This window comes from Myodes glareolus, chromosome 2 (genome assembly GCF_982192425.1).
Source record: "Myodes glareolus chromosome 2, mMyoGla1.1, whole genome shotgun sequence".
NCBI lineage: Eukaryota > Metazoa > Chordata > Mammalia > Rodentia > Cricetidae > Myodes > Myodes glareolus.
In genome coordinates, this window is record NC_142027.1 from 106826486 (window position 1) to 107086722 (window position 260237).

At 42.6% G+C, this 260237-nt stretch overlaps 6 protein-coding genes and 1 long non-coding RNA gene across 19 annotated transcripts; 6 read left to right on the top strand and 1 right to left on the bottom strand.

The window, feature by feature from the left end:
• Nucleotides 1–1395: 1395 nt before the first annotated feature.
• Nucleotides 1396–29017, top strand: LOC148123113 (NXPE family member 3-like). Its single transcript, XM_087903397.1, has 5 exons — nt 1396–1690; nt 19833–20575; nt 21487–21569; nt 25868–26080; nt 28292–29017. Exons 1-5 carry the CDS (start codon nt 1634–1636, stop codon nt 28822–28824), a joined length of 1629 nt encoding a protein of 542 aa, XP_087759523.1. The 5' UTR covers nt 1396–1633; the 3' UTR covers nt 28825–29017.
• Nucleotides 29018–59918: 30901 nt separating this feature from the next.
• On the top strand, nt 59919–90795 carry LOC148123114 (NXPE family member 3-like). Its single transcript, XM_087903400.1, is given in 5 exon segments — nt 59919–60326; nt 69108–69850; nt 70800–70882; nt 75205–75417; nt 90710–90795. Coding segments are annotated over 5 exon segments (1311 nt in total). The 5' UTR covers nt 59919–60140.
• Nucleotides 84153–123415, top strand: LOC148123115 (NXPE family member 3-like). 3 transcript variants are annotated; one of them, XM_087903390.1, is made up of 6 exons: nt 84153–84361; nt 105513–106249; nt 107133–107215; nt 111735–111806; nt 118464–118676; nt 121946–123415. In XM_087903390.1, the coding sequence occupies exons 2-6, from the start codon at nt 105528–105530 to the stop codon at nt 122476–122478; spliced, it is 1623 nt and encodes a 540-aa protein (XP_087759516.1). In that variant the 5' UTR covers nt 84153–84361; nt 105513–105527; the 3' UTR covers nt 122479–123415. The 3 variants fall into 3 exon arrangements, with proteins under 3 accessions (XP_087759516.1, XP_087759514.1, XP_087759515.1); XM_087903388.1 differs by lacking the exon at nt 84153–84361 and adding an exon at nt 90871–91009 and having other exon boundaries at nt 111741–111806; XM_087903389.1 differs by lacking the exons at nt 84153–84361; nt 111735–111806 and adding an exon at nt 90871–91009.
• On the top strand, nt 85800–164106 carry LOC146895486 (NXPE family member 3-like). Of its 6 annotated transcripts, none has more exons than XM_087903394.1 (7): nt 85800–85878; nt 139831–139896; nt 142556–142855; nt 154941–155683; nt 156591–156673; nt 160959–161171; nt 163381–164106. In XM_087903394.1, exons 3-7 carry the CDS (start codon nt 142799–142801, stop codon nt 163911–163913), a joined length of 1629 nt encoding a protein of 542 aa, XP_087759520.1. In that variant the 5' UTR covers nt 85800–85878; nt 139831–139896; nt 142556–142798; the 3' UTR covers nt 163914–164106. The 6 variants fall into 6 exon arrangements, with proteins under 6 accessions (XP_087759520.1, XP_087759518.1, XP_087759522.1 ...); XM_087903392.1 differs by lacking the exon at nt 85800–85878 and adding an exon at nt 136314–136400; XM_087903391.1 differs by lacking the exon at nt 85800–85878 and adding an exon at nt 137589–137727.
• Nucleotides 164107–172347: 8241 nt separating this feature from the next.
• LOC148123116 (uncharacterized) lies at nt 172348–182862 on the bottom strand. The gene is made up of 4 exons (XR_015737275.1): nt 182726–182862; nt 179465–179599; nt 175952–176022; nt 172348–172977 (listed from the first exon to the last, which is right to left on the bottom strand). It is a non-coding gene; the product is annotated as an uncharacterized LOC148123116 (long non-coding RNA).
• Nucleotides 182674–205485, top strand: LOC146895485 (NXPE family member 3-like). 2 transcript variants are annotated; one of them, XM_087903398.1, is made up of 7 exons: nt 182674–182809; nt 185442–186621; nt 186750–187080; nt 195294–196036; nt 196931–197013; nt 201323–201535; nt 203629–205485. In XM_087903398.1, exons 3-7 carry the CDS (start codon nt 187024–187026, stop codon nt 204159–204161), a joined length of 1629 nt encoding a protein of 542 aa, XP_087759524.1. In that variant the 5' UTR covers nt 182674–182809; nt 185442–186621; nt 186750–187023; the 3' UTR covers nt 204162–205485. The 2 variants fall into 2 exon arrangements, with proteins under 2 accessions (XP_087759524.1, XP_087759525.1); XM_087903399.1 differs by lacking the exon at nt 182674–182809 and adding an exon at nt 183547–183830.
• Nucleotides 205486–224690: 19205 nt separating this feature from the next.
• Nucleotides 224691–251378, top strand: LOC146895488 (NXPE family member 3-like). 5 transcript variants are annotated; one of them, XM_087903407.1, is made up of 9 exons: nt 225892–226079; nt 226169–226271; nt 227125–227242; nt 228701–228766; nt 231435–231733; nt 241560–242302; nt 243248–243330; nt 247893–248105; nt 250654–251378. In XM_087903407.1, the coding sequence occupies exons 5-9, from the start codon at nt 231677–231679 to the stop codon at nt 251184–251186; spliced, it is 1629 nt and encodes a 542-aa protein (XP_087759533.1). In that variant the 5' UTR covers nt 225892–226079; nt 226169–226271; nt 227125–227242; nt 228701–228766; nt 231435–231676; the 3' UTR covers nt 251187–251378. The 5 variants fall into 5 exon arrangements, with proteins under 5 accessions (XP_087759534.1, XP_087759533.1, XP_087759532.1 ...); XM_087903406.1 differs by lacking the exon at nt 226169–226271; XM_087903408.1 differs by lacking the exons at nt 225892–226079; nt 226169–226271; nt 227125–227242 and adding an exon at nt 224691–224760.
• Nucleotides 251379–260237: the final 8859 nt, after the last annotated feature.

Here is a 260237-nt window from a genome sequence, read left to right on the forward strand (position 1 = left end):
CTGGCATACCTTGGCAGGGCCCACCGATAGGTAGATTTCTTTTTCATATATCTTTACAAAGTAGACACCTCAGCCGTTTGACTGTTTGAAACCTTACATCCCAGCCTTTTTGCTGATAATCAATAAAGATAAGGGATGATAAAATCTTCTATACAACTGCTTCCTGTTTGTACTGAGGCATCATTGTTGGGGATGGGGATCAGGAGAGCTGGGGTGCTGGCCCTGTCCTGGAAGAGCAGGCTGTTTGACTAGCAGCTGTTGAGGTTCTGCAGGACCATGTGGGGTTAGGTGAGTATTGATGTCTCCTCAAGTTCTCAGCTTATTCTTCCCCTTGGGACATCCCTCTTGATAGGTTTGTTGTCTGCCTTGGGATATTTCATTGATCCAGTCCTCTCTGGGAGGTTGTCCTGGTCAGAAACATGAGAGTGGGAGCCATTTTGAGACCTTGTTCATTTTCTAGAAAGACATAAGTATGATCTCACCTTGATATTAGAGGAACATCAGGCCCTTTCCATGGATTAGTTTCTAAGAGTTTTTTGTTGTTTTGTTTTGTTTTGTTTCTTATATGTTAGGCTGTGTCTGGCCCTGGGGAAGCAGAAAAAGTATGATCATTCAAAGCAAAGACTGAAAGTTAGCAGAGCTGAATGTAGCATAGTATGTGGGGATTGGGGTGGGCATATAGAACCACTTTTTATTTTTTAAAATTCACCAATTAAGTGTTGTTTCACGTAGCTTCATCTTGTGGATAGTAAGGGATTTTAGTAAGATGAACAATATTTCATAAATTGCCAAAGTCTTCAAAGAGTTTGCTAGTATAAGCAAGGCCATTATCAATTTTTCGTTGTAATAGCAATCCTAGAAAGAAATGCATAAATGTCTATTTGAAAAAGTCAAATTCTAGATATGACAGAACAGTGTTTATCGGAACCACCAGGGCCCCATGAAACGCCAAGAGCCGTGCTCAGTCAGAGACTAGCTAGGGAGAGGCACTGTGTTTGCCTGTAGTGAAGCCCAGCACAGATCTCTATACACCTGACAGCAGAGACAGACACAGACACAGACAGCTGTAGTTTCAGATGCCAGGCTGATTTGAGAACCTTACTACTAATTACGACTGCAAGTGTGAAATAGTGTATAAAATAATGCCTTTAATAGAGGATGGGCTCTCATGAGCCTCCTCTAACTTCCTGCCTTGCCAGGGTGTGGTCACATATCAGACAAGACACTGGTAAGAGCCAAAGGGCAGCTTCAGTCCAAGGATCATTGTGCTCCCCAACAAACAATCTTCTGGGCACACATTCCCACCCACTCACTGGGAGCCAATAGTCTTACCACATAGAAATACATATGTAAATAAAAAAATCCTGTTTTTTCACCTGAATTCTACTTCAGCACCTAGGTTATGGAGTCAGCCTGACCTCCCCACTAATGGCCATTGCTGCGGTTATTTCCGTGTCCCTCTATTTGATGTCATGTAATAATATACACAAGGTGAAAGGGTTCACGGAAATTGGAACTGAACACAGTGAATAAGCTCCTTTATGATGGGAGTGCCTCTTAAACTCTAGATGCTGTGTGAGACCTGGAGTCCAACTGATAGTTCCACAAGAGTCTACACCGTGCGGATCTATCCATGGGGCAATTCAAGAACTACAAGACTCTGACTGTGGGGTTAACCGTTCTGATTTTGGTAAGTACTGTCCTTGCCTCTTATATCTTTATTGCTTCTCTGTGTTTGGATTGGTTAATGCTTTAGCATTGGAGAGTGAACTGAGAGAAGCACTCATTCTTCCTCCTCCCACCCCTGAGAGACATCTGGGAGCATCAGCTGCAGGGGAGAGCATCATGTAAGAAGTGTGTGAGCAGCTGTGTGTTGGTGTCATCAGGGAATCTAAAGTTAGAAGTTTTTAGGAAGTCCCCAAGGAGAAAAAATAGGAGTGAGTATATGGACTTTGGTTGGGAAGAAATGACCAGATGTTTGCTTGTCCTAGGTAGGGCAGTGCCAACAGACAAAAGAGCAATTCTACCTAAGTCTAGATAGCTTAATAAGGGGGTTTATTGAGCTTACTTAAGGAGTACATATAATCTCCGAACAAACACATCAACAAATGGGCTCCACAAACAACTTCCCTATAGCTGCATAAATGGAGTTCTCCCTACTCCAGCTGCCACCTTCTGCATGTTCCAGCCCCTCCAGACACCGCAAGAAGCTGGAGCAGATCTTCAGAGAACTGGAAAAGGTTCAGGGTGGGGGCAGCTGAATTCCAGGAGAGGATCTAATGACCCTCCCCCACCTGTTATTCCACAGGCAAAAGTCTAGAGACTGCCTGACCCTTGTTGAGGCTGGCTTGCCTGTCATCAGAGCGGCTCTGATGGAGATGGTCACGGCCCTGTTCCACATCAGCAATTCGAGTTCTCAATTCTCTTGACTTTAGAAGATGTTGTTCTCTCTGACCAGTTAAAGAGAACAAAGTCTCTTGGTGTCTGCTTCTGCTTTTAGCCTGAAGGGAAGTAAAGTCAGGGAACAGAAAAGGTCTTGTACACACACACACACACACACACACACACACACACAGGACTGGGTGGGTAAAGGGGGCAGTGAGAGTGAGAGGATGGTAGACAGTAGTGGGGTGAATATGGTCCGTATGCATTGCATATGTGTATGACTGACACCACAAATAAGAAAAAAACTAAACCCTTCCTGGAGCAAAAGCAAGAAAAAGAGTTTAGCATGATCTAGTGTTTCCTCTTTGAAGCTGTGTACAAAAAAAAGTCTAGACTGTTTGGGAGGAAGTTCTTCCAGTCTGTCTGTCAAAAGTGAAATTTTAGGTCACGGGATGTTGTTATTGATATTTAAGGAGCAAGGTTTTTTTGGGGTTTTTTTTGGTATGAAAGTGTAGATTTCTTACCTTTTCTAGAAAATGTATAATTTGAAATATGAGAAGATAAATTGGACATGATTCTGAGAGAAATAAAAGAGTGAAAAGGGTTAAGAAAAATGTTGATTTCCAACAATGTTGATTTCTGATTTCATTTCCAAAGCAATTTCGTGTTGTGTGCCCTCCCTTCAACCTTTGCACTCCTTTGCACATACTGAAAGGAGTTACACTATGACATACATCCAATGTCCAAAGACGTTAAAGACACATTAACATACATCCAATGTCCAAAGAGGTTAAAGACACATGTCTACGTGACTATAACCCAGGCAAGCCGGAGATGGTAGCCTTCCATGTGGAGTCCCAGACTTTGAGAGGCAGAGAAAGAGAATTATGAGTTGGAGGCTGACCTATGGAACAAGCTCCAGGCCAGTTCCTAAGACCTGTCTTAAAAACGCCCAAAGAAAGGGAGAACAAACGTAAAAGTAATCCCTGTCACGCAGGCAGTTCAGAAGGGCTTCCCTCTCCCTGGATCTACAGGCTGTTTAATGGACTCTGCGGGGAGAGGAGGAGATTTCCTTCAGTGGTGGAGCCATTGGGAAGCTGTCTATGCACTTGTTAGTCACCTTAATCAAACTTGGGTGTTCTGTGTTGTGTGAGGAGGTTGAAGAAAGAGGTTGGTCACTCCAAGATGAATTATTAGGCCTGTGTAGCAGCAGGCAGGTCCAGCCTCTGATGGACTGTGTAGAAAGGGTTCTTTAAAAGGGGGTCTTTGTTGTCCTTTTCTGTTTATTAATCTTGTTTCTGTTTATTAAACATTTCTTTCGGAGTGAGATTAGATCTTTCTACAACTGCTTGCCCTGTCAGAATGTGTGGTATTCATGTAATATCCTTTATGTTGTAATATGTAAAAACTATTTCATTTTGACAGAGACATATGCTGGGGCATTATCAGTCTTTATTTGTACAGGAGTTGCTATGATGGCCATAACTTCTAATAAATGTATAATTATATAATCAGACTTTACAGAACTTAAAGCAGTTTCCCATTGAAATCCTGAATATGTACCCGTGGTGTGTCATGCATATTTCAGCTTCCCAAATTCTACAAAATGAAACACATCCATTTTCAAATTCCATTTCTTTTTTTTTTTTGGCCTACTACTCTACGAGGATGTACAGTGGACAGTGCGAGACTGTGTGTGAGGGTTGTTCTGCAGGCCGCCCACCGGGGAGCGCTAGTCACGGAAGTACATGTGGTGCCAGGACGGGAATAGAACTCGGGTCCTCAGGCGGAGCAGTCGGGCACTCTGCCCCCTGAGCCGTCTCTCCAGCCTAAAATTCCATATCTTCAAGTACCAGCTGTTCTAAGGCTTGTGATTTTTTTTGGTGTAAAAGGCCATCGTTCCACCCAGACAGTTTTGTCAGTTAACCATTTTAAAGATAGAGCTGTTGGTACCTTTAAAAGTTCAGCAGCTGTTGTACCCTGTTTTTGAATGGTTGGTGACTGTTCTTTATAATACCATTTAATATTTTTCTCAGAAACATGTTAGTTTATGGTCTGTTTCTGAGATTGCAGGAATGCTAATCTGGATTTTCCATTGCTGTAACAAATCGCATCCACATAAATTCATTGCTACGTTAATCATATATTAATTTTCCTCTCTATCCTTTAATTATCCTCTCTATCCTTTCATCCCAATAAATACATTCTGTGAAGACTACTGGGAATTTCTAAGGGGGGAATCAGTTTAAAAATTTTTTTCCCACATTAAAAGTGGGAAATATTACAATGCAGGCGGTTAGGTTTCTGTATAGTTCCACAACGGATGCTTTGAAAATGGAACAGTTAAATGAAGGGAAAATCAACTTAGCTGGGATTGACATAATTTCATCACTTTGGTAATTCATGTTTTGTCCCTAAAAATGTTGCTGGATATCGATGCCAAATGCAAAAAAAAAAAAAATGAACTGCTAAGATGCAATCTTTAGAAAGTGAAGTGTGAAGCTGACTGTTGCTTCATAGATGGCTGGGCAGAGAGAACACATGGTTCACCACTTGGCTGAAGGCAGCTGCAGCTGATGGCGTGTAGGTGTGAGCTGAGAGTATGTGGCAATCACAGCAAGGATAGGAGCTCCAGTGAGTGTCAGGAGGCTGACCTAGTGAGGTAATGGCAAAAAGGAGTGGGATCCATGGGGAGAAGGAGGCAGTCATCTGAAAATCAGACACAGGCAAATGTGCGGAAGAAGCATATGTGGCAGGTGCTGCCTGAAGGCAGGGCCAGCCAGTTGTGGGCAGCTAACTCTGTTTGGAGCCCAGGCACCTCTGGAGTTTGGGGCCTGTGGAATTTGGGAGGCATCTGGAGGCTGTTTTAGAGAGTTTGCAACAGAAAAATATCAGACTCACTCAGGGGGCTTGGGGCAAGAAAGAAAAAGCTAGAAGCAATGTGGCAAGTCTGGTGAATATGGCTCCAGTGGGGCCAAAACCGGGACTGGGTGTTGTGGTGGGGTGGAGGGTGAGCGGCTATCTTGTGACTTTGTGCCCTGAGTTGGGTTGCCAGATGACATATTTATCTAATTATTCTTTTTTTTTTCCTGTAATTATCTGGTGAAATTTATTTTTTTTTTGAGAAAGTAATTTTATTAAATTATAAAAGTTTCCATTTCTGCCCCTCCTCCCAACACCCTCCCACTCCCCCCACTCCCTCTCCTCCTCCCTCTTCATCCCTAAGAGCAGTCAGGGTTTCTTGCCCTGTGGGAAGTTCAAGTTCCTCCCCCCCTCCCTCCATCCAGGAAGGTGAGTATCCAAACAGACTGGATCCCCAAAATCCAGTATATGCAGAAGAAGCAAGTCCCAGTGCCATTGTCAATGGCTTTTCAGAAAGATTCTGGGCCAGCGACATTCAGAGAATCCAGCCACATTCAGAGAATCTGGTTGAATCACATCCTCGTTCAGTCCCAGTCCAACTGGCCTTGGTGAACGCTCATTAGATCAGTCCCCTTGTATCAGTGGGTGATCGCATCCCTCGCAGTCCTGATTTACTTTTTCATTTTCTTCCTCCTTCTGCTCCTCATTTGGACCTTGGGAGGCTCAGTCCGGTGCTCCAATACGTGTCTCTGTCTCTATCTCCATCCATCGCCAGATGAAGGATCTATGGTGATAAGCAAAATATTCATCAGTATGGTAATGGGCCAAGGCCGGTTCAGGCACCCTCTCCTCTGTCCAGAGAACAATCTGGGGATCTCTCCTTGGACCTGGGATCCCATATATAATCAAGTCTCCTGTAAACCCTAAAATGACTCCCTTAGTTGAAATATATTCTTCCCTGATCCCATATTCATCCTTCCTCCCTCTCCCCCATCCCGGTCCACCGAGCTTTCCCCATTCCTCTCCTACTCCCTTCTCTCTAACCCTCTCCCCTTCCAACAACCCTCCCACCCCCCGCCATGCACCCGAGGTTACCTGGGACTCTTGACTCTTTCCTACCTCCTGGCGGATAGCTAAATAATCTTCATCAGGTTCATCTTCTTATTTAGCTTCTCTAGGATCACGAATAATAGGCTCAAAGACCTTTAATTATGGTTAGAATCCATTTATGAGTGAATACATACCGTGTTCCTCTTTTTGGGTCTGGCTTACCTCACTCAGTAAAGCGTTTTCTATTTCCATCCATTTGCATGCAAAATTCAAGATGTCATTGTTTTTTACCGCTGAGTAAAACTCTAATGTGTATATGTTCCACACCTTTTTTAACCATTCTTCTATTGAGGGGCACCTAGGCTGTTTCCAGGTTCTGGCTATTACAAATAGTGCTGCTATGAACATAGTTGAACAAATGCTTTTGTAGTATGTTCGGGAATCTCTAGGGTATATTCCCAAGAGAGGAATTGCTGGGTCCTGAGGGAGGTTGACTCCCAGTTTCCTGAGAAACCGCCACACTGATTTCCACAGTGGCTGCACAAGTTTGCATTCCCACCAACAATGGATGAGTGTTCCCCTCATTCCACATCCTCTCCAGCATAGGCTATCATTGGTGTTTTTGACTTTAGCTATTCTGACAGGTGTAAGATGGTATCTCAAAGTGGTTTTGATTTGCATTTCCCTGATCACTAAGGAGGTTGAGCATGACATTAAGTGTCTTTTGACCATTCGAAGTTCATCTCTTGTGAATTCTCTGTTCAGTTCAGTACCCCATTTTTTAATTGGGTTAATTAGAGTTTTAGTGTCTAGTTTCTTGAGTTCTTTGTATATTCTGGAGATCAAACCTTTGTCTGTTGAGGGGTTGGTGAAGATATTCTCCCAGTCAGAAGGTAGCCTTTTTGTCTTACTGACAGTGTCCTTTGCTTTACAGAAGCTTCTCAGTTTCAGCAGGTCCCATTTATTCATTGATTCTCTTATTGTCTGTGCTACTGGGGTTCTACTTAGGAAGTAGTCTCCTGTGCCTGTATCTTGTAGACTACTTCCCACTTTCTCTTCTATGATGAAGATCTCTTCATCGCCAGATGAAGGATCTATGGTGATAAGCAAAATATTCAGACTCACTCAGAGGGCTTGGTGTAAAAAAGAAAAAGCTAGAAGCAATGTGGCAAGTCTGGTGAATATTGCTTCAGTGGGGCCAAAACCGGAGCTGGGGGTGGGGGGGTGAACGGATATCTTGTGACTTTGTGCCCTGAGTTGGGTTGCCAGATGACGTATTTATCTAATTATTCTTTATCAATAAAAAAAATCAGGAGCCATATATTGGGGTAAGAACCTGAATGATCAGATAAAACGTGGAGAAGCCACCAGTGACCTCCTATCTCTTCGGTTCCTTCATTCAAAAGGGCTGAAATCCTCCTTCAGCCCTGCATTACTACTTCCTGTCTCTTATCTGTCCACAGTCCTCTAAAGCCTCTATGGTTAATTTTGGTCAGCTAGTGACTAGCTCCACCCTCTGGTTGTCTCAGAAAACAATCAAGAAAGCAAGCAAACAAACAAAAACAATAAGGAATGAAAGAAAGAAAGAAAGAAAGAAAGAAAGAAAGAAAGAAAGAAAGAAAGAAAGAAAGGAAGAAAGAAAGAAAGAAAAAAAGACTGGTCTTTTAGTGCATTCTATTAATTAATTAATTAATATAATGTAGCGTATGAGTGCAGGTGCCAATGGTGGCCAGAGGAAGGCATCAGTTCCCTCTGGAACTGGAGGTAAAGGCAGTCTTGAGTCACCTGATGTGGGTGTTGGATACTAAACATGGATCTTCTGCAAGGACATTGCTCTTGACCATTTGCTGTCTCTCCAGCCCCTCTGCTCGTTTTTGATTGAGTTAAATTGCCTACGTTTTCCTTATCAAGTTATAAATGTTATTTATAAATGCGTGTCTGTCTGGGAGGGTATATGCACAAAGCTTTGGGTGCCCACAGAGTCAAAAGCTGGTGTCAGACATCCTGGAGCTGGAGTTACAGCAGGTTCTGAGGCATCTGACAAGGGTGCTGGGAACTGATTTTTTTTTTTCCTGAGACAAGGTTTCTATGTAGCTTTGGAACCTGTCCTGGAACTAGCTCTTGTAGTCCAGGCTAGCCTCGAACTCACAAAGATCCTCCTTCCTCTGCCTTCCGAGTGCTGGGATTAAAGGCATGCACCACCACCGTCCATCAGTGATCTTGGATCCTATGCAAAACACTAACTTGTAGTGGCATTTCATTTGTATTTTAATAAATAAAGCTTGCCTGAAGATCAGAGAGTAAAACAGCCCCACTGGTCAGCCTTACAGACCAGGCAGTGGTACCACACACCTTTTATTCCAGTAGCCACACTAGTTTACCATAGAAACCGAGTGGTGCATGCCTTTAGTTTCGACTGAGGTCAAGGTAAGAGCCAATGGCTGGCTGTTTTGCTTTTCTTTTTTTTTTTTAAAGTAATTTTATTAAATTATAAAAGTTTCCATTTCCGCCCCTCTTCCCAACACCCTCCCACTCCCCCCACTCCCTCTCCTCCTCCCTCTTCGTCCCTTAGGGCAGTCAGGGTTTCCTGCCCTGTGGGAAGTTGAAGTTCCTCCCCCCTCCCTCCAGGTCCAGGAAGGTGAGTATCCAAACAGACTGGATCCCCAAAATCCAGTATATGCAGAGGAAACAAGTCCCAGTGTCATAGTCAATGGCTTTTCAGAAAGACTTTGGGCCAGCCACATTCAGAGAATCCGGCCAAATTCAGAGAATCTGGTTAGATCACGTCCTCGTTCAGTCCCAGTCCAGCTGGCCTTGGTGAACACTCATTAGATCAGTCCCCTTGTATCAGTGGGTGATCGCATCCCTCGCAGTCCTGATTTACTTTTTCATTTTCTTCCTCCTTCTGCTCCTCATTTGAACCTTGGGAGCTCAGTCCGGTGCTCCAATGTGGGTCTCCGTCTGTATCGCCATCCTTCGCCAGATGAAGGTATCTATGGTGATAAGCAAAATATTCATCAGTATGGTAATGGGCCAAGGCCGGTTCAGGCACCCTCTCCTCTGTCCAGAGAACAATCTGGGGATCTCTCCTTGGACCTAGGATCCCATATATAATCAAGTCTCCTGTAAACCCTAAAATGACTCCCTTAGTTGAAATATATTCTTCCCTGATACCATATTCACCCTTCTTCCCTCTCCACCATCCCGGTCCACCGAGCTTTCCCCATTCCTCCCCTTCTCTCTAACCCTCTCCCCTTCCAACAACCCTTCCACCCCCCCCCCCCATGCACCCGAGGTTACCTGGGACTCTTGTCTCTTTCCTACCTCCTGGCGGATAGCTAAATAATCTTCATCAGGTTCATCTTCTTATTTAGCTTCTCTAGGATCACGAATAATAGGCTCAAAGACCTTTAATTATGGTTAGAATCCATTTATGAGTGAATACATACCGTGTTCCTCTTTTTGGGTCTGGCTTACCTCACTCAGTAAAGCGTTTTCTATTTCCATCCATTTGCATGCAAAATTCAAGATGTCATTGTTTTTTACCGCTGAGTAAAACTCTAATGTGTATATGTTCCACACCTTTTTTAACCATTCTTCTATTGAGGGGCACCTAGGCTATTTCCAGGTTCTGGCTATTACAAATAGTGCTGCTATGAACATAGTTGAACAAATGCTTTTGTAGTATGTTCGGGAATCTCTAGGGTATATTCCCAAGAGAGGAATTGCTGGGTCCTGAGGGAGGTTGACTCCCAGTTTCCTGAGAAACCGCCACACTGATTTCCACAGTGGCTGCACAAGTTTGCATTCCCACCAACAATGGATGAGTGTTCCCCTCCCCCCACATCCTCTCCAGCATAGGCTATCATTGGTGTTTTTGACTTTAGCTATTCTGGCAGGTGTAAGATGGTATTTCAAAGTGGTTTTGATTTGCATTTCCCTGATCGCTAAGGAGGTTGACCATGACCTTAAGTGTCTTCTGGCCATTCGAAGTTCATCTGTTGTGAATTCTCTGTTCAGATCAGTACCCCATTTTTTAATTGGGTTAATTAGAGTTTTAGTGTCTAGTTTCTTGAGTTCTTTGTATATTCTGGAGATCAAACCTTTGTCTGATGAGGGGTTGGTGAAGATCTTCTCCCAGTCAGAAGGCAGCCTTTTTGTCTTACTGACAGTGTCCTTTGCTTTACAGAAGCTTCTCAGTTTCAGCAGGTCCCATTTATTCATTGTTTCTCTTATTGTTTGTGCTACTAGGGTCCTACTTAGGAATTGGCCTCCTGTGCCTATATCTTGTAGACTACTTCCCACTTTCTCTTCTATCAGGTTCAAAGTGGACAGATTGATGTTGATGTCTTTAATCCATTTGGACTTGAGTTTTGTGCATGGTGATAGATATGGATCTATTTTCATTCTTCTACAGGTTGACATCCAGTTATGCCAGCACCATTTGTTAAAGACGCTTTCCTTCTTCCATTGTATACCTTTAGCGCCCTTGTCAAAAATTAGGTGTTCATAGGTTTGAGGGTTAGTATCTGGGTCTTCTATTCGATTCCATAGGTCGACTTCTCTGTTCTTATGCCAATACCAAGCTGTTTTCAATACTGTAGCTCTGTAATAGAGTTTGAAGTCAGGGATAGTAATGCCTCCAGAAGTTCCTTTATTGTATAAGATTGTTTTGGCTATCCTGGGTTTTTTGTTTTTCCATATAAAATTGATTATTGTTCTCTCAAGGTCTGTGAAGAAGTTTGATGGGATTTTGATGGGGATTGCATTGAATCTATAGATTGCTTTTGGTAGAATTGCCATTTTTACAATGTTGATTCTCCCAATCCAAGAGCAGGGGAGGTCTTTCCATTTGCTGGTATCCTCCTCAATTTCTCTTTTCAACTGTTTTGCTTTTCTGACCTTCAGGTTAAACCCCAATTTCTATCCCTGAGTTTTTATTAATCATGCTTCAGTACCTGATCTTACCTGTTGATCCATCTCTATAGCTCCAAGTCCTTGATTTTTTTATTGTTTTCTTATTTGTTGTTTAGATATAATGGTCTTCTTTTGAAGCCCAAGCTGGCCTTGAACTCAGGATCCCCTTGCCTCCTCCTCCAGGATTACATACATGCATGTACTACCACTGGCTCAAAGTTTTCTTATTATTAACTATATACTTGTCTTACATTATGCATTTGGGACATAACCCTGCTTGTTCCTGATTATTTGAAAGTATTGCTTTTCCATCACATGATCATAGAGTGTGGGTCTATTCTAGGCACTCTGTTATACTGCCCTATTTATTTATTCTTGCACCAATAACTCATCACCTTAATGACTGCAGATCTTTTAAGATTTTCTTTGGGGCGTGTGTGTGTGTGTATGTGTGTGTGTGTGTGTGTGTGTGTGTGTGTGTGTATGGTGTGCATGTGCACGCATGTGCATGTACATGAGTCAAGGTGTCTGCAGAGTTCAGGAGAAGCTGTCAGATCCTCTGGATCTGAAGTAACAGGGAATTGTGGGATTCCTAATGTGGGTTCTGGGTACTAAACACTGGTCTTCTACAAGAGCAGTATGTGTTCTTGGGCACCAAGCCATCTTTCTATCCCCATGACTGTGTGCATCGTAACTTATCATCTCATGTGTGGTAGTTTAAGTGAGAGATGTCCCTTACAGGCTCTTCATTTGAATTTGCTCCTTATTTGGTGATGGTGTTTGGGAAGCTTTGGAAGGTGTGACTTTGTGTCATTGGCTCTGGGCTTTGAGAGTTCAAGCATTGCCCTATTTCCAGTTTTCTTTCTCTGCTTCATGCTTGCAGTTGAGGAAGTGAGCCCTCATCTTCCTTCGTAATATTTTTGTAAAATTTATTATTGTTTTACAGCTGGGCAGTGGTGGCGCATGTCTTTAATCCCAGCACTTGGGGGGGGGCAGAGGCAGGCAGATCTCTGTGAGTTCAAGGCCAGCCTGGTCTACAAGAGCTAGTTCCAGGACAGGCTCGAAAGCCACAAAGAAACCCTGTCTCAAAAAACAAACAACAATAACAACAACTATATATATATATATATATATATATATATATATATATATATATTTGTTTATATTATGGGGGAGTGGTGTGTGAGGGGACGGAGTGGGGTGGGAATAGTGTGGGGGGGTTTGTATGTGGGAAATGGTGTATATGGGGGTATTGGTGTGAGGTGGTCGGGGGATGGTATATATGTGTGAGATGGTGTGTGTAGGGGTAGGGGATGATGTGGGGGGGATGGTATGGGGATGGTGTTTGGAGGGGTGGAGGATGGTGTTTGTGGGGGGATGATGTGTGTGGGGACAGTATGGCAGGATAGTATGAGATAGATGTTGTGGGGGGATACTGTAAGGGACATAGTGTGGTGGAGGTGGTGTGGGGGAGATGATGAGGGGAGGTGGGAAGGGATGATATGGGAGAAGGTGTGGGAGAGTGATATGGAACATTCTTTGTACACTGTAAATATGTATTGCTCTCATTGTTAATAAAAAGCTGACTGACCAAAGGTTAGGCAGGATTTTTGGAGCAGAGAGAATGCTGGGAAGAAGGGCAGAGTCAGGGGAGTTTTTTTATTAATATTTTTAATGCAGTCTTTTCTCATTTTACATAACTATCCCTGTTCCCGCTCCCTACTCTTCTTCCTGCCCACCCTTCCCCTTATCCCCCATTCACTCCTCAGAAAGGGTAAGGCTTCCCATGGGAGTCAACAAAGCCTGACACATCATTTTGAGGCAAGACCAAGGTCCTCCCCACTTTATCTAGACTGAGCAAGGTATCCCTCCAAAGAGAACTTGCTCCTATATCCCAGTTCAAGCACTAGGGATAAATCCTAGTCCCACTACCACTGGCCCCACAGACTGGACAAGACTCACAACTGTTCCCCACATTCAGTGGGCCTAGTTTGGTTCTATGCAGGTTCCCCCACTGTCAGTCCAGAGTCAGTGAGCTCTCACTAGCTCAGGTCAGCTGTCTCTGTGAGTATCCCCATCATGGGCTTGACCCCATTGCTCATGTTATTACTCCTCCCTCTCTTGGGCTGGTCTCCTGTAGCTTGGCCCAGTGCTTAACTGTGGATCTCTATTTGCTTCTTTCAGTTGCTGGATAAAGGTTCTATTATGACAATTAAGGTATCCATCAGTCTGATTACAGGGGACGGTCAGTTTAAGTGTCCTCTCCACGGTTACTTAGAGTCTTAGCTAGGGTCATCCTTGTGGATTCACGGGAATTTGTCACATGCCATGTTTGTAGCTAGCCCTTTAATGGCTTCCTCAAGCAAGATATCTCTTTCCTTTCTCTCTCTCACTGTCATTCTCCCTTCTTGAGCATCCCATTCCCTCATATTCTCCTCTTTCACCTTCTCCCCTCCCTTACTCCTCCCTTTCTACCCTTTCTTCTGTCCCCCTCTCAAATTTCTCAAGATGTTTTGTCTGTTTCCTCTTCCCAGGGGAGCAATGTATGTCTGTCTTAGGGTTCTTCTTGTTACCTAGCTTCCCTGGGATCGTGGACTATAGGCTGGTTATCCTTTGCTTTACATCCACTTATGAGTGAGTACATATCATGTTTGCCTATTTGGGTCTGGGTTACCTCACTCAAAATGGTTTTTTCTAGTTCCATTCATGGAAGTAACATATTTCAAGATGTCATTGTTTTTTTTACCACTGAGTAGGACTCCATTGTGTAAATTGCCACATTTTCTTTACCAATTCTTCAGTTGAGAGGCACCTGGGTTGTTTTCAAGTTCTGGCTTTTATGAATAATGCTGCTATGAACATAGTTGAACAAACATCTTTGTAGTTTGATTGAGCATCCTTTGGATATATGCCCAAGAGTGGTATTGCTGGATCCTGACATCGGTTAATTCCCAAATTTCTGAGGAACCACCACATTTGTATCCAAAGTGCCTGTACAAGTTTGCACTCCCACCAGCAATGGAGAAGTGTTCCCCTTACTCCACATTCTCTCCAGCATAAGCTATCATTGGTGTTCTTTATCTTAGTCATTCTGACAGGTGTAAGATGGTATCTCAGAGTTGTTTTGATTTGCATTTCCCTGATGGTTATGGGTGTTGAGCAATACCTTATGTGTCTTTCACAGCCATTTGAGATTCTTATAGAGAATTTTTTGTTTCGATATGTACCCCATTTTTGATAGGATTATTTGATAACCTAATGTCTAGTTTCTTGAGTTCTTTATATATTTTGGAGATTAGCCTTCTGTCTGATGTGCAGTTAGTGAAGATCTTTTCCCATTCTGTAGGCTTCCTATATCTTAGTGACTGTGTCCTTTGCCTTCAGAAGCTTCTCAGTATCAGGAGGCCCCATTTATTAATTGTTGCTCTCAGTGTCTATGCTACTGGGGTTATATTTAGGAAGTGGCCTCCTGTGCCTATACGTTCAAGGCTCCTTCCCAATTTCTCTTCAATGAAGTTCAGTGTTGGAGGATTTATGTTGAGGTCTTTGATCCATTTGCAGTTAAGTTTTATGCATGGTGATAGATATAGATCTATTTGCATTCTTCTACATGTTGATATTCAGTTATGCCAACACCAATTGGTGAAGATACTTTTTTCTTTTTTCCATTGTATAATTTTAGTTTCTTTGTCAAAAATCAGTTGTTCATAGGTGTGTGACTTAATATCAGGGTCTTTGATTCAGTTCCATTGGTTCATCTGTCTGTTTTAATGCCAATACCACACTGCTTTAATTACTGTAGCTCTATAATAGATTTTTGTTTTTCAAGACAGGGTTTCTCAGTAGCTTTGAATCCTGTCCTGGAACTAGGTCTTGTAGACCAGGCTGGTCTTGAACTCACAGAGATCTACCTGCCTCTGCCTCCCAAGTGCTGATATTAAAGGTATACACCACCATCGCTCAGCCTATAGTAGATCTTGATGTCAGGGATGGTGATGCTTCAAGAAGTTCATTTATTATATAGAGCATTGTTTTGACTTTTCTGGGTTTCTTTGTTTTGCACATGAAGTTGAGCATTGTTTTTTCAAGGCCTGTGAAGAATTGTGCTGGAGTTTTGATGGGGATTACATTGAATATGTAGATTGCTTTGGGTAAATTGCCATTTTTTATTATGTTGATCCTACCTATCCAAGAGCATGGGGGATCTTTCCATTTTCTGGTATCTTCCATAGTTTATTTCTTCAAAACTTAAAGTTATTGTCATACAAGCTTTTCACTTCTTTGGTTAGTGTTACCCCAAGATATTTTATGTTATTTGTGGCTATCATAAATAGTGATGTTTCTCTGATTTCTTTCTCCTCTCTGTTAACAGTGGTTTCTGTCCTGCCCAGTCCCACATCTATACAGTCCCAAAGAAACACACAGAGGCCTACATTAATGATAAACTGGTTGGCCTATTGGATCAGGATTCTTATAATTAATTCTTATATCTTACATTAATCCATAATTCTTATCTGTGTTAGCCATGTGGCCTGGTCCCTTTTATCAGTGAGGCATCCTCATCTTGCTTCCTCTGTGTCTGGGTGACAACTGCAGACTGAGCCTTTCCTCTTCCCAGAATTCTCCTATTCTGGTCACCCCACCTATACTTCCTGCCTGGCTACTGGCCAAACACAGTTTTATTAAACCAATACAAGTGACAAATCTTTACAGGGTACAAGATGATATTTCCACAGTACAGCTCATTTATCATTTGTCTATAGGAGGGCAACTGATTTTTTGAGTTGATCCATGCCATATTACTGAAACTGTTTATCAGCTGTAGGAGTTCCCTCATCAAATTTTTGGGGTCACTTATGCATACTATTATATCATCTACAAATAGCAAAAGTTTGATATCCTACTTTCCAATTTGAATCCCTTTGATTGCCGGGCGGTGGTGATGCATGCCTTTAATCCCAGGGAGGCAGAGGCAGGCAGATCTCTGTGAGTTCCAGGCCAGCCTGGTCTACAAGAGCTAGTTCCAGGAGAGGCTCCAAAGCCACAAAGAAACCCTGTCTCAAAAAAACAAACAAAAAAAAGAATCCTTTGATCTCCCTTTGTTGTCTTATTGCTTTAGCTAGAATTTCAAGTACTATGTTGAAGAGGTATGGAGGGAGTGGAACATTGTCTTATTCTTGATTTTAGTGGATTCACTTTGGGTTTCTCTCAATTTCATCTAATGTGGGCTGCCAGCTTGCTATATATTGCTTTTATTATGTTTAGATACATTCCTTGTATCCCTGATCTCGCCAAGATCTTTATCATGAAGGGTTGGTGGATTCTGTTGAATGCTTTTACAGCATCTAATGAGATGATCATGTGGCTTTTTTTCCCTTTCAGTTTATTTATGTTGAACCATACATGCATCTCTGGGATGAAATTAACTTGATCATGATTGATGATTTTTTTGATGTGTTCTTGGATTCAGTTTGCCAGTATTTTATTGAATATTTTTGCGACAATGTTCATGAGGCAGAGTATTCTGTAATACTCTTTCTTAATTGCATCTTTGTGTGGTTCAGATACCAGAGTAACTGTTGCCACATGAAGAGTTTGGCAATGTCCCTTCTGTTTCTCCTGCATAGAATAATTTGAGGAATACTGGTATTAGCTCTTCTTTTAAATTCTGGTAGAATTGCCCTGAACTTTTTTTTTTTGGTTGTGAGACTTTTGGTAACTACTTCTATTTCCTTAGGGATTATAGGCCTATTTAAATTGTTTATCTGTTCTTAGTGTATTCCAGAAAATTGTCTATTTCCTTTAAACTTTCCAATTTTGTGGAGTACAAGCTTTTTTAAGTATGGCCTAATGACTCTCTGTATTTCCTTAGTGTTGTTATGCCCCTTTTCATTTCTGATTTTGTTAATTTGCACATACCCTCTCTGTCTTTTGGTTAGTTAGGATAAGGGATTGTCTATCTTGTTTATTTTCTCAAGGAATCAACTATTTGTCTCATTGTTTCTTTGTATGTTTTCTTTGTTTCTATTTTAATGATTTCAGCCCTCAATTTGATTATTTCCTGGTATCTACTCCTCCTGGGTGAGTTTGCTTCTTTTTGTTCTGGAGTTCTCAGATGTGTTGTTATGTTGCTTGTGTGAGATTTCTCCATGTTCTTTATGTAGGCACTTAGTGCTATGAACTATCCTCAACACTGCTTTCAAAATGTCCCATAAGTTGGAGTATATTCCTTTTCATTTAATTCTAGGAAGTCTTTAATTTCTTTTTTATTTATTCCTTGGCTCAGGGGTGATTCAGTTGAGCACTGTTCAATTTCCTTGAGTTTGTAGGCTTTCTGCAATTACTGTGGTTGAATTCTATGTTTTAGCCACAGTGATCAGATAAGATACAGGGGGTTATGCCATTTTTTTTTCTTATCTGTTGTGGTTTGCTTTGTGACCAAGTATGTGGTCAGTTTTAGATAAAGTTTTATGAGGACCAGAGAAGATATATTATTTTGTGTTGGATGGAATGTTCTGTAGATGTCTGTTAAGTCCATTTGAGTCAGGACATCTGTTAGTTCTCTTATTTTTTTCTGTTAAGTTTCTGTCTGGCAGACCTGTCCATTTGGAGAGTGAGGTGTTGAAGTCTCCTACTATTAGTGTGTGGGGTTTGATGTGCAATTTAAGCTTTAGTAATGTTTCTTTTACATATGTAGATGTTCTTGTATTTGGGGCATAGATGTTCAAAATTGAGACTTTGTCTTGATGCATTTTTCCTGTGATGAGTATGAAGTGTCCTCCTGCATTTCTTTTGATTGACTTTAGTTTAAAGTCTATTTTATTAGATATTAGGATAGTTGCATCCTCTTGTTTCTTAGATTTATTTGATTGGAAAATCTTTTCCCAATCCTTTACTCTGAGATACCATTTGTCTTTGAGTTTGAGGTCCATTTCTTGTATGCAGCAGAGGGATAGGTCTTGTTTTTGTATCTATTCTGTTCACCTGTGTTTATTTTATAGGTGAATTGAGTCCATTGATATTAAGAGATGTTAATGGCCAGTGATTGTTTATTCCTGTCATTTTTCGATGGTAGTGTTCATGTGTTTCCCTTCTTTGAGGTTTACTAGTGTGAGGTGTGAGGTTACTTGTTGCCTGTGTTTTTTGGGTGTAACTAACTTCATTGGGTTGGAATTTTCCTTCTAGTACTTTCTGTAATGCTGGATTTGTAGATAGGTAAAGATTAAATTTGGTTTTGTCATGGAATATCCTGTTTTCTCCATCTATGGTGGTTGAAAGCTTTGCTGGATGTAATAGTCTGTGCTTACATCCCTGATCTCTTAGTTTCTGCAGCATATATGACCAGAACCAAAAAAGTTTCTCAAAGTTTCCATTGAGTAGTTGGGTATAATTCTGATGAATCTGCCTTTATATGTTACTTTGCCTTTTTCCTTTGCAGCTCTTAATACTCTTTCTTTATTTTGTATGTTTAGTTTTTTGATTATTATATGTCTAGGGGACTTTCTTTCTTGGTCCAGTCTATTTGGTGTTCTGTAAACTTCTTGTGCCTTCATAGGCATATCCTTCTTTAGGTTGGGAAAGTTTTCTTCTATGATTTTGTTGAATATACTTTCTGTGCCTTTGAGCTGGAGTTCTTCTCCTTCTTTTATCCCTATTATTCATAGGTTTGTCTTTTCATGGTGTGCCAGATTTTCTCGATGTTTTGTCTTAAGCATTTGTTGGATTTAATGTTTTATTTGACTGATACATCTATTTCCTCTATAGTATCTTCAACACCAGAGACTCTCTCTTCTACCTATTGATCTTGTATTCTGTTGGTTGTACTTGCATCTGTAGTTCCCATTCACTTACCCAGATTTTTCATTTCCAGAAGTCCCTCCGTTTGTGTTTTCTTTATTGCCTCTATTTCAGATTTCAAGTCTTTAACTGTTTGAAATGTTAGCCTCACCTCTTTGATTGTTCTTTCTTGGGTTTCTTTAAGAGATTTAGTGATTTCTTCCAATTTTTGTTTGTCTCTTCATCCATTTCTTTAAGGGAATTTTTCATTTCCTCTTTAAGTATCTCTATCATCTATATAAAATTATATGGAAGGTCATTTTCTTCTGCTTCTTCTGGGTTATGATGTTCAGGTCTTCTTGTAGTAGGACCACTAGGTTTTGGTGGTGTCATATTCATCTTTATATTGTTGGATATGTTCTGAAACAGCCTTCTCCCCATCATTTCCTCCAGTGGGTGCAGGTGAAGCCTATGCTTCAAGGGATCCTTCTTCCTCCAATTGATAAAGGTAGGGTCTGTGGCTTAGGTGGTTTCTCTTCGTCCAGTTGCAGGCAGGTCTGTGGCTCAAGTGGATGCTGATAGGCTCTGGGGCTCATCTCCAGGGACAGTCAGGGCCAATGCTTCAGTGGCCACAGATGTGGAGGATGGTAGTGGGTGTGTAGAGGTTGCTCAGGGTCTCTGGGGCTGGTGAATGGGGGTGGGGCAATGGGATGTTCCTCCCAGGGCAAGGACCTAGAGACCAGAGCACTCCAAATGAGAACCCAGATGGTTACCTCTCCAGGGGCAGTCTGTGCCAAGTCTCTGGTGATTCCAGATCCATAGTCCTCTTTCTTTTCCCACAGGTGTTCTATCTCATGATGTCTTGGCATGAGCCCATGAACCATTGGAAGCCACCACCCTATCGTGCCTCTAAGCATGGCTCTGAGCCCAACAACTGGGACTCTCTTCCTGAAGAACTCACCAACCTGACCAGCCTTCTGTACTGGCCTCCAACTGGTGGTGACAAGGATGACTTTTTGGCTTCTACCAGCCCCAGAACCTCAACTTACCACTTGAAGGATACTGCCCAGACCAACTATACTCTGGGAAGTAATCTAGAGGCCATTCTTGTGGCTAGGGACCACCAGGGTAGGCCCAAGACTCATGGTGGAGATCTGTTTCGGGCAAAGCTATTGGGGCAGGAATTGAAAGCAGGAGTTCCAGGGGAGGTGAAGGATCTGGAGAATGGCACGTACCTCTTGTCCTTCCCCCTGCTCTGGGCTGGACCAGCCCAGGTGCAAGTGAGGCTGATCCACTCCAGTGAGGCAGTCGGGGTCCTACAGAGGGTCTGGAAAGGAAAACGGGCCACCGTTGACTTTAGGGGGTATTTTCGAGGTAGGAACGGCACTCAAGAGACTGTGATCTGCAACGTGGACTCCCAGTCGACTGGAGCCAAAGGGCCCACCTGTCAGTACAGGGATGTGGTCTCTGGGGAGCTCTGGTTCTGTGCTCGACCCTCTACTCTGCCCTGCGATGCTTTAGTCGGTCACTCCAGTGGAAGTTACCTGAAGGTGACCACACGGCATGATGAGGAACTGATGGCTGGGTAAGACATCTAGATACTGAATGTGTTTCAGGCCTACATTCTCGCCCTTTCCTTCACTATGTCTGTTTCTTCTCTTTCTTTCTTTCTTTCTTTTTTCCTTTATTTCTTTCTTTCTTTCTTTCTTTTTTCCTTCTTGTTTCCTTCCTTCATTTCTTTCTATTTTTTCCCTTCCTTCCTTTCTTTTGTTTACATTTATGTGTTTGTGTGTTTACATACATGAGTGGGCAGTTCATGGATCTGCCATAGGGTGCATGTGGAAGTCAGAAGGCAACTTGAGGAAGTCAGTTCTTCCACCATGTGGGGCCATTTATCAAACTCAGTTATCGTGCCTGACAACAAGAACCTTTCCCTGTTGAGGCATCAGCAGCAGTGTTTTAGAGATTCCTGCAGCCCAGGTTGAATTTAAATTCCTATGTTTGATAGAGGATGGCCTTGTGAGGGAGACAGAAAACTCAGGAGCTCAAGGTCATCCTTGGCTGGATAGTGAATACAAGTCCAGCCTGAGATGCATGGGCATTACACCCTCTGTGTCAAAAAAAAAGAGGTGGGAAGGGGGCTGGGCTAAAATTAATTGAGTAATTGAGTATTTGTGTAACATTAGCAAAAAAAGTTATTCTTCTTTCTAGACTCTAGAACAAGGAAAATTGTAGTTTTATTTCCTGTGGTGATCCGTTTACTATAAAAGAGAACTACATAACCCCTTTGTTATCTTGACTAGTAGTGACCTGATGTTTGTTCTCTTGCATGTGTGTTCCTCCTAACAATTACAGTGGCCCCATCAGTGCTCCCTTTAGTGTAGTGCCCTGGGATTAGACAGAGGAGAGATAATCAGTCATTCATGGTATGTTCTTTGCAAATCAAATTTTCACCTGACCAACCTCCGTCAAAGTTCATGCTCAGTGTTTCTTCAGGAGTGTGACTGACCAGCCACTCCCTTCAGGCATATCTCCAATCCTGGTGACACCAGCAGCCATTGGGAACATGAGTGATGTGGGTGAGTGAAGCTGGAATATGGGAGTGGGGATGGGGATGGTAATCAGTTGAGATGGATTGTGGGCTTTTGTTTTGATTTGGGGTGTATGTGTGCACACACTTTCTGTACAGAAGTGTATGAGGTCAGGCTTTCATCAGACCGTTTGCCCCAACTGCTCTCTATTTTGTTTTATTTGACTTAAAGTGGTACTGAGTTTCATTTCATTGTTTTATGTACTCTTGTGTATATCTGTAGTACCAGGGTTTGAACTCAGGTCATGAGGCCTGAAAGCAGGTGCCTTTACATGCTGAACCATCTCACTGTAGGTTTGTGTTGTTGTTTTTGTTTCCTTTCTTTTCTGGGTTTTTAAGTATTTTGTTAATCAGTAGTAATCAGAGCATAAATGTGGCATTCTGCCAGTCCATGGGTATGCAGAACTCAAGTAGGTGGAGGAGCTAATTCTGCTCTTTCAAGCCACATCCAGAAAGCAAGGGAGTCAGACAGGACCCAAGTACACATATGATTGCTCATAGAGGTTCCAAATGCCATGTTTGCATGGTGACTACGTAGAGGCCTTTACTGACCAGGCACCCATGGTATTCAGAGGGACACAGTCTCTTTCTTGGTACTCCCTTATAACGGGAAAAAACTGAAGCAATTAGTTTCTCCCTCAAAGAAGTAAGGAACCCCTGCATCCATCATATGCCCAAGTCAAAGGTGAGACTGCAGGGGAAACAAGGAAGATCTCCCTTGTTGTAGGGTCCTCCCAACAGCACATAGAGCTCCAATCAGGAGGGTCCGTAAGAGTCCACGTGAAGCCGGCGATGGTGGTGCACACCTTTAATCCCACCACTCTGGAGGCAGAGGCAGGGGGATCTCTGTGAGTTTAAGTCCAGCCTGATCTACAGGGTGAGTTCCAGTGCTGGCTTATTAGTTACTGAGAACCCCTGTCTCGAAAAAAAAATCCACATGAACACACACATACACACACATAAAATCAGAATGAAATCTTAAAAATTCTGCTCAACCATTAAAGAACATTGGTCACAGGGTGAAATATATCAGTTGTTTATGCTCTTGGCTGGAGTATACCAGATACAGTGTCCCTAGAGGAGGCAGGGGTGTGTCTAGAGCCTCAGGCATAAGGACACACTGGCCAGCCACGCAGCCTTGGGATGCCTGTGTCCAGTCTCTTGAAGTGTCTGAGGCAGAGATCCACCCCACTCCCAGCCCCCTCTAAGCCCAAAATGGATGGTCACTGAGGGAGATACTTGAGTTGTTCCCAAGCGTGGGCCACCACTTGTTCCAGGGAAGGTACTGGTTGTCAGCCATCAGCTCCAGGCTGGAGGAATGGTTCCAGGTGTATGTAGCAGGACCCAGATAAGTGGTCAATGTTCTAGAACAGTTAAAAAAGGCTCTTTTTATTTTTTCAAACAAAGTCTCTCACAGAGCCTGGAGTTTGCTGTTTCAGCTAGACTGACTGGTCTATAGGCCCCTGGGATCTGCTGTATCTACCTCCCCAGGTGCTTGGGTTCCAGGCACACCACACCCAGTGTTTACATGAGTTCTAGGAGTCCAACTTTTGCCTTCACCCTTGTTCATGCCTGTACATCACCCACTGAGCCAGCTCCGCAGCCCTTATGTAATGGATTAGTAAAATTCTGCAGAGTGGAGCCACTGGGGAGTGGCTGTACCAGGCCATGAGACCATGTCACTGGTCTCTGAAGTGCAGGCAGACAGATGGGCATGCCATGAGACCATGCCACAGGTCTTGGAAGGCATCTGGTCCCGGGAAGGGAACCACATGGCAAGTGAGAGATAGTTGGATAGGCACACCATGCAAAGTGAGGCTGGATATTTATTTAGTGGGTTATGGAGGGGAAAGAGAGAAGGAAAGAAGAGTAGAGAAAGAGAGAGAGAGAGGGAGAGAGAGAGGGGGAGAGAAAGAAACTGCCTCTTCGAGAGGGAGATGAAAAGGAAGGAATACAGGCTGCAAGCAGGAAGGAAGATCTGACTGCCTCAACAGGCAGGCAGGGGAGACGTGGCTTGTCTCTTAAAGACACTGGACAGACCATTACACCTCAGATGGGTACGTTAGGACTTCAACGTCTTTCCTGCAAGGGAAGTGTAGTATAGTGTTCAGTACTAGGGCTATAACAGCATACTTTTCTGGCTTCAAATGTTATCTCTGTCTGTCACTGAACTTTAAAAAAAGTCTTGATGACTGGAGATAAACTTAATGGGAGAGTATTTGCCTAGTTTGGACAGGGCACAGAATGTCATCCCTCCCATTTTGGCCAATCATCCTTGTTCTTGATCACCATAAGTTACTTAACATTCTAGGATCTCAGTGTCACCATCTATAAATAGATACAGACAGTTGTAAAATATTTAACTATGTAAAGCCATGTTACATATGTTTATGCTGTGGAATATTCTTTAACTGTGTAAAGGTGTGTTACATTTGTTTCTGCTGCCTTTGTTAATGATATAAAGAAGTGTTACATTTGTTTTTGCTGTATTTGTCTAATTATGAAAGTGTTGGAGACCAGCCTCGACAAAAATACCTCTTGTCAGGGTAGAGGTATGGGGATTTAAAAAATATTGTAAAGAATATGAAGACGCCAATGAAAAAAATAAAACAGAGAAACATAGAATAATATCAGAAGGGAGTTCTGGTGAGTACTCGAATTCACCCGCATTTAATTTCCAATTGCTTAAAATATCCCTGACCCCAAAGATAGGAATAAGAAAAAAAACTGCATTAACATCATACAAGGAAATGAACAGACCAGTTGAAGGTCGCAGGCTACATCCATAGTTAAACATTTTGTTGCTAGAACAAAACAAGTCACCCTCATACCCTAGACCAAAACATTCTGTAGGCATACCACTCTCTGGGTGGAATCCAAAGTTATCTCCTTAAGGGAACTGGAACTTAGTTGGATACACACACTTTTGTTTGAGGTAGAAAGATATTTACTTCTCTATTCTTGAAATACAAGATCTGGCTATTAGCTACACCTATTGACAATAACCTTGAAAAAGCAGAACTCTCTGCTCTAAATCTAGAGAACCTTTGAGGTAGAAACACAATAACCTTGAAGGCCTAGAGGTAAGTTCCAACTCTCTAACCTTTGGAAATAGTCTCCATTTCCGTGCCCCCACAGAAAAGATGTGTGGCTGTTTCACCTTGCCTGCCTAAGGTGCCTTATTGGTCTATAAATGAAAGCTAACCAGCCAATACCTAGGCAGAGAAAAGATGGAGGGCAGAGAGAATAAGTCAGAGGCGAACTCTAGGCTCCAGAGAACAAGGAAAGAGACTTGAACAGGGGAGAGAGGGACATGCCCATGGCCAGAAATCAGGCAGCCACCAGCCAGTCATAGAGATAACAGGAAAGTAAGATATACAGAGAGAGAGAGAGAGAGAGAGAGAGAGAGAGAGAGAGAAACAGACAGAGAGACAGAGAGACAGAGAGGGAGGTTAAAAAAAACTCTGGGTGGGGGTGCATTCAGAAGGCACAAGCAGGCAGATCTCTGTGAGTTCAAGGCCAGCCTGGTCTACAGAGCAAGCTCTAGGACAGGTTACAAAACTACAACTACAGAAAAATAAAAAACCTGATTTAAAAAAAAAAAGAAAAGGCAAAATTAAAGAAAGGTAAAAAAGTCCTGAGGTAAAATGTATGAAGAGATACATGTTAAGTTATAAGAGCTAATGGGAGAAGCATAAGGTAAGGCCTAGCATTCCTAACTAATAGGTAGTTTCTGTGTCATGATTTGGGAGTTGATTGATGGCCCAAAAGAAAAAGCTCGCTACATGCTAGAGAGAGTGCTACATCTCGACTGTGAACGAGCACACCTGTAGTCCCAGCACTGTAGGGGTGAAGGCAGGAGGATTAGGAAGTCAAGACCATTCTCAGCTTCATGGGAAGTTTATGGCCACCATGAGCTACAGAAGATTGTTTCAAACACACACACACACATACTTCACAGGTTCTGTAAGAGGGCATTGATATGCTACATATGTAGTATATAGAAGAATGCCTGACTGGAGCATAGAAATGGCTCACTGTGCAAAGGGGCTTGTAGGCAAGGCTGATGACCTGAGTTCAAACCTTGGGATATACAGGTAAGGTAAATAACTGACTCCCAAATGCTGCCCTTTAAGTACCACATGTGTGATTTGGCATGCACACATCCACACACAAATAAACAAGTGTAAATAAAGATTCATTTACAAAAATATTAAGAATATTGACATTTTATAAGATGTCCATATTTTTCTAATTTACTCTGCTCTGTTTTTCTCTCTCCTATAGCCTTGCCCTCTCGGCCCCCATGCCGCCCTGGCCACCTGTCTCCAAAACCCTCTGGCTTCTACTACCAAGACAGATGGCACTCAACGTTCTGTTCTAGCCGTTCTTTCCCCACTGTGGACAGCATCCTGAACTGCCTGGCTGGCCGCATTGTCTACATGATGGGAGATTCCACCCTTCGGCAGTGGTGGGAGTATCTGCGAGACACAGTGCCCTGTGAGTGACCATGGGGGCAGAGGAGGGAAAGTCAGGCAACACTTACATTGAAGGAGACTCCCATGCCTCAATGGAGGCATTTTTCAATAATAAATTCTCTTTCCAGATAACTGTAGGTTGTTCTAAGTTGATGAAAAGCAGATTAGGACACCTGAGAATCCATCCTCACTGTCCAGCACTAGGATTCCAAGCATACATGACCACACCTAGCTTTTTAATATAGGCTCTGGGGGCTCCAACTCAGGTCCTTATGTTTGCACTGCAATCACATTACCAAATGTGTCCACTACTTAAGTAACTTAGAATTAACCACCATAGTGAGCTACAGGACAGCCATGGACACACAGTGAACGTAATGGTTTAAGTAAAATGCTGCAGGTTCCCAAGTGGCGGAAGTGGGCAGTGGAACATGAGACCATGGTAGGTCACGAAGGCAGCCGGGTCCCAGGCAGGAAGCCACAAGGCAGGTGAGAGACTGAGCCATAATCATGCCATGCAGAGTGAAGTTGGATATTTATTTAGTGGGTTATGGAAGGGAAGAAGAGAAGGGGGAAGAGCAGAGAGTGAGAGGCAAAGAGAGAGAGATAAACAGAGAGGGGGAAGGAGAGAAGGGAGAGACAGAAGCTGCCTCTTCAAGAGAGTGACATATAGGAAGGGACTAAGACTGGAAGCTGAAGATCAGCTTGCCTTGGTGGAGGTTGGATGGGGGAGGGAATGGGCATGGCTTGTCTCTTAAAGGGACAGGACAGAACAATACAGTGAGACCCTTCTACAAAAATAAAAAAAAGTAAGGAAGGATGAGAGGAAAAAGAACTGGGTTTAGTAGTATACTCAGGTAGAAGCAGAAGGATAAGGAGTTCAGGGTCTTCCTTGGCTATCTAGTGAGGTTGAGGCTAGCCTGGGCTACATGAGCCCTTAACTCAAAACAAAAACAAGCAATGAGAACAAAAACATCTGGAGGTCATTATCAAGATATTAGTTGACTGGGATGCAGGGGAAATTCAGGAAGTCGAGAGCAACTTGAGTAGAGATAGTAGGTTTCTTTTATCCACACTGCATTTAAGGCAACAGAGAAACATTAGATAATGTTCCTCTTGAAGTATGGAATGAGGTGCAGGAGTCTGGTAACTCTTCAACAAAAACCCAAGAGAAGGAAGTGGCTGAATTCCTTGCAGGTAAAGATGGTAAAGAAAAATGGGCGGAGGCCAGTAAAACATCTCAGCAGGTTAAGGCATTTGCTATGCAAGCCTGGTGATCTGAATTCAAACCCTAGAACCTTCATGGTGCAAGGAGAGCTGACTCTCAAAAGTTGACTCCATGTGCATGTGCACTCCATGATACACTCGTGTGCACACTCACTCACATATGTCATAAACACATATCTTCACACAACAGCACAAAGGAAGGGGGGAGAAGAGAGGAGGGGAGGTAGAAAAGGGCAGGGAAAGGAAAGTATGGGAGGGAAGGAGAGGTGGAAAAACATGTGGCAACATGGGACATGGCAGGGCCTGACTGTAATCTCAGCAGGTGGGGACGGGTCCATCAAGAGTTTAAGGTCACCCTCAATCAGCCTGGACTATGAGACAGGCCCCTGTCCTACAACAAGTGAACAAAGAAGAGAGAAAAAAGAAGAAAAGTGTGTAACATAGCCAACATTTTATAGAATTAAGGACTGGAACATGGCTCAGGGATGAGTGCTTGCAGAGGACTTGTGTTTCTACATATGTGTAATATGTATATTGAACATATGTTTTTGAGAAAATGTACATGTAATATATTATATATTATACACATATATAATACGCACACACATACTGTAGTGTTGCACACCTTTAATGTTCCCAATCTGGAAACAGATACAAGCAGACTTGTGACCTCAAGGTCAACCTGGTCTGCATAGAGAGTTTTGGGCCAGCAAGGGCTACACAGTGAGACCTTGTTCCCCACCCCCAAAAGTAGGAATGTATATTTGTACAAGAAGGTAATTGACAATTCTGCTATTAAATTTTCATAACATTTATTTATTTGGTGTCTATATGAACAATCACTTGCTACCATGTGTGTGAGGAGATCTGAGGACAATGTACAAGAGCTGTTTCCCTCCTTCCACTCTATGAACCTTAGGGGTTCAAACTCAAGGCACCAGGGCTGTCAACTGAGACATCTTCCTGATCCCCTATGTTAATATTTTCTTTCTCCTCCTCCTGACAGCTCTGAAGCCAGTTGATCTACATGTCCAATATCAGGCAGGTCCCCTGATGGCTGTGGACACAGCTCGGGGGACAGTGCTGCACTGGAGGGCCCACAGCTGGCCCCTGCGCTCTCGTCGTACTCCAGTGGCATCTTTGCACTCTGTGGCCAGAGTTCTGCATGGCCTGGCCGGGGGTCCCTACACGGTGGTGGTGCTCGGTATGGGAGCCCACTTCACCACCTTCCCTCCATCCATCTTTGCTCGAAGACTGGCAGGGATTCGGGAAGCTGTGAAAGCCCTGCTGGACAGGGAACCCAGTACTCTGGTGGTTATCAAACTGGCCAATACTGGCTACAAATCCGTGTATGGCAGTGACTGGCTCACAATCCAGATGAACAGGTTCCTCCGAGCTGCCTTTGAAGGTCTCCAAGTGGCCTTTGTGGATGCATGGGAAATGACCTCCAGCTTGGCTCTACCGGACAACATCCACCCAAAGAAGCTTATTGTCCGCAACGAAGTGGAATTATTCCTGTCCTTCATCTGCCCCGCCTGAGTGCTCCAGAAGGACCACAGAATGGATGGATACAGAGCCTGGGTGGGGGCCATCAAAATGATGGACAGCAAATGATGGGTAGCTGAAGCTACCCCTGGCTTACCTGCTGTAACACTCGGGTCACCATATTTTATACATCTTTCTATGGACCACACGGATAAGTCTAATTGTATATAAATGAGATGATATTTTACATAGTGTCTTCTATTTGATCGTTTGTGGTTGTATATGGTGAACCTGGATCTAGGCTGGCAGCCAGGAAGGGTCACTAATTCTTTTGTCTCTGACACCCACAGCCCTGAGCTTACAGCACAAGTTCTTATCAGTTTTTTTATGTGGTGTTGGGGCTTCAAACTCAGACCCTGATGTTTGTACCCTTATTCACCGAACTATTCTAAATCATTGCTTTGCTTCTTTGCTCCAGTCTCCCGAGTGCTGTGATTACAGCCATGCAACCACTTACTGCCAGCTTATGTTTTATGTTTAATTAGGTTAATTACAGATTTTGCAGTCCATGAGCAAGAGTACAGATCCCTTGCACCTTGTACCTATAGCTTCTCCCAATGATAACAGCTTGCAGACCTGTGTGTAATGAGCTATCACAACCAGGATGGGAATATGGGGAAAAACTAAGAGTCTTATACAGATGTTTCTACTTTTGTTTTTGTTTTTCAAGACAGGATATGTTTGTGTAGTTTTGGAGCCTGTTCTGAAACTATCTGTGTAGACCAATCTGGCTTTGGACTCACTGAGATCCACTTGCCTCTGCCTCCCAAGTGCTGGGATTGAAGGCATGAGCCACCACTGCCCAATTGATGTTGCTACTTTTCATGGTCTAATGTCTCGCTGACCTAGCACCAGAGGGGTAGCAAGTAACCTCCACTAGCTATGAAACCCCACTGGCTTATACCTGGTCTGGCTCTGGAGTTTTCACACAGTGTTATGAAGGTCTATTGTTGTCCTGTGTGACTCTTGACTGAGCGTTTCCCATGGATACAAGGCCTATGCAAAAACTTGCTTTAGAGGACACCCAAACATCTTGGTACCTCATGAATCAGGTATGTGCACCTGGCACTGTATTGTCAGATGCTCCTACCAGTTTGTTTAGAGATATAGAAATCAAGTAGCTAAAGTGTAAATATAGGAAAAAATAAAGATGCTGGGAAGGGAAGGGAAGGCTCCTCAGTTCACAAAGACTGAGCCCCTGAAGCCACGGAGCCTAAGTTCATTCCCAATGTCTCTGAGTCTTCATTTCACGGACCCGCAGGAACCCACACATCTGTGACGAAATATTTGCAACAACTTTTATTTGTGTTTTTGCTCATTTGTTGTTGTTTGTTTGTTTGTTTTATTTTTGTGAATCTGGACATGGATCCCAGGGTCTGTGCATGTTAGACACTGCTCTACCACTGAGCCACACCCCAGCCCCTCACTGGGGGATTCTAGGAAGGAGTTCTACCACTGAGTCACACCCCAGCCCCTCACTGGGTGATTCTAGGCAGGAACTCTACCACTGAGCCATACCCCAGCCCCTCACTGGGGTTTCTAGGCAGGGGCTCTACCACTGAGCCACACCTCAACCCCTCACTGGGGGATTCTAGGCAGGTGCTCTACCACTGAGCCACACTCCAGCCACTCACTGGGGGATGCTAGGCAGGGGCTCTACCACTGAGTCACACTCCAGCCCCTTACTGGGAGATTCTAGGCAGGAGCTCTACCACTGATCCACATCCCAACCCCTCACTGAGAGATTCTAGGCAGGAGCTCTACCACTGAGCCACACCCCAGCTGCACACTGAGTTTGATGGGTGTGCAATACACAGGAGCTGAATCAAGACAGGGTTAAAGAACTAGTGACTCTCTGGAAAGAACTCAAGAACAAATTACAAGAAAAATAAAACAAAGTATCTCATTTAACTTAAATTAAGATTTAAGATAAGGGGCTGGAGAGAGAGATCAGAAGTTAAGAGCATTGACTGTTTTCCCAGAGAACCTAGGTTCAATTTCCAGCACACAAATAGCAGTTCACAACGGTCTGTAATTACAGTGTAGTATGATACCCTCACACAGACATGCATGCAGGAATAACACCATAAAATTAACAACAAATAGATATAAGTAAAATCGCATTTAACTTTACCTTCTTGAAGTCAGGATTTCCAAACACAGTCCTGTCAGTGGTTAGAGTTTCAATGTCTAAAGTTAGGAAGACAAGCAAAGCCACACAAAAGATAAAATGAGAACATTTCCTGAACTCCAGTAGCTGCACTGTGGACACTTGTGTATGTAAGAAAGAAGAATGGTCCATTTCCAAAGGAGACATGAGCCAGTTTAGGTCCAGACAACAATGATAACAGAAACCCGAGGACCCTGCTAGCATGTAGTAATCTAACTAGCCCTCAACAAACTAAAGGGTTAAAGGAAAAAAGTAAATTATTGGAGCAGGAGCAATGACTCCGTGGTTTCGAGCACTGGCTGCTCTTTCAGGCCAGATTTGATTCCCAGAAACCTGATAACTGTTTGGTTGGATGCTTCACCCCAGCCACTGGCATTCATTCTGAAATGTTTGGGTAGAACTTTCCACCCCAAGCTCCCTCCCCTGGGAGTTGCCTCAGTCCAGACTCCACCTCCAAGAAAGCCCATCAAATGATGAACCCTCCCCAGAGAAGCTCAAGACCACTCCCACAGGCTTTTTAAACTATCCCTCACAGACCAAACATGTGGTCTTTTCGGTTCTCCTTTCCCCTCTCAATACCCCCTCTTGGTTTCTCTTCCAAGAGGGCTTTATAGCCCCCACCCTTACCCCTTCTACTCCCCCACCTTCCCCACCCCTCCACCTCCCCCACCCCCCGTGACAGCTGGCATCCATTAAACCTGGGCTTTTTCTAATTCTGTTTGATTTGGTCTAATTTTGATTATGGCTTTGGCAGAGAGGCTTATCGGGCCATAAAAACTTTACAATAACCATCTCCAGTTCCAGGAGACCTGACACCCTTTTCTTGCCTCCACAGGCCTTGCATACAGGTGGTGCACATGCGTACAGGCAAAATGTTCATACGCACAGCCAACTAAATAAATCTAATTTTTAAAAAATTTATCAATATCTGCTTGCCTGCAGACTTGACAAAGTCATGAAAAATCCTTATAGTAATTGGGTGGGGGCTGAAAAGATTGCTCAGTGATTGTGAGTGATTGCTTTTCTGGCAGAGGACCCCAGTTTGGTGGGCACTGTACAACACCTAGTAACTCCAGTTCCAATGGGAACAGTGACCTCTTCTGGCCTCCATTGACATAGGCTCCTGCACACATATAGCATACACTCACATAGATACACACACCTACAAATGAAAAAAAAATAAAAATAAAGCCAGCTGTGGCAGTGCACACCTTTAATTCCAGCACTTGGAAGGTAGAGGCAGGTGGATCTCTGAATTCCAGGCCAGCCTGGTCTACAAGAGCTAGTTCCAGGAAAGGCTCCACAGCTACAGAGAAACCCTGTCTCAAAAAAAGAAAAAGAAATGGACAAATAAGACAGACATGGTAGTGCACACTTTAAATTCCAACACAAAGGAGGCAGAAAAAGGTAGACCTCAGTGAGTTCAAGGTCAACCTGGTCTACATAGTAAGTTTCAGGAAAATCAGGGGTACACAGAGATACTCTGTCTCAAAACATACAGAAAGAAGAAGAAGAAGAGGAAAAAGAAAGGAAGAAGCAGGAGGAGGAGGAGTCAAAGATATGTGGCAGAGAGAAAAGAAAGACCCAGTATATTATTCAGGGTTCTCTTGAGTAAAGTAGCAAAACTTATATATTCTGTCAATTATGTTTTAAATAAACACTGATTGGCCAGTAGCCAGGCAGGAAGTATAGGCGGGAAAACCAGACAGGAAGTAGAAGCAGGTCAACGAGAACAGGAGAATTCTGGGAAGGAGGAAACCCATTCCTGCCCAGTCCTGTCCAGACACTGAAGAAGCAGGATGTGACCTGCCCCACTGAAAAATGTACTGAGCCATGTGGCTAACATATATAAGAATAATGGCTTAATATAAGTTATAAAAGCTAATACGAAGCCTGAGTTAATGGGCCAATGAGTTTACATCTAATGTAGAAATCTGTGTGTTTTTTTTCTTTGGGACATAATGACTGTGGCAACCTGGCAGGACTGAAACCCCAACAAGCAGGCCCTCATGTTACAGTGTGTGTGTGCATATATGTATGTGTGTCTGTGTGATTCATATGCATACACACACACACACACACAGGGTATTTATTAGAAAGACTTACAAGCTGTGACTTATAGTGTAGTGAATTACAATGGCTGCTAATGAATGGAAGGTCCAAGAATCCAGTAGCTTGTTCAGTCCACCAGGCTGGATGTCTCAGATGGTCTTCAGAAAACACGAGACTTGCAAGGAAGTAGGCTCTACTGCCAGTGAAGGGATAAATGGACTTGCCAATGAGGCAGGAGCAAGCAAGCAAAGAGCAAAGGCTTCCTTCTTACGTGTCCTTATATAGACTTTCAGCAGAAAATGGATTTAAATAGAGGTGAGTCACATCACTTTAAAAGATCTGAATTAGGGCTGGAGAGATGGCTCAGTGGTTAAGAGCATTGCCTGCTCTTCCAAAGGTCCTGAGTTCAACTCCCAGCAACCACGTGGTGGCTCACAAACATCTGTATTGAGGTCTGGTGCCTCTTCTGGCCTGCAGACATACACACAGACAGAATATTGTATACATAATAAATTAAAAAATAAATAAATAAATAAATAACTTTAAAAAATCTGGATTAAAGATATGCCTTCCCACTGCGAAGATGTGAATTAAAAGTGCATCTTCCCACTTAAGTAATCAAAAGTCCCCCATAGGTGTGCCCCTTCATTTTGGGGTTTCAGTTAATTCCAGAGATTTTGAAGTTGACGAGCAAGAATAGCCATCACACTCCCCAAACTCCTTTTCAGTCATGGTGTTTTATCACAGGAATAGAAGCCATAAGGAAAATAGGGAGGAAATGGATTGTTTCATGTTGGGGGATTGTGGGCCAGCACACCAAGCGTGGCCTTGAACTGTTGATTCTGCTCCTCCTCCCTCTCTTGCAGGTTGGAATTACGGGTCAGTGCTATCATACCTGGAGTGAGGTACCCACCGAGAAGACTAAGTGGACTAGGTTTTAAGCCAATGGAAACTCTTTATTAGCTGACTGGGGACTGCGCTGGGGGTTTGGGATCCCAGTGTAGCCTTGAGTCTTTCTAAGGGTGAACTTTTAATTGTAAAAACCAAAACATGTTCTCGGTTGGTATACTTAGTTGAAAGGAACTGTTAGCCAGAAGTAGAACTATAGAAGCCATAAAAGCAAGGCTAGTACTTTTAGAGACTTCCCCAGAAGTTTGATTAGTTAGGTCTTTGTTTTCACTTTGACAGTTGGTGTTATCTATAAACTGAGCTTTATGGGCTAAACTTACTTCCATCGTGGAGTCAGTTGTAATAAAATCTGGGAGCCTTCAGAGATCTGGAGGCCTGTTACATTCCCCAGTCACGTTATTGAATGAGTCAAATTGTGGACTCACACTGCTCTAAAGTTTGGTTGGTCCTAAGAGCCATTAATTAGACTTAATTAATCCTTTGTTTTTCATAACTGGCCATAGAATTCAAGAAGCAAGATCCCCACTGTTAATTTCATCAGAATGAGAATTATAGACCCAACCAGTGCTGACAGCAGAGTAGGTAGCCAGTGGAAACAAAAGATCAGATATTCATACCAATTATCTGATTTATGTCTTTGTCTCTTCCTTGTAGTCCAAGGACCTTATTAAAATGTATGATTTCCCATTATATAAATCATCAGGAGAAACATAATTAGGAAAACATTAGTACATTGCCGAAGTCCAGCTTCACCTGTGTTCAAGTGCCAAAGAGGAGGTGTGGAGTGTTGAGGGGGGAAAAGGGACAAATGCAAACCTGAGGGTTCAGCAGCTGTGTCTCTTAATCAGAGAGACTCTTTATTTATCTATCATAATAACTACATAAGTCATTTGGCAAGTGTCAGAGTCCCAGATCTCTTTTTCACTTCCCCATTAAATGTTCAAGGTGAAAATGCAAAGTACAAAACAGACAGTCTTATATGAAACAACGCCTTCAGACAGCATCTGTCAAATCAGGAAATCTCGAGTTTTTCAGGGTCTGCAAAGTGTAGACTTTTATTTTTACAGCCCGTTTCTAGGCTGGCTGTTCATGCAGTTACAATTTGTTAGACAGTCTGAAAATATTTTTACCTTAACCAAATTACCTGTAGAATCATTTGATTTCTTCTAAAATGCAAGTTTTACAAAATATCTCATAATAAGAAATTAACTGGCTGCTTAAAATATTTTTTAGTTCTTTAGGGTTTTAAAAGGGGAGCTTGAGACAGGGTTTCTCTGTGGCATTGGAGCCTGTCCTGAACTAGCTCTAGTAGATCAGGCTAACCTCAAACTCACAGGGACATGCCTGCCTCTGCCTCCCCAGTGCTGGGATTAAAGGAGTGCGCCACCACTGCCTGGCTCAGTTTCTTAGTTTTATAATAGGGTCTGTTCTTTTTAAACACTCCCAGAAAAGAATATCCTGGTGTCTCATTGTTTTTCCATCAACCCATACCATTTTTATTTCCCCTGTATAGGATCCAGTATAGGACAGTGGATAAACTTGTGACATCTTATATCCAGAGCTGAGAAAGGCATTTCTCAGAATCTACCCAACTGATACCACAATCCTTGGGGCACAAGGAAGACTCTTCTGTGACTCTCTTTTCAGGCCAAGACCTCATGCCTTCTACCCAACTGAAGAGGGTCTAAAAAAACTGGCAAGTACTTGTACCCTCCTCCAGTGTTAATCCCACTGAGAGAGAATAAGACCACTACCAATTTTTAAGACAATTTTGAAGCAAGCTTTATTAAATATTGGCCAGAAGGATGGACACTAGCCAGGTTCATACCTGGGATCCCCACAGAATGGCCTCGAATTATTTTAGTCGGGTGATTAGAAAGGCAAAACCCACAGGACTATGTACTTCACACCTTCCCCAAATTAAGGGTGATCACACATTCTGTCTTACTCATCCAATCAGAGGTGAGCACACATCCTGACGTACTTCCTGCCTATGGACCTCTCTTAAGGCTAGAGCAGGTATTATACTAGAGCCCCCATGGAGAAATGTTGTAAAATCGAGGTCTCCCTTTTACTCTCTGAGCAGGTGTTGCGGGACACTCTGTAGGGTCTCTGCAGATACCAGAGTCCTTAGAGTAACTCTGAAGGTGAGGCAAATAAGAAGTCCAGTTCAGCAGGACTCAGTTGCAGGTATGGCTTTAAGCTTCCATAGCCTGACATCAGTCAGTTGGTTTTAGTCATCTTGAAGTGCTATACTATTTGGGGAAAAGTTTCCCGTGTGCACAAAGATGCAGAATTATATCAAAACATTTTTCAAAGTTCGTGTCATGTTTTTCATGAGGATGGACAATTTGGATAGGGTACGTGTGTTATGTTAAAGGTTTAGGGGAGGATCTGGTGTGGTCTCAGTCATACAGATAGCACAAGGATCACCTCGGATATTTGCCACCTCCATTCCCAACCTTCTGAGCAGGGAAACAGGTTACACATCTGTTGTAGGGAGGCTGCTTGTTCGTTTCCCAGCTGCCCAGACTCCCGAAATAACCACACAGAAACTGTATTAATTGAATCACTGCTTGGCCAATTACTTAAGTATATTGGTCATATGTCTAGAATTAGCCCATCTCCATTATTTTATATTTTACCACGAGGATTGTGGCCTACCAGCAAGGTTTCACCATGTCTGTCTCTGGCAGCACCACGACTTCTCCCCTGGCTCTGCCTTTCTTCTTGCAGCATTTAGTTTAGTTTTCCCCACCTAGCTCTACTCTACCCTATCAGGCAAAGCCAGTTTCTTTATTAACCAATGGTATTCACAGCATACAGAGGGGAATTCCACATCACCTCCCCTTTTCTGTTTAAATGAAAAAGGAAGGCTTTAAACTTACCAAGGTAAAATTACATATAACAAGACAGATATTAAGCAAGAATTATAGTTAAATATTTATATCTACTTTATTTTTATCATAACTAAGTAAAACTATAACTAAATTCTTCAACTCCATCAAAGACTCCAGAAGGAAATAAAATTACCTAAGTAAACAGGAAGTGCATTGTAAACAACTTCCAAAACTCTAGAAATGACAGAGACATCTTGCTGCCTGGACAGTCATCCAAAATTATTCCGTAGCATTGGGGCATCCATCTTCAGCCTACAAGCCCATAGTATCCAGCAGATTTTTCCATGAAGCAGGAAATTTCAAAGACAGTTCTGCCTATATTGGCAGTTTGCCAGTCACTTTCTTCTGTATCCTGCAGAATGTCTAGCAGACTCTTTCATGATGCAGGAACCCCAAAGGATCATCTCACCTTTAGGCAACTTTAACAGTCATTTCTCTGTGGGTTCTGAATGTCCAATTCACACAGCATAATATCAAGTAGTCCAGGCAAGAGCAATTTCTTGCCCAAATAGCTAACAAACTTCACAAGGAGCCTTTTCAATGCCCATCTTCCTCTTGAAGTAATTGGTGCTGCTGGGAGCAGATGTGTCTCATCATGAAAAGTCCTAACTTCTTAAAACATTTTAAATGCCATATTCTGAAGGTCTCTGAAAGATTTGAAGAATACCTAACTGAAATACATCTTTATATATCTAGAAAATCTAACTAACATGACTACAAATTTGACTATTATAGATGACTTTCTATTAACCTATATTTCTGAATTATACATTACATTTTTTAATGAACTGCACAAACACAATACCTTAATGAATAACAGAAATACACATATAATAAAATTGATCTCAAATTTGTATCAATAAACCAAGATCCATACCAATGCAAATCTCTATAGTAAACCCCCTTTAAATGTAAACAAACATTTATAAACAATATTTGGGAACTTGGTGTAGTCATCTCCAAACTGCTTCCTGCTTTTTGTTGTGCAAAGTAATTTGGGGGGGGGTATTCATAGCAACCTTTCGGTGAGTCTTGGTCTACCAAACCACATTAGTCTGGATGAATTCCACAGGTCCCCATCCCTTGTAGAAACAAAAAAAGAAACTCTTTTCCAAAGCAACTTAGCCTTAGACTCAAAATCTTATGATACCTTTAAAATATATATGTTGGCATCAGAAGACCCATTGGAGAGGTGAGTGTGTTCCAGACCGGCCAGCAGACACCCCGGAAACAGAGCACAGACACCCTGCAACCCCCTAAACTATCTGGGCTTCTCTCCCCGGCTACTACCTCTCTCTTCCTATCCAATCCCAGCTTGCTTGCAGGCGCCCCTTCCCAGCTTTAAGGACATAGGATCCCCCAACTCAGTCTGCCTTGGAGCTGAGGATCTGGGGGAAAAAGACCAAACCTAAGAATAATAGGGGTGGAAGAAGGAGAAGAATTACAGCTCAAAGGTCCAGAAAATATATTCAACACAATTATATTAGAAAGCTTTCCCAACCTAAAGAAAGATATGCCTATGAAGGTTCAAGAAGCATACAGAACACCCAATAGACTGGATCAAAAAGAAATCTCCTCACCATATAATAATCAAAACACAAAACATACAGAATAAAGAAAGAATATTAAGAGCTGCAAAGGAAAAAGGTCAAGTAACTTATAAAGGTAAACCTATCAGACCCACACCTGACTTCTCTATGGAAACCGTGAAAGCCAGAAGGTCCTGGATAGATGTGCTGCAGAAACTAAGAGACCATTGATGCAAGCCCAGACTACTATACCCAACCAAGTTTTCATTCACTATCAATGAAGAAAACAAAATATTCCAGGATAAAAACAAATTTAAACAATAAGTAGCCACAAATCCAGCCTTACAAAAAGTAATAGAAGGAAATTCACAGCCCAAGGAATCCAACAATGCCCACAATAACTCAGACATCTAGTGACCCTTCACAAGGACAGCTCAAAGAAGGGAAACACACAAAATCTACCACAAAAAAGAAGAAAAAATAACCAGAGTGAACAACCACTGGTTATTAATATCAATGGACTTAATATCAATGGACTCAATTCACCTATAAAAAGGCACAGGCTAAGAGATTGGATGCGAAAACAGAATCCAACATTCTGCTGTTTACAAGAAACACACTTCAACCAAAAAGACAGACATCTACTCAGAGTAAAGGGTTGGGAAAAGGTTTTTCAATCAAATGGACCTAAGAATCAAGCGGGTGTGGCCATACTAATTTCTAACAAAATTGACTTCAAACTAAAATCAATCAGAAGAGATGGAGATGGACATTTCATACTCATAACAGGGATAATTCATCATGATGAAGCCTCAATCCTGAATATCTATGCCCCTAATATAGAAGTACCCATTTATGTAAAAGAAACATTACTAGAACTCAAGGCACACATCAAACCACACACACTGCTGCGGGAGCTCCTTCCGCTCCTTCAGCCAATAGCCGCTGAGATACCAGCCCATTGGGGTGTGGTCTCTCTCTCTTTAAAAAAGCAGCGGCTGTCCTCCACTCTCCCTCTGGCTTCCAGCTCTGCTTCTGGCTCCTAGACTCCTTTCCTGTTTGTGCAGAGGGGCTGTTGTCTGGGATGGTAATCTGTAAGTTTTTCCCTTTTGAATAAATAACCATTCTATTAATCATAATTCCAAACTGGTGTGGGATTGTTTGTGACTTGTACCTTCATCTGGCGCCCCATGTTTGGTTGTAGAACCTCCCCTTCCCCCCCACTCAACTGCTTTCCGCCAGCTCAGCTAGTCACTGCTGAGCTGCAGGCCCTCAGCTGCGGCCTGTGCCCTGGGTGTGTGTGGAGCCAGCAGTTCATTTAAACCCCATGCTTCCTGAGCTCCACAGACTCGGGACTGTCACTGCCTGCCTGGTTTGCTCTTTTCTGAGTTGGTTTTAAATTTCCCTTGTAAGTGTGGCGCTTGAGTGGCGTGAATCAGAGCGCAAGCAGTTGCCAAAAGCTGCAACCCCTTGGGGCGACTCGGTCACGTGGAGGCATACGTGGCTTTCGGGTTGCTCTTTTCTACCCCTGGATTCTGGGTTTCTGGTTCCGTGTATGGAATTGATTTAATTACATTTTCTTTGTTGAGCAACTTATATTTCCTAGTTCTTAACAAATACTAAGGCAGACACTGAAACAGGACCCCGTTTCCGTCACCTTTGCAGTGATTCTAGTCACGACTTGGCAACAGCGCCGCCTACTAGACAAAAGGTAATATGGCAGTTTTTGTTTCCAATGCCAATTTTACTGTTTTCTTTATTAATACAATGGATTATGTCATGCAAGGTTTATCTGACTATGGGGATACATTAATTTACTTGTTACTAGGTTTCAGCTTTCTTTTCAATATTTTATCATTAAGAAAGATACAATTTTTACAGACTAATAATGAACTAGTTGAAAGGATTAAAATTATTGAAAATCAGGGGTTATCTGAACAAGTGGATACTATGATAGACAAAATTGACTCCATATCCAAGGGTACAAGGAAGTTACCTGAAAGGGTTCAGGCTGTTGAATTTGACATGCAGACGTTACCACAAAGTTTTGATAAGGTAACAGATAGAATGTACCTCCAGAATGGGAACCAAAAACTGATACCTTAGTGAAATTCCTAGAAACACAGGTAGGTCAGGAGATTCAGGATTTAAGGGAGACAATGATAAAAAGATTAGAAATGATTGAAGAAATTATTGGAGCTAGTGAACAGAGTAAGAAGGCACAAGGACAGGATACAATGCCACCACCAGCTGTTAGAACTGGCTTACCCAGGGTTCTAACAACATACCCTGTAATTTACTCTGACAAAGGGTCAACTTCTAAAGGCTCAAAGGGAGTTAAGAAGCTAGATGAACACCAATAGCAATGAATGATTTAAAAGAAATTAAGCAAGCTGTCATTAATTATGGCTTGCACTCTGCATTTGTTAAGGAAATGATAAGGACTTGGGTTTTTAATGTCAGAGCTACTGCCCATGATTTCTCTCAGCTAGTGTCTGCAGTTTTAGATGATGGACCTTCCTTGATGTTTGGAATTTATTACAGAGAAGAATCCAAACATATGGAACAGCAAGAAAGAGCAAAAGGTGTGAAGGTTTCCCAAGATCAAATTCTTGGTGTAGGAGCATATGCTGATCCACAGGTCCAAGCTCTTTATGACAAATAAGTGCTGTCCTAATGTCACAAAGCAGCCTTGAATGCTTTGAATAGAATACAAGATCCAGCAAAAAGGGTTGAATCATATACCAGGGTTAGGCAGGGACAGAGAACTCTTTACTGACTTTGTGCAAAGATTAATTAAGGCTCTGGACATAGGGGTAACAGACCCAGAAGCTAGACGAATACTTCTTGAATCTCTAGCTTTTGAAAATGCAAATATAGAATGTAAAAAGATAATTGGGCCTTTAAGTTCTAGATTAGCACCTATGGAAGAATGGATACAGCATATAATGAATGCTGAAACATTTAGCTATAATGATGAATCCTGGGTAGGAAAAGCGATTTCCAAAGCTATGAGGAGACATCAAACTACCAAGTGTTTTAATTGTGGTAAATTAGGACATCTGAAAAGGGATTGCAGGCAAAGAAATTCTAGGAATAATATCTCCTCTGGGAATGACAAAAGTAGGAGACCTCAGCCTTCAGGTATATGTAGGAGGTGCAGTAAAGGCTGACATTGGTCCAACGAATGCAGATCAACAACAGACAGACAAGGCAACCTGATACCATCAGGAAACTCCTTGAGGGGCCTCTTGCAGGCCCCCAAGGCAAAAGTGGCCCAGTCATTCCCAGTTACAGTGGAAAATGTGTCTCACCAAGAAAATTGAAAACTCCAATGTCTGCTGTAAAAAGTAATACTGGTCTAAATGATGAATTACATGTGGAGAATGAGTCAAAAAATTCAGCAGGACAGAGTAAATGTATATTTTGGCAGACTTCTATTAACGATCAAAGACCAAAGCTAAGAGTCTGTATAAATGGCATTTTTATTGAAGTCTTATTAGACACAGGTGTGGATGTAAGTATCATTACTCCAGAATCTTGGCATCTGAATTGGCCTCTTCAAGAGGTAGATGGTCAGTTCCTGGGAATTGGAACCCTATCTCGTGTAAAACAAAGCACAAGATGGGTGGAATGCATAGGGCCTGAAGGACAAATAGGAAGACTAAGATCATATATAGCTAATATTGCAATAAATTTATGGGGCTGTGACCTGCTACAGCAATGGAATACCCAGATTAACATTCCTGTAGTTCCAGGAACTCACAATTCTGGGAAGGATATAATGAGGTATTATGGGAAAAGGTCACCAGCCATTCAGACTGTACAAGAACATACAGCCAATAGCAAACCTTTAGAGGTACCAACAGCCCTACCTTTAAAATGGCTAACTGAGAAGCCAATATGGATCAAGCAGTGACCTCTAGCTGAAGATAAATTCCAGGCTTTGGAACAGCTGGTACAAGAGCAACTAGATGCTAACCATATTGAAGAATCAACCAGCCCTTGGAATTCTCCTGTGTTTGTTGTAAAAAAGAAATCTGGTAAATGGAGAATGGTGACAGATCTGAGAGCTGTCAACAAGGTAATTCAACCTATGGGTCCACTACAATCTGGAATTCCTTTGCCTTCTCTATTACCAAGAGGATGGCCTCTTATAGTTATTGATTTTAAAGATTGTTTTTTCACTATACCTTTGCAAGAAAAGGATAGAGAAAAATTTGCCTTCACAGTGCCTACTTATAATAATTCTCAGCCTACTCGGAGATCTCAATGGACTGTCCTCCCATAAGGGATGCTCAATAGTCACACATTGTGCCAATATTTTGTTAATAAGTCATTGGAAATAATTCGTAAGCAATTTCCCAAGTCCATAATTTATCATTACATGGATGACATTTTATTATTTGATTCAAATAAGGATACTTTGGAAAGTATGTTTGAAGAAGTAAAGAAAGTCTTGCCTAGGTGGGGATTACAAATTGTCCCTGAAAAGATTCCAAGAGGAGATTTTATTAATTATCTAGGTTACAGAATAGGGTTAGAGAAAATTTGAACGCAAAAGGCACAAATTAGGAGAGACAGGTTACGGACTCTTAATGGCTTCCAAAGATTGTTAGGAGACATTTCCAGTCTATGACCAGCTGTTGGGATAACACCTGATGTAATAGTTCATTTAAACAAAACCTTAGATGGTGATAAAGATTTGAATAGTCCCAGAAAATTGACAGTTGAAGCAGAAAAGGAACTGACAATGATTGAGAAAAAATTACAGGAGGCACACGTGGATAGGGTGAACCCGAATCTTAGTTCTATCCTAGTCATACTGCCTTCCAGAATTTCTCCTACAGGGATTTTAATGCAGAGGGAAGATATTATTTTAGAGTGGATATTTATACCTCATAAACCAAGTAAAAAATTAAAAACTTATGTAGAAAAGGTCTCTGAATTAATTATAAAAGGTAAACTGAGACTTCGTCAACTAGCAGGTGTAGACCCAGCAGAAATTATAGTGCCTTTTACTACTGAGGAAATAAGAAAGTTATGGGAAGATAATGAACCATGGCAAAGAGCTTGTGCTAATTTTTTTGGGAGAAATTAACAGTAACTATCCCAAAAGTGATAGGCTTAACCTCATAAAAAGAACTTCTTGGATTCTTCCTAGAATTGTACGTGATGTTCCAATAACCGGAGCCCAGACATTTTATACCGATGCAAATAAATCAGGGAAAGCAGGTTATAAATCGGAAGAATTGAGTAAGGTGGAACAAAGCCCTTATAATTCTGTCCAGAAGGCAGAATTATACGCCATTCTAATGGTGCTAAGGGATTGTAAAGAACCTCTTAATATAGTTACAGATTCACAATATGCAGAAAGAGTTATCTTGCATATTGAAACTGCTGAATTCATACCAGATTAAACAGAGTTGACTTCATTGTTTATCCAGGTACAGGACATAATTAGGAATAGGCTTTGTCCAATGTACATAACACACATCCGGTCCCATACAGGTCTGCCTGGCCTTCTAGCACAAGATAATGCTGAAATTGACCAATTATTGATTGGAAGCGTTCTGCAGGCCTCAGAATTTCATTAAAAAAAAAACATCACGTCAATAGTAAAGGCTTAAAGAAAGAGTTTTCCATTACATGGCAACGAGCTAAGGACATTATAAAGAGATGTTCTACTTGTTCTTTCTATAATCAAACACCGTTGCCTGCAGGGAGTAACCCAAAGTGCACTCAAAGGAATGAAATCTGGCAGATGGATGTGTTCCACTTTATGGAATTTGGTAAATTAAAATATGTACACCACACCATAGACATGCATTCAGGTTTTCAATGGGCAACTGCCCTGAGCTCAGAAAAGGCTGATTCGGTAATCACACATTTATTGGAAGTTATGGCCATCATGGGTATACCTGCACAAATAAAGACAGACAATGGTCTAGCATATATATCTAAGAAAATGAAACGCTTTTTTGCTTATTATAATATAAAACACATTACAGGTATACCAAATAATCCTACAGGTCAGGCAGTTATAGAAAAATCAAATCGTACTATAAAGGATATGCTGAACAAACAGAAAGGGATGAAAGATACCCCCATAAATAGATTGCATAATGTTTTATTAACCTTGAATTTTCTTAATGCTAATGAGAAAGGAACAACAGCAGCAGAGAGGCATTGGATAATGGAAAAAACTTCTGAACTAAACCAACTGTTTATTTCAAAGACGTGCTGACCTCTCAATGGAAGCCAGGAGATGTGCTACGTCGGGGAAGGGGTTTTGCTCTTGTTTCCACAGGAAAAGAAAAATTGTGGATACCATCAAAATTAATAAAGGTTCGATTTGAAGAGGAGAAACCTCTTGGAAAGGAGAAATGACAGCTCATCCACAATGATGATATTCATACAGGTGGTAAGAAAAACATATAGAATGGGGGCAGGGTTCTGTTCTTATCTCCACAGGAAAACACTCATCTTTCAAAAATTCAAGGGACCCTGGATATTTGAATACTGACAGATGGAAAATTGAGGCCCAATAGGGACTATCAAGAAAACTGAATAGGTTCTGTAAGTAAAATATACTAAATCATATTTCTAAATTTATAGAGCTGGTTTTGGAGTTGGACTCTGGTTCAGTCCCTCTCTAATTCCAAGCCTGTTGTTAAAAGAAAACCCCAGAGTTTCTGGAGTTTCTGTCTCATGTCAAGAGTCATGATATGGGACAGAAAGAAATATGAGTTTAGAAAACATCTTTACTTCTCTTCATATCTATCATACCTTTCATTAAATATATCTATCATGCCTTTCATTGAATATATGTATGTCTGTATATGTCTATATGATTACTGTTTAAGTTTTCCACAATGAACAATGAGTTTTTCCTGCAATGACATTTGAAGTTTCCAGGAAGAAGATGGGGCCCCATAACAACAACTCCACCTGGTTGATATGACGTCATGATACTGATAGAGCTACTACAAGACCTATTTTGGGTACCAGCTGCACAAGACAGTTCCAACGTGGTTAGCTGAAATGGTGCACATCTTGTACAACATTCTGGCCAGACCTCCCCAAAATACTCAGAGACTATTTTCAATTTTAAAAGACATTGATCTTGAAATTTAACCATCATTTTACTTTCACAGGATCCCCCAGAAAGAATGTCGCCCCCATGACAGCTGGAAGTAATTCTAGAGAACAAAGTCCCCTCTCCCAGTAAAGTTTGTTCTTGGGTTTAGGGACATCATTTAGGGGTTGGTTATAATTAGTGTATGGTTGAGGGTTGGGGGAGAAATTTTATAAGCGTAGGAATCTTAAAAAAAAGAGGGATAATTGGATTATGGGATAATAGATTTGTACTTGTGAATTATTGTTTTTAGGCAAATATATTGGTTTCGATTCTTATATATTGATACAAAGTTAAATCATGTTGACTATTGTATGCATGCATGCTTCTGTTTAAAACATGTTTCTCTGTTTAAAACATTTTACGTATTGATATTTATATTGTATTGATATATGTATATATTTACCATATTGCATTGTACACTTCTACCTCTGATTAAGATACTTATATTTTGTTTATATATTGATATGTATATTTACCATATTGCAATGTATACTTGCACATTGTTTATATTTGGAGGTCATATTGTCCTCATTTTTTGCACAGTTGTTTGTTGTCTCAGTCTTTAAGTTAGATAGGTATTGAGAATTATATAGATCAATAGTCATCTAAGTTTGTCATTTATAATTAAACTAATCAGGTTCTTTAGATACATAGAGATTATATTCAGTATAGATAGAGAATCTTCAACCTCTTCAAAGAGCTGTAGAAAATGGCCTTTAATCTAATTCAGAGTTCTGTGGTAGTGAGACACAATCGCTCCTGGCAACACCGATCTATTCCCAAGGGAATGTTGAGCACCAAAGACACTCCACCTGGAGCCTTTCTTCTTGCCAGAACTGGCCTTTGGGTAAAGAAATGCCCATACCTCAACTACTGACAGAGTTACAGAATATACGTAAATGGATAAAACAGGACTGTCATATCCTGCCAAGACAGGGTAAGATAGTTTTGAAAAGTTTCTTGCCTTTGAAAATGGTATGTCAGTTACGTCAGGCCTTAGCCAAAGTTGGTTGCTTCAACACTGCAAACGTGACTTTGAGTGTTTGCCAGGTAGCCAGTTGTCTCTGTGATTTGTTACATGTTCTGGAAGTTGTTTGATTGCACTTCCTAATTAATCAAGTAACATTATTTCCCTTCTCAGATCTTCAATGGGATTGAAGATTATATAAATGTAGTTACTTTCCTCTCATGACTTGGCCAAGTTATTTGTTATACAAGACTTAAGCTAGTTAGAATAGGATATTTGTATTTATTGTATATAATTTTGTAGGTTTGTACTTATTGTATATAATTTCATAGTAGGCTTAGAACTCTCTTACTTAAACAAAACGGGGAGATGCTGTGGGAGCTCCTTCCACTCCTTCAGCCAATAGCCGCTGAGATACCAGCCCATTGGGGCGTGGTCTCTCTCTCTTTAAAAAAGCAGCGGCTGTCCTCCACTCTCTCTCTGGCTTCTGGCTCCAATTCTGGCTCCTAGACTCCTTTCCTGTTTGCACAGAGGGGCTGTTGTCTGGGACGGTAATCTGTAAGTTTTTCCCCTTTGAATAAATAACCATTCTATTAATCATAATTCCAAACTGGTGTGGGATTGTTTGTGACTACACCTTCAACACACTAATAGTAGGAGACTTCGACACTCCTCTCTCACCAATGGACAGGTCAATCAGACAGAAACCTAACAGAGAAATAAGAGAATTAATGGAGGTAATGAATCAAATGGATTTAACAGACATCTATAGAACATTCCACCCAAATAGGGAAGAATATATCTTCTCTGTAGCTCATGGAACCTTCTCGAAAATTGACCACATACTCGGTAACAAAGCAAACTTCCACAGATACAAAAAAAATTAGTAACCACCTGTGTCTTGTCGGATCATCACGGAATAAAGTTAGAATTTAACAATAATTCCACCCCCAGAAAGCCTACAAACTCATGGAAGCTGAACAGTCAACTACTGAACCACCCCTGGGGCAGGGAAGAAATAAAGAAAGAAATGAAAGTCTTCCTTGAATTCAATGAAAATAAAGACACAACATACCCAAACCTATGGGACACTATGAAAGTAGTGTTAAGAGGAAAGTTCATAGCTCTAAGTGCCCACATATTAAAAAAAAAAAACAAAAACAGAGAAAGCTCGCATAAGAGACTTAACAGCACACCTGAAAGCTCTAGAAAAAAAAGAGGCAGACTCACCCAGGAGGAGTAGAGGAATGGAAATAATCAAACTGAGGGCTGAAATCAACAAAATAGAAATACAGAAATCAACCCAAAGAATCAATGAAACAAAGAGCTGGTTCTTTGAGAAAGTCAACAAGATTGACAAACCTTTATCCAAAGTAATCAAAAGGTAGAGAGAGAGCATGCAAATTAATAAGATCAGAAATGAAAAGGGGGACATAACAACAGACACTGAGGAAATTCAGAGAATCATTAGGTCTTACTACAAAAGCTTATGTGCCACAAAGTTGGAAAATGTGAAATAAATGGACTTGTTTTTAGATAAGTATCAGTTACCAAAATTAAATCAAGACCAGGTGAACAATTAAAATAGACCTATAAGTCGTGAGGAAATAGAAGTTGTCGTAAAAAACCTCCCAACCCAAAAAAAAAAAAAAAAAGCCCAGGACCTGATGGTTTTAATGCAGAATTTTATCAGAACTTCCAAGAAGAGCTGATACCTATACTTCTTAATGTGTTTCACTTAATAGAATCAGAAAAGTCATTGCCAAACTCTTTTTAGGAAGCTATAGTCACCCTGATTCCAAAACCACACAAAGACTCAACCAAGAAAGAGAATTGCAGACCAATCTCACTCATCAACATCGATGCAAAAATTCTCAATAAAATTCTGGCAAACAGAATCCAAGAGCACATTAAAAAAATTATCCATTACGATCATGTAGGCTTCATCCCAGAGATGCAGGGCTGGTTTAAAATATGAAAATCTATCAATGTAATCCATCATATCAATAAACTGAAAAAAATACGATCATTTCATTAGATGCAGAGAAAGTATTTAACAAAATTCAACACAGAATTTTATTATGATAAAATTCTTGGAGAGATTGGGGATACAAGGTTCATTCCTAAATATAATAAAAGCAATATACAGCAAGCCGATAGCTAACATTAAATTAAATGGAGAGAAACTCAAAGCCATTCCATTCAAATCAGGAACAAGACAAGGCTGTCCACTCTCTCCATACCTCTTCAATATAGTGCTTGAAGTTCTAGCAATAGCAATAAGACAACATAAGGAGATCAAGGGGATTCAAATTGGAAAGGAAGAAGTCAAACTTTCGCTATTTGCAGATGATATGATAGTGTACATAAGAGACCCCAAAAACTCTACCAAAGAACTCCTACAGGTGATAAGCACCTTTAGTAACGTGGCAGGATACAAGATCAACTCCAAAAAATCAGTTGCCCTCCTTTACGCAAAGAACAAAGAAACAGAGAGGGAAATCAGAGAAACATCACCTTTCACGATAGCCACAAATAGCATAAAGTATCTTGGGATAACTCTAACCAAAGAAGTGAAAGAACTATTTCACAAGAACTTTAAGTCTTTGAAGAAAGAAACTGAAGAGGATACCAGAAAGTGGAAGGATCTCCCATGCTCTTGGATTGGGAGGATCAACATAATAAAAGTGACAATTCTACCAAACGCAATCTATCGATTCAATGCAATCCTCATCAAAATCTCAACAAAATTCTTCACAGACCTTGAGAGAACAATAATCAACTTTATATGAAAAAAAAAACAAAAAAAATAGGATAGCCAAAACAATCCTATACAGTAAAAGTACTTCCGGAGGCATTACCATTCCTGACTTCAAACTCTATTACAGAGCTACAGTAATGAAAACAGCTTGATATTGGCACAAAACAGAGATGATGACCAATGGAATCAAATCAAAGACCAAGATATTAATCCACAAACCTGTGAACACCTGATTTTTGACAAAGGAGCTAAAAGTATACAATGGAAGAAAGAAAGCGTCTTTCACAAATGGTGCTGGCGTAACTGGATGTCAACCTGTAGCAGAATGAAAATAGATCCATATCTATCACCATGCACAAAACTCAAGCCCAAATGGATTAAAGACCTCAATATTAATCTGGGCACACTGAACCTGTTAGAAGAGAAAGTGGGAAGTAGTCTATAACACATGGGCACAGGAGACCACTTCCTACGTAGAATCCCTGTAGCACTGACAATAAGAGCAACAATGAATAAATGGGACCTCCTGAAACTGAGAAGCTTCTGTAAAGCAAAGGACACTGTCATTAAAACAAATCAGCAGCCTACTGATTGGGAAAAGATCTTCACCAACCCCTCATCAGACAAAGGTCTGATCTCCAAAATATATAAAGAACTCAAGAAACTAGACTTTAAAATGCTAATTAACCCACTTAAAAATGGAGCAATGAACTGAACAGAGAATTCACAACAGAAGTTCAAATGGCTAAAAGATACTTAAGGTCATGCTCAACCTCCTTAGCGATCAGGGAAAAGCAAATCAAAACAAATTTGAGATACCATCTTACACCTGTCAGAATAGATAAAATCAAAAATACCAAAGATACCCTTTGCTGGAGAGGCTGTGGAGTAAGGGAAACACTCATTCATTGCTGGTGGGAATGCAAACTTGTGCAACCACTTTGGAAAGCAGTGTGGCGGTTTCTCAGGAAATTTGGGATCAATCTACCCCAGGATCCAGCAATACCACTCTTGGGAATATACCCAAGAGCTTCCCTATCACACTACAAAACCATTTTTTCAACTATGTTCATAGCTGTTTTATTTGTAATAGCCAGAACCTGGAAACAACCTAGATGCCCCTCAATGGAAGAATGGATAAAGAAAGTGTGGAATATAAATGCATTAGAGTACCACTCAGCAGTAAAAAACAATGACATCTTGAATTTTTCATGCAAATGGATGGAAATAGAAAACACTATCCTGAGTGAGGTAACCCAGACCCAAAAAGATGAATATGGTATTGGTGTGGGAGAATTGTCTGTATTCTGTCAATCATATATTTAATAAAATGCTGATTAGCCAGGCAGGAAGTATAGGCGGGTCAACCAGACAGGAAGTAGAGGCGGAGCGATGAGGATAGGAGAAGGCTAGGGAGGAGGAAGCTCCCTCCGCCATTCCTGCCCAGATCACCGAAGAGGCAACATGTGAGCTGTCACACTGAGAAAGGTACTGAGCCGTGTGGCTAACATAGATAATGATAATGGATTGATATAAGTTACAAGGACTAATAAGCCTGACCTAATGGGCCAATCAGTTTATAATCTTATGGAGTCTTGTGAGTGATTTTCTTTGGGACTTGCCGGTTGTGGGTACCTGGGCGGGAACAGATACCCCAACAAGCCAGCCCCTATGTTACATGGTATGTACTCACTCATAAGTGGATTCTAGCCATAATTAAAGAACATTGAGCCTATAATTCGTGATCCTAGAGATGCTAAATAGGAAGGTGAACTCAAAGAAAAACATATAGTTATCCTCCTGGATATTGGAAGTAGATAAGATTGCCAGGCAAAAAATGGGAGATTGGGGGTGGGGTAGGGGTAGTGGAGAGGGGGAGAGAGAAGTGGGAAGAGGAAGATGGAAAGAGCTTGGGGGAATGGGACGATTGAGATGGAGGAAGGGTGGATATGGGAGCAGGTAAGTATGTATCATAATTAAGGGAGCTATTTTAGGTTTGGCAAGAGACTTGACTCTAGAGGAGTTCCCAGGTATCTAAAGAGATGTACCCAGCTTGTTCCTTGGGCTGGTGAGACGAGGGCGCCTGAACTGGCCCTATCCTATAGCCACACTGATGAATATCTTGCATATCATCATAGAACCTTCATCATGCAATGGATGGAGATAGTGACAGAGACCCACATTGGAGCACTGGACTGACGTCCTAAGGTCCAAATGAGGAGCAGAAGGAGGGAGAACATGAATAAGGAAGTCAGGACGTGAGGGGTGAGCCCACCCACTAAGATGGCAGGGCTGATCTAATGGGAGCACACCAAGACCAGCTAGGCTGAGAATGATGGAGCATATGCTCAACTGGACTCTCTGAACATGACTGACAATGAAAGCTGACTGAGAAGCCAAGGACAATGGCATTGGGTTTTGATTCTACTGCATGTACTGGCTTTGTGGGAGCCTAGTCTGTTTGAAAGGTCACCTTCCTAGACCTGGATGGATGGGGAGGACCTTAGACTTCCTACAGGACAGGGAACCCTGACAGCTCTTTGGATTGGAAAGGGAGGGGGAGGGGATTTGGAGGTAGGAGGGAGGGAAATGGGATGAGGTAGCAATTTTTAATAAAAAATAAAAAATTTGCTGAAAAAAAACCAAAAACAAAAACAAACAAAAAATACTTACACATTATTACCCAAGATCATTACTCTGCTTTTTTAAAATTATCTTTCTGTTATTTTACTTAAACGCATGTCAAAGTTTTAGAAAATTTACAGGTTTTTTTTGTTATTTTTGTTTTTGCTTATCCATTTTTTTCCTTTCTATTATTTTTAGGAAAATCTACTGACTTACCTTAAAATAAACTTATTTCTTACTTAAAAAAAAAGAGTATAAATGTTGGTTACTTAGTGGATGAGTCAAATTGTGGACTCACACTGCTCTAAAGTTTAGTTGATCCTAAGAGTCATTAATTAGACTTAATTAATCTTAATTAATCCTTTGTTTTTCATAATTGGCCATAGAATTCAAGAAGCAAGATCCCCACTGTTAATTTCATCAGAATGAGAATTTTAGACCCAGCCAGGGCTGACAGCAGAGTGGGTAGCCAGTGGGAACAACAAAAAAGAGAGAGATTCATACCAGTTATCTGATTTATGACTTTGTCTTTTTTCTTTATGGTCCACAGTCCTTATTAAAATATATTTTCCCGGAGAGTTGGCTCAGTGGTTAAGAGCACTGCTTGCTCTTCCAGAGGTCCTAAGCTCAATTCCCAGTGACCACATGATCACTCACAACCATCTGTAATGAGATTTGGCGCCCTCTCCTGACCAGAAGGCATACATGTAGACAGGGCGGGACAAAAACCCCAACAAGCTGACCCCATCATACTACACTATATCACATCTCTGTTCCATTAAAGAGGCAATCCTGGGTGTCTAACATTCCCAGTTTCCCTAGTGCTCATTTGTGAGCACAAGGACATTTTGTGCTCCCAACATCCCCTCATTTCTAACTTTTAAAGAAGAAACAATGGCTATAATGGAGTCCAAGATTAAATGCATTATCAGAATGGCTAGCCAAATTATTATAGGCAAGCATAAGAGAGTGATAAGAATAGCTAACAAAGCATCAAGGAAAGGGAACACCATCTTAACCACGATGGTGACTTGAGAGATTTTGTGTATTTCTTTCCTATTTTTTAGTGGTGGAGGAGAAAGTTTAATGAAGATATATGAGAGTACCCAGAGGCAGGAACACATGGAAAAGTCCAGAGTAGATATGATCCTGAGTCATGTGAGGAGATGAGGGGAGGAGAAGGGAGAAAGGGAAGAGGGAAACCAGGTGCAGCAGCCAGAAGGCCCAAAAGAGAATAGAAGAAAAGGACTAGATAGACAAAATTGTTGGATTATATAGGGAAGGCAAGCTTGGGGAAGGGCAGCCCAGCCCCTGAGCTATAATTTAGGGTAGGGCTGGGGTAAGCTAGCCAGGAAGGTTCTGTGATAGATAGGGACTGAGGGATACAGGGAGAACCTGTGGTCAGGTCCACTTTGATAGCTAATGGACAGACATCTCAGCCATTTGCCCCAGGTCTGAAACCTAACAGCTAATAAGATGACTAAAGATAGCATTAAAACATTCTGAATGCTTGACAGTTTCAGAAGTTCCAACCAGTTAATTTACTAATTAGCCTTGCAGACGGTCAATGAAAGGTGCTGGGAACTTTCAAAACTTTTCTAACTTTGTTATGAGAACTTTCAAAGATCCTGTGACCTACATGGCTTGGCCTCTCTGAGGTAAGTCAGCTTTATCACATTCACTGATGACAGCAGGCCTCTGTCAGAAATGTCCTCTGGGCCTTAGACCAAAGAATGGAGAGAATGCTTGCCAGAATGGGAACTGTGGGGCAATGACCTGGAGGCCACTCTGGTTGGCATCTAAGAGGGCTGGTTTTTATGCTTGGAGAGAAAAGGGTGAAGTGGCTAGACAGTACTCAGATACTAAGCTGGGTTCTGGGGCAGACCTGGGATTCAGGTTCTCAGTACACAATGTTCTAAACCTTGGATAGGATCACCTGTCACCCCGTGCACAAAGGCACCCTGGTCAGATTGTGGCATTCTGTAAATGGCCTTGCACAGTACAATGATTTGAAGCAACACTTGATGAAAGAAAAACAATTTTGTGGGGCCATTCACTACCTCTGTAACAGACTTCATAGGCAAGGGCCAACTTGTCCTTGGGCCCTGAATCTTCAGCACATAGCATGCTACCACATAGGGGGTAGGGAGAGGCAAGAAGGGGGACAGATCATGTCAGAGAGATGTCAAGTATTAGCTCCATGTAAAATAGGGGTAGGTGAGTGGTGTGGGAGAATTGTCTGTATTCTGTCAATCATGTTTTAAATAAATGCTGATTTCCGCGGCAGGAAGTATAGGTGGCTCAACCAGACAGGAAGTAGAGGTGGGGCGATGAGAACAGGAGGACTCTGGGAAGCAGGAAGCTCCCACCACAGTTTTGTCCAGATCACCAAAGAAGCAAGATTGAACTGCCTGCTGAGAAAGGTACCAAGCCATGTGGCTAACATACATAAGAATAATGGGTTAATATAAGCTACAAGAGCTAAACAGTAGCCTGAGCTAATGGGCAAATCAGTTTTATAGCTTATGGAGATCTCTGTGTGATTTTCTTTGGGTTTTGCCGGCTGTGGGGAACTGGGCAGGACATAAACCCCGACAACCCGGCCTTCATGGTACAGAATGGCGCCCATGTGGATAACTGCATCCACAGAAAGCCTGAGAAAGTTTGGGAAAGAATAGAGTAAGGCATGTTTTCTTGGTAGCAGCAATTTCTTCAGATGTGCTCTTCTTACTAGAGGCAAGCAAGCACTCTCATTTAAAAGAGGCTTCCTCACTCAGCTTTAGCTGCAAAACCTTGCAGCTCTTTTAAGAGGTTCTGCCACAAAATACTTAAATGATGTTGATAAAATCTATTTTTCAGCAGTAACAGAAAATGCAGGCTAAAGGTTAAAGTCCAAAAGAAAGAAAAAGAGAGAGAAAGAGAGAGAGAGAGAGAAGTTGGTTGTGGTAGTACACACCTTTAACCCCAATGTCTGGGAGGCAGAGGCAGACAGATCTCTGTGAGTTCAAGGTGTGGAGGCAGACACCTTTAATCCCAGCACTGGGGAGACAGAGACAGATGGATCTCTGTGAGTTCAAGGATAGCCTGGCCTACAGAGGGAGTTCCAGGACAAAAATACACAGAGAACCTGTCTCAAAAATTCAAAAGTTAAAAGTAAAAATAAAGGAAATACAGGTTAAAGTAAAGCTACATAAAGATGGAAAATACACAGAGAAGCTTGATACTATGCTATTATGCTCTCTTTGAATTGTTTGAATGCTGAGGAATGAGCAACAGCTCTCAAATGATATTTGCTTATAAATGCTGCTGAATTAATCCAAGATAGGTATTTTGAAAATACCTTGGCTTCAAAATTGAAGTCAAAAGGTATGTTACTTTGGAGAAGAGGGTTTGCTTTTGTTTCCACAGGAAATGAGAGGCTATGGACTCATTCTGAGCTAAGAAAAATCAGATTTCATCAAGGAAGACCACCTGAGAAATCTCCAGTAGGAACAGATGGCCTGCATGTTTAAGTTCTACATTCAGAACAGATTCAAGACTGCTGCCTGAGATGATCAGGACTCACAGGATACTCCAGTCAGGATTTGATGATGATTCTAAATTTTCTTTAGGTCTCCATAAGATTATCAGCACCCCCAACAAACCGGAAATAGCCTGGAATACTACGCCCACATTCCCAACAAATGAACTATGAATATTTTCTTTTGTTTAAAAAAAGAGAGAGAGAAGCCAGGTGGTGGTGGCACACAGCTTTAATCCCAGCACTTCGGAGGTAGAGGCAGGTGGATCTTTGTGAGTACGAGGCCAGCCTGGTCTACAAGAACTAGTTCCAAGACAGGCTCCAAAGCCACAGAGAAACACTGTCTCGAAAAAACAAAACAAAAAACAAACTTTACTGAGTAAGGTAAGCCAGACCCAAAAAGAGGAATATGGTATGTATTCACTCATAAGTGAATTCTAGACATAATTAAAGGTTTTTGAGCCTATTATTCGTGATCCTAGAGAAGCTAAATAAGAAGGTGAACCTGAAGAAAATCATGCAGTTATCCTCCTGGAGATTGGAAATAAACAAGAGTCCCAGAACCTTCTTCTGGCAATGGATGGAGATAGAGACAGAGACCCACATTGGAACACTGGACTTAACTCCCAAGGCCAAACGAGAAGCAGAAGGAAAGAGAACGTGAGCAAAGAAGGCAAGACCAGAGGGAACCTTCATCTGATACAGACGGAGACCCACATTGGAGCACTGGACTGAGCCCCCCAAGATCCAAATGAGGAGCAGAAGGAGGAAGAACATGAAAAAGGAAATCAGGACCACGAGGGGTGCGATCACCCACTGATACAAGGGGACTGATCTAATGAGAGTTCACCAAGGCCAGTTGGACTGGGACTGAATGAGCACGTGATCCAATCAGATTCTCTGAATGTGGCTGGCCCGGAGTCTTTCTGAAAAGCCATTGACAATGACACTGGGACTTGTTTCCTCCGCATATACTGGATTTTTTGGGATCCAGTCTGTTTGGATACACAACTTCCTGGAGCTGGAGGGAGGGGGGAGGAACTTGAACTGCCCACAGGGGAGGAAGCCCTGAATGCTCTTAAGGATGGAGAGGGAGGAGGAGAGGGAGTGGTGGGAGTGGGAGGGTGTTGGGAGGAGGGGCGGAAATGGAAACTTTTATAATTTAATAAAATTTGAAAAAAAAGTTGCCTCTTTCATGGTGTTTCTTCACAGCAATAGAAACTCTATCTAAGAAAGATACTTTGCTTGTTATTGAAAGTAAATAAACGCTGATTGACCAGGCAGGTAGTAGAGGCGTGGTGATGAGAACAGGAGGATTCTGGGAAGCAGGAAGCTCCCTCCGCAGTTCTGCCCAGATCACCGAAGAAGGAAGATGTGAATTGCCCGGCTGAGAAAGGTACTGAGCCATGTGGCTAACATAGATAAGAATAATAGATTAATATAAGCTACAAGAATTGGGCAGGACACAAAGTCCAGCAAGCCGGCCTTCATATTACAGGCGAGTGAAGGAGTGAGCCATGTGTTGTCTGGGTTACCTAGGCTGCTTCAGTGAAGCCAAGGGCGACATGGGGTGACAAGCCAGCCAACTTGTCACTTCACTCTTTCCAGCAGATAAGGACATAAATGGGTAGATGGTGGTAAGGGCGGCTGAGGGAAGTCAGCTGATTAGAATGGGAGTCAGCAGGATGGAGGAGATAAACAAAACGCCTCAGGCGACCACGCTTCAGGTCTAAGCAGCTCGAAGTCGGCTGCCAACAAGCAGAGCTCTACAAGGCGCAAGGGAAGCCTCTCTTTGGGTTTCTGGGTGGATATGGAACTGGAGCTGGGGAGGGACAGTGGGCTGCAGACTCAAACTGCGAACTGCTAGTATGTGTTTGGCTTAAGGCTTCACCCCAGCCCTGACACCCATACATCCAAGGAGTCTTGAATGCTTGAGTGGAAAGCTCCACCCCAAGGCCCCTCCCCTGGGAGTTGCCGCAGTCCAGACTCCACCTTCAAAAAAGCCCACCAAGGGTGACCCCACCCCAAAGAGGGTCAAGACCACTCCCATGGGCTATTTAAACTGTCCCCCAGAGAACGAGCACGTGGTTTTCAGGTCTTCCTTCCCGTCTCCATCCCTGGGGTCCTGGAAGGCCACCCCTGAGCGCCGGTATCCATTATACCTGGGCTTTTTCTAATTTGGTTTAATTTGGATTATTGTGTCGGCGGAGAGGTTTGTTGGGACATAAAAACTTTTCAGCATGTGATGAGAGTGTGCTGGGTCATTCAGGCTGACTCCTGGATGTCTCCAGTGGCTTTCCTGAATGTAAGATCTTACATTCTCCAGTAGCTCCATCCCCTCCCTGCCCCTTCCCTGGATAAGGCTGGATGCCTCAGGAGCACCCATGCACCCTCCTATCCCTGAGGCCAAGAGCTGACTGATGGCAGTAACCCCTGCAGCTCCCCCACCATTGCAGGTCCAGGAAGTGGTAAGCAAATCCTGATACTGTAACTTTAAGTGGGTGAAACCTCCCCCACCCTGAGTTGACTACCACAAGGCCCTTCAAAAAGGAAATGAAATAGGGCTAGGTTGTGGGAGCCACTACTCTAACTGCTGATAATGTGAAAGTAAAAACCCGTCTGCCACGAGAACAGGAACAAACCGGCCTTCCCTGAAACAGATGTGGCCCAGGTCAAGGCTCTGGTCTTATTCTCATCGCTGCTGACCCTCTGTGACTTTAAAAGTAAGTGGAGAACCAGAGAAATGCAGAGCCATGGGGGAGGACACAGTGTGGGGACACAGCCACTGACCTTCCTGTCTTGTTCCTCAGGGAGCCCCGTGGTGTGGGTGCAAGTCCAAATGGAGGCCCCCAAACTCCCACCCCTCTCCCTCTCAGTTCGCTGTGGGTCTCAGGAACCAACTTCATCTTTGTGGTAACAATGAGCTGAGGATTTGTTGATTTGGGGAAGTTTAGGGAATTCCATTGTTCCACGGAAATTGGAACTGAACACAGTGAATAAGCTCCTTTACGATGGGAGGGCCTCTTAAACTCCTGATGCTGTGTGAGATACCTGGAGTCCTACTGACAGTTCCACAAGAGTCTACACCGTGCGGATCTATCCATGGGACAATTCAAGAGCTACAAGACCTTGACTGTGGGGTTAATCGTTCTGATTTTGGTAAGTACTTTCCTTGCCTCTTATATCATCATTGCTTCTCTGTGTTTGGATTGGTTAATGCTTTAACATTGGAGAGTGGACTGAGGGAAGCACTCATTCTTCCTCTTCCCACCCATGAGAGACATCTGGGAGCATCAGCTGCAGGGGAGAGCATCATCTAAGAAGTGTGTGAGCAGCTGTGTGTTGGTGTCATCAGGGAATCTAAAGTCAGAAGTTTTTAGGAAGTCCCCAAGGAGAAAAAATAGGAGCGAGTATATGGGCTTTGGCTGGGAAGAAATGACCAGATGTTTGCTTCTCCGAGGTAGGGCAGTGCCAACAGACAAAAGAGCAATTCTACCTAAGTCTAGATAGCTTAATAAGGGGGTTTATTGGGCTTACTTAAGGAGCACATATAATCTCCGAACAAACACATCAACAAATGGGCTCCACAAACAACTTCCCTATAGCTGCGTAAATGGAGTTCCCCCTGCTCCAGCTGCCACCTTCTGCATGTTCCAGCCCCTCCAGACACTGCGAGAAGCTGGAGCAGACCTGCAGAGAACTGGAAAAGGTTCAGGGTGGGGGCAGCTGAATTCCAGGGGAGGATCTAATGACCCTCCCCCAGTCATTGTTCCACAGGCAAAAGTCTAGAGACTGCCTGCCTCTTGTTGAGGCTGGCTTGCCTGTCACCACAGCGGCTCTGATGAAGACGGTCATGGCCCTGTTCCACATCAGCAATTCGAGTTCTCAGTTCTCTTGACTTTAGAAGATGTTGTTTTCTCTGTCCTAGTTTAAGAGAACAAAGTCTCTTGGTGTCTGTTTCTGCTTTTGGCCTGGAGGAAAATAAAGTCAGGGAACAGAAAAGGTCTTGCACACACACACACACACACACACACACACACACACACACACGCAGGACTTGGTGGGTAAAGGGGGCAGTGAGAGTGAGAGGATGGTAGACAGTAGTGGGGTGAATATGGTCCGTATGCATTGCATATGTGTATGACTGACACCACAAATAAGAAAAAAACTAAACCCTTCCTGGAGCAAAAGCAAGAAAAAGAGTTTAGCATGATCTAGTGTTTCCTCTTTGAAGTTGTGTACAAAAAAAGTCTAGACTGTTTGGGAGGAAGTTCTTCCTGCCTGTCTGTCAAAAGTGAAATTTTAGGTCACGGGATGTTGTTATTGATATTTAAGCAGCAAGGTTTTTTTGGGGTTTTTTTTGATATGAAAGTATAGGTTTCTTACCTTTTCTAGAAAATGTATAATTTGAAATATGAGAAGACAAATTGGACATGATTCTGAGAGAAATAAAAGAGTGAAAAGGATTAAGAAAAAATGAATTCCTTCTTTCCAACAATGTTGATTTCTGATTTCATTTTCATAGCAATTTCATGTTGTGTGCCCTCCCTTCAACCTTTACACTCCTTTGCATGTACTGAAAGGAGTTACGCTGTGACATACATCCAATGTCCAAAGACGTTAAAGACACACGTCTACGTGACTATAACCCAAGCAAGCCGGAGATGGTAGCCTTCCATGTGGAGTTCCAGACTTTGGGAGGCAGAGAAAGAGAATTATGAGTTGGAGGCTGACCTATGGAACAAGCTCCAGGCCAGTTCCTAAGACCTGTCTTAAAAACGCCCAAAGAAAGGGAGAACAAACGTAAAAGTAATCGCTGTAGCACAGGCAGTTCAGAAGGGCTTCCCTCTCCCTGGATCTACAGGCTGTTTAATGGACTCTGCGGGGAGAGGAGGAGATTTCCTTCAGTGGTGGAGCCATTGGTAAGTTGTCTATGCACTTGTTAGTCACCTTAATTAAACTTGGGATGTTCTGTGTTGTGTGAGGAGGTTGAAGAAAGAGGTTGGGCACTCCAAGATGAATTTTTCGGCCTGTGTAGCAGCAGGCAGGTCCAGCCTCTGATGGACTGTGTAGAAAGGGTTCTTTAAAAGGGGGTCTTTATTACCCTTTTCTGTTTATTAATCTTGTTTCTGTTTATTAAGTATTTCTTTTAGTGTGAGATTAGATCTTTCTATAACTGCTTGCCCTGTCGGAATGTGTGGTATTCATGTAATATCCTTTATGTTGTAATATGTAAAAACTATTTCATTTTGACAGAGACATATGCTGGGGCATTTTCAGTCTTTATTTGTACAGGAGTTGTTATGATGGCCATAACTTCTAATAAATGTATAATTACATAATCAGACTTTACAGAACTTAAAGCAGTTTCCCATTGAAATCCTGAATATGTACCCATAGTGTGTCATGCATATTTCGGCTTCCCAAATTCTACAAAATGAAACACATCCATTTTCAAATTCCATTTTTTTTTCCTTTCTTTCTTTCTTTTCTTTTCTTTCTTTCTTTCTTTCTTTTTTTTTTTTTTTTTTTTTTTTTTTTTTTTTTTTTTTTTTTTTTTTTTTTTGGCCTACTACTCTACGAGGATGTACAGTGGACAGTGGGAGACTGTATGTGAGGATCGTTCTGCAGGCCGCCCAGCAGGCGGCGCTAGTCACGGAAGTACATGCAGTGCCAGGACAGGAATAGAACTCCGGTCTATTTTTTTTTTTTTCCTGAGACATGGTTTCTCTGTAGCTTTGGAACCTGTCCTGGAACTAGCTCTTGTAGTCCAGGCTAGCCTCAAACTCACAAAGAAACTCCTGCCTCTGCCTTCTGAGTGCTGGGATTTAAGGCATGCACCACCACCGTCCATCGGTGATCTTGGATCCTATGCAAAACACTACCTTGTAGCGACATTTCATTTATATTTTAATAAATAAAGCTTGCCTGAAGATCGGAGAGTAAAACAGCCCCAATGGTCAGCCTTACAGACCAGGCAGTGGTAACACGCACCTTTAATCCCAGTAGCCACACTAGTTTACCATAGAAACCGAGTGGTGCATGCCTTTAGTTTCAGACTGAGGTCAAGGTAAGAGCCAGTGGCTGGCTGTTTTGCTTTTCTGACCTTCGGGTTAAACCCCAATTTCTATCCCTGAGTTTTTATTAATCTTGCTTCAGTACCTGACCTTACCTGTTGATCCATCTCTATAGCTCCAAGTCCTTGATTTTTTTTTATTGTTTTCTTATTTGTTGTTTAGATATAATGGTCTTCTTATGAAGCCCAAGCTGGCCTTGAACTCAGGATTCCCTTGCCTCAACTCAGGGGTGTTGTATGTGGGAAACGGTGTATATGGGGGTATTGGTGTGAGGTGGTCGGGGGAGGGTATATATGTGTGAGATGGTGTGTGTAGGGGTGGGGGATGATGTGGGGGGGGATGGTATGGGGATGGTGTGTGGATGGGTGGAGGATAGTGTTTGTGGGGAGATGATGTGTGTGGGGACAGTATGGCAGGATAGTATGAGATAGATGGTGTGGGGGGAAGACTGTAAGGGACATAGTGTGGTGGGGGATGGTGTGGGGGAGATGGTGGGGGTAGGTGGGAAGGGATGATATGGAAGAAGGTGTGGGAGAGTGATATGGAACATTCTTTATACACTGTAAATATGTATTGCTCTCATTGTTAATAAAAAGCTGACTGACCAAAGGTTAGGCAGGATTTTTGGAGCAGAGAGAATGCTGGGAAGAAGGGCAGAGTCAGGGGAGTTTTTTTATTAATATTTTTAATGCAATCTTTTCTCATTTTACATAACTATCCCTGTTCCCGCTCCCTACTCTTCTTCCTGCCCACCCTTCCCCTTATCCCCCATTCACTCCTCAGAAAGGGTAAGGCTTCCCATGGGAGTCAACAAAGCCTGACACATCATTGTGAGGCAAGACCAAGGCCCTCCCCACTTTATCTAGACTGAGCAAGGTATCCCTCCAAAGAGAACTTGCTCCTATATCCCAGTTCAAGCACTAGGGATAAATCCTAGTCCCACTACCACTGGCCCCACAGACTGGACAAGACTCACAACTGTTCCCCACATTCAGTGGGCCTAGTTTGGTTCTATGCAGGTTCCCCCACTGTCAGTCCAGAGTCAGTGAGCTCTCACTAGCTCAGGTCAGCTGTCTCTGTGAGTATCCCCATCATGGGCTTGACCACATTGCTCATGTTATTACTCCTCCCTCTCTTGGGCTGGTCTCCTGTAGCTTGGCCCAGTGCTTAACTGTGGATCTCTATTTGCTTCTCTCAGTTGCTGGATAAAGGATCTATTATGACAATTAAGGTATTCATCAGTCTGATTACAGGGGAAGGCCAGTTTAAGTGTCCTCTCCACGGTTACTTAGAGTCTTAGCTAGGGTCATCCTTGTGGATTCCTGGGAATTTGCCACGTGCCATGTTTGTAGCTAACCCTTTAATGGCTTCCTCAAGCAAGATCTCTTTCCTTTCTCTCTCTCACTGTCATTCTCCCTTCTTGGGCATCCCATTCCCTCATATTCTCCTCTTTCACCTTCTCCCCTCCCTTACTCCTCCCATCCTACCCTCTCTTCTGTCCCCCTCTCAAATTTCTCAAGATGTTTTGTCTGTTTCCTCTTCCCAGGGGAGCAATGTGTGTCTGTCTTAGGGTTCTTCTTGTTACCTAGCTTCCCTGGGATCGTGGACTATAGGCTGGTTATCCTTTGCTTTACATCCACTTATGAGTGAGTACATATCATGTTTGCCTATTTGGGTCTGGGTTACCTCACTCAAAATGGTTTTTTCTAGTTCCATTCATGGAAGTAACATATTTCAAGATGTCATTGTTTTTTTTACAACTGAGTAGGACTCCATTGTGTAAATTGCCACATTTTCTTTATCCATTCTTCAGTTGAGAGGCACCTGGGTTGTTTCCAAGTTCTGGCTTTTATGGATAATGCTGCTATGAACATAGTTGAACAAACATCCTTGTAGTTTGATTGAGCATCCTTTGGATATATGCCCAAGAGTGGTATTGCTGGATCCTGACATCAGTTAATTTCCAAATTTCTGAGGAACCACCACATTTGTATCCAAAGTGCCTATACAAGTTTGCACTCCCACCAGCAATGGAGAAGTGTTCCCCTTACTCCACATTCTCTCCAGCATAAGCTATCATTGGTGTTCTTTATCTTAGTCATTCTGACAGGTGTAAGATGGTATCTCAGAGATGTTTTGATTTGCATTTCCCTGATGGCTATGGGTGTTGAGCAATACCTTATGTGTCTTTCACAGCCATTTGAGATTCTTATTGAGAATTTTTTGTTTCAATATGTACCCCATTTTTTGATAAGATTATTTGATAACCTAATGTCTAGTTTCTTGAGTTCTTTATATATTTTGGAGATCAGCCTTCTGTCTGATGTGCAGTTAGTGAAGATCTTTTCCCATTCTGTAGGCTTCCTATATCTTAGTGACTGTGTCCTTTGCCTTCAGAAGCTTCTCAGTTTCAGGAGGCCCCATTTATTAATTGTTGCTCTCAGTGTCTATGCCACGGGGTTATATTTAGGAAGTGGCTTCCTGTGCCTATACGTTCAAGGCTCCTTCCCAATTTCTCTTCAATGAAGTTCAGTGTTGGAGGATTTATGTTGAGGTCTTTGATCCATTTGCAGTTAAGTTTTATGCATGGTGATAGATATAGATCTATTTGCATTCTTCTACATGTTGATATTCAGTTATGCCAACACCAATTGGTGAAGATACTTTTTTCTTTTTTCCATTGTATAATTTTAGTTTCTTTGTCAAAATTCAGTTGTTCATAGGTGTGTGACTTAATATCAGGGTCTTTGATTCAGTTCCATTGGTTCATCTGTCTGTTTTAATGCCAATACCACACTGCTTTAATTACTGTAGCTCTATAATAGATTTTTGTTTTTCAAGACAGGGTTTCTCAGTAGCTTTGAATCCTGTCCTGGAACTAGGTCTTGTAGACCAGGCTGGTCTTGAACTCACAGAGATCTACCTGCCTCTGCCTCCCAAGTGCTGATATTAAAGGTATACACCACCATCGCTCAGCCTATAGTAGATCTTGATGTCAGGGATGGTGATGCTTCAAGAAGTTCATTTATTATATAGAGCATTGTTTTGACTTTTCTGGGTTTCTTTGTTTTGCACATGAAGTTGAGCATTGTTTTTTCAAGGCCTGTGAAGAATTGTGCTGGAGTTTTGATGGGGATTACATTGAATATTTAGATTGCATTGGGTAAATTGCCATTTTTATTATGTTGATCCTACCTATCCAAGAGCATGGGGGATCTTTCCATTTTCTGGTGTCTTCCATAGTTTATTTCTTCAAAACTTAAAGTTATTGTCATACAAGCTTTTCACTTCTTTGGTTAGTGTTACCCCAAGATATTTTATGTTATTTGTGGCTATTGTAAATAGTGATGTTGCTCTGATTTCTTTCTCCTCTCTGTTGACAGTCCCGCCCAGTCCCACATCTGTTCAGTCCCAAAGAAACACACAGAGGCCTACATTAATGATAAACTGGTTGGCCTATTGGCTCAGGATTCTTATAATTAATTCTTATATCTTACATTAATCCATAATTCTTATCTGTGTTAGCCATGTGGCTTGGTCCCTTTTATCAGTGAGGCATCCTCATCTTGCTTCCTCTGTGTCTGGGTGACAACTGCAGACTGAGCCTTTCCTCTTCCCAGAATTCTCCTATTCTGGTCACCCCACCTATACTTCCTGCCTGGCTACTGGCCAAACACAGTTTTATTAAACCAATACATGTGACAAATCTTTACAGGGTACAAGATGATATTTCCACAGTACAGCTCATTTATCATTTGTCTATAGGAGGGCAACTGATTTTTTGAGTTGATCCATGCCATATTACTGAAACTGTTTATCAGCTGTAGGAGTTCCCTCATCAAATTTTTGGGGTCACTTATGCATACTATTATATCATCTACAAATAGCAAAAGTTTGATATCTTACTTTCCAATTTGAATCCCTTTGATTGTCAGGCGGTGGTGATGCATGCCTTTACTCCCAGCACTTGGGAGGCAGAGGCAGGCAGATCTCTGTGAGTTCGGGGCCAGCCTGGTCTACAAGAGCTAGTTCCGGGACAGGCTCCAAGCCACAAGGAAACCCTGTCTCAAAAAACCAAAAAAAAAAAAAAAAAGAATTCTTTGATCTCCTTTGGTTGTCTTATTATTTTAGCTAAAATTTCAAGTACTATGTTGAAGAGGTATGGAGGGAGTGGAACATTGTCTTATTCTTGATTTTAGTGGAATCACTTTGGGTTTCTCTCAATTTAATCTAATGTTGGCTGCCAGCTTGCTATATATTGCTTTTATTATGTTTAGATACATTCCTTGTAACCCTGATCTCTCCAAGATCTTTATCATGAAGGGTTGGTGGATTCTGTTGAATGCTTTTACAGCATCTAATGAGATGATCATGTGGCTTTTTTCCCTTTCAGTTTATTTATGTTGAATCATACATGCATCTCTGGATGAAACTAACTTGATCATGATTGATGATTTTTTTTGATGTGTTCTTGGATTCAGTTTGTCAGTATTTTATTGAGTATTTTTGCAACAATGTTCATGAGGCAGAGTATTCTGTAATACTCTTTCTTAATTGCATCTTTGTGTGGTTCAGATACCAGAGTGACTGTTGCCACATGAAGAGTTTGGCAATGTCCCTTCTGTTTCACTGCATAGAATAATTTGAGGAATACTGGTATTAGCTCTTCTTTGAAATTCTGGTAGAATTTCTCTGAACTTATTTTTTTTTTTTGGTTGTGAGACTTTTGGTAACTACTTCTATTTCCTTAGGGATTATAGGCCTATTTAAATTGTTTATCTGTTCTTAGTGTATTCCAGAAAATTGTCTATTTCCTTTAAGCTTTCCAATTTTGTGGGGTACAAGCTTTTTTAAGTATGGCCTAATGATTCTCTGTATTTCCTTAGTGTTGTTATGCCCCGTTTCATTTCTGATTTTGTTAATTTGCATATTCCCTCTCTGCCTTTTGGTTAGTTAGGATAAGGGATTGCCTATCTTGTTTATTTTCTCAAGGAACCAACTCTTTGTCTCATTGTTTCTTTGTATTGTTTTCTTTATTTCTATTTTATTGATTTCAGCCCTCAATTTGATTATTTCCTGGTATCTACTCCTCCTGGGTGAGTTTGCTTCTTTTTGTTCTGGAGTTCTCAGATGTGTTGTTATGTTGCTTGTGTGAGATTTCTCCATGTTCTTTATGTAGGCACTCAGTGCTATGAACTATCCTCAACACTGCTTTCAAAATGTCCCATAAGTTGGAGTATATTCATTTTCATTGAATTCTAGGAAGTCTTTAATTTCTTTTTTATTTCTCCCTTGGCCCTGGGGTGATTCAGTTGAGCACTGTTCAATTTCCTTGAGTTTGTAGGCTTTCTACAATTAGTGTTGTTGAATTCTATCTTTAAGCCACAGTGATCAGATAAGATACAGGGGCTTATGCCATTTTTTTTATTTGTTGAGGTTTGCTTTGTGATCAAGTCTGTGATCAGTTTTAGATAAAGTTCCATGAGGACTAGAGAAGATGTATTATTTTGTGTTGGATGGAATGTTCTGTAGATGTCTGTTAAGTCCATTTGAATCAGGACATCTGTTAGTTCTCTTATTTTATTCTGTTAAGTTTCTGTCTGGCAGACCTGTCCATTTGGGAGAGTGAGGTGTTGAAGTCTCCTACTATTAGTGTGTGGGGTTTGATGTGCAATTTAAGCTTTAGTAATGTTTCTTTTACATATGTAGATGTTCTTGTATTTGGGGCATAGATGTTCAAAATTGAGACTTTGTCTTGATGCATTTTTCCTGTGATGAGTATGAAGTGTCCTCCTGCATTTCTTTTGATTGACTTTAGTTTAAAGTCTGTTTTGTTAGATATTAGGATAGCTGCATCCTCTTGTTTCTTAGATTCATTTGATTGGAAAATCTTTTCCCAACCCTTTACTCTGAGATACCATTTGTCTTTTAGTTTGAGGTCCATTTCTTGTATGCAACAGAGGGATAGGTCTTGTTTTTGTATCTATTCTGTTAACCTGTGTTTATTTTATAGGTGAATTGAGTCCATTGATATTAAGAGATGTTAATGGCCAGTGATTGTTTATTCCTGTCATTTTTCGATGGTAGTGTTCATGTGTTTCCCTTCTTTGAGGTTTACTAGTGTGAGGTGTGAGGTTACTTGTTGCCTGTGCTTTTTGGGTGTAACTAACTTCATTGGGTTGGAATTTTCCTTCTAGTACTTTTTGTAATGCTGGATTTGTAGATAGGTAAAGATTAAATTTGGTTTTGTCATGGAATATCCTGTTTTCTCCATCTATGGTGGTTGAAAGCTTTGCTGGATGTAATAGTCTGTGCTTACATCCCTGATCTCTTAGTTTCTGCAGCATATTTGACCAGAACAAAAAAGTTTCTCAAAGTTTCCATTGAGTAATTGGGTGTAATTCTGATGAATCTGCCTTTATATGTTACTTTGCCTTTTTCCTTTGCAGCTCTTAATAGTCTTTCTTTGTTTTGTATGTTTAGTTTTTTGATTATTATATGTCTAGGGGACTTTCTTTCTTGGTCCAGTCTATTTGGTGTTCTGTAAACTTCTTGTACCTTCATAGGCATATCCTTCTTTAGGTTGGGAAAGTTTTCTTCTATGATTTTGTTGAATATACTTTCTGTCCCTTTGAGCTGGAGTTCTTCTCCTTTTATCCCTATTATTCATAGGTTTGGTCTTTTCATGGTGTGCCAGATTTTCTCGATGTTTTGTCTTAAGCATTTGTTGGATTTAATGTTTTATTTGGCTGATACATCTATTTCCTCTATAGTATCTTCAACACCAGAGATTCTCTCTTCTACCTCTTGATCTCTTGTATTCTGTTGGTTGTGCTTGCATCTGTAGTTCCCATTCACTTACCCAGATTTTTCATTTCCAGAAGTCCTTCTGTTTGTGTTTTCTTTATTGCCTCTATTTCAGTTTTCAAGTCTTTAACTGTTTGAAATCTTTGCCTCACCTCTTTGATTGTTCTTTCTTGGGTTTCTTTAAGAGATTTAGTGATTTCTTCCAATTTTTGTTTGTCTCTTCATTCATTTCTTTAAGGGAATTTTTCATTTCCTCTTTAAGGATCTCTATCATCTATATAAAATTATATGGAAGGTCATTTTCTTCTGCTTCTTCTGGGTTATGATGTTCAGGTCTTCTTGTAGTAGGACCACTAGGTTTTGGTGGTGTCATATTCATCTTTATATTGTTGGATATGTTCTGAAACAGCCTTCTGCCCATCCTTTCCTCCAGTGGGTGCAGGTGAAGACTATGCTTCAGGAGATCCTTCTTTCTCCAATTGGTAAAGGTAGGGCCTGTGGCTTAGGTGGTTTCTCTTCGTCCGGTTGCAGGCAGGTCTGTGGCTCAAGTGGATACCAATAGGCTCTGGGGCTCATCTCCAGGGACAGTCAGGGACAATGCTTCAGTGGCCACAGATGTGGTGGAGGATGGTAGTGGGTGTGTGGAGGTTGCTCAGGGTCTCTGGGGCTTGGCGAATGGGGGTGGGGCAATGGAATGTTCCTCCCAGGGCAAAGGCCTAGAGAGCAAAGCCCTCCAAATGAGAACCCAGATGCTTACCTCTCCAGGGGCAGTCTGTGCCAAGTGATTCCAGATCCATAGTCCTCTTTCTTTTCCCACAGGTGTTCTATCTCATGATGTCTTGGCCTGAGCCCATGAACCATTGGATCCCACCACCCTATCGTGCCTCTAAGCATGGCTCTGAGCCCAACAACTGGGACTCTCTTCCTGAAGAACTCACCAACCTGACCAGCCTTCTGTATTGGCCTCCAACTGGTGGCTACAAGGATGACTTTTTGGTTTCTACCAGCCCCAGAACCTCAACTTACCACTTGAAGGATCCTGCTCAGGCCACCTATGCTCTGGGAAGTAATCTAGAGGCCATTCTTGTGGCTAGGGACCACCAGGGTAGGCCCAAGACTCATGGTGGAGATCTGTTTCGGGCAAAGCTGTTGGGGCAGGAATTGAAAGCAGGAGTCCCAGGGGAGGTGAAGGATCTGGAGAATGGCACATACCTCTTGTCCTTCCCCCTGCTCTGGGCTGGATCGGCCCAGGTGCAAGTGAGGCTGATCCACTCCAGTGAGGCAGTCGGGGTCCTACAGAGGGTCTGGAAAGGAAAACGGGCCACCGTTGACTTTAGGGGGTATTTTTGAGGCAGGAATGGCACTCAAGAGACTGTGATCTGCAACGTGGACTCCCAGTCGACTGGAGCCAAAGGGCCCACCTGTCAGTACAGGGATGTGGTCTCTGGGGAGCTCTGGTTCTGTGCTCAACCATCTACTCTGCCCTGCGATGTTTTAGTCGGTCACTCCAGTGGAAGTTACCTGAAGGTGTCCACACGGTATGATGAGGAACTGATGGCTTGGTAAGACATCTAGATACTGAATGTGTCCGAGGCCGACATTCTCTCCCTCTCCCTCTCTCCCTCTGTGTCTTCTCTTTCTTTCTTTCTTTCTTTCTTTCTTTCTTTCTTTCTTTCTTTCTTTCTTTCTTTTTTTCTTCCTTTCTTTTTTGCTTTCTTTCTTTCTTTCTTTCTTCCTTTCTCCCTTCCTTCCTTCCTTCCTTTCTATTTTTTCCCTTCCTTCTTTTCTTTTGTTTACATTTATGTGTTTGTGTGTGTACATACATGAGTGGACAGTTCATGCCATAGGGTGCATGTGGAAGTCAGAAGGCAACTTGAGGAAGTCAGTTCTTCCACCATGTGGGGCCATTTATCAAACTCAGTTATCATGCTTGACAACAAGAACCTTTCCCTGCTGAGGCATCAGCAGCAGTGTTTTTAGAGATTCCTGCAGCACAGGTTGAATTTAAATTCCTATGTTTGATAGAGGATGGCCTTGTGAGGGAGACAGAAAACTTAAGAGCTCAAGGTCATCCATGGCTGGATAGTGAATACAAGTCCAGCCTGAGATGCATGGGCATTACACCCTCTGTGGAAAAAAAAAGAGGTGGGGAGGGGGCTGGGCTAAAATTAATTGGGTAATTGAGTATTTGTGTAACATTAACAAAAAAAGTTATTCTTATTTCTAGACTCTAATGCCATTAAAATTGTAGCTTTATTTCCTGTGGTGATCCGTTTACTATAAAAGAGAACTACATAACCCCTTTGTTATCTTGACTAGTAGTGACCTGATGTTGTTCTCTTGCATGTGTGTTCCTCCTAACTATTACAGTCGCCCCATCAGTGCTCCCTTTAGTGTTGTGCCCTGGGATTAGGCAGAGGAGAGATAATCAGTCATTCATGGTATGTTCTTTGCAAATCAAATTTTCACCTGGCCAACCTCCGTCAAAGTTCATGCTCAGTGTTTCTTCAGGAGTGTGACTGACCAGCCACTCCCTTCAGGCATATCTCCAATCCTGGTGACACCAGCAGCCATTGGGAACATGAGTGATGTGGGTGAGTGAGGCTGGAATATGGGGGTGGGAATGGGGATGGTCATCAGCTGAGATGGATTGTGGGCTTTTGTTTTGATTTGGGGTGTATGTGTGCGCACACTTTCTGTATAGAAGTGTATGAGGTCAGGCTTTCATCAGACCGTTTGCCCCAACTGCTCTCTATTTTGTTTTATTTGACTTAAAGTGGTACTGAGTTTCATTTCTTTGTTTTATGTACTCTTGTGTGAATCTGTAGTACCAGGGTTTGAACTCAGGTCATGAGGCCTGAAAGCAGGTGCCTTTACATGCTGAACCATCTCACTGTAGGTTTGTGTTGTTGTTTTTGTTTCCTTTCTTTTCTGGGTTTTTAAGTATTTTGTTAATCAGTAGTAATCAGAGCATAAATGTGGCATTCTGCCAGTCCATGGGTATGCAGAACTCCAGTAGGTGGAGGAGCTAATTCTGCTCTTTCAAGCCACATCCAGAAAGCAAGGGAGTCAGACAGGACCCAAGTACACATATTATTGCTCATAGAGGTTCCAAATGCCATGTTTGCATAGGGACTACCTAGAGGCCTGTACTGACCAGGCACCCATGATATTCAGAGGGACACAGTCTCTTTCTTGGTACTCCCTCATAACAGGAAAAAACTGAAGGCATTAGTTTCTCCCTCAAAGAAGAAAGGAACCCCTGAATCAATCATATGCCCAAGCCAAAGGTGAAACTGCAGGGGAAACAAGGAAGATCTCCCTTGTTGTAGGCTCCTCCCAACAGCACATAGAGCTCCAATCAGGATGGTCCTTAAGAGTCCACGTGAAACCGGCGATGGTGGTGCACACCTTTAATCCCACCACTCTGGAGGCAGAGGCAGGGGGATCTCTGTGAGTTCGAGGCCAGCCTGATCTACAGGGTGAGTTCCAGTGCTGGCTTATTAGTTACTGAGAAACCCTGTCTCGAAAAAAAAATCCACATGTACACAAACACACACTCACACACACACACACACACACACAATCAGAATGAAATCTGTGTAAAAATTCTGCTCAACCATTAGAGAACATTGGTCACAGGGTGAAACATATCAGTTGTTTATGTTCTTGGCTGGAGTACATCAGATACAGTGTCCCTAGAGGAGGCAGGGGTGTGTCTAGAGCCTCAGGCACAAAGACACAGTGGCCAGCCACGCAGCCTTGGGATGCCTGTGTCCAGTCTCGTGAAGTGTCTGAGGCAGAGATCCACCCCACTCGCAGCCCCCTCTAAGCCCAAAATGGATGGTCACTGAGGGAGATACTTGAGTTGTTCCCAAGCGTGGGCCACCATTGTTCCAGGGAAGGTACTGGTTGTCAGCCATCAGCGCCAGGCTGGAGGAATGGTTCCAGGTGTATGTAGGAGGACCCAGATAACTGATCAATGTTCTAGGATAGCAAAAGAAGGGTCACATAAATAAGGGCTCTTTTTATTTTTTCAAACAAAGTCTCTCACAGAGCCTGGAGTTTGCTGTTTCAGCTAGACTGACTGGACAGTAGGCACCTAGGATCTGCTGTCTCCACCTTCCCAGGTGCTTGGCTTCCAGGCACACCACACCCAGTGTTTACATGTGTTCTAGGAGTTCAACTTTTGCCTTCACCCTTGTTCATGCCTGTACATCACCCACTGAGCCAGCTCCGCAGCCCTTATGTAATGGATTAGAAAAATTCTGCTCCAGGCCATGAGACCATGCCACAGGTCTCAGAAGGCATCTGGTCCCGGGAAGGGAACCACATGGCAGGCGAGAGATAGTTGGATAGGCACACCATGCAAAGTGAGGTTGGATATTTATTTAGTGTGTTATGGAGGGGAAAGAGAGAAGGAAAGAAGAGAAGAGGAGAGAGAGAGAGAGAGAGAGAGAGAGAGAGAGAGAGAGAGAGGAGAGAAAGAAACTGCCTCTTCGAGAGGGAGATGAAAAGGAAGGAATTCAGGCTGCAAGCAGGAAGGAAGATCTGACTGCCTCAACAGACAGTCAGGGGAGACGTGGCTTGTCTCTTAAAGACACAGGACAGACCATTACACCTCAGATGGGTACGTTAGGACTTCAACCTCTTTCCTGCAAGGGAAGTGTAGTATAGTGTTCAGTACTAGGGCTATAACAGCATACTTTTCTGGCTTCAAATGTTATCTCTGTTTGTCAGTGAACTTTAAAAAAAAATCTTGATGACTGGAGATAAACTTAATGTGACAGTATTTGCCTAGTTTGGATAGGGCACAGAATGTCATCCCTACTGTTTTGGCCCATCATCCTTGGTCTTGATCACCATAAGTTACTTAACATTTTAGGATCTCAGTGTCACCATCTATAAATGGATACAGACAGTTGTAAAATATTTAACTATGTAAAGCCATGTTACATATGTTTATGCTGTGGAATATTCTTTAATTGTGTAAAGGTGTGTTACATTTGTTTCTTCTGCCTTTGTTAATGATATAAAGATGTGTTGCATTTGTTTATGCTGTATTTGTCTAATTATGAAAGTGTTGGAGACCAGCCTTAACAAAAATACCTCTTGCCAGGGTAGAGGTGTGGGCATTTAGAAAATATTGTAAAGAATATGAAGACGCCAATGAAAAAAATAAAACAGAGAAACATAGAATAATATCAGAATGAGTTCTGGTGAGTACTGGAATTCACCCGCATTTAATTTCCAATGGCTTAAAATACCCCTGACCCCAAAGATAAGAATAAGAAAAAAAACTGCATTAACATCATACAAGGAAATGAACAGACCAGTTGAAGGTCGCAGGCTACATCCATAGTTAAACATTTTGTTGCTAGAACAAAACAAGCCATCCTCACACCCTAGATCAAAACATTCTGTAGGCAAACCACTGCCTGGGTGGAATCCAAAGTTATCTCCTTAAGGGAACTGGAACTTAGTTGGATCCACACACTTTTGTTTGAGGTAGAAAGATATTTACTTCTCTATTCTTGAAATACAAGATCTGCCTATTAGCTACACCTATTGACAATAACCTTGAAAAAGCAGAACTCTCTGCTCTAAATCTAGAGAACCTTTGAGGTAGAAACACAATAACCTTGAAGGCCTAGAGGTAAGTTCCAATAACCAAGTCACAATAACCTATGGAAATAGGCTCCCATTTCTGTGCCCCCACAGAAAAGATGTGTGGATGTTTCACCTTGCCTGCCTAAGGTGCCTTATTGGTCTATAAATAAAAGCTAACCAGCCAATACCTAGGCAGAGAAAAGATGGAGGGCAGAGAGAATAAGTCAGAGGCGAACTCTAGGCCCCAGAGAACAAGGAAAGAGACTTGAACAAGGGAGAGAGGGATATGCCCCGACCAAAAATCAGGCAGCCACCAGCCAGTCATAGAGATAACAGGAAAGTAAGATATACACAAAGAAAGAGAGAGAGAGAGAGAGAGAGAGAGAGAGAGAGAGAGAGAGAGAGAGAAAGAGAGAATGATGGAGGTAAAAAAAACCCTCTGGGTGGGGGTGCACTCAGAAGGCAGAAGCAAGCAGATCTCTGTGAGTTCAAGGCCAGCCTGGTCTACAGAGCAAGCTCTAGGACAGGTTATAAAACTACAACTACAGAAAAAAAACTGATTTAAAAAAAAGAAATAAAAGGCAAAAATAAATAAAGGTTAAAAAGCCTTGAGGTAAAACGTATGAAGAGAAACATGTTAAGTTTAAGCACTAATGGGAGAAGCATAAGGTAAGGCCTAGCATTCCTAACTAATAGGTAGTTTCTGTGTCATGATTTGGGAGTTGATTGATGGCCAAAAGAAAAAGCCTGCGACATGCTACAAAGAGTGCTACATCTCGACTGTGAACGAGCACACCTGTAGTCCCAGCACTGTAGGGGTGAAGGCAGGAGGATTAGGAAGACAAGACCATTCTCAGCTTCATGGGAAGTTTATGGCTACCATGAGCTACAGAAGATTGTTTCAAACACTCGTGTGTGTGCGTGCACACACCACACACACACACACACACACACACACACACACACACACACACTTCACAGGTTCTGTAAGAGGCATTGATATGCTACATATATAGTATATAGAAGTATGCCTGACTGGAGCATAGAAATGGCTCACTGTGCAAAGGGGCTTGTAGGCAAGGCTGATGACCTGAGTTCAAACCTTGGGATATACAGGTAAGGTAAATAACTGACTCCCAAATGCTGCCCTTTAAGTACCACATGTGTGATTTGGCATGCACACATCCACACACAAATAAACAAGTGTAAATAAAGATTCATTTACAAAAATATTAAGAATATTGACATTTTATAAGATGTCCATATTTTTCTAATTTACTCTGCTCTGTTTTTCTCTCTCCTATAGCCTTGCCCTCTCGACCCCCATGCCGCCCTGGCCACCTGTCTCCAAAACCCTCTGGCTTCTACTACCAAGACAGATGGCACTCAACGTTCTGTTCTAGCCGCACTTTCCCCACTGTGGACAGCATCCTGAACTGCCTGGCTGGCCACATTGTCTACATGATGGGAGATTCCACCCTTCGGCAGTGGTGGGAATATCTGCGAGACACAGTGCCCTGTGAGTGACCATGGGGGCAGAGGAGGGAAAGTCAGGCAACACTTACATTGAAGGAGACTCCCATGACTCAATGGAGGCATTTTTCAATTATAAATTCTCTTTCCAGATAACTGTAGGTTGTACTAAGTTGATGAAAAGCAGATTAGGACACCTGAGAATCCATCCCACTGTCCAGCACTAGGATTCCAAGCATACATGACCACACCTAGCTTTTTAATATAGGCTCTCGGGGCTCCAACTCAGGTCCTCATGTTTGCACTGCAAGTATATTACCAAATGTGTCCACAACTTAAGTAACTTAGAATTAGCCACCGTAGTGAGCTACAGACCAGCCATGGACACACAGTGAACATAATGGTTTAAGTAAAATGCTGCAGGTTCCCAAGTGGCGGAAGTAGGCAGTGGAACATGAGACCATGGTAGGTCACGAAGGTAGCCGGGTCCCAAGCAGGAAGCCGCATGGCAGGTGAGAGGCAGAGCCATAGTCATGCCACGCAGAGTAAAGTTGGATATTTATTTAGTGGGTTATGGAAGGGAAGAAGAGAAGGGGAAGAGCAGAGAGTGAGAGGCAAAGAGAGAGAGATAAACAGAGAGGGGGAAGGAGAGAAGAGAGAGACAGAAGCTGCCTCTTCAAGATTGGGACAGAAAGGAAGAGACTAAGACTGGAAGCTGAAGATCAGCTTGCCTTGGTGGACGGTGGATGGGGGAGGGAATGGGCATGGTTGTCTCTTAAAGAGACAGGACAGAACAATACAATGAGACCCTTCTAAAAAATAAAAAAAAAAGTAAAGAGAGATGAGAGAAAAAAACCTGGGTTAAAGTAGTATACTCAGGTAGAAACAGAAGGATAAGGAGTTCAGGGTCTTCCTTGGCTATCTAGTGAGGTTGAGGCCAGCCTGAGCTACATAAGCCCTTAACTCAAAACAAAAACAAGCAATGAGAACAAAAACATCTGGAGGTCATTATCAAGATATTAGTTGACTGGGATGCGGGGGAAATTCAGGAAGTCGAGAGCAACTTGAGTAGAGATAGTAGGTTTCTTTTATCCACGCTGCATTTAAGACAACAGAGAAACATTAGATAATGTTCCTCTTGAAGTATGGAATGAGGTGCAGGAGTCTGGTAACTCTTCAACAAAAACCCAAGAGAAGGAAGTGTCTGAATTCCTTGCAGGTAAAGATGGTAAAGAAAAATGGGCGGAGGCCAGTAAAACATCTCAGCAGGTTAAGGCATTTGCTATGCAAGCCTGGTGATCTGAATTCAAACCCTAGAACCTTCATGGTGCAAGGAGAGCTGACTCTCAAAAGTTGACTCCATGTGCATGTGCACTCCATGATACACTCGTGTGCACACTCACTCACATATGTCATAAACACATATCTTCACACAACAGCACAAAGGAAGGGGGGAGAAGAGAGGAGGGGAGGTAGAAAAGGGCAGGGAAAGGAAAGTATGGGAGGGAAGGAGAGGTGGAAAAACATGTGGCAACATGGGACATGGCAGGGCCTGACTGTAATCTCAGCAGGTGGGGACAGGTCCATCAAGAGTCCAAGGTCACCCTCAATCAGCCTGGACTGTGAGACAGGCCCCTGTCCTACAACAAGTGAACAAAGAAGAGAGAAAAAAGAAGAAAAGTGTGTAACATAGCCAACATTTTATAGAATTAAGGACTGGAACATGGCTCAGGGATGAGTGCTTGCAGAGGACTTGTGTTTCTACATATGTGTAATATGTATATTGAACATATGTTTTTGAGAAAATGTACATGTAATATATTATATATTATACACATTGGATGTGTATTATACACGTTGGATGGCGATACAGATGGAGACCCATATTGGAACACCGAACTGAGCACTCCACAGTCCAAATGAGGAACAGAATGATGAAGAAAATAAAAAAAGTAATCAGGACTGCGAGGGATGCGAGCACCCACTGATACAAGGGGACTGATATAATGGGAGTTCACCAAGGCCTGTTAGACTGGGACTGAACGAGGACATGATCCAGCCAGATTCTCTGAATGTGGCTGGCCCGGAGCCTTTTTGAAAAGCCGTTGACAATGACACTGGGACTTGCTTCCTCTGCATGTACTGGATTTTGGCGCTCCAGTCTGTTTGGACTCTCACCTTCCCTGGACCTGGAGGGAGGGGGGAGGAACTCGGGCTTCCCACAGGGCAGGAAACCCTGACTGCTCTGGGGGATGGAGAGGGAGGGGGAGAGTGAGTGGGGGGAGTGGGAGGGTGGTGGGAGGAGGGGCTGAAATGGAAACTTTTATAATTTAATAATAAAAAAATAAAAAAAAGAAAATAATAATAATAATAATAATAAATGTGAAATCACACTTTTAAAACAATACTAAATAAATAATTATATATAGCACAGAGATGAACCAATGCATTCATTAAGAAATGAAAAATAGCTGAGTGGTTGTGGCACACGCCTTTCATCCCAGCACTCAGGAGGCAGAGGCAGGCGAATTTCTTTGAGTTCCAGGCCAGCCTGGTCTACAAGAGCTAGTTCAAGGAAAGGCTCCACAGCTACAGAGAAACTCTGTCTAAAAAAAAAACAGAGAAAAAAGAAAAAGAAATGGACAAATGAGACAGGTGTGGTGGTTTAAATTCCAACACAAAGGAGGCAGAAAAAGGTAGACCTCAGTGAGTTCAAGGTCAACCTGGTCTATATAGTAAGTTTCAGGAAAATCAGGGGTGCATAGAGATACTCTGTCTCAAAACATACAGAAAGAAGAAGAAGTGGAAAAAGAAAGGGAGAAGCAGGAGGAGGAATCAAAGATGTGTGACAGAGAGAAAAGTAAGACCCAGTATATTATTCAGGGTTCTCTTGAGTAAAGTAGCAAAACTTATATATTCTGTCAATTATGTTTTAAATAAATGCTGATTGGCCAGTAGCCAGGCAGCAAATATAAGCAGGGCAACCAGACAAGAAGTAGAAGCAGGTCAATGAGAACAGGAGAATTCTGGGAAGGAGGAAACCCATTCCAGCCCAGTCCTGTTCAGACACTGAAGAAGCAGGATGTGACCTGCCCCGCTGAAAAATGTACTGAGCCATGTGGCTAACATAGATAAGAATAATGGCTTAATATAAGTTATAAAAGCTAATACAAAGCCTGAGTTAATGGGCCAATCAGTTTTCATCTAATATAGAAATCTGTGTGATTTTTCTTTGGGACATAATGACTGCGGGAACCAGGCAAGACAGAAACCCCAACAAGCATGCCCTCATGTTACAGTGTGTGTGTACATGTATGTATAAGTGTGTGTATATATGTGTGTGTGTGTTATTTATATGCATACACACACACACACACACACACAGGGGATTTATTAGAAAGACTTACAAGCTGTGATTTACAGTGTAATGAATAACAATGGCTGCTAATGAATGGAAGGTACAAGAATCCAGTAGCTGTTCAGTCCGCTAGGCTGGATGTCTCAGATGGTCTTCAGTAAACACTAGACTTGCAAGGAAGTAGGCTCTACTGCCAGTGAAGGGATAAATGGACTTGCCAATGAGGCAGGAGCAAGCAAGCAAAGAGCAAAGGCTTCCTTCTTCTGTGTCCTTATATAGACTTCCAGCAGAAGGCATGGACCTGAATAGATGTGGGTCTTATCACCTCAAAAGATCTGGATTAGGGCTGGAGAGATGGCTCAGTGGTTAAGAGCATTGCCTGCTCTTCCAAAGGTCCTAAATTCAACTACCAGCAACCACATGGTGGCTCACAACAATCTGTATTGAGGTCTGGTACCCTCTTCTGGCCTGCAGACATACACACAGACAGACTATTGTATACATAATAAATAAATAAATAAATAAATAAATAGATCTTTTTTAAAAAGATCTGGATTAAAGGTATGTCTTCCCACTGAGAAGATCTGAATTAAAAGTGCATCTTCCCACTTAAGTAATCAAAAGTCCACCATAGGTGTGCCCCTTCACTTTGGGGTTTCAATTAATTCCAGAGATAGTGAAGTTGACAAGCAAAAATAGCCATCACACTCCCCAAACTCCTTTTTAGTGATGGTTTTTATCACAGGAATAGAAGCCATAAGTAAAATAGGGTGGAAATGGATTGTTTCATGGTGGGGGATTGTGGGCCTGCACAACCAGCTTGGCCTTAAACTCTTGATTCTGCTCCTCCTTCTCCCTCTCTTGCAGGTTTGAATTACAGGTCATTTGATATCTTCTAAAATGCAAGTTTTACAAAATCTCATAATAAGCATTTAACTGGCTGCTTATAATATTTTTCAGTTCTTTAGGGTTTTTTTGGGGGGGGGGCATGAGACAGGGTTTCTCTGTGGCTTGGAGCCTGCCCTGAACTAGCTCTAGTAGACCAGGCTAGCCTCAACTCACAGGGACCCACCTGCCTCTGCCTCCACAGTGCTGGGATTAAAGGAGTGAGCCACCACTGCCTGGCTCAGTTTCTTAGTTTTATAATAGGGTCTGTTCTTTTTAAACACTCCCAGAAAGAAATATCCTGGTGTCTCATTGTTTTTCCATCAACCCATACATTTTTATTCCCCCTGTATAGGCTCCAGTATAGGGCAGTGGATAAACTTGTGGCGTCTTATATCCATAACTGAGCAAGGCATTTCTCAGAATCTACCCAACTGATACCACAATCCTTGGGGCACAAGGAAGACCCTTCTGCGACTCTCTTTTCAGGCCAAGACCCCCTGCCTTCTACCCAACTGTAGAGGGTCTATAAAAACTGGCAAGTACTTGTACCCTCCCCCCACTGTTAATCACACTGAGAGAGAATAAGACCACTACCAATTTTTTAAGTCAATTTTGAAGCAAGCTTTATTAAATATTGGCCAGAAGGATGGACACTAGCCAGGTTCGTACCTGGGATCCCCACAGAATGGCCTCAAAATACTTTAGTCGGGTGCTTAGAAAGGCAAAACCCACAGGGCTATGTACTTCACACCTTCCCCAAATTGAGGGTGATCACACATTCTGTCTTGCTCATCCAATCAGAGGTGAGCACACATCCTGACATACTTCCTGCCTATGGACCCCTCTTAAGCCTAGAGCAGATATTATACTAGAGTCCCCTTAAAGAAAGGTTGTAAAATCGAGGTCTCCTTTTACTCTCTGAGTAGGTGTTGCGGGACGCTCTGTAGGATCTCCGCAGATACCAGAGTCCTTAGAGTAACTCTGAAGGTGAGGCAAATAAGAAGTCCAGTTCACCAGGACTCAGTTGCCTGTGTGGCTTTAAACTTCAACAGCCTGACACCAAGCAGTTAATTTGAAGCATCTTGAAGTGCTGTACTATTTGGGGGAAAGTTTCCTGTGTGCACAAAGATGCAGAATCATATCAAAACTTTTTTCAAAGTTCGTTTCATGTTTTTCATGAGGATGGACACTTTGGATAGGGTACGTGTGTTATGTTAAGGGTTTAGGGGAGGATCTGGTGTGGTCTCAGTCATACAGATAGCACAAGGATCACCTCGGATATTTGCCACCTCCATTCCCAACCTTCTGAGCAGGGAAACAGGTTACACATCTGTTGTAGGGAGGCTGCTTGTTCGTTTCCCAGCTGCCCAGACTCCCAAAATAACCACACAGAAATTGTACTAATTAAATCACTGCTTGGTCTATTACTTGAGCATATTGCTAGCTAGCTCTTATGTCTAGAATTAACCCATCTCCATTAATTTATATTTTACCATGAGGCTCATGGCCTACTGGCAAGGTTTCACCATGTCTGTCTCTGGCAGCTCCATGGCTTCTCCCCTGACTCTGCCTTTCTTCTTGCAGCATTTAGTTTAGTTTTCCCCACCTAGCTCTACTCTACCCTATCAGGCAAAGTCAGTTTCTTTATTAACCAATGGTATTCACAGCATACAGAGGGGAGTCCCACATCCCCTCCCCTTTTCTGTTTAAATAAAAAAGGAAGGCTTTAAATTTACCATAGTAAAATTACATATGACAAGACAGATATTAAGCAAGAATTATAGTTAAATATTTATATCTACTTTATCTTTTATCATAACTAAGGAAAACTATAACTAAATTCTTCAACTCCATCAAAGACTCCAGAAGTATATAAAATTACCTAAGTAAACAGTGAGTGCATTGTAAGCAACTTCTGAAACTCTAGAAATGACAGAGACATCTTGCTGCCTGGACAGTCATCCAAAATTATTCAGTAGCATCGGGGCATCCATCTTCAGCCTACAAGCCCATAGTATCCAGCAACTTTTCCATGAAACAAGAAATTTCAAAGACAGTTCTGCCTATATTGGCAGTTTGTCAGTCACTTTCTTCTGTATCCTGCAGAATGTCTAGCAGACTCTTTCATGACGCAGGAACCCCGAAGGATCGTCTCACCTTTAGGCAAATTTAGCAGATATTTCTCTGTGTGTCCTGCATAGACAGTTCACACAGCATAATATCAAGCAGTACAGGCAAGAGCAGTTTCTTGCCCAAATGGCTAGCAAACTTCACAAGGAGCCTTTTCGATGCTCATCTTCCTCTTGAAGTAATTGGTGCTGCTGGGAGCAGATGTGTCTCATCATGAAAAGTCCTAACTTCTTAAAACATTTTAAATGCCACATTCTGAAGTTCTCTGAGAGATTTGAAGAATACCTAACTGAAATACATCTTTATATATCTAGAAAATCTAACTAACATGACTACAAATTTACTATTATAGATGACTTTCTATTAACCTATATTTCTGAATTATATATTACATTTTTAAATGAACTGCACAAACACAACCTTAATGAAGAACAGAAATACACATATAATAAAATTGGCCTTAAATTTTTATCAATAAACCAAGATTCATACCAATGCAAATCTCTATAGTATACCCCCTTTAAATGTAGAGAAGCATTTATAAACAATATTTGGAAATTTGGGTGTAGTCATCTCCAAACTGCTTCCGGCTTTTTGTTGTGCAAAGTAATTTTTGGGGGGTATTCACAGCAACCTTTCAGAGAGTCTTGGTCCACGAAACCACATTAGTCTGGATAGATTTCACAGGTTTTCATCCTTTGGAGAAACAAAAGAAGAAACTCTTTTCTAAAGCAACATAGCCTTAAACTCAAAATCTGAAGATATCTTTAAAGTATATATGTTGGTTACTTAGCTTCCTTAAAGGTTACATATATTCTTTAAAGTATATATGTTTGGTTACAGTCAAAAAATTCAAAGAAAACACAATAATTTACATAATCCAGACACTCTGTGTATATTCCATCTTTACATAGCTTATTTGTTTTTATTCTATTACTTTTAAATATATTCTTATCTTTTCTCCTTTAATCTGTGACTGTACTCTGTCTCTTTAAAGACTTTGCTTCATTTTTTAAAAGTGATTTCTTTCTTTTTCTAACTCTCTATACTCTTTTTCTTCTCTCTCCCAAACCCATGTACATTTTTTAACCACACTGTGACTAGTTTACAGTCCTTTTATGTCTGAATCTGTTCTAGTATGTATCTAAAATTCTTTTCTGCCCAGGAGTGCTTTTTAAAATGCTAAGCAGCAACTAAGGCTGTTTTGTCGTTTGGCTCTGCCCAGTCCAACATGGTGAGGCCAAGGTCTGTCTAGCATGAGTCATATTCACAGCCCCATTTTCAGGCACACACTGGGTCTATGTTGCCATTAAGCAAGTTATAGCACTCTGCTCACAAACCCCATTTAAATGCTTGGTCTCCTGAAAGAGCCAGTGTTTGTGCCAGTGGCAGGGCCCAGGAAGCCACTGTTTCAAAACAGCATCGTTTTTTTCTGCTGAATCAGGAAAACCTCTATTAAAGGAGCTGCGGCATGCCACTAGCACAATGCTGGCTACCAAGAAGCCAGGCTTATCTCTTTTCTTTTGTGTCTAAGATTACTTTTTAAGCTTTTTCAGGTTTTATGTGAATTTAGTTGGCCATGTTGGTGCATTAATCTGTAATTAAGAGGCTGCTTGTTCAATTCCCAACTGCCCAGACTCCCAAAATAACCACAAGAAACTGTATTAAATCACTGCTTGAACTATTAGCTCTAACTTCTTATTGGATAACTTTTCATTTTAATTTAACCCATTTCCATTATTTTATGTTTTACCACAAGGCTCGTGGCCTACTGGCAAGGTTCAGGCATCTGTCTCTGGTGGCAGGTCCATAGCTTCTCCCTCACTCTACCTCCTTTCTCCCAGCAAAAGGTATGTTACTTTGGAGAAAAGGGTTTGCTTTTGTTTCCACAGGAAATGAGAGGCTGTGGATTCATTTTGAGCTAAGAAAAATCAGGTTTCATCAAGGAAGATCACCTGAGAAATCTCCAGTAGGAACAGATGGCCCAGATGTTTAAGTTCTACATCCAGAACAGATTCAAGACTGCTGCCTGAGATGATCAGGACTCACAGGATACTCCAGTCAGGACTTGATGATAATTCTAAATTTTCTTTAGGTCTCCATAAGATTATCAGCACCCCCAACCAGCCGGAAGTAGCCTGGAATACTACCCACATTCCCAACAAATGGACTATGAATATTTCCTTTGTTTAAAAAAAAGAGAGAGAAGCCGGGCGGTGGTGGCACATGCCTTTAATCCCAGCACTTCGGAGGTAGAGGCAGGTGTATCTTTGTGAGTTGGAGGTCAGCCTGGACTACAAGAGCTAGTTTCAGAACAGGCTCCAAAGCCACAGAGAAACCCTGTCTCGAAAAACAAAAAGCAAAAAACAAAAAACAAAAAGAGAGGGAGAGAGAGAGAGAGAGAGAGAGAGAGAGAGAGAGAGAGAGAGAGAAGTGGTGCAGAAGATTTGTCTGTATTCTGTCAATCAATCATGTTTTAAATAAACGCTGATTGGCCAGGCAGGAACAGAGGCGTGGCCATGATAACAGGAGGATTCTGAGAAGCAGGAAGCTCCCTCCGCAGTTCTTCCCAGATCACCGAAGAAGGAAGATGTGAATTGCCCGGCTGAGAAAGGTACTGAGCCATGTGGCTAACATAGATAAGAATAATAGGTTAATATAAGCTACAAGAACTGGGCAGGACACAAACTCCAACAAGCTGGCCTTCATGTTACAGGCGAGTGAAGGAGTGAGCCATGTGTTGTCTGGGTTACCTAGGCTGCTTCAGTGAAGCCAAGGGCGACATGGGGTGACAAGCCAGCCAACTTGTCACTTCACTCTTTCCAGCAGATAAGGACATAAATGGGTAGATGGTGGTAAGGGCGGCTGAGGGAAGTCAGCTGATTAGAATGGGAGTCAGCAGGATGGAGGAGATAAACAAAACGTCTCAGGCGACCACGCTTCAGGTCTAAGCAGCTCGAAGTCGGCTGCCAACAAGCAGAGCTCTACAAGGCGCAAGGGAAGCCTCTCTTTGGGTTTCTGGGTGGATATGGGACAGGAGCTGAGGGGGGACAGTGGGCTGCAGACTCAAATTACGAACTGCTAGTATGTGTTTGGCTTAAGGCTTCACCCCAGCCCTGACACCCATACATCCAAGGAGTCTTGAATGCTTGAGTGGAAAGCTCCATCGCAAGGCCCCTCCCCTGGGAGTTGCCACAGTCCAGACTCCACCTTCAAAAAAGCCCACCAAGGGTGACCCCTCCCCAGAGAGGGTCAAGACCACTCCCACAGACTATTTAAACTGTCCTCCAGAGAAGGAGCACATGGTTTTCAAGTCTTACTCCCACTCTCCGTCCCTGGGGGTTCCGGAAGGCCATCCTGGAGCGCTGGCATCCATTATACCTGGGCTTTTTCTAATTTGGTTTCATTTGGATTATTGTGTCGGCGGAGAGGTTTGTTGGGATGTAAAAACTTTTCAGCATGTAATGAGAGTGTGCTGGGTCGTTCAGGCTGGCGCCTGGATCACTCTCCAGTGGCTTTCCTGAATGTAAGATCTTGCATTCTCCAGTAGCTCCATTCACTGCCCCTTCCCTGGGTAAGGCTGGATGCCTCAGGAGCAGCCATGCACCCTCCTGTCCCTGAGGCCAAGAGCTGACTGATGGCAGTAACCCCTGCAGCTTCCCCACCATTGCGGGTCCAGGAAGTGGCAATCAAATCCTGATACTGTAACTTTAAGTGGGTGAAACCTCCCCCACCCTGAGTTGACTACCACTAGGCCCTTCAAAAAGCAAATGAAATAGGGCTAGGTTGTGGGAGCCACTACTCTAACTGCTGATAATGTGAAAGTAAAAACCCGTCTGCCACGAGGACAGGAACAAACCGGCCTTCCCTGAAACAGATGTGGCCCATGTCAAGGCCCTGGTCCTATTCTCATCGCTGCTGACCCTCTGTGACTTTAAAAGTAAGTGGAGAAGCCAGAGAAATGCAGAGCCATGGGGAGGACACAGTGTGGGGACACAGCCACTGACCTTCCTGTCTTCGTTCCTCAGGGAGCCCCGTAGTGTGGGTACAAGTCCAAATGGAGGCCCCCAAACTCCCATCCCTCTCCCTCTCAGTTCGCTGTGGGTCTCAGGAACCAACTTCATCTCTGTGGTAACAATGAGCTGAGGATTTGTTGATTTGGGGAAGTTTAGGGTAAGGGGTAGGATATGCCAGCCCGGAGTGTCATGTAACAGGTAGGGACTGAGGAATACAGGGAGAACCTGGAGCCCAGGTTCACTTTGATACTTTAAGTATGTTAGTTTTTACTACAGCAGCAGCCTGCATCTGCCTCCAAAGCAGGTAAGCCAGGACCCAGGTGCCTTTCCATGTCAGCTATGCGACATATGCACCCCTCAAAAGTGCCTGCCAGGCACATCTTGCTCTTTTGCCTCCTCTTTCCGCGCTTGGCTCCTCTTTCCTTTCTTGCCTCTTCTTCTCTCCCCTGCCTCTTCTCCTCTCTTGCCTCTCTTCTTCCCCTTGTCTCTCTGTCTGTCTGTCTGACTCTCACATGTCCCCATCCTGACATGGCCTTTCACTCCCAGCTTCCTCCCTCCCCCAACAAACCTCTTGCACTAACTCTGTTGCTCAAGGCCTGGCATACCTTGGCAGGGCCCACCGATAGGTAGATTTCTTTTTCATGTATCTTTACAAAGTAGACACCTCAGCCGTTTTTCTGTTTGAAACCTTACATCCCAGCCTTTTTGTTGATAATCGATAAAGATAAGGGTTGATGAAATCTTCTATACAACTACTTCCTGTTTGCACTGAGGCGTCATTGTTGGGGATGGGGATCATGAAAGCTGGGGTGCTGGCCCTGTCCTGGAAGAGCAGACTGTTTGACTAGCAGCTGTTGAGGTTCTGCAGGACCATGTGGGGTTAGGTGAGTATTGATGTCTCCCCAAGTTCTCAGCTTACTCTTCCCTTTGGCACATCCCTCTTGATAGGTTTGTTGTCTGCCTTGGGATATTTCATTGATCCAGTGCTCTCTGGGAGGCTGTCCTGGTCAGAAGCATGAGAGTGGGAGCCATTTTGAGACCTTGTTCATTTTCTGGAAAGAAGTAAATATAATCTCACCTTGATATTAGAGGAACATCAGGCCCTTTCCATCGATTAGTTTCTAGAGGGTTTTTTTTTTCTTCTACGTTAGGCTGTGTGTGGCTCTGGGGAAGCAGAAAAGCATGATCTTTCAAAGTGAAGACTGAAAGTTAGCAGAGTTGAATGTAGCATAGTATGTGGGAATTGGGGTGGGCATATAGAACCAGTTTTTATTTTTTTAAATTTTGCCAGTTAAGTGTTTTTCACATAGCTTCATCTTGTGGATAGTAAGGGATTTTAGTAACATGACCAATATTTCATAAATTGCCAAAGTCTTCAAAGAGTTTGCTAGTATAATCAAGGCCATTATCAATTTTTAGTTGTAATAACAATCCTAAAAAGAAATGCATAAATGTCTATGTGACAAAGTCAAATTCTAGATATGACACAATGGTGTTTTCCTGGAGCCACCAGGGCCCCATGCCACACCTGGAGCCGTGCTCAGTCAGAGACTAGCTAGGGAGAGGCATTGTGTTTGCCTGTAGTGCATCCCAGCACAGATCTCTATACACCTGACAGCAGACACAGACACAGACAGCTGTAGTTTCAGATGTCAGGCTGATTTGAGAACCTTACTACTAATTACGACTGCAAGTTTGAAATAGTGTATAAAATAATGCCTTTAATAGAGGATGGGCTCTCATGAGCCTCCCCTAACTTCCTGCCTTGCCACGGTCTGGTCACATATTAGACCAAGGATAAGCACAAAATTAAAAAAACAAAAAGTCCACTTGATTAACAATGATCATTAACTTTTAAAGATTTAAACCTAAGGCTATGTGGTGATTTGAAAGAAAATGGCCCCCAAAGGAAGTAGTACTAGTAGTAGGTATGGCCTTGTGTGAAGAAGTGTGTCATTGTAGGGGTAGCTTTGAGGTCTCTTTTGCTCTGGCTTCCCTCAGTGTGACTGTCAGTCAACTTCCTTTTGCCTGCAGGATGTAGGACTCTCAGGGTCATGCCCCCTCTGCTCAATGATGATAATGGACTGAGCCTCTGAAACTGTGAGTAAGCTCCCTCAATTAAATGTTTTCCTTATAAGAGTTTCCGTGTTCGTGGTGTCTCTTCACAGCTATAGTAACTCTAACTAAGACAGGTTATAAGATTTGGGAGCTTTAAAATTCAAATAATTTCAATTTTGAACTCAAGAAGACACTTCTACAAGGTAACAGCATACTCAGAAGTACCTATAAATAATCACATAAAATTCAGAAGGAGAAAATAATTGTGTTTTCTCATGTAAGCATGAAAGTACATAATCATCTGGGCAGTAGAGGTGACCGACTTTAAAACCAGCATTTGAGAGGCATAGGCAGATGGAGCTCTATGAGTTCAAGGCCAGCCTGGTCTGCAAAGGAAGTTCTAGGACAGCCAGGTCTACAGAGAGAAACCCTGTCTTGAAGACGATAGAAAGAAAGAAAGAAAGAAAGAAAGAAAGAAAGAAAGAAAGAAAGAAAGAAAGAAAGGGAAAGAATAAGACTGTATCCAGCTGATGCTGTAAACAAAATAAAAGTGTGAATAGTACCAAAGCACAGCAGTTCTTGAAGGAAGAGCTGAGTGCGAGGTGCTACCACCGTCTGTAGGCAGTCGATGAAACGAATTCTCAGGCAGTACAAGAAACAATTTAAGGTGAAAACTTTGAAAGAATCTAACTCCTATTGATTGCACTTTGGGTTTAACTCCTTTTGGCCTCCAAGGGAATTTGACAGACATGTAATAGTGTTTGCATTCCTTGATCCCCTGGGGGGAAAAAACTTTTTTGATTCCAGTTTGCTATTATTTTCCCTTTTAAACCTACCCCAAGATTGTTTAACTGTCATTCTGAACTATTTGTTATGATGTACAAAAGTATGAACTTAGTAAATGACGCTGTAGTAGTCATAACATAAAGGAATCTGGGGAGTTGGGATGCTCTGTGCCTAAAAGGCCTGAAATGAAAAAGCCTGTTTTTGATGTAAAGGACAGGATACAAGTCCTTAATTTGCCACTGCTGAGAGCACACCCATGAAAGGATGTGTAAGCTGACCAGGCATTTATAGTCTCAAAACAGACAAGACTGTTTGCAGCAGCCTCTTGCTGGCATTAACAATGCTGTTCCTGGCTTTCCTCCTGGGCCAACTCATCCTGCTCTCTAGAGACAGAGGACCCAGCAGTTCAGTATTAATGACCTGTCTGAATAAGATTGGATGCTTTTTATCCCTTTATTTTCAAGGCAAGGATTCTCAGCTGAAGGAGAGAGCACACTAAAGATTTCTTCCATTTCTTTCTCAAGCTGCTCATGAGCCATCCATTACAACTCTCTGTTTGCTGGACTCCATCCTTGAGGACCTCATTCCAAATGTTTCCATCCTTCCATTCCACTCTGTCTATACGCACAATCATTTCTGCCAAGTTAGGAAGGATTGTGGAGCATGTATATAAAAAAGAGCCATCTGTAAAATTATGTAACCAATCTCTACAGGATTTTTAGTGATAGTTAAAGCAATACCCATGAGCCATTTTAAAATATCTTAATTGGGGATCTTGTGGATACTGATTATCTATAGATCTGGACGAACATGCTATGGCATCTGCCGATTATTATCACTGGGGAACAAATAATCAACATGCGTTTTGTTTAGTGGCACAGTTATTTCTACAGGCTTTTTACCAGTGAGTTGCTTAAGATCTGTCTTTCCCATCATTATTAAGTCTGTAATTTCTTGTAAATAAGGAGTTATAAATTTACATACAGGAGAATTGTTAATTGTATACATTTCTACACCTTGTTGGTACATAACTTCAGCAGGTGAAGAGGCAGAAAGAAGGATAAGTGATTGCTAAGTGAGGAACTAATTCAATGAACTACCCCTTTTAGCAGCAGCATTGTTTAATAAGCCAGGAACCCGCTCTGCTTTGGGTATTATTTTTCTTATGGAATTGAACTGAGATTCCCCAGAAAGCAACTGAGAGAGCAGAGCCAAATCCTTCACAGCCATAGGCAGATAAGGACATTCCCTATTGACATGGCCCAAAACTTGCCATGAGTGACCGAGGGCACACCGTTTGGGAACTTTTTTTTTTCTTTTAAACACTGCCTGGCCCGTTACCTCCAGCCCCTTATTGGCTAATTCTCACATATTAATTAACCCATTTTTAATAATGTGTGTAGCATCACGAGTTCGTGGCTTACCGGGAAGATTCTAACCCACCCGTTTGGGAACTTTTAAGCTGAAAAAATGGTGGTGAAGTTGTTGTTGAGTAATAATATACCCTGAACAATTATAAGGTGGTCGCTTTGTACGAGATAAGGAGCTATGACTAAATTTTGCTCATTCGTTTAGTTAAAATGAAAGTTCATCACTCATTTCAGTATTGATTAGACAAGCAGGAGGGGAGAATGCACCCATATGATGACTGACCAAAACTCAGGAAATGTAATCAGCCCAGGCTTACGTGATTTGTGTCCTAGTTGCAACTGTCTGCTAGAAGTTGGGCCCATTAATTTTTTTTCCCCATAAAGGGACCATTGATCAGTCTCTATTGTGTTAATCTGTCTGTGAGGGAAAACAAACAACAAACAAAAACTAACCTCTGACACAGCTAAGCCATATTTCAAGGGGCAGAGGAGATCCCCACACACCTGCCAGCTCCGCATCTTGGACCCAGGTGTTGGATCTGGTGCTGATCTGTGCTCTGCCTGACAAGGCACTGGTAAGGGCCACAGCTTGAGTCCAAGAATCTTTGCTCCCCAACAAACAATCATTGGGCACACGTTCCCACTCACTCACTGGGAGCCAGGAGTCTACACCATAGAAGTACATATGTAAATTTTAAAAAATCCTGTTTTATCACCTGAATTCTACTTCAGCACCTAGGTTATGGAGCCAGCCTGACCTCCCCACTAATGGCCATTGCTGCGGTTATTTCCGTGTCCCTTTATTTGATGTCATGTAATAATATGCACAAGGTGAAAGGGTTCACGGAAATTGGAACTGAACACAGTGGATAAGCTCCTTTACTATGGGAGGGCCTCTTAAACTCCTGATGCTGTGTGAGATACCTGGAGTCCTACTGACAGTTCCACAAGAGTCTTCACCGTGCGGATCTATCCATGGGGCAATTCAAGAGCTACAAGACCCTGACTGTGGGGTTAATCGTCCTGATTTTGGTAAGTACTTTCCTTGCCTCTTAATGGTGTCATAATTGCTTCTCTGTGTTTGGCTTGGTTAATGCTTTAACACTGGAGAGTGGACTGAGGGAAGCACTCATTCTTCCTCCTCCCACCCCTGAGAGACATCTGGGAGCATCAGCTGCAGGGGAGAGCATCATCTAAGAAGTGTGTGGTCAGCTGTGTGTTGGTGTCATCAGGGAATCTAAAGTCAGAAGTTTTTAGGAAGTCCCCAAGGAGAAAAAATAGGAGCAAGTATATAGACTTTGGTTGGGAAGAAATGACCAGATGTTTGCTTCTCCGAGGTAGGGCAGTGCCAACAGACAAAAGAGCAATTCTACCTAAGTCTAGATAGCTTAATAAGGGGGTTTATTGGGCTTACTTAAGGAGCACAAATAATCTCCGAACAAACACATCAACAAATGGGCTCCACAAACAACTTCCCTATAGCTGCATAAATGGAGTTCTCCCTGCTCCAGCTGCCACCTTCTGCATGTTCCAGCCCCTCCAGACACTGCGAGAAGCTGGAGCAGACCTGCAGAGAACTGGAAAAGGTTCAGGGTGGGGGCAGCTGAATTCCAGGGGAGGATCTAACGACCCTCCCCCAGCCGTTCTTCCACAGGCAAAAGTCTAGAGACTGCCTGGACCTTGTTGAGGCTGGCTTGCCTGTCATCACAGCGGCTCTGATAAAGACAGTCATAACCCTGTTCCACATCAGCAATTTGAGTTCTCAGTTCTCTTGACTTTAGAAGATGTTGTTCTCTCTGACCCAGTTTAAGAGAACGAAGTCTCTTGGTGTCTGCTTCTGCCTTTAGCCTAGAGGGAAATAAAGTCAGGGAATAGAAAAGGTCTTGCACACACACACACACACACACACGCAGGACTGGGTGGGTAAAGGGGGCAGTGAGAGTGAGAGAATGGTAGACAACAGTGGGGTGAATATGGTCCGTGTGCATTGCATATGTGTATGACTGACACCGTAAATAAGAAAGAAACTAAACCCTTCCTGGAGCAAAAGCAAGAAAAAGAGTTTAGCATGACCTAGTGTTTCCTCTTTGAAGTTGTGTACAAAAAACGTCTAGACTGTTTGGGAGGAAATTCTTCCTGTCTGTCAAAAGTGAAATTTTAGGTTACGGGATGTTGTGATTGATATTTAGGCAGCAAGGTTTTGTTGTTTTTTTTTTGGTATGAAAGTATAGGTTTCTTACCTTTTCTAGAAAATGTATAATTTGAAATATGAGAAGACAAATTGGACATGATTCTGAGAAAAATAAAAAAGTGAAAAGGATTAAGAAAAAATGAATTCCTTCTTTCCAATAATGTTGATTTCTGATTTCATTTCCATAACAATTTCGTGTTGTGTGCCCTCCCTTAACCTTTACACTCCTTTGCACATACTGAAAGGAGTTATGCTGTGACATACATCCAATGTCCAAAGACGTTAAAGGCACATTAACATACATCTAATGTCCAAAGAGGTTAAAGACACACGTCTACGTGACTATAACCCAGGCAAGCTGGAGATGGTAGCCTTCCATGTGGAGTCCCAGACTTTGGGAGGCAGAGAAAGAGAATTATGAGTTGGAGACTGACCTATGGAACAAGCTCCAGGCCAATTCCTAAGACCTGTCTTAAAAACGCCCAAAGAAAGGGAGAACAAACGTAAAAGTAATCCCTGTCGCGCAGGCAGTTCAGAAGGGCTTCCCTCTCCCTGGATCTACAGGCTGTTTAATGGACTCTGCGGGGAGAGGAGGAGATTTCCTTCAGTGATGGAGCCATTGGGAAGTTGTCTATGCACTTGTTAGTCACCTTAATCAAACTTGGGGTGTTCTGTGTTCTGTGAGGAGGTTGAAGAAAGAGGTTGGGCACTCCAAGATGAATTTTTAGGCTGTGTGGCAGCAGGCAGGTCCAGCCTCTGATGGACTGTGTAGAAAGGGTTCTTTAAAAGGGGGTCTTTGTTGCCCTTTTCTGTTTATTAATCTTGTTTCTGTTTATTAAGTATTTCTTTTAGTGTGAGATTAGATCTTTCTATAACTGCTTGCCCTGTATGAATGTGTGGTTTTCATGTAATATCCTTTATGTTGTAATATGTAAAAACTATTTCATTTTACCAGAGACATATGCTGGGGCATTATCAGTCTTTATTTGTACAGGAGTCGCTATGATGGCCATAACTTCTAATAAATGTATAATTACATAATCAGACTTTACAGAACTTAAAGCAATTTCCCATTGAAATCCTGAATATGTACCCGTGGTGTGTCATGCATATTTCAGCTTCCCAAATTCTACAAAATGAAACACATCCATTTTCAAATTCCATTTCTTTTTTTTTTTTTTCCTTTTTTGGCCTACTACTCTACGAGGATGTACAGTGGACAGTGGGAGACTGTATGTGAGGATCGCTCTGCAGGCCGCCCAGCAGGCGGCGCTAGTCACGGAAGTACATGTGGTGCTCGGACGGGAATAGAATTCGGGTCCTCAGGCGGAGCAGTCGGGCACTCTGCCCCCTGAGCCGTCTCTCCAGCCTCAAATTCCATTTCTTCAAGTACCAGCTGTTCTAAGGCTTGTGATTTTTTTGGTGTAAAAGGCCATTGTTCCAGCCAGACAGTTTTGTCAGTTAACCATTTTAAAGGTAGAGCTGTTGGTACCTTTAAAAGATCAGCAGCTGTTGTGCCCTGTTTTTGAATGGTTGGTGACTGTTCTTTATAATACCATTTAATATTTTTCTCAGAAACATGTTAGTTTATGGTCTGTTTCTGAGATTGCAGGAATGCTAATCTGGGTTTTCCATTGCTGTAACAAATCGCATCCACATAAATTCATTGCTATGTTAATCATATATTAATTTTCCTCTCTATCCTTTCATCCCAATAAATACATTCTGTGAAGACAACTGGGAATTTCTAAGGGGGGGATCAGTTTAAAAATTTTTTCCCACATTAAAAATGGGAAATATTACAATGCAGGCTGTTAGGTTTCTGTATAGTTCCACAACGGATATTTTGAAAATGGAACAATTAAATGAAGGGAAAATCACCTTAGCTGGGATTGACATAATTTCATCACTTTGGTAATTCATGTTTTGTCCCTAAAAATGTTGCTTGATATCGGTGCCAAATGCAAAAAAAAAAAATTAACTGATAAGATGCCATCTTTAGAATGTGAAGTATGAGGCTGGCTGTTGCTGCATAGCATGGCTGGGCAGAGAGAACAGATGGTTCACCACTTGGCTGAAGGCAGCTGCAGCTGATGGCGTGTAGGTATGAGCTGAAAGTATGTGGCAATCACAGCAAGAATAGAAGCTCCAGTGAGTGTCAGGTGGCTGACCTAGTGGGGTAATGGCAAAAAGGAGTGGGATCCAGGAGTGGTCAACAACCCATGGGGATAAGGAGTCAGTCGTCTGAAAATCAGACACAGGCAAATGTGCAGAAGAAGCATATGTTGCAGGTGCTGCCTGAAGGCAGTAGTGGGCAGCTAACTCTGTTTGGAGCCCAGGCACATCTGGAGTTTGGGGCCTGTGGAATTTGGGAGGCATCTGGAGGCTGTTTTAGAGAGTTTGCAACAGAAAAATCTCAGATTCACTCAGAGGGCTTGGGGTAAAAAAGAAAAAGCTAGAAGCAATGTGGCAAGTCTGGTGAATATGGCTCCAGTAGGGCCAAACCGGAGCTGGGGGTGGGGGCGGGGTGGGAGGTGAGCAGCTATCTTGTGACTTTGTGCCCTGAGTTGGGTTGCCAGATGACGTATTTATCTAATTATTCTTTATCAATAAAAAAAATTAGGAGTCATATATTGGGGTAAGAACCTGAATGATCAGATAAAACGTGGAGAAGCCACCAGTGACCTCCTATCTCTTCGATTCCTTTACTCAAAAGGGCTGAAATCCTCCCTCAGTCTTGCATTACTATTTCCTGTCTCTTATCTGTCCACAGTCCTCTAAAGCCTCTATGGTTAATTTTCGTCAGCTAGTGGCTAGCTCCACCCTCTGGTTGTCTCAGAAAACAATCAAGAAAGCAAACAAATAAACAAAAACCAGAAGGAAAGAAAGAAAGAAGGATAGGAAGGAAGGAAGGAAGGAAGGAAGGAAGGAAGGAAGGAAGGAGAGAGAGAGAGAGAGAGAGAGAGAGAGAGAGAGAAAGAAAGAGAGAAAGAGAGAAAGAGAGAAAGAGAGAAAGAGAGAAAGAGAGAAAGAGAGAAAGAAAGAAAAGCTGGTCTTTTAGTGCATATGAGTGCAGATGCCAATGATGGCCAGAAGAGGGCATCAGTTCCCCCCCCCCACCCCCCCGGAACTGGAGGTAAAGGCAGTCTTGAGTCACCTGAGGTGGGTGTTGGATACTAAACATGGATCTTCTCCAAGGGCATTGCTCTTAACCATTTGCTGTCTCTCCAGCCCCTCTGCTCGTTTTTGATTGAGTTAAATTGCCTACGTTTTCCTTATCAAGTTATAAATGTTATTTATAAATGCGTGTCTGTCTGGGGGTGGGGGGTATATGCACAAAACTTTGGGTGCCCACAGAGTCAAAAGCTGGTGTCAGACATCCTGGAGCTGGAGTTACAGCAGGTTCTGAGGCATCTGACAAGGGTGCTGGGAACTGTTTTTTGGTGTTTTTTTTTTTTCCCCTTAGACAAGGTTTCTCTGTAGCTTTGGAACCTGTCCTGAAACTAACTTTTGTAGTCCAGGCTAGCCTCGAACTCACAAAGATCCTCCTTCCTCTGCCTTCCGAGTGCTGGGATTAAAGGCATGCACCACCACCGTCCATCAGTGATCTTGGATCCTATGCAAAACACTACCTTGTAGTGGCATTTCATTTGTATTTTAATAAATAAAGCTCGCCTGAAGATCGGAGAGTAAAACAGCCCCACTGGTCAGCCTTACAGACCAGGCAGTGGTAAAACACACCTTTAATCCAGTAGTCACACTAGTTTACCATAGAAACCGAGTGGTGCATGCCTTTAGTTTCAGACTGAGGTCAAGGTAAGAGCCAGTGGCTGGCTGTTTGCTTTTCTGTCCTTCAGGTTAAACTCCAATTTCTATCCCCGAGTTTTTATTAATCGTGCTTCAGTACCTGATCTTACCTGTTGATTCATCTCTATAGCTCCAAGTCCTTGATTTTTTTTATTGTTTTCTTATTTGTTGTTTAGATATAATGATCTTCTTCTGAAGCCCAAGCTGGCCTTGAACTCAGGATCCCCTTGCCTCCTCCTCCAGGATTACATACATACATGTACTACCACTGGTTCAAAGTTTTCTTATTATTAACTATATACTTGTCTTACATGATGCATTTGGGACATAACCCTGCTTGTTCCTGATTATTTTAAAGCATTGCTTTTCCATCACATGATCATAGAGTGTGGGTCTATTCTAGGCACTCTGTTATACTGTCCTATTTATTTATTCTTGCACCAATAACTCATCACCTTAATGACTGCAGATCTTTTAAGATTTTCTTTGGGGTGTGTGTGTGTGTGTGTGTGTGTGTGTGTGCATGCATGCGTGTGTGTATGGTGTGCATGTGCATGCATGTGCATGTACATGAGTCCAGGTGTCTGCAGAGTTCAGGAGAAGCTGTCAGATCCTCTGAATCTGAAGTAATAGGGAATTGTGGGATGTCTATTGTGGGTTCTGGGTACTAAACACTGGTCTTCTACAAGAGTAGTATGTGTTCTTGGGCACCAAGCCATCTTTCTGTAGCATGAGGGGGCCAGCTTGTTGGGGTTTCCGTCCCGCCCGGTACCCCACAGCCGGAAAATTCCAAAGAGAAATCACACACAGGACTCCATAAGGTTATAAACTGATTGGCCCATTAGGTCAGGCTACTTATTAGCTCTTATAACTTACGTTACCCCATTATCCTTATCTACATTAGCCACATGGCTCCGTACATTTCTTAGCTGGGCAAGTTACATGTTGCTTCTCTGGTGGTCTGCGCAGGAGTGGCGGAGGGAGCTTCTGCTTCCAGAATACTCCCCTCTTTTTTTTTTTTGAGACTCACAGGATACACCAGTCAGGACTTTATTATAACTCTAAATTTTCCTTAGGTCCCCATAAGATTATCAGCACCCCCAACCAGCAGGAAGTAGCCTGAAATATTACGTCCACATTCCCAACAAATGGACTATGGATATTTTCCTTTGTTTAAAAAAAAAAGAGGGAAATGGTGTGGGAGAATTGTCTGTATTCTGTCAATCATATTTTAATAAAGCACTGATTGGCCAGGCAGGCAGTATAGGCGGGAAAGCCAGACAGGAAGTAGGGGTGGAGCAAAGAGACTGGGAGTATTCTGGGACACAGGACGCTCTCTCTCCACTCCTGCGCAGACCACTGAAGAGGCAGCATGTAACTTGCCCAGCTGAGAAAGGTACGGAGCCATGTGGCTAATGTAGATAAGGATAATGGGTAACATAAGTTATAAGAGTTAACAAGAAGCCTGACCTAATGGGCCAATCAGTTTATAACCTAATGTAGACTCTGTGATTTTCCTTGGGGCTTGCTGGTTGTGGGGTACCGGGCAGGATGGAAACCACAACAAGCCGCCCCCCTCATGTTACATCTTTATATCCCTATGACTGTGTGCATCATAACTTATCATCTCATGTGTGGTAGCTTAAGTGAGAGATGTCCCTTACAGGCTCTTCATTTGAATTTGCTCCTTATTTGGTGGTGGTGTTTGGGAAGCTTTGGAAGGTGTGACTTTGTGTCATTGACTCTGGGCTTTGAGAGTTTAAGCATCGCCCTATTTCCAGTTTTCTTTCTCTGCTTCATTCTTGCAGTTGAGGAAGTGAAGCCTCATCTTCCTGCGTAATATTTTTTTAAAATTTATTATTGTTTTACAGCTGGGCAGTGGTGGCACATGCCTTTAATCCCAGCACTTGGGGGGGCAGAGGCAGGCAGATCTCTGTGAGTTCAAGGCTAGCCTGCTCTACAAGCTAGTTCCACGACAGGCTCCAAAGCCACAAAGAAACCCTGTCTCAAAAAACAATAACAACAACTATATATATATATATATATATATGTATATATGTATATATATATAATTGTTTATATTATGGGTGAGTGGTGTGTGAGGGGACGGAGTGGGGTGGGAATGGTGTGGGGGGTGTTGTATGTGGGAAATGGTGTATATGGGGGTATTGGTGTGAGGTGGTCGGGGGATGGTATGTATGTGTGAGATGGTGTGTGTAGGGGTAGGGGATGATGTGGGGGGGATGGTATGGGGATGGTGTGTGGAGGGGTGGAGGATGGTGTTTGTGGGGGGATGATGTGTGTGGGGACAGTGTGGCAGGATAGTATGAGGTAGATGTTGTGGGGGGATACTATAAGGGTCATAGTGTGGTGGAGGTGGTGTGGGGGAGATGGTGAGGGGAGGTGGGAAGGGATGATATGGGAGAAGGTGTGGGAGAGGGATATGGAACATTCTTTGTACACTGTAAACATGTATTGCTCTCATTGTTAATAAAAAGCTGACTGACCAAAGGTTAGGCAGGATTTTTGGAGCAGAGAGAATGCTGGGAAGAAGGGCAGAGTCAGGGGAGTTTTTTTATTAATATTTTTAATGCAGTCTTTTCTCATTTTACATAACTATCCCTGTTCCCGCTCCCTACTCTTCTTCCTGCCCACCCTTCCCCTTATCCCCCATTCACTCCTCAGAAAGGGTAAGGCTTCCCATGGGAGTCAACAAAGCCTGACACATCATTTTGAGGCAAGACCAAGGCTCTCCCCGCTTTATCTAGACTGAGCAAGGTATCCCTTCAAAGAGAACTTGCTCCTAGATCCCAGTTCAAGCACTAGGGATAAATCCTAGTCCCACTACCACTGGCCCCACAGACTGGACGAGCCTCACAACTGTTCCCCACATTCAGTGGGCCTAGTTTGGTTCTATGCAGGTTCCCCCACTGTCAATCCAGAGTCAGTGAGCTCTCACTAGCTCAGGTCAGCTGTCTCTGTGAGTATCCCCATCATGGGCTTGACCCCATTGCTCATGTTATTACTCCTCCCTCTCTTGGGCTGGTCTCCTGTAGCTTGGCCCAGTGCTTAACTGTGGATCTCTATTTGCTTCTTTCAGTTGCTGGATAAAGGTTCTATTATGACAATTAAGGTATTCATCAATCTGATTACAGGGGAAGGCCAGTTTAAGTGTCCTCTCCACGGTCACTTAGAGTCTTAGCTAGGGTCATCCTTGTGGATTCCTGGGAATTTGCCACGTGCCATGTTCGTAGCTAGCCCTTTAATGGCTTCCTCAAGCAAGATATCTCTTTCCTTTCTCTCTCTCACTGTCATTCTCCCTTCTAGAGCATCCCATTCCCTCATATTCTCCTCTTTCACCTTCTCCCCTCCCTTACTCCTCCCTTCCTACCCTCTCTTCTGTCCCCCTCTCAAATTTCTCAAGATGTTTTGTCTGTTTCCTCTTCCCAGGGGAGCAATGTATGTCTGTCTTAGGGTTCTTCTTGTTACCTAGCTTCCCTGGGATCGTGGACTATAGGCTGGTTATCCTTTGCTTTACATCCACTTATGAGTGAGTACATATCATGTCTGCCTATTTGGGTCTGGGTTACCTCACTCAAAATGGTTTTTTTAAGTTCCATTCATGGAAGTAACATATTTCAAGATGTCATTGTTTTTTTTTTACCACTGAGTAGGACTCCATTGTGTAAATTGCCACATTTTCTTTATCCATTCTTCAGTTGAGAGGCACCTGGGTTGTTTCCAAGTTCTGGCTTTTATGAATAATGCTGCTATGAACATAGTTGAACAAACATCCTTGTAGTTTGATTGAGCATCCTTTGGATATATGCCCAAGAGTGGTATTGCTGGATCCTGACATCGGTTAATTCCCAAATTTCTGAGGAACCACCACATTTGTATCCAAAGTGCCTGTACAAGTTTGCACTCCCACCAGCAATGGAGAAGTGTTCCCCTTACTCCACATTCTCTCCAGCATAAGCTATCATTGGTGTTCTTTATCTTAGTCATTCTGACAGGTGTAAGATGGTATCTCAGAGTTGTTTTGATTTGCATTTCCCTGATGGCTATGGGTGTTGAGCAATACCTTATGTGTCTTTCAGCCATTTGAGATTCTTATTGAGAATTTTTTGTTTCAATATGTACCCCATTTTTTGATAAGATTATTTGATAACCTAATGTCTAGGTTCTTGAGTTCTTTATATATTTTGGAGATCAGCCTTCTGTCTGATGTGCAGTTAGTGAAGATCTTTTCCCATTCTGTAGGCTACCTATATCTTAGTGACTGTGTCCTTTGCCTTCAGAAGCTTCTCAGTTTCAGGAGGCCCCATTTATTAATTGTTGCTCTCAGTGTCTATGCTACTGGGGTTGTATTTAGGAAGTGGCCTCCTGTGCCTATACGTTCAAGGCTCCTTCTCAATTTCTCTTCAATGAAGTTCAGTGTTGGAGGATTTATGTTGAGGTCTTTGATCCATTTGCAGTTAAGTTTTATGCATGGTGGTAGATATAGATCTATTTGCATTCTTCTACATGTTGATATTCAGTTATACCAACACCAATTGGTGAAGATACTTTTTTCTTTTTTCCATTGTATAATTTTAGTTTCTTTGTCAAAAATCAGTTGTTCATAGGTGTGTGACTTAATATCAGGGTCTTTGATTCAGTTCCATTGGTTCATCTGTCTGTTTTTATGCCAATATCACACTGCTTTAATTACTGTAGCTCTATAATAGATTTTTGTTTTTCAAGACAGGGTTTCTCAGTAGCTTTGAAACCTGTCCTGGACCTAGGTCTTTTAGACCAGGCTGATCTTGAACTCACAGAGATCTACCTGCCTCTGCCTCCCAAGTGCTGATATTAAAGGTATACACCACCATCGCTCAGCCTATAGTAGTTCTTGATGTCAGGGATGGTGATGCTTCAAGAAGTTCATTTATTATGTAGAGCATTGTTTTGACTTTTCTGGGTTTCTTTGTTTTATACATGAAGTTGAGCATTGTTTTTTCAAGGTCTGTGAAGAATTGTGCTGGAGTTTTGATGGGGATTACATTGAATATGTAGATTGCTTTGGGTAAACTGCCATTTTTATTATGTTGATCCTACCTATCCAAGAGCATGGGGGATCTTTCCATTTTCTGGTGTCTTCCATAGTTTCTTTCTTCAAAACTTAAAGTTATTGTCATACAAGTTTTTTACTTCTTTGGTTAGTGTTACCCCAAGATATTTTATGTTATTTGTGGCTATCGTAAATAGTGATGTTTCTCTGATTTCTTTCTCCTCTCTGTTAACAGTAAGTAGTTTCTGTCCTGCCCAGTCCCACATCTGTTCAGTCCCAAAGAAACACACAGAGGCCTACATTAATGATAAACTGGTTGGCCTATTGGCTCAGGATTCTTATTAATTAATTCTTATATCTTTCATTAATCCATAATTCTTATCTGTGTTAGCCATGTGGCCTGGTTCCTTTTATCAGTGAGGCATCCTCATCTTGCTTCCTCTGTGTCTGGGTGACAACTGCAGACTGAGCCTTTCCTCTTCCCAGAATTCTCCTATTCTGGTCACCCCACCTATACTTCCTGCCTGGCTACTGGCCAAACACAGTTTTATTAAACCAATACAAGTGACAAATCTTTACAGGGTACAAGATGATTTTTCCACAGTACAGCTCATTTATCATTTGTCTATAGGAGGGCAACTGATTTTTTGAGTTGATCCATGCCATATTTCTGATACTATTTATCAGCTGTAGGAGTTCCCTCATCAAATTTTTGGGGTCACTTATGCATACTATTATATCATCTACAAATAGCAAAAGTTTGATATCTTACTTTCCAATTTGAATCCCTTTGATTGCCGGGCGGTGGTGATGCATGCCTTTAATCCCAGCACTTGGGAGGCAGAGGCAGGCAGATCTCTGTGAGTTCGGGGCCAGCCTGGTCTACAAGAGCTAGTTCCGGGACAGGCTCCAAGCCACAAGGAAACCCTGTCTCAAAAAAACAAAAAAAAAAAAGAAAAGAAAAGAATTCTTTGATCTCCTTTGGTTGTCTTATTATTTTAGCTAAAATTTCAAGTACTATGTTGAAGAGGTATGGAGGGAGTGGAACATTGTCTTATTCTTGATTTTAGTGGAATCACTTTGGGTTTCTCTCAATTTAATCTAATGTTGGCTGCCAGCTTGCTATATATTGCTTTTATTATGTTTAGATACATTCCTTGTATCCTTGATCTCTCCAAGATCTTTATCATGAAGGGTTGGTGAATTCTGTTGAATGCTTTTACAGCATCTAATGAGATGATCATGCAGCTTTTTTTCCATTTCAGTTTATTTATGTTGAACCATCATGCATCTCTGGGATGAAACTAACTTGATCATGATTGATGATTTTTTTTTGATGTGTTCTTGGATTCAGTTTGCCAGTATTTTATTGAGTATTTTTGCAACAATGTTCATGAGGCAGAGTATTCTGTAATATTTTTTCTTAATTGCATCTTTGTGTAGTTCAGACACCAGAGTAACTGTTGCCACATGAAGAGTTTGGCAATGTCCCTTCTGTTTCTACTGCATAGAATAATTTGAGGAATATTGGTATTAGTTCTTCTTTTAAATTCTGGTAGAATTGCCCTGAACTTTTTTTTTTGGTTGTGAGACTTTTGATAACTACTTCTATTTCTTTAGGGATTAGAGGTCTATTTAAATTGTTTATCTATTCTTAGTGTATTCCAGAAAATTGTCTATTTCCTTTAAGCTTTCCAATTTTGTGGGGTACAAGCTTTTTTAAGTATGGCCTAATGATTCTCTGTATTTCCTTAGTGTGTTATGCCCCTTTTCATTTCTGATTTTGTTAATTTGCGTATTCCCTCTCTGCCTTTGGTTAGTTAAGATAAGGGATTGTCTATCTTGTTTATTTTCTCAAGGAACCAACTCTTTGTCTCATTGTTTCTTTGTATTGTTTTCTTTATTTCTATTTTATTGATTTCAGCCCTCAATTTGATTATTTCCTGGTATCTACTCCTCCTGGGTGAGTTTGCTTCTTTTTGTTCTGGAGTTCTCAGATGTGTTGTTATGTTGCTTGTGTGAGATTTCTCCATGTTCTTTATGTAGGCACTTAGTGCTATGAACTATCCTCAACACTGCTTTCAAAATGTCCCATAAGTTGGAGTATATTCCTTTTCATTTAATTCTAGGAAGTCTTTAATTTCTTTTTTATTTCCTTGGCTCAGGGGTGATTCAGTTGAGCACTGTTCAATTTCCTTGAGTTTGTAGGCTTTCTGCAATTAGTGTTGTTGAATTCTATCTTTAAGCCACAGTGATCAGATAAGATACAAAGAGTTATGCCATTTTTTTTATTTGTTGAAGTTGGCTTTGTGACCAAGCATGTGGTCAGTTTTAGATAAAGTTCCATGAGGACTAGAGAAGATGTATTATTTTGTGTTGGATGGAATGTTCTGTAGATGTCTGTTAAGTCCATTTGAATCAGGACATCTGTTAGTTCTCTTATTTTTTCTGTTAAGTTTCTGTCTGGAAGACCTGTATATTTGGGAGAGTGAGGTGTTGAAGTCTCCTACTATTAGTGTGTGGGGTTTGACGTGCAATTTAAGCTTTAGTAATGTTTCTTTTACATATATAGATGCTCTTGTATTTGGGGCATAGATGTTCAAAATTGAGACTTTGTCTTGATGCATTTTTCCTGTGATGAGTATGAAGTGTCCTCCTGCATTTCTTTTGATTGACTTTAGTTTAAAGTCTATTTTGTTAGATATTAGGATAGCTGCATCCTCTTGTTTCTTAGATTCATTTGATTGGAAAATCTTTTCCCAACCCTTTACTCTGAGATACCATTTGTCTTTGTGTTTGAGGTCCATTTCTTGTACGCCACAGAGGGATGGGTCCTGTTTTTGTATCTATTCTGTTAACCTGTGTTTATTTTATAGGTGAATTGAGTCTATTGATATTAAGAGATGTTAATGGCCAGTGATTGTTGATTCCTGTCATTTTTCGATGGTAGTGTTCATGTGTTTCCCTTCTTTGGGGTTTATTAGTGTGAGGTTACTTGTTGCCTGTGCTTTTTGGGTGTAACTAACTTCATTGGGTTGGAATTTTCCTTCTAGTACTTTTTGTAATGCTGGATTTGTAGATAGGTAAAGATTAAATTTGGCTTTGTCATGGGATATCCTGTTTTCTCCATCTATGGTGATTGAAAGGTTTGCTGGATCTAATAGTCTGTGCTTACATCCCTGATCTCTTAGTTTCTGCAGCATATTTGACCAGAACCAAAAAAGTTTCTCAAGGTTTCCATTGAGTAGTTGGGTGTAATTCTGATGAATCTGCCTTTATATGTTACTTTGCCTTTTTCCTTTGCAGCTCTTAATAGTCTTTCTTTGTTTTGTATGTTTACTTTTTTGATTATTATATGTCTAGGGGACTTTCTTTCTTGGTCCATTCTATTTGGTGTTCTGTAAACTTCTTGTAACTTCATAGGCATATCCTTCTTTAGGTTGGGAAAGTTTTCTTCTATGATTTTGTTGAATACACTTTCTGTGCCTTTGAGCTGGAGTTCTTCTCCTTCTTTTATCCTTATTATTCATAGGTTTGGTCTTTTCATGGTGTGCCAGATTTTCTCGATGTTTTGTCTTAAGGATTTGTTCGATTTAATGTTTTATTTAACTGATACATCTATTTCCTCTATAGTATCTTCAACACCAGAGATTCTCTCTTCTAACTATTGATCTTGTATTCTGTTGGTTGTGCTTGCATCTGTAGTTCCCATTCACTTACCCAGATTTTTCATTTCCAGAAGTCCCGCCGTCTGTGTTTTCTTTATTGCCTCTATTTCAGTTTTCAATTCTTGAACTGTTTGAAATGTTTGCCTCACCTCTTTGACTGGTCTTTCTTGGGTTTCTTTAAGAGATTTAGTGATTTCTTCCAATTTTTGTTTGTCTCTTCATCCATTTCTTTAAGGGAATTTTTCATTTCCTCTTTAAGGATCTCTATCATCTATATAAAATTATATGGAAGGTCATTTTCTTCTGCTTCTTCTGGGTTATGGTGTTCGGGTCTTCTTGTAGTAGGACCACTAGGTTTTGGTGGTGCCATATTCATCTTTATATTGTTGGATATGTTCTGAAACAGCCTTCTCCCCATCCTTTCCTCCAGTGGGTGCAGGTAAAGCCTATACTTCAAAAGATCCTTCTTCCTCCAATTGGTAAAGGTAGGGCCTGTGGCTTAGGTGGTTTCTCTTCATCCAGTTGCAGGCAGGTCTGTGGCTCAAGTGGATACTGATAGGCTCTGGGGCTCATCTCCAGGGACAGTCAGGGCCAACGCTTCAGTTGCCACAGATGTGGTGGAGGATGGTAGTGGGTGTGTGGAGGTTGCTCAGGGTCTCTGGGGCTTGGTGAGTGGGGGTGGGGCAATGGGATGTTCCTCCCAGGGCAAGGGCCTAGAGAGCAGAGCCCTCAAAATGAGAACCCAGATGCTTACCTCTCCAGGGGCAGTCTGTGCCAAGTGATTCCAGATCCATAGTCCTCTTTCTTTTCCCACAGGTGTTCTATCTCATAATGTCTTGGCCTGAGCCCATGAACCATTGGAATCCACCACCCTATCTGAGCTCTGGCTCTGAGCCCATCTACTGGGACTCTCTCCCTGAAGAACTCACCAACCTGACCAGCCTTCTGTCCTGGCCTCCAACTGGTGGTGACAAGGATGACTTTTTGGCTTCTACCAGCCCCAGAACCTCCACCTACTGCTTGAAGGATCCTGCTCAGGCCACCTATACTCTGGGAAGTAACCTAGAGGCCATTCTTGTGGCTAGGGACCACCAGGGTAGGCCCAAGACTCATGGTGGAGATCTGTTTCGGGCACAGCTGTTGGGGCAGGAATTGAAAGCAGGAGTCCCAGGAGAGGTGAAGGATCTGGAGAATGGCACGTACCTCTTGTCCTTCCCCCTGCTCTGGGCTGGAGCGGCCCAGGTGCAAGTGAGGCTGATCCACTCCAGTGAGGCAGTCGGGGTCCTACAGAGGGTCTGGAAAGAAAAACGGGCCACCGTTGACTTTAGGGGGTATTTTCGAGGCAGGAATGGCACTCAAGAGGCTGTGATCTGCAACGTGGACCCCCAGTCGACTGGAGCCCAAGGGCCCACCTGCCAGTACAGGGATGTGGTCTCTGGGGAGCTCTGGTTCTGTGCTCAACCATCTACCCTGCCCTGCGATGCTTTAGTCGGTCACTCCAGTGGAAGTTACCTGAAGGTGACCACACGGCATGATGAGAAACTGATGGCTGGGTAAGACATCTAGAATATCGAATGTGTCCCAGTTCTAACTATAGTTATGTGGAGGTCAGAAGACAACTTGAGGAAGTCAGTTCTGTTTTTCCATCACGTGGGACCAGGTATCAAACCCAGTTTGTCAGGTTTGGCAGCCAAGCCCCTTTACTCATGGAGGCATCTCACTGTCGTCATTATTTAGAGATTCCTGCAGCTCAGAGTGGTCTTGTATTCTTAGTGTGGTCGAGGGTGACATTACAATGGAGGCAGAAAAGTGACAAGTTCAAGGACACCGGACAGTGGTGGCACACACCTTTAACCCCAGCATTCGGGAGGCAGAGACAGGTAGATTTTTGTGAGTGTGAGGCCAGCCTGGTCTACAGAGTGAGTTCCAGGACAGCCAGGGCTACACAGAAAAACCTTGTCTTGAAAAACTAAAACTCAAACAAAACAAAACAAAACAAAACTAGTTCAAGGCCATCCTTGGCTGCATAGTGAATATAAACAAGTCCAGCCTGTGACTCATGGGCATTACAGCTGGTGTCAAAAAGGCAAAGGGGGTGTGTTGGGGTAAGGGGTGTTGTTATAGTCCCTACTGCCTGTTTGTGTAATGACAATAACAAAATGAATTGTTCTTCCTAGAGTCTAGTGCCCAAGGAAACTGTAGTTTCTCATTTGCTGTGAAATTCTGTTTATCTTATCTTGAGTGTTAATGAACTGATAAGATTGTTCTCTTGCATGTGTGTTCCTCCTATTACAGTCGCCCCATCAGTGCTCCCTTTAGTGTTGTGCCCTGGGATTAGGTAGAGGAGAGATAATCAGTCATTCATGGTACATTCTTTACTAATCAAATTTTCACCTGGCCAACCTCCATCTAAGTTCGTACTCATTGTTTCTTCAGGAGTGTGACTGACCAGCCACTCCCTTCAGGCATATCTCCAATCCTGGTGACACCAGCAGCCATTGGGAACCTGAGGAATATGGGTGAGTGACTTTGGAATATGGGGGTAGGGAGGGGGTGGTCATCAGCTGAGATGGGTTGTGGGCTTTTTGATTTGATATATATGTGTCTCTGTGTGTGTGGTGTATGTGTGTATCTGTGTGTGTGCGTGTGTGTGTGTGTCTGTGTGTGTGTGTGTGTGTGTGTGTGTGTGTGTGTGATATGGGTGTGTGTGAAATATATCAGTATGTGAGTATGTGTATGGTATATGTGTGTATTCCTGAAATCATGTGTGTTACACGTGCATGCACGTGTGTGTGTGTGTGTGTGTGTCTGAGAGTGCAGTATGGGTGTGGGTTCACTCGCCTGTGAAGAAGTACATGAGACCAGGCAGAGGTCAGAATGTTCTCTCTAATTGTTCTCTACCATATTTTATTTTACTTTAAGTTGTATTATGGTTCTTGTGCAGGGAAAGTGGTTTCAATTGGCAGTGAATTGTTAACTGATAATGATTAGAGAAGGAAAAACTGGGGTTCTGCCAGCCCAAGGGTGGCTGGGTAGGTTTTGAACAGAACTCATGCAGGAGAGACCTAGTTTTGATTTTTCGGGCCACAGCCAGCAAGCAAGAGAGGGTCAGTGCACATATTATTGTCCATAGAGGTTCTCAGGACAATGGTTCATAGTGAAAAACCAAGTGGCCTTTACTCAGCAAGCACTCACAGTCTTCAGAGGGAGCAGCATCTCTCTTGCTACCTCCTCAGAAAGGAAGAAATTGAAGGCATTGATGCCTTCCTCAAAGAAGTAATGGACTCCTATATTCATCATATGCCCAACCCAAAGGTGAGCCTGAAAGGGAAGAAAGGAAGATCTGTAGGACCCTCCCAGCAGCTGGGTTCGGGGTGGTACTTGAGAATCCACATAAAAACATGCACTTTCTCCCTCTCTCTCTCCCTCTCTCACTCTCTCTCTCTCTCTGAATGAAGTTTTGCTAGAAACTCTGCTCAGTCACTAAAGAACAATGGGTACAGTTGCTTTATGCTCTTGGCTGGAGTATCCCAGATACAGTGTCCCTAGAGGAGGCAGGGGTGTGTCTAGAGCCTCAGGCACAAAGACACAGTGACCAGCTACGCAGCCTTGGGATGCCTGTGTTCAGTCCCTTGGAGGACTGAGGCAGAGATCCATCCTGCTCCCAGCACCCTCTAAGCCCAAAATGGATGGTCACTGAGAGAGATACTTGAGTTGTTCCCAGATGTGGGCCACCACTCCTGCCAGGGAAGGTGCTGGTTGTCAGCCATCAGTACCAGGCTGGAGGAAGTGTTCCGGGTGTATGTAGAAAGAAGAACCCAGGTAACAGGTCAGTCTTCTAGGAAAGTAAGCAAATGGCCACATAAATAAAGATCCTCTTTATTTTTCAAGATAAAGAATCTCACTGAGCTTGCTGTTTCAGCTAGACTGGCTGGGCAGTAGGCCCCTGGGATCTGCTGTCTCCACCTCCCCAGGTGCTTGGATTCCAGGCACACCACACACAGTGTTTACACATGTTCTAGGAGTCAAACTTCGGCCTTCACCCATGCGCATGCCTGTACATCACCCACTGAGGCAGCTCTGCAGCCCTTAGATGGGTTTTATTGTACTTTTTATTTTTTTCCTGCCAGGGAAGTGTAGTACAGTGGTTAGAACTATGGCTGTAATAGCATACTTCTAGCCTAGCAGTACTTGCCTAACTTGGGCAAGGCACAGGATGCTATCCCTAGCACGGATAATAAAGAAAAAATATTTTATTGACATTATAAAAGACATACAAATGGCTGTACATATATAATATATACAATGTCCCGAATTTACAAGTACAAACTCTTGAAGCCATCTCCACAATTGGCGATAGAAAAATATCTATCCTTCACCTCCTTGAAGCCAGAAAAATATCCTTCACCTCCTTGAAGCCAAACTTTAAAGCTTAAGGATGTCAGAACTGATGAATGTGACAGCAAGAGGCTGAAGAGAGGGCTCCAAGGTTAAGAACTCTTGTGACTCTTCCAAAAGACCTGAGTGTTTGCCTGGCTTCATTTTGGGCGACCCATGGCTGCCTGTGACTTCAGCCTGCGGAAATTCAATCCCCTTTTCTGGCTCCAGCTGGCACTGTAACACAGATGGCATACACACAGTCACATAAATTAAAAGAAAAAAACAACACTGTTGGGTCCACGGGGGTCACACAAAGATGAGGACAGACAGACTACCAGCATCCAATAAACTAGAAACAAACTTTATTCCAGAAAAAAAAATTTTAAAAATTAAAAGTAAATCTCCATGAGGCACATAAAGCTTATCAGCTAGCTGAGACCCACAGTCAGAGATGGATTTGTAAGGCTGTGGCAAAGGCCGGTTTTTAAACTCCTCCTTTTATAGCAAGCCTTGGGTAACAACAAAAGAACTTTTACAATCTCAAGGTAAAACTTGGATACATATTTCCCTTCTTTACAATTTCCATTAACAGAGTTTTTCATTTAGATTAGTGTTTGTATTTAGCCCATCGTTTTTCCTGTCATTCCTTGATAGTGTTGACCCAGGCTCTGGACCTCCCCTGACTGCCAGTTTCGCATAGCAGGGAAGGGTATGAGACAATATAAAACCAAGAAGTCAAAAGTTACGTACATCCCATCATTTAAAAGTTAACTCAGCTCACATCAATTTCTGGTCATGAGTAATGGGGGAGGGTATCTAAAAACTGATTCTCAGTTTGCAGAGTGACCGTAAGTTTGCAGAGGGCCGCTTCAGCCTCGCAAATAGAACTATGGGTTGTAAAGCGGAGTAACCCACGGTTAATAGTTAATCCTTAAACTACTGGGAAAGCAACTGACAGTCTGCTCTCATTCTCCTAGGCTTGCAACTTTATATTTCTTTATTTCGACATTCCTATTTCTGGAATCTACATTTCTATATTCTTATTCTTGGACTCTTCAAGCACTAACAGTAAATCCAGCTTCTATGGGACAGTGTGGTGCATACCTGCTATTTTGGCACTCTGGAAATAAGCAGGGTCAGAAGTTCAAGTCTGACCTCACCTTGTAGGCAGAGTTTTCCATCTAGACCACCGATCAGCTCTGTCCTGCCAGCTGCTCCCCAATTAACCACGCAGAGACTTATTAGTAATTATAAATTCTCAGTCGATAGCTCAGTTTGTCATTAGCTAGCTTAACCCATTTCTATTCATATATGTGCTGCCCCAAGGATGTGTTTACCTCACGTACATACTTCCTGTCCTACTCGCCTTGCATCCCACGGCATCTCCTTGGACCCTGCCCTTCTCCCCAGCATTCTCTCTGCCCTGAAAATTCTGCCTCACCATAGGCCAATCAACATTTTATTAACAATGGGAGCAACATATCTTCACAGTGTGCAGAAGGATTATTCCAGAACATCACCTAATGTTGAATTTAAACTTAGAATCAAACCCAGTGCTTTGTGAACACTAGGCAATCAAGCACCTACCAGCTGAGCTGCATTCCCAAGCCCTGGCACCGCCATGTTCTACTCATCCTTGCCAGCATCAGCTTTTCCCCTCTCTCTTTGGGTACCTTCTGTCTACTTTGAAGGGACCTCTTGGGATTCAGGTTTTATCTTTGGAGGAGCAGGTTGAACAGACAGTCATGTAGATCTTTTCAGTGTTCACCCTGTGCCTTGATTCTGTGTACTTTTGGCTCCCCTTTCTTGGTGTGTAGTGGAGGCAGCAGGAGCTAAGCACTGAATGCAGGCATGAACTGGTACACATCCTTGGTCTGCATGGGGGTCATTATCATCTCTTCTTCACACTGTTTCCAATTGTTAGTTTTGAGTGGGTTTTTGTATTATTCAACTGAGCTTTTTGTTATTTTGTCATTTTAGATAGGGTCTCACAATGAAGCCCTAGCTGGCCTGGAATGTGGTATGTGCAGAAGGCTGACCTTGAACTCACAGGCATCCACCCTCTTCTACCTTTTGAATGCTGGTATTAAAGGTGCATGCCAGCATACCTGCTGTTTTCTTTTGAAACAGGCTTGAGTAACACAGGTTGGCCTTGAACCTATTATGTAGCCAAGGATGAAACTAGAACATTTTTAATTGAAAAACAAAATTTTGCATTGTGTGTGTGTGTATGTGTGTGTGTGTGTGTGTGTGTGTGTGTGTGTGTGTGTGTGTGTAGCCATGCATGACACACCAAAGGTGTGGAGGTCAGAGGGAAACTTGTAGAAGTGGATTTTCTCCTTCCACCATGTGAGTTCCAGGATCAAACTCAATCAACTTTGGAGATGGAGACATCTTGATGGCTTTTAAATATTACTTATCTGTTTATGATTGTTATGTTGTGTATATGTGATGTGGATATGAGTGCATATGTGTCATAATGAGTGTGTGTGAGGTCAGAGGAAAGCTCTGTGGAGGCAGTTCGCACTTTCCACATTCGCATGGGCCTTGGGGAAATGAACTGAAGTTGCCAGGCTTGCTCAGTAAATGCCTTCACCCACTGAGCCATATTGTAGACACCACCTCAAATTTTTGATCCTTTTCCCTCCACCTCCTGAGTTACAGGCCAGAAGCTGACAGAAATGGTTTATTCAGTGATGAGATTTGGACCAAGAGCATCAAATATACTAGGTAAGCGTTCTACAAACTTGGATGCATCTCCAGCCATCTGTGTTCTTTTATTTGTTTGTTTTGAGACAGGGTCTCACTACATAGATTTGGCTTGTAGCGACTTGCTATGTAGACCAGACTGGCCTTGACTTCAAAGACATCTGACTTTGCTTCCCAAAGGCATGGTCCATCACCCTTGTTCTTTTTTTTAAAACTGATTTTTTTGAACTATATATTTTTCTCTGCTCCCCACCTTCCTCTCCCCTTCCCTTCAACCCTCTTCCATGGTCCCCCTGCTTCCAATTTACTCAGGAGATATTCTCTTTTTCTACTTCCCATGTAGATTAGATATGTGTATGTCTCTCTTAGGGTCCTCTTTGTTGTCTAGGTTCTCTGGGATTGTGATTGGTAGGCTGGTTTCCTTTGCTTTATGTCTAAAAAACACTTATGAGTGATTACATATGATATTTGTCTTTCTGGGTCTGGGTTACCTCACTCAAAATGATATTTCCTAACTCCATCCATTTTCCTGCAAAATTGAAGCTGTTGTTATTTTTTTCTGCTATATAGTACTCCATTGTACAAATGTACCACTTTTTTTTTCAATCCATTCTTTGATCGAGGGGCATTTAGGTTGTTTCCAGGTTCTGGCTATGACAAACAAAGTTGCTATGAACATAGTTGAGCACATGTCCTTGTGGCACGGTTAAGCATCCTATGGATATATACCCAAAAGTGGTATCACTGTGTCTTGAGGAAGGTTGTTTCCTAATTTTCTGAGAAATCGCCACACTGACATCCAAAGAGGTTGTATCAGCTTGCATTCCCACCAGCAATGCAGAAGTGTTCCCTTTTCCCCACAAACTCTCCAGCATAAGTTGTCATCAGTGTTTTTGATCTTGGCCATTCTTACAGGTGTAAGATGGAATTTCAGAGTTTTTTGATTTGCATTTCTCTGATGACTAATGATGTTGAACATTTCCTTAAGTGTCTTTTAGAAATTTGAGATTTCTCTGTTGAGAGTTTTCTGTTTAGGTCTGTGCTCCATTTTTTTATTGGATTATTTGTTCTTTTTATGACCAATGTCTTGAGTTCTTTGTATATTTTAGACATTAGTCCTCTGTCTGATACAGGGTTGGTGAAGATCTTTTTCCATTCTGTAGGCTCTCATTTTGTCTGGTTGACTGGGTCCTTTGCTTTTTAGAAGCTTTTCAGTTTCAGGAGGTCCCATTTATTAATTGTTTTTCTCAGTGTCTGTGCTACTGAGGTTATATTTAGAAAGAGGTCTCCTGTGCCAATGCATTCAAGTGTACTTCCCACTTTCTCTTCTGTGAGGTTCAGTGTGGCTGGCTTTATGTTGTGGCCTTTGATCCATTTGGACTTGAGTTTTGTGCATGGTGTTAGATATGGATCTATTTTCATTCTTTTGCAGCTTAATATCCAGTTATACCAGCACCATTTGTTAAATATACTTTCTTTTTTCCTTTTGATATTTTTTGCTTCTTTGTCAAAAATTAGGTATTTGTAGGTGTGTGAATTAATATCCAGGTCTTCGATTCAGTTCCATTGGTCCTCCTATCTGTTTTTATGCTAATACCAGGCTGTTTTCAGGACTGTAGTTTTGTAGTAGAGTTAGAAGTCAGAGATTGTGATGCCTCCAGAAGTTCCTTTATTGTACAGTTTTGTTTTGGCTATCCTGGGTTTTTTGCTTTTTCATATGAAGTTGAGTACCATTCATTCAAAGTCTGTTAAGGATTTTGCTGGGATTATGATGGGCATTACATTGAATCTGTAGATAACTTTTGGTAAGATTGCCATTTTTACTATGTTAATTCTACCTACCAAAGAGCATGGGAGATCTTTTCATTTTCTGGTGTCTTCTTCAATTTCTTTCTTCAAAGATTTAAAGTTCCTGTCATACAAGTCTTCCACTTCTTTGGTTAGAGTTACTCTGAGATATTTTATGCTATTTGTGGCTATTGTGAAGTGTGATGTTTCTCTGATTTCTTTCTCAATCCATTTATCATCTGTATAAAGGAGGGCTACTGATTTTTTTTTGAGTTAATCTTGTAACCTGCTACATTACTGAAACTGTTTATGAGTTGTAGAAGTTCCTTGGTAGAATTTTTGGGGTTACCTATGTAAACTATCATATCACCAGCAAATAGTGAGAGTTTGACTTCTTCTCTTCCGATTTGTATCCCCTTGACCTCCTTCTGGTATATTGTTTCTCTAGCTAGGACCTCAAGAACTATATTGAATAGATAAGGAGAGAGTGGACAACTTTGTCTTGTTCCTGATTTCAGTGGGATTGGTGTGAGTTTCTCTCCATTTAGTTTGATGTTACATGTTTGTTTGCTGTATATTGCTTTTATTATATTTGAGTATATTCCTTGTATCCCTGCTCTCTCCAAGACCTTTAGCATGAAGGGATATTATATTTTGTCAAAAGCTTTTTCAGCATCTAATGAGATGATCATGTGGTTTTTATTTTTCAGTTTGTTATTTGGTAGATTATGTTGACAGATTTTCATCTGCATCTCTGGGATGAAGCTGACTTGATCATGGTGGATGATGTGTTCTTGGATTCAATTTGCCAGTATTTTATTTAATATTTCTGGATCAACGTTCATGAGTGAGATTGGTCTGTAATTCTCTTTCTTAGTAATGTCTTTATGTAGTTTGGGTATCAGGGTAAATGTAGCCTCATGAAAAGAATTTGGCAATGTTCCTTCTGTTTCTATTATGTGGAACAATTTGAGGAGTATTGGTATTAGTTCTACTTTGAAAATCTTGTAGAATTCTGTGCTGAAACCATTTGGTTCTGGGCTTTTTTTTTGCGAGACTATTTCTATTCTTTACCAGTTAGAGGTCTATTTAATTTATCTGATCTTGATTTAATTTTTTAATTTTAGTAAGTGATGTTTATTCAGAAAGTTGTCCATTTCCTTTAAGTTTTCCAATTTTGTGGAGTACAGGTTTTTGAAATATGATCTGATGATTCTCTGGATTTCCTCAATGTCTGTTGTTACGTCCCCCTTTTCATTTCTGATTTTGTTAATTTGGATATTGTCTCTCTGTCTTGTGTTTAGTTTGGATAAACGTTTGTCTATTTTGTTGATTTTCTCAAGGAACAAACTCCTTGTCTCATTGAGTCTTTGTATTATTTTCTTTGTTTCTATTTTGTTTATTTCAGCTCTCAATTTGATTATTTCCTACTGTCTAGTTCTCCTGGTTGAGTTTGCTTCTTTTTGTTCTAAAGTTTTGAAATGTTCTGTTAATTCACTAGTGTGAGATTTTTTCAGTTTCTTTATATAGGCATTTAGTGCTATGAACTTTCCTCTTAACACTGCTTTCATTGTCTCTCATAATTTTGGATATGTTGTATGGTCATTTTCATTAAATTTTAGGAAGTCTTTAATTTCTCCCTTTATTTCTTCCTTGACCCATTGATGATTCAGGTGAGCATTGTTTAATTTCCATGTGTTTGTGGGATTTCGGGAATTAGTATTGCTGTTGAATCCTAATTTTAAGCCATGGTGATCTAGTAAGATATATGGGGTTATTCCAATTTTTCTTTGCATCTGTTGAGGTTTGTTTTGTTACCTAGTATGTAGTTAATTTTTGAGAATGTTTCATGAGGTGCTGAGAAGAAGACATATTCTTTTATGTTTAGATGGAATGTTCTATAGATATCTGTTAAGTTCATTTGAGTGATAACATCTGTTAGTTCTCTTATTTTTCTGTGAATTTTTTGTCTGCCAGTCCTGTCCAGTGGTGAGACTTGAGTGTTGAAGTCTCCCAGTATTAGTGGGACTTTAATGTATGATTTAAGCTTTAGAAGTGTTTCTTTTACATATGAGGGTGCCCTTGTATTTGGGACATAGATTTCAATATTGAGATTTCCTCTTGATGGATTTTTCCTGACTAATATGAAATTCCTACTTTGTCTCTTTTGACTGATTTCAATTTGAAGTCTATTTTGTTAGATATTAGGGTGGCTACACTAACTTGTAGTCCATTTAATTGGAAAATTTTTCCCAACCCTTTTCTCTGAGGTGATATCTGTCTTTGAGGTTGAGGTGTGTTTTTTGTATGCAGCAGGAGGATGGATTCAGTTTTTGTATCCAATCTGTTAGCCTGTGCCTTTTTATAAGTGAGTTGAGTTCATTTATATTAATGGATATTAATGACCTGTGATTGCTCTTTCCTGTTATTATAGTTTTCGTTGCTGGTGATATTATTTTTTGTGTTTTCCCCCTTCTTTGGGATTTGCTGCTGTGAGATCATCAATTGTCTGTGGTTTTGCTGATGTAGCCAACTTCCTTGAATTGGAGTTTTCCTTCTAGTACTTTATGTAGGGCTGGGTTTGTGGCTAGGCATTAGTTATATCTGGTTCTGTCATGGAATATCTTGTTTTGTCCTTTCTAATTAAAAGTTTTGCTGGGTATAGTAGTCTGGGCTGGCATCTGTGGCCTCTTAATGTTTTCATAACGCTTGACCAGGACATTCTGGCTTTCATTGTTTCCATTGAGAAGTCAAGTGTAATTCTGATAGGTCTGTTTCTATAAGTTATTTGGTCTTTTTCCTTTGCAGCTCTTAAACTTTTTTTCTTTATTCTGTGTGTTTAGTGTTTTGATTATTATGTGGCGAGGTGACTTTTTTTTTTTTTAATCCAGTCTATTTGGTGTCCTGTAAGCTTCTTGTATCTTCATAGACACATCTTTCTTTAGGTTAGGAAAGTTTTCTTCTATGATTTTGTTAAGCATATTTTCTGTGCTTTTGAGTTGAACTTCTCCTTTGTCTTTACCTATTATTCTTACGTTTGGTCTTTTCATGGTGTTTGAGATTTCCTGGATATTTTGTGTTAAGTTTTGTTAGATTTAATGTTTTTTTTTTGACTGATGAGTCTATTTTATCTATTGTATCTTCAGTGCTTGAGATTCTGTCTTCCATCTCTTGTATTCTTCTGTTTATGCTTGTGTTTGTGGTTCCTGATTGTTTTTCAATGATTTGTTTCTATAATTCCCTCAGATTGTGTTTTCTTTATTGTCTGTTTTTCAGTTTTCAAGTCTTGAATAGTTTTTTTTCATATGCTTGATTTCTTTTTCATGGTTTTCTTTAAGGGATTTGTTGATGTGTTCCAATGTTTTGTTTGTCTTTTCCTTCATTTCTTTGAGGAAATATTTCTTTTTTCCCATTTCTTTTTATTTATTTATTTATTTGTTTATAAAAATTTCCACTTCCTCCCCTCCTCCCCATACCCTCTCATTCCCCGCACTCCCTCTCCCCCCCCCCCCCGAGGAAATATTTCATTTCCTCTTTAAGGGCCTCAAACATTCTTCTAAAGTTACCTTTTAGTTCATTTTCTTCTATTTTATCTATATTTGGTTGTTCAAGTCCTGCTATTGTAGGGTCACTAGTTTTTACTGGTGTAGTGTTTCTCTTTGTGGTGTTGTATGTGTTCTTAACTTGTCTACCCATCTTGCCCTCTGATTGGTATAGTTGAGGCTGTTTGTGACTCCAGTGAATAATCTTCCAGGTGCCAGTGGATCTAAGGTTCAGATGGTTGCTCCTTGTGGCACAGTCAGGGCCACAGTTCCAGTCACCCATTAGTCAAGCCATGTTCCTAGAGTTTGCTTGGCACTCCCTGGGTTTGTTCTGCAATAGCAGGGGTCATCCGGGCATGCTCCCACAGATATAGCTTGCTTGGAACTTTTTCTGCTGAGATTGCTGCCTTAGGCCTGCTCTGGAAGAGGTCCTGGCTCAGAACCTCTTCCTTCCTCATTTCCGGATTCTCATAGGGACCAGCAGAGGTCCTAGATCAGGTCTACTCCCTCAGTGGTTGCTCCCTTGTATCTGCTCCCGTAGAGTTTGCTATCTGAGGCCTGGGCCAGCCTAGGTCTCTTGTTCAGTCCTGCTTCCTTAAATGTTCCTGGTCTGGGTCTGCTCCTGCCAAGGTCCCTGACTTGGGCTTGGTCCTGCAAAGGACTCTGACTCTAATCTACACCCTTGGAGGTCACAGACTCATGCCCGGACCTGCAGAGGACTCTGGTTCCTGCCTCTATCATCCTTGTTCTTAATCACAGCAAATCGCTTAACATTCTAGGATCTCAGCATCCCCATCTGTAAGTGAAGACATAAATAGTGCTACATCCTGAGTGTGGAGGCACACACCTGTCGTCCCAGCACTCTAGCGGTCAAGGCAGGAGGTTTAGGAGGTCAAGGCCGTTCTCTGGTACTTAGGAAGTTTAAGGCAATCATTTGAAACACTCATGTGTGTTCTTGAGTACACACACACATACATACCATAATAGTACTTTACAGGCTCTGTAAGAGTGCATTGATAAGCTGCACATAAAGTATGCAGAAGAATGCCTGACTAGATCATTGAAATGGCTCAATGAGCAAAGTATTTTTGCTTTCTCTGGTCTTGTAGCCAAGGCTGATGACCTGAGTTCAAACCCTGGGACATATACAGTGAAAGAAAAGAACTGATTTCCAAAAGCTGCCCTCTGACTGCTACATGTGTGCTGTGGCATGCATATACCTACACACAAACAAGTGTAAATGAAAATTAATTTACAAAAAAAAATTGTAAAGAATGCCTGACATTTTGTAAAATGTTCATGTTTTGCTTGTTTTTTTTTTTTAAATCTGCTTTTCTCTCTCCTATAGCCTTGCCCTCTCGGCCCCCATGCCGCCCTGGCCACCTGTCTCCAAAACCCTCTGGCTTCTACTACCAAGACAGATGGCACTCAACGTTCTGTTCTAGCCGCTCTTTCCCCACTGTGGACAGCATCCTGAACTGCCTGGCTGGCCGCATTGTCTACATGATAGGGGATTCTACCCTTCGGCAGTGGTGGGAGTATCTGCGAGACACAGTGCCCTGTGAGTGACCATGGGGGCAGAGGAGGGCCTGTGAGGACTCATGATGGGAAAGTCAGGCAACACTTACATTGAAGGAGACTCCCATGCTTGGTAGAAAGGTAGGGCAGGATGCTGGCCTTTCCTGAAAGGCAGGTGAGTGAGTGAAGGAGTGGAATGTTTTGCTTTGTTCTATGAGACAGGGTCTTACTAAGTACTCCTGGTTGACCCGGCACTCACTGTGATTTATCAGGCTGGCTTCAAACTCAGAAAATCCACCTACCTGAGCATCCTGAGTGCTAGAATTAAAGGCATACACCACCAAGCCCAGCTAGGAGTTTGTTATAAAAACTCTCTCTCTCTCTCTCTCTCTCTCTCTCTCTCTCTCTCTCTCTCTCTCTCTCTGTGTGTGTGTGTGTGTGTGTGTGTGTGTGTGTGTGTGTGTGTTAGTGTGTGAGAAGGCAGTCTCATGTATCCCAGGCTGTCCCGGAATTCCATATGTAGCCAAGGATAACTGTTGTGATATTTTGTTCATTTTCTGATGAATAAAACTTGCCTGAAGACCAGAGGATGGAGCTCACCTCTAGTGAACAAAAGAGGTGTGGAGATCTGTACAGGCAGGAGACAGGAAGTGATATGGCTGGGCAGAGAGAGGAAGTGGTAAGGCAGGGCATAGACAGGATCTCAGCCCTTTTTCTGTCTGAGGATTTAGAGATGTTAGAGGTGACTGTGGCAGTTCCTTTGCTTCTCTGATCATTCAGCTTTAACCCTGATATTTGACTCCAGGTTTTTATTATTAAGACTAATTAGGATTACGCTTCAGATGACCTTGTAGTTCTGATCCTCCTGTCTTCATCTCTCATGTGTTGAAATTCCAGGCATATGCTATATACATCCAGCTTGGAATATTTCAGATATAACTTGGGGATTGCACGCTAGGCAAGCTCGCTACTAGCCAAACTATATCCCAGCGTACAAGAATGACATTATTACCAGGGAGTTGCCTTCCTTTTTAGTAAGCCAGAGACCATGAACATAGCTAAAGGAAAGTGTAACAAACCTTTCAATAATGCAATGGTTGACGATGCCAAAAGAGTCATCTTGAGTTTCTACCTAACATCATCAGTCAGCTTCTTGTGTATATGTGTGTGCATGTGCCTTTTTGTGTATATCCACATGTGTTTGAAGGGGAGGACAGAAAACAATTTCTGCTGTCATTCTTAGATGCAGCCCACTATGTTTTATTTTATTATTATTATTATTGTATGTGTCTGTAATAAGTGTGTGCAAGATTGTGCGTATGTCATGGAACATGTGTAGATGTCAGAGAATAGCTTCCAGAAGTCGCTTCTTTCCTCCCAGGGATGGAGCTCAGGTGGTCAGGCTTGCACAGAAGGCACCTTCACCTAACGAGTCATCTCACTAGCTCTAGCCTCACGAGGCAAGCATTCTATGCACTGAGCCACAGTCCTTGCCGTCATTGGATCATGGTAAAGTACTGAAGATGCTAGGGTCTCCGTGTCCCTACCTATCAGTGGAGCTAGAAATAGTTCTTCAACCTGAGTGTGGCAGTGCACATGTATAGTCCTAGCACCCTGGAGAGAGAGGCAGGGATTTAGGAAGTCAAGGTCATTCTCAGGTACAAAGAAGGTTAAAGTCTAGCACGAGCTATGTAAGATTTTGTCTTAAATGCTAGTGTGCTCATACACACACACACACACACACACACACACACACACACACACTTTATAACAGAATATTTTTTGAGACAAGTTCTCTCCTTAGCCTAGAACTTTCCAAATGGCAAGGCTGACTGTCCATCAAGCCCAAGAATCTTATCTATACCTCACCAGCTCTAGAGTTCCAACCACAAGACACTGTGTCTGATTCTTTTAAAATATGGGCACTGAGGATCACGCTCAGGTCTTCCTACTTGTATAGAAAATCTCTAGAACGGAGCAACACCCCAGCATGTCACTAGCAGATTATAGGCAAGTACTCTACCACTTGTCACCCCTCCTCCAGTGCCTGTTGGGAGGTTTTAGGCTGGATCTCTACCACTGAGCCATGCCTAAGCCATACCCAAGTGTTGAGCACTAGCCTCTGCTGATCCAGTAAGGGCTAGGGGAGTGTAACTCAGTAGTAGAGTGTTTGTCTAGCACCTGAGAGGCCCTGGGTTCCACTCCCCTCATCCTAAGAAGAAAAGAAGGAAGAAGTAGCATGATTGTGAGTACAAGGATAATTAAAAATGGTCACATACAAGGCCTAGAGAGGTAACTCCATGGTTGAGGGCACTGCTCTTCCAGAGGACCCAGGTCCAATTCCCAGCACCCACATGGCAGTTTGCAACCATCTATAACTCCAGCTCTAAGGGATCTGACACCCTCATGGAGACATACATACAGGCAAAATACTAATGAACACAAAATAAGAATAAATCGTGTATCTGTTTCAAAATGGTCACAACACTGACTCATAGCTGCTCATTTGCTCAAGCACCAGAGAATCTGATGCCCTCTCCTGGCCTCTTTGGGTAGCTGCATTCACTTGCACATATTGGCAGACAGACACACACAAGCATACACATAATTTAAAGAAATTAAAAACAGACAAGTGTGGTATTTAACATCTCCCAGATCTGGGAGGCAGAAGCAGGTATCTCCCTATGAATTTGAGGCTAGCCTGGTCTAGCCTGTTCAGGTCAGCCAAGGCTACATAGAGAGACCTTGTCTCAAAAAGTAAGGTAGAAACTGGGTGGGGTGATACACATGCAATTCCAGCAAGGAGAAGTAGGCACAGATGGATGAGGAGCTCAAGATCATCTTGATATAAAGTACGAGCCCAACACGGGCTGCAACAGGAGAAGAACCTGTCTCAAAATATGTATACATTTTTAGTTAGCCTGGGTATAGTGACCTTTGAGGCCAGCACTCAGGAAACAGGCAAACGGATGACTCTGAGGACATGTCATCTACTTAGTAACTTTCAGGTCAGCCAGGACCACATCGTGAGACCTTGTGTCAAAAAGAAGAGGAAGAACCTCTATTTGTATGAGATGATTCCCAATCCTAAGTTAATTTATTATTACAATTTTACTACCTTTATATTTGTGTGGTTCTACAGACAATCATGTAGTATAGTGTGTGTGAGGAGATCAAAGGACAATGTACAAGAGGTGTTTCTCTCCTCGACCCTATGAATCTTAGGGGTTCAAACTCAAGGCACCAGGGCTGTCAGCTGAGGCATTTTCCTGATCTCCTATGTTAATATTTTCTTTCTCCTCCTCCCAAAAGCTCTGAAGCCAGTTGATCTACATGTCCAATATCAGGCAGGTCCCCTGATGGCTGTGGACACAACTCGGGGGACAGTGCTGCACTGGAGGGCCCACAGCTGGCCCCTGCGCTCTCATCGCACTCCAGTGGCATCTTTGCACTCTGTGGCCAGAGTTCTGCATGGCCTGGCTGGGGGTCCCTACACGGTGGTGGTGCTTGGTGTGGGAGCCCACTTCACAACCTTCCCTCCATCCATCTTTGCTCGAAGACTGGCAGGGATTCGGGAAGCTGTGAAAGCCCTGCTGGACAGGGAACCCAGTACTCTGGTGGTTATCAAACTGGCCAATACTGGTTACAAATCCGTGTATGGCAGTGACTGGCTCACAATCCAGGTGAACAGGTTCCTCCAAGCTGCCTTTGATGGTCTTCAAGTGGCCTTTGTGGATGCATGGGAAATGACCTCCAGCTTGGCTCTACCGGACAACATCCACCCAGATAAGCTTATTGTCCGCAACGAAGTGGAATTATTCCTGTCTTTCATCTGCCCCACCTGAGTCACCAGAGGGACCAGAGAATGAATGGATGCAGAGCCTGGGTCGGGGCCATCAAAATGATGGACAGCAAATGATGGGTAGCTGAAGCTACCCCTGGCTTACCTGCTGTAACACTCGGGTCACCATATTTTATACATCTTTCTATGGACCACATGGATAAGTCTAATTTTATATAAGTGAGATGATATTTTACATAGTGTCTTCTATTTGATCGTTTGTGGTTGTATGTGGTGAACCTGGATCTAGGCTGGCAGTCAGGAAGGGTCACTCATTCTTTTGTCTCTGACACCCACAGCCCTGGGCCTACAGCACAAGTTCTTATCAGTTTGTTTTTTTTTTTTTAATGTGGTGTTGGGGCTTCAAACTCAGACCCTGATGTTTGTGCCCTTATCCACTGAACTATCCCAAATCATACCTTTCTTCTTTGCTCCAGTCTCCCGAGTGCTGTGATTACAGCCATGCAACCACTTACTGCCAGCTTATGTTTTATTTTTAATTAGGTTAATTACAGATTTTGCAGTCCATGAGCAAGAATACAGACCCCTTGCACCTTGTACCTATAGCTTCTCCCAATGATAACAGCTGTGTGTGACTCTTGACTAAGAGTTTCCCATGGATACAAGGCCTATGCAAAAACTTGCTTTAGAGAAAACCCAAACATCTTGGTACCTCATGAATCAGGTATGTGCACCTGGCACTGTATTGTCAGAAGCTCCTATCAGTTTGTTTTCAGATATGGAAATCTAGTAGCTAAAGTGTAAATATAGGAAAAAATAAAGATGCTGGGATGTGAAGGGAAGGCTCCTCAATTCATGAAGCCTGAGCCCCTGAAGCCAAGGAGGCTAAGTTCATTCCCAATGTCTAGGAGTCTTCATTTCATGGACCCGCAGGAACCCACACATCCATGACAGAATATATGCAACAACTTTTATTTGTACTTTTGCTCCTTTGTTGTTGTTTGTTTGTTTGTTTGTTTTATTTTTGTGAATCTGGGCATGGATCCCAGGGTCTGTGCATGTTAGACACTGCTCTACCACTGAGCCACACCACAGCTCCTCACTGGGGGATTCTAGGCAGGGGCTCTACCACTGAGCCACACCCCAGTCCCTCACTGGGGGATTCTAGGCAGGAGCTCTACCACTGAATCATACCCCAGCCCCTCACTGGGGGATTCTAGGAAGGTGCTCTACCACTGAACCACATCCCAACCCCTCACTGGGGATTCTAGGCAGGGGCTCTCCCACTGAGCCACACCTCAACCCCTCACTGGGGGATTCTAGGAAGGAGATCAACCACTGAGCCACACCCCAGCCCCTCACTGGGAGATTCTAGGCAGATGCTCTACCACTGAGTCACACCCCAGCTGCACACTGAGTGTGATGGGTGTGCAGTACACAGGAGCTGCATCAAGACAGGGTTAAAGAACTAGTGACTCTCTGGAAAGAACTCAAGACCAAATTAGAAGAAAAATAAAACAAAGTATCTCATTTAACTTAAATTAAGATTTAAGATAAGGGACTAGAGTGAGAGCTCAGAAGTTAAGAGCATTGACTGTTCTCCCAGAGAACCTAGGTTCAATTTCCAGCACCCACATAGCAGTTCACAACGGTCTGTAATTTCAGTGTAGTATGATACCCTCACACAGACATGCAGGCAGGCAAAACACCATAAAAGTAACAACAAAAAGATAAAAATAAAATCACATTTATCTTTACCTTCTCGAAGTCAGGATTTCCAAACACAGTCCTGTCAGTGGTTAGAGTTTCAATGTCTAAAGTTAGGAAGACAAGCAAAGCCACACAAAAGATAAAATGAGAACATTTCCTGGACTCCAGTGTAGCTGCACTGTGGACACTTGTGTATGTAAGAAAGAAGAATGGTCCATTTCCAAAGGAGACATGAGCCAGTTTAGGTCCAGACAACAATGAGAACAGAAACCCGAGGACCCTGCTAGCATGTACTAATCTAACTAGCCCTCAACACACTAAAGGGTTAGAAGAAAACAGTAAATTATTGGAGCAGGAGCAATGACTCCGTGGTTTCGAGCACTGGCTGCTCTTTCAAGCCAGATTTGATTCCCAGAAACCTGATAACTGTTTGGTTGGATGCTTCACCCCAGCCCCTGGCATCCATTCTGAAATGTTTGGGTTGGACTTTCCACCCCAAGCCCCCTCCCCTGGGAGTCGCCTCAGTCCAGACTCCACCTCCAAGAAAGTCCACCAAATGATGAACCCTCCCCAGAGAAGCTCAAGACCACTCCCACAGGCTATTTAAACTGTCCCTCAGAGACCGAACATGTGGTCTTTACGGTTCTCCTTTCCCCTCTCAATGCCTCCTCTTCGTTTTTCTTCCAAGGGGGCCTACAGCCCCCACCCCTACCCCTTCTACTCCCCCTCTTCCCCCACCCCTCCACCTCCCCCACCCCTGGGAGCGCTGGCATCCATTAAACCTGGGCTTTTTCTAATTCTGTTTGATTTGGTCTAATTTTGATTATGGCTTTGGCAGAGAGGCTTATCGGGCCATAAAAACTTTACAACAACCATCTCCAGTTCCAGGAGACCTGACACCCTTTTCTTGCCTCCACAGGCCTTGCATACAGGTGGTGCACATGCGTACAGGCAAAATGTCCATACACACAGCCGACTAAATAAATATAATTGTTAAAAAAATTATCAATGTCTGCTTGCCTGCAGACTTGACAAAGTCATGACAAATCCTTATAATAAGTGGGTTGGGGGCTGAAGAGATTGCCCAGTGATTGTGAGTGATTGTTTTTCTGGCAGAGGACCCCAGTTTGGTGGGCACTGTACAACACCTAGTAACTTCAGTTCCAATGGAAACAATGACCTCTTCTGGCCTCCACTGGCATAGGCACCTGCACACATATAGCATACACTCACATAGATACACTCACCTACAAAAGAAAAAAATAAAAATAAAGCTAATTGTGGCAGTGCACACCTTTAATCCCAGCACTTGGAAGGCAGAGACAGGTGGATCTCTGAATTCCAGGCCAGCCTGGTTCTACAAAGTTAGTTTCAGGCCAGCCAGGGCTACACAGAGAAACCTTGCTCAAAATAATAATAATAACAATAATAATAATAATAATGTGAAATCAAACCTTTAAAACAATTATATATATATGTATATATATATATATATATATATATATATATATATATATATATATATATATATATATATATATATATAGCACAGAGATGAACCCGTGCATTCACTCAGAAATTAACAATTGGTGGGTGGTAGTGGCACAAGTCTTTAATCCCAGCACTCAGGAGGCAGAGGCAGGTGAATCTCTGTGAGTTCCAGGCCAGCCTGGTCTACAAGAGCTAGTTCAAGGAAAGGCTCCACAACTACAGAGAAACTCTGTCTCAAAAATAAAAGAAATAGACAAATAAGACAGACATGGTAGTGCACACTTTAAATTCCAACACAAAGGAGGCAGAAGAAGGTAGACCTTAGTGAGTTCAAGGTCACCCTGGTCTACATAGTAAGTTTCGGGAAAATCAGGGGTACACAGAGATACTCTGTCTCAAAACATACAGAAAGAAGAAGAAGAAGGAGGAGAAGGAGAAGGAGGAGAAGGAGAAGAAGAAGAAGAAGAAGAAGAAGAAGAAGAAGAAGAAGAAGAAGAAGAAGAAGAAGAAGAAGAAGAAGAAGAAGAGGAAGAAGAAGAGGAAAAAGAAAGGAAGAAGCAGGAGGAGGAGGAGTCAAAGATGTGTGACAGAGAGAAAAGTAAGACCCAGTATATTATTCAGGGTTCTCTTGAGTAAAGTAGTAAAACTTATATATTTTGTCAATTATGTTTTAAATAAACACTGATCGGCCAGTAGCCAGGTAGGAAGTATAGAAGGTACAACCAGACAGGAAGTAGAAGCAGGTCAATGAGAACAGGAGAATTCTGGGAAGGAGGAAACCCATTCCAGCCCAGTCCTGTCCAGACACTGAAGAAGCAGGATGTGACCTGCCCCACTGAAAAAATGTACTGAGCCATGTGGCTAACATAGATTAGAATAAAGGCTTAATATAAGTTATAAGAGCTATTACAAAGTCTGAGTTAAAGGGCCAATGAGTTTACATCTAATGTAGAAATCTGTGTGATCTTTCTTTGGGACATAATGACTGTGGGAACCAGGCAGGACAGAAACCCCAACAAGCAGGCCCTCATGTTACAGTGTGTGTGTACCTGTATGTATATGTGTGTGTATATATGTGTGTGTGTTATTTATATGCATACACATGCACACATACACACACACACACACATACACACACAGGGTATTTATTAGAAAGACTACAAGCTGTGACTTACAGTGTAATGAATTACAATGGCTGCTGATGAATGGAAGGTCCAAGAATCCAGTAGCTGTTCAGTCCACTAGGCTGGATGTCTCAGATGGTTTTCAGTAAACACGAGACTTGCAAGGAAGTAGGCTCTACTGCCAGTGAAGGAATAAATGGACTTGCCAATGAGGCAGGAGCAAGCAAGCAAAGAGCAAAGGATTCCTTCTTCCGTGTCCTTATATAAATTTCCACCAGAAGGCATGGATCTGAATAGAGGTGAACCTCATCACCTCAAAAGATCTGAATTAGGGCTAGAGAGCTGGCTCAGTGGTTAAGAGCATTGCCTGCTCTTCCAAAGGTCCTGAGTTCAACTCCCAGCAACCACCTGGTGGCTCACAACCATCTGTATTGAGTTCTGGTGCCCTCTTCTGGCCTGCAGACATACACACCGACAGAATATTGTATACATAATAAATAAATAAATAAAACACTTTTTAAAAACAGATCTGGATTAAAGGTATGTCTTCCCACTGCGAAGATCTGAATTAAAAGCGCATCTTCCCACTTAAGTAATCAAAAGTCCCCCATAGGTGTGCCCCTTCATTTTGGGGTTTCAGTTAATTCCAGAGATAGTGAAGTTGACAAGCAAGAATAGCCATCACATTCCCCAAACTCCTTTTCAGTAATGGTGTTTTATCACAGGAATAGCAGCCATAAGTAAAATAGGGTGGAAATGGATTGTTTCATGTTGGGGGATTGTGGGCCAGCACAACTAGCATGGCCTTGAACTCTTGATTCTGCTCCTTCTTCTCCCTCTCTTGCAGGTTGAAATTACAGGTCAGTGCTATCATACCTGGGGCTGAGTACCCACTGAGAAGATTAAGTGGACTCGGTTTTAAGCCAATGGAAACTCTTTATTAGCTGACTGGGGACTGCGCTGTGGGTTTGGGATCCCAGTGTAGCCTTGAGTCTTTCTAAGGGTGAGCTTTTAAGCGTAAAAACCAAAACATGTTCTCGGTTGGTATACTTCAGTTGACACGAACTGTTAGTCAGAAGCAGAATTACAGAAGCATAAAAGCAAGGTTAGTACTTTTAGAGACTTCCCCAGAAGTTTGATTAGTTAGGTCTTTGTTTTCATTTTGACAGGTGGTGTTATCTATAAACTCAGTTTTATGGGCTAAACTTACTTCCATCGTGGAGTCAGTTGTAATAAAATCTGGAAGCCTAAAGAAATCTGGAGGCCTGTTACATTCCTCAGTCACGTTAGTGGATGAGTCAAATTGTGGACTCACACTGCTCTAAAGTTTAGTTGGTCCTAAGAGCCATTAATTAGACTTAATTAATCCTTTGTTTTTCATAATTGGCCATAGAATTCAAGAAGCAAGATCCCCACTGTTAATTTCATCAGAATGAGAATTATAGATCCAGCCAGGGCTGACAGCAGAGTGGGTAGCCAGTGGGAACAAGAGAGAGAGAGAGAGAGAGAGAGAGAGAGAGAGAGAGAGAGAGAGAGAGAGAGATAGATATTCATACCAATTATCTGATTTATGACTTTGTCTCTTTTCTTTGTGGTCTACGGTCCTTATTAAAATGTGTTTTCCCGGGCTAGAGAGTTGGCTCAGTGGTTAAGAGCACTGCTTGCTCTTCCAGAGGTCCTAAGCTCAATTCCCAGTGACCACATGGTCACTCACAACCATCTGTAATGAGATTTGGCACCCTCTCCTGACCAGCAGGCATACATGTAGACAGAACACTATATGCATAATAAATAAAGAAACAAACGTATTTTCACATTATATAAATCATTAAGAGAAACATATTTAGTAAACCATCAGTACATTGCCAAAGTCCAGGTTCAGCCGTGTTCAGGTGCCAAAGAGGAAGTGTGGAGTGTTCGGTGGAAAAAAGGGGACGAATGTAAAACTGAAGGTTCAGCAGCTGTATCTCTCAACCAAAGAGACTCTTTATTTATCTAGCATAATGACTACATAAGTCATTTAGCAAGTTTCAGAGTCTCAGATATCTTTCTCACTTCCCCATTAAATGTTCAAGGTGAAAATGCAAAGTACAAAACAGACAGTCTTATCTGAAGCAATGCCTTTGGACAGCAACTGTCAAATCAGGAAATCTCGAGTTTTTCAGAGCCTGAAAAGAGTAGACTTTTATTTTTACAGCCCATTTCTAGGCTTGCTGTTCATGCCGTTACAACTTGTTAGACAGTCTGAAAATATTTTTACCTTAACCAAATTATCTGTAGAATCATTTGATATCTTCTAAAATGCAAGTTTTACAAAATCTCATTTAACTGGTTGCTTATAATATTTTTCAGTTTAGGGTTTTTTTGGAAGGGGCATGAGACAGGGTTTCTCTTTGGCTTTGTATCCTGTCCTGAACTAGCTCCACTAGACCAGGCTAGCCTCGAACTCACAGGGACCCACCTGCCTCTGCCTCCCCAGTGCTGGGATTAAAGGAGTGCGCCACCACTGCCTGGCTCAGTTTCTTAGTTTTATAATAGGGTCTGTTCTTTTTAAACACTCCCAGAAAGAAATATCCTGGTGTCTCATTGTTTTTCCATCAACCCATACCATTTTTATTCCCCCTATATAGGCTCCAGTATAGGACAGTGGATAAACTAGTGACATCTTATATCCAGAGATGACCAAGGCATTTCTCAGAATCTACCCAACTGATACCACAATCCTTGGGGCACAAGGAAGACTCTTCTGTGACTCTCTTTTCAGGCCAAGACCCACTGCCTACTACCCAACTGGAGAGGGTCTATAAAAACTGGCAAGTACTTGTACCCTCCCCCAGTGTTAATCCCACTGAGAGAGAATAAGACCACTACCAATTTTTTAAGCCAATTTTGAAGCAAGTTTTATTAAATATTGGTCAGAAGGATGGACACTAGCCAGGTTCGTACCTGGGATCCCCATAGAATGGCCTAGAGTTACTTTAGTCGGGTGCTTAGAAAAGCAAAACCCACAGGACTATGTACTTCACACCTTCCCCAAATTAAGGGTGATCACACATTCTGTCTTACTTATCCAATCAGAGGTGAGCACACATCCTGACATACTTCCTGCCTATGGACCCCTCTTAAGGCTAGAGCAGGTATTATACTAGAGACCCCATGGAGAAATGTTGTAAAATCGAGGTCTCCCTTTTACTCTCTGAGCAGGTGTTGCAGGATACTCTGTAGGGTCTCTGCAGTCACCAGAGTCCTTGGAGTAACTCTGAAGGTGAGGCAAACAAGAAGTCCAGTTCAACAGGACTCAGTTGGCTGTGTGGCTTTAAGCTTCCACAGCCTGACACCCCGCCGTTGGTTTTAGGCATCTTGAAGTGTTGTACAATTGGGGAAAAGTTTCCTGTGTGCAGAATTATATCAAAACATTTTTCAAAGTTCGTGTCATGTTTTTCATGAGGATGGACTCTTTGGATAGGGTACGTGTGTTATGTTAAGGGTTTAGGGGAGGATCTGGTGTGGTCTCAGTCATACAGATAGCACAAGGATCACCTCGGATATTTGCCACCTCCATTCCCAACCTTCTGAGCAGGGAAACAGGTTACACATCTGTTGGAGGGAGGCTGCTTGTTCATTTCCCAGCTGCCCAGACTCCCAAAATAACCACACAGAAGCTGTATTAATTAAAGCACTGCTTGACCAATTACTTAAGTATATTGGTCATATGTCTAGAATTAGCCCATCTCCATTATTTTATATTTTACCACGAGGATCGTGGCCTACCAGCAAGGTTTCACCATGTCTGTCTCTGGAAGCCCCACGATTTCTCCCCTGACTCTGCCTTTCTTCTTGCAGCATTTAGTTTAGTGTTCCCCACCTAGCTCTACTCTACCCTCTCAGGCAAAGCCAGTTTCTTTATTAACCAATGGTATTCACAGCCTACAGAGGGGAATCCCACATCACCTCCCCTTTTGTGTTTAAATAAAAAAGGAAGGCTTTAAAGTTACCATAGTAAAATTACATGTAACAAGACAGATATTAAGCAAGAATTATTGTTAAATATTTATATCTACTTTATCTTTTATCATAACTAAGTAAAACTATAACTAAATTCTTCAACTCCATGGAAGACTTCAGAAGGATATAAAATTACCTAAGTAAACAGGAAATGCATTGTAAGCAACTTCTGAAACTCTAGAAGTGACAGAGACATCTTGCTGCCTGGACAGTCATCCAAAATTCTTTCATAGCATTGGGGCATCCATCTTCAGCCTACAAGCCCATAATTTCCAGCAGACTTTTCCATGAAGCAGGAAATTTCAAAGACAGTTCTGCCTATATTGGCATTTTGCTTGTCACTTTATTCCGTATCCTGCAGAATGTCTAGCAGACTCTTCCATGATGCAGGAACCCCAAAGAATCGTCTCACCTTTATGCAAGTTTAGCAGATATTTCTCTGTGTGTCCTGCATAGACAGTTCAAACAGCATAATATCAAGCAGGACAGACAAGAGCAGTTTCTTGCCCAAATGGCTAACAAACTTCACAAGGAGCCTTTTCGATGCCCATCTTCCTCTTAATGTAATTGGTGCTGCCGGGAGTAGATGTGTCTCATCATGAGAAGTTCTAACTTCTTAAAACATTTTAAATGCCATATTCTGAAGGTCTCTGAAAGATTTGAAGAATACCTAACTGAAATACATCTTTGTATATCTAGAAAATCTAACTAACATGACTACAAATTTGACGATTATAGATGACTTTCTATTAACCTATATTTCTTAATTATACATTACATTTTAAATGAACTGCACAAACACAGTACCTTAATGAAGAACAGAAATACACATATAATATATTGATCTCAAATTTGTACCAATAAACCAAGATCCATACCAATGCAAATCTTTATAGTATATATCCCTTTAAATATAAACAAGCATTTATAAACAATATTTGGGAATTTGGGTTTAGTCATCTCTAAACTGCTTCCTGCTTTTTGTTGTGCAAAGTAATTTGGGGGGAGCATTCCCAGCAACCTTTCAGGGAGTCTTGTTCCACCGAACCACATTAGTCTGGATGGATTCCACAGGTTTTCATCCTTTGTAGAAACAAAAGAAGACACTCTTTTCCAAAGCAACATAGGCTTAGACTCAAAATCTGAAGATACCTTTAAAGTATATATGTTGGTTACTTAGCTCCTTCACAATCAAAAAATTGAAAAAAGACACAATAATATACATAATCTAGACTCTCTGTGTATATTCCATCTTTACATGGCTTATTTGTTTTTATTTTATTACTTTTTAATATTTTATTATCTTTCCTCTTTAATCTGTTACTGTACTCTATCTCTTTAAAGACTTTGCTTTATTTTTTAAAAAATGATTTCTTTATTTTTCTAACTCTCTATACTCTTTTTCTTCTCTCTCCAAGCCGATGTACATTTTGAAAACACACTGTGACTCATTTAGAGTCCTTTTATGTCTGAATATGTCCTATTGTATATCTGAAATTCTTTTCTGTACAGGAGTATTTTTAAAATGCTAAGCAACAACTAAGGCTGTTTTGTCTTTTGACTCTGCCCAGTCCAACATGGTGAGGCCAAGGTCTGTCTAGCATGAGTCATATTCACAGCCCCATTTTCAGGCACACAGTGGGTCTATGTTGCCATTAAGCACGTTTTAGCACTCTGTTCACAAACCCCATTTAAATGCTTGGTCTCCTGAAAGAGCCAGTGTTTGTGCCAGTGGCACGTCCCAGGAAACCACTGTTTCAAAACAGCATCGTTCTTTTCCAGCTGAATCAGGAAAACCTCTATTAAAGGAGCTGGGGCATGCCACCAGCACAATGCTGGCTACCAAGAAGCCAGGCTTATCTCTTTTCTTTTGTGTCTAAGATTACTTTTTAAGCTTTTTCAGGTTTTATGTGAATTTAGTTGGCCATGTTGGTTCATTAATTTGTAATTAAGAGGCTGCTTGTTCATTTCCCAAATGCCTAGACTCCCAAAATAACCACACAGAAACTGTATTAAATCACTGCTTGACCCATCTAACTTTTCATCTTAATTTAAACCATTTTCATTCCTTTATATTTTACCACAAGCTCGTGGCCTACTGGCAAGGTTCGGGCATATCTGTCTCTGGTGGCAGGTCCATAGCTTCTCCCTCACTCTGCCTCCTTTCTCCCAGCATTCAGTTTAGTTTTCCCCACCTATCTCTGCTCTACCCTATCAGGCCAAACAAGTTCCTTTATTAACCAATGATCTTCACAGCATACAGGAGGTAATCCTATATCACATCTCTCTTCCATTAAAGAGGTAATCCTGGGTGTCTAACATTCCCGGTTTCCCTAGTGTTTATTTGTGAGCACAAGGACATTTTGTGCTCCCAACATCCCCTCCATTCTAACTTTTAAAGAAGAAACAATGGCTATAATGGAGTCCAAGATTGAATGCATTACCAGAATGGCTAGCCTAATTAATATAGGCAAGCATAAGAGAATGATAAGAATAGCTAACAAAGCATCAAGGAAAGGGAACACCAACTTAACCACGATGGTGACTTGAGAGATTTTGTGTATTTCTTTCCTATTTTTTAGTGGTGGAGGAGAAAGTTTAATGAAGATATGTGAGAGTACCCAGAGGCAGGAACACATGGAAAAGTCCAGAGTAGATATGATCCTGAGTCATGTGAGGAGATGAGGGGAGGAGAAGGGAGAAAGGGAAGAGGGAAAGCAGGTGCAGCAGCCAGAAGGCCCAAAAGAGAGTAGAAGAAAAGGACTAGATAGACAAAATTGTTGGATTATATAGGAAAGGGAAGCTTGGGGAAGGGCAGCCGAGCCCCTGAGCTAGAATTTAGGGTAGGGGTAGGGTAAGCTAGCCAGGAAGGCCCTGTGATAGATAGGGATTAAGGGATACAGGGAGAACCTAGTGGTCAGGTCCACTTTGATACTTAATGGACAGACATCTCAGCCCCAGGTCTGAAACCTAACAGCTAATAAGATGACTAAAGACTGCATTAAATAATTCTGAATGCTTGACAGTTTCAGAAGTTCCAACCAGTTAATTTACTAATTATCCTTGCAGACTTCAATGGAAGGTGCTGGGAACTTTCAAAACTTTTCTAACTTTCTTATGAGAACTTTCAAAGTTCCTGTGGCCTACATGGCTTGGCCTCTCTGAGGTAAGTCAGCTTTATCACATTCACTGATGACAGCAGGCCTCTGTCAGAAATGTCCTCTGGACCTTAGACCAAAGAATGGAGAGAATGCTGGCCAGAATGGGAACTGTGGGGCAATGGCCTGGAGGCCACTCTGGTTGGCATCTATGAGGGTTGGTTTTTATGCTTGGAGAGACAAGGGTGAAGTGGCAAGACAGTACTCAGATACTAAGCTGGGTTCTGGGGCAGACCTGGGATTCAGGTTCTCAGTACACAATGTTCTAAACCTTGGATAGGATCACCTGTCACCCCGTGCACGAAGGTACCCTGGCCAGATTGTGGCATTCTGTAAATGGCCTTGCACAATACTTGATGAAAGAAAAACAATTTTTGTGGGGCCATTCACTGCCTCTGTGACAGAATTCACAGGCAAGGGCCAACTTGTCCTTGGGCCCTGAATCTTCAGCACATAGCCTGCTACCACATAGGGGTGGGGAGAGGCAAGAAGGGGATGGAACATGTCAGAAAGATGTCAAGTTTAGCTCCAAGTAAAATAGGGGTAGGCGAGTGGTGTGGGAGAATTGTCTGTTGTCTGTCACTCATGTTTTAAATAAATGCTGATTGTCCAGGCAGGAAGTATAGGTGGGTCAACCAGACAGGAAGTAGAGGCGGGGCGATGAGAACAGAAGGATTCTGGGAAGCAGGAAGCTCCCTCCACAGTTCTGCCCAGATCACCAAAGAAGCAAGATTGAACTGCCTGCTGAGAAAGGTACCGAGCCATATGGCTAACATACATAAGAATAATGGGTGAATATAAGCTACAAGAGCTAAACAGTAGCCTGAGCTAATGGGCAAATCAGTTTTATAGCTTATGAAGATCTCTGTATGATTTTCTTTGGGGCTCGTCGGCTGTGGGGAACTGGGCAGGACATAAACCCCGACAACCCGGCCTTCATGTTGAAGAATGTCGCCCACGTGGATAACTGCATCCATAGAAAGCCTAAGAAAGTTTGGAAAAGTATAGAGTAAGGCATGTTTTCTTGGTAGCCGCAATTTCTCAGGTCTGCTCTGCTTGCTAGAGGCAAGCAAGCACTCTCATTTAAGAGAGGCCTCCTCACTCAGCTTTAGCTGCAAAATCTTGCAGCTCTTTTAAGAGGTTCTGCCACAAAATACTTAAATGGTGTTGATAAAAGCTATTTTTCAGCGGCAGCAGAAAATGCAGGCTAAAGGTTAAAGTCCGAAAGAAAGAAAGAAAGAAAGAAAGAAAGAAAGAAAGAAAGAAAGAAAGAAAGAAAGAAAGTTGGGTGTGGTAGTACACACCTTTAATCCCAATGCCTGGGAGGCAGAGGCAGACAGATCTCTGTGAGTTCAATGTGTGGTGGCATACAACTTTAATCCCAGCACTAGGGAGACAGAGACAGATGGATCTCTGTGAGTTCAAGGATAGCCTGGTCTACAGAGGGAGTTCCAGGGCAAAAATACACAGAGAACCTGTCTCAAAAATTCAAAAGTTAAAAGTAAAAATAAAGGAAATACAGATTAAAGTAAAGCTACATAAAGATGGAAAATACACAGAGAAGCTTGATACTGTATGCTATTATGTTCTCTTTGAATTGTTTGAATGCTAAGGAAGGAGCAACAGCTGTTAAATGATATTTGCTTATAAATGCTGCTGAATTAATCCAAGATAGGTATTTTGAAAATACCTTGGCTTCAAAATTGAAGTCAAAAGGTATGTTACTTTGGAGAAGAGGGTTTGCTTTTGTTTCCACAGGAAATGAGAGGCTGTGGATTCATTCTGAGCTTAGAAAAATCAGGTTTCATCAAGGAAGATTACCTGAGAAATCTCTAGTAGGAACAGATGGCCGGGATGTTTAAGTTCTACATCCAGAACAGATTCAAGACTGCTGCCTGAGATGATCAGGACTCAGAGGATACTCCAGTCAGGACTTGGTGATAATTCTAAATTTTCTTTAGGTCTCCATAAGATTATCAGCACCCCCAACCAGCCGGAAGTAGCCTGGAATACTACGCCCACATTCCCAACAAATGGACTATGAATATTTCCTTTGTTTAAAAAAAAAAGAGAGAGAAGCCAGCAGTAGTGGCGCATGCCTTTAATCCCAGCACTTGGGAGGTAGAGTAAGGTGGATCTTTGTGAGTTGGAGGTCAGACTGGTCTACAAGAGCTAGTTTCAGGACAGGCACCAAAGCCACAGAGAAACCCTGTCTCAAAAAACAAAAAACAAAGAGAGAGAGAGAGAGAGAGAGAGAGAGAGAGAGAGAGAGAGAGAGAGAGAGAGAGAGAGAGAAGTGGTGCAGAAGATATGTCTGTATTCTGTCAATCAATCATGTTTTAAATAAACGCTGACTGGCCAGGCAGGAACAGAGGCGTGGCCATGATAACAGGAGGATTCTGGGAAGCAGGAAGCTCCCTCCGCAGTTCTGCCCAGATCACCGAAGAATGAAGATGTGAATTGCCCGGCTGAGAAAGGTACTGAGCCATGTGGCTAACATAGATAAGAATAATAGGTTAATATAAGCTACAAGAACTGGGCAGGACACAAACTCCAACAAGCTGGCCTTCATGTTACAGGCGAGTGAAGGAGTGAGCCATGTGTTGTCTGGGTTACCTAGGCTGCTTCAGTGAAGCCAAGGGCGACATGGGGTGACAAGCCAGCCAACTTGTCACTTCACTCTTCCCAGCAGATAAGGACATAAATGGGTAGATGGTGGTAAGGGCAGCTGAGGGAAGTCAGCTGATTAGAAAATGGGAGTCAGCAGGATGGAGGAGATAAACAAAACGTCTCAGGCGACCACGCTTCAGGTCTAAGCAGCTCGAAGTCGGCTGCCAACAAGCAGAGCTCTACAAGGCGCAAGGGAAGCCTCTCTTTGGGTTTCTGGGTGGATATGGTACAGGAGCTGGGGAGGGACAGTGGGCTGCAGACTCAAACTACGAACTGCTAGTATGTGTTTGGCTTAAGGCTTCACCCCAGCCCTGACACCCATACATCCAAGGAGTCTTGAATGCTTGAGTGGAAAGCTCCATCGCAAGGCCCCTCCCCTGGGAGTTGCCACAGTACAGACTCCACCTTCAAAAAAGCCCACCAAGGGTGACCCCTCCCCAGAGAGGGTCAAGACCACTCCTTCGGGCTATTTAAACTGTCCCCCAGAGAAGGAGCACATGGTTTTCAAGTCTTACTCCCAGTCTCCGTCCCTGGGGGTCCTGGAAGGCCATCCCAGAGCACCTACATCCATTATACCTGGGCTTTTTCTAATTTGGTTTGATTTGGATTATTGTGTCGGCAGAGAGGTTTGTTGGGACTTAAAAAGTTTTCAGCATGTAATGAGAGTGTGCTGGGTCGTTCAGGCTGGCTCCTGGATGTCTCCAGTGGCTTTCCTGAATGTAAGATCTTGCATTCTCCAGTAGCTCCATCCCCTGCCCCTTCCCTGGGTAAGGCTGGATGCCTCAGGAGCAGCCATGCACCCTCCTATCCCTGAGACCAAGAGCTGACTGATGGCAGTAACCCCTGCAGCGTCCCCCACCATTGCAGGTCCAGGAAGTGGCAAGCAAATCCTGATACTGTAAATTTAAGTGGGTGAAACCTCCCCCACCCTGAGTTGACTACCACAAGGCCCTTCAAAAAGGAAATGAAATAGGGCTAGGTTGTGGGAGCCACTACTCTAACTGCTGATAATGTGAAAGTAAAAACCCGTCTGCCACGAGAACAGGAACAAACGGGCCTTCCCTGAAACAGATGTGGCCTAGGTCAAGGCCCTGGTCTTATTCTCATCGCTGCTGACCCTCTGTGACTTTAAAAGTAAGTGGAGAAGCCAGAGAAATGCAGAGCCATGGGGGAGGACACAGTATGGGGACACATCACGGACCTTCCTGTCTTCGTTCCTCAGGAAGCCCGTGGTGTGGGTGCAAGTCCAAATGGAGGCCCCCAAACTCCCATCACTCTCCCTCTCAGTTCGCTGTGGGTCTCAGGAACCAACTTTATCTCTGTGGTAACAATGAGCTGAGGATTTGTTGATTTGGGGATGTTTAGGGTAGAGGGTAGGATATGCCAACCAGGAGTGTCATGTAACAGGTAGGGACTGAGGAATACAGGGAGAACCTGGAGCCCAGGTTCACTTTGATACTTTAAGTATGTTAGTTTTTACTACAGCAGCAGCCTGCGTCTGCCTCCAAAGCAGGTAAGCCAGGACCCAGGTGCCTTTCCATGTCAGCTAGGCGACATATGCACCCCTCAAAAGTGCCTGCCAGGCACAGCTTGCTCTTTTGCCTCCTCTTTCCACTCTTGGCTCCTCTTTCCTTTCTTGTCTCTTCTTCCCTCCCCTGCCTCTTCTCCTCTCTTGCCTCTCTTCTTCCCCTTGTCTGTCTGTCTGCCTGACTCTCACATGTCCCCATCCTGACATGGCCTTTCACTCCCAGCTTCCTCCCTCTTCCAATAAACCTCTTGCACTAACTCTGTTGTTCAAGGCCTGGCATACCTTGGCAGGGCCCACTGATAGGTAGATTTCTTTTTCATGTATCTTTACAAAGTAGACACCTCAGCCGTTTTTCTGTTTGAAACCTTACATCCCAGCCTTTTTGCTGATAATCGATAAAGATAAGGGTTGATGAAATCTTCTATACAACTACTTCCTGTTTGCACTGAGGTGTCATCGTTGGGGATGGGGATCAGGAAAGCTGGGGTGCTGGCCCTGTCCTGGAAGAGCAGACTGTTTGACTAGCAGCTGTTGAGGTTCTGCAGGACCATGTGGGGTTAGGTGACTATTGATGTCTCCTCAAGCTCTCAGCTTACTCTTCCCCTTGGGACATCCCTCTTGATAGGTTTGTTGTCTGCCTTGGGATATTTCATTGATCCAGTGCTCTCTGGGAGGCTGTCCTGGTCAGAAGCATGAGAGTGGGAGCCATTTTGAGACCTTGTTCATTTTCTGGAAAGAAGTAAATATAATCTCACCTTGCTATTAGAGGAACATCAGGCCCTTTCCATCGATTACTTTCTAGAGGGTTTTTTTTTTCTTATACGTTAGGCTGTGTCTGGCTCTGGGGAAGCAGAAAAGCATGATCTTTCAAAGTGAAGACTGAAAGTTAGCAGAGTTGAATGTAGCATAGTATGTGGGGATTGGGATGGGCATATAGAACCAGTTTTTATTTTTTAAATTTTGCCAGTTAAGTGTTTTTCACATAGCTTCATCTTGTGGATAGTAAGGGATTTTAGTAACATGACCAATATTTCATAAATTGCCAAAGTCTTCAAAGAGTTTGCTAGTATAAGCAAAGCCATTATCAATTTTTAGTTGTAATAATAATCATAAAAAGAAATGCTTAAATGTCTATGTGACAAAGTCAAATTCTAGATATGACACAGTGGTGTTTTCCTGGAGCCACCAGGGCCCCATGCCACACCTGGAGCCGTGCTCAGTCAGAGACTAGCTAGGGAGAGGCACTGTGTTTGCCTGTAGTGCATCCCAGCACAGATCTCTGACACCTGACAGCAGACACAGACACAGACAGCTGTAGTTTCAGATGTCAGGCTGATTTGAGAACCTTACTACTAATTACGACTGCAAGTGTGAAATAGTGTATAAAATAATGCCTTTAATAGAGGATGGGCTCTCATGAGCCTCCCCTAACTTCCTGCCTTGCCTGGGTCTGGTCACATATTAGACCAAGGACAAAGCACAAAAGTAAAAAAATGAAAAGTCCACTTGATTAACAATGATCATTAACTTTTAAAGATTTAAACCTAAGGCTATGTGGTGATTTGAAAGAAAATGGCCCCCAAAGGAAGTAGTACTAGTAGTAGGTATGGCCCTGTGTGAAGAAGTGTGTCATTGTAGGGGTAGCTTGAGGTCTCTTTTGCTCTGGCTTCCCTCAGTGTGACTGTCAGTCAACTTCCTTTTGCCCGCAGGATGTAGGACTCTCAGGGTCATGCCCCCTCCGCTAAATGATGATAATGGACTGAGCCTCTGAAACTGTAAGTAAGCTCCCTCAATTAAATGTTTTCTTTATAAGAGTATCCGCGGTCGTGGTGTCTCTTAACAGCAATAGTAACTCTAACTAAGACAGGTTATAAGATTTGGGAGCTTTAAAATTCAAATAATTTCAATTTTGAACTTAAGAAGTCTCTTCTACAAGGTAACAGCATACTCAGAAGTACCTATAAATAATCACATAAAATTCAGAAGAAGAAAACAATTGTGTTTTCTCATATAAGCATCAAAGTATATAATCATCTGGGCAGTAGAGGTGACTGACTTTAAAACCAGCATTTGAGAGGCATAGGCAGATGGAGCTCTATGCCTTCAAGGCCAGCCTGGTCTGCAAAGGGAGTTCTAGGACAGCCAGGTCTACAGAGAGAAACCCTGTCTTGAAGAGGATAGAAAGAAAGAAAGGAAAAGAAGAAGACTATATCCAGCTGATGCTGTAAACAAAATAAAAGTGTGAATAGTACCAAAGCACAGCAGTTCTTGGAGGAAGAGCTGAGCGCGAGGTGCTACCACCGTCTGTAGGCAGTCGATGAAACGAATTCTCAGGCAGTACCAGAAACAATTTAAGGTGAAAACTTTGAAAGAATCTAACTCCTATTGATTGCACTTTGGGTTTAACTCCTTTTGGCCTCCAAGGGAATTTGACAGACATGTAATAGTGTTTGCATTCCTTGATCCTCTGGTGTGGGGGGGGATCTTTTCTGATTCCAGTTTGCTATTATTTTCCCTTTTAAACCTACCCCAAGACTGTTTAACTGTCATTCTGAACTATTTGTTATGATGTACAAAAGTATGAACTTAGTAAATGACGCTGTAGTAGTCATAACACAAAGGAATCTGGGTAGTTGGGATGCTCTGTGCCTAAAAGGCCTAAAATGAAAAAACCTGTTTTTGATGTCAAGGACAGGATACAAGTCCTTACTTTGCCACTGCTGAGAGCACACCCATGAAAGGATGTGTAAGCTGACCAGGCATTTATAGTCTCAAAACAGACAAGACTGTTTGCAGCAGCCTCTTGCTGGCATTAACAATGCTGTTCCTGGCTTTCCTCCTGGGCCAACTCATCCTGCTCTCTAGAGACAGAGGACCCAGCAGTTCAGTATTAATGACCTGTCTGAATAAGATTGGATGCTTTTTATCCCTTTATTTTCAAGGCAAGGATTCTCAACTGAAGGAGAGAGCACACTAAAGCTTTCTTCCATTTCTCCCTTAAGCTGCTCATGAGCCATCCATTCTAACTCTCTCTTTGCTGGACTCCAGCGTCGAGGACCTTATTCCAAATGTTTCCATCCTTCCATTCCACTCTGTCTATACGCACAATCATTTCTGCCAAGTTAGGAAGGATTGTGGAGCATGTATATAAAAAAGAGCCATCTGTAAAATTATGTAACCAATCTCTACAGGATTTTTAGTGATAGTTATAAACAATACCCATGAGCCATTTTAAAATATCTTAATTGGTGATCTTGTGGATACTGATTATCTATAGATCGGAGGAACATGCTATGGCATCTGCCGATTATTATCACTGGGGAACAAATAAACAACATGCGTTTTGTTTGGTGGCACAGTTATTTCTACAGGCTTTTTACTAGTGAGTTGCTTAAGATCTGTCTTTCCCATCATTATTAAGTCTGTAATTTCTTGTAAATAAGGAGTTATAAATTTACATACAGGAGAATTGTTAATTGTATACATTTCCACACCTCGTTGGTACATAACTTCAGCAGGTGAAGAGGCAGAAAGAAGGATAAGTGATTGCTAAGTGAGGAACTAATTCAATGAACTACCCCTTTAGCAGCAGCATTGTTTAATAAGCCAGGAACCCGCTCTGCTTCGGGTATTATTTTTCTTATGGAATTGAACTGAGATTCCCCAGAAAGCCACTTAGGGAGCAGAGCCAAATCCTTCACAGCTATAGGCAGATAAGGACGTTCCCTATTTACATGGCCCAAAACTTGCCGTGAGTGACCGAGGGCACACCGTTTGGGAACTTTTAAGCTGAAACAATGGTGGTGAAGTTGTTGTTGAGTAATAATATACCCTAAACAATTAGAAGGTGGTCGCTTTGTACAAGATGAGGAGCTATGACTAAATTTTGCTCATTCGTTTAGTTAAAATGAAAGTTCATCACTCATTTCAGTATTGATTAGACAAGCAGGAGGGGAGAATGCACCCATATGATGACTGACCAAAACTCAGGAAATGTAATCAGCCCAGGCTTACGTGTTTTGTGTCCTAGTTGCAACTGTCTGCTAGAAGTTGGGCCCATTAATTTTTTTTCCCCATGAAGGGACCATTGATCAGTCTCTATTGTGTTAATCTGTCTGTGAGGGAAAACAAACAACAAACAAAAACTAACCTCTGACACAGCTAAGCCATATTTCAAAGGGCAGAGGAGATCCCCACACACCTGCCAGCTCCGCATCTTAGACCCAGGTGTTGGATCTGGTGCTGATCTGTGTTCTGCCTGACAAGGCACTGGTAAGGGCCACAGGGCAGCTTGAGTCCAAGGATCTTTGCTCCCCAACAAACAATCATTGGGCACACATTCCACTCACTCACTGGGAGCCAGGAGTCTTACCACATAGAAGTACATACGTAAATTTTAAAAAATCCTGTTTTTTCACCTGAATTCTACTTTAGCACCTAGGTTATGAAGCCAGCCTGACCTCCCCACTAATGGCCATTGCTGCGGTTATTTCCGTGTCCCTCTATTTGATGTCATGTAATAATATACACAAGGTGAAAGTGTTCACGGAAATTGGAACTGAACACAGTGAATAAGCTCCTTTACGATGGGAGGGCCTCTTAAACTCCTGATGCTGTGTGAGATACCTGGAGTCCTACTGACAGTTCCACAAGAGTCTACACCGTGCGGATCTATCCATGGGGCAATTCAAGAGCTACAAGACCTTGACTGTGGGGTTAATCGTTCTGATTTTGGTAAGTACTTTCCTTGCCTCTTATATCATCATTGCTTCTCTGTGTTTGGATTGGTTAATGCTTTAACATTGGAGAGTGGACTGAGGGAAGCACTCATTCTTCCTCTTCCCACCCATGAGAGACATCTGGGAGCATCAGCTGCAGGGGAGAGCATCATCTAAGAAGTGTGTGAGCAGCTGTGTGTTGGTGTCATCAGGGAATCTAAAGTCAGAAGTTTTTAGGAAGTCCCCAAGGAGAAAAAATAGGAACGAGTATATGGGCTTTGGCTGGGAAGAAATGACCAGATGTTTGCTTCTCCGAGGTAGGGCAGTGCCACAGACAAAAGAGCAATTCTACCTAAGTCTAGATAGCTTAATAAGGGGGTTTATTGGGCTTACTTAAGGAGCACATATAATCTCCGAACAAACACATCAACAAATGGGCTCCACAAACAACTTCCCTATAGCTGCATAAATGGAGTTCTCCCTGCTCCAGCTGCCACCTTCTGCATGTTCCAGCCCCTCCAGACACCGCGAGAAGCTGGAGCAGACCTGCAGAGAACTGGAAAAGGTTCAGGGTGGGGGCAGCTGAATTCCAGGGGAGGATCTAACAACCCTCCCCCAGTCATTGTTCCACAGGCAAAAGTCTAGAGACTGCCTGGCTCTTGTTGAGGCTGGCTTGCCTGTCACCACAGCGTCTCTGATGAAGACGGTCATGGCCCTGTTCCACATCAGCAATTCGAGTTCTCAGTTCTCTTGACTTTAGAAGATGTTGTTCTCTCTGTCCTAGTTTAAGAGAACAAAGTCTTTTGGTGTCTGTTTCTGCTTTTGGCCTGGAGGAAAATAAAGTCAGGGAACAGAAAAGGTCTTGCACACACACACACACACACACACACACACACACACGCGCGCGCAGGACTGGGTGGGTAAAGGGGGCAGTGAGAGTGAGAGAATGGTAGACAACAGTGGGGTGAATATGGTCCGTATGCATTGCATATGTGTATGACTGACACTGTAAATAAGAAAAAAACTAAACCCTTCCTGGAGCAAAAGCAAGAAAAAGAGTTTAGCATGATCTAGTGTTTCCTCTTTGAAGCTGTGTACAAAAAAAGTCTAGACTGTTTGGGAGGAAGTTCTTCCTGACTGTCTGTCAAAAGTGAAATTTTAGGTCACAGGATGTTGTTATTGATATTTAAGCAGCAAGGTTTTTTTGGGGTTTTTTCTTGATATGAAAGTATAGGTTTCTTACCTTTTCTAGAAAATGTATAATTTGAAATATGAGAAGACAAATTGGACATGATTCTGAGAGAAATAAATGAGTGAAAAGGATTAAGAAAAAATGAATTCCTTCTTTCCAACAATGTTGATTTCTGATTTCATTTCCATAGCAATTTCGTGTTGTGTGCCCTCCCTTCAACCTTTACACTCCTTTGCATGTACTGAAAGGAGTTACGCTGTGACATACATCCAATGTCCAAAGACGTTAAAGGCACATTAACATACATCTAATGTCCAAAGAGGTTAAAGACACACGTCTACGTGACTATAACCCAGGCAAGCCGGAGATGGTAGCCTTCCATGTGGAGTCCCAGACTTTGGGAGGCAGAGAAAGAGAATTATGAGTTGGAGGCTGACCTATGGAACAAGCTCCAGGCCAGTTCCTAAGACCTGTCTTAAAAACGCCCAAAGAAAGGGAGAACAAACGTAAAAGTAATCCCTGTAGCGCAGGCAGTTCAGAAGGGCTTCCCTCTCCCTGGATCTACAGGCTGTTTAATGGACTCTGCGGGGAGAGGAGGAGATTTCCTTCAGTGGTGGAGCCATTGGGAAGTTGTCTATGCACTTGTTAGTCACCTTAATCAAACTTGGGTGTTCTGTGTTGTGTGAGGAGGATGAAGAAAGAGGTTGGGCACTCCAAGATGAATTTTTCGGCCTATGTGGCAGCAGGCAGGTCCAGCCTCTGATGGACTGTGTAGAAAGGGTTCTTTAAAAGGGGGTCTTTATTACCCTTTTCTGTTTATTAATCTTGTTTCTGTTTATTAAGTATTTCTTTTAGTGTGAGATTAGATCTTTCTATAACTGCTTGCCCTGTCGGAATGTGTGGTATTCATGTAATATCCTTTATGTTGTAATATGTAAAAACTATTTCATTTTGACAGAGACATCTGCTGAGGCATTATCAGTCTTTATTTGTACAGGAGTTGTTATGATGGCCATAACTTCTAATAAATGTATAATTACATAATCAGACTTTACAGAACTTAAAGCAGTTTCCCATTGAAATCCTGAATATGTACCCGTGGTGTGTCATGCATATTTCAGCTTCCCAAATTCTACAAAATGAAACGCATCCATTTTCAAATTCCTTTTTTTTTTCTTTCTTTCTTTCTTTCTTTTCTTTTTTTTTTTTTTTTTTTTTTTTGGCCTACTACTCTACGAGGATGTACAGTGGACAGTGGGAGACTGTATGTGAGGGTCGTTCTGAAGGCCGCCCAGCCGGCGGCGCTAGTCACGGAAGTACATGCTGTGCCAGGACAGGAATAGAACTCGGGTCTATTTTTTTTTTCCTGAGACATGGTTTCTCTGTAGCTTTGGAACCTGTCCTGGAACTAGCTCTTGTAGTTCAGGCTAGCCTCAGACTCACAAAGAAACTCCTGCCTCTGCCTTCTGAGTGCTGGGATTTAAGGCATGCACCACCACTGTCCATCAGTGATCTTGGATTCTATGCAAAACACTACCTTGTAGTGGCATTTCATTTGTATTTTAATAAATAAAGCTTGCCTGAAGATCGGAGAGTAAAACAGCCCCACTGGTCAGCCTTACAGACCAGGCAGTGGTACCACACACCTTTAATCCCAGTAGCCACACTAGTTTACCATAGAAACCGAGTGGTGCATGCCTTTAGTTTCAGACTGAGGTCAAGGTAAGAGCCAGTGGCTGGCTGTTTTGCTTTTCTGACCTTCAGGTTAAACCCCAATTTCTATCCCTGAGTTTTTATTAATCGTGCTTCAGTACCTGACCTTACCTGTTGATCCATCTCTATAGCTCCAAGTCCTTGATTTTTTTTTATTGTTTTCTTATTTGTTGTTTAGATATAATGGTCTTCTTATGAAGCCCAAGCTGGCCTTGAACTCAGGATCCCCTTGCCTCCTCCTCCAGGATTACATACATACATGTACTACCACTGGCTCAAAGTTTTCCTATTATTAACTATATACTTGTCTTACATGATGCATTTGGGACATAACCCTGCTTGTTCCTGATTATTTTAAAGCATTGCTTTTCCATCTCATGATCATAGAGTGTAGGTCTATTCTAGGCACTCTGTTATACTGTCCTATTTATTTATTCTTGCACCAATAACTCATCACCTTAATGACTGTGGATCTTTTAAGATTTTCTTTGGGTGTGTGTGTGTGTGTGTGTGTGTGTGTGTATGGTGTGCATGTGCACGCATGTGCATGTACATGAGTCCAGGTGTCTGTAGAGTTCAGGAGAAGCTGTCAGATCCTCTGGATCTGAAGTAACAGGGAATTGTGGGATGCCTAATGTGGGTTCTGGGTACGAAACACTGGTCTTCTACAAGAGCAGTATGTGTTCTTGGGCACCAAGCCATCTTTCTATCCCCATGACTGTGTGCATCGTAACTTATCATCTCATGTGTGGTAGTTTAAGTGAGAGATGTCCCTTACAGGCTCTTCATTTGAATTTGCTCCTTATTTGGTGGTGGTGTTTGGGAAGCTTTGGAAGGTGTGACTTTTTGTCATTGACTCTGGGCTTTGAGAGTTCAAGCATCGCCCTATTTCCAGTTTTCTTTCTCTGCTTCATGCTTGCAGTTGAGGAAGTGAGCCCTCATCTTCCTGCGTAATATTTTTTTAAAATTTATTATTGTTTTACAGCTGGGCAGTGGTGGCGCATGCCTTTAATCCCAGCACTTGGGGGGGCAGAGGCAGGCAGATCTCTGTGAGTTCAAGGCCAGCCTGGTCTACAAGAGCTAGTTCCAGGACAGGCTCGAAAGCCACAAAGGAACCCTGTCTCAAAAAACAAAACAACAATAACAACAGCTATATATATATATATATATATATATATATATTATATATTATTGTTATATAATTATATATAAACAATATGTACAATTGTTTTATATTATGAGGGAGTGGTGTGTGAGGGGACGGAGAGGGGTGGGAATGGTTTGGGGGGTGTTGTATGTGGGAAATGGTGTATATGGGGGGATTGGTGTGAGGTAGTCGGGGGAGGGTATATATGTGTGAGATGGTGTGTGTAGGGGTGGGGGATGATGTGGGGGGGGATGGTATGGGGATGGTGTGTGGAGGGGTGGAGGATGGTGTTTGTGGGGGGATGATGAGTGTGGGGGACAGTATGGCAGTATAGTATGAGATCGATGGTGTGGGGGGATACTGTAAGGGACATAGTATGGTGGGGGATGGTGTGGGGGAGATGGTGGGGGGAGGTGGGAAGGGATGATATGGGAGAAGGTGTGGGAGAGTGATATGGAACATTCTTTGTACACTGTAAATATGTATTGCTCTCATTGTTAATAAAAAGCTGACTGACCAAAGGTTAGGCAGGATTTTTGGAGCAGAGAGAATGCTGGGAAGAAGGGCAGAGTCAGGGGAGTTTTTTTATTAATATTTTTAATGCAATCTTTTCTCATTTTACAAAGCTATCCCTGTGCCCGCTCCCTACTCTTCTTCCTGCCCACCCTTCCCCTTATCCCCCATTCACTCCTCAGAAAGGGTAAGGCTTCCCATGGGAGTCAACAAAGCCTGACACATCATTTTGAGGCAAGACCAAGGCCCTCCCCACTTTATCTAGACTGAGCAAGGTATCCCTCCAAAGAGAACTTGCTCCTAGATCCCAGTTCAAGCACTAGGGATAAATCCTAGTCCCACTACCACTGGCCCCACAGACTGGACAAGACTCACAACTGTTCCCCACATTCAGTGGGCCTAGTTTGGTTCTATGCAGGTTCTCCCACTGTCAGTCCAGAGTCAGTGAGCTCTCACTAGCTCAGGTCAGCTGTCTCTGTGAGTATCCCCATCATGGGCTTGACCACATTGCTCATGTTATTACTCCTCCCTCTCTTGGGCTGGTCTCCTGTAGCTTGGCCCAGTGCTTAACTGTGGATCTCTATTTGCTTCTCTCAGTTGCTGGATAAAGGTTCTATTATGACAATTAAGGTATTCATCAGTCTGATTACAGGGGAAGGCCAGTTTAAGTGTCCTCTCCACGGTTACTTAGAGTCTTAGCTAGGGTCATCCTTGTGGATTCCTGGGAATTTGCCACGTGCCATGTTCGTAGCTAGCCCTTTAATGGCTTCCTCAAGCAAGATATCTCTTTCCTTTCTCTCTCTCACTGTCATTCTCCCTTCTAGAGCATCCCATTCCCTCATATTCTCCTCTTTCACCTTCTCCCCTCCCTTACTCCTCCCTTCCTACCCTCTCTTCTGTCCCCCTCTCAAATTTCTCAAGATGTTTTGTCTGTTTCCTCTTCCCAGGGGAGCAATGTATGTCTGTCTTAGGGTTCTTCTTGTTACCTAGCTTCCCTGGGATCGTGGACTATAGGCTGGTTATCCTTTGCTTTACATCCACTTATGAGTGAGTACATATCATGTCTGCCTATTTGGGTCTGGGTTACCTCACTCAAAATGGTTTTTTTAAGTTCCATTCATGGAAGTAACATATTTCAAGATGTCATTGTTTTTTTTACCACTGAGTAGGACTCCATTGTGTAAATTGCCACATTTTCTTTATCCATTCTTCAGTTGAGAGGCACCTGGGTTGTTTCCAAGTTCTGGCTTTTATGAATAATGCTGCTATGAACATAGTTGAACAAACATCCTTGTAGTTTGATTGAGCATCCTTTGGATATATGCCCAAGAGTGGTATTGCTGGATCCTGACATCGGTTAATTCCCAAATTTCTGAGGAACCACCACATTTGTATCCAAAGTGCCTGTACAAGTTTGCACTCCCATCAGCAATGGAGAAGTGTTCCCCTTACTCCACATTCTCTCCAGCATAAGCTATCATTGGTGTTCTTTATCTTAGTCATTCTGACAGGTGTAAGATGGTATCTCAGAGTTGTTTTGATTTGCATTTCCCTGATGGCTATGGGTGTTGAGCAATACCTTATGTGTCTTTCAGCCATTTGAGATTTTTTTTTTGAAGGATAGTCATTTAGTCATTTCTACAATAGAATTTTCATAAAATTGTGAAATCTGGAAAACAGATTAGATGTTATTCATAATGTATTATGGATATATTGGATATATAAATATATATAAATATGGATATATTTAACCAGGTAATTTCTTTAATGAAGGTATTTTACTGCATGCTCTATCAGATAGTGAAATGAGACTAAGCAAACAAGTTTACCTAGGAAACACAATATTAAATAAAACCAAACAGAATGAATAATGGTGGTATTTGAAAGAAAATATATTCAAAGTGCTTAATCTTCACTTAGGGCACAAAAAAATTAGTAGAAATTAGCTAAAAATGAAAATGCAGACTGCAAAGTTAGAATTATTTTATATATGATTAACCCAAGCAATAAGAAAGAGTAGGTTAAGAATACTGTGTTAATCAAGTATAGACAATGGTGTTCATGGACTTGAGTAGTTATATTTCTCTTAAGAATTTTAATAATCCATTTGAGATTCTTATTGAGAATTTTTTGTTTCAATATGTACCCCATTTTTTGATAAGATTATTTGATAACCTAATGTCTAGTTTCTTGAGTTCTTTATATATTTTGGAGATCAGCCTTCTGTCTGATGTGCAGTTAGTGAAGATCTTTTCCCATTCTGTAGGCTGCCTATGTCTTAGTGACTGTGTCCTTTGCCTTCAGAAGCTTCTCAGTTTCAGGAGGCCCCATTTATTAATTGTTGCTCTCAGTGTCCATGCTACTGGGGTTATATTTAGGAAGTGGCCTCCTGTGCCTATACGTTCAAGGCTCCTTCCCAATTTCTCTTCAATGAAGTTCAGTGTTGGAGGATTTATGTTGAGGTCTTTGATACATTTGCAGTTAAGTTTTATGCATGGTGATAGATATAGATCTATTTGCATTCTTCTACATGTTGATATTCAGTTATGCCAACACCAATTGGTGAAGATACTTTTTTCTTTTTTCCATTGTATAATTTTAGTTTCTTTGTCAAAAATCAGTTGTTCATAGGTGTGTGACTTAATATCAGGGTCTTTGATTCAGTTCCATTGGTTCATCTGTCTGTTTTTATGCCAATACCACACTGCTTTAATTACTGTAGCTCTATAATAGATTTTTGTTTTTCAAGACAGGGTTTCTCAGTAGCTTTGAAACCTGTCCTGGAACTAGGTCTTTTAGACCAGGCTGGTCTTGAACTCACAGAGATCTACCTGCCTCTGCCTCCCAAGTGCTGATATTAAAGGTATACACCACCATCGCTCAGCCTATAGTAGATCTTGATGTCAGGGATGGTGATGCTTCAAGAAGTTCATTTATTATATAGAGCATTGTTTTGACTTTTCTGGGTTTCTTTGTTTTGCACATGAAGTTGACCATTGTTTTTTCAAGGCCTGTGAAGAATTGTGCTGGAGTTTTGATGGGGATTACATTGAATATGTAGATTGCTTTGGGTAAATTGCCATTTTTATTATGTTGATCCTACCTATCCAAGAGCATGGGGGATCTTTCCATTTTCTTTTATCTTCCATAGTTTATTTCTTCAAAACTTAAAGTTATTGTCATACAAGCTTTTCACTTCTTTGGTTAGTGTTACCCCAAGATATTTTATGTTATTTGTGGCTATTGTAAATAGTGATGTTGCTCTGATTTCTTTCTCCTCTCTGTTGACAGTCCCGCCCAGTCCCACATCTGTTCAGTCCCAAAGAAACACACAGAGGCCTACATTAATGATAAACTGGTTGGCCTATTGGCTCAGGATTCTTATTAATTAATTCTTATATCTTACATTAATCCATAATTCTTATCTGTGTTAGCCATGTGGCTTGGTCCCTTTTATCAGTGAGGCATCCTCATCTTTCTTCCTCTGTGTCTGGGTGACAACTTCAGACTGAGCCTTTCCTCTTCCCAGAATTCTCCTATTCTGGTCACCCCACCTATACTTCCTGCCTGGCTACTGGCCAAACACAGTTTTATTAAACCAATACATGTGACAAATCTTTACAGGGTACAAGATGATATTTCCACAGTACAACTCATTTATCATTTCTCTATAGGAGGGCAACTGATTTTTTTGAGTTGATCCATGCCATATTACTGAAACTGTTTATCAGCTGATTTATCATCAAATTTTTGGGGTCACTTATGCATACTATTATATCATCTACAAATAGCAAAAGTTTGATATCTTACTTTCCAATTTGAATCCCTTTGATTGCCGGGCGGTGGTGATGCATGCCTTGAATCCCAGCACTTGGGAGGCAGAGGCAGGCAGATCTCTGTGAGTTCCAGGCCAGCCTGGTCTACAAGAGCTAGTTCCAGGACAGGCTCCAAGCCACAAGGAAACCCTGTCTCAAAAAACCGAAAAAAAAAAAAAGAATTCTTTGATCTCCTTTGGTTGTCTTATTATTTTAGCTAAAATTTCAAGTACTGTGTTGAAGAGGTATGGAGGGAGTGGAACATTGTCTTATTCTTGATTTTAGTGGAATCACTTTGGGTTTCTCTCAATTTAATCTAATGTTGGCTGCCAGCTTGCTATATATTGCTTTTATTATGTTTAGATACATTCCTTGTATCCCTGATCTCTCCAAGATCTTTATCATGAAGGGTTGGTGGATTCTGTTGAATGCTTTTACAGCATCTAATGAGATGATCATGTGGCTTTTTTCCCTTTCAGTTTATTTATGTTGAACCATACATGCATCTCTGGGATGAAACTAACTTGATCATGATTGATGATTTTTTTTTGATGTGTTCTTGGATTCAGTTTGCCAGTATTTTATTGAGTATTTTTGCAACAATGTTCATGAGGCAGAGTATTCTGTAATACTCTTTCTTAATTGCATCTTTGTGTGGTTCAGATACCAGAGTGACTGTTGCCACATGAAGAGTTTGGCAATGTCCCTTCTGTTTCACTGCATAGAATACTTTGAGGAATACTGGTATTAGTTCTTCTTTGAAATTCTGGTAGAATTTCCCTCAACCTTTTTTTTTTTTTTTGGTTGTGAGACTTTTGATAACTACTTCTATTTCCTTAAGGATTATATGCCTATTTAAATTGTTTATCTGTTCTTAGTGTATTCCAGAAAATTGTCTATTTCCTTTAAGCTTTCCAATTTTGTGGGGTACAAGCTTTTTTAAGTATGGCCTAATGATTCTCTGTATTTCCTTAGTGTTGTTATGCCCCGTTTCATTTCTGATTTTGTTAATTTGCATATTCCCTCTCTGCCTTTTGGTTAGTTAGGATAAGGGATTGCCTATCTTGTTTATTTTCTCAAGGAACCAACTCTTTGTCTCATTGTTTCTTTGTATTGTTTTCTTTATTTCTATTTTATTGATTTCAGCCCTCAATTTGATTATTTCCTGGTATCTACTCCTCCTGGGTGAGTTTGCTTCTTTTTGTTCTGGAGTTCTCAGATGTGTTGTTATGTTGCTTGTGTGAGATTTCTCCATGTTCTTTATGTAGGCACTTAGTGCTATGAACTCTCCTCAACACTGCTTTCAACGTGTCCCATACGTTGGGGTATATTCATTTTCATTGAATTCTAGGAAGTCTTTAATTTCTTTTTTATTTCTTCCCTGGCCCAGGGGTGATTCAGTTGAGCACTGTTCAGTTTCCTTGAGTTTATAGGCTTTCTGCAATTACTGTGGTTGAATTCTATCTTTAAGCCACAGTGATCCAGTAAGATACAGGGGGTTATGCCATTTTTTTTCTTATCTGTTGAGGTTTGCTTTGTGACCAAGAATGTGGTCAGTTTTATATAAAGTTTTATGAGGACCAGAGAAGATATATTATTTTGTGTTGGATGGAATGTTCTGTAGATGTCTGTTAAGTCCATTTGAATCAGGACATCTGTTAGTTCTCTTATTTTTTTCTGTTAAGTTTCTGTCTGGCAGACCTGTCCATTTGGGAGAGTGAGGTGTTGAAGTCTCCCACTATTAGTGTGTGGGGTTTGATGTGCAATTTAAGCTTTAGTAATGTTTCTTTTACATATGTAGATGCTCTTGTATTTGGGGCATAGATGTTCAAAATTGAGACTTTGTCTTGATGCATTTTTCCTGTGATGAGTATGAAGTGTCCTCCTGCATTTCTTTTGATTGACTTTAGTTTAAAGTCTGTTTTGTTAGATATTAGGATAGCTGCATCCTCTTGTTTCTTAGATTCATTTGATTGGAAAATTTTTTCCCAACCCTTTACTCTGAGATACCATTTGTCTTTGAGTTTGAGGTCCATTTCTTGTATGCAACAGAGGGATAGGTCTTGTTTTTGTATCTATTCTGTTCACCTGTGTTTGTTTTATAGGTGAATTGAGTCCATTGATATTAAGAGATGTTAATGGCCAGTGATTGTTTTTTCCTGTCATTTTTCGATGGTAGTGTTCATGTGTTTCCCTTCTTTGAGGTTTACTAGTGTGAGGTGTGAGGTTACTTGTTGCCTGTGTTTTTTAGGTGTAACTAACTTCATTGGGTTGGAATTTTCCTTCTAGTACTTTTTGTAATGCTGGATTTGTAGATAGGTAAAGATTAAATTTGGTTTTGTCATGGAATATCCTGTTTTCTCCATCTATTGTGGTTGAAAGCTTTGCTGGATGTAATAGTCTGTGCTTACATCCCTGATCTCTTAGTTTCTGCAGCATATTTGACCAGAACAAAAAAGTTTCTCAAAGTTTCCATTGAGTAGTTGGGTGTAATTCTGATGAATCTGCCTTTATATGTTACTTTGCCTTTTTCCTTTGCAGCTCTTAATAGTGTTTCTTTGTTTTGTATGTTTAGTTTTTTGATTATTATATGTCTAGGGGACTTTCTTTCTTGGTCCAGTCTATTTGGTGTTCTCTAAACTTCTTGTAACTTCATAGGCATATCCTTCTTTAGGTTGGGAAAGTTTTCTTCTATGATTTTGTTGAATATACTTTCTGTCCCTTTGAGCTGGAGTTCTTCTCCTTCTTTAATCCCTATTATTCATAGGTTTGGTCTTTTCATGGTGTGCCAGATTTTCTCGATGTTTTGTCTTAAGGATTTGTAGGATTTAATGTTTTATTTGGCTGATACATCTATTTCCTCTATAGTATCTACAACACCAGAGATTCTCTCTTCTACCTCTTGATCTTTTGTATTCTGTTGGTTGTGCTTGCATCTGTAGTTCCCATTCACTTACCCAGATTTTTCATTTCCAGAAATCCCTCCATTTCTGTTTTCTTTATTGCCTCTATTTCAGTTTTCAAGTCTTGAACTGTTTGAAATGTTTGCCTCACTTCTTTGATTGTTCTTTCTTGGGTTTCTTTAAGAGATTTAGTGATTTCTTCCAATTTTTGTTTGTCTCTTCATCCATTTCTTTAAGGGAATTTTTCATTTCCTCTTTAAGGATCTCTATCATCTATATAAAATTATATGGAAGGTCATTTTCTTCTGCTTCTTCTGGGTTATGATGTTCAGGTCTTCTTGTAGTAGGACCACTAGGTTTTGGTGGTGTCATATTCATCTTTATATTGTTGGATATGTTCTGAAACAGCCTTCTGCCCATCCTTTCCTCCAGTGGTTGCAGGTGAAGCCTATGCTTCAGGAGATTCTTCTTTCTCCAATTGGTAAAGGTAGGGCCTGTGGCTTAGGTGGTTTCTCTTCATCCGGTTGCAGGCAGGTCTGTGGCTCAAGTGGATACCAATAGGCTCTGGGGCTCATCTCCAGGGACAGTCAGGCCCAACGCTTCAGTGGCCACAGATGTGGTGGAGGATGGTAGTGGGTGTGTGGAGGTTGCTCAGGGTCTCTGGGGCTTGGCGAATGGGGGTGGGGCAATGGAATGTTCCTCCCAGGGCAAAGGCCTATAGAGCAAAGCCCTCCAAATGAGAACCCAGATGCTTACCTCTCCAGGGGCAGTCTGTGCCAAGTGATTCCAGATCCATAGTTCTCTTTCTTTTCCCACAGGTGTTCTATCTTATGATGTCTTGGACTGAGCCCATGAACCATTGGATCCCACCACCCTATCGTGCCTCTAAGCATGGCTCTGAGCCCAACAACTGGGACTCTCTTCCTGAAGAACTCACCAACCTGACCAGCCTTCTGTACTGGCCTCCAACTGGTGGCTACAAGGATGACTTTTTGGCTTCTACCAGCCCCAGAACCTCAACTTACCACTTGAAGGATCCTGCCCAGACCAACTATACTCTGGGAAGTAATCTAGAGGCCATTCTTGTGGCTACGGACCACCAGGGTAGGCCCAAGACTCATGGTGGGGATCTGTTTCGGGCAAAGCTGTTGGGGCAGGAATTGAAAGCAGGAGTCCCAGGGGAGGTGAAGGATCTGGAGAATGGCACATACCTCTTGTCCTTCCCCCTGCTCTGGGCTGGACCAGCCCAGGTGCAAGTGAGGCTGATCCACTCCAGTGAGGCAGTCGGGGTCCTACAGAGGGTCTGGAAAGGAAAACGGGCCACCGTTGACTTTAGGGGGTATTTTCGAGGCAGGAATGGCACTCAAGAGACTGTGATCTGCAACGTGGACTCCCAGTCGACTGGAGCCAAAGGGCCCACCTGCCAGTACAGGGATGTGGTCTCTGGGGAGCTCTGGTTCTGTGCTCAACCCTCTACTCTGCCCTGCGATGCTTTAGTCGGTCACTCCAGTGGAAGTTACCTGAAGGTGACCACACGGCATGATGAGGAACTGATGGCTGGGTAAGACATCTAAATACTGAATGTATCCCAGGCCTACATTCTCTCCCTCTCCCTCTCTCCCTCTGTGTCTTCTCTTTCTTTCTTTCTTTCTTCCTTTCTTTTTTCCTTTCTTCCTTTCTTTCTTTCTCTCTTCCTTCCGTCCTTCCTGTCTTTCTATTTTCTCCTTCCTTCTTTTCTTTTGTTTACATTTATGTGTTTGTGTGTGTACATACATGAGTGGGCAGTTCATGGATCTGCCATAGGGTGCATGTGGAAGTCAGAAGGCAACTTGAGGAAGTCAGTTCTTCCACCATGTGGGGCCATTTATCAAACTCAGTTATCATGCCTGACAACAAGAACCTTTCCCTGCTGAGGCATCAGCAGCAGTGTTTTAGAGATTCCTGCAGCCCGGGTTGAATTTAAATTCCTATGTTTGATAGAGGATGGCCTTGTGAGGGAGACAGAAAACTCAAGAGCTCAAGGTCATCCATGGCTGGATAGTGAATACAAGTCCAGCCTGAGATGCATGGGCATTACACCCTGTGTCAAAAAAAAAAATGAGGTAGGGAGGGGGCTGGGCTAAAATTAATTGGGTAACTGAGTATTTGTGTAACATTAACAAAAAAAGTTATTCTTCTTTCTAGACTCTAATGCCATTAAAATTGTAGCTTTATTTCCTGTGATGATCCGTTTACTATAAAAGAGAACTACATAACCCCTTTGTTATCTTGACTAGTAGTGACCTGATGTTTTTCTCTTGCAAGTGTGTTCCTCCTAACTATTACAGTCGCCCCATCAGTGCTCCCTTTAGTGTTGTGCCCTGGCATTAGGCAGAGGAGAGATAATCAGTCATTCATGGTATGTTCTTTGCAAATCAAATTTTCACCTGGCCAACCTCCGTCAAAGTTCATGCTCAGTGTTTCTTCAGGAGTGTGACTGACCAGCCACTCCCTTCAGGCATATCTCCAATCCTGGTGACACCAGCAGCCATTGGGAACATGAGTGATGTGGGTGAGTGAGGCTGGAATATGGGGGTGGGGATGGGGATGGTCATCAGCTGAGATGGATTGTGGGCTTTTGTTTTGATTTGGGGTGTATGTGTGCGCACCCTTTCTGTACAGAAGTGTATGAGGTCAGGCTTTCATCAGACCGTTTGCCCCAACTGCTCTCTATTTTGTTTTATTTGACTTAAAGTGGTACTGAGTTTCATTTCTTTGTTTTATGTACTCTTGTGTGAATCTGTAGTACCAGGGTTTGAACTCAGGTCATGAGGCCTGAAAGCAGGTGCCTTTACATGCTGAACCATCTCACTGTAGGTTTGTGTTGTTGTTTTTGTTTCCTTTCTTTTCTGGGTTTTTAAGTATTTTGTTAATCAGTAGTAATCAGAGCATAAATGTGGCATTCTGCCAGTCCATGGGTATGCAGAACTCAAGTAGGTGGAGGAGCTAATTCTGCTCTTTCAAGCCACATCCAGAAAGCAAGGGAGTCAGACAGGACCCAAGTACACATATTATTGCTCAAAGAGGTTCCAAATGCCATGTTTGCACAGTGACTACCTAGAGGCCTTTACTGACCAGGCACCCATGGTATTCAGAGGGACACAGTCTCTTTCTTGGTACTCCCTCATAACGGGAAAAAACTGAAGGCATTAGTTTCTCCCTCAAAGAAGAAAGGAACCCCTGAATCAATCATATGCCCAAGCCAAAGGTGAAACTGCAGGGGAAACAAGGAAGATCTCCCTTGTTGTAGGTTCCTCCCAACAGCACATAGAGCTCCAATCAGGATGGTCCTTAAGAGTCCACGTGAAACCGGCGATGGTGGTGCACACCTTTAATCCCACCACTCTGGAGGCAGAGGCAGGGGGATCTCTGTGAGTTCGAGGCCAGCCTGATCTACAGGGTGAGTTCCAGTGCTGGCTTATTAGTTACTGAGAAACCCTGTCTCGAAAAAAAATCCACATGTACACAAACACACACTCACACACACACACACACACAATCAGAATGAAATCTGTGTAAAAATTCTGCTCAACCATTAGAGAACATTGGTCACAGGGTGAAACATATCAGTTGTTTATGTTCTTGGCAGGAGTACATCAGATACAGTGTCCCTAGAGGAGGCAGGGGTGTGTCTAGAGCCTCAGGCACAAAGACACAGTGGCCAGCCACACAGCCTTGGGATGCCTGTGTCCAGTCTCTTGAAGTGTCTGAGGCAGAGATCCACCCCACTCCCAGCCCCCTCTAAGCCCAAAATGGATGGTCACTGAGGGAGATACTTGAGTTGTTCCCAAGCGTGGGCCACCACTTGTTCCAGGGAAGGTACTGGTTGTCAGCCATCAGTGCCAGGCTGGAGGAATGGTTCCAGGTGTATGTAGCAGGACCCAGATAACTGATCAATGTTCTAGGATAGCAAAAGAAGGGTCACATAAATAAGGGCTCTTTTTATTTTTTCAAACAAAGTCTCTCACAGAGCCTGGAGTTTGCTGTTTCAACTAGACTGACTGGACAGTAGGCACCTAGGATCTGCTGTCTCCACCTTCCCAGGTGCTTGGCTTCCAGGCACACCACACCCAGTGTTTAAATGTGTTCTAGGAGTCCAACTTTTGCCTTCACCCTTGTTCATGCCTGTACATCACCCACTGAGCCAGCTCCGCAGCCCTTATGTAATGGATTAGAAAAATTCTGCTCCAGGCCATGAGACCATGCCACAGGTCTCAGAAGGCATCTGGTCCCGGGAAGGGAACCACATGGCAGGCGAGAGATAGTTGGATAGGCACACCATGCAAAGTGAGGTTGGATATTTATTTAGTGTGTTATGGAGGGGAAAGAGAGAAGGAAAGAAGAGAAGAGAAGAGAGAGAGAGAGAGAGAGAGAGAGAGAGAGAGGAGAGAAAGAAACTGCCTCTTCGAGAGGGAGATGAAAAGGAAGGAATACAGGCTGCAAGCAGGAAGGAAGATCTGACTGCCTCAACAGACAGTCAGGGGAGACGTGGCTTGTCTCTTAAAGACACAGGACAGACCATTACACCTCAGATGGGTACGTTAGGACTTCAACCTCTTTCCTGCAAGGGAAGTGTAGTATAGTGTTCAGTACTAGGGCTATAACAGCATACTTTTCTGGCTTCAAATGTTATCTCTGTTTGTCATTGAACTTTAAAAAAAAATCTTGATGACTGGAGATAAACTTAATGTGACAGTATTTGCCTAGTTTGGATAGGGCACAGAATGTCATCCCTACTGTTTTGGCCCATCATCCTTGGTCTTGATCACCATAAGTTACTTAACATTCTAGGATCTCAGTGTCACCATCTATAAATGGATACAGACAGTTGTAAAATATTTAATTATGTAAAGCCGTGTTACATATGTTCATGCTGTGGAATATTCTTTAATTGTGTAAAGGTGTATTACATTTGTTTCTTCTGCCTTTGTTAATGATATAAAGATGTGTTGCATTTGTTTATGCTGTATTTGTCTAATTATGAAAGTGTTGGAGACCAGGCTCAACAAAAATACCTCTTGCCAGGGTAGAGGTGTGGGGATTTAGAAAATATTGTAAAGAATATGAAGACGCCAATGGAAAAAATAAAACAGAGAAACATAGAATAATATCAGAATGAGTTCTGGTGAGTACTGGAATTCACCCGCATTTAATTTCCAATGGCTTAAAATACCCCTGACCCCAAAGATAAGAATAAGAAAAAAAACTGCATTAACATCATACAAGGAAATGAACAGACCAGTTGAAGGTCGCAGGCTACATCCATAGTTAAACATTTTGTTGCTAGAACAAAACAAGCCATCCTCACACCCTAGATCAAAACATTCTGTAGGCAAACCACTGCCTGGGTGGAATCCAAAGTTATCTCCTTAAGGGAACTGGAACTTAGTTGGATCCACACACTTTTGTTTGAGGTAGAAAGATATTTACTTCTCTATTCTTGAAATACAAGATCTGCCTATTAGCTACACCTATTGACAATAACCTTGAAAAAGCAGAACTCTCTGCTCTAAATCTAGAGAACCTTTGAGGTAGAAACACAATAACCTTGAAGGCCTAGAGGTAAGTTCCAATAACCAAGTCACAATAACCTATGGAAATAGGCTCCCATTTCCGTGCCCCCACAGAAAAGATGTGTGGATGTTTCACCTTGCCTGCCTAAGGTGCCTTATTGGTCTATAAATAAAAGCTAACCAGCCAATACCTAGGCAGAGAAAAGATGGAGGGCAGAGAGAATAAGTCAGAGGCGAACTCTAGGCCCCAGAGAACAAGGGAAGAGACTTGAACAAGGGAGAGAGGGATATGCCCCTGACCAAAAATCAGGCAGCCACCAGCCAGTCATAGAGATAACAGGAAAGTAAGATATACACAAAGAAAAAGAGAGAGAGAGAGAGAGAGAGAGAGAGAGAGAGAGAGAGAGAGAGAATGATGGAGGTAAAAAAAAAAAACCCTCTGGGTGGGGGTGCACTCAGAAGGCAGAAGCAAGCAGAACTCTGTGAGTTCAAGGCCAGCCTGGTCTACAGAGCAAGCTCTAGGACAGGTTATAAAACTACAACTACAGAAAAAAAACTGATTTAAAAAAAAATAAAAGGCAAAAATAAATAAAGGTTAAAAAGCCCTGAGGTAAAACGTATGAAGAGAAACATGTTAAGTTTAAGCACTAATGGGAGAAGCATAAGGTAAGGCCTAGCATTCCTAACTAATAGGTAGTTTCTGTGTCATGATTTGGGAGTTGATTGATGGCCAAAAGAAAAAGCCTGCGACATGCTACAAAGAGTGCTACATCTCGACTGTGAACGAGCACACCTGTAGTCCCAGCACTGTAGGGGTGAAGGCAGGAGGATTAGGAAGACAAGACCATTCTCAGCTTCATGGGAAGTTTATGGCTACCATGAGCTACAGAAGATTGTTTCAAACATTCGTGTGTGTGCGTGCACACACCACACACACACACACACACACACTTCACAGGTTCTGTAAGAGGCATTGATGTGCTACATATATAGTATATAGAAGAATGCCTGACTGGAGCATAGAAATGGCTCACTGTGCAAAGGGGCTTGTAGGCAAGGCTGATGACCTGAGTTCAAACCTTGGGATATACAGGTAAGGTAAATAACTGACTCCCAAATGCTGCCCTTTAAGTACCACATGTGTGATTTGGCATGCACACATCCACACACAAATAAACAAGTGTAAATAAAGATTCATTTACAAAAAATATTAAGAATATTGACATTTTATAAGATGTCCATATTTTTCTAATTTACTCTGCTCTGTTTTTCTCTCTCCTATAGCCTTGCCCTCTCGGCCCCCATGCCGCCCTGGCCACCTGTCTCCAAAACCCTCTGGCTTCTACTACCAAGACAGATGGCACTCAACGTTCTGTTCTAGCCGCTCTTTCCCCACTGTGGACAGCATCCTGAACTGCCTGGCTGGCCGCATTGTCTACATGATGGGAGATTCCACCCTTCGGCAGTGGTGGGAATATCTGCGAGACACAGTGCCCTGTGAGTGACCATGGGGGCAGAGGAGGGAAAGTCAGGCAACACTTACATTGAAGGAGACTCCCATGACTCAATGGAGGCATTTTTCAATTATAAATTCTCTTTCCAGATAACTGTAGGTTGTACTAAGTTGATGAAAAGCAGATTAGGACACCTGAGAATCCATCCCACTGTCCAGCACTAGGATTCCAAGCATACATGACCACACCTAGCTTTTTAATATAGGCTCTCGGGGCTCCAACTCAGGTCCTCATGTTTGCACTGCAAGTATATTACCAAATGTGTCCACAACTTAAGTAACTTAGAATTAGCCACCGTAGTGAGCTACAGAACAGCCATGGACACACAGTGAACATAATGGTTTAAGTAAAATGCTGCAGGTTCCCAAGTGGCGGAAGTAGGCAGTGGAACATGAGACCATGGTAGGTCACAAAGGTAGCCGGGTCCCAAGCAGGAAGCCGCATGGCAGGTGAGAGGCAGAGCCATAGTCATGCCACGCAGAGTAAAGTTGGATATTTATTTAGTGGGTTATGGAAGGGAAGAAGAGAAGGGGGAAGTGCAGAGAGTGAGAGGCAAAGAGAGAGAGATAAACAGAGAGGGGGAAAGAGAGAAGAGAGAGACAGAAGCTGCCTCTTCAAGATTGGGACAGAAAGGAAGAGACTAAGACTGGAAGCTGAAGATCAGCTTGCCTTGGTGGACGGTGGATGGGGGAAGGAATGGGCATGGTTGTCTCTTAAAGAGACAGGACAGAACAATACAATGAGACCCTTCTAAAAAATAAAAAAAGTAAAGAGAGATGAGAGAAAAAAACCTGGGTTAAAGTAGTATACTCAGGTAGAAACAGAAGGATAAGGAGTTCAGGGTCTTCCTTGGCTATCTAGTGAGGTTGAGGCCAGCCTGAGCTACATAAGCCCTTAACTCAAAACAAAAACAAGCAATGAGAACAAAAACATCTGGAGGTCATTATCAAGATATTAGTTGACTGGGATGCGGGGGAAATTCAGGAAGTCGAGAGCAACTTGAGTAGAGATAGTAGGTTTCTTTTATCCACGCTGCATTTAAGACAACAGAGAAACATTAGATAATGTTCCTCTTGAAGTATGGAATGAGGTGCAGGAGTCTGGTAACTCTTCAACAAAAACCCAAGAGAAGGAAGTGTCTGAATTCCTTGCAGGTAAAGATGGTAAAGAAAAATGGGCGGAGGCCAGTAAAACATCTCAGCAGGTTAAGGCATTTGCTATGCAAGCCTGGTGATCTGAATTCAAACCCTAGAACCTTCATGGTGCAAGGAGAGCTGACTCTCAAAAGTTGACTCCATGTGCATGTGCACTCCATGATACACTCGTGTGCACACTCACTCACATATGTCATAAACACATATCTTCACACAACAGCACAATGGAAGGGGGGAGAAGAGAGGAGGGGAGGTAGAAAAGGGCAGGGAAAGGAAAGTATGGGAGGGAAGGAGAGGTGGAAAAACATGTGGCAACATGGGACATGGCAGGGCCTGACTGTAATCTCAGCAGGTGGGGACAGGTCCATCAAGAGTTCAAGGTCACCCTCAATCAGCCTGGACTATGAGACAGGCCCCTGTCCTACAACAAGTGAACAAAGAAGAGAGAAAAAAGAAGAAAAGTGTGTAACATAGCCAACATTTTATAGAATTAAGGACTGGAACATGACTCAGGGATGAGTGCTTGCAGAGGACTTGTGTTTCTACATATGTGTAATATGTATATTGAACATATGTTTTTGAGAAAATGTACATGTAATATATTATATATTATACACATATATAATACACACACACACACACTGTAGTGTTGCACACCTTTAATGTTCCCAATCTGGAAACAGATACAAGCAGACTTGTGACCTCAAGGTCAACCTGGTCTGCATAGAGAGTTTTGGGCCAGCCAGGGCTACACAGTGAGACCTTGTTCCCCACCCCCAAAAGTAGGAATGTGTATTTGTACAAGAAGGTAATTGACAATTCTGCTATTAAATTTTCATAACATTTATTTATTTGGTGTCTATATGAACAATCACTTGCTACCATGTGTGTGAGGAGATCCGAGGACAATGTACAAGAGCTGTTTCCCTCCTCCCACTCTATGAACCTTAGGGGTTCAAACTCAAGGCACCAGGGCTGTCAGCTGAGGCATCTTCCTGATCCCCTATGTTAATATTTTCTTTCTCCTCCTCCTGACAGCTCTGAAGCCAGTTGATCTACATGGCCCATATCAGGCAGGTCCCCTGATGGCTGTGGACACAGCTCGGGGGACAGTGCTGCACTGGAGGGCCCACAGCTGGCCCCTGCGCTCTCATCGCACTCCAGTGGCATCTTTGCATTCTGTGGCCAGAGTTCTGCATGGCCTGGCCGGGGGTCCCTACACGGTGGTGGTGCTCGGTATGGGAGCCCACTTCACCACCTTCCCTCCATCCATCTTTGCTCGAAGACTGGCAGGGATTCGGGAAGCTGTGAAAGCCCTGCTGGACAGGGAACCCAGTACTCTGGTGGTTATCAAACTGGCCAATACTGGCTACAAATCCGTGTATGGCAGTGACTGGCTCACAATCCAGATGAACAGGTTCCTCCGAGCTGCCTTTGAAGGTCTCCAAGTGGCCTTTGTGGATGCATGGGAAATGACCTCCAGCTTGGCTCTACCGGACAACATCCACCCAAAGAAGCTTATTGTCCGCAACGAAGTGGAATTATTCCTGTCCTTCATCTGCCCCGCCTGAGTGCTCCAGAAGGACCACAGAATGGATGGATACAGAGCCTGGGTGGGGGCCATCAAAATGATGGACAGCAAATGATGGGTAGCTGAAGCTACCCCTGGCTTACCTGCTGTAACACTCAGATCACCATATTTTATACATCTTTCTATGGACCACACGGATAAGTCTAATTGTATATAAATGAGATGATATTTTACATAGTGTCTTCTATTTGATCGTTTGTGGTTGTATTTGGTGAACCTGGATCTAGGCTGGCAGCCAGGAAGGGTCACTAATCCTTTCGTCTCTGACACCCACAGCCCTGGGCTTACAGCACAAGTTCTTATCAGTTTTTTTTTTTTTTATGTGGTGTTGGGGCTTCAAACTCAGACCCTGATGTTTGTGCCCTTATTCACCGAACTATCCAAATCATACCTTTGCTTCTTTGCTCCAGTTTCCCGAGTGCTGTGATTACAGCCTTGCAACCACTTACTGCCAGCATATGTTTTATTTTTAATTAGGTTAATTACAGATTTTGCAGTCCATGAGCAAGAATACAGATCCCTTGCATCTTGTACCTATAGCTTCTCCCAATGATAACAGCTTGCAGACCTGTGTGTAATGAGCTATCACAACCAGGATGGGAATATGGGGAAAAACTAAGAGTTTTATACAGATGTTTCTACTTTTGTTTTTGTTTTTCAAGGCAGGATATGTTTGTGTAGTTTTGGAGCCTGTTCTGGAACTCTCTGTGTAGACCAATCTGGCTTTGGACTCACTGAGATCCACTTGCCTCTGCCTCCCGAGTGCTGGGATTGAAGGCATGAGCCACCACTGCCCAATTGATGTTGCTACTTTTCATGGTATAATGTCTCGCTGACCTAGCACCAGAGGGGTAGCAAGTAACCTCCACTAGCTATGAAACCCCACTGGCTTATACCTGGTCTGGCTCTGGAGTTTTCACACAGTGTTACAAATGTCTTTTGTTGTCCTGTGTGACTCTTGACTGAGAGTTTCCCATGGATACAAGGCCTATGCAAAAACTTGCTTTAGAGAAAACCCAAACATCTTGGCACCTCATGAATCAGGTATGTGCACCTGGCACTGTATTGTCAGACGCTCCTACCAGTTTGTTTTGAGATATGGAAATCAAGTCGCTAAAGTGTAAATATAGGAAAAAATAAAGCTGCTGGGAAGTGAAGGGAAGGCTCCTCAGTTCACGAAGACTGAGCCCCTGAAGCCACAGAGGCTAAGTTCATTCCCAATGTCTCTGAGTCTTCATTTCACGGACCCGCAGGAACCCACACATCTGTGACGAAATATTTGCAACAACTTTTATTTGTGCTTTTGCTCCTTTGTTGTTGTTTGTTTGTTTGTTTGTTTTATTTTTGTGAATCTGGGCATGGATCCCAGGGTCTGTGCATGTTAAACACTGCTCTACCACTGAGCCACACTACAGCTCCACACGGGGGATTCTAGGCAGGAGCTCTACCACTGAGCCATACCCCAGCCCCTCACTGGGGGATTCTAGGTAGGAGCTCTACCACTGAGTCACACCCCAGCCCCTCACTGGGGGATTCTAGGCAGGAGCTCTACCACTGAGTCACACCCCAGCCCCTCACTGGGTGATTCTAGGCAGGAGCTCTACCACTGAGCCATACCCCAGCCCCTCACTGGGAGATTCTAGGCAGATGCTCTACCACTGAGCCACACCCCAGCGGCACACAGAGTGTAATGGGAGTGCAATACACAGGAGCTGCATCAAGACAGGGTTAAAGAACTAGTGACTCTCTGGAAAGAACTCAAGACCAAATTAGAAGAAAAATAAAACAAAGTATCTCATTTAACTTAAATTAAGATTTAAGATAAGGGGCTGGAGAGAGCTCAGAAGTTAAGAGCATTGACTGTTCTCCCAGAGAACCTCGGTTCAATTTCCATCACACACATAGCAGTTCACAACGGTCTGTAATTACAGTGTAGTATGACACCCTCACACAGACATGCATATAGGCAAAACACAATAAAATTAACAACAAATAGATATAAGTAAAATCACATTTATCTTTACCTTCTCGAAGTCACGATTTCCAAACACAGTCCTGTCAGTGGTTAGAGTTTCAATGTCTAAAGTTAGGAAGACAAGCAAAGTCACACAAAAGATAAAATGAGAACATTTCCTGGACTCCAGTAGCTGCACTGTGGACACTTGTGTATGTAAGAAAGAAGAATGGTCCATTTCCAAAGGAGACATGAGCCAGTTGAGGTCCAGACAACAATGATAACAGAAACCCGAGGACCCTGCTAGCATGTACTAATCTAACTAGCCCTCAATAAACTAAAGGGTTAGAAGAAAAAAGTAAATTATTGGAGCAGGAGCAATGACTCCGTGGTTTCGAGCACTGGCTGCTCTTTCAAGCCAGATTTGATTCCCAGAAACCTCATACTGTTTGGTTGGATGCTTCACCCCAGCCCCTGGCATCCATTCTGAAATGTTTGGGTTGGACTTTCCACCCCAAGCCCCCTCCCCTGGGAGTCGCCTCAGTCCAGACTCCACCTCCAAGAAAGTCCACCAATGATGAACCCTCCCCAGAGAGGCTCAAGACCACTCCCACAGGCTATTTAAACTGTCCCTCAGAGACCAAACAGGTGGTCTTTACGGTTCTCCTTTCCTCTCTCAATGCCTCCTCTTCGTTTTTCTTCCAAGGGGGCTTTACAGCCCCTACCCCTACCCCTTCTACTCCCCCACTTCCCCCACCCCTCCACCTCCCCCACCCCTGGGAGCGCTGGCATCCATTAAACCTGGACTTTTTCTAATTCTGTTTGATTTGGTCTAATTTTGATTATGGCTTTGGCAGAGAGGCTTATCGGGCCATAAAAACTTTACAATAACCATCTCCAGTTCCAGGAGACCTGACACCCTTTTCTTGCCTCCACAGGCCTTGCATACAGGTGGTGCACATGCGTACAGGCAAAATGTCCATACGCACAGCCAACTAAATAAATCTAATTTTTAAAAAATTTATCAATGTCTGCTTGCCTGCAGACTTGACAAAGTCATGACAAATCCTTATAATAAGTGGGTTGGGGGCTGAAGAGATTGCTCAGTGATTGTGAGTGATTGCTTTTCTGGCAGAGGTCCCCAGTTTGGTGGGCACTGTACAACACCTAGTAAGTCCAGTTCCAATGGGAACAGTGACCTCTTCTGTCCTCCATTGGCATAGGCACCTGCACACATATAGCATACACTCACATAGATACACACACCTACAAAAGAAAAAAAATAAAAATAAAGCCAGTTGTGGCAGTGCACACCTTTAATCCCAGCACTTGGAAGGTAGAGGCAGGTGGATCTCTGAATTCCAGGCCAGCCTGGTTCTACAAAGTGAGTTCCAGGCCAGCCAGGGCTACACAGAGAAACCTTGCTCAAAATAATAATAATAATAATAATATGAAATCAAACCTTTAAAACAATATTAAATAAATAAATATATATAGCACAGAGATAAACCGTGCATTCACTCAGAAATTAACAATTGGTGGGTGGTAGTAGCACACGCCTTTCATCCCAGCACTCAGGAGGCAGAGGCAGGCGAATTTCTGTGAGTTCCAGGCCAGCCTGGTCTACAAGAGCTAGTTCCAGGAAAGGCTCCACAGCTACAGAGAAACCCTGTCTCAAAAAAAAAAAGAGAAATGGACAAATAAGACAGACGTGGTAGTGCACACTTAAAATTCCAACATAAATGAGGCAGAAAAAGGTAGACCTCAGTGAGTTCAAGGTCAACCTGGTCTACATAGTAAGTTTCAGGAAAATCAGGGGTACACAGAGATACTCTGTCTCAAAACATACAGAAAGAAGAAGAAGAAGAGGAAAAAGAAAGGGAGAAGCAGGAGGAGGAGGAGTCAAAGATGTGTGGCAGAGAGAAAAGTAAGACCCAGTATATTATTCAGGGTTCTCTTGTGTAAAGTAGCAAAACTTATATATTCTGTCAATTATGTTTTAAATAAACACTGATTGGCCAGTAGCCAGGCAGGAAGTATAGGCAGGACAACCAGACAGGAAGTAGAAGCAGGTCAATGAGAACAGGAGAATTCTGGGAAGGAGGAAACCCATTCCTGCCCAGTCCTGTCCAGACACTGAAGAAGCAGGATGTGACCTGCCCCGCTGAAAAATGTACTGAGCCATGTGGCTAACATACATAAGAATAATGGCTTAATATAAGTTATAAAAGCTAATACAAAGCCTGAGTTAATGGGCCAATGAGTTTACATCTAATGTAGAATTCTGTGTGGTTTTTATTGGGACATAATGACTGCGGGAACCAGGCAGGACAGAAACCCCAACAAGCAGGCCCTCATGTTACAGTATGTGTGTGCATATATGTATATGTGTGTGTGATTTGTTTGCATACACACGCACACACACACACACACACACACACACACACACACACACACAGGGGATTTATTAGAAAGACTTACAAGCTGTGATTTACAGTGTAATGAATAACAATGGCTGCTAATGAATGGAAGGTATAAGAATCCAGTAGCTGTTCAGTCCACTAGGCTGGATGTCTCAGATGGTCTTCAGTAAACACTAGATTTGCAAGGAAGTAGGCTCTACTGCCAGTGAAGGAATAAATGGACTTGCCAATGAGGCAGGAGCAAGCAAGCAAAGAGCAAAGGCTTCCTTCTTCTGTGTCCTTATATAGACATCCAGCAGAAAGCATGGATCTAAATAGAGGTGGGTCACATCACCTCAAAAGATCTGGATTAGGGCTGGAGAGATGGCTCAGTGGTTAAGAGCATTGCCTGCTCTTCCAAAGGTCCTGAGTTCAACTCCCAGCAACCATGTAGTGGCTACAAACATCTGTATTGAGATCTGGTGCTCTCTTCTGGCCTGCAGACATACACACAGAGAGAATATTGTATACATAATAAATAAATAAATAAAACTTAAAAAAAATCTGGATTAAAGATATGCCTTCCCACTGCGAAGATATGAATTAAAAGTGCATCTTCCCACTTAAGTAATCAAAAGTCCTCCATAGGTGTGCCCCTTCATTTTGGGGATTCAGTTAATTCCAGAGATAGTGAAGTTGACAAGCAAGAATAGCCATCACACTCCCCAAACTCCTTTTCAGTCATTGTGTTTTATCACAGGAATAGAAGCCATAAGTAAAATAGAGTGGAAATGGATTGTTTCATGTTGGGGGATTGTGGGCCCGCACAACCAGCATGACCTTGAACTCTTGATTCTGCTCCTCCTTCTCCCTCTCTTGCAGGTTGGAATTACAGGTCAGCGCTATCATACCTGGGGCTGAGTACCCACTGAGAAGACTAAGTGGACTCGGGTTTAAGCCAATGGAAACTCTTTATTAGCTGACTGGGGACTGTGCTGGGGGTTTGGGATCCCAGTGTAGCCTTGAGTCTTTCTAAGGGTGAGCTTTTAAGCGTAAAAACCAAAACATGTTCTGGGTTGGTATACTTCAGTTGACAGGAACTGTTAGTCAGAAGCAGAATTACAGAAGCCATAAAAGCAAGGTTAGTACTTTTAGAGACTTCCTCAGAAGTTTGATTAGTTAGGTCTTTGTTTTCACTTTGACAGTTGGTGTTATCTATAAACTGAGCTTTATGGGCTAAACTTACTTCCATCGTGGAGTTAGTTGTAATAAAATCTGGGAGCCTTCAGAGATCTGGAGGCCTGTTACATTCCCCAGTCACGTTAGTGGATGAGTCAAATTGTGGACTCACACTGCTCTAAAGTTTAGCTGGTCCTAAAAGCCATTAATTAGACTTAATTAATCCTTTGTTTTTCATAATTGGCCATAGAATTCAAGAAGCAAGATCCCCACTGTTAATTTCATCAGAATGAGAATTATAGATCCAGCCAGGGCTGACAGCAGAGTGGGTAGCCAGTGGGAACAAAAAAAAAAAGAGAGAGAGAGAGAGAGAGATTCATACCAGTTATCTGATTTATGACTTTGTCTCTTTTCCTTGTGTTCCACGGTCCTTATTAAAATGTATTTTCCTGGGCTAGAGAGTTGGATCAGTGGTTAAGAGCACTGCTTGCTCTTCCTTAGGTCCTAAGCTCAATTCCCAGTGACCACATGGTCACTCACAACCATCTGTAATGAGATTTGGCACTCTCTCCTGACCAGAAGGCATACATGTAGACAGAACACTATATACATAATAAATAAATAAACAAACGTATTTTCCCATTATATAAATCATTAAGAGAAACATATTCAGTAAACCATCAGTACATTGCCAAAGTCCAGCTTCAGCCGCGTTCAGGTGCCAAAGAGGAGGTGTGGAGTGTTGGGGGAAAAGGGGGAACGAATGTAAATCTGAAGGTTCAGCAGCTGTATCTCTCAACCAAAGAGACTCTTTATTTATGTAGCATAATGACTACATAAGTCATTTAGCAAGTTTCAGAGTCTCAGATCTCTTTCTCACTTCCCCATTAATGGTCAAGGTGAAAACGCAAAGTACAAATCAGACAGTTTTATCTGAAACAACACCTTCGGACAGCATCTGTCAAATCAGGAAATCTCGAGTTTTTCAGGGTCTGCAAAGTGTAGACTTTTATTTTTACAGCCCATTTCTAGGCTTGCTGTTCATGCAGTTACAACTTGTTAGACAGTCTGAAAATATTTTTACCTTAACCAAATTACTTGTAGAATCATTTGATTTCTTCTAAAATGCAAGTTTTACAAAATCTCATAATAAGCATTGACTGGCTGCTTATAATATTTCTCAGTTTAGGGTTTTTTTGGGGGGAAAGGGGCATGAGACAGGGTTTCTCTGTGGCTTTGTATCCTGTCCTGAACTAGCTCCACTAGACCAGGCTAGCCTTGAACTCAGAGGGACCCACCTGCCTCTGCCTCCCCAGTGCTGGGATTAAAGGAGTGAGCCACCACTGCCTGGCTCAGTTTCTTAGTTTTATAATAGGGTCTGTTCTTTTTAAACACTCGCAGAAAGAAATATCCTGGTGTTTCACTGTTTTTCTATCAACCTATACCATTTTTATTCCCTCTGTAGAGGCTCCAGTATAGGGCAGTGGATAAACTTGTGACATCTTATATCCAGAGCTGACCAAGGCATTTCTCAGAATCTACCCAACTGATACCACAATCCTTGGGGCACAAGGAAGACTCTTCTGTGACTCTCTTTTCAGGCCAAGACCCCCTGTGTTCTACCCAAATGTAGAGGGTCTATAAATATTGGCAAGTACTTGTACCGTCCCCCAGTGTTAATCCCACTGAGAGAGAATAAGACCACCACCAATTTCTGAGCCAATTTTGAAGCAAGCTTTATTAAATATCGGCCAGAAGGATGAACACTAGCCAGGTTCATACCTGGGATCCCCACAGAATGGCCTCGAATTACTTTAGTTGGGTGCTTAGAAAGGCAAAACCCACAGGGCTATGTACTTCACACCTTCCCCAAATTGAGGGTGATCACACATTCTGTCTTACTCATCCAATCAGAGGTGAGCACACATCCTGACATACTTCCTGCCTATAGACCCCTCTTAAGGCTAGAGCAGATATTATACTAGAGTCCCTATGGAGAAATGTTGTAAAATCAAGGTCTCCCTTTTACTCTCTGAGTAGGTGTTGCAGGACCCTTTGTAGGGTCTCTGTAGATACCAGAGTTTTTAGAGTAACTCTGGAGGTGAGGCAAATAAGAAGTCCAGTTCAGCAGGACTCAGTTGCCTGTGTGGCTTTAAGCTTCCAAAGCCTAACACCGAGCAGTTAATTTGAGGCATCTTGAAATGCTGTACTATTTGGGGGAAAGTTTCCTGTGTGCACAAAGATGCAGAATCATATCAAAACTTTTTTCAAAGTTCGTTTCACGTTTTTCATGAGGATGGACACTTTGGATAGGGTACGTGTGTTATGTTAAGGGTTTAGGGGAGGATCTGGTGTGGTCTCAGTCATACAGATAGCATAAGGATCACCTCGGATATTTGCCACCTCCATTCCCAACCTTCTGAGCAGGGAAACAAGTTACACATCTGTTGGAGGGAGGCTGCTTGTTCGTTTCCCAGCTGCCCAAACTCCCAAAATAACCACATAGAAATTGTACTAATTAAATCACTGCTTGGTCTATTACTTGAGCATATTGCTAGCTAGCTCTTATGTCTAGAATTAACCCATCTCCATTAATTTATATTTTACTACGAGGCTCGTGGCCTACAGGCAAGGTTTCACCATGTCTGTCTCTGGCAGCTCCTCGGCTTCTCCCCTGACTCTGCCTTTCTTCTTGCAGCATTTAGTTTAATTTTCCCCACCTAGCTCTACTCTACCCTATCAGGCAAAGTCAGTTTCTTTATTAACCAATGGTATTCACAGCATACAGAGGGGAGTCCCACATCCCCTCCCCTTTTGTGTTTAAATAAAAAAGGAAGGCTTTAAATTTACCATAGTAAAATTACATATGACAAGACAGATATTAAGCAAGAATTATAGTTATATATTTATATCTACTTTATCTTTTATCATAACTAAGGAAAACTATAACTAAATTCTTCAACTCCATCAAAGACTCCAGAAGTATATAGAATTACCTAAGTAAACAGTGAGTGCATTGTAAGCAACTTCTGAAACTCTAGAAATGACAGAGACATCTTGCTGCCTGGACAGTCATCCAAAATTATTCAGTAGCATTGGGGCATCCATCTTCAGCCTACAAGCCCATAGTATCCAGCAACTTTTCCATGAAGCAAGAAATTTCAAAGTCAGTTCTGCCTATATTGGCAGTTTGCCAGTCACTTTCTTCTGTATCCTGCAGAATGTCTAGCAGACTCTTTCATGACGCACGAACCCCGAAGGATCGTCTCACCTTTAGGCAAATTTAGCAGTCATTTCTCTGTGGGTCCTGAATGTCCAGTTCACATAGCATAATATCAAGCAGTACAGGCAAGAGCAGTTTCTTACCCAAATGGCTAGCAAACTTCACAAGGAGCCTTTTCGATGCTCATCTTCCTCTTGAAGTAATTGGTGCTGCTGGGAGCAGATGTGTCTCATCATGAAAAGTCCTAACTTCTTAAAACATTTTAAATGCCACATTCTGAAGTTCTCTGAAAGATTTGAAGAATACCTAACTGAAATACATCTTTATATATCTAGAAAATCTAACTAACACGACTACAAATTTACTATTATAGATGACTTTCTATTAACCTATATTTCTGAATTATACATTACATTTTTTAATGAACTGCACAAACACAACCTTAATGAAGAACAGAAATACACATATAATAAAATTGGCCTTAAATTTTTATCAATAAACCAAGATTCATACCAATGCAAATCTCTATAGTATACCCCCTTTAAATGTAAAGAAGCATTTATAAACAATATTTGTGAATTTGGGTGTAGTCATCTCCAAACTGCTTCCTGCTTTTTGTTGTGCAAAGTAATTTTGGGGGGGTATTCACAGCAACCTTTCAGAGAGTCTTGGTCCATGAAACCACATTAGTCTGGATGGATTTCACAGGTTTTCATCCTTTGTAGAAACAAAAGAAGAAACTCTTTTCCAAATCAACATAGCCTTAAACTCAAAATCTGAAGATATCTTTAAAGTATATATGTTGGTTACTTAGCTTCCTTAAAGGTTACATATATCCTTTAAAGTATATATGTTTGGTTACAGTCAAAAAATTCAAAGAAAACACAATAATTTACATAATCCAGACACTCTGTGTATATTCCATCTTTACATAGCTTATTTGTTTTTATTCTATTACTTTTAAATATATTCTTATCTTTTCTCCTTTAATCTGTGACTGTACTCTGTCTCTTTAAAGACTTTGCTTCATTTTTTAAAAGTGATTTCTTTCTTTTTCTAACTCTCTATACTCTTTTTCTTCTCTCTCCCAAACCCATGTACATTTTTTAACCACACTGTGACTAGTTTATAGTCCTTTTATGTCTGAATCTGTTCTAGTATGTATCTAAAATTCTTTTCTGCCCAGGAGTGCTTTTTAAAATGCTAAGCAGCAACTAAGGCTGTTTTGTCTTTTGGCTCTGCCCAGTCCAACATGGTGAGTCCAAGGTCTGTTTAGCATGAGCCATATTCACAGCCCCATTTTCAGACACACAGTGGGTCTATGTTGCCATTAAGCACGTTTTAGCACTCTGTTCACAAACCCCATTTAAATGCTTGGTCTCCTGAAAGAGCCAGTGTTTGTGCCAGTGGCAGGGCCCAGGAAGCCACTGTTTCAAACAGCATCTTTTTTTCTGCTGAATCAGGAAAACCTCTCTTAAACGAGCTGGGGCATGCCACCAGCACAATGCTGACTACCAAGAAGCCAGGCTTATCTCTTTTCTTTTGTGTCTAAAATTACTTTTTAAGCTTTTTCAGGTTTTATGTGAATTTAGTTGGCCATGTTGGTGCATTAATCTGTAATTAAGAGGCTGCTTGTTCAATTCCCGACTGCCCAGACTCCCAAAATAACCACAAGAAACTGTATTAAATCACTGCTTGAACTATTAGCTCTAACTTCTTATTGGATAACTTTTCATTTTAATTTAACCCATTTCCATTATTTTATGTTTTACCACAAGGCTCGTGGCCTACTGGCAAGGTTCTGGCATCCGTCTCTGGTGGCAGGTCCATAGCTTCTCCCTCACTCTACCTCCTTTCTCCCAGCATTCAGTTTAGTTTTCCCCACATATCTCTGTTCTACCCTATCAGGCCAAGCAAGTTCCTTTATTAACCAATGGTATTCACAGCATAGAGAGGGTAATCCTATATCACACCTCTTATCCATTAAAGAGGCAATCCTGGGTGTCTAACATTCCTGGTTTCCCTGGTGCTTATTTGTGAGCACAAGGACATTTTGTGCTTCCAACATCCCCTCCCTTCGAATTTTAAAGAAGAAACAATGACTATAATGGAGTCCAAGATTGAATGCATTACCAGAATGGCTAGCCTAATCAATATAGGCAAGCATAAGAGAATGATAAGAATAGCTAACAAAGCATCAAGGAAAGGGAACACCATTGTAACCATGATGGTCACTTGAGAGATTTTGTGTATTTCTTTCCTATTTTTTAGTGGTGGAGGAGAAAGTTTAATGAAGATATGTGAGTACCCAGAGGCAGGAATACGTGGAAAAGTCCAGAGTAGATATTATCCTGAGTCATGTGAGGAGATGAGGGGAGGAGAAGGGAGAAATGGAAGAGGGAAACCAGGTGCAGCAGCCAGAAGGCCCAAAAGAGAGTAGAAGAAAAGAACTAGATAGACAAAATTGTTGGATTATATAGGAAAGGGAAGCTTGGGGAAGGGCAGCCGAGCCCCTGAGCTATAATTTAGGGTAGGGCTGGGATAAGCTAGCCAGGAAGGTTCTGTGATAGATAGGGACTGAGGGATACAGGGAGAACCTGTGGTCAGGTCCACTTTGATAGTTAATGGACAGACATCTCAGCCATTTGCCCCAGGTCTGAAACGTAACAGCTAATAAGATGACTAAAGACTGCATTAAAACATTCTGAATGCTTGACAGTTTCAGAAGTTCCAACCAGTTAATTTACTAATTAGCCTTGCAGACTTCAATGGAAGGTGCTGGGAACTTTCAAAACTTTTCTCACTTTGTTATGAGAACTTTCAAAGATCCTGTGACCTACATGGCTTGGCCTCTCTGAGGTAAGTCAGCTTTATCACGTTCACTGATGACAGTAGGCCTCTGTCAGAAATGTCCTCTGGGCCTTAGATCAAAGAATGGAGAGAATGCTGGCCAGAATGGGAACTGTGGGGGCAATGGCCTGGAGGCCACTCTGGTTGGCATCTAAAATGGTTGGTTTTTATCCTTAGAGAGACAAGAGTGAAGTGGTAAGAGAGTACTCAGATACTAAGCTGGGTTCTGGGGCAGACCTGGGATTCAGGTTCTCAGTACACAATGTTCTGAACCTTGGATAGGATCACCTGTCACCCCGTGCACGAAGGTACCCTGGCCAGATTGTGGCATTCTGTAAATGGCCTTGCACAGTACAGTGATTTGAAGCAACACTTGATGAAAGAAAAACAATTTTTGTGGGGTCACTCACCGCCTCTGTGACAGAATTCATAGGCAAGGGTCAACTTGTCCTTGGGACCTCCATCTTCAGCACATAGCATGCTACCACATAGGGGGTGGGGAGAGGCAAGAAGGGGGATGGAACACATCAGAAAGATGTCAAGTTTTAGCTCTAAGTAAAATAATGGTGGGTGAGTAGTGTTGGAGAATTGTCTGTATTCTGTCAATCATGTTTTAAATAAATGCTGATTGTCCAGGCAGGAAGTATAGGTGGGTCAACCAGACAGGAAGTAGAGGCAGGGTGATGAGAACAGGAGGACTCTGGGAAGCAGGAAGCTCCTTCCACAGTTCTGCCCAGATCACCAAAGAAGCAAGATTGAACTGCCTGCTGAGAAAGGTACCGAGCCATGTGGCTAACATAGATAAGAATAATGTGTTAATATAAGCTACAAGAGCTAATAAGTAGCCTGAGCTAATGGGCAAATCAGTTCTATAACTTATGGAGATCTCTGTGTGGTTTTCTTTGGGGTTTGCCGGCTGTGGGGAACTGGGCAAGACATAAACCCCGACAAGCCGGCCTTCATGTTGCAGAATGGGGCCCACGTGGATAACTGCATCCACAGAAAGCCTGAGAAAGTTTGGGAAAGAATAGAGTAAGGTATGTTTTCTTGGTAGAAGCAATTTCTCAGGTTTGCTCTGCTTGCTAGAGGCAAGCAAGCACTCTCATTTAAGAGAAGCTTCCTCACTCAGTTTTAACCCCAATGCCTGGGAGGCAGAGGCAGACAGATCTCTGTGAGTTCAAGGTGTGGTGGCAGACACCTTTAATCCCAGCACTGGGGAGGCAGAGACAGATGGATCTCTGTGAGTTCAAGGATAGTCTGGTCTACAGAGGGAGTTCCAGGACAAAAATACACAGAGTACTTGTCTCAAAAAGCCAAAAGTTAAAAGTAAAAATAAAGGAAATACAGGTGTTTTTCCATGTCAGCTATGCGACATATGCACCCCTCAAAAGTGCCTGCCAGGCACAGCTTGCTCTTTTGCCTCCTCTTTCCACTCTTGGCTCCTCTTTCCTTTCTTGCCTCTTCTTCCCTCCCCTGCCTCTTCTCCTCTCTTGCCTCTCTTCTTCCCCTTGTCTCTCTGTCTGTCTGCCTGACTCTCACATGTCCCCATCCTGACATGGCCTTTCACTCCCAGCCTCCTCCCTCCCCCAACAAACCTCTTGCACTAACTCTGTTGCTCAAGGCCTGGCGTACCTTGGCAGGGCACACCGATAGGTAGATTTCTTTTTCATGTATCTTTACAAAGTAGACACCTCAGCCGTTTGTCTGTTTGAAACCTTACATCCCAGCCTTTTTGCTGATAATCGATAAAGATAAGGGTTGATGAAATCTTCTATACAACTACTTCCTGTTTGCACTGAGGCGTCATTGTTGGGGATGGGGATCAGGAAAGCTGGGGTGCTGGCCCTCTCCTGGAAGAGCAGACTGTTTGACTAGCAGCTGTTGGGGTTCTGCAGGACCATGTGGGGTTAGGTGAGTATTGATGTCTCCTCAAGCTCTCAGCTTACTCTTCCCCTTGGGACATCCCTCTTGATAGGTTTGTTGTCTGCCTTGGGATATTTCATTGATCCAGTGCTCTCTTGGAGGCTGTCCTGGTCAGAAGCATGAGAGTGGGAGCCATTTTGAGACCTTGTTCATTTTCTGGAAAGACATAAGTATGATCTCACCTTGCTATTAGAGGAACATCAGGCCCTTTCCATTGATTAGTTTCTAGAGGGTGTTTTTTTTTTCTTATACGTTAGGCTGTCTGGCTCTGGGGAAGCAGAAAAGCATGATCTTTCAAAGTGAAGACTGAAAGTTAGCAGAACTGAATATAGCATAGTATGTGGGGATTTGGGTGGGCATATAGAACCACTTTTTATTTTTTAAAATTTGCCAAGTAAGTATTTCAAATTATTGTTTCACATAACTTCATCTTGTAGATAGTAAGGGATTTTAGTAAGATGACCAATATTTCATAAATTGCCAAAGTCTTCAAAGAGTTTGCTAGTATAAGCAAAGCCATTATCAATTTTTAGTTGTAATAACAATCATAAAAAGAAATGCTTAAATGTCTATTTGACAAAGTCAAATTCTAGATATGACACAATGGTGTTTTCCTGGAGCCACCAGGGCCCCATGCCACACCTGGAGCCGTGCTCAGTCAGAGACTAGCTAGGGAGAGGCACTGTGTTTGCCTGTAGTGCAGCCCAGCACAGATCTCTATACACCTGACAGCAGAGACAGACACAGACAGCTGTAGTTTCAGATGTCAGGCTGATTTGAGAACCTTACTACTAATTACGACTGCAAGTGTGAAATAGTGTATAAAATAATGCCTTTAATAGAGGATGGGCTCTCATGAGCCTCCTCTAACTTCCTGCCTTGCCAGGGTCTGGTCACATATTAGACCAAGGACAAGAGCAAAATTAAAAAAGCAAAAAGTTCACTTGATTAACAATGATCATTAACTTTTAAAGATTTAAACCTAAGGCTATGTGGTGATTTGAAAGAAAATGGCCCCCAAAGGAAGTAGTACTAGTAGTAGGTATGGCCTTGTGTGAAGAAGTGTGTCATTGTAGGGGTAGCTTGAGGTCTCTTTTGCTCAGGCTTCCCTCAGTGTGACTGTCAGTCAACTTCCTTTTGCCTGCAGGATGTAGGACTCTCAGGGTCATGCCCCCTCTGCTCAATGATGATAATGGACTGAGCCTCTGAAACTGTAAGTAAGCTCCCTCAATTAAATGTTTTCCTTATAAGAGTTTCCGTGGTCGTGGTGTCTCTTCACAGCTATAGTAACTCTAACTAAGACAGGTTATAAGATTTGGGAGCTTTAAAATTCAAATAATTTCAATTTTGAACTCAAGAAAGCTCTTCTACTGAAGGACCCCAACTCATTTTAGCCACAGTTATACCGTTTTGCAAAGGTTCACAGCAACGAGCTCAGTTCAGGGCCTCCGGAATGCTGAACAAATAACAAGCTCAGTTCAGGGCCTCCGGAATGCTGAACAAATAACAAGCTCAGTTCAGGGCCTCCGGAATGCTGAACAAATAACAAGTTCAGTTCAGGGCCTCCGGAATGCTGAACAAATAACAAGCTCAGTTCAGGGCCTCCGGAATGCTCCGGAGCATTTGAACCTCAGCAAAGATACCTGAGGTTAGAGCAAGGACAGCCTTATCTGGCTGCAGGACAGGGGATTTATGGACTAGCCTGAGTAGGAACAAAGACTTCAAGGGATGAAGAGAGGATTGCGAGGCCTGAGTCACGTATAAAGCGGGGCTCGTCACGAGTCAGGGCCTGTGCAATCAGACATCTGGTCGCCAGTCAGGGAAGGGGGACAGGATAAGGGGAACAGTAAATCGCTGAGTAGTCCCCTCACTGTTATTTAGGTTAAGAATTTACCACCCCGCATCTCGCTTCTGTAAACCTCGCTTTTGCTCTCCTATAAAAACCCCTCGCTCCAGCCGGACAGCGCAAGTCCTCCGAGAGACTTTGTCGCCCCAGGTACCTGCGTATCCAATAAACCTCTTGCTGTTTGCATCCGGCTGCGTGGTTTCGACTGATCTCTGGGCACGGGGTCTCTCCCGAAGGAAGACGCCCACGGGAGTCTTTCACTACAAGGTAACAGCATACTCAGAAGTACCTATAAATAATCACATAAAATTCAGAAGGAGAAAATAATTGTGTTTTCTCATGTAAGCATGAAAGTACATAATCATCTGGGCAGTAGAGGTGACTGACTTTAAAACCAGCATTTGAGAGGCATAGGCAGATGGAGCTCTATGAGTTCAAGGCCAGCCTGGTCTGCAAAGGGAGTTCTAGGAGAGCCAAGTCTACAGAGAGAAACCCTGTCTTGAGGAGGATAGAAAGAAAGAAAGAAAGAAAGAAAGAAAGAAAGAAAGAAAGAAAGAAAGAAAGAAAGGGAAAGAATAAGACTGTATCCAGCTGATGCTGTAAACAAAATAAAAGTGTGAATAGTACCAAAGCACAGCAGTTCTTGGAGGAAGAGCTGAGTGCGAGGTGCTACCACCGTCTGTAGGCAGTCGATGAAACGAATTCTCAGGCAGTACCAGAAACAATTTAAGGTGAAAACTGTGAAAGAATCTAACTCCTATTGATTGCACTTTGGGTTTAACTCCTTTTGGCCTCCAAGGGAATTTGACAGACATGTAATAGTGTTTGCATTCCTTGATCCTCTGGGGGAGAAAAAACTTTTCTGATTCAAGTTTGGTATTATTTTCTCTTTTAAACCTACCCCAAGACTGTTTAACTGTCATTCTGAACTATTTGTTATGATGTACAAAAGTATGAACTTAGTAAATGACGCTATAGTAGTCATAACATAAAGGAATCTGGGTAGTTGGGATGTTCTGTGCCTAAAAGGCCTGAAATGAAAAAGCCTGTTTTTGATGTCAAGGACAGGATACAAGTCCTTAATTTGCCACTGCTGAGAGCACACCCATGAAAGGATGTGTAAGCTGACCAGGCATTTATAGTCTCAAAACAGACAAGACTGTTTGCAGCAGCCTCCTGCTGGCATTAACAATGCTGTTCCTGGCTTTCCTCCTGGGCCAACTCATCCTGCTCTCTGGAGATGGAGGACCCAGCAGTTCAGTATTAATGACTTGTCTGAATAAGATTGGATGCTTTTTATCCCTTTATTTTCAAGGCAAGGATTCTCAGCTGAAGGAGAGAGCACACTAAACCTTTCTTCCATTTCTCCCTCAAGCTGCTCATGAGCCATCCGTTCCAACTCTCTGTTTGCTGAACTCCATCCTCGAGGACCTCATTCCAAATGTTTCCATCCTTCCATTCCACTCTGTCTATACGCACAATCATTTCTGTGAAGTTAGGAAGGATGGGGAGGGTACAATCTTTTTTGTGGAGCATGTATATAAAAAAGAGCCTTCTGTTAAATTATGTAACCAATCTCTACAGGATTTTTAGTGATAATTTTAAGCAATACCCATGAGCCATTTTCAAAATATCTTAATTGGGGATCTTCTGGATACTGATTATCTATAGATCTGGAGGAATATGCTATGGTATTTGCCGATTATTATCACTGGGGAACAAATAACCAACATGCATTTTGTTTAGTGGCACAATTACTTCTACAGTCTTTTTACCAGTGAGTTGCTTAAGATCTGTCTTTCCCATCATTATTATGTCTGTAATTTCTTGTAAATAAGGAATTACAAATTTACATACAGGAGAATTGTGAATTGTATACATTTCTACACCTTGTTGGCACATAACTTCAGCAGGTGAAGAGGCAGAAAGAAGGATAAGTGATTGCTAAGTGAGGAACTAATTCAATGAACTACCCCTTTAGCAGCAGCATTGTTTAATAAGCCAGGAACCCTCTCTGCTTCGGGTATTATTTTTCTTATGGAATTGAACTGAGATTCCCCAGAAAGCAACTGAGAGAGCAGAGCCAAATCCTTCACAGCTATAGGCAGATAAGGACATTCCCTATTGACATGGCCCAAAACTTGCCATGAGTAACCAAGGGCACACCGTTTGGGAACTTTTAAGCTGAAAAATGGCAGTGAAGTTGTTGTTGAGTAATAATTTACCCTAAACAATTAGAAGGTGGTCGTTTTGTACAAGATGAGGAGCTAAAACTAAATTTTGCTCTTTTGTTTAGTTAAAATGAAAGTTCATCACTCATTTCAGCATTGATTAGACAAGCAGGAGGGGAGAATGCACCCATATGATGACTGACCAAAACTCAGGAAATGTAATCAGCCCAGGCTTGTGTGTTTTGTGTCCTAGTTGCAACTGTCTGCTAGAAGTTGGGCCCATTAATTTTTTCCCCCATGAAGGGACCATTGATCAGTCTCTATTTTGTTAATCTGTGAGGGAAAACAAACAACAAACAAATAAATAAACAAAAACTAACCTCTAATGCAGCTAAGTCATATTTCAAGGGGCAGAGGAGATCCCCACACACCTGCCAGCTCTGCATCTTGGACCCAGGTGTTGGATCTGGTGCCGATCTGTGCTCTGCCACAGGTCAGCTTGAGTCCAAGCATCTTTGTGCTCCCCAACAAACAATCATTGGGGCACACATTCCCACTGCCTCACTGGGAGCCAGGAGTCTTACCACATAGAAGTACATATGTAAATTTTAAAAAATCCTGTTTTTTCACCTGAATTCTACTTTAGCCCTGAGGTTATGGAGCCAGCCTGACCTCCCCACTAATGGCCATTTGTAGGGCCCGGTCTTCCCTGTTCCTTGAGGCCAAAGCACAGGATGCAAGAATTGTTTACACTAACCAGCTTAAATTTCCCTGCTCATTCTGGCAGCCAGAGGGAATTAGTTAAAAGCCTCGTTTCTGTCATTGCTATGATAATTTCACCTGCTAAGAAGGTCCTCACAGGTGCCCTAAATCTCCTTCCATCTGTCTTTCAGGGTTCCCAGCTCGATACCCCCTGCATGGAGGCTCAGGCTGCTGGCACCAGGCAGTCAACACTATGATCTCACTCCCAGGTGAGAAGGGGGGCTCTCATCTTCTTGCCTCCAAGTATATAAGCCTACGTGTGCTGAATAAAGATTGACATATATCCTTTGGGTGTATGATCTGATCTCTCTGTGTGTGTGTGTCTGTTCAACTTCTAGGATAATGATCCAGAGTTGTGGCTGGTACAGGAGGCGTGCCCTGTGCCAGGAGAGTGAGGTTTCACAGAAAAGTGCGAGCAGCAATTGGAGGCCCCCCGCTGGGATTGAAGGAAAACAGCTGCGTTCTGCCGTCTGTAAACTCACCCACGAACATCTTGGGTAGATAGTAAGCCCATAGGAGTCACCCCACGAGAAAACTGGCCAGTTTCGAAGTGTGCAAATGTGCAGGTATGCAAAGGGGGTGAATTAGCTTGATTTTTAGAAGAATGGGTGCCGAAAGGTCTGATCCGGAGCTAAAAGGCCAGTGGGCAGATGAGTTGCTGCTGGATTTCGTGAAGAGGCCAGGCACCAGGATCAAGGTGACGCAGCACAGGAGATCCTATAGACGATTTCAGGGCCCAGTGTAAGCTGGCGCGCTAGTAATAGCCGATGGCCATGTAACTGCGGGCCTCGGACTGACGGACTAGCAAAGGCAGAGGGGAGGGAGCGGAACGGCGCTTGCCCAGAGCATGGCGGGCAGGGCAGTGCATCCTGGCTGCGAGCAGCGGGACACAGGGATCGCTCACAGGCGCAGGGCCAAAAGTTTTCGCCATGGCTAGTAGACAAATGGGCCCACGGGCACACACCGCAGCCGAGGAGGCAAAAGAGCCAAAAAGAGAGAGAATTGCTATGGAAACAGAGAGTGCAGCAACCTTGAGCCCTGGACCTGTAGATGGGGCTCCGGGAGAAGGGCCGAGGCGGGCCTCTGCCTGCGATGCCGAACCAGGAGAGCACCCTCCCCGTTCCTGAGCCCTTAGGCTCGTGCGGGCTTCTGGTTGATCCGGGCGGGAGCTGCGGGAGAAAGACGCAGGGCAACACGGGGCGCCATGCAGGTTGGGCGGCTGGGTGGACCCCACGGGACTGCGCGGGAATAGCCACCTCGGCAGCACCTGAGGGAAGCCATGTCTCCATAGTAACATGGGCGGCGCATTCAGGGTGCACAGAGCGCGGTACGGAAAAACCGGCGTGCCCGCGGGACAGGCAGGGCCCGGGGCGGGGCCATGCCTTTGTGGGCCGTGCCTGGTGTACCGGAGGCAGGCTGCGCGTCCTTGACAGAAACAGCAACAGCCAGGGCGAGTTTCGTTTCCAAGGGAACTAACTCCGCGCTGCTACACAGACCGGGAAAGCGTCTACGGCGTACAACAAGGTCCATAAGACCAAAGCGCGCCATAGCTGGAGAGCCGCGGCAACATGGTTGCCCGTATCCTAGGTAACAAAGGCGGACCAATAGCCTGGGGCAACGGGCGGGGCGAACAATGCTGTGGCTGCTAATGCTAGAGATTTTTCATTTAAATAGTGTGCTGGAGAGATGGCTCAGAGGTTAAGAGAACTGACTGCTGTCCCAGGGGTTGTGAGTTCAATCCCCAATGACCACATAGCAGCTTGTAACTGTTTGGTTTCAAATCTAATGTTTCTCCTTCTTAAAGAAAGGTTGTTTACACATTTTTAGAGGGCTCCAGGCTAGAATTAGGAGAACAGTTTTCTCAAAATTATATTTTTAGAGTAATAAGCTCAACTGTGCCAGATTTAAAACGGTTTATTTAAAACTTAAATCTTGACAATTTTAAATTGGAGATTATTATAGATTCAAAAGTTCCTTAATTATACAAGATTTTAAGTTTATATTTTCTCATAAGGGTAATAATTATTTTATTTAAAGGTCTAAATTTTCGTTATAAATTTGATGGACATTTACATTAAATTCATAGATTATTTTCAATAACATTGTCAATTTGACTATTTTGGTACTGTCTTCACAAAAGAATAAAGATCTCTCCATTATCTAATGGCTTAAATTTCTTATAAGGTTTAAAGTTCTTGTTATACAGGTTTTTTAATTTATGTAATTAGAGTTACTCTAGGATATTTTATAACATTTATGGCTATCTCATTTATCAGACGTGTTAAAAAAATACATTTGGGTTGTTTTCAGATTCTATATTGATAAAATAATTCTGCCATAAACATGGTTAAACACATGTCCTTATGACATGGTTAAGCATCTTTTGTATATAGGCCCAAAAGAGGGATAGCTAAATTTTGAGATGGTTTGTTGCCTAATTTTCTAGAAATGCAGACTGTGCCAATTTACATTTCCACCAATGGTGGAGGAGTTTCTCTTAAGTATAAGTTATGAGCAATATTTGATCTTGGTCATGTCGTAGAAATAAGATGGAGTCTCAAGAGTTATTTTGATTTACATTTCTCCTAGGGTTAAAGATGTCGTATTTGAGGATTTTTTAAATGTCTTTCAGTCATTTTTAAGTTTGTCTATTGAGAGTTTTCAGTTTAGATTCATTGCAAATATTTTAATTTAATTATTCTCTGGAGGACTATTTTCTGGAGTCCTTATATTTTTTATATGGATTGATGACTGATAAAGATTTTCCAAGTCTTTAGCCAGATATGTCTTGTTGACTGTTCTGTGCTATACGGAACCTTCTCAGTTCTACAGATCTTATTAACTATTTCTCTAATGTTGATGGGAGACTTATGTGCACCCATAAAGATAACAATTTAAATAATTCTATCCAGTTGTGTGAATGCTCACATACTGGATCAGATAATTATTTTCTGCCCCTGGAAAAGTTCCAGGCGGAGCTGATTCTAAGACATGTTTCGAGGTTGGCTATTCAGGCCAATTCAAAGGCCTGCTGCAGTGGTGCAGGCCAATAGGATTTGCTCATTGGAACAGAGACCTATAGGTCTCTGTAAGTTCAAGACCAACCTTCCAGTTCTGGCTGTACTAAATTTTAACCTGAGTTTTTATTTACTCTTAAGTGTTAATTTGGGAGAAGAGTTTTGTTTATGTTTTTTCTAGGAATGCTGACATCCACCTGGGTACTGCTACATGCTGTACATGGCTGTGCTGTACATCTGTCCAGAAGCCTGAGGACAAAGCCTCTGCTGTGGAGCTGTCTAACCTGATTGCTGCGGAGCTGGCAGTTTCCTGAAAAGCTATCCAGTACCCGGATTCATCCTCCCCCAGCTCCCTACCCTTCATCTATCAGTCATTGCTGTATTGTTGTTCCTGTACAATTGCTGTACTGCTGGATTTCCCCTTGATTTGTCAGTTATTGCTTGCTATCAGTTTTTCTTATCCTGTCTACTGATTCTGGGCACTATGAGTAACTTCTCAACGCAGGTTAAAATTCCATGGCCATTCAATTTAAGCCAAATTCACAATTGGATACTGTAGTTAATCTTCACAAACTGGGTGTGGATTTTTGACCTCTGCTGGTCACAGGAAAAGATTTTTGCTGCTTTTTCTTGGATCCGGGAATACAAAATTTAATAATTGGCTGTCATTTAGTCTGACTAGTTATTCCAGGGGCTCCATTCATTGGTGCTGTAGCCCTACTCAAGGGGCTCTATTCTGAGCAGATTTTTCAGAAATTGTGCGGGCACAATTTCCTTTGGGAATGCTTATATATGCTGAAGTGTGACCTTCATGAGCCATGAAGTCAAAGTCAGGACTACTCAGGTAAAGTCCTTGTGGCATTCGCCTCAAAGTATCTTTCAGCTTAAAACCAGCTAAACTAGCTGGTGCATGACATTTAGCCAAAGACAGGTTTAATTTCCATGGGCAGGCAATTCCAACCTAAGACATGGGGTGTGTCTGGACCTGGGCATCGTCCTGGTAACGGGTCAGGGATTAGCCTGGCTCCCAGCAATGCCTAAGACAGCCTACTATCATCATATTTTATATAAAAGGGGGACATGTAGGGCCCTGTCTTCCCTGTTCCTTGAGGCCAAAGCACAGGATGCAAGAATTGTTTAAGCTAACCAGCTTAACTTCCCCTGCTCATTCTGGCAGCCAGAGGGAATTAGTTAAAAGCCTCGTTTCTGTCATTGCTATGATAATTTCACCTGCTAAGAAGGTCCTCACAGGTGCCCTAAATCTCCCTCCATCTGTCTGTCAGGGTTCCCAGCTCGATACCCCCTGCATGGAGGCTCAGGCTGCTGGCACCAGGCGGTCAACATTATGATCTCACTCCCAGGTGAGAGGGGGGCTCTCATCTTCTTGCCTCCAAGTATATAAGCCTACGTGTGCTGAATAAAGATTGACATATACCCTTTGGGTGTATGATCCGATCTCTGTGTGTGTGTGTGTCTGTTCAACTCCTAGGATAATGATCCAGAGTTGTGGCTGGTACAGGAGGCGTGCCCTGTGCCAGGAGAGTGAGGTTTCACAGAAAAGTGCGAGCAGTGGTTATTTCCGTGTCCCTCTATTTGTTGTCATGTAATAATATACACAAGGTGAAAGGGCTCATGGAAATTGGAACTGAACACAGTGAATAAGCTCCTTTACCTTGGGAGGGCCTCTTAAACTCCTGATGCTATCGAGAGACCTGGAGTCCTACTGACAGTTCCACAAGAGTCTACACCGTGCAGACTTTTCCATGAGAGAATTCAAGAGCTACAAGACCCTGACTGTGGGGTTAATCGTTCTGATTTTGGTAAGTACTTTCCTTGCCTCTTAAAGGCGTCATAATTGCTTCTCTGTGTTTGGATTGGTTAATGCTTTAACATTAGAGAGTGGACTGAGGGAAGCATTCATTCTTCCTCCTCCCACCCCTGAGAGACATCTGGGAGCATCAGCTGCAGGGGAGAGCATCATCTAAGAAGTGTGTGAGCAGCTGTGTGTTGGTGTCATCAGGGAATCTAAAGTCAGAAGTTTTTAGGAAGTCCCCAAGGAGAAAAAATAGGAGCGAGTATATGGACTTTGGTTGGGATGAAATGACCAGATATTCGCTTCTCCGAGGTAGGGCAGTGCCAACAGACAAAAGAGCAATTCTACCTAAGTCTAGATAGCTTAATAAGGGGGTTTATTGGGCTTACTTAAGGAGCACATATAATCTCCAAACAAACACATCAACAAATGGGCTCCACAAACAACTTCCCTATAGCTGCGTAAATGGAGTTCCCCCTGCTCCAGCTGCCACCTTCTGCATGTTCCAGCCCCTCCAGACACTGCGAGAAGCTGGAGCAGACCTGCAGAGAACTGGAAAAGGTTCAGGGTGGGGGCAGCTGAATTCCAGGGGAGGATCTAACGACCCTCCCCCAGCCGTTCTTCCACAGGCAAAAGTCTAGAGACTGCCTGGACCTTGTTGAGGCAGACTTGCCTGTCATCACAGCGGTTCTGATGGAGATGGTTATGGCCCTGTTCCACATCAGCAATTTGAGATCTCAGTTCTCTTGACTTTAGAAGATGTTGTTCTCTCTGACCCAGTTCAAGAGAACGAAGTCTTTTGGTGTCTGCTTCTGCTTTTATCCTGAAGGGAAGTAAAGTCAGGGAACAGAAAAGGTCTTGTACACACACACACACACAGGACTGGGTGGGTAAAGGGGGCAGTGAGAGTGAGAGAATGGTAGACAGTAGTGGGGTGAATATGGTCCGTATGCATTGCATATGTGTATAACTGACACCGTAAATAAGAAAGAAATTAAACCCTTCCTGGAGCAAAAGCAAGAAGCATGTGACCCAGTGTTTCCTCTTTGAAGCTGTGTACAAAAAAAGTCTAGACTGTTTGGGAGGAAGTTCTTCCTGTCTGTCTGTCGAAAGTGAAATTTTAGGTCATAGGATGTTGTTATTATTTAAGCAGCAAGGTTTTATTGGTTTTTTTTTGGTATGAAAGTATAGGTTTCTTATCTTTTCTAGAAAATGTATAATTTGAAATATGAGAAGACAAATTGGACATGATTCTGAGAGAAATAAAAGAGTGAAAAGGATTAAGAAAAAATGAATTCCTTCTTTCCAACAATGTTGATTTCTGATTTCATTTTCATAGCAATTTCATGTTGTGTGCCCTCCCTTCAACTTTTGCACACCTTTGTACATACTCTTTGTACATACATCCAATGTCCAAAGAGGTTAAAGACACATTAACATACATCCAATGTCCAAAGAGGTTAAAGACACACGTCTACGTGACTATAACCCAGGCAAGCCGGAGATGGTAGCCTTCCATGTGGAGTCCCAGACTTTGGGAGGCAGAGAAAGAGAATTATGAGTTGGAGGCTGACCTATGGAACAAGCTCCAGGCCAGTTCCTAAAACCTGTCTTAAAAACGCCCAAAGAAAGGGGAGAACAAACGTAAAAGTAATCCCTGTAGTGCAGGCAGTTCAGAAGGGCTTCCCTCTCCCTGGATCTACAGGCTGTTTAATGGACTCTGCGGGGAGAGGAGGAGATTTCCTTCAGTGGTGGAGCCATTGGGAAGTTGTCTATGCACTTGTTAGTCACCTTAATCAAACTTGGGTGTTCTGTGCTGTGTGAGGAGGATGAAGAAAGAGGTTGGGCACTCCAAGATGAATTTTTAGGCCTGTGTAGCAGCAGGCAGGTCCAGCCTCTTATGGACTGTGTAGAAAGGGTTCTTTAAAAGGGGCTCTTTATTGCCCTTTTCTGTTTATTAACCATGTTTCTGTTTGTTAAACATTTCTTTCGGAGTGAGATTAGATCTTTCTATAACTGCTTGCCCTGTCGGAATGTGTGGTATTCATGTAATATCCTTTATGTTGTAATATGTAAAAACTATTTCATTTTGCCAGAGACATATGCTGGGGCAAAGAAATTTTCTTTACTTCTTCAAACATTTTCTCTAAGGTATCTGCATCTTAATCATTTAGTAAGATATCATCCATATAATGGTAAATTATAGATTGAGGACATTGATTATGAATTATTTCCAATGACTGTTGTACAAAATATTGACATAAGGTAGGGTTGTTTAACATTTCTTGTGAAAGAATTTTCCATAATATCTTTTAACAGGCTGGGCGTTTTTATAAGTAGGCACTGTGAAGGCAAATTTTCCTCTATCCTATTCCTGTAAAGGTATAGTAAAAACACAGTCTTTTAAGTCAATCACTATAATAGGCCATCCTTTAGACAACAGGGAAGGCAAGGGAATTCCAGACTGTAAAGAGCCCATTTGCTGAGTCATGCTATTAACAGCTCTTAGACCTGTTACCAGTCTTCATTTCCAGATTTCTTTTTAATGACAAATACAGGAGAATTCCAGGGACTGCTCAAGTCTTCTATGTGTTAAGCATTTAGCTGCTCCTGTACCAGCTGTTCTAAGGCTTGTAATTTTTTTTTTTTTTTGGTGTAAAAGGCCATTGATCCACCGAGACAGTTTTGTCAATTAACCATTTTAAAGGTAGAGCTGTTGGTACCTTTAAAAGATCAGCAGCTGTTGTGCCCTGTTTTTGAATGGTTGGTGACTGTTCATTATAATACCACTTAATATTTTTCTCAGAAACATGTTAGTTTATGGTTTGTTTCTGAGGTTGCAGGACTGCTAATCTGGGTTTTCCATTGCTGTAACAAATCACATCCATATAAATTCATTGCTATGTTAACCATATATGACTTTAATTTTCCTCTCTATCCTTTCATCCCAATAAATTCTGGGAAGACAACTGGGAATTTCTAAGGAGGGAATCAGTTTAAAAAAAATTTCCCAATTAAAAGTGGGAAATATTACAATGCAGGCGGTTAGGTTTCTGTATAGTTCCACAACGGATGCTTTGAAAATGGAACAGTTAAATGAAGGGAAAATCAATTTAGCTAGGATTGACATAACTTCATCACTTTGGTAATTCATGTTTTGTCCCTAAAAATGTTGCTGGATATTGATGCCAAATGCAAAAAAAAATTAACTGATAAGATGCAATCTTTAGAAAGTGAAGTGTGAAGCTGACTGTTGCTGCATAGCATGGCTGGGCAGAGAGAACACATGGTTCACCACTTGGCTGAAGGCAGCTGCAGCTGATGGCGTGTAGATGTGAGCTGAGAGTATGTGGCAATCACAGCAAGGATAGAAGCTCCAGTGAGTGTCAGGAGGCTGACCTAGTGAGGTAATGGCAAAAAGGAGTGGGATCCATGGGAAGAAGGAGGCAGTCGTCTGAAAATCAGACACAGGCGAATGTACAGCAGAAGCATATGTGGCAAGAGTTGCCTGAAGAGCTGCTGTTTGGAGCCCAGGCATCTCTGGAGGTTGGGGCCTGTGGAATTCAGGAGGCATCTGGAGGCTGTTATAGAGAGGTTGCAACAGGAAAATCTCAGACTCACTCAGAGGGCTTGGGGCAGGAAAGAAAAAGCTAGCTGCAATGTGGCAAGTCTAGTGAATATGGCTCTGGTGGCAGCAAAACCAGGGGTGGGGGGATGTGAGCGGCTATCTTGTGACTTTATGCCTTGAGTTGGGTTGCCAGATGATGTATTTATCTAATTATTCTTTATCAATAAAAAAAAATCAGGAGTCAGATATTGGGGTAAGAACCGGAATGATCATAGAGGCCGTGAAGAAGCCACCAGTGACCTCCTGTCTCTTCTGTTCCTTCATCCAAAAGGGCTGAGATCCTCCCTCAGCCCTGCATTACTACTTCCTGTCTCTTATCTGTCCTCAGTCCTCTAAAGCCTCTATGGTTAATTTTGGTCAGCTAGTGGCTAGCTCCACCCTCTGGTTGTCTCAGAAAACAATCAAGAAAGCAAGCAAACAAACAAAAACCAGAAAGAAAGATAGAAAAACTGGTCTTTTGGTGCAATCCATTAATTAATTAATTAATTTAATGTACCCTATGAGTGCAGGTGCCAATGGTGGCCAGAAGAGGGCATCAGTTCCCTCTGGAACTGGAGGTAAAGGCAGTCTTGAGTCACCTGAGGTGGGTGTTGGGTACTGAACATGGATCTTCTGCAAGGGCATTGCTCTTAACCATTTGCTGTCTCTCCAGCCCCTCTGCTCGTTTTTGATTGAGTTAAATTGCCTACGTTTTCCTTATCAACTTATAAATATTATTTGTAAATGCGTGTCTGTCTGTGGGGTGTTATATGCACATAAGTTTGGGTGCCTACAGAATCAGAAGCTGGTGTCAGACATCCTGGGGCTAGAGTTACAGCAGGTTCTGAGGCATCTGACAAGGGTGCTGGGAACTGATTTTTTTTTTCCCTTAGACAAGGTTTCTCTGTAGCTTTGGAACCTGTCCTGGAACTAGCTCTTGTAGTCCAGGCTAGCCTCAAACTCACAAAGATCCTCCTTCCTCTGCCTTCCGAGTGCTGGGATTAAAGGCATGCACCACCACCGTCCATCGGTGATCTTGGATCCTATGCAAAACACTACCTTGCAGTGGCATTTCATTTGTATTTTAATAAATAAAGCTTGCCTGAAGATCGGAGAGTAAAACAGCCCCACTGATCAGCCTTACAGACCAGGCAGTGGTACCACACACCTTTAATCCAGTAGCCACACTAGTTTACCATAGAAACCGAGTGGTGCATGCCTTTAGTTTCAGACTAAGGTCAAGGTAAGAGCCAGTGGCTGGCTGTTTTGCTTTTCTGACCTTCAGGTTAAACCCCAATTTCTATCCCTGAGTTTTTATTAATCGTGCTTCAGTACCTGATCTTAACTGTTGATCCATCTCTATAGCTCCAAGTCCTTGATTTTTTTATTGTTTACATATTTATTGTTTAGATATAATGGTCTTCTTCTGAAGCCCAAGCTGGCCTTGAACTCAGGATCCCCTTGCCTCCTCCTCCAGGATTACATACATGCATGTACTACCACTGGCTCAAAGTTTTCTTGTTATTAACTATATACTTGTCTTACACGACGCATTTGGGACATAACCCTGCTTGTTCCTGATTATTTGAAAGCATTGCTTTTCCATCACATGATCATAGAGTGTGGGTCTATTCTAGGCACTCTGTTATACTGTTCTATTTATTTATTCTTGCACCAATAACTCATAACTTTAATGACTTCAGATCTTTTAAGACTTTCTTTGGTGTGTGTGTGTGCATGTGCACTTAGGGGTTATGGGTCTATTTAAATTGTGTATCTGTTCTTAATGTATTCCAGAAAATAGTCTGTTTTCTTTAAACTTTCCAATATTGTGGGGTACAAGCTTTTTGATTGTCTGTATTTCCTCAGTGTTGTTATGTCCCTTCTTCATTTCTGATTTTATTAATTTGCATATTCCCTCACTGCTTTTGGTTAGTTAGGATAAGGGATTGCCTATCTTGTTTATTTTCTCAAGGAACCAACTCTTTGTCTCATTGTTTCTTTGTATTGTTTTCTTTGTTTCTATTTTATTGATTTCAGCCCTCAATTTGATTATTTCCTGGTATCTACTCCTCCTGGGTGAGTTTGCTTCTTTTTGTTCTAGAGTTCTCAGATGTGTTGTTATGTTGCTTGTGTGAGATTTCTCCATGTTCTTTATGTAGGCATTTAGTGCTATGAACTCTCCTCAACACTGCTTTCAACGTGTCCCATAAGTTGGAGTATATTCATTTTCATTGAATTCTAGGAAGTCTTTAATTTCTTTTTTATTTCTCCCTTGGCCCAGGGGTGATTCAGTTGAGCACTGTTCAGTTTCCTTGAGTTTGTAGGCTTTCTGCAATTACTGTGGTTGAATTCTATGTTTTAGCCACAGTGATCAGATAAGATACAGGGGCTTATGCCATTTTTTTTCTTATCTGTTGAGGTTTGCTTTGTGACCAAGTATGTGGTCAGTTTTTTTTAGAGAAGGTTCCATGAGGAGCAGAGAAGATATATTATTTTGTGTTTGGATGAAATGTTCTGTAGATGTCTGTTAAGTCCATTTGAATCAGGACATCGTTTAGTTCTCTTATTTTTTCTGTTAAGTTTCTGTTTGGAAGATCTGTCCATTTGGGAGAGTGAGGTGTTGAAGTCTCCTACTATTAATGTGTGGGGTTTGATGTGCAATTTAAGCTTTAGTAATGTTTCTTTTACATATGTAGATGCTCTTGTATTTGGGGCATAGATGTTCAAAATTGAGACTTTGTCTTGATGCATTTTTCCTGTGATGAGTTTGAAGTGTCTTCCTGCATTTCTTTTCATTGACTTTAGTTTAAAGTCTATTTTGTTAGATATTAGGATAGCTACATCCTCTTGTTTCTTAGATTCATTTGACTGGAAAATCTTTTCCCAACTCTTTACTCTGAGATACCATTTGTCTTTGAGTTTGGGGTCCATTTCTTGTATGCAACAGAGGGATAGGTCTTGTTTTTGTATCTATTCTGTTCACCTGTGTTTATTTTATAGGTGGATTGAGTCCATTGATATTAAGAGATGTTAATGGCCAGTGATTGTTTATTCCTTTCATTTTTCGATGGTAGTGTTCATGTGTTTCCCTTCTTTGAGGTTTATTAGTGTGAGGTGTGAGGTTACTTGTTGCCTGTGTTTTTTTGGGTGTAACTAACTTCATTGGGTTGGAGTTTTCCTTCTAATACTTTCTGTAATGCTGGATTTGTAGATAGGTAACGATTAAATTTGGTTTTGTCATGGAATATCCTGTTTTCTCCATCTATGGTGGTTGAAAGCTTTGCTGGATATAATAGTCTGTGCTTACATTCCTGATCTCTTAGTTTCTGCAGCATATTTGACCAGGACCTTCTAGTTCTCAGAGTTTCCATTGAGTAGTCAGGTGTAATTCTGAAGAATCTTCCTTTACATGTGACTTCTCCTTTTTCCTTTGCAGCTCTTAATATTCTTTATTTATTCTGTATGTTTAGTTTTTTTATTATTATATGTCTAGGGGACTTTCTTTCTTGGTCCAGTCTATTTGGTGTTCTGTAAACTTCTTGTACCTTCATAGGAATATCCTTCTTTAGATTGGGAAAGTTTTCTTCTATGATTTTGTTGAATACACTTTCTGTGCCTTTGAGCTGGAGTTCTCCTTCTTTTATCCCTATTATTCTTAGGTTTGGTCTTTTCATGGTGTCCCAGATTTCCTGGATGTTTTGATTGAGGATTTGTTGGATTTAATGTTTTATTTGACTGATACATCTATTTCCTCTATAGTATCTACAACACCTGAGATTCTCTCTTCTACCTCTTGATCTCTTGTATTCTGTTGGTTGCATCTGTAGTCCCCATTCACTTACCCAGATTTTTCATTTCCAGAAATCCCTCTGTTTGTGTTTTCTTTATTGCCTCTATTTCAGTTTTCAAGTCTTCAACTGTTTGAAATGTTTACCTCACCTCTTTGATTGTTCTTTCTTGGGTTCTTTAAAAGATTTAGTGATTTCTTCCAATTTTTGTTTGTCTCTTCATCCATTTCTTTAAGGGAATTTTTCATTTCCTCTTTAAGGATCTCTGTCATCTTTATAAAATTATATGGAAGGTCATTTTCTTCTGTTTCTTCTGGGTTATGGTGTTCAGGTCTTCTTGTTGTAAGACCACTAGGATTTGGTGGTGCCATATTCGTCTTTATACTGTTGGATGTGTTCTGAAACAGCCTCTTGCCCATCATTTCCTCCAGAGGTTGCAGGTGAAGCCTATGCTTCAGGGGATCTTACTTCCTGCAATTGGTAAAGGTAGGGCCTGTGGCTTAGGTGGTTGCTCTTCCTCCAGTTGCAGGTGGGTCCGTGCCTCTAGTGGATGCTGATAGGCTCTGGGGCTTCTCTCCAGGGACAGTCAGGGTCAAGACTCCAGTGGCCACATGTGGTGGAGGATGGTGGTGGGTTTGTGGAGGTTGCTCAGGGTCTCTGGGGCTTGGTGGGTGGGGGTGGGGTAATGGGATGTTCCTCCCAGGGCAAGGACCTAGAGACCAGAGCCCTCCAAATGAGAACCCAGATGCTTACCTCTCCAGAGGCAGTCTGTGCCAAGTCTCTGGTGATTCCAGATCCATAGTCCTCTTTCTTTTCCCACAGGTGTTCTATCTCATGATGTCTTGGCCTGAGCCCATGAACCATTGGATCCCACCACCCTATCGTGCCTCTAAGCATGCCTCTGAGCCCATCTACTGGGACTCTCTTCCTGAAGAACTCACCAACCTGACCAGCCTTCTGTACTGGCCTCCAACTGGTGGTGACAAGGATGACTTTTTGGCTTCTACCAGCCCCAGAACCTCAACTTACCACTTGAAGGATCCTGCCCAGACCAACTATACTCTGGGAAGTAATCTAGAGGCCATTCTTGTGGCTAGGGACCACCAGGGTAGGCCCAAGACTCATGGTGGAGATTTGTTTCGGGCACAGCTGTTGGGGCAGGAATTGAAAGCAGGAGTCCCAGGGGAGGTGAAGGATCTGGAGAATGGCACGTACCTCTTGTCCTTCCCCCTGCTCTGGGCTGGACCGGCCCAGGTGCAAGTGAGGCTGATCCACTCCAGTGAGGCAGTCGGGGTCCTACAGAGGGTCTGGAAAGGAAAACGGGCCACCGTTGACTTTAGGGGATATTTTCGAGGCAGAAACGGCACTCAAGAGACTGTGATCTGCAACGTGGACTCCCAGTCGACTGGAGCCAAAGGGCCCACCTGTCAGTACAGGGATGTGGTCTCTGGGGAGCTCTGGTTCTGTGCTCAACCCTCTACTCTGCCCTGCGATGCTTTAGTCGGTCACTCCAGTGGAAGTTACCTGAAGGTGACCACACGGCATGATGAGGAAGTGATGGCTGGGTAAGATATCTAGATACTGAATGTATCCCAGGCCTACATTCTCTCCCTCTCCCTCTCTCCCTCTGTGTCTTCTCTTTCTTTCTTTCTTCCTTTCTTTTTTCCTTTCTTTCTTTCTTCCTTTCTCCCTTCCTTCCTTCCTTTCTTTCTATTTTTTCCCTTCCTTCTTTTCTTTTGTTTACATTTATGTGTTTGTGAGTGTACATACATGAGTGGGCAGTTCATGCCATAGGGTGCATGTGGAAGTCAGAAGGCAACTTGAGGAAGTCAGTTCTTCCACCATGTGGGGCCATTTATCAAACTCAGTTATCGTGCCTGACAACAAGAACCTTTCCCTGCTGAGGCATCAGCAGCAGTGTTTTAGAGATTCCTGCAGCCCGGGTTGAATTTAAATTCCTATGTTTGATAGAGGATGACCTTGTAAGGAAGGCAGAAAACTCAAGAGCTCAAGGTCATCCTTGGCTGGATAGTGAATACAAGTCCAGCCTGGAACGCATGGGCATTACACCCTCTGTGAAAAAAAAAAAAAAGAGATAGGGAGGGGGCTGGACTAAAATTAATTGGGTAATTGAGTATTTGTGTAACATTAGCAAACAAGTTATTGTTCTTTCTAGACTCTAGAGCCTGGAAAATTGTAGTTTTATTTCCTGTGGTGATCCGTTTACTATAAAAGAGAACTACATAACCCCTTTGTTATCTTGACTAGTAGTGACCTGATGTTTTTCTCTTGCAAGTGTGTTCCTCCTAACTATTACACTCGCCCCATCAGTGCACCCTTTAGTGTTGTGCCCTGGCATTAGGCAGAGGAGAGATAATCAGTCATTCATGGTATGTTCTTTGCAAATCAAATTTTCACCTGGCCAACCTCCGTCAAAGTTCATGCTCTTGTTTCTTCAGGAGTGTGACTGACCAGCCACTCCCTTCAGGCATATCTCCAATCCTGGTGACACCAGCAGCCATTGGGAACATGAGTGATGTGGGTAAGTAAGTCTGGAATATGGGGGTGGGGATGGGGATGGTCATCAGCTGAGATGGATTGTGGGCTTTTGTTTTGATTTGGGGTGTATGTGTGCGCACACTTTCTGTACAGAAGTGTATGAGGTCAGGCTTTCATCAGACCGTTTGCCCCAACTGCTCTCTATTTTGTTTTATTTGACTTAAAGTGGTACTGAGTTTCATTTCTTTGTTTTATGTACTCTTGTGTGAATCAGTAGTACCAGGGTTTGAACTCAGGTCATGAGGCCTGAAAGCAGGTGCCTTTACATGCTGAACCATCTCACTGTAGGTTTGTGTTGTTGTTTTTGTTTCCTTTCTTTTCTGGGTTTTTAAGTATTTTGTTAATCAGTAGTAATCAGAGCATAAATGTGGCATTCTGCCAGTCCATGGGTATGCAGAACTCAAGTAGGTGGAGGAGCTAATTCTGCTCTTTCAAGCCACATCCAGAAAGCAAGGGAGTCAGACAGGACCCAAGTACACATATTATTGCTCAAAGAGGTTCCAAATGCCATGTTTGCACAGTGACTACCTAGAGGCCTTTACTGACCAGGCACCCATGGTATTCAGAGGGACACAGTCTCTTTCTTGGTACTCCCTCATAATGGGAAAAGACTGAAGGCATTAGTTTCTCCCTCAAAGAAGTAAGGAACCCCTGGATCCATCATATGCCCAAGCCAAAGGTGAAACTGCAGGGGAAACAAGGAAGATCTCCCTTGTTGTAGGTTCCTCCCAACACAGCACATAGAGCTCCAATCAGGATGGTCCTTAAGAGTCCACGTGAAACCGGCGATGGTGGTGCACACCTTTAATCCCACCACTCTGGAGGCAGAGGCAGGGGGATCTCTGTGAGTTCGAGGCCAGCCTGATCTACAGAGTGAGTTCCAGTACTGGCTTATTAGGTACTGAGAAACCCTGTCTCAAAAAAAAAATCCACATGAACACACACACACACACACACACACACATAAAATCAGAATGAAATCTGTAAAAATTCTGCTCAACCACTAAAGAACATTGGTCACAGGGTGAAACATATCAGTTGTTTATGCTCTTGGCTGGAGTATACCAGATACAGTGTCCCTAGAGGAGGCAGGGGTGTGTCTAGAGCCTCAGGCACAAGGACACAGTGGCCAGCCATGCAGCCTTGGGATGCCTGTGTCCAGTCTCTTGAAGTGTCTGAGGCAGAGATCCACCCCACTCCCAGCCCCCTCTAAGCCCAAAATGGATGGTCACTGAGGGAGATACTTGAGTTGATCCCAAGCATGGGCAACCACTTGTTCCAGGGAAGGTACTGGTTGTCAGCCATCAGCGCCAGGCTGGAGGAATGGTTCCAGGTGTATGTAGAAGGACCCAGATAACTGGTCAATGTTCTAGAACAGTTAAAAAAAAGGGGCTCTTTTTATTTTTTTCAAACAAAGTCTCTCACAGAGCCTGGAGTTTGCTGTTTCAGCTAGACTGACTGGTCAGTAGGCCCCTAGGATCTGCTGTCTCCACCTCCCCAAGTGCTTGAGTTCCAGGCACACCACACCCAGTGTTTACATGTGTTCTAGGAATCCAGCTTAGGCCTTCACCCTTGTACATGCCTGTATATCACCCACTGAGCCAGCTCCGCAGCCCTTATGTAATGGATTAGTAAAATTCTGCAGAGTGCAGCCACTGGGGAGTGGCTGTAGCAGGCCATGAGACCACGTTACTGGTTTCTGAAGTGCAGGCAGACAGATGGGCATGCCATGAGACCATGCCACAGGTCTTGGAAGGCATCTGGTCCCGGGAAGGGAACCACATGGCAGGCGAGAGATAGTTGGATAGGCACACCATGCAAAGTGAGGCTGGATATTTATTTAGTGGGTTATGGAGGGGAAAGAGAGAAGGAGAGAAGAGCAGGGGGTGGGACAGAAACTGCCTCTTCGAAAGGGAGATGAAAAGGAAGGAATTCAACCTGCAAGCAGGAAGGAAGATCTGACTGCCTCAACAGACAGGCAGGGGGGACGTGGCTTGTCTCTTAAAGACACAGGACAGACCATTACACCTTAGATGGGTACATTAGGACTTCAACCTCTTTCCTGCAAGGGAAGTGTAGTATAGTGTTCAGTACTAGGGATATAACAGCATACTTTCTGGCTTCAAATATTATCTCTGTCTGTCACTGAACTTTAAAAAAAAAAAATCTTGATGACTGGAGATAAACTTAATGGGAGAGTATTTGCCTAGCTTGGACAGGGCACAGAATGTCATCCCTACTGTTTTGGCCAATCATCCTTGTTCTTGATCACCATAAGTTACTTAACATTCTAGGATCTCAGTGTCACCATCTATAAATGGATACAGACAGTTGTAAAATATTTAACTATGTAAAGACACGTTACATATGCTTATGCTGTGGAATATTCTTTAATGTGTAAAGGTGTGTTACATTTGTTTCTGCTGCCTTTGTTAATGATATAAAGATGTGTTACATTTGTTTTTGGTGTATTTGTCTAATTATGAAAGTGTTGGAGACCAGGCTCGACAAAAATACCTCTTGCCAGGGTAGAGGTGTGGGGATTTAGAAAATATTGTAAAGAATATGAAGACGCCAATGAAAAAAATAAAACAGAGAAACATAGAATAATATCAGAAGGGAGTTCCGGTGAGTACTGGAATTCACCCGCATTTAATTTCCAATGGCTTAAAATATCCCTGACCCCAAAGATAGGAATAAGAAAAAAAACTGCATTAACATCATACAAGGAAATGAACAGACCAGTTGAAGGTCGCAGGCTACATCCATAGTTAAACATTTTGTTGCTAGAACAAAACAAGTCGTCCTCACACCCTAGATCAAAACATTCTGTAGGCAAACCACTCCCTGGGTGGAATCCAAAGTTATCTCCTTAAGGAAACTGGAACTTAGTTGGATCCACACACTTTTGTTTGAGGTAGAAAGATACTTACTTCTCTATTCTTGAAATACAAGATCTGACTATTAGCTACACCTATTGACAATAACCTTGAAAAAGCAGAACTCTCTGCTCTAAATCTAGAGAACCTTTGAGGTAGAAACACAATAACCTTGAAGGCCTAGAGGTAAGTTCCAACTCTCTAACCTTTGGAAATAGTCTCCAATTTCTGTGCCCCACAGAAAAGATGTGTGACTGTTCCACCTTGCCTGCCTAAGGTTCCTTATTGGTCTATAAATAAAAGCTAACCAGCCAATACCTAGGCAGAGAAAAGATGGACGGCAGAGAGAATAAGTCAGAGGCAATCTCTAGGCTCCAGAGAACAAGAAAGGAAAGAGACATGAACAGGGGAGAGAGGGACATGCTCATAGCCAGAAGTCAGGCAGCCACCAGCCAGTCATAGAGATAACAGGTAAGTAAGATATACAGAGAAAAGAGAGAGAGAGAGAGAGAGAGAGAGAGAGAGAGAGGGAGGGAGGTAAAAAAAAACCTCTATGTAGGGGTGCACTCAGAAGGCAGAAGCAGGCAGATCTCTGTGAATTCAATGCCAGCCTGGTCTACAGAGCAAGCTCTAGGACAGGTTATAAAATTATAAAAATACAACTACAGAAAAAAAAACTGACTTGAAAAAAAAACAGAAAGAAAAGGCAAAAATAAAGGTTAAAAAGCCCTGAGGTGAAAACGTATGAAGAGAAACAAGTTAAGTTGTAAGAGCTAATGGGAGAAGCATAAGGTAAGTCCTAGCATTCCTAACTAATAGGTAGTTTCTGTGTCATGATTTGGGAGTTGATTGATGGCCAAAAGAAAAAGCCTGCTACATGCTACAGAGAGTGCTACATCTCGACTGTGAACGAGGACACCTGTAGTCCCAGCACTGTAGGGGTGAAGGCAGGAGGATTAGGAAGTCAAGACCATTCTCAGCTTCATGGGAAGTTTATGGCCACCATGAGCTACAGAAGATTGTTTCAAACACTCGTGTGTGCACGTGCACACACCACACACACACACACACACACACACTTCACAGGTTCTGTAAGAGGCATTGATATGCTACATATATAGTATATAGAAGAATGCCTGACTGGAGCATAGAAATGGCTCACTGTGCAAAGGGGCTTGTAGGCAAGGCTGATGACCTGAGTTCAAACCTTGGGATATACAGGTAAGGTAAATAACTGACTCCCAAATGTTGCCCTTTAAGTACCACATGTGTTATTTGGCATGCACATATCCACACACAAATAGAAAATTGTAAATAAAGATTCATTTACAAAAAAATATTAAGAATATTGACATTTTATAAGATGTCCATATTTTTCTAATTTACTCTGCTCTGTTTTTCTCTCTCCAATAGCCTTGCCCTCTCGGCCCCCATGCCGCTCTGGCCACCTGTCTCCAAAACCCTCTGGCTTCTACTACCAAGACAGATGGCACTCAACGTTCTGTTCTAGCTGCTCTTTCCCCACTGTGGACAGCATCCTGAACTGCCTGGCTAGCCGCATTGTCTACATGATGGGGGATTCCACCCTTCGGCAGTGGTGGGAATATCTGCGAGACACAGTGCCCTGTGAGTGACCATGGGGGCAGAGGAGGAAAAGTCAGGCAACACTTACATTGAAGGAGACTCCCATGCCTCAATGGAGGCATTTTCTCAATTACAAATTCTCTTTCCAGATAACTGTAGGTTGTACTGAGTTGACGAAAAGCAGATTAGGACACCTGAGAATCCATCCCCACTGTCCAGCACTAGGATTTCAAGCATACATGACCACACCTAGCTTTTTAATATAGGCTCTGGGGGCTCCAACTCAGGTCCTCATGTTTGCACTGCAAGTATATTACCAAATGTGTCCACAACTTAAGTAACTTAGAATTAGCCACTGTTGTGAGCTACAGTACAGCCATGGACACACAGTGAACATAATGGTTTAAGTAAAATGCTGCAGGTTCCCAAGTGGCGGAAGTAGGCAGTGGAACATGAGACCATGGTAGGTCACGAAGGTAGCCGGGTCCCAGTCAGAAAGCCACATGCAGGTGAGAGGCTGAGCCATAGTCACACCATGCGGAGTGAAGTTGGATATTTATTTAGTGGGTTATGGAAGGGAAGAAGAGAAGGGGGAAGAGCAGAGAGTGAGAGGCAAAGAGAGAGAGATAAACAGAGAGGGGGAAGGAGAGTAGGGAGAGACAGAAGCTGCCTCTTCAAGAGAGAGACAGAAAGGAAGGGACTAAGGCTGGAAGCTGAAGATCAGCTTGCCTTAGTGGATGGTGGATAGGGGAGGGAATGGGCATGGCTTGTCTCTTAAAGGGACAGGACAGAAAAATACAATGAGACCCTTCTAAAAAATAAAAAGAAAGAAAGAAAAGAAGAGAGAAAAAACTGGGTTTAGTAGTACACTCGAGTAGAAGCAGAAGGAAAAGGAGTTCAGGGTCTTTCTTGGCTATCTAGTGAGATTGAGGCTAGCCTGGGCTACATGAGCCCTTGACTCAAAACAAAAACAAGCAATGAGAACAAAAACATCTGGAGGTCATTATCAAGATATTAGTTGACTGGGATGCAGGGGAAATTCAGGAAGTCGAGAGCAACTTGGGTAGAGACAGTAGGTTTCTTTTATCCACACTGCATTTAAGGCAACAGAAAAACATTAGATAATGTTCCTCTTGAAGTATGGAATGAGGTGCAGGAGTCTGGTAACTCTTCAACAAAAACCCAAGAGAAGGAAGTGTCTGAATTCCTTGCAGATAAAGATGGTAAAGAAAAATGGGCGGAGGCCAGTAAAACATCTCAGCAGGTTAAGGCATTTGCTATGCAAGCCTCGTGATTTGAATTCAAACCCGAGAACCTTCATGGTGCAAGGAGAACTGACTCTCAAAAGTTGACTCCATTTGCACTTCATGGTACACTCTTGTGCACACTGACACACATGTCATAAACACATATCTTCACACAACAGCACACTAAGGGGGGAGAAGAGAGGAGGGAGAAAAGGGCAGGGAAAGGAAAGTATGGGAGGGAAGGAGAGGTGGAAAAACATGTGGCAACATGGGACACGGTAGAGCCTGACTGCAATCTCAGCAGGTGGGGACGGGTCCGTCAAGAGTTCAAGGTCACCCTCAATCAACCTGGACTATGAGATAGGCCCCTGTCCTACAACAAGGAAAAAAAGAATAAAGAAAAAAGAAAAGTGTGTAACAGAGCCAACATTTTATAGAATTAAGGACTGGAATATGGCTCAGGGATGAGGAATGGAATATTGCAGGGGACTTGTGTTTCTACATATGTGTAATATGTATATTGAACATAATTTTTGAGACATATGTACATGTAATATATTATATATTATACACATATATAATACACACACACACACACACACACACACACACACACACACACTGTAGTGTTGCACACCTTTAATGTTCCCAATCTGGAAACAGATACAAGCAGACTTGTGACCTCAAGGTCAACCCGGACTGCATAGAGAGTTTTGGGCCAGTCAGGGCTACACAGTGAGACCTTGTTCCCCACCCCCAAAAGTAGGAATGTATATTTGTACAAGAAGGTAATTGACAATTCTGCTATTAAATTTTCATACCATTTATTTATTTGATGTCTATATGAACAATCATTTGCTACTATTTTCTTTCTCCTCCTCCCAAAAGCTCTGAAGCCAGTTGATCTACATGTCCAATATCAGGCAGGTCCCCTGATGGCTGTGGACACAATTCGGGGGACAGTGCTGCACTGGAGGGCCCACAGCTGGCCCCTGCGCTCTCATCGCACTCCAGTGGCATCTTTGCACTCTGTGACCAGAGTTCTGCATGGCCTGGCCGGGGGTCCCTACACGGTGGTGGTACTCGGTATGGGAGCCCACTTCACCACCTTCCCTCCATCCATCTTTGCTCGAAGACTGGCAGGGATTCGGGAAGCTGTGAAAGCCCTGCTGGACAGGGAACCCAGTACTCTGGTGGTTATCAAACTGGCCAATACTGGCTACAAATCCGTGTATGGCAGTGACTGGCTCACAATCCAGGTGAACAGGTTCCTCCGAGCTGCCTTTGATGGTCTCCAAGTGACCTTTGTGGATGCATGGGAAATGACCTCCAGCTTGGCTCTACCAGACAACATCCACCCAGATAAGCTTATTGTCCGCAACGAAGTGGAACTATTCCTGTCCTTCATCTGCCCCGCCTGAGTGCTCCAGAGGGACCAGAGAATGAATGGATGCAGAGCCTGAGTGGGGGCCATCAAAATGATGGACAGCAAATGATGGATAGCTGAATGGTGATCCCTGGCTCACCCCCTGTAACACTCAGGTCACCATATTTTATACATCTTTCTATGGACCACACGGATAAGTCTAATTGTATATAAATGAGATGATATTTTACATAGTGTCTTCTATTTGATCGTTTGTGGTTGTATATGGTGAACCTGGATCTAGGCTGGCAGCCAGGAAGGGTCACTAATTCTTTTGTCTCTGACACCCACAGCCCTGAGCTTACAGCACAAGTTCTTATCAGTTTTTTTATGTGGTGTTGGGGCTTCAAACTCAGACCCTGATGTTTGTGCCCATATTCACCGAACTATTCTAAATCATTCCTTTGCTTCTTTGCTCCAGTCTCCCGAGTGCTGTGATTACAGCCATGCAACCAACCTGTCTACTGCCAGCTTATGTTTTATTTTTTTATTAATTGGTTAATTACAGATTTTGCAGTCCATGAGCAAGAATACAGATCCCTTGCACCTTGTACAAATAGCTTCTCCCAATGATAACAGTTTGCAGACCTGTGTGTAATGAGCTATCACAACCAGGAAGGGAATATGGGGAAAAACTAAGAGTCTTATACAGATGTTTCTACTTTTGTTTTTGTTTTTCAAGGCAAGGTTTGTTTGTGTAGTTTTGGAGCCTGTTCTGGAACTCTCTGTGTAGACCAATCTGGCTTTGGACTCACTGAGATCCACTTGCCTCTGCCTCCCAAGTGCAAGGATTGAAGGCATGAGCCACCACTGCCCAATTGATGTTGCTACTTTTCATGGTATAATGTCTCGCTGACCTAGCACCAGAGGGGTAGCAAGTAACCTCCACTAGCTATGAAACCCCACTGGCTTATACCTGGTCTGGCTCTGGAGTTTTCACACAGTGTTACAAATGTCTTTTGTTGTCCTGTGTGACTCTTGACTGAGAGTTTCCCATGGATACAAGGCCTATGCAAAAACTTGCTTTAGAGGACACCCAAGCACCTTGGTACGTCATGAATCAGGTATGTGCACATGGCACTGTATTGTCAGAAGTTCCTACCAGTTTGTTTTGAGATATGGAAATTTACTAGCTAAAATGTAAATATAGGAAAAATAAAGATGCTGGGAAGTGAAGGGAAGGCTCCACAGTTCACGAAGACTGAGCCCCTGAAGCCGCGGAGGCTAAGTTCATTCCCAATGTCTCTGAGTCTTCATTTCACAGACCCGCAGGAACCCACACATTCGTGACGAAATATATGCAACAACTTTTATATGTACTTTTGTTCTTTTGTTGTTGTTTGTTTGTTTGTTTTATTTTTGTGAATCTGGGCATGGAACCCAGGGTCTGTGCATGTTAGACACTGCTCTACCACTGAGCCACAGTCCAGCCCCTCACTGGGGGATTCTAGGCAGGAGCTCTACCACTCAGCCACACCCTAGCCCCTCACTGGGGATTCTAGGAAGGAGCTCTACTACTCAGCCAAACCCCAGCCCTCACTGGAGATTCTAGGCAGGGGCTCTACCACTGAGCCACATTCCAGCCCTCACTGGGGGATTCTAGGCAGGTGCTCTACCACTGAGCCACATTTCAGCCCCTAACTGGGGAATTCTAGGCAGGAGCTCTACCACTGAGTCACATCCCAACCCCTCACTGGGGATTCTAGGCAGGTGCTCTACCACTGAGCCACACCCCAGTCCCTCATTGGGGGATTCTAGGCAGATATTCTATCACTGAGCCACACCCCAGATTCCTTTTTCTGCTTATCACCATAGATCCTTCATCTGACGATGGATGGCGATACAGATGGAGACCCACATTGGAGCACCGGACTGAGCCCCCCATGGTCCAAATGAGGGGCAGAAAAAGGAAGAACATGAAAAAAACTCAGGACCGCGAGGGGTGCGATCACCCACTGATACAAGGGGACTGATCTAATGAGAGTTCACCAAGGCCAGTTGGACTGGGACTGAACGAGCATGTGATCCAACCAGATTTTCTGAATGTGGCCGGATCTCTGAGTGTGGCTGGTCTGGAGCCTTTCTGAAAAGCCACTGACAATGACACTGGGACTTGTTTCCTCTGCATGTGCTGGATTTTTGGAATCCAGTCTGTTCGGATGCTCACCTTCAGGGACCTGGAAGGAGTGGGGAGGAACTTGAACTTCCCACAGGGCTGGAAGCCCTGACTGCTCTTAGGGATGAGGAGGGAGGAGAGGGAGGGTTTTGGGAGGAGGGGCTGAAATGAAAACTTTCATAAAAAATAATAAATAAGAAAAAAATTAATAAATAAATAAATTAAATTAAGATTTAAGATAAGGAACTGGAGAGAGAGCTCAGAAGTTAAGAGCATTGACTGTTCTCCCAGAGAACCTAGGTTCAATTTCCAGCACCCACATAGCAGTTCACAGCGGTCTGTAATTTCAGTGTAGTATGATACCCTCACACAGACATGCATGCAGGAAAAACACCATAAAATTAACAACAAATAGATATAAGTAAAATCGCATTTAACTTTACTTTCTCGAAGTCAGGATTTCCAAACACAGTCCTGTCAGTGGTTAGAGTTTCAATGTCTAAAGTTAGGAAGACAAGCAAAGTCACACAAAAGATAAAATGAGAACATTTCCTAGACTCCAGTAGCTGCACTGTGGACACTTGTGTATGTAAGAAAGAAGAATGGTCCATTTCCAAATGAGACATGAGCCAGTTTAGGTCCAGACAACAATGATAACAGAAACCCGAGGACCCTGCTAGCATGTACTAATCTAACTAGCTCTCAACAAACTAAAGGGTTAGAAGAAAAAAGTAAATTATTGGAGCAGGAGCAATGACTCCGTGGTTTCGAGCACTGGCTGCTCTTTCAAGCCAGATTTGATTCCCAGAAACGTGATAACTGTTTGGTTGGATGCTTCACCCCAGCCCCTGGCATCCATTCTGAAATGTTTGGGTTGGACTTTCCACCCCAAGCCCCCTCCCCTGGGAGTTGCCTCAGTCCAGACTCCACCTCCAAGAAAGTCCACCAATGATGAACCCTCCCCAGAGAGGCTCAAGACCACTCCCACAGGCTATTTAAACTGTCCCTCAGAGACCAAACATGTGGTCTTTCCAGTTCTCCTTTCCTCTCTCAATGCCTCCTCTTTGTTTTCCTTCCAAGGGGGCTTTACAGCCCCTACCCCTACCCCTTCTACTCCCCCTCTTCCCCCACCCCTCCACCTCTCCCACCCCTGGGAGCGCTGGCATCCATTAAACGTGAGCTTTTTCTAATTCTGTTTGATTTGGTCTAATTTTGATTATGGCTTTGGCAGAGAGGCTTATCGGGCCATAAAAACTTTACAATAACCATCTCCAGTTCCAGGAGACCTGACACCCTTTTCTTGCCTCCACAGGCCTTGCATACAGGTGGTGCACATGCGTACAGGCAAAATGTCCATACACACAGCCAACTAAATAAATCTAATTTTTAAAAAATTTATCAATGTCTGCTTGCCTGCAGACTTGACAAAGTCATGACAAATCCTTATAATAAGTGGGTTGGGGGCTGAAGAGATTGCCCAGTGACTGTGAGTGATTGCTTTTCTGGCAAAGGACCCCAGTTTGGTGGGCACTGTACAACACCTAGTAAGTCCAGTTCCAATGGGAACAGTGACCTCTTCTGTCCTCCATTGGCATAGGCACCTGCACACATATAGCATACACTCACATAGATACACACACCTACAAAAGAAAAAAATAAAAATAAAGCTAATTGTGGCAGTGCACACCTTTAATCCCAGCACTTGGAAGGCAGAGACAGGTGGATCTCTGAATTCCAGGCCAGCCTGGTTCTACAAAGTTAGTTCCAGGCCAGCCAGGGCTACACAGAGAAACCTTGCTCAAAATAATAATAATAATAATAATAATAATAATAATAATAATAATAATAAATGTGAAATCACACTTTTAAAACAATACTAAATAAATAATTATATATAGCACAGAGATGAACCAGTGCATTCATTAAGAAATGAAAAATAGCTGAGTGGTTGTGGCACATACCTTTCATCCCAGCACTCAGGAGGCAGAGGCAGGCGAATTTTGTGAGTTCCAGGCCAGCCAGGTCTACAAGAGCTAGTTCCAGGAAAGGCTCCACAGCTACAGAGAAACACTGTCTCAAAAAAAAAAAACAGAGAAAAAAGAAAAAGAAATGGACAAATGAGACAGGTGTGGTGGTTTAAATTCCAACACAAAGGAGGCAGAAGGAGATAGACCTCAGTGACTTCAAGGTCAACCTGGTCTACATAGTAAGTTTCAGGAAAATCGGGGGTGCATAGAGATACTCTGTCTTAAAACATACAGAAAGAATAAGAAGAGGAAAAAGAAAGGGAGAATCAGGAGGAGGAATCAAAGATGTGTGACAGAGAGAAAAGTAAGACCCAGTATATTATTCAGGGTTCTCTTGAGTAAAGTAGCAAAACTTATATATTCTGTCAATTATGTTTTAAATAAATGCTGATTGGCCAGTAGCCAGGCAGCAAATATAAGCAGGGCAACCAGACAAGAAGTAGAAGCAGGTCAATGAGAACAGGAGAATTCTGGGAAGGAGGAAACCCATTCCTGCCCAGTCCTGTTCAGACACTGAAGAAGCAGGATGTGACCTGCCCCGCTGAAAAATGTACTGAGCCATGTGGCTAACATAGATAAGAATAATGGCTTAATATGAGTTATAAAAGCTAATACAAAGCCTGAGTTAATGGGCCAATCAGTTTTCATCTAATATAGAAATCTGTGTGATTTTTCTTTGGGACATAATGACTGCGGGAACCAGGCAAGACAGAAACCCCAACAAGCATGCCCTCATGTTACAGTGTGTGTGTACATGTATGTATATGTGTGTGTATATATATGTGTGTGTGTGTTATTTATATGCATACACACGCACACACACACACATACACACACACACACACACAGGGAATTTATTAGAAAGACTACAAGCTGTGACTTACAGTGTAATGAATTACAATGGCTGCTGATGAATGGAAGGTACAAAAATCCAGTAGCTGTTCAGTCCACTAGGCTGGATGTCTCAGATGGTCTTCAGTAAACACTAGACTTGCAAGGAAGTAGGCTCTACTGCCAGTGAAGGAATAAATGGACTTGCCAATGAGGCAGGAGCAAGCAAGCAAAGAGCAAAGGCTTCCTTCTTCTGTGTCCTTATATAGACTTCCAGCAGAAGGCATGGACCTGAATAGATGTGGGTCTTATCACCTCAAAAGATCTGGATTAGGGCTGGAGAGATGGCTCAGTGGTTAAGAGCATTGCCTGCTCTTCCAAAGGTCCTGAATTCAACTACCAGCAACCACATGGTGGCTCACAACAATCTGTATTGAGGTCTGGTACCCTCTTCTGGCCTGCAGACTTACACACAGACAGACTATTGTATACATAATAAATAAATAAATAAATAAATAAATAGATCTTTTTAAAAAAGATCTGGATTAAAGGTATGTCTTCCCACTGAGAAGATCTGAATTAAAAGTGCATCTTCCCACTTAAGTAATCAAAAGTCCACCATAGGTGTGCCCCTTCACTTTGGGGTTTCAATTAATTCCAGAGATAGTGAAGTTGACAAGCAAAAATAGCCATCACACTCCCCAAACTCCTTTTTAGTGATGGTTTTTATCACAGGAATAGAAGCCATAAGTAAAATAGGGTGGAAATGGATTGTTTCATGTTGGGGGATTGTGGGCCTGCACAACCAGCATGGCCTTAAACTCTTGATCCTGCTCCTCCTTCTCCCTCTCTTGCAGGTTTGAATTACAGGTCATTTGATATCTTCTAAAATGCAAGTTTTACAAAATCTCATAATAAGATTTAACTAGCTGCTTATAATATTTTTCAGTTCTTTAGGGTTTTTTTGGGGGGGCATGAGACAGGGTTTCTCTGTGGCTTTGGAGCCTGCCCCGAACTAGCTCTAGTAGACCAGGCTAGCCTCAAACTCACAGGGACCCACCTGCCTCTGCCTCCCCAGTGCTGGGATTAAAGGAGTGTGCCACCACTGTCTGGCCCAGTTTCTTAGTTTTATAATAGGGTCTGTTCTTTTTAAACACTCCCAGAAAGAAATATCCTGGTGTCTCATTGTTTTTCCATCAACCCATACCATTTTTATTCCCCCTGTATAGGCTCCAGAATAGGGGAGTGGATAAACTTGTGACGTCTTATATCCAGAGCTGAGCAAGGCATTTCTCAGAATCTACCCAACTGATACCGCAATCCTTGGGGCACAAGGAAGACCCTTCTGTGACTCTCTTTTCAGGCCAAGACACCCTGCCTTCTACACAACTGTAGAGGGTCTATAAAAACTGGCAAGTACTTGTACCCTCCCCCCAGTGTTAATCCCACTGAGAGAGAATAAGACCACTACCAATTTTTTAAGTCAATTTTGAAGCAAGCTTTATTAAATATTGGCCAGAAGGATGGACACTAGCCAGGTTCGTACCTGGGATCCCCACAGAATGGCCTCGAAATACTTTAGTCGGGTGCTTAGAAAGGCAAAACCCACAGGGCTATGTACTTCTTCACACCTTCCCCAAATTGAGGGTGATCACACATTCTGTCTTACTCATCCAATCAGAGGTGAGCACACATCCTGACATACTTCCTGTCTATGGACCCCTCTTAAGCCTAGAGCAGGTATTATACTAGAGCACCCATAAAGAAAGGTTGTAAAATCGAGGTCTCTCTTTTACTCTCTGAGTAGGTGTTGCGGGACGCTCTGTAGGATCTCCGCAGATACCAGAGTCCTTAGAGTAACTCTGAAGGTGAGGCAAATAAGAAGTCCAGTTCAACAGGACTCAGTTGCCTGTGTGGCTTTAAACTTCAACAGCCTGACACCAAGCAGTTAATTTGAGGCATCTTGAAGTGCTGTACTATTTGGGGGAAAGTTTCCTGTGTGCACAAAGATGCAGAATCATATCAAAACTTTTTTCAAAGTTCGTTTCATGTTTTTCATGAGGATGGACACTTTGGATAGGGTACGTGTGTTATGTTAAGGGTTTAGGGGAGGATCTGGTGTGGTCTCAGTCATACAGATAGCACAAGGATCACCTCGGATATTTGCCACCTCCATTCCCAACCTTCTGAGCAGGGAAACAGGTTACACATCTGTTGGAGGGAGGCTGCTTGTTCGTTTCCCAGCTGCCCAGACTCCCAAAATAACCACACAGAAATTGTACTAATTAAATCACTGCTTGGTCTATTACTTGAGCATATTGCTAGCTAGCTCTTATGTCTAGAATTAACCCATCTCCATTAATTTATATTTTACCATGAGGATCATGGCCTACTGGCAAGGTTTCACCATGTCTGTCTCTGCCAGCTCCATGGTTTCTCCCCTGACTCTGCCTTTCTTCTTGCAGCACTTAGTTTAGTTTTCCCCACCTAGCTCTACTCTACCCTATCAGGCAAAGTCAGTTTCTTTATTAACCAATGGTATTCACAGCCTACAGAGGGGAATCCCACATCACCTCCCCTTTTCTGTTTAAATAAAAAAGGAAGGCTTTAAATTTACCATAGTAAAATTACATATAACAAGACAGATATTAAGCAAGAATTATAGTTAAATATTTATATCTACTTTATCTTTTATCATAACTAAGGAAAACTATAACTAAATTCTTCAACTCCATCAAAGACTCCAGAAGGATATAAAATTACCTAAGTAAACAGGAAGTGCATTGTAAGCAACTTCCAAAACTCTAGAAATGACAGAGACATCATGCTGACTGGACAGTCATCCAAAATTCTTCCATAGCATTGGGGCATCCATCTTCAGCCTACAGGCCCATAGTATCCAACAGACTTTTACACGAAGCAGGAAATTTCAAAGACAGTTCTGCCTATATTGGCAGTTTGCCAGTCACTTTCTTCTGTATCCTGCAGAATGTCTAGCAGACTCTTTCATGAAGCAGGAACCCCAAAGGATCATCTCACCTTTAGGCAACTTTAGCAGTCATTTCTCTGTGGGTCCTGAATGTCAAGTTCACACAGCATAATATCAAACATTCCAGGCAAGAGCAGTTTCTTGCCCAAATAGCTAGCAAACTTCACAAGGAGCCTTTTCGATGCTCATCTTCCTCTTGAAGTAATTGGTGCTGCCGGGAGCAGATGTGTCTCATCATGAAAAGTCCTAACTTCTTAAAATATTTTAGATGCCATATTCTGAAGGTCTCTGAAAGATTTGATGAATACCTAACTGAAATACATCTTTATATATCTAGAAAATCTAACTAACATGACTACAGATTTACTATTATAGATGACTCTCATATTACTTAATTATACATTACATTTTTAAATGAACTGCACAAACACAATACCTTAACAAAGAACAGAAATACACATATAATAAAATTGACCTTAAATTTGTATCAATAAACCAAGATTCATACCAATGCAAATCTCTATAGTATACGCCCTTTAAATGTAAAGAAGCATTTAAAAACAATATTTGGAAATTTGGGTGTAGTCATCTCCAAATTGCTTCCTGCTTTTTGTTGTGCAAAGTAATTTTTTGGGGGTATTCACAGCAACCTTTCAGAGAGTCTTGGTCCACCAAACCACATTAATCTGGTTGGATTAAACACGTTTTTCATCCTTTGTAGAAATAAAAAAAGAAACTCTTTTCCAAAGCAACATAGGCTTAGACTCAAAATCTGAAAATACCTTTAAAGTATATATGTTGGTTACTTAGCTCTTCACAGTCAAAAAATTCAAAGAAAACACAATAATATACATAATCCAGACTCTCTGTGTATAGTCCATCTTTACATGGCTTATTTGTTTTTATTCTATTACTTTTTAATATTTTATTATCTTTTCTTCGTTAATATGTGATTGTACTCTGTCTCTTTAAAGACTTTGCTTCTTTTTTAAAAAAATGATTTCTTTCTTTTTCTAACTCTCTATACTCTTTTTCTTCTCTCTCTCAAGGCTATGTACATTTTTTAAACACACTGTGACTCGTTTACAGTCCTTTTATGTCTGAATCTGTCCTATTGTATATCTGAAATTCTTTTCTGTCCAGGAGTGCTTTTTAAAATGCTAAGCAGCAACTAAGGCTGTTTTGTCTTTTGGCTCTGCCCAGTCCAACATGGTGAGGCCGAGGTCTGTTTAGCATGAGCCATATTCACAGCCCCATTTTCAGACACACAGTGGGTCTATGTTGCCATTAAGCACGTTTTAGCACTCTGTTCACAAACCCCATTTAAATGCTTGGTCTCCTGAAAGAGCCAGTGTTTGTGCCAGTGGCAGGGCCCAGGAAGTCACTGTTTCAAAACAGCATCGTTTTTTTCCAGCTGAATCAGGAAAACGTCTCTTAAAGGAGCTGTGGCATGCCACCAGCACAATGCTGGCTACCAAGAAGCCAGGCTTATCTCTTTTCTTTTGTGTCTAAGATAACTTTTTAAGCTTTTTCAGGTTTTATGTGAATTTAGTTGGCCATGTTGGTGCATTAATTTGTAATTAAGAGACTGCTTGTTCATTTCCCAAATGCCCAGACTCCCAAAATAACCACACAGAAACTGTATTAAATCACTGCTTGACCCATTAACTTTAACTTTTTGTTGGCTAACTTTTCATCTTAATTTAAACCATTTTCATTCTTTTATATTTTACCACAAGCTCGTGGCCTACTGGCAAGGTTCGGGCATATCTGTCTCTGGTGGCAGGTCCATAGCTTCTCCCTCACTCTGCCTCCTTTCTCCCAGCATTCAGTTTAGTTTTCCCCACCTATCTCTGTTCTACCCTATCATGCCAAGCAAGTTCCTTTATTAAGCAATGATATTCACAGCATACAGGAGGTAATCCTATATCACATCTCTCTTCCATTAAAGAGGTAATCCTGGGTGTCTAACATTCCCGGTTTCCCTAGTGCTTATTTGTGAGCACAAGGACATTTTGTGCTCCCAACATCCCCTCCATTCTAACTTTTAAAGAAGAAACAATGGCTATAATAGAGTCCAAGATTGAATGCATTACCAGAATGGTTAGCCTAATTAATATAGGCAAGCATAAGAGAATGATAAGAATAGCTAACAAAGCATCAAGGAAAGGAAACACCATCTTAACCACGATGGTGACTTGAGAGATTTTGTGTATTTCTTTCCTATTTTTTAGTGGTGGAGGAGAAAGTTTAATGAAGATATGTGAGAGTACCCAGAGGCAGGAACACATGGAAAAATCCAGAGTAGATATGATCCTGAGTCATGTGAGGAGATGAGGGGAGGAGAAGGGGAAAGGGAAGAGGGAAACCAGGTGCAGCAGCCAGAAGGCCCAAAAGAGAGTAGAAGAAAAGGACTAGATAGACAAAATTGTTGGATTATATAGGAAAGGGAAACTTGGGGAAGGGCAGCCGAGGGCCTGAGCTAGAATTTAGGGTATGGGTAGGGTAAGCTAGCCAGGAAGGCCCTGTGATAGATAGGGACTGAGGGATACAGGGAGAACCTAGTGGTCAGGTCCACTTTGATACTTAATGGACAGACATCTCAGCCCCAGGTCTGAAACCTAACAGCTAATAAGATGACTAAAGACTGCATTAAATAATTCTGAATGCTTGACAGTTTCAGAAGTTCCAACCAGTTAATTTACTAATTAGCCTTGCAGACGGTCAATGGAAGGTGCTGGGAACTTTCAAAACTTTTCTAACTTTCTTATGAGAACTTTCAAAGGTCCTGTGGCCTACATGGCTTGGCCTCTCTGAGGTAAGTCAGCTTTATCACATTCACTGATGACAGCAGGCCTCTGTCAGAAATGTCCTCTGGGCCTTAGATCAAAGAATGGAGAGAATGCTGGCCAGAATGGGAACTGTGGGGGCAATGGCCTGGAGGCCACTCTGGTTGGCATCTATGAGGGCTGGTTTTTATGCTTGGAGAGACAAGGGTGAAATAGCAAGACAGTACTCAGATACTAAGCTGGGTTCAGGGGCAGACCTGGGATTCAGGTTCTCAGTACACAATGTTCTAAACCTTGGATAGGATCACCTGTCACCCCGTGCACGAAGGTACCCTGGCCAGATTGTGGCATTCTGTAAATGGCATTGCACAGTACAGTGATTTGAAGCAACACTTGATGAAAGAAAAACAATTTTTGTGGGGCCATTCACTGCCTCTGTGACAGAATTCACAGGCAAGGGCCAACTTGTCCTTGGGCCCTGAATCTTCAGCACATAGCTTGCTACCACATAGGGGTTGGGGAGAGGCAAGAAGGGGAATGGAACATGTCAGAAAGATGTCAAGTTTTAGCTCCAAGTAAAATAGGGGTAGGCGAGTGGTGTGGGAGAATTGTTTGTTGTCTGTCACTCATGTTTTAAATAAACGCTGATTGTCCAGGCAGGAAGTATAGGTGGGTCAACCAGACAGGAAGTAGAGGCGGGGCAATGAGAACAGAAGGATTCTGGGAAGCAGGAAGCTCCCTCAACAGTTCTGCCCAGATCATCAAAGAAGCAAGATTGAACTGCCTGCTGAGAAAGGTACCGAGCCATGTGGCTAACATAGATAAGAATAATGGGTGAATATAAGCTACAAGAGCTAAACAGTAGCCTGAGCTAATGGGCAAATCAGTTTTATAGCTTATGGAGATCTCTGTATGATTTTCTTTGGGGTTCGTCGGTTGTGGGGAACTGGGCAGGACATAAACCCCGACAACCCGGCCTTCATGTTGCAGAATGTCGCCCACGTGGATAACTGCATCCATAGAAAGCCTAAGAAAGTTTGGAAAAGTATAGAGTAAGGCATGTTTTCTTGGTAGCAGCAATTTCTCAGGTCTGCTCTGCTTGCTAGAGGCAAGCAAGCACTCTCATTTAAGAGAGGCTTCCTCACTCAGCTTTAGCTGCAAAATCTTGCAGCTCTTTTAAGAGGTTCTGCCACAAAATACTTAAATGGTGTTGATAAAATCTATTTTTCGGCAGTAGCAGAAAAAGAAGGCTAAAGGTTAAAGTCCGAAAGAAAGAAAGAAAGAAAGAAAGAAAGAAAGAAAGAAAGAAAGAAAGAGAGAGAAAGAGAGAAAGAGAGAAAGAAAGATAGAAAGAAGTTGGGTGTGGTAGTACACACCTTTAATCCCAATGCCTGGGAGGCAGAGGCAGACAGATCTCTTTGAGTCCAATGTGTGGTGGCATACAACTTTAATCCCAGCACTAGGGAGACAGAGACAGATGGATCTCTGTGAGTTCAAGGATAGCCTGGTCTACAGAGGGAGTTTCAGGACAAAAATACACAGAGAACCTGTCTCAAAAATTCAAAAGTTAAAAGTAAAAATAAAGGAAATACAGGTTAAAGTAAAGCTACATAAAGATGGAAAATACACAGAGAAGCTTGATACTGTAAGATATTATGCTCTCTTTGAATTGTTTGAATGCTGAGGAAGGAGTAACAGCTGTTAAACGATATTTGCTTATAAATGCTGCTGAATTAGTCCAAGATAGGTATTTTGAAAATACCTTGGCTTCAAAATTGAAGTCAAAAGGTATGTTACTTTGGAGAAGAGGGTTTGCTTTTGTTTCCACAGGAAATGAGAGGCTGTGGATTCATTCTGAGCTAAGAAAAATCAAGTTTCGTCAAGGAAGATCACCTGAGAAATCTCCAGTAGGAACAGATGGCCAGGGTGTTTAAGTTCTACATCCAGAACAGATTCAAGACTGCTGCCAGAGATGATCAGGACTCACAGGATACTCCAGTCAGGACTTGATGATAATTCTAAATTTTTTTTAGGTCTCCATAAGATTATCAGCACCCCCAACCAGCCGGAAGTAGCCTGGAATACTTCGCCCACATTCCCAACAAATGGACTATGAATATTTCCTTTGTTTAAAAAAAGAGAGAGAGAAGCCAGGCGGTGGCGGCGCATGCCTTTAATCCCAGCACTTGGGAGGTAGAGGCAGGTGGATCTTTGTGAGTTGGAGGTCAGCCTGGACTACAAGAGCTAGTTTCAGGACAGGCTCCAAAGCCACAGAGAAACCCTGTCTCGAAAAACAAAAAGCAAAAAACAAAAAACAAAGAGAGAGAGAGAAAGAGACAGAGAGAGAGAGAGAGAGAGAGAGAGAGAGAGAGAGAGAGAAGTGGTGCGGAAGATTTGTCTGTATTCTGTCAATCAATCATGTTTTATTTTTTTTTAAGTAAATTTTATTAAATTACAAAAGTTCCCATCTCCGCCCCCCCTCCCAACACCCTCCCACTCCCCCACCCCCTCTCCTCCTCCCCCTCCATCCCCCAGGGCAGTCAGGGTTTCCTGCCCCGTGGGAAGCCCCAGTTCCCTCCCCCTCCCTCCAGGTCCAGGAAGGTGAGCATCCAAACAGACTGGATCCCCAAAATCCAGCATATGCAGAGGAAACAGGTCCCAGTATCATAGTCAATGGCCCTTCAGAAAGACTTCGGGCCAGCCACAGTCAGAGAATCCGGCCAAATTCCGAGAATCTGGCCAGATTACCTCCTCGTTCAGTCCCAGTCCAACTGGCCCCGGCAAACTCTCATTAGATCCGTTCCCCCGTATCAGTGGGTGACAGCATCCCTCGCAGTACTGATTTCGTTTTTCATGTTCTTCCTCCCTCCGCTCCTCATCTGGACCTCGGGGAGGCTCAGTCCGATGCTCCAATGTGGGTCTCCGACTGCATCGCCGTCCTTTGCCAGATGAAGGATCTATGGTGATAAGCAAAATACACATCAGTATGGTTATGGGCCACGGCCGATTCAGGCACCCCCTCCTCTGTCCAGAGAACAATCTGGGGGATCTCTCCTTGGACCTGGGATCCCATATATAATCAAGTCTCCTGTAAACCCTAAAATGACTCCCTTATTTGAAATATATTCTTCCCTGATCCCATATTCATCCTTCCTCCCTCCCCCCCCATCCAAGGCCACCGAGCTTTCCCCATTCCTCCCCTACTCCCTTCTCTCCAACCCTCTCCCCCTCCACCAACCCTCCCACCCCCCCATGCACCCGAGGTTACCTGGGACTCTTGTCTATTTCCTACCTCCTGATGGAGGCTAAATAATTGGATATATAATTATCCAATTATAATTGGATATATATTATATCCAATATAATAATTGGATAGCTAAATAATCTTCATCAGGTTCATCTTCTTATTTAGCTTCTCTAGGATCATGAATAATAGGCTCAAAGACCTTTAATTATGGTTAGAATCCACTTATGAGTGAATACATACCGTGTTCCTCTTTTTGGGTCTGGCTTACCTCACTCAGTAAAGCGTTTTCTATTTCCATCCATTTGCATGCAAAATTCAAGATGTCATTGTTTTTTACCGCTGAGTAAAACTCTAATGTGTATATGTTCCACACCTTTTTTAACCATTCTTCTATTGAGGGGCACCTAGGCTGTTTCCAGGTTCTGGCTATTACAAATAGTGCTGCTATGAACATAGTAGAACAAATGCTTTTGTAGTATGTTAGGGAATCTTTAGGGTATATTCCCAAGAGTGGAATTGCTGGGTCCTGAGGGAGGTTGACTCCCAGTTTCCTGAGAAACCGCCACACTGATTTCCACAGTGGCTGCACGAGTTTGCATTCCCACCAACAATGGATGAGTGTTCCCCTCACCCCACATCCTCTCCAGCATAGGCTATCGTTGGTGTTTTTGACTTTAGCTATTCTGACAGGTGTAAGATGGTATCTCAAAGTGGTTTTGATTTGCATTTCCCTGATCGCTAAGGAGGTTGAGCATGACCTTAAGTGTCTTCTGGCCATTCGAAGTTCATCTGTTGTGAATTCTCTGTTAAGTTCAGTACCCCATTTTTTAATTGGGTTAATTAGAGTTTTAGTGCCTAGTTTCTTGAGTTCTTTGTATATTTTGGAGATCAGACCTTTGTCTGATGAGGGGTTGGTGAAGATCTTCTCCCAGTCAGAAGGCAGCCTTTTTGTCCTACTGACAGTGTCCTTTGCTTTACAGAAGCTTCTCAGTTTCAGTAGATCCCATTTATTCATTGTTTCTCTTATTGTCTGTGCTGCTGGGGTCCTACTTAGGAAGAGGCCTCCTGTGCCTATATCTTGTAGACTACTTCCCACTTTCTCTTCTATCAGGTTCAAAGTGGACGGATTAATGTTGATGTCTTTAATCCATTTGGACTTGATTTTTGTGCATGGTGATAGATACGGATCTACTTTCATTTTTTTACAGGTTGACCTCCAGTTATGCCAGCACCATTTGTTAAAGATGCTTTCCTTCTTCCATTGTATACCTTTAGCTCCCTTGTCGAAAATTAGGTGTTCATAAGTTTGTGGGTTAATATCTGGGTCTTCTATTCGATTCCATAGGTCGACTTCTCTGTTCTTATGCCAATACCAAGCTGTTTTCAATACTGTAGCTCTATAATAGAGTTTGAAGTCAGGGATGGTAATGCCTCCAGAAGTTCTTTTATTGTATAAGATTGTTTTGGCTATCCTGGGTTTTTTGTTTTGCCATATAAACTTGATTATTGTTCTCTCAAGGTCTGTGAAGAAGTTTGATGGGATTTTGATGGGGATTGCATTGAATCTATAGATTGCTTTTGGTAGAATTGCCATTTTTACTATGTTGATTCTCCCAATCCAAGAGCAGGGGAGGTCTTTCCATTTTCTGGTATCCTCCTCAATTTCTTTCTTCAAAGACTTAAAGTTCTTGTCAAATAGGTCTTTCACTTCCTTGGTTAGAGTAACCCCAAGATATTTTATGCTATTTGTGGCTATCATGAAAGGTGATGCTTCTCTGATTTCCCTCTCTGCTTCTTTATCCTTTGTGTATAGGAGGGCCACTGATTTTTTGGAGTTGATCTTGTATCCTGCCACGTTACTAAAGGTGTTTATCAGCTGTAGGAGTTCTTTGGTAGAGTTTTTGGGGTCACTTATGTAAACTATCATATCGTCAGCAAATAACGAAAGTTTAACTTCATCCTTTCCAATACGAATCCCCTTGATCTCCTTATGTTGTCTTATTGCTATTGCTAGAACTTCAAGCACTATATTGAAGAGGTATGGAGAGAGTGGACAGCCTTGTCGCGTTCCTGATTTTAGAGGAAAGGCTTTGAGTTTCTCTCCGTTCAATTTGATGTTAGCTGTCGGCTTGCTGTATATTGCTTTTATTATATTTAGGTATGATCCTTGTATCCCCAGTCTCTCCAACACCTTTATCATAAATGGGTGTTGAATTTTGTCAAATGCTTTTTCAGCATCTAGTGAGATGATCATGTGGTTTTTTTTCTTTCAGTTTATTTATATGATGGATTACATTGATAGATTTGCGTATGTTGAACCAGCCCTGCATCTCTGGAATGAAGCCTACTTGATCATAATGGATAATATTTCTAATGTGCTCTTGGATTCGGTTTGCCAGTATTTTATTGAGAATTTTTGCGTCGATGTTCATGAGTGAGATTGGCCTGTAATTCTCTTTCTTGGTTGTGTCTTTGTGTGGTTTTGGTATTAGGGTAACTGTAGCTTCATAAAAGGAGTTAGGCAATGACTCTTCTGTTTCTATATTGTGGAATACGTTAAGGAGTATAGGTATTAGCTCTTCCTGGAAGTTCTGGTAGAATTCTGCATTGAAACCATCTGGTCCTGGGCTTTTTTTGGTAGGGAGATTTTTGATAACAGCTTCTAATTCTTCGCGACTAACAGGTCTATTTAGATTGTTCACCTGTTCTTGGTTAAACTTTGGTATATGGTACTTATCTAAAAAAATGTCCATTTCTTTTACATTTTCCAACTTTGTGGCATATAAACTTTCATAGTAAGATCTAATGATTCTCTGAATTTCCTCTGTGTCTGTGGTTATGTCCCCCTTTTCATTTCTGATCTTATTAATTTGCATGTTCTCTCTCTGCCGTTTGATTAATTTGGATAGGGGTTTGTCAATCTTGTTGATTTTCTCCAAGAACCAGCTTTTTGATTCATTGATTCTTTGGATTGTTTTCTCTGTTTCTATTTTGTTGATTTCAGCCCTCAGTTTGATTATTTCCAGTCTTCTAGACCTCCTGGGTGAATCAGCTTCTTTTTTTTCTAGATCTTTCAAGTGTGCTGTTAAGTCTCCAATGTGTGCTTTCTCCGCTTTCTTTAATTGGGCACTTAGTGCTATGAACTTTCCTCTTAGCACTGCTTTCATAGTGTCCCATAGTTTTGAGTATGTTGTGTCTTTGTTTTCATTAAATTCAAGGAAGAGTTTAATTTCTTTCTTTATTTCTTCCTTGACCCAGGGGTGATTTAGTAGTTGACTGTTCAGTTTCCATGAGTTTGTTGGCTTTCTGGGGGGAGCATTGTTGTTGAATTCTAATTTTAGTCCATGGTGATCTGACAAGACACAGGTAGTTACTAATATTTTTTTGTATCTGTGGAAGTTTGCTTTGTTACCAAGTATGTGGTCAATTTTCGAGAAGGTTCCATGAGCTGCAGAGAAAAAGGTGTATTCTTTCCTATTTGGGTGGAGTGTTCTATAGATGTCTGTTAAGTCCATTTGATTCAATACCTCCAATAGATCTCTCAATTCTCTGTTTGGTTTCTGTCTGATTGACCTGTCCATTGGTGAGAGAGGAGTGTTGAAGTCTCCTACTATTAGTGTGTGTGGTTTGATGACCGCCTTGAGTTCTAGAAGAGTTTCTTTTACATATGTGGGTGCCTTTATATTAGGAGCATAGATATTCAGGATTGAGACTTCCTCCTGATGAATTGTTCCAGTTACGAGTATGAAATGTCCATCTCCATTTCTTCTGATTGATTTTAGTTTGAAGTCGATTTTGTTAGATATTAGAATGGCCATGCCCGCTTGTTTCTTAGGTCCATTTGCTTGGAAAACCTTTTCCCAACCCTTTACTCTGAGTAGGTGTCTGTCTTTGTGGTTGAGGTGTGTTTCTTGTAAACAGCAGAATGTTGGATCCTGTTTTCGTATCCAATCTCTAAGTCTGTGCCTCTTTATAGGTGAATTGAGTCCATTGATATTAAGTGATATTAATGACCAGTGGTTGTTGACTCCGGTCATTTTTTTTTTTTTAGGTAGTAGAGTGTATGTGTTTTTCTTCTTTGATTTGTGCTTGTGAATGGTTGCTAGATGTTCGAGTTATTGTAGGCCGTGTTGGGAATGTTGGATTCCTTCGGTAGTGATTTTCCTTCTAATATTCTCTGTAAGGCTGGATTAGTAGCTACGTATTGTTTAAATTTGTTTTTATCCTGGAATATTTTGTTTTCTCCGTTGATAGTGAACAATAGCTTGGCTGGGTATAGTAGCCTGGGTTTGCATCCATGGTCTCTTAGTTTCTGCAGTACCTCTATCCAGGATCTTCTGGCTTTCATGGTTTCCATAGAGAAATCCGGTGTAAGCCTGATAGGTTTACCTTTATAAGTTACTTGACCTTTTTCCTTTGCAGCTCTTAAAATTTTTTCTTTAATATGTATGTTTTGTGTTTTGATTATTATATGGCGAGGGGATGTTTTTTTCTGATCCAGTCTATTCGGTGTTCTGTATGCTTCTTGAACCTTCATAGGAATATCGTTCTTTAGGTTGGGAAAGTTTTCTTCTATAATTTTGTTGAATATATTTTCTGGGCCTTTGATCTGCAGTTCTTCTCCTTCTTCAATCCCTATTATTCTTAGATTTGGTTTTTTTATTGTGCCCCAGATTTCCTGAATGTTTTGTGAAGAGAATTTGTTGGATTTGCCGTTTTCTTTGACCAGAGCATTTATTTTCTCTATGGTATCTTCAGATTCTGAGATTCGTTCTTCTATCTCTTGTATTCTATTGGTTATGCTTGCTTCTGTAGTCTCCATTCATTTACCTAGGTTTTCCATATCCAGCCGGTTCTCCGTTTGTGTTTTCTTCATTGCCTCCATTTCAGTTTTCAATTCTTGCACTGTTTCCTTTACTTGTTTGATTGTTTTTTCTTGGTTTCTCAGGGTCTCATTCACGGATTTACTTAGTTCTTCAAACTTTTTGTTATATTTCTCATCAATTTCTATACTCATTTCTTCAAACTTTTTGTTATATTTCTCATCCAATTCTTTAAGGGAGTTATTCATATCCTGTTTAAGGGACTCTATTGCTTTCATAATGGCACTTTTTTCCACTTCTTCTGGGTTAAGGTGTTCAAGCCCTTCTGTTGTAGGGTCCTTGGGATCTGGTGTTTTCATGTTGTTTTTCAGATTGTTGGATGAGGTCTTGCCTTGGCGTCTGCCCATCTCTTACTTCAAATGTTCTCTATTGGAACTTCTGTTACCGGGTCAGGTTCCCTTCTTGGGCAGGGACTTCACTGACAGAATGCCCACCTTTCCTCAGGCAGGCTATTGAAGCACAGGCACTCCCTCTTTCCTGGATGCGCTTACAATGCAGGCTCAGCTTGCAAGGCAGCTGAGCTGGGGAAAATATTATGGCCCCAGGGGGAAGGGAGAGATATAGGAATTCGTACCTGGATGGGAGCTGGGATGGCAGGCGGGAGGGGGTAGCCAGCACTGCAGGGCGACCTGGGCGACTGTGGGTTCAGGGAACGCCAAAGCTCTTCTTCACCAGGACCCTGTCAAGGCCCGAAGCAAACTCACACCTCCGATGGCCCTCTGCTAGAAGTCAGGGCCCCTGCTGGTCAGGAATGTGGCTGAGCTGGCACCTGGACCACCTGTCCTCAGGTAGGCCTTTAGGACCCAGGAACTGCCTGGAGCCGAGCTGCGCCTACAGCCAAGGCCCAGCTTGCAAGGCAGCTGAGCTGGGGAAATTTTATGGCCCCAGGGGGAAGGGAGAAATATAGGAATTCGTACCTGGATGGGAGCTAGGATGGCAGGCGGGAGGGGGTAGCCAGCACTGCAGGGCGACCTGGGCGTCTATGGGGTCGGGGAACGCCCAAGCTCCTCCTCGCCGGGACCCTGCCACGGCCCGAAGCCAGCTCACCCCACAGAAGGCCCTCTGCTAGAAGTCAGGGCCCCTGCTGCTCAGGAATGTGGCTAAGCTGGCACCTGGACCACCTGTCCTCAGGGAGGCCTTTAGGACCCAGGAACGTCCTGGAGCCGAGCTGCGCCTACAGCCAAGGTCCAGCTTGCAAGGCAGCCGAGCTGGGGAAATTTTATGGCCCCAGGGGGAAGGGAGAAATATAGGAATTCGTACCTGGATGGGAGCTAGGATGGCAGGCGGGAGGGGGTAGCCAGCACTGCAGGGCGACCTGGGCGTCTATGGGGGTCGGGGAACACCCAAGCTCCTCCTTACCAGGACCCTGCCACGGCCCGAAGGAAACTCACCCCACCGATGGTCCTCTGCTAGAAGTCAGGGCCCCTGCTGGATGGGAGCCGGGATGGCAGGCGGGAGGGGGTAGCCAGCACTGCAGGGCGACCTGGGCGTCTATGGGGTCGGGAACGCCCAAGCTCCTCCTCGCCGGGACCCTGCCACGGCCCGAAGCCAGCTCACCCCACCTCAATCATGTTTTAAATAAACGCTGATTGGCCAGGCAGGAACAGAGGCGTGGCCATGATAACAGGAGGATTCTGGGAAGCAGGAAGCTCCCTCCGCAGGTCTGCCCAGATCACCGAAGAAGGAAGATGTGAATTGCCCGGCTGAGAAAGGTACTGAGCTATGTGGCTAACATAGATAAAAATAATAGGTTAATATAAGCTACAAGAACTGGGCAGGACACAAACTCCAACAAGCTGGCCTTCATGTTACAGGCGAGTGAAGGAGTGAGCCATGTGTTGTCTGGGTTACCTAGGCTGCTTCAGTGAAGCCAAGGGCGACATGGGGTGACAAGCCAGCCAACTTGTCACTTCACTCTTTCCAGCAGATAAGGACATAAATGGGTAGATGGTGGTAAGGGCGGCTGAGGGAAGTCAGCTGATTAGAATGGGAGTCAGCAGGATGGAGGAGATCCTCTCAGGCGACCACGCTTCAGGTCTAAGCAGCTCGAAGTCGGCTGCCAACAAGCAGAGCTCTACAAGGCGGAAGGGAAGCCTCTCTTTGGGTTTCTGGGTGGATATGGAACAGGAGCTGGGGAGGGACAGTGGGCTGCAGACTCAAACTGAGAACTGCTAGTATGTGTTTGGCTTAAGGCTTCACCCCAGCCCTGACACCCATACATCCAAGGAGTCTTGAGTGCTTGAGTGGAAAGCTCCACCCCAAGGCCCCTCCCCTGGGAGTTGCCGCAGTCCAGACTCCACCTTCAAAAAAGCCCACCAAGGGTGACCCCCTCTCCAGAGAGGGTCAAGACCACTCCCACGGGCTATTTAAACTGTCCCCCAGAGAAGGAACACATGGTCTTCCGGTCTTACTCCCAGTCTCCGTCCCTGGGGGTCCTGGAAGGCCATCTCGGAGCACCGGCATCTATTATTCCTGGGCTTTTTCTAATTTGGTTTGATTTGGATTATTGTGTCGGCAGAGAGGTTTATTGGGACGTAAAAACTTTTCAGCATGTGATGAGAGTGTGCTGGGTCGTTCAGGCTGGCTCCTGGGTGACTCTGCAGTGGCTTTCCTGAACGTAAGATCTTGCATTCTCCAGTAGCTCCATCCCCTGCCCCTTCCCTGGATAAGGCTGGATGCCTCAGGAGCACCCATGCACCCTCCTGTCCCTGAGGCCAAGAGCTGACTGATGGCAGTAACCCCTGCAGCTCCCCCACCATTGCAGGTCCAGGAAGTGGCAAGCAAATCCTGATACTGTAACTTTAAGTGGGTGAAACCTCCCCCACCCTGAGTTGACTACCACAAGGCCCTTCAAAAAGGAAATGAAATAGGGCTAGATTGTGGGAGCCACTACTCTAACTGCTGATAATGTGAAAGTAAAAACCCGTCTGCCACGAGAACAGGAACAAACGGGCCCTCCCTGAAACAGATGTGGCCCAGGACAAGGCCCTGGTCTTATTCTCATCGCTGCTGACCCTCTGTGACTTTAAAAGTAAGTGGAGAAGCCAGAGAAATGCAGAGCCATGGGGGAGGACACAGTGTGGGGACACAGCCACTGACCTTCCTGTCTTCGTTCCTCAGGGAGCCCCGTAGTGTGGGTACAAGTCCAAATGGAGGCCCCCAAACTCCCACCCCTCTCCCTCTCAGTTCGCTGTGGGTCTCAGGAACCAACTTCATCTTTGTGGTAACAATGAGCTGAGGATTTGTTGATTTGGGGAAGTTTAGGGTAAGGGGTAGGATATGCCAGCCAGGAGTGTCATGTAACAGGTAGGCACTGAGGAATACGGGGAGAACCTGGAGGCCAAGTTCACTTTGATATGTTAAGTACATTAGTTTCCAGTGCAGCAGCAGCCTGTGTCTGCCTCAAAAGCAAGTGAGCCAGGATCAAGGTGCCTTTCCATGTCAGCTATGCGACATATGCACCCCTCAAAAGTGCCTGCCAGGCACAGCTTGCTCTTTTGCCTCCTCTTTCCACTCTTGGCTCCTCTTTCCTTTCTTGCCTCTTCTTCCCTCCCCTGCCTCTTCTCCTCCCTTGCCTCTCTTCTTCCCCTTGTCTCTCTGTCTGTCTGCCTGACTCTCACATGTCCCCATCCTGACATAGCCTTTCACTCCTAGCTTCCTCCCTCCCCCAACAAACCTCTTGCACTAACTCTGTTGCTCAAGGCCCGGCGTACCTTGGCAGGGCCCGGCGTACCTTGGCAGGGCCCACCGATAGGTAGATTTCTTTTTCATATATCTTTACAAAGTAGACACCTCAGCCGTTTGTCTGTTTGAAACCTTACATCCCAGCCTTTTTGCTGATAATTGATAAAGATAAGGGTTGATGAAATCTTCTATACAACTACTTCCTGTTTGCACTGAGGCGTCATTGTTGGGGATGGGGATCAGGAAAGCTGGGGTGCTGGCCCTGTCCTGGAAGAGCAGACTGTTTGACTAGCAGCTGTTGGGGTTCTGCAGGACCATGTGGGGTTAGGTGATTATTGATGTCTCCTCAAGCTCTCAGCTTACTCTTCCCCTTGGGACATCCCTCTTGATAGGTTTGTTGTCTGTCTTGGGATATTTCATTGATCCAGTGCTCTCTTGGAGGCTGTCCTGGTCAGAAGCATGAGAGTGGGAGCCATTTTGAGACCTTGTTCATTTTCTGGAAAGACATAAGTATGATCTCACCTTGCTATTAGAGGAACATCAGGCCCTTTCCATTGATTAGTTTCTAGAGGGTTTTTTTTTTTCCTTATACGTTAGGCTGTCTGGCTCTGGGGAAGCAGAATAAGCATGATCTTTCAAAGTGAAGACTGAAAGTTAGCAGAGCTGATTGCAGTATATTATGTGGGGATTTGGGTGGGTATATAGAACCACTTTTTAGTTTTTAAAATTCACAAAGTAGATATTTCAAAGTATTGTTTCACATAGCTTCATCTTTTAGATAGTAAAGGATTTTAGTAACATGACCAATATTTCATAAATTGCCGAAGTCTTCAAAGAGTTTGCTAGTATAAGCAAGGCCATTATCAATTTTTAGTTGTAATAACAATCATAAAAAGAAATGCATAAATGTCTATTTGACAAAGTCAAATTCTAGATATGACACAATGGTGTTTTCCTGGAGCCACAGGGCCCCATGTCACACCTGGAGCCGTGCTCAGTCAGAGACTAGCTAGGGAGCAGCACTGTGTTTGCCTGTAGTGAAGCCCAGCACAGATCTCTATACACCTGACAGCAGAGACAGACACAGACAGCTGTAGTTTCAGTTGTCAGGCTGATTTGAGAACCTTACTACTAATTACGACTGCAAGTGTGAAATAGTGTATAAAATAATGCCTTTAATAGAGGATGGGCTCTCATGAGCCTCCCCTAACTTCCTGGTCTGGTCACATATCAGACCAAGGACAAGCACAAAACTAAAAAAAAAGAAAAGTCCACTTGATTAACAATGATCATTAATTTTTAAAGATTTAAACCTAAGGCTATGTGGTGATTTGAAAGAGAATGGTCCCCAAAGGAAGTGGTACTAGTAGTAGGTATGGCCTTGTGTTGAAAGACCCTTCAACTGGGTGTCCTCCCCTGGGGGACCCCGATGCCCAAGAACCAAGACCAGTCCACTGGATGCAAACGCAAGAGGCATTTCTTTATTCGCGGAGGCGCCTGGCGGACGATACTGTCTTCGGGTGACTGAGGGTGCCGGGCTAGATTCGGGGCTGCTTATATAGAGATGTGGGCAGCAAGAAGCGGGCTTACAGAAGCAGATGCATGGTTACAGGGTTCTCATTGATCATTTCAACTAAGGCAATGGAGCCAGGTCAGGGACCGTATGTGGGAAGCAGATAAGGCTCATTTTAGCACAGATATCCTGTTTTCCTCCTCTGTAGGGGCCCATCTTGCCTCAGATATCCTGTTTATCTCCTCAGTAGGAGCCTATCTGGCCTCAGGGCAATTATGCTGGCCTGGGAACAGCTTGACCTGGTTTTGAACTATGGCTGCACAGGAAATTCCCCAAGGCAGGCGGGCGGAGGTCTTTCAGTGTGAGGAAGTGTGTCATTGAAGGTGTAGCTTTGAGGTCTCTTTTGCTCAGACTTCTCTCAGTGTGACTGTCAGTCAACTTCCTTTTGCCCGCAGGATGTAGGACTCCCAGGGGCATGCCCCCTCTGCTCAATGATGATAATGGACTGAGCCTCTGAAACTGTAAGTAAGCTCCCTCAATTAAATGTTTTCCTTATAAGAGTATCCGCGATCGTGGTGTCTCTTCACAGCAATAGTAACTCTTAACTAAGACAGGTTATAAGATTTGGGAGCTTTAAAATTCAAATAATTTTGAAGGCTCTTCTATAAAGTAACAGCATACTCAGAAGTACCTATAAATAATCACATAAAATTCAGAAGGAGAAAACAATTGTGTTTTCTCATGTAAGCATGAAAGTATATAATCATCTGGGCAGTAGAGGTGACCGACTTTAAAACCAGCATTTGAGAGGCATAGGCAGATGGAGCTCTATGAGTTCAAGGCCAGCCTGGTCTGCAAAGGGAGTTCTAGGAAAGCCAGGTCTACAGAGAGAAACCCTGTCTTGAAGAGGATAGAAAGAAAGAAAGAAAGGAAAAGAATAAGACTGTATCCAGCTGATGCTGTAAACAAAATGAAAGTGTGAATAGTACCAAAGCACAGCAGTTCTTGGAGGAAGAGCTGAGTGCGAGGTGCTACCACCGTCTGTAGGCAGTCGATGAAACGAATTCTCAGGCAGTACCAGAAACAATTTAAGGTGAAAACTGTGAAAGAATCTAACTCCTATTGATTGCACTTTGGGTTTAACTCCTTTTGGCCTCCAAGGGAATTTGACAGACATGTAATAGTGTTTGCTTTCCTTGATCTTCTGGGGGGGTAAAAACTTTTCTGATTCCAGTTTGCTGTTATTTTCCCTTTTAAACCTACCCCAAGACTGTCTAACTGTTATTTTGAACTATTTGTTATGATGTACAAAAGTATGAACTTAGTAAATGACGCTATAGTAGTCATAACACAAAGGAATCTGGGTAGTTGGGATGTTCTGTGCCTAAAAGGCCTGAAATGAAAAAGCCTGTTTTTGATGTAAAGGACAGGATACAAGTCCTTAATTTGCCACTGCTGAGAGCACACCCATGAAAGGATGTGTAAGCTGACCAGGCATTTATAGTCTCAAAACAGACAAGACTGTTTGCAGCAGCCTCCTGCTGGCATTAACAATGCTGTTCCTGGCTTTCCTCCTGGGCCAACTCATCCTGCTCTCTAGAGACAGAGGACCCAGCAGTTCAGTATTAATGACCTGTCTGAATAAGATTGGATGCTTTTTATCCCTTTATTTTCAAGGCAAGGATTCTCAGCTGAAGGAGAGAGCACACTAAACCTTTCTTCCATTTCTCCCTCAAGTTGCTCATGAGCCATTCATTCCAACTCTCTCTTTGCTGGACTCCATCCTTGAGGACTTCATTCCAAATGTTTCCATCCTTCCATTCCACTCTTTCTATACACACAATCATTTCTGTCAAGTTAGGAAGGATGGGGAGGGTACAATCTCTTTTTGTGGAGCATGTATATAAAAAAGAGCCATCTGTAAAATTATGTAACCAATCTCTATAGGATTTTTAGTGATAGTTTTAAGCAATACCCATGAGCCATTTTCAAAATATCTTAAAAGGGGATCTTGTGGATACTGATTATCTATAGATCTGGAGGAACATACTATGGCATCTGCCGATTATTATCACTGGGGAACAAATAATCAACATGCATTTTGTTTAGTGGCACAGTTATTTCTACAGGCTTTTTACCAGTGAGTTGCTTAAGTTCTGTCTTTCCCATCATTATTAAGTCTGTAATTTCTTGTAAGTAAGGAGTTATAAATTTACATACAGGAGAATTGTTAATTGTATACATTTCCACACCTCGTTGACACATAACTTCAGCAGGTGAAGAGGCAGAAAGAAGGATAAGTGATTGCTAAGTGAGGAACTAATTCAATGAACTACCCCTTTAGCAGCAGCATTGTTTAATAAGCCAGGAACCCGCTCTGCTTCGGGTATTATTTTTCTTATGGAATTGAACTGAGATTCCCAAGAAAGCCACTTAGGGAGCAGAGCCAAATCCTTCAAAGCTATAGGCAGATAAGGACGTTCCCTATTGACATGGCCCAAAACTTGCCATGAGTGACCGAGGACACACCGTTTGGGAACTTTTAAGCTGAAAAAATGGCAGTGAAGTTGTTGTTGAGTAATAATTTACCCTAAACAATTATAAGGTGGTTGCTTTGTACGAGATGAGGAGCTACAACTAAATTTTGCTCATTTGCTTAGTTAAAATGAAAGTTCATCACTCATTTCAGCATTGATTAGACAAGCAGGAGGGGAGAATGCACCCATATGATGACTGACCAAAACTCAGGAAATGTAATCAGCCCAGGCTTACGTGTTTTGTGTTCTAGTTGCAACTGTCTGCTAGAAGTTGGGCCCATTAATTTTTTTCCCCATGACCATTGATCAATTTCTATTGTGTTTATCTGTCTGTGAGGGAAAACAAACAACAAACAAAAACTAACCTCTGACACAGCTAAGCCATATTTCAAGGGGCAGAGGAGATCCTCACACACCTGCCAGCTCCGCATCTTGGACCCAGGTGTTGGATCTGGTGCTGATCTGTGCTCTGCCTGACAAGGCACTGGTAAGGCCACAGGGCAGCTTGAGTCCAAGGATCTTTGTGCTCCCCAACAAACAATCATTGGGGCACACGTTCCCACTCACTCACTGGGAGCCAGGAGTCTTACCACATAGAAGTACATATGTAAATTTTAAAAAATCCTGTTTTTTCACCTGAATTCTACTTCAGCACCTAGGTTATGGAGCCAGCCTGACCTCCCCACTAATGGCCATTGCTGCGGTTATTTCCGTGTCCCTCTATTTGATGTCATGTAATAATATACAAAAGGTGAAAGGGTTCACGGAAATTGGAACTGAACACAGTGAATAAGCTCCTTTACGATGGGAGGGCCTCTTAAACTCCTGATGCTGTCGAGAGACCTGGATGCGTACTTATAGTTCCACAAGAGTCTTCACCGTGTGGATCTATCAATGGGACAATTCAAGAGCTACAAGACTCTGACTGTGGGGTTAATCGTCCTGATTTTGGTAAGTACTTTCCTTGCCTCTTAATGGTGTCATTATTGTTTCTCTGTGTTTGGATTGGTTAATGCTTTAACAATGGAGAGTGAACTGAGGGAAGCATTCATTCTTCCTCCTCCCACCCTTGAGAGACAACTGGGAGCATCAGCTGCAGGGGAGAGCATCATCTAAGAAGTGTGTGTGGGCAGCTGTGTGTTGGAGTCATCAGGGAATCTAAAGTCAGAAGTTTTTAGGAAGTCCCCAGGGAGAAAAAATAGGAGCGAGTATATGGGCTTTGGCTGGGAAGAAATGACCAGATGTTTGCTTCTCCGAGGTAGGGCAGTGCCAACAGACAAAAGAGCAATTCTACCTAAGTCTAGATAGCTTAATAAGGGGGTTTATTGGGCTTACTTAAGGAGCACATATAATCTCCGAACAAACACATCAACAAATGGGCTCCACAAACAACTTCCCTATAGCTGCGTAAATGGAGTTCTCCCTGCTCCAGCTGCCACCTTCTGCATGTTCCAGCCCCTCCAGACACTGCGAGAAGCTGGAGCAGACCTGCAGAGAACTGGAAAAGGTTCAGGGTGGGGGCAGCTGAATTCCAGGGGAGGATCTAACGACCCTCCCTCAGCCGTTCCTCCACAGGCAAAAAACTAAAGACTGCCTGGCCCTTGTTGAGGCTGGCTTGCCTGTCACCACAGCGGCTCTGATGAAGACGCTCATGGCCCTGTTCCACATCAGCAATCTGAGTTCTCAGTTCTCTTGACTTTAGACGATGTTGTTCTCTCTGACCAGTTAAAGAGAACAAAGTCTCTTGGTGTCTGCTTCTGCTTTTGGCCTGAAGATAAGTAAAGTCAGGGAACAGAAGAGGTCTTGTACACACACATACACACACACACACACACACACACACACACACACACACACAGGACTGGGTGGGTAAAGGGGGCAGTGAGAGTGAGAGAATGGTAGACAACAGTGGGGTGAATATGGTCCGTATGCATTGCATATGTGTATGACTGACACCGTAAATATGAAAAAAACTAAACCCTTCCTGGAGCAAAAGCAAGAAGCATGTGACCCAGTGTTTTCTCTTTGAAGTTGTGTACAAAAGAAGTCTAGACTGTTTGGGAGGAAGTTCTTACTGTTTGTCTGTCAAAAGTGAAATTTTAGGTCATGGGATGTTGTTATTAATATTTAAGCAGGAAGGTTTTTTTGGGTTTTTTTGGTATGAAAGTATAGGTTTCTTACCTTTTCTAGAAAATGTATAATTTGAAATATGAGAAGACAAATTGGACATGATTCTGAGAGAAATAAAAGAGTGAAAAGGGTTAAAAAAATAAATTCCTTCTTTCCAACAATGTTGATTTCTGATTTGATTTCCATAGCAATTTCGTGTTGTGTGGCCTCCCTTCAACTTTTGCACTCCTTTGCACATACTGAAAGGAGTTACGCTGTGACATACATCTAATGTCCAAAGACGTTAAAGACACATTAACATACATCCAATGTCCAAAGAGGTTAAAGACACACGTCTACGTGACTATAACCCAGGCAAGCCGGAGACAGTAGCCTTCCATGTGGAGTCCCAGACTTTGGGAGGCAGAGAAAGAGAATTATGAGTTGGAGGCTGACCTATGGAACAAGCTCCAGGCCAGTTCCTAAAACCTGTCTTAAAAATGCCCAAAGAAAGGGGAGAACAAACGTAAAAGTAATCGCTGTAGCACAGGCAGTTCAGAAGGGCTTCCCTCTCCCTGGATCTACAGGCTGTTTAATGGACTCTGCGGGGAGAGGAGGAGATTTCCTTCAGTGGTGGAGCCATTGGGAAGTTGTCTATGCACTTGTTAGTCACCTTAATCAAACTTGGGTGTTCTGTGTTCTGTGAGGAGGTTGAAGAAAGAGGTTGGGCACTCCAAGATGAATTTTTAGGCCTGTGTGGCAGCAGGCAGGTCCAGCCTCTGATGGACTGTGTAGAAAGGGTTCTTTAAAAGGGGCTCTTTATTACCCTTTTCTGTTTATTAACCATGTTTCTGTTTGTTAAACATTTCTTTCGGAGTGAGATTAGATCTTTCTATAACTGCTTGCCCTGTCGAAATGTGTGGTATTCATGTAATATCCTTTATGTTGTAATATGTAAAAACTATTTCATTTTGACCGAGACATCTGCTGGGGCATTATCAGTCTTTATTTGTACAGGAGTTGCTATGATGGCCATAACTTCTAATAAATGTATAATTACATAATCAGACTTTACAGAACTTCAAGCAGTTTCCCATTGAAATCCTGAATATGTACCCGTGGTGTGTCATGCATATTTCAGCTTCCCAAATTCTACAAAATGAAGCACATCCATTTTCAAATTCCATTTCTTCAAGTGCCCTTTGGGTTACTGCGTGCAGGTAGTGGAGTTTGGTTATAAAAAGAACAAGTAGGACATTTCCTTATAAATTCCATGGATTGTTGCCAAGTGATAGAAAAAGTCTTTTTCAAACCTTTGTTATTAACATGCTGTTTGTTATGAAACTCTGAGGCTTCTAGCACATTTCCTACCAATAGCTGAACAGTTTGACCATTACCTTGTGCTAAGGGCCTGGTAGACCTGTATGGACCTGATAAGTGTTATGTATAAGTGATGATTTCTATTTCTGATTATTTCTTGTATTTGAACAAATAGCAAAGTTAATTCTGAATCATCTAGAATAAATTCAGCATTTTCAATATGTAAAATAACTCTTTCTGAATATTGAGGGTCAGTAACTATATTAAGAGGTTCTGGAAAAATTTACTAATACCATGAGAACAGCATGAAAAGTATGAAATAGCATGACTGACATGAAAAGTCAGTCAATAATTCTGACTTTTGAACTGAATCATAAGGGCTTTGAGCCATTTTACCTAAATTTCCTGACTTATAACCTGCTTTTCCTGATTTATTTGCATCAGTCTAGAATGTAGGGGCTCCAGAAATTGGTGTTTCCCATACAATGAGAGGAAGGATCCAGTTAGTTCTCTTTATAAACTAAAGTCTCTTACTTTTTGGATATTTGTTGCTAATCTCTCCCCCCACACAAAAAAAATTACTGCAAGTTGTTTGGCAAAGTTCATTTTCTGTCCACAATGAGAAGGTTCAGCATTAGTAAAAGGCACTACAGTTTCTGCTGGGTCTATTCCTGTTAATGGACAAAGTCTCAATTTTCCTTTCAGAATCAGTTCAGAAACCTTTTCTACATAAGTGTTTAATTCTTAACTCTGTTTTTTAATGGCAAAAAATATCTATTCTAAGATATTGTCTTCTCTCTGCATTAAAATTCCAGTGGTAAATGTGTAGAAGGTATAATAACCACAATACAGACAAGTTGTGGATCCAAATGATCCACATGGGCATCCTGTAATCTTTTCTACCAAAATAAATTCTCTCTCAGTCTCAGTTGATAATTTTCTAGGGCTATTTAAATCCTTATGACCTTGAAAAGTTTGAAATAAATTACTTAGTTCTTGAGTTATCAACCCAATTGTGGGCCATAGCCAATTAATATAGCCCAGCAAATTTTGAAAATCATTAAGAGTTTGTAATTGATCTCTCCTGATTTGTACTTTCTTTGGTTGAATTTTTTGTAAACCTATCTTACATCCTGGGTAATTAATAAAATCTCCCCTTTATATATTTTCATGAGAAATTTGTAATTCCGAACAAGGCAAAGAAATTTTCTTTACTTCTTCAAATATTTTCTCTAAGGTATCTTCATCTTAATCATTTAGTAAGATATCATCCATATAATGGTAAATTATAGATTGAGGACATTGATTATGAATTATTTTCAATGACTGTTGTACAAAATATTGACATAAGGTAGGGTTGTTTAACATTTCTTGTGAAAGAATTTTCCATAATATCTTTTAACAGGCTGGGCGTTATTATAAGTAGGCACTGTGAAGGCAAATTTTTCTCTATTCTGTTCCTGTAAAGGTATAGTAAAAACACAGTCTTTTAAGTCAATCTCTATAATAGGCCATCCTTTAGACAACAGGGAAGGCAAGGGAATTCCAGACTGTAAAGAGCCCATTGGCTGAGTCATGCTATTAACAGCTCTTAGACCTGTTACCAGTCTTCATTTCCAGATTTCTTTTTAATGACAAATACAGGAGAATTCCAGGGACTGCTCAAGTCTTCTATGTGTTAAGCATTTAGCTGCTCCTGTACCAGCTGTTCTAGGGCTTGTAAATTTTCTTTTTTTTTTTTTTTTTTTGGTGTAAAAGGCCATTGATCAACCGAGACAGTTTTGTCAATTAACCATTTTAAAGGTAGAGCTGTTGGTACCTTTAAAAGATCAGCAGCTGTTGTGCCCTGTTTTTGAATGGTTGGTGACTGTTCATTATAATACCATTTAATATTTTTCTCAGAAACATGTTAGTTTATGGTTTGTTTCTGAGGTTGCAGGACTGCTAATCTGGGTTTTCCATTGCTGTAACAAATCACATCTATATAAATTCATTGCTATGTTAACCATATATGACTTTAATTTTCCTCTCTATCCTTTCATCCCAATAAATTCTGGGAAGACAACTGGGAATTTCTAAGGAGGGAATCAGTTTTTAAAAAAATTTCCCAATTAAAAGTGGGAAATATTACAATGCAGGCGGTTAGGTTTCTGTATAGTTCCACAACGGATGCTTTGAAAATGGAACAGTTAAATGAAGGGAAAATCAATTTAGCTAGGATTGACATAACTTCATCACTTTGGTAATTCATGTTTTGTCCCTAAAAATGTTGCTTGATATCGATGCCAAATGCAAAAAAAAATTAACTGATAAGATGCAATCTTTAAAAAGTGAAGTGTGAAGCTGACTGTTGCTGCATAGCATGGCTGGGCAGAGAGAACAGATGGTTCACCACTTGGCTGAAGGCAGTTGCAGCTGATGGCGTGTAAATGTGAGCTGAGAGTATGTGGCAATCACAGCAAGGATAGAAGCTCCAGTGAGTGTCAGGAGGCTGACCTAGTGAGGTAATGGCAAAAAGGAGTGGGATCCATGGGGAGAAGGAGGCAGTCATCTGAAAATCAGACACAGGTGAATGTGCGGCAGAAGCATATGTGGCAAGAGTTGCCTGAAGAGCTGCTGTTTGGAGCCCAGGCATCTCTGGAGGTTGGGGCCTGTGGAATTCAGGAGGCATCTGGAGGCTGTTATAGAGAGGTTGCAACAGGAAAATCTCAGACTCACTCAGAGGGCTTGGGGCAAGAAAGAAAAAGCTAGCTGCAATGTGGCAAGTCTAGTGAATATGGCTCTGGTGGCAGCAAAACCGGGGGTGGAGGGGTTGAGCAGCTATTTTGTGACTTTATGCCCTGCGTTGGGTTGCCAGATGATGTATTTATCTAATTATTCTTTATCAATAAAAAAATCAGGAGTCAGATATTGGGGTAAGAACTGGAATGATCATAGAAGCCGTGAAGAAGCCACCAGTGACCTCCTGTCTCTTATGTTCCTTCATCCAAAAGGGCTGAGATCCTCCCTCAGCCCTGCACTACTACTTCATGTCTCTTATCTGTCCTCAGTCCTCTAAAGCCTCTATGATTAATTTTGGTCAGCTAGTGGCTAGCTCCACCCTCTGGTTGTCTCAGAAAACAATCAAGAAAGCAAGCAAACAAACAAAAACCAGAAAGAAAGATAGAAAAACTGGTCTTTTGGTGCATTCCATTAATTAATTAATTAATTTAATGTACCCTATGAGTGCAGGTGCCAATGGTGGCCAGAAGAGGGCATCAGTTCCCTCTGGAACTGGAGGTAAAGGCAGTCTTGAGTCACCTGAGGTGGGTGTTGGGTACTGAACATGGATCTTCTGCAAGGGCATTGCTCTTAACCATTTGCTGTCTCTCCAGCCCCTCTGCTTGTTTTTGATTGAGTTAAATGCCTACGTTTTCTTTATCAAGTTATAAATGTTATTTTTAAATGCGTGTCTGTCGGGGGAGGGGGGTTATATGCACATAAGTTTGGGTGCCCACAGAGTCAGAAGCTGGTGTCAGACATCCTGGGGCTAGAGTTACAGCAGGTTCTGAGGCATCTGACAAGGGTGTTGGGAACTGATTTTTTTTTCCCTGAGACAAAGTTTCTCTGTAGCTTTGGAACCTGTCCTGGAACTAGCTCTTGTAGTCCAGGCTAGCCTCGAACTCACAAAGATCCTCCTTCCTCTGCCTTCCGAGTGCTGGGATTAAAGGCATGCACCACCACCGCCCATCGGTGATCTTGGATCCTATGCAAAACACTACCTTGCAGTGGCATTTCATTTGTATTTTAATAAATAAAGCTTGCCTGAAGATCGGAGAGTAAAACAGCCCCACTGGTCAGCCTTACAGACCAGGCAGTGGTACCACACACCTTTAATCCAGTAGTCACACTAGTTTACCATAGAAACCGAGTGGTGCATGCCTTTAGTTTCAGTCTAAGGTCAAGGTAAGAGCCAGTGGCTGGCTCTTTTGCTTTTCTGACCTTCAGGTTAAACCCCAATTTTTATCCCTGAGTTTTTATTAATCGTGCTTCAGTACCTGATCTTACCTGTTGATCCATCTCTATAGCTCCAAGTCCTTGATTTTTTTATTGTTTACTTATTTGTTGTTTAGATATAATGGTCTTCTTATGAAGCCCAAGCTGGCCATGAACTCAGGATCCCCTTGCCTCCTCCTCCAGGATTACATACATGCATGTACTACCACTGGCTCAAAGTTTTCTTGTTATTAACTATATACTTGTCTTACACGACGCATTTGGGACATAACCCTGTTTGTTCCTGATTATTTGAAAGCATTGCTTTTCCATCACATGATCATAGAGTGTGGGTCTATTCTAGGCACTCTGTTATACTGTTCTATTTATTTATTCTTGCACCAATAACTCATCACCTTAATGACTTCAGATCTTTTAAGACTTTCTTTGGTGTGTGTGTGTGCATGTGCACTTAGGGGTTATGGGTCTATTTAAACTGTTTATCTGTTCTTAATGTATTCCAGAAAATAGTCTATTTCCTTTAAACTTTCCAATATTGTGAGGTACAAGCTTTTTGATTGTCTGTATTTCCTCAGTGTTGTTATGTCCCTTCTTCATTTCTGATTTTATTAATTTGCGTATTCCTTCTCTGCCTTTTGGTTAGTTAGGATAAGGTATTGCCTATCTTGTTTATTTTTTCAAGGAACCAACTCTTTGTCTCATTGTTTCTTTGTACTGTTTTATTTGTTTCTATTTTATTGATTTCAGCCCTCAGTTTAATTATTTCCTGGTATCTACTCCTCCTGGGTGAGTTTGCTTCTTTTTGTTCTAGAGTTCTCAGATGTGTTGTTATGTTGCTTGTATGAGATTTCTTCATGTTCTTTATGTAGGCATTTAGTGCTATGAACTCTCCTCAACACTGCTTTCAACGTGTCCCATACGTTGGGGTATATTCATTTTCATTGAATTCTAGGAAGTCTTTAATTTCTTTTTTATTTCTCCCTTGGCCCAGGGGTGATTCAGTTGAGCACTGTTCAATTTCCTTGAGTTTGTAGGCTTTCTGCAATTACTGTGGTTGAATTCTATGTTTTAGCCACAGTGATCAGATAAGATACAGGGGCTTATGCCATTTTTTTTCTTATCTGTTCAGGTTTGCTTTGTGAACAAGTATGTGGTCAGTTTTATATAAAGTTTTATGAGGAGCAGAGAAGATATATTATTTTGTGTTGGATGGAATGTTCTGTAGATGTCTGTTAAGTCCATTTGAATCAGGACATCTGTTAGTTCTCTTATTTTTTCTGTTAAGTTTCTGTCTGGCAGACCTGTCCATTTGGGAGAGTGAGGTGTTGAAGTCTCCTACTATTAATGTGTGGGGTTTGATGTGCAATTTAAATGTATCAATTTAAATTTCATGTGCAAAAATTTAAGCTTTAGTTATGTTTCTTTTACATATGTAGATGCTCTTGTATTTGGGGCATAGATGTTCAAAATTGAGACTTTGTCTTGATACATTTTTCCTGTGATGAGTTTGAAGTGTCCTCCTGCATTTCTTTTCATTGACTTTAGTTTAAAGTCTATTTTGTTAGATATTAAGATAGCTATATCCTCTTGTTTCTTAGATTCGTTTGACTGGAAAATCTTTTCCCAACTCTTTACTCTGAGATACCATTTGTCTTTGAGTTTGGGGTCCATTTCTTGTATGCAACAGAGGGATAGGTCTTGTTTTTGTATCTATTCTGTTCACCTGTGTTTATTTTATAGGTGAATTGAGTCCATTGATATTAAGAGATGTTAATGGCCAGTGATTGTTTATTCCTGTCATTTTTTCGATGGTAGTGTTCATGTGTTTCTCTTCTTTGAGGTTTATTAGTGTGAGGTGTGAGGTTACTTGTTGCCTGTGTTTTTTGGGTGTAACTAACTTCACTGGGTTGGAGTTTTCCTTCTAATACTTTCAGTAATGCTGGATTTGTAGATAGGTAACGATTAAATTTGGTTTTCTCATGGGATATCTTGTTTTCTCCATCTATGGTGGTTGAAAGCTTTGCTGGATGTAATAGTCTGTGCTTACATTCCTGATCTCTTAGTTTCTGCAGCATATTTGACCAGGACCTTCTAGTTCTCAGAGTTTCCATTGAGTCGTTGGCTGTAATTCTGATGAATCTGCCTTTATATGTGACTTCTCCTTTTTCCTTTGCAGCTCTTAATATTCTTTATTTATTCTGTATGTTTAGTTTTTTTATTATTATATGTCTAGGGGACTTTCTTTCTTGGTCCAGTCTATTTGGTGTTCTGTAAACTTCTTGTACCTTCATAGGCATATCCTTCTTTAGGTTGGGAAAGTTTTCTTCTATGATTTTGTTGAATACACTTTCTGTGCCTTTGAGCTGGAGTTCTTCTCCTTCTTTAATCCCTATTATTCTTAGGTTTGGTCTTTTCATGGTGTCCCAGATTTCCTGGGTGTTTTGATTGAGGATTTGTTGGATTTAATGTTTTCTTTGACTGATACATCTATTTCCTCTATAGTATCTACAACACCTGAGATTCTCTCTTCTACCTCTTGATCTCTTGTATTCTGTTGGTTGTGCTTGCATCTGTAGTTCCCATTCACTTACCCAGATTTTCCATTTCCAGAAGTCCCTCTGTTTGTGTTTTCTTTATTGCCTCTATTTCAGTTTTCAAGTCTTGAACTGTTTGAAATGTTTGCCTCACCTCTTTGATTGTTCTTTCTTGGGTTCTTTAAAAGATTTAGTGATTTCTTCCAATTTTTGTTTGTCTCTTCATCCATTTCTTTAAGGGAATTTTTCATTTCCTCTTTAAGGATATCTGTCATCTTTATAAAATCATATTGAAGGTCATTTTCTTCTGCTTCTTCTGGGTTATGGTGTTCGGGTCTTCTTGTAGTAGGACCACTAGGTTTTGGTGGTGCCATATTCGTCTTTATACTGTTGGATGTGTTCTGAAACAGCCTTCTGCCCATCATTTCCTCCAATGGGTGCAGGTGAAGCCTATGCTTCAGGGGATCTTACTTCCTGCAATTGGTAAAGGTAGGGCCTGTGGCTTAGGTGGTTGCTCTTCCTCCATTTGCAGGTGGGTGTGTGCCTCTAGTGGATGCTGATAGGCTCTGGGGCTTCTCTCCAGGGACAGTCAGGGACAATGCTTCAGTGGCCACATGTGGTGGAGGATGGTGGTGGGTTTGTGGAGGTTGCTCAGGGTCTCTGGGGCTTGGTGAGTGGGGGTGGGTTAATGGGATGTTCCTCCCAGGGCAAGGGCCTAGGGACCAGAGCCCTCCAAATGAGAACCCAGATGCTTACCTCTCCAGGGGTAGTCTGTGCCAAGTGATTCCAGATCCATAGTACTCTTTCTTTTCCCACAGGTGTTCTATCTCATGATGTCTTGGCCTGAGCCCATGAACCATTGGATCCCACCACCCTATCGTGCCTCTAAGCATGCCTCTGAGCCCATCTACTGGGACTCTCTTCCTGAAGAACTCACCAACCTGACCAGCCTTCTGTACTGGCCTCCAACTGGTGGTGACAAGGATGACTTTTTGGCTTCTACCAGCCCCAGAACCTCAACTTACCACTTGAAGGATCCTGCCCAGACCAACTATACTCTGGGAAGTAATCTAGAGGCCATTCTTGTGGCTAGGGACCACCAGGGTAGGCCCAAGACTCATGGTGGAGATCTGTTTCGGGCAAAGCTGTTGGGGCAGGAATTGAAAGCAGGAGTCCCAGGGGAGGTGAAGGATCTGGAGAATGGCACGTACCTCTTGTCCTTCCCCCTGCTCTGGGCTGGACCGGCCCAGGTGCAAGTGAGGCTGATCCACTCCAGTGAGGCAGTTGGGGTCCTACAGAGGGTCTGGAAAGGAAAACGGGCCACCGTTGACTTTAGGGGGTATTTTCGAGGCAGGGACGGCGCTCAAGAGACTGTGATCTGCAACGTGGACTCCCAGTCGACTGGAGCCAAAGGGCCCACCTGTCAGTACAGGGATGTGGTCTCTGGGGAGCTCTGGTTCTGTGCTCAACCCTCTACTCTGCCCTGCGATGCTTTAGTCGGTCACTCCAGTGGAAGTTACCTGAAGGTGACCACACGGCATGATGAGGAACTGATGGCTGGGTAAGACATCTAGATACTGAATGTGTCCCAGGCCTACATTCTCTCCCTCTCCCTCTCTCCCTCTGTGTTTCCCTCTTTCTTTCTTTCTTCCTTTCTTTTTCCTTTTTTTTTCTTTCTTCCTTTCTTTTTTCCTTTCTTTCTTTCTTTCTTTCTTCCTTCCTCCCTTCCTTCCTTCTTTCCTTCCTTCCTTCCTTTCTTTCTATTTTTTTCCTTCCTTCTTTTCTTTTGTTTACATTTATGTGTTTGTGTGTGTACATACATGAGTGGACAGTTCATGCCATAGGGTGCATGTGGAAGTCAGAAGGCAACTTGAGGAAGTCAGTTCTTCCACCATGTGGGGCCATTTATCAAACTCAGTTATCATGCCTGACAACAAGAACCTTTCCCTGCTGAGGCATCAGTAGCAGTGTTTTAGAGATTCCTGCAGCCCGGGTTGAATTTAAATTCCTATGTTTGATAGAGGATGACCTTGTAAGGGAGACAGAAAACTCAAGAGCTCAAGGTCATCCTTGGCTGGATAGTAAATAGAAGACCAGCCTGGGATGCATGGGCATTACACCCTGTGTCAAAAAAAAAAGAGGTGGAGAGGGGACTGGGCTAAAATTAATTGGGTATTTGAGTATTTGTGTAACATTAGCAAAAAAGTTATTGTTCTTTCTAGACTCTAGAGCCAGGAAAATTGTAGTTTTATTTCCTGTGGTGATCCGTTTACTATAAAAGAGAACTACATAACCCCTTTGTTATCTTGACTAGTAGTGACCTGATGTTTGTTCTCTTGCATGTGTGTTCCTCCTAACTATTACAGTCGCCCATCAATGCTCCCTTTAGTGTAGTGCCCTGGGATTAGGTAGAGGAGAGATAATCAGTCATTCATGGTATGTTCTTTGCAAATCAAATTTTCACCTGGCCAACCTCCATCAAAGTTCATGCTCAGTGTTTCTTCAGGAGTGTGACTGACCAGCCACTTCCTTCAGGCATATCTCCAATCCTGGTGACACCAGCAGCCATTGGGAACATGAGTGATGTGGGTAAGTAAGTCTGGAATATGGGGGTGGGGATGGGGATGGTCATCAGCTGAGATGGATTGTGGGCTTTTGTTTTGATTTGGGGTGTATGTGTGCACACACTTTCTGTACAGAAGTGTATGAGGTCAGGCTTTCATCAGACCGTTTGCCCCAACTGCTCTCTATTTTGTTTTATTTGACTTAAAGTGGTACTGAGTTTCATTTCTTTGTTTTATGTACTCTTGTGTGTATCAGTAGTACCAGGGTTTGAACTCAGGTCATGATGCCTGAAAGTAGGTCCCTTTACATGCTGAACCATCTCACTGTAGGTTTGTGTGGTTGTTTTTGATTCCTTTCTTTTCTGGGTTTTTAAGTATTTTGTTAATCAGTAGTAATCAGAGCATAAATGTGGCATTCTGCCAGTCCATGGGTATGCAGAACTCAAGTAGGTGGAGGAGCTAATTCTGCTCTTTCAAGCCACATCCAGAAAGCAAGGGAGTCAGACAGGACCCAAGTACACATATGATTGCTCATAGAGGTTCCATATGCCATGTTTGCACAGTGACTACCTAGAGGCCTTTACTGACCAGGCACCCATGGTATTCAGAGGGACACAGTCTCTTTCTTGGTACTCCCTCATAACGAGAAAAAACTGAAGGCATTAGTTTCTCCCTCAAAGAAGTAAGGAACCCCTGGATCCATCATATGCCCAAGCCTAAGGTGAGACTGCAGGGGAAAAAAGGAAAATCTGTAAGGTCCTCCCAACACAGCACATAGAGCTCCAATCAGGATGGTCCTTAAGAGTCCACGTGAAGCCAGCGATGGTGGTGCACACCTTTAATCCCACCACTCTGGAGGCAGAGGCAGGGAGATCTCTGTGAGTTCAAGGACAGCCTGATCTACAGAGTGAGTTCCAGTACTGGCTTATTAGGTACTGAGAAACCCTGTCTCAAAAAAAAAAATCCACATGAACACACACACACACACACACACACACACAAAATCAGAGTGAGCTCTATGTAAAAATTCTGCTCAACCATTAAAGAACATTGGTCACAGGGTGAAACATATCAGTTGTTTATGTTCTTGGCTGGAGTATATTAGATACAGTGTCCCTAGAGGAGGCAGGGGTGTGTCTAGAGCCTCAGGCACAAGGACACACTGGCCAGCCACGCAGCCTTGGGATGCCTGTGTCCAGTCTCTTGAAGTGTCTGAGGCAGAGATCTACCCCACTCCCAGCCCCCTCTAAGCCCAAAATGGATGGTCACTGAGGGAGATACTTGAGTTGTTCCCAAGCGTGGGCCACCATTGTTCCAGGGAAGGTACTGTTGTCAGCCATCAGTGCCAGGCTGGAGGAATGGTTCCAGGTATATGTAGGAGGACCCAGATAACTGGTCAGTGTTCTAGAACAGTAAACAAAGGGTCACATAAATAAAGGCTCTTTTTATTTTTTCAAACAAAGGCTCTCACAGAGCCTGGAGTTTGCTGTTTCAGCTAGACTGACTGGTCAGTAGGCCCCTGGGATCTGCTGTCTCCACCTCCCCAGGTGCTTGGGTTCCAGGCACACCACACCCAGTGTTTACATGTGTTCTAGGAGTCCAACTTTTGCCTTCACCCTTGTTCATGCCTGTATATCACCCACTGAGCCAGCTCCGCAGCCCTTATGTAATGGATTAGTAAAATTCTGCAGAGTGGAGCCACTGGGGAGTGGCTTCAGCAGGCCATGAGACCACGTCACAGGTCTCTGAAGTGCAGACAGACAGATGGGCATGCCATGAGACCATGCCACAGGTCTTGGAAGGCATCTGGTCCCGGGAAGGGAACCACATGGCAGGCGAGAGATAGTTGGATAGGCACAGCATGCAAAGTGAGGCTGGATATTTATTTAGTGGGTTATGGAGGGGAAAGAGAGAAGGAGAGAAGAGCAGAGAGAGAGAGAGAGAGAGAGAGAGAGGAGAGACAGAAACTTCCTTTTCGAAAGGGAGATGAAAAGGAAGGAATTCAGGCTACAAGAAGGAAGGAAGATCTGACTGCCTCAACAGACAGGCAGGGGGGACGTGGCTTGTCTCTTAAAGACACAGGACAGATCATTACACCTTAGATGAGTACGTTAGGACTTCAACCTCTTTCCTGCAAAGGAAGTGTAGTATAGTGTTTTGTACTAGGGCTATAACAGCATACTTTTCTGGCTTCAAATGTTATCTCTGGGGGGCTGGAGAGATGGCTCAGAGGTTAAGAGCACTGACTGATCTTCCAGAGGTCCTGAGTTCAATACCCAGCAACCACATGGTGGCTCACAACCATCTGTAATGAGATCTGGTGCCCTCTTCTGGCCTGTAGGCATACATGCAGACAGAACACTGTATACATAATAAATAAATAAATAAATAAATAAATAAATAAATAAATAAATAAAATGTTATCTCTGTCTGTCACTGAACTTTAAAAAAAAATCTTGATGACTGGAGATAAACTTAATGGGAGAGTATTTGCCTAGCTTGGACAGGGCACAGAATGTCATCCCTCCCGTTTTGGCCCATCATCCTTGTTCTTGATCACCATAAGTTACTTAACATTCTAGGATCTCAGTGTCACCATCTATAAATGGATACAGACAGTTGTGAAATATTTAACTATGTAAAGCTGTGTTACATATGTTTATGCTGTGGAATATTCTTTAATTGTGTAAGGTGTGTTACAGTTGTTTCTGCTACCTTTGTTAATGATATAAAGATGTGTTACATTTGTTTATGCTGTATTTGTCTAATTATGAAAGTGTTGGAGACCAGGCTCGACAAAAATACCTCTTACCAGGGTAGAGGTGTGGGAATTTAGAAAATATTATAAAGAATATGAAGACGCCAATGAAAAAAATAAAACAGAGAAACATAGAATAATATCAGAAGGGAGTTCTGGTGAGTACTGGAATTCACCCGCATTTAATTTCCAATTGCTTAAAATACCCCTGACCCCAAAGATAGGAATAAGAAAAAAACTGCATTAACATCATACGAGGAAATGAACAGACCAGTTGAAGGTCGCAGGCTACATCCATAGTTAAACATTTTGTTGCTAGAACAAAACAAGTCACCCTCACACCCTAGACCAAAACATTCTGTAGGCATACCACTCCCTGGGTGGAATCCAAAGTTATCTCCTTAAGGAAACTGGAACTTAGTTGGATCCACACACTTTTGTTTGAGGTAGAAAGATATTTACTTCTCTATTCTTGAAATACAAGATCTGCCTATTAGCTACACCTATTGACAATAACCTTGAAAAAGCAGAACTCTCTGCTCTAAATCTAGAGAACCTTTGAGGTAGAAACACAATAACCTTGAAGGCCTAGAGGTAAGTTTCAACTCTCTAACCTTTGGAAATAGTCTCCAATTTCTGTGCCCCACAGAAAAGATATGTGGCTGTTTCACCTTGCCTGCCTAAGGTGCCTTATTGGTCTATAAATAAAAACTAACCAGCCAATACCTAGGTAGAGAAAAGATGGAAGGCAGAGAGAATAAGTCAGAGGCAAACTCTAGGCTCCAGAGAACAAGAAAGGAAAGAGACATGAACAGGGGAGAGAGGGACATGCTCATAGCCAGAAGTCAGGCAGCCACCAGCCAGTCATAGAGATAACAGGTAAGTAAGATATACAGAGAGAAAGAGAGAGACAGAGAGAGAGAGAGAGAGAGAGAGAGAGAGAGAGAGAGAGAGAAAGATGGAGGTAAAAAAAAAAACCTCTGGGTGGGGGCGCACTCAGAAGGTAGAAGCGGGCAGATCTCTGTGAGTTCAATGCCAGCCTGGTCTACAGAGCAAGCTCTAGGACAGGTTATAAAAATACAACTACAGAAAAAAAACTGACTTGAAAAAAAAAAGAAAGAAAAGGCAAAAATAAAGAAAGGTTAAAAAGCCCTGAGGTAAAACGTATGAAGAGAAACATGCTAAGTTATAAGAGCTAATGGGAAAAGCATAAGGTAAATCCAATCATTCCTAACTAATAGGTAGTTTCTGTGTCATGATTTTGGAGTTGATTGATGGCCCAAAAGAAAAAGCCTGCTACATGCTACAGAGAGTGCTACATCTCGATTGTGAACGAGCACACCTGTAGTCCCAGCACTGTAGGGGTGAAGGCAGGAGGATTAGGAAGTCAAGACCATTCTCAGCTTCATGGGAAGTTTATGGCCACCATGAGCTACAGAAGATTGTTTCAAACACACACACACACACACACACACACACACACACACACACACACACTTCACAGGTTCTGTAAGAGGCATTGATATGCTACATATATAGTATTTAGAAGAATGCCTGACTGGAGCATAGAAATAGCTCACTGTGCAAAGGGGCTTGTAGGCAAGGCTGATGACCTGAGTTCAAACCTTGGGATATACAGGTAAGGTAAATAACTGACTCCCAAATGCTGCTCTTTAAGTACCACATGTGTGATTTGGCATGCACACATCCACACACAAATAAAAAATTGTAAATAAAGATTCATTTACAAAAATATTAAGAATATTGACATTTTATAAGATGTCCATATTTTTCTAATTTACTCTGCTCTGTTTTTCTCTCTCCTATAGCCTTGCCCTCTCGGCCCCCATGCCGCCCTGGCCACCTGTCTCCAAAACCCTCTGGCTTCTACTACCAAGACAGATGGCACTCAACATTCTGTTCTAGCCGCTCTTTCCCCACTGTGGACAGCATCCTGAACTGCCTGGCTGGCCGCATTGTCTACATGATGGGGGATTCCACCCTTCGGCAGTGGTGGGAGTATCTGCGAGACACAGTGCCCTGTGAGTGACCATGGGGACAGAGGAGGGAAAGTCAGGCAACACTTACATTGAAGGAGACTCCCATGACTCAATGGAGGCATTTTCTCAATTACAAATTCTCTTTCCAGAAAACTGTAGGTTGTACTGAGTTGACGAAAAGCAGATTAGGACACCTGAGAATCCATCCCCACTGTGCAGCACTAGGATTCCAAGCGTAGATGACCACACCTAGCTTTTTAATATAGGCTTTGGGGGCTCCAACTCAGGTCCTCATGTTTGCACTGCAAGCACATTACCAAATGTGTCCACAACTTAAGTAACTTAGAATTAGCCACTGTTGTGAGCTACAGTATAGCCATGGACACACAGTGAACATAATGGTTTAAGTAAAATGCTGCAGGTTCCCAAGTGGCGGAAGTAGGCAGTGGAACATGAGACCATGGTAGGTCACGAAGGCAGCCGTGTCTCAGGCAGGAAGCTGCATGGCAGGTGAGAGGCTGAGCCATAGTCACACCATGCAGAGTGAAGTTAGATATTTATTTAGTGGGTTATGGAAGGGAAGAAGAGAAGGGGGAAGAGCAGAGAGTGAGAGGCAAAGAGAGAGATAAACAGAGAGGGGGAAGGAGAGTAGGGAGAGACAGAAGCTGCCTTTTCAAGAGAGAGACAGAAAGGAAGGGACTAAGGCTGGAAGCTGAAGATCAGCTTGCCTTGGTGGAGGGTGGATGGGGGAGGGAATGGGCATGACTTGTCTCTTAAAGGGACAGGACAGAACAATACAATGAGACCCTTCTAAAAAATAAAAACAAAGAAAGAAAAGAAGAGAAAAAAACTGGGTTTAGTAGTACACTCGAGTAGAAGCAGAAGGAAAAGGAGTTCAGGGTCTTCCTTGGCTATCTAGTGAGGTTGAGGCCAGCCTGGGCTACATGAGCCCTTGACTCAGAACAAAAACAAGGAATGAGAACAAAAACATCTGGAGGTCATTATCAAGATATTAGGGGCTGGAGAGATGGCTCAGAGATTAAGAGTATTGCCTGCTCTTCCAAAGGTCCTGAGTTCAATTCCCAGCAACCACATGGTGGCTCACAACCATCTGTAGTAGAATCTGGTGCCCTCTTCTGGCCTGCAGACATACACACAGACAGAATATTGTATACATAATAAATAAATAAATATTTTTTTAAAAAAAAGATATTAGTTGACTGGGATGCAGGGGAAATTCAGGAAGTCGAGAGCAACTTGGGTAGAAACAGTTGGTTTCTTTTATCCACACTGCATTTAAGGCAACAGAGAAACATTAGATAATGTTCCTCTTGAAGTATGGAATGAGATGCAGGAGTCTGGTAACTCTTCAACAAAAACCCAAGAGAAGGAAGTGTCTGAATTCCTTGCAGGTAAAGATGGTAAAGAAAAATGGGCGGAGGCCAGTAAAACATCTCAGCAGGTTAAGGCATTTGCTATGCAAGCCTGGTGATCTGAATTCAAACTCTAGAACCTTCACGGTGCAAGGAGAGCTGACTCTCAAAAGTTGACTCCATGTGCATGTGCACTTCATAGTACACTTGTGAGCACACTCACACACATGTCATAAACACATATCTTCGGGCTGGAGAGATGGCTCAGAGGTTAAGAGCATTGCCTGCTCTTCCAAAGGTCCTGAGTTCAATTCCCAGCAACCACATGGTGGTTCACAACCATCTGTAATGAGGTCTGGTGCCCTCTTCTGGCCTGCAGGCATACACACTGACAGAATATTGTATTCATAATAAATAAATAAATATTTTTTAAAAAAAACACATGTCTTCACACAACAGCACACAGAAGGGGAGAGAAGAAGCGAGGGGAGGGAGAAAAGGGCAGGGAAAGGAAAGGATGCGAGGGAAGGAGAGGTGGCAACATGGTACTTGGTAGGGCCTGACTGTAATCTCAGCAGTTGGGGACGGGTCCGTCAAGAGTCCAAGGTCACCCTCGATCAGCCTGGACTATGAGATAGGTCCCTGTCCTACAACAAGGGAACAAAGAAGAAAGAAAAAAGAAAAAAGGTGTATAACAGAGCCAAAATTTTATAGAATTAAGGACTGGAACATGGCTCAGGGATGAGTGCTTGCAGAGGACTTGTGTTTCTACATATGTGTAATATGTATATTGAACATAATATATATACACACACACACACTGTAGTGTTGCACACCTTTAATGTTCCCAATCTGGAAACAGATACAAGCAGACTTGTGACCTCAAGGTCAACCTGGTCTGCATAGAGAGTTTTGGGCCAGCCAGGGCTACACAGTGAGACCTTGTTCCCCACCCCCAAAAGTAGGAATGTGTATTTGTACAAGAAGGTAATTGACAATTCTGCTATTAAATTTTCATAACACTTATTTATTTGGTGTCTATATGAACAATCACTTGCTACCATGTGTGTGAGGAGATCTGAGGACAATGTACAAGAGCTGTTTCCCTCCTCTCACTCTATGAACCTTAGGGGTTCAAACTCAAGGCACCAGGGCTGTCAGCTGAGACATCTTCCTGATCCCCTATGTTAATATTTTCTTTCTTCTCCTCCTGACAGCTCTGAAGCCAGTTGATCTACATGTCCAGTATCAGGGAGGTCCCCTGATGACTGTGGACACAGCTCGGGGGACAGTGCTGCACTGGAGGGCCCACAGCTGGCCCTTGCGCTCTCATCGCACTCCAGTGGCATCTTTGCACTCTGTGGCCAGAGTTCTGCATGGCCTGGCCGGGGGTCCCTACACGGTGGTGGTGCTCGGTATGGGAGCCCACTTCACCACCTTCCCTCCATCCATCTTTGCTCGAAGACTGGCAGGGATTCGGGAAGCTGTGAAAGCCCTGCTGGACAGGGAACCCAGTACTCTGGTGGTTATCAAACTGGCCAATACTGGCTACAAATCTGTGTATGGCAGTGACTGGCTCACAATCCAGGTGAACAGGTTCCTCCGAGCTGCCTTTGATGGTCTCCAAGTGGCCTTTGTGGATGCATGGGAAATGACCTCCAGCTTGGCTCTACCGGACAACATCCACCCAGATAAGCTTATTGTCCGCAACGAAGTGGAATTATTCCTGTCCTTCATCTGCCCCACCTGAGTGCTCCAGAGGGACCAGAGAATGAATGGATGCAGAGCCTGAGTGGGGCCATCAAAATGATGGACAGCAAATATTGGGTAGCTGAAGCTACCCCTGGCTCACCCACCGTAACACTTGGGTCACCATATTTTATACATCTTTCTATGGACCATACGGATAAGTCTAATTTTATATAAATGAGATGATGTTTTATATAGTATCTTCTTTTTGAATGTGAAAGGTTGTATTTGGTGTATACACACATGTGCGTATAGGTGCAGAGGAGATCGTAGGGTGTCCTGCTCTATCACTTGTCTACCTAATTCCCTCAAGAGAGGGTCTCTCACTGAACCTGGAGCTGGGCTGGCAAGCAGGAGATTTCATGGATCCTTTTGACTCTCTCACCCACAGCCCTGGGCTTATAGTACAAGTTCATATTAGTTTTTTTTTTAATGTGATGTTGGGTTTTCACACTCAGGCCCTCATGTTTGAGTCCTTACCCACTCATTTTATTTTTTAAGGCAAGTCTTAAGGTTATAGAGATGGCTCAGTGGTTAAGAGCACCGGCTGGAGGCTGGAGAGATGGCTTGGCAGTTAGGAGCACTGACTGATCTTCCAGAGGACCCAGAAGATCCAGGTTCAACTCCCAGCACCCATGTTGTAGCTCATAAGTGTCTGTAAATCCAGTTCCTAGGCGATCCAGCACCTTCACACCAACGCACATAAAATAAAGTTAAATAAATCTTTAAAAAATTCTTTTAAAAAAAATAGCACCACTGGCTCTTCTTCCAGAGGACCTGAGCTCAATTCTCAGCACCCACGTGGCAGCTCATAACTTTTTGTAACTCCAGTTCCCAAGGATCTGATACTCTTCTCCCAGCCCAGTCATAGTTTCTCTGTGTAGCCCTGGCTGTCCTGGAATTCACTTTGTAGACCAGACTGGACTCAAACTAGAGATCCACCTGCCTCTGCCTCCTGAGTGCTGGGACTAAAGGTTTGTGCCCTCACTGCATGGCAGCATATACCTACACTCCTACACAAACATAAAAGTGGGCAAAATAATAATGCACATAAAATAAAAATAAATATAGCAATGCACATGAAATTAAAAAAAATCATTAAATAAAAGGCAAGTCTTCATGCCTTCCTCCAGTCCCCCGAGTCCTGGGATTACAGTCATGCAACCACCCTGTCTCCTACCAGCTTATGCTTTATTTTTAATTTGGAAAATGTTTTTATTAGTTTCATTACAGATTTTGCAATTGTTGAGAAATAATACAAAGGGATCCCTTGTACCTTGTACTGAGTTTCACCCAATGACAGTGTCTTAGAGAACTGTGTGTAGTGAGCTATCGCAGTCAGGATGCAAATGTGAGAAGGAGACTAACAGTCCTATCTGGATGTTTCCACTTTTATCGGACTCACTCCTGCATTTGTCTGCTTCTTAATTTTGTGTCTCTGGGCATGGATCCCAGGGCCTATACATGGTAGACACTGCTTTACCATTGAGCCATACCCCAGCCCCTCTCTGGGGATTCTAGGCAGGGGCTCTACCACTGAGTCACACCCCAGCCCCTCTCTGGGGATTCTAGGCAGGGGCTCTACCACTGAGTCACACCCCAGCCCCTCTCTGGGGATTCTAGGCAGGGGCTCTACCACTGAGTCACACCCCAGCCCCTCACTGGGGGATTCTAGGCAGGGGCTCTACCACTGAGTCACACCTCAGCCCCTCACTAGAGTATAATGGGTATGTAATACACAGAAGCCTCATCAAAGCTGGGTTAAAGTACTAATGACTCTGGAAAGAACTCAAGACCAAATTAGAAAGAAGAAAAATAAAAGAAAACATCTCATTTAACTTTACGTAAGATTTAAGTTAAATCGCCAGGCGGTGGTGGAATGTGCCTTTAATCCCAGCACTCAGGAGGCAGGGGCAGACAGACCTCTGTGAGTTCAAGGCCAGGCTGCTCTACAAGAGCTAGTTCCAGGACAGGCTCCAAAGCTACAGAGAAACCCTGTCTCGAGAAGAAAAAAAAAAAAGATTTAAGTTAAATCTCATTTAACTTTACCCTCTCAAAGTCAGGATTTCCAAACACAGACCTGTCCGTAGTTAGAGTTTCGATGTCTAAAGTTAGGAAGACAAGCAAAGAAGTCACACAAAAGATAAATTGAGAACATTTCCTGGACTCTAGTGTGGCTTCGCTGTGGACACTTGTGTATGTAAGAAAGAAGAATGGTTCATTCCCAAGGTGCCTTGAGCCAGCTTAGGTCCAGACAATGATAACAGAAACCCAGGACCCTGCTAGCATGCACTAATCTAACTAGCCCTCAACAAACTACAAGTTTAGAGGAAAAGAGTAAATTATTGGCACAGGAGCGGTGACTCGGTGGTTACAGCTCTAGCTGCCCTATCAGCGCAGGTCCACTAGTGTATTAGCTTCTTTCCTTTTGCAGTGATGAAAGCATCTCAGGGAAAAAGAGTCCAAATGGGGGAGGGAGAATCTAAATGGTGGAGCAAGCTGCAGGCATGGAAGCAGGAGCAGGAAGAGGAGAAATTAAATCAGGAAGTAGAGATATAATTGGAAACGGAGTGAAGCTATAAACCTTCCAAGCCCTACCCTAGTCATGTACTTCCTCCAGCAAGGCAGCACCTCTTAAAGCAGTGGTTCTCAACTTGTGGGTCATGACCCCTTTGGGCGTTTGAATGACCTTTTCACAGGGGTCACCTAAAACCATCGGAAATTTTAGATAGTTACATTAGAATTCCTAACAGTAGCAAAATTACAACTACGAAATATCCTCGAAAATAATTTTATGGTTGAGGTCACCACAACATGAGGATCTGTACTACCGGGTCGCAGCATCAGGAAGGTTGAAAACCATTGTTCTAAAGGGTCTGTAACATTCCCCCAAAACAGTGTCATCCACTGGGGATCAAGTGTTCAAATATCAGAGTAGTAGCAGATTTGCCCCCACCCCTTTACAGATCCAGACATGTTTACTGCAAAGTGTCCACTTTGTCTACAGATGGGCTAACCCCCTGACTTTGAGACAGCAAAGGAAAAAGCCTAAGAGTGAAAATGCCACATCCTTCAGAACAAAGGGAGAGTAATTGGCAGAATAAAAACATTGTGTCCTTGAACATAGCTGGGAGGTAAATCATTCCCACACACCTTTCCAAGATTAAAAAACTTATATACTTTTTACTGTGTGTAAAAAAAAAAAAGAGAGAGAGAGAAGCTGAAATTTCAGTCATAAAGAGAAAGCCCTGTAACATGAGGGCCAGCTTGTTGGGGTTTCTGTCCCACCCAGTACCCCACAGCTGGCAAGTCCCAAAGAAAATCACACAGAGATTTCCATAGGATTATAAACTGATTGGCCTATTAGTTCAGGCTTCTTGCTAACTCTTATAATTTATATCATCCCATTATTCTTATCTATGTTAGCCACATGGCTCAGTGCCTTTCTCAGTGGGGCAGCTCACATCTTGCTTCTTTGGTGATCTGGGCAGAACTGCAGAGGGAGCTTCCTGCTTCCCAGAATCCTCCTGTCCTGATTGCCCCACCTCTACTTCCTGTCTTGTTGACCTACCTATACTTCCTGCCTGGCCAATCAGTTTTTATTTAAAACATGATTGACAGAATACAGACAATTCTCCCACACCAAAGCCCAAAACAACTTTTGTGGGAGACTTACTGCTCCCTACCTGTGGGAGACTTATTGCTCCCTGGATCAGTTTTGCCCACCCTGTTGTGCTTGGCTTCTCCTACTGTTCTGATCTGTCAAATAGTAACTCTGCAGGGAGTTATTGCTCCATTGTTCCTGTGTTCTGAACATTCTGACTTTTCTGCATGTTGCAGTTAGGAACTTTCCACCTGACCGTTAGACTATGGTTAGGTTGCCTAGTAAGTTACCCATATACACACAAAGACCTTTCTCATTTCCCTCACCCTATATTTACCTTGCTTATTCTCTTAAATAAATGGGACTTGATCAGAATTCTGTCTTTTCTCCATCTCTTGTGTCTCTTGTCCCTTTCCATTCTCACTCCCCGTTTAGGGTCTCCGTTGACTTAACCGCGGGTCCGGTCAGACTTTTATTTAAGACTGATGCTGACTGATGTTTCTGTCCCATCAGGTCCCACAGTCATTTAGAGGTCTACATTAATCATAAACTGGTTGTCCTAGTAGCTCAGGCTTCTTATTAATTAATTCTATATCTTGCATTAACTCATTCATTATTCTTGTCTGTGTTAGCCACGTGGCTTGATAACTTTTTTGGCGAGGCAGTCACATCTTGAATCCTCTGTGTCTTGATGACAACTGCAGAATGAACTTCTCCTCTCCCCAGAATTCTCCTGTTCTCAATGCCCTGCCTATACTTCCTGCCTGGCTACTGGCCAATCAGTGTTTTATTAAAATACAATTGATAGGGTACAGACCATTGTACCACAGCACTTCCCCCTTCAAAAAAAAAAAGAACTTTGAATCTAATCTCCTTTGGTTAGCTTTTGTCCTGACCATTATCCATAACAACTTGTCACCAACATTCTAAACAAAGGTAAGCATCCATAAACCATTTTTTTTGGGAATGTGAGCATAGTTTTCCAAGCAACTTCCTGCTGATTGGAAGCACTGATAATCTTACGGGGACCTAAAGAAAATTTTGAATTATGGTTAAGTCCTGAATGGAATATTATATGAGGCTTGATCATCTCAGCCAGCAGTCTTGAAACTGTTCTGGATGCAGAACTCAGAAGAAACTTCAACAGAGGTCCTCTGAAATGTTAGATCATCTGGACCATTTGCTCCTATTAGAGATTCTTTTAGGGGGTCTTCCTTGGTCAAACCTGATTTTTCTTAGCCCAGAATGAATCCATAGCTTCTCATTTCCTGTGGAAACAAAAGCTAAACCTGTTCTCCAAAGTAACAGATCTCTGTGAGTTCAAGGACAGCCTGATCTACAGAGTGAGTTCCAGGACAGCCAAAGATACACGGAGAAATCCTGTCTCAAAAAGCCAAAAATTAAAAATAAAAATAAAAGAAATAGAGTTTAAAATAAAGCCACATAAAGATGAAAATTACACAGAGAGTCTGGATACTGTCTGTTATTGTGTTGTCTTTGAATTGTTTGATGGCTGAGGAAGGAGCAAAAGCTGCTAAAAGATATTTGATTATAAATGTTTCTGGATTAACCCAACATTAATCCAGATTAATATAATTAATTATATTTTGAAAATGCCTTGACTTCAAAATTTAAGTCAAAAGGTATGTTACAGAGACAGACAGACATGCTATGCAGAGTGAGGTTGGATATTTATTTAGTGGGTTATAGAGGGAAGGGAAAAGGGAGGAAATGGAGAAGGGAGAAGAGCAGAGAGAGAAAGAAAAACAGAGAGAATGAGAGAAGGGGGAAGGGAGAAGTGGGGAGAGATGGAAAGGAAGGGACTCAGGCTGGAAGCAGAAGGAAGATCTGCTTGCTTTGGTGGATGGGGAGGGAGTGGGTAGGGCTTGTCTGTTAAAGGGACAGGACAGACCATTACAATCCCATCTCTTTTTTATATTAAAAAGGTAGGAGATTAGGTACAGGTTAAAGGAATTGGGATGGCAGATTCCCAAAAATGCTTCCTGCTTATTTGTGGGTGTTGTCTGGGTGGGGGGAACTTGAGAAAGCTGGGTACTGGTCACATCCTGGCAAAGGATCTTTGCTCCTGTCCAGTGTTTGTGGTATGAAAATGTCTGGTGTCTCTTATACCTGTTTAAGAATAGAAGACAAAGTTAAGTTTAGGGGGAAGAAATTAGGACCAGGGAATTGAGAGGGGTATATTTGACCTGTTTAAGGTGGATCCTAAGGGCACTTGGAGCCCTGTAGGCTTTAGATCTCTGAAATGGCTGTGCTTTCTGGTGCACAGCGGTGGAGCATTACAGCTGACATACCTGTTGGACTATCCATGGGACATGTACACACACATACACATCCACTTAGACTAAGCCATTTTTGCAGAGCTACGGGAACACCTGTCCTTTGGATAAGTCACTGTCAGTTCTGTATAAATCTTGTGAAATCATGGCTTTTCCCCCTTCTATAGTGTTGTGGTCTAGTTGTTCTCACTCCCCTGATCAACAGCTAAACTTCCTTGTAATTGACAAGGATGTTTGTGTTTTCTGGCTGGTGGTTTTCTGCAGAAGCTTCCCAGTATAAAAGGCTTTACCTGGGGCAAAATAAAGGTTGCTGTTCTTCCACCTGAAAAGAAGCCTCTGTGTCTCAATCTCGGCACACACCCCCCCCCCCCACCAGTTTTGGCATCCAGGCCGCATGGTACTATAGTATCCCAGCAGTGTATAAAACTGACTTTTCCTGTAGGGCAACTGGATACCTACCCTCACAACATGAAGCCATGCTGTGAAAAGGATTTGCTCAGTCAAGCCTTTGTTTTTATAGCCAAAATCTACATAAAAATAGTCGCCACAACTATCTTTGGAAGACCCAGACCCAGCTTTAGCTGCAGTAACACCATTCTGCAAGGCTCTTTCACAAACAAATAGAAATAATGGAAGGTCAGGGCGAGGGCAGCCTCACAGGCTGCAAAACAGGAGATTTATGGTCAGACATCTGGCAGGATATCTGAGGTCAGGGGGCGAGGGCAGCCTCACAGGCAAAACAGGAGATTTATGGTCAGACACCTGGCCTGGGAGGGGAACGGAAAGTTCGGGGAAAACCATATGTGCTTTAGATAGGGTCAGGTCAGCTATTATCTGGTTTCTTTGATCCCGGCCAGGGGGCCAAGGGATGTGCCCTCAAATTCACCCCTCGCCTCATTCAAACTGACCAATGAGATCCCTGTAACCATGCATCTGTTTCTGTACCTTGCTTCTGCCTCCCCCAACCCCATATAATCTGCCCCAAAACCCAGCCCGGTGTGCTCAGTTCTCCATGTGACTGTAGCACCCGCAGGTCCTGTGTGAACAATAAAAATTGCCTCTTGCTCTTGCATCCAGTGGCTCGGACTTGGTTCTTGGATGAGGGTCTCCAAGTGTTTAAGACACCCTCTGGGTGGTCTTTCAATCTTTACTGACAGTAGTAGTCATTGATAAGAAAGGAGCCTCATATTACTGTAATCTGTATGCTCTAACAGCAGACTCAGGAAGATGTAATTTACTAGCCCTTGCTCTAACCACGTTATTAATATTCTGAATTTACCCTTCACCTTAATTTCAACTAACACAAGATCATAGCCCAGGAAGCCGGGCGGTGGTGGCGCATGCCTTTAATCCCAGCACTTGGGAGGCAGAGGCAGGTGGATCTCTCTGAGTTCGAGGCCAGCCTGGTCTACAAGAGCTAGTTCCAGGACAGGCACCAAAAACTACAGAGAAACCCTGTCTCAAAAAAAAAAAAAAAAAAAAGATCATAGCCCAGGAAATTAACTGTTTATACAGGGGAAAGGCTGAGTCGCTAAAACTAGCTTCAGAGAGAAAAATTCTTACCTGGGCACCCTGCTGGAGTAAAAAACTGGGTCCCCAGGAGAAATTATTTTTTCCTTTTAACTCAACCAGCTAGACTCTCATGCAAATCATGCCCAGAGGTCAGTATAGCTACCAATGCTGTGTTCCTAGCTGCCAGGGAACTTCACAGCCACGGCCCCTCTGAAACATAAGGTGTCTCCTTGCCAGATCCAATGGTTTTTGTGACTCTATGAAAATGCATGCTTGATACTATTGTTACCACCTATGGAACTGCTAACTTGTCTGTATGCCTATATAAATCCAAAGTTTTGTGGAGATTATCCCTTCTGCCTTCTGCTTCTTCTTTTCCCTTCTTTCATCTCCCCCCCCCAAGGAATAAAGAAACATGCAGGAAAAAAAACGTGCCTAAGTCAGTCAGTTTGTCCTACCCCTCGGATCCAGTTCGCAAGCCAGTTTTCCTCTGCCCTAGAAGTCCTGTTCTGAACCCCAAGGGAGTGCTGAGGCTTGCCGATGTGAACCCTCATTCCTTGACACTTTTCCCTGTCCCTTTGCAGGACAACCCCATGAGTCTTCCTTTTTATTTTTTTGTGACTAGGTCTCATGTAACCCAAGCTGGCTTCCAACTTGCTCTGTAACTGAGGATAACATTAAACTTTTAATCCCCCTGCCTTCACTTCCCAAGTACTGGGGTTATAGGTGTATGTCATACACTCACTTTTATGCCATGCTGGAAATTGAACCAGGTACTTGGTGCATGCTGGGCAAGCACTGTATTAAGTTACTTCCCAAGGCCTCACAGGTCTTCTTGCTACTCAAATCGGTCACGCTGCTGTGACTCAGAGAATTACATCTACTGTACAGCTGTCACAGACACCTTTCTCTCAGATCCTCACGGAGGCAGCTTTCTCCCCATTCAGTTCTTTAGTCAAACTCCTTCTCACAAGCTGGATATGGTGCCTCCCCCCCCCCCCCGAAATCAAAGCAACCAGGAAGATGAGACAAGAGGATTGACAATTTTGAGGCCATCTAGGGTTATATAGTAAATTCTAGGTGATCCTGGGCTACAGAGCAAGGTAGTCTCAAAAACAAATAGTTATGTTTGGTAGTACTCACCTGCACTTCCTGCGAGTGCTCATCTGTGCTTCCTGCAATCACCTGCACTTCCTGCAAGTATACTCATTTGCACTTCAGAGGTAGAGGCAAGAGGATGAGGTCTTCCTCAGCTATACCTACCTTAAGTTCACGGCCAGCCTGAGTTACAAAAGACCCTAATCTAAACCAAAACCAAAACCAGGGGCCACAGAAATGACTCAGCTGCTTACTGCTAAGCCTGATGGCCTAAGTTTGACTCTCAGAACCTTCATGGTTGAAGGAGAGATCCAACTCCTGCAACTTGTCCTGACATTCATGTATAAACTATATATAGCTCAAATTTTTGCACATACACCCTCTAAAATAAATAAACGAATGTAAAAATAAACAAAGAAGCAACATCGTTCAGAGGCTTTTCAACATCAAGCAGCCTCCCCCAGCCCTGCTCTCTATCCTGTCCTCAACCTGTAATTATTTTGTTGCTACTACTATTATGGTTACTCATCTGTCTTCTGAA

Coding starts and splice junctions, on each gene's coding strand:
- LOC146895486 (XM_087903394.1), top strand. CDS start 142,799: ATGGGGCAATTCAAGAGCTACAAGACCTTGACTGTGGGGTTAATCGTT. Junction 142,856..154,940: donor GGTTAATCGTTCTGATTTTG/GTAAGTACTTTC, acceptor CTTTTCCCACAG/GTGTTCTATCTTATGATGTC. Junction 156,674..160,958: donor TGGGAACATGAGTGATGTGG/GTGAGTGAGGCT, acceptor TCTCTCCTATAG/CCTTGCCCTCTCGGCCCCCA.
- LOC146895485 (XM_087903398.1), top strand. CDS start 187,024: ATGAGAGAATTCAAGAGCTACAAGACCCTGACTGTGGGGTTAATCGTT. Junction 187,081..195,293: donor GGTTAATCGTTCTGATTTTG/GTAAGTACTTTC, acceptor CTTTTCCCACAG/GTGTTCTATCTCATGATGTC. Junction 196,037..196,930: donor GATGAGGAAGTGATGGCTGG/GTAAGATATCTA, acceptor TTGTTTCTTCAG/GAGTGTGACTGACCAGCCAC.
- LOC148123115 (XM_087903388.1), top strand. CDS start 90,953: ATGGGGCAATTCAAGAGCTACAAGACCCTGACTGTGGGGTTAATCGTC. Junction 106,250..107,132: donor GATGAGAAACTGATGGCTGG/GTAAGACATCTA, acceptor TTGTTTCTTCAG/GAGTGTGACTGACCAGCCAC. Junction 111,807..118,463: donor AAGAGCATCAAATATACTAG/GTAAGCGTTCTA, acceptor TCTCTCCTATAG/CCTTGCCCTCTCGGCCCCCA.
- LOC146895488 (XM_087903408.1), top strand. CDS start 231,677: ATGGGACAATTCAAGAGCTACAAGACTCTGACTGTGGGGTTAATCGTC. Junction 231,734..241,559: donor GGTTAATCGTCCTGATTTTG/GTAAGTACTTTC, acceptor CTTTTCCCACAG/GTGTTCTATCTCATGATGTC. Junction 242,303..243,247: donor GATGAGGAACTGATGGCTGG/GTAAGACATCTA, acceptor GTGTTTCTTCAG/GAGTGTGACTGACCAGCCAC.
- LOC148123113 (XM_087903397.1), top strand. CDS start 1,634: ATGGGGCAATTCAAGAACTACAAGACTCTGACTGTGGGGTTAACCGTT. Junction 20,576..21,486: donor GATGAGGAACTGATGGCTGG/GTAAGACATCTA, acceptor GTGTTTCTTCAG/GAGTGTGACTGACCAGCCAC. Junction 21,570..25,867: donor TGGGAACATGAGTGATGTGG/GTGAGTGAAGCT, acceptor TCTCTCCTATAG/CCTTGCCCTCTCGGCCCCCA.